The following is a 288,358-nucleotide window of genomic DNA, read 5'->3' as shown; positions in this document are numbered from 1 at the left end:
TCCCTTCATTTTCCTTTTCAGGTACTCTGAACATCTCTCCCATTTTCTGAGTCTTTGCCTGAGCTCCTAGTCTTTCTATCCCATTAGGTTTTTTACCCTGTGTCCATCATTAGGATCTCTTCTTCAATGTTCTTTTTCAGAGCCTACCCAGCCGTACTCTACCTTTCCGCAGCCTTAGCTCCAAATTTCTTCTATACCTTTACACTCCTCCCAAACGTCTTTCTTTGTTACTTTCTTTGTCTTCTCCTGCTCCTGTGCCTTCTTCCAGGCTGCCTCTTATACTTGGGAAAACCTCTTGATCAATTTACACTGTTATTCAAAACCTATCAGTGACAGTGATGACACTTGTCACTTACTGCTTGTTCAATGTACTATACCTGTCTAAACTACAAACTCTTTGGTCTGGTTTATGAGTCAGACTGTCAAGAGTGGCCCTTTTGCACCTGATGAAGTTCAGGAAGAGGCGAATAGCTTTAAGCCAACCTTCATACCTCTGCAGTCCTGTAGAGAATGGTGTGGTCATAGGGTGAAACTCTGAGCTGGCCATGTGATAACTTCCAAGAGACTGTTACAGCAGCCAGTGATCAGAAAGGTGGATGTAACATCTTTCTAACCACACTCTTGTTCTCCAGCTGGGATCTGAGAGAAAAGGGAGAGCATAGGAGCCACTACTCTGGCCTTATGCCACGTGGAGATTCAAGAACACTGGAAGAGCATTGGGAAGCTCGCTAAGACTGAGGGAATCCTAGGTTAGCTGGTTACATTAGCTTTGGGCTGCTGGATCAGGGCATAGCAGCTGAAGCAGCAGCCAAGATTTGTTCCTTTGTCTTCTGTTTATCATATCAACTTGTTATGAAGTGCCATGTACACTTACAGTGCTGTTCAGACAATAAATAATATTTTATAGGCAATTCTTCCCCACTGCAAACTAGCTCTGAAGACAAAAGATTAGTGTCACCGGTTAATAACTTTGACAAATACTAGCAAACATACATAACTTTTTGTAATAATACTGCTTAAGGTGGCCCTGCTTTATCTTTGCTTTGTCTCAGTTTTCTAGGTCATATATTTGGGAGGTAGAAATCCATCTTGAGGTCTCAGATTCAGTTCAAGAGTTAAACAGCCTTCAAAGGGGTATTTTTCATAATAATGGCACAAGAGTGATGGTATACTGCTTTCAAAGTAATGAAACATTTGCTTTTTGTGGTACAAAATAGGATGGAAGAAAGACAAATGTTTCCTTCGTGTTGATGTTGTATGGATGGTTGGTACATCTGAAAATAAGATCTGGCTGGGAAATAACTCACTGAGTTTAAGTAAGTGATGAAACAGTTTGATGTATGGTCTTAAGCAAATTGTTCAGGCATGTGTACATAATGCTCCAGAAATGTCATAGGGCATTCAGGAATCTGGATCTCTCACAGAATTAAAAAAATATGGTGTGTGTTACACTAAAACACTCCCTTGAGCGTTCATATCAAAGAAAATGCTTTAAGTCTCTCATTTTCACGTAGGACACTGAATGTTGTGCAGATAGCTTAACTTTTCCCCCATCTCTAAGAATTTCCTGCCCTTGGTTATTTTTAGAAAACTGAAGTACTTTATAGATCTGTGAAACTGCTGTATCTATACAAAACATTTTATTTCAGACATCTGTAATACTGCAGTTAGAGAACTGAAGACAGGGTTAAAGCAGGTGATCTTCTGAGACAGCTTTCCTTCTGGTGCTAAGTGAGAACGAAGGAGGGCAAAGGGTGAAAATGGAGGCCAGCGGATGACTGACTCACAGAAATGGAACAGAGACAAGTCCATTTTCATATTGGCCTCCACTCCTGTAGTCTGAAAGCTCTAATTGCTTTGGCTTTATTTTAGAATTACCTTAATAATGAGAGCAAAACAATAATAATTTCAAGCTTTCTTCACTTGGACTTACATCTGCCTACCTCAATGTCCCAACGCTGAAATGTCATACACAACATGGATACAAGATGAACGGCCTAGGAACATACAGTAGTACAGGATAAACCATATGAGAACTAATTCCTTTCACATAAATAATATTGTTTAGTAACTCTATTTTATTATTCAGCATTTCTGGAGATAATTATTTACAATGCTGGAACTGAAACAAATGTGTCTGGGATAGAGGTAGCTACAGGTCTAAAGTGAGGAATGTCTCTTGTAATGGGGACAGCTGCTTTTGCTTAGACTGACAGCTGGCTTTTCCCACATAACTGCAGAAATACTCAGAGTCCTGCAATATATGGGCAAGGGGATGTGTGTGCTCACTGAATATTTTACCTCACTATTTTTAAAGAGATCCCCATCCAATACCTCCAGAAGACCTGAGAGATCTTTTCCTGCCTTATGATTCTTTATTGCTCAGGGCACTGTGCTCTTCCTTTCACCTGCACCCTATCATCAAAATTACAATAATCTATCTGAAACAGTATTATCCCACATGAGAACCCAAGGACTGAGACTATCCCCTTCATCCACACCCAACAAGATGATGCATTCCCCATTCTCAGAAAGAGAATAATCTTTTCCGTTTGTGTTGGAGATTGGCTTTAACCCTTTTTCACTGCCAAAACATCCAACCTATCAACCCCTCGCATTAAACACCTACTTAAACAACTCATGTGTTTTACTCTTTAGCTCACTTGTTGGTTTATCTGCCTTTGCAAGGAAGCAGCCAAAATGATCTTAGCCACCTTTCTGTCTGTTTTGGTTGAACAACATATCCTAGTATTTATTTCCTTCTTCATAGTTGCTTCCTCTCAGGATATATGTCTGTTACTCAGACCATTGCTGGAATGAGCAGGGATTTCATGCAAAACTAAATTATTTTCCCCCTATTTTACAAATCCCACTCACCCCTCGCTTTTGTGAAACTCTGGCTCTTGTAAGTGGTATTGTTGGTATTCTGTATTCACATGAGCAAATGTTGCATATTAAGTTCTCTGACAGTTCCTCATCCACTCTAATCGTGTTTTTTTTCCTCCCTAACATTGCTGCCAGTTCTTTAGAAGTTCCTTGTGCTGCCATCAGGTGTAAGCACCACACTGCCGTTTTAACCAAATACTTGCTCTATACGCCTACAAAATGTATTGCAAAGTGATTTTTCTGCCAGATGAGGAACAAGGTAAATCATTCCTTACCCCTCAGCATTGCTAAATTATCTGTGATTGGCAAGGGATCACAGAAAAACTACAAACAAAATTATAATCACTGTACCTCCAGTTTCCATAGGTCTGGCCAGAAAGAATTTCTCTCCCAGGCCCTATCCCATTTCATCTAGTTTCCTTTGCCTTATGCTTTTACCTTCCTGTCTTTTTTCATAGTTAATTTCTCTCACTTCTCCCTGAACCATTTGCTCAATCTGCCCTTTGTTTTATGTTCAGATTGTTGCCCCTATTTTAATTACACTAAATGCCTCAAAATTCTGAATGAATAAATTCTGGTACAAAAGTTTTTATAGTAAAATAAACAAACAAACAAAAAGGAAAGTTTAGTTAGATATCGATGTTCTGATCATACAGGTCAAAATTTGTACACTTGCAGATATGGATGTCGGCTCCAAAATCCATATTTTGGCATCTAAATAAAAGCAGCCATTCTTTGACATCTGCAGCTGCCACTGAAATATTTAGGTGTTTCACTCTGGACATCCCACTTTAAAATCTTCTATAATTGCAATAGTTACATATTTATGATAGTTACTGCTTCCACAGATGATCTGAGTTCCTAACCTAAAAGGAAACATGCTATCCTAATAAAGTTTAAAAGAAGATCAATAACTTTTAAAATCCTCTCTTTTCTTTAACATAGAATGGCCAATGTCACGGGAACAAAGAGCAGTAAGACTATCAGTGATTTATATAAAGTTTGGCTTGGCACAGTTTTCAAGAAGGCTAACGAGTCTAAGCCTGATTCTTGTCTCCTTTACACAAGTGTAAATCAGAAGTATCTTCAGTAATGTCCATGGAGTTACAACAAGGCAAAAACTGGGGGAGATGCAAATCAGGCCCTCAGTCCCCAGTGGGAGCGAGGATATATTAGACTGGTTTTTATTGTATCTTTCCCTTTTTTTCAACCTCACTTTATGTAACTTATCTACACAGAACCTTTACTTCACGACAAAATTTTTGCACAGATTCTGAAACTTGCAGTCAGCTCTGCACTTTGATGATGTGATTCAACAATGTGGAAAATAATATAGTGAAATATGTGTGACAGATTGGGGGTATGTTTAGGTGAAATAGGGGAACTCCATATTATTTGGAGAACACCATTTTGCGATTGTAACCTTGACTGAAACCTTCACTTTGCAATGTAACCTATATGACAGAGAAGAATACAAATCTGGGCCTCCTGGCTCACAGCCCATGCTGCCCCAAGATGCTTTTTGTTCTGTGTAAATCTCAAAAGTGCCTTCATTCTTTAAAACTACAGTTTGAGGCAATTGATCCAGAATGTGAACCAATTGCTTTTTCTAAGGTGACTTGAAAAATCAAATTATACAGGAACAATGAAGTCCTAATGGTTTAGTGACAGGTTGCTGTGCATGTTCAATCCCTGTGTATTTTGAACATTTCCAAAGGATTTTAGTACAGAGACACATGTACACACACACAGCCCCCACACTGATCTTCGTAATGCCAAATGTCTCACAATACACTTAATTAAGGTGTCTCTTGGTCAGCCTTTATGTGACAAGGATTCAAAAGGAGCTGTTCGAGACTAATTAATAAGTAATCCCCATTCGAAAAGGTACATAGAAATTTAGGAAATTAGGATGGAAAGGACTATTGGTCCATCTAATCCATCCTCTGCCTTTTCTTAGGACAGCCATTCACCAAACATACCCAGAAATATTCTCAGCACTCAGTTGTTAATTTCCTTGCTGTTTGTATCTTCGTCTTTTGTCAGACTAGTCCATATCCTAATTACCCTTTAAGTGAAAAATCTCTTACTAACATACAGTCTAAACTTCTTCCTCATTTCTAGCTTTAGTTCACAACGAAAACAAGTCAATTCACTTCCTACAGAATAGCCCCTGTATATACAGTATTTGTTACCATTAAGTCACCTTGAAAACATCTTTTTTTCAGACTAAAACCACTGAGGCTCCTTCACAAGCAGTAGTTGTATTACAGCCATTGGCAATGGCAATCTGGGATATCCCCTAAAATCTACGGGAAAGCTTGGTTTGTAAATTTGTATTTTCTTGGCCTTCCTCTATTTGAATATCAAATATCACTGTAAGGCACAAGAAGAGTAATTCAGATGTATCAGAAATGAACTGACTTTCCTGCTTTTGAGCAAAGTCTCATAGAAAACCCACAAAACCCTGTACACCAAAGCCAGGACTGTCCAGGACTTTGTAGCCAAAGACACTAAATATATTTTTACCACCATTTTCTTAGACCACTTGCAAACATCACAATTATTTGGATAATCAAGAGACATCCGATAGCTGGTGGTGCAGTTATGGTTTTGTACGACTATTTGAAAGAACATGATTTTGATTCCTGGAACTAGTCTCTCTTTCTCTGAACCTGGAAGGGGGGGGACGAAGAGGGAGGAGAGAAGGGTATACTCATATTGTTTACTTTCCTTTATAATTGATAAAGAGCTTCCCTTTGCAATTAAATGATGTACATATGATTATAGATGAGAGAAAGGGAGAGAAATTCCCGAATTACATTGCTCTCTCTGTAAACGGACTGGTACAATTTACTTTAGTGAATGGAAAATTGTCTTTTCAGTGCCCTAAAGGAAAAGAATCCATCATTTTTATCATACTGTGGTTTAGGATGTTTTTAAAGTATAGGGTTTGAATTTTTTATTTGAGTGTAAATGGGAATATTTAAAAACTTCAGAAAAATATGCAATATTTGAAGAGATAAATGGCAGACTTACCATATCCCTACTGGCTGGGTAAATTACTCTGCAACGCGTCTCTACTGTGAGTGTGACGTCGCCAGCAGAGTGCATACTGGGCAGTTGGAGCTGACTATCCTGGAAGGCTTGGATGCTGTAGTTCTGAACTGAAGTGGAGAATAAGTAAATTAACTACAGTAACATATTGAAATATCCATTTAATCTGTTTCCTTGGGACATCACAACATTTAGTGCTAGAATTGTTTAAGCTGGTATTGTAAATTGCCTTATTTTGGTTGCGGTAGCTCTAGGTTCTCAGAAACTGGGCTCAGTTACTATGGTAGACTTACACATAGGTAAGAATGGTCTCTGCTCTCCTGAGCTTATATGCCAATCTTAATTAAATTATAATTATTTTACTATAATGTGCTGTGCCAGCAAGAATTTTCGCTTTGCCATCCATGTTTTAGATATCATAGATAAACCTCAAGTCAAGTCATAGCTGCATTTTTGTTACAGAATGTATGACTTGTGTGGCAACAGTTGTAAGATGTTGGGCAGATTCAGCAGCCACCATAATCAAAATAAAGCCCTGACCGTGAAGTTCAGTTCTATACCCCTATCCTCAGTACCAGTTTTACTATTAAACAGAAAATGCAAAAGTCTTAAAATTACACAAGACACTGGGTAACAGAGGCCTGTCCGGCTTCCACAAGCTGGAAAGGGAGAAAAGACATCTTTCCCTGTAAGAAGCCCTTTTTGGCTATCCCCTGATCTTGTCTTCAATAGACTTTTTACCTCAAATTCATTGAGTACCAGTGAACTTGAGCTACTGAACATGTTGGTAAAGACTAATCTGGACACTTTCCATACACTTGTTCCAGAATACAGACTTCCATTCTTAAGTGTAGGCTGACCCAAGGTACAGACATACGCTAAGCTTCCAGCTAGGTCCCAATGGGGAATCTTTCCTCAACCTGTTAAAACTGGGACAAGTGCCTTTAGAGAGTCTCCAGCAGAAAGTCACATGACACTTAGTTAGGTGACCTTTCTTTATCATGCCCCATGTCTGGAGACTACCACTCCCAGCAGTCCCTTGTCTTAAGGGCCCAAGCGTCACTACAGGAACATACTCCAAGGTCCAGTGCCTTTTTACAGTCATTTAAATATTTTAAAAGATATTTATCCAGGGCTTTCAACCTTTTGACATGAGTGAGTTGACATGATGGCAAAATAGTGGAATAAATTTAATTAAAATGTTTGCAGCTTCCAAGTAAAACCCTCTGCTGCATAGGAGGCTAATAGAGAATGAGGCTTCAGTGAGACTTAAATGCTTTCCTGAACAGGAATGGACTTCATTTCATGCGTAAGTGTTTTCGTACACTGGAACCTAATAACTTGTAATATCTTTATCTGCAGATTGTCCCTAGAAGAAATAATGAGAAATAGATTCAGGTGGGCAGTAACGTAAAGAGGATGACAGGCAAGTGTCAGAGGCTTACAAGTATTTCTATCAATGTTAAAGTCTACCAATAAAAATAACTACCATCACAGTTTAGTCTTTAAAATTAAGTAACAGGATACATAGTTGCTTTAGAACTGGTTTCTACTGATATGGGAGGTAATGCTTTACATCAGCTGATAACATAACATATAAGTTGGAGGTGGCTATGATTATAACAGTTTTGTTAGTTAATATATTTTGTTACTCAATACGTTTAACATAAAGAAAGAAAATTTTCGATGTAACCGAGTATATAACTTGTTGTCCAATGAGAAGGGAATTACAAGAAATGAAATAGTCCCATAGACTTTCAGCTTAGTTTTGCTGACATGGGTTCAAACTTCAAAGTGCAGATCAGAAGCCATATTTCCCTAAGGGATATTCAGATGTGGGAGGTAGGAGGAATTGGTTTAGGCCCCTCTCTACCTTGCTGGGCACTCTTAGAACTCAACAAAACACAACCCAAAATTCACCTTTGTTTTTCAAGAGTATTGGCTCAATTCTACAACCTTTACTCTCACCAATGATCTTTACATAATTAATCCCACAGAAATCAATGGTTCTGCTTGTATGAGTGAGGTTTTCTGTATGAGCAAGACTGGGTTTTTTACATGACAAGTAACTAGACCTTAATAAGGGTTTACTGCTAAACCTACACTATTTTGAAATATTATGTCACTATAAAAAAAAGAGAGTCTGGTAGCACCTTAAAGACTAACAAATTTCTGCGGGCATAAGCTTTCGTGGGCTGTAACCCACTTTGTCAGATGCATTAAGGTGCTACAGGACTCCTGTTGTTTTTGCTGTATACAGACTAACCCGGCTACCCCCCCTGGAATATGTCACTATATTTATTCATACGTATGACAGTCTGACTGTGCTGGGAGAATTTTATGACAAAATCTGTGCTTTGGACTGTACAGGATGGGATTCCCTACCCCATCAGTTTGTGTGGCTCACAGGACAAACTTAAACCAAAATTTTCTCGTTTCTGCCGGTAAACAAACAACACAATCAAAACTTTGCTTTTTCAGATCCTTCTCCCCAGGTTAAGAACAGGAATCACCTCAAGCTACACTTTTCTTCCTCCTCTTTCCTTGGTAGTTGGGCTCTGAACTTAATGAGCCCCAGCTGTATTTCTTCTCCATCCATTTAACCCATACTGATCTCATTCTCTACCTGAAAGACCTGATAGTTACATAGGACTGTGGGACTACTTGCATGACCCCAGTCAATCAGTCTGAGGGTTTCCCAGGCTCCTAATTGTGTAATACATAGTAAGTTTGATATAGATTTTTCTTTGTTACTGTGTATAGTATTCTCGTCGTCACAGCAAAATGTTTCTTCATCAAATCTTCTTCTGAAGAGGATCCACATTCTGTCATGAGAGATTGTCTATACTTCCCTTGAGTATAGCAGGGTGGGTATGCTGTTATATAAGAAAACATGTGTATGCCCTCTGCTTATATAAACTTTCCTGACACTCTTTCTAAATGGTGGTCTATTCTAGAGGTCTGAGCATTGAACTAGCAGCCAGAAACTCCAGCAATCTAATTCTACTTCTACATTAATTGGCTGTGTGACTTTGCTGCATCACTGTCTCAATTTTTAAAATAGGGATAACAATATTTGTTAACCTAACAGGGATGTTGTGGTGATTGATTAATGTTTTTAAGTGACTTGAACATGTTAAGTGCTAACCTGTAAACATTAAATCCTAATCCCATTGAAGTCAATGAAGTTTTGCCACAGATTTTAAAAGAACTAGGACTGCGTCCTAATGAAGTTTAATTAGATTTTATAGTTCAAAAACCAGTTCATATCCAGGGCTCAATAGCTAATCATGGAGGGTTACAAGCGCTTTGGAGGACAGCATTAGAATTCGAACTGCAGAAATTATCTGAATTAAATAGAATGAAATTTAATAAGGACAAATGCAAACTATTACAAATAGGAAGGAATAATCAATTGCACAAATACAAAATGGAAAATGACTGACTAGGAAGGAGTGCTACGGAAAAGGATCCGGGGGTTATAGTGGATCACAAGCTAAATGTGTGTCAACAATGTAAGACTGTTGCAAAAAAAAAAAAAAAAAAAAGGCAAACATGATTCCGGGATGTGTTAGTAGGAGTGTTGTAAGCAAGACATGAGAAGTAATTCTTCCACTCTACTCAGCACTGATAAGACCTCAACTGGATTATTTTGTCCAGTTCTGAGCACCATACTTCAGAAAAGATGTGGACTAATTGGAGAAAGTCCAGAGGAGAGCAACAAAAATGATTAAAGGTCTAGAAAACACGACTTACAAGAAAAGGTTGAAAAAAATTGGGTTTGTTTAGTCTGGAGGAGAGAAGACTGAGGGGGAACATGATAACAGTCTTCAAGTGCATAAAAGGTTGTTAAAAAGAGGTGGATGATAAATTGTTCTCGTTAACCACTGAGGACAGAACAAGAAGTAATGGACTTAAACTGCAGCAAGGGAGATTTAAATAGACATTTAAAAAAACTTCCTAACTGTAAGGATAGTTAAGCACTGGACAACTTATCTACTGAGGCCCCATGATTGGAGATTTTTAAAAATAGGTTAGACAAACACCTGTCAGGGATAATAGTTAATTCTGCCTCAATATAGGGGACTGGTCTAGATGACCTATTAAGGTCCCTTGCAGTCGTTCATGTCTATGATTCTATAATATTTACTGTTTATATTTTTATTATGTACAATAGAAAATGGTCACTGTTTTGAAATATGCATCTTCTGTATTGCCAGAGGCCATATGTATGTGTGTACACACACACACACACAGTATGTTTCTTATAGGTTTTTCTTACTGTTGCTGTATATAATATTCTCTGCATTACAACAAAATCTCTCTTCAACACATGATTCTCAGGAGGCTCCAAACTGTGTCATGATATGAAAGGCTTACATTTTACATTTGCCTGGTGCTTTTAGTATTAATAGGGCCTTCTCGAACATCGCTTAGCTGACTGGTGTTCATCTGAGACAACTGAATTCCTAAACTACCCTTACTTCGCATAATTTTCTGAAGATTCATGGTCAAACAAAATTGTTTTATATTCAGATAAAATATTTTTATTGTAATGTTCTAAATTAAATCTTTAAGATGACAGCAAAATAGAAATTATTAAAATACGCTGAAAAATATTTTTTACACTATGTTTTCCCAGTGCCAGAAATAAAATTTTTGTAATTTAAAGTGGAATGTAATTCATTTCAAACATAGAATTTGTGAATTTTAAAATTGAAAGTAGTTATAGTCACTTGTAAATAGAAAAAAATATATTTTCTATTTACCACTGATACTGGCATATTTAAATTTATATCAGAGTTGAATATGTCTTCCATAATCAGTGCAGCTGTAACATGAGACCCTGTGGGGAATGGGTACTGGATTTGTTTTGTGTCAGATCTACTACCAGACTTTTCCATAAAAACTCCCCGCTGAACAATTTTCTGTTTAACTTGCTTTAAATCTCTCCATTGTTTTGGGGTTGATCCTACAAGCTGCTGAATGCCTTTTTTTTTTTTTTTTAAACCAATTTTTTCTTGTACTTTGTGACAGGGAAGACAACGTGAGCTGAAGGACACTCAGGGTAAAATCCAGGCCCTGCCAAAGTTACTGGCAAAACTGCCTTGCACCTTAATAGGGCCAAGATTTCACCGTCAGCCTCCTGCAGCAGGCATTGGGCAGTACTTTGCAGAAATTGGCCATTTATTTTTTTAATTCTCTCCATTGCTGGTGTTGATTTTTGTCATACAAAGTATGCTGCTGAAAGGTTTGCCTCTTGTAGCCCAAATAAGAGAGCCAGTTGTCTATACCACACAGCATATAATACCACTCCTTCATTCCTTTTGATGCAAACTGTACTTAGTACCCCACGTTACTGTTGCATCAAGGGGGAATTCTTCTGAGGAAGGGCAGCATTAAGCGGCAGTCAGAGCTCCATAGGAATTCCACTGGTGCAGATGCATGTATTAAGCCAGCCACCTTGGACATACCATCCCAACAGACTTTGCTGCCCATTGGTGGAGGGAAAGCAGTGGGATGCCACGACAGTTTTAGTGAAACAGGCAACAGCTCACTTGCATGCCTTAGGCAGTCCAAAATAGTGTCCTTCGTGCTGTGTGACCTCGCACATAAGGTGCATGCGAGGTCACACAGGGGGACCAGACGGAATCATCCCACAGGCCAGTTCTGGCCTGCAGGCTGCCAGATGGACAACACACAGTAAGATGGGCCCGCAGGGCATGCAACATGTGCCTTGCATACACAGATGTCATACCACCGAGGAAAAGCCGGAGAGGATAGAGGGCAGGCTGTGGAATGGAGACTTGGGGGCCATTATACAAACACAACCCCCATGCCCAGTGGACATTCCACCACCATGAGCCTTCTGCAGCATCTGTGCTAGCAGAAGATGAGCAAACCTGGGTAAACCTAACCCAGCCTTTCTGTGGTGAGATTGGTCCTGAACTCCTTGCACCTATATTATACTATCTTGAAAACGTCTGGTGAGTACAAAGATTTATCATTGAGGGATACAGTGTAACATGTTTTATGAAATACAAGAAATATAAAGTCCATCATTTTGCCATCCATGCAATCAATCCACCCATTCTATAGATTAGCCAATATGTATTAAGCCTGTACCTATACTTTCAAAGCTACTATAAGATAGAGCTGATAATTGATTAATATGGATTTTTTTTATGATTTCTGAAAATTTCTTTTAGATAAGCTCACATCCCAGCATAACAGAAGGAGTTTTATGTTAGGGCCAATGGGCTACCATTTAGGATGCTACTGTGCTGAGACTAGAGCTGACTTGACTTGAAAATATTTGCAAATTTGATGCAGTAGTTATGGTTTTTCAGGGTCAGCAAACACTCACACTCACTCTTTTTCTTTGTACACACACATGTATGAATACCCATCCTTCCCCCTTCCTGACCTTTAGTCCAGAGTTAGGTAATTGCCTGGGATATGAGAGATGCAGGTTTGACTCTGCACTCTGGAGCACTTGACTTGAACTCAGCTTTTACCCAAGTGAGCATCCTAACCACCACATTATAGGCTATTTATTATTATTATTAGAGGCTATTCTGGGGGTAGTTTGTACTTAATCTTTCTTGTTGAAGCTGTTCCTCCATGGATAAATATTAAAATCCCTCCATAAAAATGTAAGGCAGCCCCCCCGCATCTGCTGTGCTGCAACAATCTGCAGAGGTATTACTGAGGCGGGTGCAGAATCAGACCAGGGAAGGTAAGTGTGTGCACCCAGTACGTGGATCCACTGACCACTCTTCCTTACCCCCAGGACAGAACATTTTGACTGCAACTGCAAGGCGGGATCTGGTTGGAAAAAAGTGAGAATACAGCTAGCACGTTCATGATGACAGATTCACCAGCCAAAATCCCGTGCGAAGGGAGAGCTCAGTGGGTACAGCAGTTACTACAGACTTCAGGCTGCAGGGTGGCTTTGCCAGTGGTCTGTGATCTAGCAGCAGATGTGTGTGTGGGGGGGTGCCTTACATTTAAAGTCCTCTGCCCATGGAGGAAGGAGAGGGTGGAAGTTTTCTGATAGGATTTAGAATGATACAGCTGAGAAACAGCAAAAAATAGGAATAAGTCATTGTATTCTGTGTTTATGGGCCCTAGCCTGAAGGCCTTATTAAGGCCTTGAGCCTGAAACTGGATCTGGCCCCAGGGCTCTGATTGTAGGATGAGGATCTTAGCTTTTACAGAGGAACACTCCAAAGGGAGTTTTGGGAGAGTGAGGATAGAGTAAGGACCTAGATTTTGGCTCCTGCTGCCAGCTGTATCTGTTAAGTCTGAGGTATAATGGCACTGTCATATCTAGGCACTACGGAAATAATGAACAGCAATAAAGCATCTGTGGGTCACTGTTTGGTAGCTGAATAGAGCCATTTGTGACCTTTTGCTCAATCAATCAAAACATCAGAGATGACATTCAAAGGGGTGTTCGCAGTAGCGCTTGTGTAGGAGGCACCGGAATTTCCACAGCTGTCCTAACCCCTTTCTTTTCCTCCTCTTTATTTCTTGTTTTCTCCTTCCTTGTTCTCCCTCCATCTCACAAAGATTTTAAATAAACCAAGGGTGAAATTGTGCCCCAACACTGAAGCTAATGAGAGTTTTACCATTGAATGCAATGGAGTCAGGATTTCCTCCCAACTGTCTGCCCTATCCCTAAGTAAGCATTGCAATTCCCCCAGTCTGCTAAGCCAGCCCCTTTTGCAGATATGATATCTGCTTAGTGATATAAAGGAATTGCTGCTTCCTGCTTTGCAAATTCGGCCCAGGTAGCAGGGGTAGAAGGGTTAGTAAAAGGGAGGGAGGGCAGGTAGGCAGGCCTTAGTAAGTAACTAGTTAGGAAAGAGTGACATGGTGCCTGCCTGTCTACATTATTAAAAAAGCAACACAAGAGTCAGACTATTTACAAAAAAGAGGATGGTGGTAGTCAGAAAACAGGATGCATATCAATTCTGCCTGGGCACGATGCCATAAATCAGTGATGCTAGCTGGATATGGATCAAAACCAGAACAAATTATCACCTCCACCCCCATGCTCCTTAGAATAGGAGTACTGTTGAAAAAAAATGGGAGTTGGAGACAAACCATCTCTGCTTTTGGTCTTGCAACAAGAATCCAACAGATGAAGTTTTGCAAAACCAAAATCATCCCTGCTTGTGCCCATTAGAGCTGGTTGAAAGATTTAAAACTGCAACATTTTTCATCCCCAAATAAAGGGGGGGGGGAGAGAAGGAGTACATTGTTTGAACAAAATATGTCCCATATTTCAACTAGCTCTAGTGCCCACAATTTCTGATATAAAGGGGGTTCAAAGCCAGGTCCGCTTATTGATGTACTCCCCACCAAACTTCAGGGCTTTAGATGTTGGCTGGATATCTCAGAGCCCAATCCACTGAGCAATCTGTTGAACTGTAGCCCACCTGAGTCCTTTAGCGATGTAAGCAGTCTCCAATTTCTGGTCTATAGTGAGCTTTGCTTATGAAATAAAAATGCATACCTGCTTCCCTTTCCCACCCTTCAGCTGTGTACTTGTGTCGCTTAAAAGATACAGAGCTTCCTATGAATGGCTCTTGTGGTGCATCAAGCTGGCTCCTAATGAAGTCAATGATAAGGCTTCATTGAGACAAGATCAGGCACAAAATGAATAGCCATGGAAATGGTACAAAAAACCATGTGTGTAGGTTTAAAAAAACCAAAACACTAGAATTTAAGTCTCCATACACAAAAGACAAAATCTCCCAACTTACAAAATTATACCTATCTTCCATGAAAGCAAAAAATTAAACTTATGATTTAGTTCATGTGTTGCTTTTCCTAAGACCCACACTGGGGCATGGACAAAACTTTAAAATTAAGTTTTTGGTCAACATTTTTTAACTGCATATCTGATTTTATTGATTTGTATGCAAAGGGTTAGAAGGCAGTTTGCAGACTCACCAGCTGGGGAAAGAAAAATAAAAGTTGGAATTCCAGGTCACCTCACCTCAGAGCTTGCTTTGTTAAAAAGATGGAGACCCCAAAACCAGAACAAATCAACCCAAATCTAGTGGGAAATAACCACCAGGCCTTTCCACTTAGAGGCAGGCATGAACCACCCTTAGGATAGTCTCCTTTGCACCTACTTTCCTTTTCCTTTTATAACCCTACCCTGATCAGCCAGGTGATTGTCAGAAATCCAGTAACCCCTTATATGCCAGACTGCCTTTATACTTTGTCACAAGAGTAATGTTTTTTTTTATGTTGGGTGAAATAAATGCAATATTTATTGGTTTGTAAATAGTGCAGTTTGTATTTTAGATCATAGGAACACAGCACTGGAAGGGACATCCTGGGTCCTTAAGTCCAGTGTCCTGCTATTGCAGACAACCTCATCATATAATCCTGTTAATAAATTCATCAAGCTCCACCCTAAAACTAGTTAAGTCGTGTGTCCCCTTTACTGCTATTGGGAGGCTGTTTCAGAACCACACTCCTCTGAGGGTTAGAAACCTAATTTCCAGCCTAAATTTATTCATGGCCAGTTTAAATCCATTTGTTCTTGTGCCAGCATTGTCCTTGAGCTTAAATAGCTCTTCTTTCTCCTTGGTGTTTACCCCTTGTTGTATTTATAGTCAACAATCCATATCCACACTCAGCCTTTATTTGCTAAGCTAAGAAAGCCAAGCTCTTTTAGTCTCTGCATGTAAGATGGGCTCTCCATTCCCCTGATAAACCTAGTAGCCCTTTTCTGCACCAGTTCCACTTTGAATTCATCTTTCTTGAACGTGGCTGACCAGAAATCCTTTCATTTATGAATCAATGATTTATAAAGAGTCATTTAATGTTGTGACAAAAGCATTGAACCATATACCTTGGTGATTCATCTGAACATTGTTTTTCATGTGTGGCATATTAGTTTATGTATTAGTTTGCATGCACACTATAATGATTTGCATAGGAAAATAAAGATTCTGTGAAGCAAGTATAATCTATTAAACATGATGATTTGTTTTTGAACTCTATTCGCTTCATTCAGCACAGAAAGAAACCTATCTGAGAGGGTCTGAGCCGGTTCCAGGGTAAGAATTAGGGGGTTACAATTCTGGCTTGCAACATTTTTCTAATATGCTGAAACAGAAGAGGGAGTGGTAAAAAATGTGGATGACAGCTGATAAAAATGGAGACTCATGCCTGCTTATAACATATATCCACGTTTTCTAGCAACTAGCTGGGATTTTCCCAGCAAAATCATACTGTATGAACACTGCAATAAAAGGCCCCAATCCTTCAATCGAAGGAACATGTGCAGATATTTATGCCTGTGCAGAGTTCCCCTGAAATGAACAGGGCTGTGCACAGGTGCAAGGGTCCTCCTGCATGGCTCAGATGTCAGGACTGATGCTCTACTTATCAAGAATTTTGAAAGGAAGGTGGGGAAATGGATCTTTTCCAACTGCAACAACAGGAGATGAAAAAGTAATTTCCAATGTATTTTTGAATTGGACATGCCCCCAGTATACTATATGGAAAATGGAGTTAAGCTCCAGTGAAATTGTTGATTGTCACTATAAATAATTCAGTATCTGTCTGGGCTCTCAGTGTGTTTATTACTGTGGTGCAGGCTCCTATATTGTACTGTACAGTAGGTGCTATTAACTTGCCACGGGAAGCTACGGTTTGTGTATCATATCTTTCCTGACAGCTGTAAGTGGCCTTGCTCGAAAGCCCTCATTCTTTTGTTTTAAGACTTCATTCCAAACTCCCTTATACACATACACATTTCACCACACTCTGGCCCCTGGTAAAAGAGCCATGCAGCATAAAGGGATTGTAAGGGTAAGTCTACACTGCAATTAAAAACCCATGGCTGGCCTGTGCCAGCTGACTCAGGCTCATGGGGCTTGGGCTAAGAGGCTGCTTAGTTGCAGTGTAGACATTTGGACTTGGGAGGCTGGGCTTTAGGACCCTGAGAGGTGGGAGGGTCCCAGAACTTGGGCTGTAGCCCGAGCCCAAATGTCTACACCACAATTAAACAACCCCGTGAGCCTGAGCCCTGCAAGTCTTAATCAGCTGCTATAGGCCAGTCGTGGGTGTCTAACTGAAGTGTGGACATACCTTAAAAGCCCTGGCTCCACTGAGCAGAGAATTCCCTGCTACAGGAACTGAGGAGGACAACAGCAGCTGTCCACTGAAGATCCCTTTGCAAGCGCCAGTGTCGGAAGCATGGCTGGGAGTGGAAGGGACAAGTCATGGCTGGGGCCACTGCATGTCTCGCCTGCAGAGCTTCTGGGCAGCACTGCTGCCCCATATGTGGATGAAGACAGGCTGCCATAATTTAGATATCGTCCCAGCCAGGGGTTACCGGCGTAGCCCAGGATCAGGATGCAAAGATGACTTAAAGTGGCCTGAGCCCTCTTGCTGCTGGCTGGTGAGGGCTGTGCTGTGCTTTTTAGAGGCACACACAGAATCTCACACCCAGGTCTTGAGCTTACCGTTCTATGACCTACCATCCCAGAAGGGCAGCAAACTATCTGCTATTTACTTTGAAAAGATTTGATAGTGTCTCCTCTCAGGACACATGCTCTGGTATCAACTGGTTACCATGACATTTGTATTTAAAGGGTCGTGTAATAGCCAATATTTGTTTTTGGTGGATATCTCAGCCACTTGATCATATATATTGGCCTCAATTTTCAGAAGGGCTCAGCAACCACAAGAGAGGGCAGCTTTCCGGGGGGGCGGAAGCTCAGCTCAGCTCCCTTTCAGGCACCGAAATAGGGTACAGCATAGTGGGGGATGAGTGCTTTTAAAATCTGGCCATAAGTGTTACAAACGCGGGTGCTGGAGGTTGAACCCTTATAAAAATCCAGACCTGAATTTGAGGCATAAATGAGCTCTTTTGAAAAGCTGGCTCCAGTGGTGGGTGGCACTTTTGAAAATCTGGCCTGTGATGTGTATAGTTTCCATCTAAGTGTCAGTATTTATTAAAACTGGAAAAATGAATAAGAGAAAATGGATTTAAGGCCAAATTCTAGCCCTACAGCACAATCCGAGTGACTGGGCTGCATGGTGTTCTCCACAGGGGCTGGAAAGGAATCCTCTCCCCACCCCGCAGGCCGCTTTGCAGCTGCTAGTGCAATCTCCGGGCTGTAACAGTCCTTACTGCTCCTGCATACCCACTCTGCAGGCCAGAATGACAGGTGAATCCACATTACTGATGATCCAACGGCCCCACCCCATCCTACCCTGTGCTGTGTGGTTCAGCTAGAAACCACAGCTCCTCATCGCACAGGGTCCAGGGCCTCCTTCCGTGAGATCCCAGAATCTTGTGCCACCACTCAATGCAGTGCAATCAGACTGGTTTTGTAATGGACCTTTGTGGCCATGGTATCTTAATTATATCTCGGAACACTGTACATTTCAGTGTGTTGATTAAACTGTTCAGATTCATATTTATCACCTAAGATAGTTTCATTCACTCTGCAGTTAGTGTAACATTGATAGGTCGTGGAGAGGAGCACTATATCCAATTCTTAGAAATATTTACTTTAAAGCTCATTCAAAATTAATAATTTCATGGAAAGACCCATTACTACTCTGTGATTTGTTTCAGAACGGTGCATAGAAATGCATATGCTTCCATGTAATATGACAGGTCTTTTTTCCCCTATCATATACTAAAAGGTGAACCAGACTAGTGGCAGCAGATTTTTGGCCCCAGTGTTATATAGGCCTGAAGGGCTTTAATAAAAGGGATATTTTACTACCCACAAATCACAGATATCAGCAAGTTTTTCAGACACGTACAGTACACAAACTGGTACATCTGTGAAGGATGTTGCAATGTTGTAAAATAATGGCTATAATCTCTCTGAAGTGCTGCCATTTGCAGACAAACTTTTGTGAATAACTGCTAATTGTACTGATGATAGAGAGTGAGCGTGTGTGTATTTTGAGGGATAGCCGTAGTTATTCAACAACTAACTCATTTATAGTTGCATTGGTGCTTTTTAAAATCCTATGAAAACCGTTAATTCACTTATATTTCATTTGTATGAAATAGGTGAATATTAGGGTTGGCTCGCTCATGGAATCTGGTGTTTAGAGAACTGTTCAAATGATTCTTTCCAAAACTAGTTAGAGTTTCTGAACTGTTTTTTCCTGGAATTTAAATCCATGATTTGGATTGTTCTTTGCTAAGAGTGACTCATTTTAAATAAACAAACTACCCAATCAACCATGATTTCTAGCTAAAGGGAAGCCTGTACTATGTTTTTGGGATGGAAGAACATTCTTTCCCTCTACCCACAATAAATAAAAATAAATAAATAAGTTTGGCAGGCACAGATAGGTTCTCTGTAATCATTACATTACATAATTTGAGCCAATTCCTCATCGGATGTAAATTGGCATAGCTCTACTGAAGTTACTGGCTTCAATAAAGCTATACTGATTTACATGATATGAGGATTTGACTCACTGTACTTATTGTGTTTCATTAGAATTTTCCCCTTCTGTGCTCCTTTTTTCAGTCTTTCATAAGCAGGAAAGAAAATCCAATAATTTCATGTTTGAATCATACTTTCAAGCCCATGAAGTTCAAACGGGTTTGAAATCAGGCAAAATGAGTTCATTCAGCCCAGCTAAAATAAATGCTCTACAGAAGTGTCTAAAATTACTGGTTTTCATAATCGTTTTCGTATTATCTGTACTGTAACTCTACAGTGATATATTTACTGCCTGTTCTGGAAGAGAGACAACAGTGCAATGTGGGCAAGTAAATGGTTGACATTCCTGTATTTATAAATTATGGTTCCATGCACATTCCACATGGGGTGAGGCCCAAGTGCCTGTATGTTTTTGGAGCCTAAATCTGTACACTTGCCTTAAACCCTCACAAATCCTGGCATATGAATCTCTTGCATTCAGCCTTTCTTCCTGACAAGTGCATAGAAGCAGAAGGTTCTATTAAATTACTCTAGTGGTGAAATGTTCAGACTGCCTTCTGTATATCTGATATAAATCTGTGGGCGAACTCAACTGACATGAGCTCTCTTATTGACTTCAATGAGACCATTTATGTGGGTATAGAATGACTATTCATGTGGGTAAGCATCTGCAAGATTAAGCCCCTAGTTTTTATTCAGTCCCTATTCAGGCAAAACCCTGACTGCAACCGTGAATAAACATGGAACATTTGCAACACTGGGAAGTGAACACAGGGAAATTTGCAAACATCACCAGGGACAAAATCCTGCTTCCATTGAAATCAATGACAAAACCAAGACAACGTAGAAGACAAGTATCAGAAATATGGGCATAGCCATAACAATTCTGAGGCATAAGTTCTTAGTTAAATAGGTCTGAAATTTAGCAATATTTGCTTACATAAAAATAACAAAAATATGTTGGTTAATTCAGGACATCAATCATTCAAAAACCTCATACTGTTATATTATATTATACACAATGCTATTTTTAATCTGTGGCATAAGAATAATATTTACTTTCCTTGCAAAATGTAATTGGGTTCTATTGAAAGTAGTGCAGGTGTGCTGGGGGTGTGAAATTCCCCTTCCTGTTAAAGCCAGAGCTCAGGAGTTTTGCCTAGTGAAACCTGAGTAAGGACCTCACAGTTTAGCCCTGAATGCTGTAGTGTGTGTGCATATACTTCAATTTTATTGGGTTGCATAATATTTAAATTACGACACACAGGGCTAGGGCTAGATGCAGTCCCGCTAAGCTGCACTCCATGCAGGGCGGAAGAAAATGAGCAAGCAAAGGTGACTTGAGTTTTTGCAGCAACACAGTTCTGGGTTCAACCAGAGGTTAGTTTGACCCCCGGTGCTATTTAGAAGAGTCTCAGGGATGTTCTAAATTATATCTGGCTGCCTGTGGCACCAAGGGGCGGTTCTGGAAGCTGGGGTTCACAAGAATACAGTGTCATTCTAATTACCCCCTTTTTGCCCAGTCATAACCCCTATGAAAAGGGCCAAGACAGGGTGGTGTAGAGATGCTATCATGGCTTTATGCCACCTGGAGACTATACAAGGGGAAACGTTCAGGTAATTGGTTAATCCAGCTTTAAAGTCCTTTTGTACCTGTGGAGTGACACAAAAGGGCAGTATCAGAGCTAAATTCTAACTCACAGTCCCTTATTTTGGTAATTAAATTGGCATATGAGCTCCCAAATGTCAATGCTAGGCACTGAAGTGCCAAACTGAGTGCCCAAATATGGAATTAGAGTCCTAATTAGACCACCCAAGTTTGAAAATTGGGCTTCCCATATTAGATAAGGACCTATGATGGTGCATGAAGGCTGTATAGTAATGCATGTAACATACATTTTAAAAGAAAAATACATGATGCAATTTATCCTTCAAAATATTTCCTTTGTAACTTTATACACAAAATTTTAATAAGTGTTAAAGTCCTTCTGTTGAAAAAAAAAATCACCTTCAAAAATATTTCCAATTATTTTCAGTTCCCCATAGCCTAAACAAATGACATTCACTAAAAACTACTAAGTATTAAAAACAAACATATCTGACCATGTAAACAAAATGCAAATGTCAAAAATGGTTTTGATTTGAATATATCTAAATAGGGAGGGTTTTTATGTTTTTTTTTCCAGTGCGGTAATGAGGTTTTACATATATGGTTTTAGAAAACAGACACCATTAGTGAAATGCAAAAGCCTTATCAGTAAGGCCTAACAACGCTGGGAATAAATAGCAACACATGGTGTGGATTGTTAAAACCAAACCTATTCTGTAGCAGATCTCAAAAATAAAATCTAAATCTAGAGTGATAAACTTTGAATTTGCAGTGTACTTAGCTATTAATCATGGAATAATAAAACTTCAATATTCTATTCTTCCTATTCTATTCTCCTTCATACAGTATGTAGCCGTTCTCCGACCTGGAGATCAGTGAACTCAAAACTCTGGAATTTACCATGTACTATTATTATAGCCTACAAGCAACTAGAGGTCTTATTTCTCCTGCTAACATTAAAATTTCAGTGTATTCAACAAAATAACAGAGCAAGTAGACACCCCTTTACATTCACTGATGGCAGCAGAAGCAAAATGGTGAAAAAATGGAAGGTACTGATGCAGCTGTCTAATGATGTCTATATCTCCCAAATTGGTGACTAGCCATGGTAATTCAGTGGGTGTACTACTTACAGGGGTAGATAAGTGTACTGCAGTGGGGCCACTAGGAATTCCAGGTTTCCCACAGATTACACTTTATATCAAAAACAGAAAATAACTGGCTATAGCTTCCTTATCATAGGGGGAAATATTCCATTTGTCTGATGTCGACTTTGCTTGTACATTTGCCAGCATGTGGAAGGGGGTTGTAGCATACTGTTCAACAACTTTGCGGGTGGGAGTCAGAATGTTTGGAAAATGAAATTCCATTCATGCTGTTTGGAAAATGAAATTCCAATATTTCAACATTTGTTTTTGTCCCAAAATGGGATGGAAAAAAAAAATCAAAATGTCAAAAATTTTCACAGAACAAAAGTTCTGGAAAATTTCAGTTCGGAAATGTTACAACAGAAAATTTAGACATTTTTAGATCCAAACACATTTTTTCATTTTCAAAATATCCATTCACAATCAAACCTTTCATTGCCAAATGTTGACATTTTGAAATCTTGATTCAAAATGTCAGTTCAAAACAAAATGTGTCATTTTGAATTTTCCCCATCAAAAATAAGAAATTCTTATGTTCCAGTATGAATTTTCCATTTAAATGGAACTCCATATTTTGTCAGGAAAAAAATGTGGTCAAAATGTTTTGACCAGCTCTAGTTACCACTTCCTCGTGTTCCAGTAGGAATGTGTTATTTGCTGCTTTATGTGTGAGGGGTGGCTGCAGCTCTCAGCCTTTGTGGCAGGCTTGCATATCACTTTCTCTTGCTTAGCCAAACAAATTAGAACTTTACTTAAATGTATTAACACGCGTAACATCAGCATAATTCTGGAATAACTTCATTGACTTCTAAGGAGTTGAGATTTACATCGACAGCAGAATTTGGCCCAATTTCTTCGTTGCCTCTGCATATACAATTTATTAGTGCCCTCAGTTGCAAACTTGGCATCTCTCAGTCTCCCCACACATTATTATGTAACTGGCTAAAGAGATCATCTAATGTTCTTTAAACCTATTCACTTGGGGCACATTGAATTTTCTGGCACTGGAGGTTCAAAATCCCATCAGCTTTTACTTAGCCCTTCATCTTTCAGAGGTAGGTAAAGTGAGTTACATTCAGGTTCCAATGTGGGGTTCATTTGGAATAGGCCTGAATAATCAACATCCTGTCTGCTGTGCATTAATTTTAAAGATCCCAAGGCTCTATTAACAAGACTAGTTGTCCTTGGACAAGACTTTACTTCACTCCCCTATTGTTGTTCATTGTACGGTAAGTTAGCTGCCTGCCTGGCTGCTGTCCTTCACTTCACAGATAACTACGTTTCACTGATGAAGCGATTCATGTTGCATATGGATTATAAAGCACTTTGCCTGCCTGCCTTTGAGAAGAAAGGACCTTATGCCAGTAAAGCATAAAATTCAGCTTCACCCCACCCTACTTCCAGCAAAACTCTACCTTCCCTGGCATGTGCCTTATGCTGGGGTCAGATGACTAGCACAGGAGTTGCCTCCACTAGGTTGATGCCAGCCAGGAGTTCTCCTCAGCTAGAAGAATTCCCCACTGGCCATTTATTATTAATTATTATTAATAATCATGTTTATCGGGATGGTGCCTAAGGGCCAACGAAGACTGCGGCTCCATTGTGCTAGGCACTGTACAAACACAGGGTCGCTGACCTTCTCTGCGCTGAAGAGTTTACAGTCTAAATAGACAAGACAGACACAGGATGGGGGAAGGGGTAGAACACCCAAGCGGAGTGAACGACACGATGGCAGCAATTTATGGCCCGAACCTGACCCTCTAGATTTAGCCAGGATACTGCAGTATTCAGGTTTATTGTGCTTTAAGCTGAGATAGAGACATAATTTTCTGGTACATAAAACATCAATTAAACATGCAAAATGTCAGAGCCCATAAGACAAGCAAATCAATTTTCTTTCAACTGCATCAGTGACCTGCAGCCTAGCTAATGCACTGTTGTGTACATCTGCAGTAAATCCTCACCTTCTTCAACACCTCAGAATGATTGGCTGTCGTTAGGTACACTGGCACCTATTTCATGTGAGAACTTTATGGCTTGATAACTGTAAAGGGACAGCTGGCTCAGTGGAATGGTTATTACTTACTCTCACCTCCTAGTTAGTAGGAATTTAAATATACAGAAATACTATTACAATTCTCTCTTGTAACTTGATATGTGGAAAATGTTCCTTTATGTATAAGCTTATTGCTGTGGGGATAAGTGCCTTACATCAGCAGTTGCTTTGTAAGTCCCTTTTTAATAATAGAACATGTAGCTGTGTGTTCAGACTGAACACTCCTGAACTTTGGAAAAATTTGGACCCACTTTTGGATTTGAACCCATCTCTAGTTTCAAAACTTTCTGCTAGAACTACATAGAAGATTGAACACGTGGATGAGTTAGCATTTACTGGAAAAACTGTGACTTTTTAAAGATACATGCAGCCTGTGAAAGTGTCTGTAATGTTACCTATATGTTACCTGTGTTACATATGTTACCTGTGTTACATATGTTACCTATATGTTACCTGTAATGTTACCTATATGAATACTAGAATAGAAGGCTGATGTGTACGGTTAGCATTATAAAGGAAAAACAACTTCCGCACTTGTGACCTGATTTTGCATCATTGAAGTTAGTAGGAGCTTTGCTTTTGCTTTTTAGTAGGACCAGTAAAGATCAGAGCATTAAGGGAAGACCTATCCCACACCCTCTCTCTTGTTGTTGTACTGTTTTGTTTTGAAGTGCATTCATAAAAGCCCAGTTCACATGAAGTTAAGATTTTCTTTGTGATTTACTGTCCTTGAGAGACTAGCAGGCTGCCCTTTGATTTACAGACAATACAGGTCTGACAGTGACTAATTGCCTTAATTTATCCTACTTCCCAGCACACTTTCAGGTAAACTTTCTGAGGTCTCTTGCCAGTGACCCAGGAAGCCTGGTTTTGGAGGATCATTACAGAAAATTATTGGAGTTTTGTAATCAGCTGTTTGCATGGCTGTAAGGAATATAATTACAATCAAGCAGAGGCAACAGGTGGTACATGTGTCTATTTTTAATAAAATGAAATCTTCTATGTTACCCCAGAACACCTATATTCTTTGAGCCTTTCTTAATGTATAGGTCCCCCAAATGTCATTAGTCCCATAAGTGATACTATAATCCCTTTTACTCACACTGTGCTTCTCCTCTCAGGGGAGTCTGTATGTCAGTGTGTGTCACATGGCCCTCTCTGTGCCTGATCCAGAGAGCATATGGGTCTATTCAGCTCTCAGCTTAAGAGTCTGTCTCTTTAGCTCAAGATTTTTTAAACCCCATGCACAACAGTGGACATACTATATTCTTTAAGATGCCAAGATAAAAAAAGAAATTGAGAAATGCTCATTGGAAATAACCTGAAGAAATATTTATGCCTTTTGATAAGGTAGAGATTCTTCAGCACAGGTAACAAATTAATCTGTTGCATTTGTAAATATTATAATATCTAGAAAAGGAAACTTAAACACAACAAAACATCACTCTTTACTTGATTGTTTCCAGGACCAATATTATCTTTAGCCAGACTCCTCCAACAATGTTTTCATTAGTCTCTTGGAAATGAACTTTATCATCAAATTAATGTTTTTAATTTTTTTTTGCCAGTGTTCATTATATTTTCTTTTTCCTTCAATGTTATTTTTGTTAAACCTTCCATAAATTCTTTCCATATCTAAATTCTTCCCATTTGATTGCACATTCCTGATATTCTAAAATACGCAAGTATCAGTTCAAAGTGAAATCTCCCATTAAGTCCTAAATTTCAATCCCAATACTACTCCATTTGCCTTTGTAGAAGTCCTAACACTCCATCTGGTTCCCAGTGACTCCTCTGCAGATCTTTCTCCAACTGAAGAAAATGCTACCTCCTGTAACACAACTTTCAGGATTCAGGTTAAGTGTTTTAGAAGGAGGGCCAGAACTGACCTTCAATGGGGGATTTTTTTTTCACTTTGCATATTCCATGCACCATAATTCTTAACTTTTTTCTGAGATTCCAGATTCAGCACAAAATCTTGCACCTAGAATGAAGTCAGGTTCACAGGTATTAAAATGGAAACTATAAAAATTCAGTGTCTTTTCAGTAATTTTTCAATATGAAAAAAATCTATAAAAAGTAATTATTGTTTGGTCAGTGATTTTATTTTTCTAGTTTATATATTCTAGGAATGGAAAATGCTAAATTGGAACACTGACTTATTTAAGATCCCAAACTTCCTTCACTTAATGTCCTAGCCCTCTGCTAAATGTACTTTCAACCCAATCAGTAGCAGTGTAAGTATGTGGCTTTGCTAGCCATGTGTTTTATGGTATAGTGTTACCTCAAAAATACATTTTGTATCCCATACACATGAATTACCGTACAATGGACAAGTAATTTCCTTTTGACTATCCTCTCCTGGATATTTCCTTACAGTTATGATTGACATTCTCTGCATACTTATAAATATATATTTAATGAACAGAATAATGTAATGATACATTCCAAAAATGGGTCTCTTAAAGCAGCAGGTACCTGGAAAGTATGCAGAGCAAAGTTAACAACTACTTGTACACATTTCATTACTTTTTGCCAGCATATACATTACTTTTCTTGACCCACTTCTAGCTTTTACAACATATTAAAGGATTATAAAATATAGACTTTCTGCAATAAATGTTTCTTTTTAGGGTCATTTAATCAGTTAAAATGTAATTTCTTAAGCCAACTGTTAAGTAAATTCTCCAATATTTGTTCTATTTTGTCTCAGGTCTCTAAGCAGGGTAGAATCCTGGCCTTATTGAAGTCAACAAGAGCTTTGCTATTGATTTCACTAGGACCAGGATTTCACCCCTAATTCCTAAATTCACTAGCTCCGACAACTAGATGATTCCTCAGAACATTTATTAATGATCATTATTAGTATTCATAGTGGTAGTATTGAGCTGCATACACAAATAATTATGCCAACGCCCCTTTCAGTTCAAATACTATGAAGCCATCAGCTGAAACTGGTCCTGGCACAATTTTCATACTGTTACTTGTTAAAAATTATAATAGAAATGTAGGTCCCAATCCTGCATCGACAGAAGCCAAAAAAAAAGCTTCACTGACTTCAACTGGAGAGAGAGAAGGTCCATAGTAAAGATATAATTCCTACAATTGATTATAATTATGTTTTAATATGATCTCTGAAGGTGTGTTACAAAGCTTTAACAGGGACAAATTTCAGAAACAAAACAGAATCCAGAACTAACTGGAAAAACTGTACATGATATATCAGTGATAAGAACTTGCAGAACCAGTATTTTACCCAGCTCACTGCCCTGCTATTAAACATGGGAGACACCGGGCTTCCATTGATAGCTACAGTCTTTTGGCTAAGGCCAGGATGTATTCACAATCAGAGAAAGAAAGGGATTACTTTTTTCAAGAGTTTATGATCTAAGACCTTGTTTGCTATCAGACAAACTTTCTGGGAGGCATCTCTCTTCTAGCCTTCGAAAAGCAGAGCTGTTAAACTAAAAGACAATTGTTGAAGTGAGAGGTACTGTGGCGCTCTCTTGACATGACTGGGAATCACAGGACCTCAGTATATCTCACATTCAATCCCTTAGACTCCAGCTATTGCCTCTGAAGAGCAGTAGTTTTATTACTGAGTTAAAACGGACTGCCTACTCCAAGGGAAGGCTAGGGAAGCAAGTCATCTCCTGTCATGAAGCCTGGCCTTGTATCTTCAGCAGAAGTCTTGGGGGAATATCCCTAGTTACTATACTTTGTACTTTTTCAGTTTGCTACTGCTGGTCACAAAGCACACCCTTCCCTGCAGGAGCCCTGACAAAACATCCTTTCTATGTTCCTTTCTGATTTCTCAGGCAAGGACTTATCAGTGCCCCACCCATATCCCAGCACAGACAAGAGCAACCCCCTGTGGATCACTGCAAGAGCCTCAAGCCCTCCACAACTCACCTTCCAACTGGTCTGATGATTGGGGTGACAAATGACAGCAGTTGCTAACTGATAAATGGGGCTAGATCTGTTTCAGGGTGCCCCCTGAGTCTTATGTATCTGGTGTCTTCCCTCCCCAGTCACCAATATCAGGGGATTGACAGAGTTAGGGGATTGACTGTCTTGAAAAGCTGCCTTCCCCCAAGACACACAATTCTGCTCAAGAGAAGCTCTTTCTTTCTTTCTTTTAAGCACGTGAAATGCAAGTCATTCTGGGGTGTTGCATCCGCTGCCAAAGCAGGGAGTTCTGCTGGTCTTCTGCTGGTAGAAGAACTTGTGTCCCACTGGAAAGCCATGAAACGGCACCAAATTCCCCTTTGTAGATCTGCAGCATCACATGATGTCAGATCTTCAGTCAGTTACTGATGCAAGATATTCTTGTCATCAGGACAGTTTACATCTGAAGGGGAAAGAAGAGAAAATTTTAGTAACCTGTTGATTTATTGTTTTTAAATAGTGTATGTCTGCAGTTGATCAGAGGCTTGGAATGTTAGAATTAGTCTTAGAGGAGTGGGCATAGCACAAGTGAAACAGCCAAACATCCACAATAATACAATTTACCACATGGGTCTACAATTTATCACATATAGGGAGTGTGTGAGTGTGTATTTTACAATATTTTAAATATTCATAGATTCATAGATTCTAAAACTAGACAGGACCACAGTGATCATCTTGTCTGCCCTCCTGTATAACACTGACCATAGGACTTTGTATCACTTACTTTGCATGAAGCTATTACATGAAAAGCCAATGCATTTAGACCTCATTCTCCACTTCCTTATGCTTTATATAGTTATTTACACCTATGGAAAGTGAGAGCAAAGAGGATGTAAAACACTACTCTTCTAATTTGGCAGAATTTCACACCCACTTAGCAGAGGCAAATTAGTACATTGAGGTGCAAGACAGTAGAGATTCTGGGCCATAGTTGAGAACCTTAAAAATTCCTAGGCTGATTAACCCACAAACAAATTTTTGCAAAAAAGGAGGAGATTGAGAAATTTCACATGATTTGTTCATGAAGGCAAATAAAAAGCAGGATGTTTTGGGAATATTTGTGAAGATTGTGTTTCAGAGTGCAGATTATGTCAGTAATAATTAACATGCCACCTTCAGGTATGACAGACAAACCTCTTTCCCAGAAATGAATTAGCAGGACCATTTTATTTTCATAAACACAAAAAAAAAAAAAAAAAAAAAAAAAAAGAGAGAGAGAGAGAGAGAAAAGAAAGAAAGAAGACAAACAAATCCCTATAGGCATCCCTTGGTTTACTGGTGAAGGATTGAAAAATGTCTGCTGTGTGATAAAGGCACTATTATGAAGGAAACTCTACTCAAATTACTGGGTCAGAAAAAAAAATCAAAAAGGACTTTGTGACTGACTGCGCCTTCTTGGTATTGTCAAACAGCCACAGTAATTTAAATTCATTTGGACTGACATTGTGGCATGCATCTTTTACAAACCTACTTTTTTTTTTTTTTTTTTGCCAATAACATTTTTTCCTTTAACAAGCTAGCATACGGTAAGTCTATTTGCTTTTCAAACTCCAATTATATTAACATTTACCAACTATGAATTATCACTAGTTACAAAAACAAATTATTACTGGTTAAAGCAAATGTCCCAGTTTTCTGATAGCACTATCTGACTTCAGTAATTTGTCAGATTGCCATTTAGGAGCCTGGTTCTGATTTCTCTCAACTTGTTTTTTTACAGGAACTTAACTCCATTTACTTCAGTGGAGCTACTCCTGATTCAGGGCCCGATCATGCACTTGATTCCCTGTGATCAAGACCCTGCATGGAGTCACACTGAAGTCACTGGGGCCCCATGAGCAGGCAGGGATTTGCCACACAACATTGCTGAATCAGGACCCCATAGTAGTGTAACAGATCAGAATCAGCCCTAAATTTTTGTTTTTGTTTTTTCAGTTTCTTACCATGGTCCATTTTTGGAATTCGAGGGACTGTTAAGAACAATTTAATAGGAACTGTTTTTTAAGTTTCTGTGGTTCACATGCTGTAATTTGCCATACATTTTGGGATCACCTTGGGTTGGATTTTGCAACCCCACTCCTATTTTTAATCACCTCAGAACAAAACATTCAGCATCTTTGATTGAAGTAATGAGAATAATACTTAACTTCTTCAATGTTCTGTACAAACTTTCACAATTTAATAACAACATTTTGGGGCTTTTTTGGTTTTTAGAATCTCATGACTACCTAAATAACATTTTAGCTTGGATAGATTTCAAGATTTGTGAGGATATATGGCAAGTGCTTTCCCTCCCAGACCGAAATTTTGGCCTCTTGCATAAATACTTGGAAGAAGGCCTATGAGGTTGGAGGCCGTGATCCATCAAAGCACTTAAGCAGTTCCATTGACTTCAAAGGGACTAAGCACGTGCTTAAGGTTAAGTACCTGGTTAAATGCTTTACTGAAATAGCACTTTGCCACTTACATTTCAGTTATATATATATATATATATATATATATATATATTTTTTTTTAAGTATGAGCTCAGAGTTTTAACCTGTTTATGTTAAAAAAAAAAAAAAAAGTCTTGAACAGCATTTCAAGCCATTCCAGGTTAATATAACAAGATAAGTTTGACTTTTACACAATACTCAAAAATAAATCTCTCCTCACTTTTGACCTGACATTTACATTTTCCTTGCAGTCCTTGGTGTATAAATAGCACAGTTCTAGCCTAAGGAAAAGTGTTTGAAGAATTTTGTGTTTATATATGGTGTACATTATATTTCATATATAGGGGCAGAATCTGTACTATCTACTTTTAGGCTGGGGGGGAAGGTCATGGTTTCCTGTGCCACAGATTCCCTACTCCCGTCTGTAAGTAGGTACACAAAGCTCTCTTTAACCAACTTGAAATGAGCGGTGAGATGAAACACGCCCACTGATGGTTAACAGATCTGTCCCCTAAGACTCCTCTCCTTCGAACATGGCATTTGTTTACATTCAGTGAAGCTTTTAGCATTTTCAGGCCTATAAGAGGATTTGGCTGGTATCCCTGCTGTTGATTGTCATATTCCCTAGCTAGAAATGTCAGTTACCACTTTCCTTTCTTCCATTCATTAAGCTTTTTGTATATTTTTCACTATCATTCCTAGGAATTAACAACGACATGCTATTTGCATATCATTGTAGTTCTTCCAAGGGTGGGAATGCGCACAGAGCCTGCAGTTTTGAAACTAATAGGGTTTCGAATGTCTGGGAGGTACTTAAAAATCGTATGAATTTTATGTGTTAGCATATGGAAAAACAATTGGAAAATAAAAACTATTGTATGGCTGGAGCTGATGTGCATAGGTGTCTGCTGGTCCAGCAACAAAGATTTGCATGACACACATTCACCTAGATCACGTGAGGGAACATCTAAACACCTGTGAAAATATGACTGACTGCAAGGATGAAGCAGCTAAGGAATCTTTGGCCCTGACATTTTTACCATGCAATGCTGACTTTACACTATTACTTTATGGCTATTTAGGTTTTATTTTAAAGAATCTTCATCATCAGTTATTTCACTCTGGCGCCATGAGAGACTGATTCTAGCTAAGAAGAGCAATGTCCCCCTCTCTGCTCTGCTAACGCACAATGTGAAAATAAATATGAGAGGGCACCACCTGGTTGATACACCCAACCCACTTCTTTGGAAAGAGGACACTACCCTGGGAACATGCAGAGTCTTCTGTAGAACACAGCACAGGGTCAAGCCCACAGAATTAAGGCTCTGTAAGCTACTGCTCAGCCATCAGGGCTGTCTTCAATTTAACACAAAACTGAACCTCCCAGTGTAGCTCACACAAGTTGCCTGGCCTACTAAATACATTGTGCCAGGTACATTAACTAAATTGCATATCATTCCCAGAATCTCATATCAAGTCATTTTTTAAATAAAGATTGTTATCTAGAAAGCTTGTCATCCTAAAACACACTGTAATAATATCAGAACAATTGCTGACTGATGCTCTGGCTTTTAGGAAAGATCCATTGCAGGAGAGGATTTATTGATTTCACTCTCTTTTTGGAGATATTTTTCCTCCTCAAAAAAGACTCTGGTTTTTCTGAGGTTTTTTGTCTATTTCAAATGTAATGGTCTTGTCTAGTTTCAAGCAATAGAGTAGTTGCCCCCCACCCCACCTTCTTCCCACAGACTATGCAAAATATTATAAAGACTATCCTGTAACTTTTCAGGAACTGTTGCATTTCAAAATGGCATCTGATCCCACTTTACATTCCTGAGCATATTACAGGTTTAGCTAGACTCCTTTCCATTTCTGCAGTTGCTGGAATTTCTAAGTCAATTTGATCTTTAGGGAAAAACAATGTAACTATATTTACAATAACTCGGTATCCAGCCAAACATTTTCTGTACTGGCAGGAAAATTACTTAGAGAAAATCCCTTCTGACAAGACCTTTATCAGAAATGCTCTAAAAGGAATGCTAGAGATACTATAGAAATTGCATAGGAACACAGTGACTCAATTTTTCAAATTTGTTTGCCTAAATTTAGGTTCCTCAATCCATATTCAGGTAACTAAATAAAAATGCCCTGAGATACAATGAAATTTTTTTTTAAAAACAGACTTTTAATGTTGTGGTGCTCAGAATCTCTGAAAATGAGATCAATGCTACTTAGATGTCTAAACCTGCATTTCATACCCAAGTGTGAAAATGTTGGACGGTGAGTTTTAGAAAGTGTTTCTGTAGGATTGGTTTAGGAGAATGTGACATTATTTATTAGGTCAAACATTAAGACCTCCTCCAGTTGTGCAATGAGCTTTACATTGGCTCTGCCCATGCGGGGCTGCATGTGGACACAGAGATCTGTCTACACATGGAACTCATTGCAAGACTGGAAATAGAACTGGTTCAAAAATGTTTCACCAGAACAGTTTTTTTCTCCCCAATCAGAAAATAGTGATTCAACAGAATTGAAACATTTCTTGAGAATACATTGATTCTTTTGAAACTTTCAACAGAAACTGGTCAGGCTGACTGGTTGATTTGTTTGGGCTGCCCATCTGGCTTGCCATCTACCCGGGTCCCCAGCTGGCCAGCTCCCTGCATGCCCAGCTGTCCAGTATGCTGGTTGGCAAGAGGCAAACAGGTACTGTAATGGACTGCTCCATTTCAAGGGAATTTTGCAATGCTGATGTTTCATCCTGATGTAGAATGAAACTAAACATTGACAACCTGGAATTTCCCATGAAATGGAAATTCCCTTTTCTATCTAACATAATTGGGGCCTTGGATTGCTACAAGACAAATCAGAATTGAGCAAAACTTTAGGTTTTTGCTGAACTGAATGTTTGGGGCAAAATTGAGAATTTTTGTAGACTTGGAAAATGTGCCATGTGCTTTGGAAGCAGAAAATGTTTGCAAAAATTAACTGGAGGCCAATTTTTTCATCATCATTTCATCCAGTGAACTAGGCCTAACTATTTTTTTTAATTTATTTTTTATTTTAGAACTCACTGCTCATGGCAGATAAAATGCCTCTTTGTTACCCTTTAATCTCTTGTCTGGATGTACAACTGATTTCTGTGTGGCTGAGGGTTTAGTAGTGGTGGCACATCCCTGGGCTATGGAACTATAAAATATCAGTGTAGACATTCAGACTCAGGCTCAAGAGGGTCCCAGAGCCCAGGCTCCAGCCTGAGCCCAGAGGTCTAAACTGAAATTTTATAGACATGCAGCCCAAGCCCTCACAAACCTGAGTCAGCTGATTCAGGCCAGTCATGGCTGTCGCAGGTCTTTTATCACAGTGTATATGTCTCCTGTAAGAATTGGTTTCATTAGTCACTTCCTGTCCACTCTGCTGCTATTGTTGACCAGAGGTCAAGGATTCTCCACCGACTATCATCCTGGCCCGATCCTCGATGCCCTCCCCACTCTTTCCATCCCAACAATCCCATGGAAAATATGCTAAATTACTTCTCAGGGATTTTGTATTCAAAGTATACTTTGAATAGCTTGCAGAGGGGTTGGTACTGCAGAAGCCCCTGTGGGTGAATGTTTCCAGTTGTCTAGAATGGTACTAAGCAACATGAGCTGCAAAAGGTGAAAATTCAGACAATAATCCCAGCATCAGCGGTTAGTCAAATTCTATTTGTAGATCAATTATAAGCAGCAATTTTTACCCTGCTTGAAAGTAAACTGTTGAGTGAGAAGGAAAGAGAGCACTGCAGTTTAGAACATAGTACAGTTGGTCAAATTCTGCTATCAGTTACACCTGTACAAGTTAATGTAACTGCAAGAGTGTACTGTAAGATTGTGAAAAAAGTTAGAAATAACAGGTCATGCACTTAGGTACACTTGTAATTACATTAACTTGTACAGGAGTAAAAGCAGAATTTGGCTCACTGCATGTATTAGAATCTGTTTGTACAGGGATAACAATTCTTGTATCTTGTCTTATATTCAGAATGCAAGATCTTTGGGGCAGCTAGTCTTTTTATTACATGTGTATACATATCTGCCACAATGGACTTTGGACCTCTAGGTGCAACTGCAATAAAAATAATAGTGATTATATAATAGATGGTTTAAGGCTACCTTAGCGTTTTCATTTTCCAGTTGTAACTGTCTCAGTCTTTCACCTTTCAAGTTGGTCAGTCTCTGCCAAAGGTGATTTCCACCCCATGTTTTGGGAAATTTGACAAAATACAGACATATTCAAGTACACAAAATAGAAAACACCATTTTTGCATTTGTTAAGAAAATACATTGATCGCCTTTTTTGGAAGTGCATTTTAGTGGTGTTGGGGTTGAATCTGACACAGAATAGTCCATATATGTGCCTGATTGTCAGCAGGGAGGTGAAAGTCTCTTTTGATTTGGCAAAGTTATTAGGGTTAAAAAAACAACCAGTCTTCACACCTGCCAGTTTGAGTTTTTGGGCAACACACAATACTTTTTTCCCTAGCTCTTTCTCTCTCTCTGTTTTCTCTTGGCATGGTGGAGGCTTGGGCAAATAATCATAGTAGAATATTCAATGTCCTGATATGACTGAGAGATACCGGCTGGATAGGAGGGCTACGGCTGTGGCTGTCATTGAAGCAAAAGCCTGAACCTGGAGGAGTTTGGAAAGACCATGGAGAATGACTACCGGATGGCCTCAAAGGTGTTCTGGCAAACCATTCATCACCTTTGGAGGGGTCGGCGGGACATCATCCAGGCTGTTCTCAGCAAGGGTGGTGAAACACTGACCGCAACTGAGAAGATTGTTGACAGGTAGAAGAGGCACTTTGAGGAACTCTTCAGCCCGATGGACATGCCCACCTTTCAGAAGCCAGTGCTGGAAACCCCTGGTGGGATCAGATCTAGTTCTATTGATGAGGTCGCTCTGGCAGTAAAGTTCCTTTGCAGCAATAAGGCAGCAGGGGGAGATGAGATACACCCGAAGATGTTGAAATCACTGGACAAAGTTGGGGTATCATGGTTAATGCACCTCTTCAGTGTTCCATGGAAGGCGGGTGCAGTACCTCAGGATTGGCAACTTCAGAAAGGAGACTAGAGGGTGTGTTCAAACTACCAGGGATCACACTCCTCAGCCTCTCCAACAAAGCCTATGCAAGGATGTTAGAGGAGATCCTCTCTTGTTAGCTGAACCTTGGATTCAGGAGGAACAATGCGGTTTCTGTCCCAGTTGTAGAACAATGAAGTTTGCTCACCCATACTACCTTTGTTTTGTAGCCCCAGAGAAGCTTATGACTGCGCTTCCTGTGATGTCCTGTGGGACATGCTATGGGAGCATGAGGTGCCGGTACCACTGCTGCATGCTATCCGGTCCCTCTATTCCCAAAGTGAGAGTTGTGTTCACATTCTTAGCATTAAGTCAAGTTTGTTCAAGGTGGGCGTTGGGCTCCACCAAGGGTGCATCCTGTCCCCACTCCTGTGTGTGATCTTCATGGACAGGATCTCAAGGTGCAGCTGAGTTGGGTAGTGTATCCGATATGGGGACTTGGAGGTGGCATCTCTGCTGTTTGCAGATGATGATGTCCTTGCTTCTTCAGACTGTGATCAGGGTGGCTGGGCTGACTCTCTGAGATAGGGTGAGGGGTTCGGCTATTCAGGAGCACCTCGGAGTAGAGCTGCTACTCCTCTGGATTGAGAGGAGTCAGCGGAGGTGGTTTGGGCACCTGATAAAAGATGGCCCCTGGTAGGCTTCCTTTGGAACTATACCAGTCATGTCCCACCGGGAGGAGGCCCCGAGGCTGACCCAGAACACACTGGTGGGATTGTATCTCCCAGCTGGCTTGAGAATTCCTGGTAGTCCGCCAGGAGGCGCTGGAACCTATTGCGAAGGAAAGGGAGGTCTGGTCCTCCCTACTCTCCATTCTGCTGCCGCGGCCCTCATCAGGAAAAGCAGCATAAAGGAGAAGAAGAAAAGACGAAGAAGAATGTTTAAAGTTTGAGTGAGCTTCTGGAACCCCCTAGCCCGCTGACATTTGAAGGTGCTCACAGAATGAGCAACGTTTATCTCATTCTAAAGGATCTATTCATGTGTGCACTGAGTAAGTAAGTAAGTAGGTTCATCGAAGAGACAAGGTGGATGAGATAATACTTTTATTGCACCAACTTCATTTGGTGAAAGAGAAAAGCTTTCAAGCTTACACAGAGCTTTTTGTCAGGTCTGGAAAAGGTACTCAGAGTGTCACAGCTAAATGCAAGGTGGAACAGATTGTTTAGCATGAGCAGTTAACACACATTATAAGAGACCATTCAAGGTGAAGTGTCCAGTTAACAAAAAAAGAGGGGTTAGTGAGTTACAGATAGTTGTAATAAGTCATAAATCTTGTGTCTTTATAAAGTCCATAATTTTTGGCATCTTGCAAAGTAATGAATTTAAGCTCCTAGTCTCATCTTTTGAAGGTATTATGGAACGAGAGATCAGATATGGAGTGATCACATTGAGAAAAGTGTTCACTCACAGGGGATACGATGTTTTTGTCTTTCGCCATTTCTCTGTGTGAGTTCATTTGAGAGCTTAGCTCATTTCACCCTGCATAGATGTTATTGGGGCATTTAGTACATGGGATGAGGTATACCACATGTTGTGATAGGCACATGTAGGACCTCTGGATCTTGACAGGTCTGTTCTGGGGGATTATTGATCATTGTAGCAGTGGAGATATGTCTACAGGTTTTGCATTTGTTGTAATGGAAGGGTCTGGTGCCAGTTTGAACTGGTGTGTCTTGGTCTGTGGGAGCTTGCTTTTGATGATGAATTTGGTGGGGTTGAAGAGTTGTTTGAAGGACAGAAAAATGAGTTCAGGAAAGATTTCTTTCAGGATGTGGTCCCCATCAAGTATGGGTTGTATTTGTTTAATGATATTCCGTATAGGTTCCAGTGTGGCATAGTAGGTGACAACTAGGGGTGTGCAGTTGGAGGTGTTTTTTTCTGTATTGAAGCAGGTTCTCTTGAGGAATATAGGTAGCCCATTCCATGATGCAAACTACTTCTCTGGTGAAGTGCCCTTCATTGTTGAAGATGGTTTTAAGTGTGTTAAGGTCTGAATCCCAGACTTTTTCCTCAGAGCATATTCTGTGGTGTCTGAGTGCCTAGCTGTAGATAACAGATTTCTGGTGTGTTTGGTGTGGCAACTAGATCTGTGAAGGTAAGTTTAGTGATCTGTGGTTTAATTTGTATGTAGTTGTCTGTAGGGTTCCATTGCTGAAGCTGATCATGATGTCCAGGAAGTTGATGCTGGTGTGGGAGTGTTCTAGAGAGAGTCTGCTTGATGGGTGGTGGTTGTTGAAGATGGAAATCTATGAGGTAATTTAGATTGTCTGTCCAGAGGATGAAAATACCATTGAGCTATTTCAAGTATATTGTTGGTTTCATGGTACATTTGTCCAGAAATTCCTCCTTAAGGTGGCCCATGAAGCATTTCACCACCCACCTAGTCTCTCTTATACCCTGGGACCAACATGGCTACACCACCACTGCAAACAGTAGTTCCATTGATGTCAATTGGGGTATTCAGAGATTTGAAGATAGGCATGTGCCTTACTGAATCAGGGACTGAATGAAGCTGAGGTATATGGGTGCCCTTGTCTATGAATATGCATCTTGTGAAGGACGAAGTGTTTCCCGGTTATGTAGCAAACAGTGCCACTCAGGAGCAACATGGCCATCCCATACTCATAAATAAAACTTTTATAATTCACTACATCATTGGGCATTCTCCATATATACATATATATACTGACACATATAAGTTTTACACACACACTGATTACCTGCACTCCATTATGTCATTTCTGTTCATTGTGCGGTTACAGTAGATTAATCCTGCATAGTGTAAACACAGGACAAGGCATCAGATGATGCACATGATCTCTCCACATCAGTGAACTGATGACAGGATGCATCCTGTGATCTGAATGAGAATCCCTGAACATATACGGTGAGGGAACAAGATCCATATTAATTTAAATTAACATGATTATAAATGGACATTAGTTACTCCCATTTAACATTGTGAAGCACACTGTGTGTGTGTTTTCCGTAATATACCTGGCATCTGTGGCAGTAGGTATCTAACTGAATAAGGATGATTAGCCTAGTTGGATACTGTTGTGTTTTACAGCTGTAAACATGAAGATGTACATTTCTGAAACTAGCGGGCAAAGGCATAACAACAGGATGGGATCTAAAACTAGACACATTCAGACATCTTCTGGTGCCTTCCCACAATTCCCTTCCTGTGTTCACCAGCATGGAATAATTCTCCCATAATTTACTCATCTTTGTGCAGCACAAAAGAACCCTGGAATGTGTCACCAGAAGTCTTAACGACACATGAGAGAGTGCAGCACCAATGAGCACACAGTAACACAGATATAACTTTGCATTGTGGCTGCTTAACTCCAGATGAGGCTAGCCTGGGTGCTCTGACCCAGGTGCCAATCACCCGGACTAACTCTGCAGTGAAGACAGACCCTTGAAGTCTGTAAACTATGACTTAGATGAGTTTTTAAAAGATATACTCTGGCTCAACCAGAAGTTATGGGCTTAATGCAGGAATCAATTGGTGAAATTCTATGGCCCACATTATACAGGACATCAGACTAGAAGATCATAATGGTCCCTTATGTTCTTAAGGTCTGTGAACTTTTTCACAGAAAAACTGCATACTGTCTCTATTGCTTAAACAGTCAAGAAACATATGAATGGACAGAATGTACCTAGCTTTACTCAGACTAGAATTTCAAAGTCACATTTCGTTACTAATTTTTCACATTAGATAAAGTTTTTGATGTGCTAAAATTAATAACAAAGTATATCAGGACAATTCATTATTGGTATTAATAATCCAATATTCCAAAGTTTGCTAGGCACTTTGTAATATACAATCAGAGAGGTCCCCAAAAGTTTTTAACCTATAAAGACAGACAGAAGAAATGAAGAAGGGATACATCATCTAACCAAACAGACTGAGGCAAAGCTTGGTATTTGTCCTGTTCCATGATTTCCTATTATATTCACAAGTAATATAGATACAAGATATAGGTGAAATACAGAGCCTTCCATGGTGAAAAGTTCCAGAGGGGTAGCCGTGTTACTCTGTATACAGCAAAAACAACAAGAGTCCTGTAGCACTTTAAAGTCTAACAAATTTAATTTCTGTAGGCATAAGTTTTCATCTGACAAAGTGGGTTACAGCCCACGAAAGCTTATGCCTACAGAAATTAAATTTGTTAGTCTTTAAAGTTAATCTTTAAAGTGCTACAGGACTCACGTTTGTTTGTTTTATGAAATACAGACTATATAATATATGAAAATAATATATATTAACTTTTCTCCTTTATATTATTTAATTTGAGGGAAAAATAGTGCCATGACTTCTTCTAGGCCTCAGCTTAGCAGTAACATTCCTCCCTATCCAGCAAAGCACTTAAGCACTGGGATGTATATATCTGCTGTAGTTAAGGGGTTTGCTAAGTAGGCATGGACTTCAGTATGGGCTTAAATGCTTTGCTGACCTGAGGCCTTAATGAATTCTGAAATGGTGTTCATGGGAGTAGTATGACACGCTAATAAATATAATAGATATAAATATAATAGAAAAAAGTCAGGTAGGATGCACAGAGGTTACTAGGAATTAATGTTCCCCCTGAATACCTAGTAGAGTAACAGGATAACCAGCCATGCTTGATATATTAACAAATGAACAGTGAATACTCTGGGTCTAAAAGAACAACGCTGCCAGAGTTGTATTGCTTGACTAAAAATAACCAGGCACATGAACTTTTAACACTTGTTAAGGACATCTTTCCTCTCATTCTATATTTGATTAAAAAGTTCAGCTACATAGAGACACATAGACTTTCTTTAAGTCCAGAAGGGGATGTTCCTACAATATAGAGATGGTAAATATTTTAATTGCTTGTTCTCTTTTTCCACCTCCTCCCCTCAGTAATTTGCCATATTTGATCTAGGCTGGCTGTTTTTGTAGTGCAGATGACAGGTCCAGGCAAGCAGTGCTGCTTGTACAGTAGAACTAGGAGGGAAGCCCAAGCAAATTTGTGCCGGCTCATGAAGTTAAAACAATTTTACATATAAAAAGGAAACCATAACTAATTAACACTAGGCAGGTGGTCTAGCTGGAAATTTAAAATCCAAACTAGGTCACAAGGGAATACGGGATTTGGCAGACAAAACTGTAACTGAAATCATCTCTCAAGACCAGCCAAATGAGAGCAGAGCCAACTACCCTTACGAAAAAAGATGCCTGTGCCAGTCGTTTCTGGGAAAAATGAGCCAAGGACAAATGACTGCAGCTCTCAAAATGAGCATGATTACATTTAGACTTCAGGGGTTTTGTTTCTAAAAGGGTTTTTGTTAAATGTCAGTGTTATTCAGTAAGATTCACAGTGAGAGCAAAATTAGCTGTCATGGTGCTTTAAGAAAATCAGCAGGGAAGGTGATGGGGGAAGGGTGTCAAATATTAAAACAAAGGGGAGGGTGTGAAGGTTTATGCTGAACCTAGCTGGAGTTTGGAGTAGGCAATATACCCTGCTGAGTTACAAAACTAAAAGCAGATACCAGCAAAGTACAAAGCTGGCTGGCTATCAACTAGAATAACTGAGATTACAGCAATTACCGGAGGAAAAAAGAGTTTTAGTACTAGAGAGACAGGAAACAGAGAAAGTGAGATTTGTGAGGTGTAGGGCTGAACGGTTATGTTATATTGAAACTATGGACCAGTCATATAGAAGTTCAGTATCATAAAGCTGCGCCTGAGCTGTTCTTGTGCAGAGGGACATGAACACTCAGGGCACAGTTGGTGGTCCTTAAGAGAACAAAAGCTATTGCTCCCCTCAAGCCCCTAAAGTCTAAATGTAATCATATTGCTCACCTAAATAAATGAGCAGACATGTGGATAGAGAGGGACACAGATATATAAGTGCTCAAGCATATTTTTAACGTACAGTGAAAATTGTGCTAGTGAACATAGTCAATAGATCTGCATGTTTAAGGAACTGTAAATGACTGAAAAACATATTCAGCTACATTTTCAAAGCATCCACGTTAAGTGTGGGGTTAGAGTCTTAATCATGCAAAATAGGATGTGAAAAAATCACTGAATTATTCCCATCCCATTTGCACTAGATGATTCCGTTGATCTGAATATAACTCCAGGTCTGAGTATGCTTGGATTTGCTTGTGTAAGTTCCTAACTGTGTGTTCAGCGTGCGCTCTTTGAAAATGCAGCCTGTATAAGGTCAATTGGCTGTAGTTTGAACATTTAATGGAATCCTTTGGAAAGCAGCTGAGTTAAGAGCTAATTGTAATCAGTGAGCTGGAAAGAAAGTAGCTCTTTTGCTTTAATCAGCCTCATGGTACCATTTATATCCACTGGTATAAACAGTATTATGGTAATTTCATAGCAATTCACGTTCATACTTTACTGTGATTAAGAAGTAAATTGTTGCTATTATTATTGCATTTAACATCCACACTGTAATGCAGGCATACAGTAATGCACAGCATTATACAAGCACATAAAAGACAACGGGCCAAAGCCACAGCTTGTATACATAGGCATAACTGATTGATGTCAATGGAACCATGCCAGTTTACACCGGCGGAGGGTTTGGCTCATAGCCCCTATCCTGAAGAGATTAGTCAGTCTTATTTAGATATATGCCATACAGGCTAAGAGATCATCTGAAAATGGAGCAGATTTGGTCAGTGAGGAGGTTAAGAATGGAATGATCCACCTAAGAAGTGGAGCAGAAATGAAGGGAAAGAAATGAAGTAGAAAAAGGAAGTCGCTTGTCACAGGAGACATAAGAGCTGTTCCAGGTACAAGGGGGCAGAAGGTACAAAGCAAAAGGTAGGAGGAAATAAGGAGCAACGGCAAGAGTATGAAGTGAGAGCAGAGAATTAGATGGGGGGTGGAGAAGCAAAGTTGTGCAAGCAGGCAAAGGTGAGTTTGAGGAGCTCGCACTTGATTGAGAGAGGGGACCAGATCCAAATCCTATTGAAGACTATGGAAAGCCTCTTATTGACTTCAGCTGGCTGTGAATCAGGCACACAGAGAGAGGAAGCCAGAGAATGGATGCAAAGAATGGGTCGTTACCACAATGGCTTCAGGAGGTGATCCTCACTGCAGCCTGTTGGCCAGACTAAAATAGGAAGAGAAGTAAAATGTGGCAAGGTAGAAAGGATGGAGTCTAGGGACAGGATTTAGCAAAGACTTGCATATGTGCATGGCAGGGAGAGAGGGAAAGAAAGAGCCCAAGCAAAGACAACACTAATGTTGTAAGCCTTGGTGACCAAAAAGACAACACAATTATCAGCAGAAATGGGGAAGGGAGAGAGACCATATGCGGCTGTTGCAGGCCTGCACAAATCAGAGCACTCCTCAGGCTAACCTAACAACACAGGATGGATTGCACATACAGAGCAGCAGCAGGATCAGGGAAGTGCAAGGGAGCATTTGTGCCACCTTTACACACCTAAATGCTCTGTGCATTTTAGCTGTACCTGAGGATTTGGCCTGATAACTATGCTTTGTTAATATTTAAGGATTTCACAGGGGAAAAATCCCTCTTATTTAAGGTGGATAAAGCTCATATATAAAAATAAATTAGAACAATAAAACCCCGATCTACTGCCTCCCAGTGTTTTACTTTAGGCAAGAGACCATCTTTCCCTTAAAACCTAAGCCATCTTTGAGTCAGAATTAAACCCTCATAAGCATCCCTATGTACCATTACCGTACAGACCTCCCAGTGACCAGCTGAAATATTCAAAGAAACTCTATGCACAAAATCTTTTGGGAGTCTTAGACACTTTCTGCATCTGGGGATGATGGACTAATTTATATAGTCCTTGTGATCATTATAGGTACATTTTACATTGTCTTGAGGAAACACATTTGAATCCTTTAAAAACTTTATAGCTTATATTAAAAATTAATCTCTTGGACAATTACTACACCTGTTGATCTGGGCATTCAGTTGAAGCTGATCTATTATAAAACCAGCCTGAGGTGATTCTTGTAAAAGTTTTAATTATCAAGTTAAATAAAACATCAGCTGTCTTTTAATGAAATACCTCAGCTTGTGCAGACTTCCTCTTGGGTTTTACCAGATGCATTCAAATAAACACTAATAGACAGCTGATTATTATCATTATTACTTTTCCAGTGCCAGAGATGTGCCTGGCACTTTACAGAACATGGTGCTCTTGCCCTGAATAGTTGATAATCTGAGTTAAAATGAAAACCACATAAGAAATTGTCCTATGGGGAGATGTAGAGAAGGGTCAGTGTTTTGCTGCTACAATGTGAAGGATATACTCTATATTACAATATAAGACCTAATCAGATAATTCACTTCCCCAAAACAATCTGTGTGTGTTTAGGAAAGGACATTAACTGAAGAAGTCACATAGCTTATGAAGCCAAAGAGTTCGAGATTGTTCTCTGAACCATATGTATATGTGCTGGCCCAAAAGCAGTAGCCGTGGCTTAAACGTGTACTTGTGCCAGGATTGAACTACACATCAAAAGACACGGAAGTCACTCATGAAGCACAGTGAAAGGTAAATTATGGCTACACTGTATGGGTGCACTAGGGAGGACGGTGCATAAAGAGCCCCTTTCCCCAACAGTTACTCTACAGATGCTTGTGTATCTTCAGTGCAGGAAGAAGATGCACTACGCACTGCTGGCAGTTCTCCACACCCCAAATGGGGAAGGTACGAAGAAGATGGGTACATGGTCTGTCCTTCCAGCAGAAAAGCTAGGGGCAGACTGGCAGTACTTGAGATAGCTCATTCTTTGCTGAATAGGGTTAGGTTTAAATCCATGCTTAAGTGCTTTGCTGAATCTGGGCCTAAATAGCAAAATTCTCTCTCTGTTTTTAAACTAGGAGGGTGGAAATAGAATTGTAAATCACTGCTGCCATACTTCCACTGTCAAGTGACCACTTACTTTTTAGCATAATGGCTACCACGAACAGGAAGCTCAGAATTTTGCATGATTCACTTTCACTGCTCAGCTGATTAAATAATCTTGTAATAAACCTGATCCAAAACTATCTGAAATTTAAAAAGGAGTATTTCCATTGACTTCCACTTTGGACTATCCCATTTGTTCCTATTGACTATAACGTGAGCAAGACCAGGCTCATATGTTGCATTTTCATCTATCACACTGCATTATTCTCTGTATATTGTACCACTCTTATGTATGGCTTTGGCTTTGTTGCATGTTTTGTATATTTTATGCAATATGAAAATCAATACAAGAGATTGAACAATGAAATGCTAATAAAAAATGACGGAGAAACTGCAGCTGTTTCAATTTTAAAAAATGCTTTAAATCTCCATTACCATAGCCACAGAGAGATGTTTTGCATGCTGTTGAACGATAATAGCTACCAAAATATATGTACTGCACTCATCATTAGGCATAAACTACTAAGCAGTCTATTCAGCCATAGCATTGGTGTGAACAAAGTCAACTCATTCAGTGAAGCCACACCACCGAAACCTAGGAAAACGCTGCATCAATCTCAAACATCCAGACCAGTGCAACTGTTCCATGCAGTGAGCAACCAGTCTCAGTCTAGTAACAGATTGAAGCTTAAGAGTTTTTCATCTACTTTAGCAGCTCTGATTGATCAGGTCTGGACTGGCCTGACTGCGTCCATGGGACAGTATAAAAAAAAGAAGACATATGTACCTTTTCTCCTTGGTGAAGTTTCAGCTCATTCCATGGACAGATTGTACTGGGCAGGAGTTGGGGTTGTACTGGATGTACTGGGCAGGAGTTGAGGTTTGAAGTCTCTGACTCATCAATGTACTTAAGTATGTGTCCAATTTTCATGGTTATATTCACGGTATATACACAGAGAATTTAGATAAAAACATAGCTACTCTTTCTGGAAGGTTGCAACGTAACACTATTTTATTTCATAAAATCCAAACTTTAACACTCAAGAACCAAAAACAGAGCGCCACAAGGCAGGCTGCTCCCTGAGGCAGAGAGGCACAACTTACTCCACTTTTCTCTAGGCTGGCTGTTTTGCAGACTGACTCCTGAGGAGCCAGATAGCATGTTTCCTCACAGAGGCCTCAAGCCTGCAAAGAAGGACCTTAGAACTTAAAGTGATAACTTGTAACTTTAACTCGGTTTTCAGTGCATCACATTAACCATGCAAGTTTTCCCATGGAAATCAGTCTTGCTGGGTTGAAGCCTAAATGCATAATAACTGCAATGGCTTCTCGCTACAGTTTCATCTTTATGACACAATAGTATGCATAGCACTTCAAGGGCATTAAAAAGGACTATGTCCTTCTCCAAGAAGTTGTACATTCTAAGTCGCTGCGAACGCTTACATCCCTGGTTATCTTTAAGAACTTGAGTAGTCCCTCTGAATTAAAAAATGCACCCAATCGGCACAATCAATCAGTATGAAATCAATGAGGCTAGCCAGTCGCTTAGAATTCAGAAAAGTGTAAGGGTCATGCTACGAACATTAGTCTTGGAGGTTCATGAGAGCTCTGGTTACTCAGCACCTCTGAAAATTGGAATGATTATTTAGGTGGCCAAATACAGATTTAGCTGCCAAACTTTAAAGACCCAACCTTGAAAAATTTAGCTGGCGATGGTATAGTGTGGCAGAAAATGATGGTCAAGGTGAAATGTAACTATGCGGAGGCTGCATAGAGGAGGAAAGAGGGCTAGCTATAGAGGGCTAGCTTTAGGGACTGAATATACGAAACATGACTGGAAAAGTTGGAGAAGTGGGGGAAGTGTTGGAACCTATGAGTGAATGTGTGAGCGTTAGAGAGAAAAGTGCATGTCTATACTACAAACTTTGGTCAATGCAAGTTACGTCAGCTTAAAGTCAATGCAGTTAGTATACTGCTTGCTGGTGTGCATACTTGGCTCCTTGTGTTGGTGTTGTATATGCTCACCAGGAGTGTTTGTGTCGATGCATAGTGAGGTGCATCACATGTTCCAGTGTGCAACTGCCACCAGTGAGCGCTCAACTTGCCTCTGTCCAGCACACTGTCTTTTGGGAAGTTTTTGGCAATGAATGGTGGGGCAGAAATGAGTTATGCAGGAGTGACTGGGAGCTACGGCTCAGTGTGCAACTGTCTCCATCCCATAACGTCATCTATATCCCATAATTTTCATGCCTTTTAAAAAAAATCCCAGACCCCCAACTGGTCCGCCTCACATTCTGCCAGCTTTGACAGGAGCATGGAGCCTGCATAGCTGTGCACTAAACATTGCAAGCACAGGACACCCAATCCTCTGGTATTTGAAAAGCCGTAAGAACCACCAAATCAATGGGGAATATAATGAATTCTTGGAGGACAGATTGCTGTGGGACATAGTGAAAACCAACTTAAGATTGTTGGTGGCGTTCACGGAGCAGCTGGAGCTGGTGGAGCACCACTTCTGGGCCCGAGAAACAAGAACTGATGCATCATAATGCAGGCTTGGGATGGCAAGCAGTGGCTTCAGAATGTCCAGATGAGTAAGGTCACATTTCTGGCTCCATGTGCCAAGCATGCCCCAGCCCTCCAGTGCAGCGACACCAGCACAAGAGGTGCACTGGCAGTGGAGAAGGGAGTGGCAATTGCACTGTGGAAACTTACAACACCGGATTGCTACTGGTCAGTGAGAAATCACTTTGGAGTTGGAAAATTCACTGTTGTCAGGCAAGGGTGCAGAACCATTAAGACGGTGCCTCTTGGCAATGGGCAAGACATGATTTGCAGCAATGGGGTTCCCGAACTGTGGTGGAGCAATAACTGGCACACACAGCTGTAGTTTGGCACCAGAGCACAGTGCACATCAACAGAAAGGGCTACTTTTCTATGGCTATTCAAATATTGGTGGCACACCAACATCAGTGTTGGCTGGTCAGGGAAGGAACATGAAGCGCACATCTTTAGGAACAGTTCAAAAAGCTAAAAGCAGGGACTTTCTTTCCCAACCAGCAACTTACCATGGATGGTATTGAAATGCCAATAGTGACCCTGGGGGACACAGCCTTGCTCTGGCTCATGAAGCTATACACTGGCCACCTTAACCGCATCAAGGGAAGATTCAGCTTCTGGCTCAACAGGTGCCGAATGACAATCAAATGCACTTTTGGTAGATTGAAGGAATGCTGGCATTGTTTACTCACAAGATTGAGGAAAAACATCCTAATAGTTATAGCTGCCTGCTGGGTCCTGCATAATATCTGTGAAGTAAAGGGGGGGGGGGAATGGGGAGTTGCCACCAGGGTAGAAAGTGGACGTGGAGTGGCTGTCTGCTGAGACTGAACAGCCAGACACAAGGACTGCTAGAAGAGCTCAGCGTGGAGCTATACAACTTAGGGAGGCTTTAAAAGACCACTTTAACAGTGAATCACAGTAATGCATTGTGCTGTACCTGGCCCTGCTGTTTAGGCCCTGTTAGGAATTGTTTGGTGGTTGGTTTACATCTATGACTATAACATTGTCAACACACCTATTAATTTTGTAGAGCTTGCTGTAATTTGATTATTACACTGTTTTTGTCACTGATTCTAGGAGTTATGTCACACTATACAGTAACAGGTAAGTGGGTGCTTTCTGACCTTCTAGGCACTCTGCAGTAAGGGGCAGAAGACCCAGATCACCACTTGGGGTGCCAGGCTTGGAGAGGTGCCGGGCTCCTGGTACTTTTTTTGTAGTTAGTGACAAAAGGGAAAATAGAATGTTTGAAGTAAAATGTTTTAGGTATTCCATATATGGATTCTTTTTTCACTAACCTTCTAGTATGTTCTGGACCTTTGCAGAATCTCATGGAACCTTCCAGACTTTCTGAGAACTACATTTTCCTCAAACCTCCTAGAATATTGTCGGCCATGCCCTCACGAGTGTAAAAGGGACAAGGTGTTGCCAGTCAGTCAGTGAGATATAAGAACGAACTGAAGTGAAGTTAAAGCCCAGTTGCAATATTGTGAACCTTGTTTTATTGTGTAATTGTGAAAATTTACTTATGTTTTAAGACTAGAAGAGTGTAAGTAGCAACTAATAAAGGATATATTCTTAATGAGATGCCAGAGATTGCGATCAAACACCTATCTATGCAACAATATAAAAGAAATTCTGTTACTTCTTTTGCTATGCTTAACACATAACATTTGTTGATTTTCTAAGACTGTGGAACATAGACTTTTGCTCTCCCTAATATTGTCCGTATTTCCTTACAGAAAATAAAAGATGCCCCTGAAGAAGCCTTCAGGAGCCAGTATAGAAGGCAAAAAGCGCAATTGCAATCTTGTTTGCAGCAATGGGCAAATCTGATGGGAAAATATCCCAAAGAGAACAACACAGACTGGGTTTTAGGCAGTAACAATCATCCCAATGCAGAAGAAATTTAATTTAATTTAATTTTTTAAAATTAAAAAGTTTCTATAAGATTAGAGGAAACAAAATATTTTTATTTGCTTATATATGGTATGAATAAATACAGATTTACAGATCCTAGCATGCAAATTTACCATCTTATACGACAGTGGTAAATCATTCATGCAAATCGTGCATTGAAATCATGAAATGGGCTACAAATGCAATAAAAATAAGGTATTCAAAAGCTTAACAAATGGAGGGGAATGGGGAGCTGAAGATGCTCCTCACCAGGGTTGTCATTTGGTCTAGGGCCAACCCTGCACTGTAGCATATGTTGTGAACTACTAATGATGAATTATTTTCCGAATAATAGAATTGTACTGAGAAACAAGACCACTGCAAAGAAAAATCTGTGTAATTTGAAAGCAAATACATTGAAAACTTAATAAATTAATGGAACAGAATTTAACAGGAGAAAACTCTTTCATATCCATTTTAGCCACAAATACTGCAACTGTCGCTTTCACAGGTCAGTGTGTGTGAGGCTGTGGTTGTCCTTACTGTCCCTTAGGATGCAGTGCTAGGGGTTGGGATGTGGCCCCTGTTACCATGTGGGATATTGAGGAGAGGCTTTAGAGAGGTGCTGTAATGGAGTTCACCATGGACTGCAAAGGGAGGCAAACCACATTCTTGTTGAACCTGTAGAAATCATAGAACCATAGAATCATAGAATATTCGTGTTGGAAGGGATCTCAGGAGGTCATCTAGTCCAACCCCCTGCTCAAAGCAGGACCAACCCCAAATGCAGGCCCACAAGAGTTTCCTCTGTGTTTCCTGCTGGAGAAGCCTCATTATGTCCTGGTGCATCTCCCTTTCTGACTCCTGCTAGGACACCTGGGCCTTTCTCCTTTCCGCTCTTTCCTTCTTCAGGCTGTCTGTGATGTTCACCCTCCAGGCCCTTTACTCACTGTCTGATGCAGCACTGGCTTGCAGTATCTCACTGAACATATCATTCCAAGTCCTCTTCTTTCTCCTCCTTATCTGGCTCAGCCGTTCCCTGCGTGTGGCAGAGGAACACTTCAGGGCCACAATGGCAGCAGCTGCAGATAAAACACACAGAGGTACCATTGTCAGTACAGTCACAATGGAAAGTGAAAGTTAAGATTCAGAACTCCCTGCCCTGGCTCCCCTGAAGTTTTAAACAAGACATGCTTATTGACACTTCCACTTTGGCATGCTTGGCACAGCTGCTGCTGGCGTCCCAGAGCCAACCAGGCCCATATCCTGCTAGCCTGTTCATTGCAATGGTGCCTGCTGAAGTTATCACTGACTGGCATAGGAAAATGTCCTACCGCAGAGAAAGAAATAAGGCTGCCCCCCTAGAAACGTTTGGGAGAGGATGGCAGAATACCTCCATGAAAGTTTCACTGAGAGGTCTGAGGAGGATTCAAGGGACACCCCTGTGTACATCAACAAAGTGCTTCACTTGGCCCCCTTGCATAACTCTACAATGGAATGAAAACAGATAACAACTATTGTACCCTTACCTCTTCTAGGACAAGTAAATTATTGAAAGGCTGAGATCTGTGTCCTGCTAAGTTGGGGACGCCATCAGTACATCACTGTAATAGGACATACAATTACACACTTTCCTTCCCTTGCATCAGGCTCACCTGTGCAAAACTTCCAGAACTGACTGAACTGCAATAGTCTCAAACAGATCCTGGCTTGCAGCATAGCTGGACGCCCCCTCCCCCCGCCCCCAGTCACGTGTCCCCCATCCTCCTTCTCCTCTTCCTCCTCCTTGTCCTCTCTGTTCACACCAGGAGCCCGTGGTTCACACTGCTCCAAAGTATCCACAATGGTATGCGGGATGGAGTTGGGTTCTCTGCCAAGTAGGGCATTCGTCTCTTTGTAAACGTGGCAGGTCTGCAGCTTGGCACTGAATCAACTTCTGGCCTCCCTGCCCTCTTGATATGCCTGATGCAATTCCTTCGCTTTCATTCAGCACTGTTGCTGATCCCTGTCATACCTTTTCTGCTGCGTCCCCCCTGCAATCTGCTCATACTTTTCTATGGTTGGTCCATAGCTGTGTTTGCTGAGCTTCTTCTTCCCACAGGCCCAGGAGAGTCAATATCTCCTGTGTGTTCCAAGACAGAGCACTTCTGGAGCATGTAGCCTGCATGGTCAGCTGGGCAGTTGCACACGACAATGGAGAGCTGGTAGGTGTGCTCGCCAAGCGGGACAATCAGGAAAATACATTTAAAAAATGTGCAGGACTTTAAAGGGGAGAGGGCCCTTCTGGTCTCCATGACCCAGGGGCAGTGGAGTTCACCATTGTGACCAGAGTGGCCAGTGTCAGGCATTGTGGGGCAGCTGCTGGAGGACTGTTAGGGACGACATAAATAACAGTGTCTACACTCGCACTGCTTTGATCTCAGTACATTGACCATAGCTCAATGCTGCTTGGGGAGGTGGTGTTGCTGTGTCCCTGTAATGGAGCACTTACATGGTAGGGGGACAAATTTAAGTGTAGACACATGCACACTAAGTTGATGCAAGGTGGCTTACATTGACCTAACTTTGTAGTGGAGATCAGACTGTGATGGAGTCAGTTTAAGTGTGTAGCACTTGAAAAACTGAGAATCATTAAGAACTTCAGGAATAGGCTTCTGCCTCAACACTCTCAGGACCCATCAGACTACATTTGACTTCAGGGACCCAGGGCAGATGGGAAGAAGTGAGGAGAATGGGAGAAGGCAATGAGCCAAGAAAGGGTCAGAGAGGAAAAGAGAAGAGGGGTGAGGAAAGAAAATGGCAAATATATTTTTTGAAATTTCAGTAACTGTGGACATAACAATTTTCTCCCTGATGAATGTGGTAAACCTTTCCTGCCACCTTTTTCTGGTTTTTGTATTTTTAGATTGTAAGAGGAATGGTATCTTCCTATATATCTGTATAGCACCAAACGCACTTTGGCCATTAGATTAATATCAATAATAAATCTAATGGATTTGTGTTTCCTGACATCAGGGCTGAATTTAGCCTTTAATCTGGAGCTTCTTCCTTGTGCACAACTTACCACAGCAAACATAAGATTTCCGCAATGATGCAATTCACCCACAGCGAAGGTACCCATTGGGAACATTCAGCTACCTATCATGATGACTTCTAGTGTCATTTAGTCTGCAGTTCTCTGCATCATCTTGGATAGTCTCTTTCACAAATATTTAGGGGATCTACAGCCAAAACACATGGGGCTGTTCAAAAGCATTGGCTCTGCCTCTGAAGCATGAACCCACGCAGTTCAGGTGCATTTGAAATTTACTTGAAAATGTTCTCCAATTCCTATTAAAAACTTGCTTTCACTAAACCCATTATCTATTTAGGATTATTTCAACATTATTCAATAACATTCTTTGAATAACAGACTAGTGCACTGTCTTTCTGGCAGGACTTACCTTGATCTGCATTATCATTTAGGCCCCATCTGAAAACATCATTAATTTAAATAAGCAATAGAGACTAAAATAAAATTCCATTCATGCTTAACTCTTCAATGTGGTTTTGAAAACCCTTTCTTCTTTAGCCAGTCTTATGTTACATGCTGGATGGTCTTTGCTTTGACCACCTCATAAAAAAAACGCTCATAAATACTTTTCATGTGTTATTTAAACTAGCGGCCCTCCCTGAGGCACTATGCTTTTATTTTTAAAAATCCTCTGTGTATTTCTAACGTATTTCTAATCCAGTAGCAGAGGTAAAACTATATTTTACCCAGGAAAGATACGTTCTATCACTATCAGGTCACAAATTTTCTTACTCTTTGCTGATAGGAACAAAGCACTTCTCGCAAATGTCACCTGATTTATGTCTTTCTCTAAAAATCATCAATTGCAAGACATGAGAGAAAATAACTGAAATTATTTCTGAGAGATAAGGTGGGTGAGGTAATATCTTTTATTGACCCAACTTCTGTTGGTGAATGAGACAAGCTTTCCACCTACTAAGAGCTCTGTGTAGTTCAAAAGCTTCTCTCTTTCACCAACAGAAGTTGGGTCAATAAACAATATTACCTTATCCACCACGTCTCTGGGGACCAACATGGCTACAAAAATACTGCAAACAACAATGAAATTATTTTGTTTGTCTAGATGCTTTCCAAAACCAAACATGCATTCCCAGTGTCCTAATATGGGCACAAAAAACTGACCAAGAATTTTTCCTTTTACAGTTGACCTATAAATGTTCTTGAATGAACAAATGTTACATAAAAGCAACATTGGACTTGATGTCAATCTGCTTAGTGAGGATCGGGCACCATGCAGGAGGTGGTTATCACTTTATGTGATGTAGTAGACTATGACTAAAGGTTCTACTGCTGTCTGTAGATTAGGTAGAAATCTTGTAAAAATGCAGATGGCACAGAAGCAGGTTTCATTTTCACAGATGACAAGGCTACATATTAATAATACTAAGAATTATTCCCAACAAAATAAAAAAAGCCTTACGATACCATTAAGGTAGTAAACAGGAAATATACACCGATATTAATAGGCCATTGTAGTTGTAAAAGATGTATGAAAATGAGGAAGTTATGAGTTAAGGTTGAAAAACAATTTGGAAGTCAAGAAATCAGAAGGTTACAGAATTAACAAAAAAAAAAACATATATGTCAGAAAGCATGAAAATATTCAGTTAAGATTCCAGTTCTGTCCCCATTTACCTTTCAACAGGCAACAGAACTGCTCTTCTAACCCCAGTCCAGGGAAAGCTCTCCATATTGAAGTGTAAACTATAAGCCCACCTACAAATGATGTGCTGAAAACTTAGCCTTCTCCCACCTTCATGACACAGGCCAGAGATCACAACATCCAAAGTGACCACAGGGAACCAGAGTTGTAGGACCCAGGAAGCAGGGATCACAAGAATGTGTTGATAATACTTGAACCATTGGAATAGTGGAGCTTTGAAACTGCAGCTTTTCACCAAGCTCTGCTGCTGATTCTTCTCCTGACACTTCTCTTTCAACACATATGTTTCAGCTGGTAGAATTGGCAAAGTCTGCCCAATTTACCAGTGGAGTTTAGTAGCTCCACAAGGACATGGCAGAGTTCTTAAAGGGTCACATTCTTATACTGAGCTAACTCCAAATTTCACAACACCATTATTTAGAGGTCTATGCAAAGACTAGATCTTGACGAGGAAACAATTAATATGGCAAAATTGTAGCTTTTTAACTAAGCTGATTTTTGAGATATGCCATTTTAAAATACATCAATTAGAAGAATCTTGAAAGATTTTAGTGTTTATTTATTCAGACTCTCATATCTCCAAGCCTACTTTTCCAATTAACCTCAAATTTTCTTGAGAAAAGGAAAGAAAACACAATTATTTGACAGGGAACCATTCATGAGAAATCTGAGGCAGAAAGGAAGTTGCAAAAAAGTCAGAATTGTGTTTGAGGAGGGGTGGGGGAAGGGAAGAGAAAGAAATGGCCTCAGGATTCATCTTATAATAGAAAGTCAGTGGTATTGCAAATCACGAGTTGCTGCTGCAGCCTTTTTCCTTGCAAATAGTTCATCATAACCTTTCTCGTACTCAGATCAAACCCTTCATACAAAAGGAAACCATTTACAACATTGTTTCTATTTATCGGTCACAATAGCTGTAGGGTCCCATTCCAGTTCAAATCCCCCCAAACATGAAAGGTTGGCTGACTAATAATCTGATACACACCTCTTCAGTAGCCAAAGTGGGACTGATGGGGGAGAGGGAGGGGGAATCTCGTAGGGGACCAGATGTTGGATTCTGTGCATGTGTGTATGAAAATTTCTCCTCTGTTGCATCATCTTCTTCCACTGGGGAAAGGGAAATGATACCCATATATCTGCCATCAACTGTAAATTTGAGGGGGAAAGTGCCCTTCCATGATGATTTCACTGAGGGCTCACCATTTAGGATTGTGCTGTGTTGAGATGAACCTTAGAATGCCCCTCTACTTCACAAAAAAAAGCCCTAATCAGAAGACAACTACACACTGTCAAGGGATATGGAAATTCAGCAGGAAGAGGAGGATTGTCTCGCAAACATGAGGGCATCTGGCTGACCTACTGGGAGCTGTAGGGAATAAAGAAAATAAAAATAAATGAAGGATTTTGGAATGGAAATGTTCGAAGAGTAAAATACCCCTAGTTGGGTCACATATTAATTACCAGTAAAAATGCAACTAGTAGGTACCATTAATACCCAATATAAACACACCAGCCTATATCACAACACTTTGCATTTTACATCTGAAGAGCACATGGTGCTTCACAAATATTAATGTCTTCATCCTCACAAAACTTCTTTTGTAGTATATGTAATTTTCCCTGTTCTACAAAGGGAAGAATTGAGACACAGAGCAGATAAGTGACTTTATTCCAAGTCAAACAGGGAACCTAGGAATAGAACCCAGATTTTGAGATTCCCAGTTCTGCCAGAATTATCCTTTTCCTTCCAGTATAGAACCATTTAGTCTTGAAACAGAGATCTTCTAGGTACAATATTATTTGCCAACCCTTTTCAACTGACACACGTACCTAAATGGCTATTGCCAATGCCGAGCATTCAAAATTCAGGAGTCAGGCCTCAAAACACCCTAATATTGGCTGAAATATAAAGAGATCTTACAAAAGAAGAAATATTGGGTTCTTCTAGTTTTGGTGCCTTCAGAGATTGTCTTCTAGCTTTCCTCAGTAAGCATGAGGGTTAAATACTTACTTAAAAAAAAAAAAAAAAAAAAGAAAGAGAAAAAGCAAAAGCTGAGTTTCCCAGGTAATCACATTGTGGCAGCAGCTGGGACTTTAAAGAAAACACCAAACATTGTGAAAAAATATCCTAAGAGTTGGCAATACTGCCTTGACAGCATTGCTGATGATAAAATCATAGCCACGATAACTGCATCTCATAGAAATTCTGCTTTTAAATAAGCAATTGGCATTGTCAGTATAAAGCCGACAGGAATAAAAAAATAACCTACCCTTTCAACCCAGTAAATGGTATTATACCTCCAGAAAGGGATTAAACATCTTGTCTAAATAACTGAAATCTAGATAAGAGCTAGGTATTACTAATTATTATTATTATTTATGTCTTTTACGTAAACACTCATTGTCATAAGTATGAATGGTTTACTTGCTTGCATTTAGTTTTGGTTTCCCAGTCTAATGACATCTCCCCTACACAGCATTGTCAAGTAAATATCCCTTAGATAGCCACTGATACATCACATGACAAATATTGGTTCAGAGCTCTCTTAAAGATACAGGCCTGAAATTCATCCCCACTGACATCCTTCCTTGACCCTTCTGGTTTTCAATGAAATGTGTGTTTGTAATCTGACTGGGAAATACTTGAGATGAAATTGAAAGTTTATCCAGCCCAAACTTGATAAGAATAAAAATGAATGTGATACATTTTTTAAACTGCAGTTGAGCAAGATATGATGTGAGCAAGAAAAACGTGCTCCTGTAGGTGGACCTGAGGTAAACTAGACTACCGGCCCTCCGGGGTCTGCTAAGGGGAAAAAAGTTCTGGGAACTGTGCACTGTGGCATGCACACACCTATATTGGAATGGATGTGAGCAATCACTCGAAGATAGAACCATCTACTCTACCTTCTGCTTAATCCAATTCCATCTGCTGTTACCAGGCATCGGGTGAGAAGCAATCAGATCCAGACCACTCAGGGAACACCTCTAAAGCTACACCCACAAGTGAATAGGAAACCAATGCAGCGGTCTGGTGGAAGAGCACACTGGTGTAATTCATAGTAGCCAGGCCCCCACAGGAAGCAATCAGCTGCTTTTTGCATAATAAATACTACCAGGACAATTCTGGTTGCCTTTTGAAATTACTTTTCTTTGAGATAGCACCTTTTTTTACATGAAGTTTCTATGGGCTAAGTTTTAAAGTTCTACTATTTAACATGTAACCAAAGCTAAAAGGAAAATTGGTCTTAATAAAGTCAAGGACAAAATTCCCACCAAGTTTTTCCGGTGAGATTTAGACCTTATAAAACCAGGCTGCCTATTTGCTCATGGTTTCCTTTCTCTCGAGTGCCCTGATTCTGCACATTTCCTATGCATATGTTTACCTTTACACAATGAATAGTTGCACTGACTTCTTTAAAGTAAAGCACATGTGGTGACTCCATTCCTCAATAAGGATGCTTTCCTGAACCAGCATCTAAATGTTTAGCGATATTAGGCATAGATGATGGCCTAGTTGGACAATTATTGTGGTAAACCCTTGAGCCATCTACATTTCCTTGGACTTTTATTTGGTTCACAAGCCTTGTTTTGCTGCAGAACACAGTTTAATTTTATTTCCTTTTTCCTGTTCAACAGTCCAAGTTCTGTGATATTCCACTGGGTGATGAGAGAAGAAACTTACCTCAGCTCTTTGAAGCATGTGTCTTTTTGTCTTCTTTTCTTATACATTTGTCTGCAAAGAAGAAGGCAGGGATCATAATGCTCTTCCCATTTGAACTTTGTTCCACTGTGTTCAATGTCCTAATCCATATTCTAAAATGCCCCAATGTTTTTGACATTGCCTTTGGAGTCAATAGCCATTTAATACTTCCATAACATTATATAGTATGTTTCCTTTTGTTCTGAGATGTAGATGGATACAGTACTTGAAACATATAGAAAAATCTCCAACTCGGATAGTAATATTTTCCACAGGCTTCTAATTACTCTTTTGTCTGTAGCAAATATAGCCTGATGTTCAAAACTTGTGTGGGTATCTGGCAGGGCTTCGAACACTAATGTTGTCTTGGGTCAGGTTTGTAAAATCATTCTAGTATTTAAAAACATGCTGGCAAGAAGACACGCAGATTTAATTCTTAGACAGTGGCTTTCTACTGAATGCTTGTGGTATTGGTACAAGTACATGGGAATTCCAAGCCTCCAGTTTCCTGGTGGTAATCCTTTTGGACAGATGGTTTTATTGTCCAGATGACAAACTAATTACCAATAACTTTAAAGAAATAAAAATCTTATTTGAAATGATGAGCTAAACATTATGTAAAGCAATAACAAACCATTGTAAAAGCTTCATTCTGAAACATGAATCTACAAATGACCTAAGGAAGCAGTTTCAGATCCAGATCTGCATTAGGTTTATATTAGAATTTCAGGAAAGGCTTACGGCTGCATCAGAACTAGATTTTGTGGTCAGAATCATTGGCACTGAAAGTTGTGAGATTTTTGTCCCCCGTTAGTGGAAATATTGCAAGATTTCCACTGTTTCTGAACCAGAATTGGAAAATAGACCTGCTCCAAGTTAGATCTGGTTTAGAACCAAAATTGTGGGGCATCTTCACATCTGGGATTCAAATCCAAATATTCCCAAAATTCAAAGGCGCTCCAATTTGAGGTTTCAGCGTAATTATAAAACCTTTCATTATGAAACCTATTTAACTTAGCTAACTGACCAGATCCTTTTACTTTACATCAGCACACAGAACTGACTGTGAAAGGCTATCAAGAATGCTGTATACTATTGGAGGTCTGGTTTGTTAAGTGACCTTTGCATTTAAAACATTTCATATCGCTACCAAGTGCATTGACTGAATTTACTAGTTTCCATTTTCTGTCATCACCACAATAAACATGCAGAAGTGACAGCCGAAAAGGATACAGTCACATATTCATGCCTGTCTTGTATGATTACCTGCATTTGTACCAGGTTTCTGGCCTGGGAACAGTGGAGCCTCTGACATCTCTGACATGCTCTGTTGTTAAGCATTCTGTCCCTTCTCGTGCCCAGCCATAATACAAATACCAAGAACAATTATTATATTTTCTGATCTTCATTTTCCTCCTTTACCATAATCACGCCGTTAGAGTTGCTCATTCACATGTGCATAGTGGCTCCCATTTGCAACGGCAGCAGTATGTGTCCTTGTCCATCTCACTTGCTGAACCAATTTAATGACAGGGGTTTGAACAGCACTGTGTTGAGTATCCTATCCCATCTAGAACAATATTTCATATATCTGCTGTGTACCTTTATTGAATGCACTGGTCTCCATTTTCGGTTACCACTGGCCACTATTCACCATAGTCAGAATCAATTTAGTAACATTGGTGCCATAGCAGCGGAAGGTGTGGCTTCTTGGCATTGCACTTCATGGCAGTAGGGAAACCCATAGGCACGTACTCGGGGTGGCGACTGGTCCCACAGCTTGTGGCCAGGCTCTAATTTTAGCATACTAACGCAATCAAAGCTAGCGCAGGTATGTCTCTTCTAGCTGGGAAACAAGTGTAGCTGTACCCTTACAGAACCTGGATCCAAAATGGTTGGGTTCACGTCTAATTAAAACTCAAAAGCCCATAGTCTCATTCACTTTACTTCTTGGATTTGAAAGAAAGTTTCCCTTTTCCTTTTCATGTTCACTGCTTGCCAAGGGTTGCTCAGGGTAAAATAAACAATATACGGTTTCATTTAAGTCTACAGAAGGAAGGGAAGGTTTTGTTTGAAGCCTGCTCTGAGGTGTTATATAACAACATTACTGGTCTAAATTTCAGAGCGAACCCGTTTAGTTTCGCTAAACTGGGGAAAAAATGCTTGCACTAATTCTATAAATATAAGTAACTATTTACACTCCTGAACATGGATTAAATATCCAGCTGCTGATGTAGCTACTGAAATAATAAATTATGTAGTGGAGAGGTCAGACTATAACCCACTGCAGCACCTTTATATTTTCTTCTAAACCAACATTGGTTTTCAATTTTCTTTGCTGCAAAGAGGGGGAAAAAATTACCCAGGGCGATCCTGCTATTTTAAATTACTCAGCATAAGTGGTACTCAGAAGACTCACATTTTTACTCATCTGTCTACATGGGTTTTCTATAGATATTGTGTTGTTTTTTCTTTCAGAATTCTCAAAAGGCCATACTGTATACTATTCTCAGCTCTGTACTATAGACAACATATCCTAAAGGATAACATTTTAGCGTTACTTTAATTGGTACAACTGCTGAAAAAAGCCTAAACACCCCAGGGAACAAACAGGATAAAGATAATTGTGACTGCCCCTATACTTCAGCTTGCCAGTTGTTGAATGCCTGAGATTATTCCGTTGTTCTTTTAGTTAAGAATAACTGTCCGGGTTGATTGGGAGATAAAGGCCTGTTGGATCTTTTACAAAAACAAAACAAAAACAAAACAAAAAAAACCCAATGAAAAACATCATACAAAGTAAATAGACCCAACTCGATTGGTTGCATAATGCAACTGATGAAAAAATAGATGAGAGTATTAGTTTACTTACCTACTGAAGGAAATGCATTCAGACTAAAAGGTGGGGTACCAGGTTGTGAAACAGGAGCCTCCAGATGAAGAGAAAGGATTTGGCCTAGAGTGCTTGTTACCTACTTTGCCAACACTGAGTAGTTTAGCAGTGCTTGTTAATTGAATGTAGTAATGCTAGCACTTAAAACATCAAGCAAAGAGAATTTAATTAGTGCATTGAGAGAAATAAGTGATTATGAATACTGAGATCTATGTATTCTTTCCCTATCTTTCTGAGGAAATGTTGCATAGCGAAGCCTGGAATCAGCACACTATATTTCCCCAGTGAGGTAACCTGATCTCAAAATCTGTCTGTCTATCTATGGTAGTTACATGTCCTTCATGGCTGTAGGCTCTGAGCATCTCACAGTCTTTACTGTATTTAGCCTCATAAGACCCGTGTGAGGTAGGATAGTACCATTATCCCCATTTTACCAATGGGAACAGAACACACAGAGAGGCTAAGTGAATTGCCTAAGATTACGCAGGAAGTCTGTGGCAGAGCAGGAAATTAAATCCACTTCTCCCAAGTTCCAGGCTAGCCCTCTAACCACTCCTCAAACAAAATCACATCATGGATATGGAGAATTTAAACTGAGAGATGTGAAAGACCTGGTTGATCGGCTAGCCCATCCTTGGCTACTGTGATATTGTTCCTTTCAGTACATTTTCTAATGTTTTGTCTGGTCCAGTTTTAATTGTCTCAATTGACGTAGCTTCCAACCTTTTACTTTGCAGACTATTCCACAGTCTAATGAAGCCCACTGTCAGGGAAATTTCCAGACAGGCAGCCTAATTTTTCTCTCTTCGTGCTGCCCTATCATGTATAGTTAGACCACCATGTACTAACGTAAATAATTCCTTTGCATCCTGAGGGAGAAATCCTGGCTCCACTGAAGTCAATAGGAATTTTGCCTCTAACTTCAGTGGGGCCAGGATTTCATCCTTGGTGTTTACATATTTCAAATTCTTATCTATATATCCCCTTAGCCCTTTGCTTAGCTAAGCTAATGTATTAGTACTGAACTCTTGAATTGCCCTCTCTAAAGCCATCCTTCCAGCTCATGGTATTTGCTGCTCTTTGTACTTGATTCAATGCATCAATGTTTTTTTGGTATGCAAGACCCCAGAACCAAATGTAATCATCCAGTCACTAGAACGACAGAGAGGCACTATTAGCTCCTCGCTCCATGATCTGAGACTTTTGCATATGCTACCTTAAATCACACTTGGCTGTTTTTTGTTATATTGCATTGCGAAGTCATATTTATTTTATTGCCTCCTCTCACTCTCATCACAAGATCTCTTTTGGCACTAGTGCTTTCCAGGTTTTTCCCTTCCTATCTCTCTGTCTAACTTAAGTATTTATATGGCCATATCACTGAGCACCTCACAATCTTCTATGGATTTATCCTCACAAAACCCTTGTGTAGGGAAGTGCTGTTATCACCATTTTACAGATGGGGAACTGAGGCACAGAGAGACAAAGTAACTCGACCAAGGGTGCACAGTGAGTCTGTATTAGAGCTAGGAAATAGACTTGGATCTCCTGAATATCAGGACTAGCCCCCTAATCACTGAACCAGCCTCCCATCCTCACCTTCCACTGTAGATAGTTTTGGATTATTTTCCCCAAATTTATCACCATGCATTTTTCCTACTGAATCATATTTTATTTCCTGTCCATATTTCTAACCTTTTGTTTCAATTTGTATTATTTCTCCTGTCTCCATGGCTTTCATAGCACATCGCAATTTAATACTATCCGCAGATTTCATCTCACTTCCAAGTCTAATACAACACAAGTTGGCAATGAAATAAACAAAAGAGGCCAACCAAATTTTGGGCGTTCTTTGCAGACGCATCAAGTCACAGAGCAGAAAGGCAGTGCTGCCTCTGCATATGGGATCTGGTGAAAGTCCACTGAAAAAAAGGGCAGACTTTGGAGAGTAGTCACCGGCAACCCCCTAACCTAAAATATTTCAGAGAGTGGGAGACAAGAAGCCTTTTCTAAGCAAAATGATTGCTCACTGTTTTTCAACCAGCTCTAAACTGTATATAATTTTGCATGATGTATATATTACAATGCATGTACTTAGGTTTTTAATTTTAAATGTTGTATGTCAATTTATGCTGTTTACACTATGGCTACCCAATACTATACCTTTCCTGTGGATAAATAAAGGTCTTCAGTTTACTTTGCTGTCAACCTGGCATCACTGTTTTAAACTAAAATTCATTCTAAAAATAGAAATGGAAATGAAGAAAGTTACTACAAAATACATTTACTTTTTTCTCCCACATTTGCTGAGCACGAAAGAGTGGAAGGCTTGTGCAGACTGTTATGTTTTCTTCATTTCTCTTGAGTTGGTCAGAAAGTCATTAGTGAACTTCAGGATGTCTTTTTCTGAAACAAGCTGCTTCCAAGACAGCAAGCCAGAAGGTACCTAAAACTACATACGCTGCCAGTTCAGCTATCACGAACCGTCCTGTTGTTATTTATAAATTACACATTTAGGATACAAACACTGCCATCAGAGATGCACACACAACTAACTCCCATAGACTATGGTGGATATTGCAAGGTAGAATTTGAAAAACATAGAATTGAGAGAAAGAGGAAATATTTAGAGAGAAACAAAAAGGCAAACCACGCAAAGTGTTTTGTGAGTTTGGATCGTACGCTTTTGAGGACAGTGACTTCGTCTTCATACATGTTTACAAAGCACCAATATTGTCTTGGCAGTGCATAAATTATTAATTCCACCTCTTTGGCATTACCTCGAAAGAACGGTCCTAATGATTTGGACATATATTATTATTAGAGGGAAAGCTATTGCAGCTGGTCATCTTGTCTAATGAGATTTTAAGAAATGAATGGAGACTTTATGCAGTACTGTTTCTAAAAGGAAACACAGCACATGCATGCTAATTACATTACACAACCATCTTCATTCTGTGTGAATTCCTGCATTCCTCTTCATTAGAATGGGGAATAAGAAATGATTGCCACAGGTTTTTGGATGGCATAGCTTGCTTCACATACTTAAGGACATTTTGACACTTAAGCCAACAAACTAATACAAAACAAATACTCATCTATCTTTTGGACTTATTTTTATTCTACAAAACCCCAATGATTTCAAGGGGGATTCCAGTGACCCCGTTGCTTCCCATGGTGACAGGTAAATACCACAGACAGAACATGCTCCTGAACATCTAACTTTGGTTCTAATGATCACAGTTGTTTTTTTTTAATGCCTTAGGGAGCAACTATTAGCTTTAAAAGAAAAATAAAAGCACAGCCATACTTTAGTTCTACCTTGCAAGAAATCTTTTGAAATGCTGTGTTTTGCCACTGTAACCTCAATGCTTTAATGAATTATTACAGAATAATATACAGATATAATAATATATATATATATATCTGGGCTTCTTTTGCCTAAAATATTTACAGTACTGTACATTTAATCATTTTAAGACGTGAAAGTTTTTCAAAAATAAGGGACCTGAGGCAACAATTTTTTAATAAGAGTGTGTGTATGTTCATGTATCAGAGGTTGATTCACAGCCTGGAGTATATGGTTATGTAGGCTACAGTTTTAATCATGTGTAATGTCAAGTAATCTATAGCTACAAGACTAGCAGCCTTCTGACAACATGTTTGGAGCCAAGTAGCACTTGCAATTAAGGGTTCTTGGTTTAAGACTAATTTGAGATCACAAACAACATTAATGAAAGCGTGTGTCTTTAAAACACATCATGGTAATACAGCAGTCTAAACAACAAAACCACCAGAAAGAATTCAGCAGAGCTGGCAGTCATCATTTCTCCTGAGAAATTGAGGAACACAATTGAATAATGTCTCATACATACAGAGGGCCGGGGAACTCAGCTTATTTTAAGGCTGCCTCCTGTATCAGGCTGGCTAGTGGATTTCAGCTTCCAGTTCTGCCAAAACCACTCAGACTTAATGCTCCCAAAGCTAACAAATCTGCAGGGGGTTTGCTTCTCATACTTTGAAAAAGCAAATTACAGGAATCCATCTCGTGACAACCTCCATGCATGAGCCAGAACATTTTGTACAAAGCTAGTTATAAGGTAAATTAATTTCACTTTTTGGATTTCAACAGCACCAATTAATACACGTGTTTTATGAGATCAAGAAAGTTCCTTTTTGAGCCCCCTTGGCTTGTATACGTAATGAACTAAAGCGGTAATAACTTCCTAAGAGAAGATGGCCTCAGGGGCCAGGTGGCACAATAGTATTGAATTAGCCTTTCACCTCTGGAGGCACAATTTCAAATCCTAGTTAAGTGCCCAAAATGAAATTGAATTTGCTGATCCAAATTGTGTACTAATCACCCTTTGCACACATCAGGGCGGCTCTGGAAAGGCTCAGGAAAAGCCAGGCTGTTGCAGCTAACAACAAATATGGGATCGGAGAGATTTGTGTGTTCCATAATCCACACGTTGCTTATCTCAGATAGTTTCAACTCTCTTCTACTTCTATGGGCCCCAAGTTCCTTGCTTTTATGAGGACTAAATTCAGTCACAAGTTTAAACAAAAGAAAAGCCAGTGCACTCTGATTCCAATTCTTGTGGGATATTCTACATTGTTCTTCTCTAGCACTCAGTGAGCAGAGAAACAGATGCTGCCTATCTACTCTACAGCCAAGGTATTTTACCAAGGTGTGGTTGTTATTCTATATTGCTTCTTATCTGGGTAGCATAGACAAGTGAGCATCATGTCTAATGAGACAGCCAAAAAATGGGAGGTGCTACCTCCTTCTGAACCTATGGCAAAAATAATCAAATACTTACGTCTCAGAGAAATGTTTACTAGTTTCACAAATCAATTTTATTAATTTAAAACACAAAATTAATGAAGAAAAATTCTGTACACAACTGTGGACACAACACACTTTTTTGTACAGTAAGGCCCAGATAAACTTTTTTTTTCAGTCTGCATAATGACTACAAAAATTGAAAAGACAAAAAACGGTCACTCTCTACTTTGCTTGAAGCAAAGGAACAAATAAACAAACAAAAAACCTAATTATAGCCCCAATCCTAAAAGAATTACACACCATGTGCTTAACCTTTATGCACTGTGAGTAATTCCCTCGACTTTGTTAGAACTATTCACACCAGTGTGTAAAATGAAGCACATGTGTAAGTTTTAGCGGGATAGGGGCCTTAGTTGGTAATTAAGCAATTTGGAAAAATCCACAAATGATTAACTAGCAGCAATATGAATCCTCTAGCACAGGAGGCTGTTGCTTTGCAGCTACTTTGGTGCTTTGCAGGTAGCTGTTTAAAAGGCTGGTGTTTTTTGGGGCCGGGTGAGGGAAGGGGACAAGAAATGGGAGTAAATGTTGCAGAATGAATCAACAAAGCTGAGGTTTCTTTTTAATAAAAAGATGGAAACCAGGGAAAGGGAACTGGTACAATTCAGGCCAAGATGTCAGACTCACAGTTTAACTGATCACATTGCTCATGGCCTTCAAGATTTAGAAAAAGTCACAACTCATAGATTAGACACAGTTTACGTTTATCATAGAAATTAATAGAGACTATGGAAATTTTAACTCCGTGGTGATAACTATTTTTCAGTATGTCCATTGCTGGCATTGTCCATTACACGCTAGGAAAATCTGATTCCTGATGGAAGAAGATTAAAAAAACTGAAGTGTGTAGACTGCATACAATTAATTTTGCTCAGTTTCTCCAAAATACTCTTTTCTAACTTAAGAAAAACAAAGCACATGCTATAATTTTTGATTTTCTGACAACATGAAAACTTTGATTTATTAGTCTCCAACTCAAATACCCTTGTATAATGTATTTTCTATGCTCTACCTTCTTTTATGGGAAGAGTCGGATTCATTTTTTAATTCTTTAAGGAGATTTAATACATTAGCATTAAAACAGAAAACGAAAGAGAGTAAAGAACTTCTCTTCAATTAAGTTTTGTAGCTCTGTGTATGTGTTTAATGGGGATGCATGGTAACCAGTATTTCATAGTCAGAATAGTTGAGGGGAAAAAATAGAGAAAATAGATGGAAAAGAACAACAAATTCCTTATTGACACTTGACATCCATGCTTTTGGTCTTGACAAATTTATCTAAAAAATCCATTATCTACATATTTATACCCAACACTCTGATAAGGCACTGCACAATAGTTGTGTACACATTGCCTCAGACTTCACCAACAAGGCATTATTACCTCTCAATAGCATTTACTTAAACAATATGTAAAAGAATCATCCATTATTACAAATTTACACAAAAAAATTCTTCCTGTACATGATTGTCTCAGTGATGTACCTATTTGTTTAAATTAGACATACTTTAAACTACTTTGCAATGTGCTAAAATCAAAAATGTTTGCTGTATCATGAGGCAAAGGCTTATAAATAGCCTTTAATCCTATCATATGTATCCTTAGTTATATGATGTCAAAACACAGTCTGTTCATAAATAAGTAAAGATGTACAGAGTACCCTGGGTATGAGAAACCGAAAAAGTAAACCTTCTTTACAAGAAAATTACTCCACTGGTATTTTGAAAAACTCAGTCTTCATTGTGCAATCAAGTTTGCTGTGTTGAAGAAGCTGTGTGTGTCACATTGAAGATTCTAAAAACTACAAAGCATTTGCAGGTCCTTTCTTTCTTCACAGGTATGAACCTTTTTTTTTTTTTAATTTTTGTATCAAATACGGTAAAACACGCTGTTAAAACATTCTCATGACTTGTTTTCATTGGATTCGCAATACTAGAGTCAACAGCTGTTCTGAAGAAAAAGGCATGCTCCTCCATTTACTGAAAGAGCAAAGGTTAAGACCAATTGCAGCTGTACATCAACATGTTGAAATCACAAAATTCTGTAGTCCAATGCTGACACAAGACACAGGCATACTGTCCATGGGCATAAGGGAGGTTCTGGGGTTTCAAAGTGCTGCTAAGCTGCTACAAGTACTCCAGTTCCAAGGCATGATGAAGGGCCATAAGGTCAGAGTGGCTTGAGATCCTCCAAAATGGCATGGCATGCTATTAACAGAAGAAACACAAGGTAAAAAACCTGAGCATTCTGGTCTTTGATCTCACCCCATTATTTTTTGCACGAATAAAGTAACACTGCACGAGGACGGCAATACTTCAGCTGATCACTAATAGTGTATGACCCAAGATGAACTATAATAATCCATAACCTCATCTCATCAATAGTTCTCAGTGCTTCTAACTTGAATTCTCTGTAACATCAAACCTATTGTAAAAAAAATCACATGAGTAGGCCTTATTTAAAGGGTAATTTTATTTAGCTCTTTTTTCTCTAAAAAGGGATGAGGTATGTCTCTGAAATGCAAAATATACATCTATAAAAACAGAGAAAACATTCTATTCCATAAATGAAAAATACGGATATACCAAAAAATGATGACACTTGATGACAAAAAATGAAGATAAACTTGTTCACTGTCAAAGCATGTTTAGTCTTTGAGAAAGTATTACTGGCAGGTGAGTTAAAGAACTTATTGGCAATGATTCAGAATACATCAATATGCTATTCAAATCATGCAGAAGGTAATTTTTTCCTGGTGTGGTTTGTATTATGCTGGTTATTGTTTGCACTGACCTTAAAACAGTTTTTCCATATGGGAGAATTTTAAAATTAATGTTTTTAAATTTTTTTCCCCATTAGCTGGAAAAAAAATCTGGGTCTAAATTTTGAACATATTTGCAAGGCATCTGAATAAACTAAAGACATGAATACCAGGGGCGGGGGGGAACACAAATTACATCACCCATGAAGGGTAAAAATTTGATTGTGAAAACTCACTATCCTTAAGGTGCAAAGCAAGCACTACACTGTCAGCAAGAACTTTTTAATAAATGAAAGAAAGATAACCATCTCCTCTGTCAGAGAAAATATTCTGTTCATCCCATAGGAAAATGATTTCAATGCAAAAAATAATCTCAAAGCTACAATGAACATGTTTAATATTTCATTGGTTTAACTCACATCCAGCTGATTTGAGCACACACACTAAGAACAATGTAGGCATTACAGTGGCTTCTGGGATTCTGTGGCACTTTATGAACTGTTTCTGGGGATGTAACTTTATTCTCTTTCACATCTCTCCTCAGAAGTTCATGGGTGAAATCCTGGTCCTAATGAAGTCAATGGCAAAAGTAGGATTTTACCCATGGTTATCCTTACAATGCATCTTCTCTCTGGCTTTCATTCTGGTCACTGTCCCCTAATTTACAAGATGTCTAGCTAAACATCAGCCTTGAAATCTTAGAGATCCCTTACGCTCTACCCAGTGCCTTATTTATTGTAAACCATTAACATGTTACTCTATGCAATTTAGATGGTAAGTTCCTAGGCACGGGCCCATAATTTGTTCATTGTCTGGAGAGTTTCATGTAAACCAATGGCACTGTGTGAACAATGAATAACTGTGGAAGAATTTCATTGCAAGTTTGGCAATAACATAGTGATGATCTGGGTTGGATTGAAAAAACAAGGCTGGAAAAATAAGGAGTTTAAGACAGCTAAGAGAGTAAATCTCTTTGAAAATAAATGGGAGTGCCAAAAGGAAGCTCATTTGAAAATTCCAACCTCCAGAAACAATTGATATTACCTATTGAAGAGATTGAAAACAAGCAACCATTGCCCCACCATGGAGTGAAATACAATGCAGCAGCAAGACCTTGTTGGAGAGTGCTAATCAACTGGTAAAGGAACACCAGCAGGGTCTTGGCATGGCTTAAGATGGAGAACTGAGTGTAGGGCAAAAGTGGGGGGTAAACACAGACAGCCAGCTTCTATAATATGTTGTAGATCTAGAGCAGGTGAGCTTCACAAGAAGAAAAAAACTTTGAAGATGCCCTGGTGGAAAGGCAAAGAGGAACTCTCTGTTTTTCAGATTGTCACAAAGCCTTGAAAAATAGGTAACTGCATTTCAGCCAGAAGAATAATGTTTGAGCCATTAGCTACTGATCTGCAGAAGTAGCAGGATGCTTTAAGGTATTTTGGGAGCAGAATTTCAGAGAAGTGTGGCAAGCCTCAAGTATATGCTTAAATTTCTTCCAAGAGACCTAGAAGCACGAACGCTTTCCTCAGAAAATAGTTAAATGGTCAACTAACTAGAGGAAAGAAAATTCCTATATCTTCAATCCAGATTCCCACTGTGTCATCTCCATACCAAGCTCCATCAGCAATGGCAGCCAGATGTCCTGTTCACCCATTTTGAACATTACTGTCTCAGTGCTGATTTCCACATTATCCCATATTCATGGAATAACTTCCCTCTTCTGGTCTGCAAAGCCATTTCCTCCCTCCCCAATTCATTTATTCATTCTGTTCATCCCATAGGAAAATAGTTTCAATGAACAAAATAATTTCAAAGCTACAATGAGCATGTTTAATATTTCATTGGCTCAACTCACATCCAAATCCCTCCTAAAGACTTATTTCTTTCATGATGTCCTCAAAATGAGTCAACACTAAGGTTCGGGGGGGGGGGGGGAAATAATTGCTAATTATTCAATCCTATGGGCTTCCCAATGCATCTTAGCTTCTCTGGATCTATCTTATTTAGACTGCCAGATCTTCGGGGCAGGAATTGTCAGCACCGTATGTCTTGCATGACACTAAGCACATTGCTGGAGCCCAAGAATGCCCAAGGCAGAAGTGTTTGTGTTCACATCAGGCTCATGACATTCTAGCTGAGCTGGCTGCACATTCACCCATTTGTTTCTGCACGTGGCTTGTGCTTGCTCAGTAGTGCTGCCTCTGCCTCTTCCTAGGCTGCGGTTCCCCTCCTCCTGTCCCCAGATGGCTCTTCTCCCAGGCATGCTGCCTGTCAGTTGCTAGGCTCTCCTCCTCCCTCTCTGATTGGCCAGCCAGGAACCTCATTCGCTTGCTTGTCTTTTTTAATCAAGCATAGCACCAAGTCTCTCCACTGAATCATGCCAGGGAGAGATAAGCAAACAATGTACAGCAGACAGAGCATGGTAACTGACATGGTGGCTGACATCTTGCTATTTACTAAGCAGCCAAGAGCCAAAGAGAAATGAATCAATGGCGCAGACAGAATTATACTCAGATGTTCCTGGCTCTCACTCTATGTTCATCTCCCTACATCATACTGCCTACCAGTCATAGCCCCTAGCGTCGTGGTGGGTACTCATCAGAGACGCTGGGCAGCGAAAGAAGTTCGTGTCAAACTATTTCATAAATTAAGTCACAGTTACTCCTTGACGCTTGTGACAGGGTGTATAAACTCCACGCTAGGACTGAAACAGTTAAAGAACAGGTCTCAGCCCAGACGAGACCCCCCCCCACACACACACACATCCACCCCACTTGCAGTGTGCGCTCCAGGTGGAGCTGGAGCTCAAAAGGAAGCCAGACAGCTCAGAAGGGGGCTGCCAGGGGAAGGAGAAGGACTTGCCGAGGGAGTTCCTGAAAAGGGACGCTGCAGCAGTTCCTCTGAGAAAGAGGAGCTTACCCAGTTGGCCCAGACAGACTAACAGTGCATTTGATACCATTTCTTCAATATCTTTGTGATAGACTGCAAAGCTTGGACTACAGAGTGGGGGGAAGGAGGTGGCCCAGGGAAGACAGTCATAAGGTGCTGTTGGGGTGCCTGGTCTTTGGTAATCCTCACGGTCCTGGACCAGAGCCCAGTGGAGTGGGAGGGCCTAGGGTTGCCTTCCAACCACTTCTGCACAAAAGTGGAACTGACCCCCCAACCATCAAGCTCCATGTGCAGCATAGGTTATGGACTAGTCTCTGTAGTGCGGGGTTCGATTAAGGACCAAAATCTCCAGGGGGCTATTTCTGGGCTACTGATTCATTGTATGATCTTGGAAAAATCACTTAAATTCTTTTTGCCTTAGTTTCCCTAGCTGGAAAGTGGGGATAACTCTACTTATGAACCTGACAGGAGTAGTGTGAGGATTAATTATGCTTGAAAGGTCCTATAAAAAAGAGTTAGGTAAGTGCTAGGCATTATAATTATGTTCAATCCTTCTGGATGTAGGTTGAAAGTGCCCCTGTGTTACACTGCCAACAATGGGAGCATGCCAAGAATGCTGTAGCTGTAAGCATATGTCAATTAACACTGGAATTTTGATAACAGGCCTGACCTGGCAAGATCAGTTCATTATGAGTTTCACCCAGTGGCATACATTTTATACAGCATACCCACCGGGAAAAAATCTTGCTATGATCCAAAAATACAAAGAATGATTTTCACCTTAAATAAGGTAACATAAGTTATTGTACAAACCTATCTATGCACTTTCATCTTTCAGTAGTATATGCCCTAGAGGCAAAACATTCATAATAATAATAATAGAAAAACACTCCCAGGTTAGCACATCCCTATACAACACTTTGAGATGGTCAGATAGTGACTAAGCCAACTTGTTGAAAATAGCAACACAGCTATGGGATCTAGCCTCAAAACATTTTCCTTTTCCATTGGATAACCAGGAAGAGTTTTCACTGGTTTATTATCATAGGTATTTGACAGACATTACCTTTAAAAAGTCAGCTTTTGCAAACAGTTACCACACAGTGGAATCTGATACACTTCAGTTGTTTTCTATTCTAAGTATTTTGAGAAACGATAAAACCTCACACACTGCTGGATGGCAAATGCAAAGCTATTACCAAATGGCAGCAAGTGTAACTGGACTGCATTAATAACTAATAAAAATGTGGAATACAGTAAATAATATTGCTAGTGTAACATGTACCTACCTCTATTGTTGTTTTAGTGGTGAAAATGAGATTTCCATAATATTTATGAGTCTGAAAATTTTGTGTATTAAAATTATATATTGTATAATAGAGCTGGAATTTTGAAATTCTAAGTAAAATCCAATTCACTTTTTTATATAAGAAACATAAAACATAAAAAAGTGAGGCTTTTCATCACTGAAACAAGAAATAAACTCAATTTTTTTTCTATCGAACACAAAAACAAAAAAATTGGAAACTATTTTGAACAAAGTGAAAAATATTATTGTTTCAAATATTTTTGCAAAACAATATCATTTTTCGACTACACAGTACTGAAGGGCAAATTGTAAATGACATTTCAGTTTCCTGAAAGTTTTTGCTCACGACATGGACATTTATACCTGGGATTTTGTAGGGAATATGAATAAAAAGCCCACACATTTGTGCCTTCAGTCATACCAGCTCATGCTCTGGTTCTATCAAACCTCACTCAAAAGATGAGGGACAGGTCAATACCTAGTGAGTCTCTTCCTTAGGTACTGGAAGAAGTGATGTAGCACTTGAATAAGTACTTAGGTAAGATCCCAGCACCGTGCTAAGAGATACTGTGCTGCTGTAGGTGCAAGTTTTCTGATAAATTATAGAACCTAAATCTTCATTTCTGATCCTATGGTCATTCCAGATCCAATATCCAATACTTTGAAGAGGTGCAAACTTATCCCCGGTGTCCTGGTCAAATTGAAATGTGTGTTAATTACATTTGGACTATCTAAAATACCCAATGATATCAACTGGATATGATAGTCTTCTTCACTTCCTGTCTTGAACTAGAAGTCTGTAGTGTTGCTGTGAGTTATAAAACAGCGACTTTGTTGGATACCTATTATTATAGAATTTGATGAATCACAAATATTAATGAATTTATTCTCACATCTCAGTGAGGTGGAGAAAGATTATCACCATTTTACAGATAGAGAACTGATTGAGGAACAGAGAGATTAAGTGATTTGCCCAAGATTTCTCAGGAAATCTGTGGCAGAGCAAGGATTTGACTCCAGCTCTCCTGACTTCAAGTCCAATGCCTTAACCACACAACTATTTGCCTTCCCCTGTTTGCTATATGCAGTTAGTGAAAAATTTTCTGAGGGATCCTTTGGATTGAAAGATTCTATAATAAGTTTTCCACCTTCAACGATAATATTTTGTTTCCAAATGAATAGCCTAAAGAACAGTGCCTGTGGTACCAAAAATGGGGTTGTGTAGTGATAGTGGCTGGGATAAGACAGCAAGTTTTCTTGCAATAAACACCTACCAGAGTCACTTGATTTTGGAAACTACTATGTCATTTCAGCAACCTTCAGATGCAGAAATTCTGCTATATGAGATGCAAAGACGGCCACCTTCACGTGGCACGACCTTGAACTCTAAAGTCCTAACTACATCAAGTGTTCTGTGAACTGATCTAGAGAAGGCTCCACAATTTACTATTGCTCTGTGCTACAAATGTGAAGGCCTCAGTATTTCAACTGTCTTATAAAAATGGATTTTCAGGAAGTAATGGTTTAGGGAAAGGTGACAATATCATGACTTATCCAAGGCTAAGTGAAATATAAGAGGGTGTAGTGTCCTTAGTGTATTTCACATTTATTTTCATCAATCAAAAGGAAATGAAAAAAAAAGTGAATTGTGAAAATACTTTTAAAAAAACTGTACACTGTATAAATTTATTTTAATATATTTACTGGCTTAGCATTATAATAATTACAATAATTTATTTTAGATAAATTTTAAACATCCATCACCTGTACTGAACTAGCATTTTCAGTAAATTAAGGACTTGTAGGAACATATTACAATGATGAAGCAATAGGCCTGTGTGTTAGTGAAGAGGTTTTTAATACACACCCTCATTTTCTCACTTATTAATTTGGAAGTTCACCACTGTTCATTAATAGAACATAAAATAAAATCCTGTGAAGTAAACAGGTTGGCTAATTTAATAAATTATAGCAGTCTCTATGAATAAAACAATATTGTTTATTGTGCAGCTCCACTGGAGTGCTAAGTTCTTTACAAACAAGTGAAAAGAAAAGAACCCTGTCTATAGAGAGTTTATACGTTTTACTGAGCAGAACTGTGTATGGGGCCCCAATCATGGACCAAGGCACGGAATGCTACTTGATGGACAATGGGATAATAAAAAGAGAGTCCCTACCATTAGAAACTCACAGACAGACACTTTATTGGTGGCAAGGTAGGATAGGATGCAATAAGAAATTAAGTGGAAGAGGAGGATACTCTAATAGGTGTCTTGATAGTTACTCCATTTTTGTCAAGTTTTTATTTTTATTATTATAACCCTTTACCATTTTGCTCGCACTTCTCTGCGAGGAAGGTCAAGTGTTTTTATAGTATTATAATAGAGTTTTCTCTCTCCTTTAAGCAGAATATATCTGAACACAAATATGTACTCAAACATTTAGTGCTACTAGTGTTGCTAAAGATGTGCTGATTTACGTAACTCTTTGGCACGAAACAGTTTTTTATTGTGTTTATCATTCATGTGCCTAACCATTTTGGATCAAATTATGGTCTAATTTAGTACAGTGGCTCTGGGGCATAATGGAGTGCAAGGCACCCAACTCACATGCCTGTCCTGGTTACCCACAACATGGATAGACTTTGCAGAGCCACTCCCACACAGGTGGGCAGAACAGGTGGCGCCTTGGCTCTGTCCCACAATGGGCCAGCCATCTTAGCTGTGTCGATGCACCAGGGAGCTTACATTGGACAGGGTGAAGTTTACTCCCTCCCCAGAGCAACAGGGAATCTGGCAGCGAGTCACAATTTCACTCTGGAGCAAAGAATTTGGTCCTCAGCTTCCTGCATACTCCAAATCTGAACATTCCTTCCAGCAACAAAGAACACATGGAAGAAATGCTCCAAGGGAACTTTCTGTACTAGCTGTTCATTTAACAAATGAAACGGCTTTCTTATTTATGCCTTCCTGAATGGCGTTACCAGTTAAAAACTGCTGAATTAGATGTTACTCAAAGAAGTACTTCCGTCTTTCTGTTACATGGAATACTACTTCACCGAGCAAAAGAAAGAAACAAAGACAACAGCTTTTCCTGATTTGAAAGGTAGCTGTTAAAATGTAACCATTTACAGCAGAACACTTATCTGCAAAGATGAAGGGCATTTCTGAAGGGAGAAAGGAGGAAACTGTTCATTTTAGTATGCCAAAGGGACACATGAAACCGACAGCTTCACAAAGTGATGTAACAAGATGGGAAATTACACAGAAAGTTTCAGAAGGATGTAAGCTGGTATTTCATGTTGCAAAATCGCTCAGTGTCACATCTTGTAAAATTGCCATGTGGACTAATTAGTTTCATCTCTCCGCTCAGAAAGCTTTGAAAATGGTTACTAGAAAGATATAGTATCATCACTGGGATTTTCAAGTTAAGCTGGGAAAGAGAGAGAGGAAAATGAGGTAAGATAAGCTTTGCTCTCATTTTTTCTACTCTTCGTAATTGCTAAGATAATGTTTTATGCTTTCATTCAAAGATCTCAGACCAGCTCCTCTCCCCATACACTCTGTTAGACTGACATACTCAGAAGTAGTAACTCCTAGTAGTCAGACAGGAAGTACTGCTTTTTGATGTATGCTGCTTTTGAGATGATGTATAACAAAACAATGCTGTGTATCTGACCAACACAAATTGTAGTAGTTGTGCTTAAGTTTACTACATTTCATGACATTTGGGGAGGCCACTTAGAAAAGTGGAATTATCAGTTTTAGTCACACGGGGATCCATACTTAACATCTTTCATACAGATATATTAGATACACATAGCTATTCTAATGCATCTTTTGGAGGACAGCAATATCCGAGACCCAACTAGAATTTTAAGCAGAGGATGTTACTAGCACATCAGTCAAAGTGTTCTAATTTTATAATGCTACACAATTATAAATCTGAGATCAGAATCAAATCCCAGTGCATACAATCCCATGTGTGAGAAAATGCACATCTTTGCTTTCAAACACTTGAAATAAAACTGCACTGAAAAAGTATTACTACCTTTTTTGCTCCTTGTTCTTCTTCCACACCATCACCTATAACAACGTACACTACTTTTCTCCCAAATCTTTGAATTATTCGTTCAAAACAACTTTCCTTTCCTGAAAAAGAAATTTAAACTATTCAGGGTTTTACATGTGACACCTGGTGAGAGAATATAATGAAACCACATTCATTAAGCACCCATCCAAGATATCCCCGAGCACTTGCAATGTAATATTACCCCCACTAAGAGATTACAGGGCAGATTCTCTCCTGGGTCAATTCTGTGCCCAGAATAGGAGTAAAGGCGGAATGTCAGAAAGACGGATCCTGACACCAGTTAAGAGCTGCTGACAGTCAGCTCTCAGATCTGCTTAGGATCTTTTCACAGATCCCATACTCCTGGAAAATCGACATAGCACAGCAGAAGACTGCCCCACCACCTCTGGTAAGTAGGCGCAAGCCCCAGACCTGACACATTCATGACCGCAGAGAGTTCCCCTCTGAAAGGGGAATTTTGTGCTGTTCGTCTGTAGCCAGCCTCCTGAATAGTGCTTTGGCTTAAATGCCCATAAGCTATACATCTGTACAGACAAGGGATCTGATCCTGCACTGAATTTCACTGAATTGTCTTCAGCTTTGTACGTGAAATTCTCAGCCACCTTTAATTAAAAAAACCATCTCCCTCATGAGGAATTTTTTTTGGTTTGTTCGTTGAGTGGTTACTTAATACAAGTATGGCCCCTTACCTCAATGGGACCTTTGCATAGGAGTATGCAAATGAATCCCAATCCAGGAGTGGGGGCAAAATTAGCAAACAGGAAACTTTTCAAAGTTCTGTACATTCTGTACATTCAAAGTTCTGTACATTGTCTTAAGTTTTGGTACTGGAAACCCAGGAAGAGGTCACATTGATGTCTACAGTTCAAATTGCCTAAGTCCTTCCATTTTAAAAGATCTAAAAGATCCTTTAGTCTTTCACAATATAGATTTAATTTTACAATTTTTTTTTCACTTACAGTATGTCTAAAGCAGCTGACAGACGAATTAGTGTTTTAGCAACAAGTAAACTTCGGTATCTTACAATATCGTTTCACTATGATTTGTATTTCAAATACTGAAATTAGAGGACTGTATAATCATCAGTGTTCTACAAACAATGCCATAACTTTGGGGATCCAGGAAATAGGATTTAATCTTCTATGGGATTGCGTTCAACTTTGTACATGAAATTCTCAGCCACCTTTAATAAAAAAGATCCACTCCCAACCACTTGTTGGACCTTGAATGCTTGCTCAATACAAGTCTCATTATATTACTGATGTCTTTTCTCAGATTATAATGAAAAAGTGTTCAATGAACTGATCATTTAGGGCTAATCTGAGTTAGTCACAGCCAAATGAAAAAATGATAGTGCACCTTACTATCTGGTACTATGCAGTGGTGTTGTAGCTGAGTCAGCCCAAGGATATTAGAGAGACAAGGTGGGTCAGGTAATATCTTTTATTGGACCAACTTCTGTTGGTGAGAGAAACAAGCTTTCATGCTTACACATAGCTCTTCTTCAGGTCTGGGAAGCATACTCATAGCATCAAAGCTAAATACAAGGTGGAAGAGATTGTTTAGCATAAGTAGATAACACATATTTCAAGGGAACATTCAAAGTGAAGTGGCCCATTGACAATCTTCTAGAAATAGGGAGGAAAGGAAGTGGTGGATGAAGGGGGAGGACTGTTAGTGGGTTATAGATTGCCGTAATAAGCCATAGATCCAGTGTCTCTATTCAGTCCATGATTTTTAGTGTCTAGCAAAGTTATGAAAGTGCTGTGCAGGTTTCCTTTGAGAATGAGGACTGATACAAGTGATTGCTCTGTGAAAAGTGTTCATCTACAGGTGATATGGTGTTTTTGTCTTTTATCATTTTCTTGCGTAAGTTCATTCGAGAGCATAGTGATCATCTGGTTTCACCCACATAGCTGCTATAGGGGCATTTAGTACACCAGATGAGTAATACCACATGCTGTGATATGCATGTGTTGGACCCATGGAGCTTGAAAGGGGTATTTTGGAGGGCTGGTGTCATTCAGCAGTGGAGAATTGTCTGCAGGTTTTCCATCTGTTGTTCTGGCAGAGTCTGGTGCCACTTTGAGTGGTAGTGTGTCCTGGTCTGTGTGGAGCTTGCTTCTGATGATGAGCTTGGAGAGGTTGGGGGGGGGTTGTTTGAGGCCAGAAGAGGGGATTCAGGAAAGATTTCTCTCAGGATGGAGATCCCATTGAGTATGAGTTGTAGTTGTTTGATGATACCATGTATCCTCAGTGGGCTGATGATGAATTCCAGTGTGGGTGGTAGGTGACAACTAGCTTCCTTTCCCTCCCACCCCTTCCTTTCCCCCTGTGATTGGAGGGTGTTAACAAGCCACTTCATCTTGAATCTCGCCAGGAGGCAATGGCGCTGCCGAGAGGGTGGCCACAGCCCTGCTGCTCCCCAAGTCACCTGGAGGCAGAGGCGCCGACTGGCGCTGAGCACTTCCCTTGACGCCATCCCTGCTCCTGTGGTCGCTGCTTCAAGCAGTAAATCAACTGATGGCCTTGGCTGGCCTTGCTCCGCTCTGCACAATCCTGATCTGCCTGTGACTCACCACCTCGCAGGGGCCCAGGAGCATTGAGGGGGCGGCTCTTCCCCTTGTCCCCCGTGGAGTGGACTGCAGTGCCCACGTGAAGAGACCCTCTTCATCCCACAGCTTTGTCTCCCCTCCCCCACCCCAACTTTCTAGGTGGGGGGGGGATTTTCCTGGGACCCCCTCTCCAAACACCTGGGGACTAAGTCTAGGAGAGCCCCTAGCCGCTGCTGCTAGGGAGGGATTGGAGCTGCGGCTTTGCCCAGTGGAAAACACCTCCCCGTGGCTGGGCTGCTGAGCAGAACTAGGCAAGGATGAGCCCTATAAATTCTTTAGTTTTATCTCAATTTAGACTGAAGCTTTACACTTATGGCTGCACATTTGAATTTGAGTTTTAGACGAGAGCCCTGAAAGGTTACAGCTAATAGCATCTTGTCTGATTTACATCTGGATGCAGGAAAAAACAGTGAATTCATTTTGGACACATTGAGGCTTACAATCAAACATACAGAATAGCCACTTTACTGATCTAAACGATGATGCAGTGTTGCAATGAGCTGTTAAAAAGCTATTGTATTTCATCGCAAGGCATGGCTGCATTTCAGCTGTGGATAATGCAGTGCATTTTAGTGGTTGTGCTTTAGTGGTTGTACAGCAGCTTATGGCTCCAGTTCGGCAACGGGTTCACCAAACTTGCTGGATCAGGGCCTAAATTTGTAAAAAGCTCTAGGATCCCTCAATCTGAAAGGTGTTTTACTGTAAGGTATGTTATTTATCACTGGTCCCTCAATGTTATAGTGATATGAATACACAAATATATTGATCCATCAAATAATATGGCTTTTCATTTAGAACTTTAGTCTCAAATATTTCATCATGCTGTAAAAATAACTCACCTATTTTAGTTGCACTGTAAATATTTTCTATCGGAAATACAACTCCTAATCCATATAACAAGACTTTTGCCAGAGCTGGAATAAGCTGAGTAGTTGTTACTAGAATATTCACACAGTTTGTCCTGCAAGAAAACAAAAACAGACACCCTTAAATATATATGTATATATATCAAAACCGAACAAGGGGAAAAAATTAATCCTCCTCCATCCCTCTCCACACAAGACCTCACCATTATAATCTCAAAGTACTTTAGAAAAGAAAGGAAATATAATTATCCCCATTTTACAGATGGAGAAACTGAGGCACAGAACTGTGATGTGTACACAGCAGGTCATTTGCTGAACAGTGAAAAGAACTCTAGTCGCCTGACTCACAGACTAAAATTCTATCTATTAGACCATGCAGCATCTCATAAACCATAGGTATTACGGCAGGGCTGGTAGCTCTACCTATAATTAAGGTTGTCCAACACTTCCCATTATAGGACCCTGTTTTCAGTTGATTATAACTTTGTCAAATTTTAACTATTCAGGATGAAATTTTTCATGATGGGTGCCTGCTTCAGGTTTTGTTTTGTTTTGTTTTTTTTGGAGGGGGAGGGGGGAATTTCAGCCGAAATGGTTTAGCTGTTTCTGAGAACGAAGCAAGGGAAAAAACACGTTGTTTTTCAATGTGAAAAATTTTCCAGCGATCTTTTCTTCAGAAAATTTAGTGCCCCCTACTTTGGAGCAGGGACTTGAAATTTGGCATGGGAGTGAGACTTTTACATCAGGGATGTGCCTTTTACCATCCATGTGAAAACCCACCCACATTTGGCAACGTCATAAACCTCTGAAAAAATCACAGTTCACACATGCTTAGCAGAGACTTGCAAGGGTTTAAAAGATAAAACCTCTGAAGATTCCGTCCTCACTGAGTACGCTCTAGCCTCTCACATGTCCTAACGATGACCAAACTGTACAGAGTGTCTGAAAATGCTCCATCCCCTCACAGTTCCTACATGTGATTGGCTGTGCACACACCATCTCCACAGAATGTCTAAGCGTGCTTCCTCCAGCCCAGAGCTACAGGGGTGAAGCTGGACTTTTCCTATAACGGCTGCTCTGGAGAGCTGGTGTGGAACCAGGCACTAGAACTGAGAGTATGCAGCTTGTCTCTCTTGTGCCCTTAATGACCATCCACCCCACTGCTGGCACCCAGGCAGTGTGGAGGAAGAAGTCATCAGGAGGACCAGACCTAGGGCTTTGAGAGGCAGTGTTGGGGGAGTACATTGGGAGAGGTACCTCAGAGGGTAAAGACTGGGATTGTGAGCCAGGGACAGAGACTGGGACTGAATAGAAAAGGAGACTAGGTCTGGAAGCTGGGGACAGAAACAGGGGTCAAGGGTGGGAGTCAGAGGGTGGGAGGAACAGAGATCGGATGCAGAGAAGGAGTGTGTGTGAGACTGGGAATAGCAGGGCAAAGAGACTGGGAATCAGTGGGGAGAGGAGAGATGAAGAGGAGAGGAGACAGCTTTGACAAGGGCCATGTTAGAGGGGGAGAACTGGGACTGAATAGATAAAGCAATGGGGCCAAGGAGCCAGGAGAGATGAGGACAATGAAGTTCAGGGAAGGAGCCTGGGAGTCAATGTGAGTGGGTGGTGACTGGAGACCATGGAACTGGGGAATGAGAGAGACACAGAGAGATCAGGGATTGGGGAAGGGAACTGGCACTGGCTGGGCAAGAAGACTGAGAACAAGGAGTCAGGAAGGTGGAGCGGAGGGGACTGGGAATAGCTGGGCAAGGAGGCTGGAAGCAGGATAAGGGGAGAGACTGGGTCGGGGAGGCTGGAGAAAGGCAAGAACTTACAGGACAAGGAGCTTAGGATCAGAGTCTTAAAGAATGAAAATTGGGACTAAAGGTGCAGAGAACGGAAGTGGACTGAGGAGCCAGTGGCGGCACAGAGACTGGGACAGGCACAGATCGGAAGGGTCAAGGTAGACGGGGTCAAGATTGGGGTGGGGAATAGGGAGGAGAGTGTACCAACTCCAGCACAGTCCCCTCTTGAGCCTGGAATGGAACCCTGAGTTTCACCAGTCTTCTGGTGAATTATCCAATTCACCAATTATCTGTGAAACCCATGGTCAAAGCATCCCACCTGTCCCTAGTGATGATCCGCATAGAAGATAACCTACTCCTGCTACCAGTTACTTCACCAGCTCAAGTGGCAGAGGTCTTTGTGGTAGATCTAAGGGTTCTAACCCTGCCAATGACCCGTGTAGGCATCAACAGGATGCCACTCGATTGAACTTCTGTTTTTTTTTCAAATATGCTGTTTTCAAAAACTTAGAAATTCTCACAGAAGTCTACATTAAAAGAACACTATTAAGGTTGGAAAGTCAAGCACTGAAAAGTTAGGAAATGTCAGAGTTAAGGTTCCCCGTGCAATCTTAATTTGCCCCCCTTGTGTGCATGCATTATGATACAGGTTTTAATTACATGATCATATTTTTTTCCCTCAGGACCCCCGACACATCCAGCACACAGGATGGACCTGCTCTGGGGGCACTCTGTGGAGAAAAAACTGTTGTGTGTAAGACCTCCACCTTATCTCTCGCAGAAATTGGAGGGCTTGTAGTGAACAAAGCAGAAGACTGCTGGAAGAGAACAGCTGGTCTCATAATTAAGGTAGCAGAATGCTGCCCTGGAGACCTGGATTCTATCCCTGCATCTGCCAGAGTTCCTGTATGATTCTGGTTAAATCTTTTAAACCAAACTTTGCACAGGTGGTCAGTCATGCGTATTCCTTAGTTTCTTGATGTTTGACTTAAGACTCTTGGTCTGATTTGCAGAAATGTTGGGCACTCATGGCTGCAACTGAAATCAATGGGATCTGTGCTTTGAACATATGAAGAGCTAGGTAAACGCTAAGGACTCTGAGAAAACAGTCCAGCGTCTCAAATTGGGCACTCAGAGTTAATGGATGCTTTTGATCTTAATTTCTCTGTGCCTCAATTTCCCATCTGTAAAATGGGGATAACTACCTCACTTTACAGGGGTGTTGTGAAAATAAATTCATTAATGTTTATGAAGCACTCAGATACTACAGAAAACCACATGAGGAAATGATTAATTCTGTCTTCATATCACAGTTTGAATTCTGTGCTGTAAATAAGTCCAATGAAGAGAAAACAAAATACTGAGTAGCTGCTCATTAAATGAGCAACATCCATCCTATGCACTAAATGAGGCAGAGAATTCTGTGGAAAAATAGTATGTGATCATGTAATTAAACACTGCATCATAATGCATGCGCCCAAGGCAGCTCAATTAAGATTGCTCAATCAAACTTGATTGTAGCATTTCCTAATTTTTGAGTGCTTGACTTTGTAAACTTCATGTTCTTTTAATGAAGGTTTTTGTGTGTAACACATTGTTTGGTTTCATAAATATTCTGTGCTGCCATAAAAGCTCTTATAAACTTACCTAGAATGAATAAGTGTGAGTGCTTTCAGTGCAAGCGTTAACCAAGAATCTGTAAGAGCTTCAATTTCTGCTCTAAGTTGCAACCAAGCTTCTCTCTTTGCTGGACCAAGAAGACCTGTGATGTAGAAAAAGATGCTCAATAATGTGTCTGTATTTAAATTCAGATAACTTTCTGTTATTTCCTTCTGCTCCCATTAGTTGTAAGAACAGTTTTCTGTACAGATTACAAAGTTCTCTAATAAACATAATCATGTTGAAAAGGATCAGCAAACAATGGCATGGCTATTCATTTTTATTTATAACATTTTATTTATCTTTTGAGAAACAGATGAGTAAGATTTTTGATGACACTTGCCTCCAACATTATTTTTGTAGGTGTTGTAGATTTCTTTTACTCGTCTGTAACGGAAGGCTAATTTTCTCATCCAGTCCACTCCTCCACGTACGCCTGTTGCTAGGCATAAATTAGCACTTGTGGCTGCTGCAGGAAACCCGTCTGTTCCAAAGTTATAGGTACTATTTACAGTGAAGAAAACCCCCAAATTAACAAAAACGATGGGCCAAATTCAACTGTCAGTTATACTAGTGACATTTGACGCATCTGACGAATAGGGTTTCTGCCCACAAAAGCTTATGTCCAAATAAATTTGTTAGTCTTTAAGGTGCCACAAAACTCTCATTGTTTTACTAGTGACATTGATGCAAAGGCATTATGCAAAGGCAGAACTGAAGGCAGAACTGGGCCCAATACATGTTTCATGGTATTTTACCATTTTTCCAAGAAAATAACTTGCAAAATCAATATATTATCTTAGTCAGTTCTGACTTACCTTAAGTCCTGGCCATTGTCATCTGAAGACACATCATCTATATGAACCTGGTCGCATTCCTAAAATGACAGATTTTTTTCCTTATTATTATCATTATTATTATTTTGCTAAATTAAAAAACAAAACAAAACAAAAAAAGCTTAAAGATCTGCTCATCAGGGGCTCATTTGATTGTGTAAATCAGTAGATGGCAGTCTTGTTAAATCAACAATTTCACACATTTTTTATACTCCATGCATAGAAGAAATGTGCACTGCCATTAACTAATACTGCTGTTATATGGCTTTCTGAAAACACATTTTTTGTATTTAGAAAGGAAAGTGGTTAAAAACAATTAGCATATGTGTTCCATAAATGTTCTTGTACCCTTTCAGGTACCTTAAAACATCACGCGTCTCAAAGCTGATTCAGTCAGTGCATAAGCATAACTGAAAACAGACATTTTGGTAAATGTTACATATTAGAAAAATTAAATCTGATGCTAACCGCCAATGAAATTATGACCTCTGATTGCTGTTGAGCCACACACCAACATAGCCTGAGGCCAGTGTTTCAGAGGAGTGCAGACAAAAAAATCTGTTCCTAGTTTGCCATTCATTTGAGAGTTGTGAGCTTCTCTCTTTCTCTTTGGTCTGAGTGTATGAAAGCAGCATGCAAAGATGAAGAAAATCTGAATAGAAATAGCCAATTCAGTCCCTCATATGTAAACTTTAATATGATACATTTATAATTAGCTTTATCTCTCAGTGAATTACAAAGTAATAGTACATGTTGTTTGCCATCAAAGGGCAATAGAACATGAATTATTATAAACAATTTGATATTTGGCAGATAAATAAGCAAACCTCTGGCATAGTTCAAACTGAATATAGTGTACAAAGCAATATATCTTCATTATTTCAATAATGTCCTCTTTTCCCTCTTAACGTGAAGCCCCGTAACAAAGATGATACATTTGATGTACTAAAACACTGGAATTGTATATTTTTGTGTTACTGCTTCCCTCTGAACAAATTTTTTTCTCTCCATGGATTTGTGAGGGATCGAGGAAAGATAGAAGTGGAAAGAAACTCAAACCAGCTGTTCCCTAACAGAATTAAAATCATGACCCTCAACCCCTAGTCTAAAACATCTATTTTCCAGCCAGTCTTCTCCCAGCAAGCAGCAAGCTCCAAGGAGGAAAAGACTTTGACCCTGTAACCTTCTCCTTCTCTCCTGAGGTCAACAACCTCAGATAAGAAAAAAGAAAAAGAAAGTCTATCTGGCCTCACATGATGGTTGTGAATTTAAGATTTTTAAAAGCATGGGTTGCTATTTGAGGGGACAGTTCAGAAAATTTCTAAAGCTATTTGGAGAACTAATGATGATCTTTGCTGTATAGGTATTCTATATATTTGTAAAGTGTGCAGTTTGTACAGTGACAGTGGAATTAAGGATTTTGTTGCACCTTTGTATTTGAATTAACAGTAGTTTGGCTAAAAGAGAAAGAAAAATGAATCAGGATGTGAGAGGCAGAACTATATTTGCTCAGATTTAACCATCAACCGAGACATTGCCTGCTAAGGCAGATAAAATGGATTTCATGCACAGTCAAAGCCAAAACTAAAACTATATATTCGATGCTAGAAGCGCTTGAAAATCAACGTGGCTGAAATAAGCAGAAAATTTCTTGGGCAAGTGACATCAGCTTCTATAGAATGCAAGTTTTCATTGCAAACAAAAGCAAGTTTCTAGTCTGTGTGGGTGTGATGATAATCATTCAAATGTGAACTATAGATGTAAATTAATGCAGTGTCATCTTCCTGAGTCTGCACACACTATGCTTCAGTGCCTCTACTGCTGCTCTGAGAGATTTTTCCAAATTGCTGCAGAATGACATTTGAATCTTCAGTTTTCAGTGCAGCTTTTCAGAAACCTGTTTGCAGCAGTGAAACGGACAAGAATCAAGTCAGTTTCATACTTTCAACCCATGGGAGAGCTATGAATTGTAGCTGGAGCTAGTTACTGGATACGAAGGCACACACTGAGACTGCACCAGAAACTCTTGGGCAGTACACACGGGAATAGTGTGTGTGAGAGAGAATGCTCCTTGTTTCTTCCAACAGACACAGAGAAGGTCAAGGGGCTGGATAACTTTAAATTAGACAGGACCCCCACTTGCCAGAGGTGGATACAAAAGACAGGGTCTCTAAACAGGGTCTAGGGATAGCATCCTGATAGGCATCACAAGCATCTTTCCCTTTCCCAGCAGCTGGGATTGGGGTAGTAGCCAGTTCACCTGGGTGAATTGATGGAAAGAACTTTGACCCAGTAACCTTCTACTCTCTCCTGAGGTCAACAACTAATGGGATAAATTAAAGTATGGGATTGAAAGAGAGAGATTGACTGATTTTGCAGCGATAAGTGGGAAAAGAAAGTAGAGACAGAAAATATATTGGAAGAGGTAGAGAACACAATGTAGGGAATGAGAAGAAAAAGAGGAAACACATGGTAAAATACAAAGAAAAAGATATTTGATGATTTGTTATAGGAAATAAAAGAGAAAAGTGAAGTCAGGATGGGAAAAAAGGTAAAATAAAAGCAAGGGAGACAAATTATAATTCAGAAAGGATTAAATAGAAAATTGACTGATAATACGTTACAATTAAACAGAAGTCACAAACAGTATGCAACAGTTTTGTTCCGTTTAAATGCTTGAAGATGGCTTTGGGGCTACGTATGGTTTCAGATAGGGTGGCACAGCTATTTTTCATTCTGTCTAGCTGACTGAGAGTTTGGGTTAGTAGGTGTTGGATACATTTTTCAACCCCTGGACACTGGAAGGAAAAATGCTCTTCTTTAAGTAATTTAGCAGGTAACCTTTTTGCAGAAGCCAATTATCTTTTGACTGTTAATTAATCTATTCTGCCTATTCTTCTTGAACATCCTGTGTTTGTTTTCACCTGCTTGCTCTGTTCAGGGCTTTTGTTCCCCAGCAGAAGCAGCTATTTGAAGTATTGTTTGGTATCTTTGTTAGCTATAATTAAGTGTCAACAAATGTCAGGTCTTAACATTTAAAACCTTTGGTTACTGAACAGATATCATAGGGATTTGATTAAATGACATTTGGTGGAGTGACTGCCAGTCAGACAATCTTCATTCTTTATCAGTACATTTTTTGCAAAGGTCTGTTTCAATGAAATCACAAAGACTTTCAGAAAATCCTAAAACACTTCTAAAAACCTTTGCTGATTGAGAGCTACCTTAGAAGATGGAAACAACTTTTTATAAACACACGTTTTAATGTTTTGTTTAAGAAAGCTATGAATAACATCTTTCCTTTACCTCTCTTATAGTTATAACATGCCACTGAATCACACACACACATATAAGGTTTTCATACTGTAAATACAGTATATGATGATAAATTATATCCAGACATTGTTTTTATTCTCCCTCTAATGCTTTTAGCATACGTAGGTTTACAACTCTGTGAAAAAATTTTAAGTCCCTTCAGAAACAATATTAATTCTCAACTCAGAATAAATGCATATGATTTATCCAAACATGTGTTTTGTTGTATTAGAATCAGCATAGTGACCATCTCTGCACTAAAGGTGCTAGATTCTGCTGTAGATGGGCAGGATGGGTCAATACACTAAGGAGTAAAACTACCTTGTGAATTATGCTGAAAGAAGGCTGTTTTTTACTCCAAAATGTGTTGACCTTGTAATTTCAACACATCAGGTTTGAAATCCTCATCAGGGACTGCACATGGTGACATGTTTGCATCCAGTTTTGGGATTTTGATCATACAAGCTGAAATGTGAGACTGCATGATGAGAATGATCACTGGAGGGAAAATGTATTCAATACAGTCTTGGGCTGAAATTTTAAAAAGCACCTATGTGACGTAGGAGTCTAATTCCCATTTTTCAGTGGTTTATGCACTAAACAGCTTAAATCTCACTGATTTTGAATGAAACTTAGGCTTCCAAGTGATTCAGACACTTTTGAAAATAGGACTGAGGCTCCTAATTCACTTAGGCACATTTGAAATTTTTACCCTTGGTGCAGGTGTACCTTCTATTGATGAGGGGTAAACACTGGCCATATAGCCCTGGAGGCTGCTACCTTAGCATTTATTGGGCACTGTCAATGTGCTTAGCTCTATACAGAGAAAGGCAGCCTCCATCTCTAAAAGGACAAGACAATTCAGAACCATGCTGCATAGCTACAATCTGGAAGCGGTGCCGGTTTTGTTCTTGTTTTTGTAATAAATCTTTGGGGAAAGGCTGCTGAAAGGCTTCATGGAGGAAGTGATCTTTAAAGAGGATTGCAAGGCAGAAAGGGAGGGAGTTCTCAGCACACAGAGGAACCTGCATGAACGCATGAAGCCAAACGCAGAAGGATACAAAAGAGGCTTCTAGGAGGGAGACTTGGGAGAAAAGCGTCAGCGATGGGAAGGGGGAGGACTATGCTAGCTCTTTGGAGTACAGAGAGCAGACAGGTAGAGCTGTGCAGAGCCTTAACAGTGAGAACAAGAAATTTGAACTTGATGTGGAAGGGGAGGGGAGACTAGAGAAGCGATTTGAAAAGAATAGTGAGTCGGTCAAAGTAGCAGGAAAGAAATAGCATTTTTGCAGCTGCAGTTTGGGCCTGCCAATTGACTTAAATGGGCTTCGGATGAGGCTACAGGAAGGTGAGATGAAATGCTGCAAAGCCAGAAAGAATGGATGCGTCGAAGAGTCTAGCATAGATTCTCCAGTGCACAAAGAGCTCAAGTCCTCTCTCTCCTCCATTCGCGGAGAGTTTGCTAACTCCCTATTGCAACCTTTTTTTCCCTTCTTCCTTTGTTGGTCTTGCACAGTGGCCAAACGCTCCCATGAATTCCCCATAGGTATCATTCACAATCCTTAAAAGCCTGCCCAGCCTGAATAGGTGTTTCCTTCTGGATCCAGCCCCTTAAAGTAGCTTAGAATCTGAACATAGCTTCATATGCAAAACTAAGTTATGGCAGAAATGTTCTGCAAATATTTACATTACTCTGCCATTCTCACTACCCCTATGTACACTCATGCCATAAGTATATACAGTATGCCTTACTATTCAGTTTACTTTAGGAAAACTAATAAAGAAGAAATTAAGACCATTGCAATGGTTCATCTTATCTGTGCCAGTCATACATGCCAAGAGCAGTGATGGAATAACTAGCATTGCTGATCCCTTATGTTTCTGTGCTACAAAACTTAAACAAAGCAACCCCCCCCCCCCCCCGAATAAACAGCGTGTATAAGATGGCTTTGGAAAAGTTTCCCTGTTATGAAAAGGGAGAATATGAATAACGTTAGGAACATATTCTCAGAGGATGCAGAAATATTACAGTCCCAAATCTGCTGATTATAGCTAAAATGCACTTCCACGTTTGCTTAATCTTCCTAATTTACCGTGAGAAAACTAACACCATGCTGTCAACTAATTGTTTCAATACCTTGCTTTACAAAGTAAAATGAGAAAAAAGGGGGGGAGGGAAATCCCTTCAGAACAAGCTATTTTCATTTAGCCTTTACATCAGTATGTCCACTGAGACTAGCTGGAAGCTAGCCAACTCACAGGAAATGATCCTTGGGATTCTCTGTTCACCTCATATCTGTCATTACGCAATTATATCCACTGCTTCATTTTCCCTACTGAACAGTAGAGAAATTTGGTCATGTACATGTGAGAACAGATCTGGCAAGGAAGTTAAAAGTCACTATTCTTTATAAATGTGATCTATATAAAAATCCTCAACTAGAAAAAAATTCCTTGAAGTTTACACTGCTGTGCTTGGGATTTTTTTTTTTAAGTCAGTTCTTTCTTTTAGTGTGTCCATTCCAGATATCACAAGTATTTATACATGGATATCTGCCACTTCAGATGCACATCACCCTGTAAACCTGCCCAAGCAACTCTATTCTCTTTTAGGAAACTTGAATTGTGCAGGGTGCTTTACAGTGTGACATCTGTTTGCGTGACAGATGTGTATCAGAACAGGTTCACATATGAGCTATTTGTTTACAGACCTATTGATCCCTATACAATTTTAATTTTAAGCTCTGGTATTACCACTTCAAAATAAATAAAGAGTTCCTATAGCTCTTTATGATTAAAACGTAGAAAAATAATAGTAGAAATCTTGCCATTAGTTAATTCTGGTATTTAAATTTTCTATTTAAATTTTGATCTCTTATTTATAAAGATCATGAAACGTCTCATTTACAGAAACAGTTCAGTACACCTATATTTGTACATAGAATAGCAAACACTTCCCAATGCAATAAATTTTTCGCTTGGGTAGAATGCTATTCTTGTGTACTTGCTAAATATACAACAAAACCCTGAACTGCCTTTCAACCAGAGGCAATAAAAGCTAAAGTGCTACTCTGAACTGCCTAACCCATCATCAAGGAATTCCTGTTAACATACAACATAAATCCATGTGAAAAAGCAGCGACTACGGTTCGCAGGTTCACAATACTGGCACTCAATTGGCAGAACCTGTCATCCCTGTCTAGTCTGCACTTTGTGACCCTAACATTTTCTCTGCTTTCCCACCACAATTATTCTGTGCTGAAGAAAAAAGGTGCAGATTACCTGTGGGTCAGGCACAGGATATGAAAAACAAAGAGTTCTCTTGAAATCCACTTCATTCCATTCGACAATTTGTGGATGAAAAGTCAAGGAATTAAAACAGACCTTGAAGAGTTTTAAAATACTCCCAGTTTTACTTAACTGATAAAAAGAAACTCTGCAGTCTATATATTCACATAAAATGCATTCTTAAATGCCTGTTAAATAACAGATCTAGACAAAGGAATAAACCAGTAACTAAACAGACACAAAAGGACTGGAAAGAAATTATTTAGTGATCTGATTTTTCACAAAGAGTAAGGAAGGAACTTTTTTACTACTTTCCAAGTCTAACCCCTGCAGCCCCTGTCAGGAGACACACTGGATCACATTCTGTTCTTACTTGTCAGCATGTAACTGAGAACAGACTTTTGTGCACTAACTGAAGTGCACGCACGCACACGGGCGCGCACACACACACTAACATGGTATTTTAATAATTTTTAATCCAGCACTAACATTTTATTCTTATTTACACAAATGTGGGGACAGATCCTTAGCTGGAGTAAATGGCTATAGAGCCACTGACTTCAACTGAGCTATGACAGTCTACACAAATTGAGGATCTAGTATGAATGACCAAATCCTAGTCTCCTTGTTCAGATGACCAGTTCCATTCATAATAAAAAGGGTACTCACAAAACAAACAGGATTCACCCCAAATTGAATAGGAGCCTCATCCTGCAATTTTTATTCATGGGAGTAATCCCACTAAAATTAACAGGCTAGATTCTTAATGGAACTGCATGACTATGTGTACAGCGGAAGTTGGCACTGCTGACAATTTCATTCTGTCCACCTGTTTTGCTAGTTTTTCTTTACCTCTACTCTGGAGTAGGTGTAGATATTTTAAGAATTGAAATTCTAGTTTTATACATTCATTTTTATCATTTCTAAAAGATACCTGATATACTGAAATCTTTCTGATACTGAAAGGGAAAGTTGAAATATATAACTCCTGGTATACCACAATTAGTGAATGGGAACAAACTACAATAATCACAAATACAGTTCCAAAATCCAAAGGCCCCCAGCTTGCCTCAAAGACTATAGTTTTATAATTCGGGTTCCTATTCTGAGGGTGCAATGCACCCACATTGGATGTGTTCATCATGTTGCAAAACTGGGACCTAGAAGCTGGCCAGATGATTTAATAATTGTTTTGAAATGTAGTATTTGATGTAGTTGTTTTCTTTCTGCATTTCCCCAATGCATGTCATTACACAAGGAAGGTGAGAAATATTTTAGAATTGCAGTATAACAGTCCAAATTCTCACTAGAAGTCTGACAAACTGACTAGTTATTTCTTATAGAATATACTTTTAGGAAAAATGTAGTTTTCCTGACAGATCTGCCATATGATTGACAAAATACCATGCAGGTGGATCTGTTTAAAGGATTCTTCCCAGAAAGCACAGTATTAAGTTTGAAGTGTCAGATGCACCATACTCCAAAATCTTAGTACTCCACACTGTAAATACCTTCTTTATGACATGAATCATGCTATCTGCAGATATATACTTATGAAAAAAATCAAATCAAATCAAATCTGTGACTAATGAAAGTCAGGGAAAATAAAAGATGAATGTGCTTAAAAGAAAGGAAAAAAGCAATGAACATGGCCAATATGTCAAGATTTATTACAGTAACTTGCTTGAAAATTTAGAAAAGCCAACTAAAATGAAGGTAAACTTTTAAGCACATAAAATGTTTAAATACACTATCTTGTGAGAGTTGTTTGGATACATTACACTTACAAATCTTTGCAATATGATAATCTTTGTATCTTCTATAGAAGCATGAAAATTAAGCATCTTTCTTGGGAGAGGAAAGGATTCTATTGGTTGAAGCACAGGACTGCAAGTTAGAAGACATTGGTTCTGTTTCAGCTGTGTGTGCCCTCAGGCAAATCACTTAACCTCTCTATGCCTCGCTTTCCTCATGGTGAGGATGGATATCCTTCTACTTATAAAATGTCTTGGGCGAAAACTGTAATCCAATTGGCTAATGAGTCTTTCTTCCCATGTAATTATCTCCTAAAGTGCACAAATGTTGGGATTAAAAAACCTCTTCACCAACCATATCACTATGCATATGTAATTTTTCAACATTTCGAGCAGCAGGAACTTCTCCATAAAATTCTTTCCTTCCTCCTCCTCCTCCCCTTTCTTTGTTTCCAGATGACACAGGGCAGATGTTGACCCCAATTACACTGCACAGCAGCAGTAGCAGGGTATCAAAGGAGATGCTCCTGCTGTTGAGCTGAGTGGAGCAAGAATAGTAGCTGCTTTTTAGTGCCAGCTAGCTGAGTAGGGCCAGTGGCTACACCTTTTATGCTCTTACTGCCACAGTCTCCCTCATTGATCTGGAAAAAGCAAGAGGCAAAACGGTGGTTAATACATAGCATTTGAAGCTACTACCCAGATGGCTCCTGCTTTCTCCAACTGAGAAGTAGGGGTGCGTGTGCGTGTGTAAAATCTACTCCCTCCATCTGATTTGCTGGAGAAAGGTAGGAGGAGACTTAACCTTTGCTTCCTCTACCTAATATGGAGGGACACACAATAGGAGACTAACAGAAGCCAATCACTGATTCCTCTAGTCCAGTGTTTCTCAATAACTGGTCCATGGACCGGCGCCGGTCTCTGGTATCAAAAAGGTTGAGAAATACTGATCTACTCCAATTTCTGACTAACATTTTGCTTACTCTCACTGGAACTCTCTTCTTGAGCAAATTAATGGACTACTTATTATGATCTATCCTTTCAGAATAGTAAGTGCAACAACACATTCCATGGTGAGCATTCAACAGCCAACTTCAGATGTGTTAAAGCAATGGTTCTCAACCAGGGGTACATGTAACCCTTGGGGTACGTGAAGGTCTTCCAGGGGGTGAATCAACTCATCTAGATATTTGCCTAGTTTTACAACAGGCTATATAAAAAGCACTAGCAAAGTCAGTACAGACTAAAATGTCTCAAAGACAGAAAGCAATTTTTCAGTAACAGTGTGCTGTGACACTCATATTTTTATGTCTGATTTTGTAAGCAAGTGGTTTTAAAGTGAGGTGAAATTTGGGGTACACAAGACAAATCAGACTCCTAAAGGGGTACAGTAGTCTGGAAAGGTTGGGAACCACTGTGTTAAGGCTTTCAGCTAAGATACTGCCCGATAAATGCAGTTTGTTTTGTGTTATTGCTTACTTATCTACACCACAAAGGGGTTGTGCAACTTAAGTCAGCATTCATGAAGTGCTTGAGATCCTCAAATGAAAAGTACTAAACAAGTACAAAGTATTATTAATGTTAGAGCTATCTGTCAATGTATTTTTAATGCACCCATAACTATGATATTGAAGCACTGACAAAAGATTACATTGGCAAATCGGCAGTTTAAAAACTGAATTATCCATCCACTCCCTTGCATGTGCAACGAGGGGAGAGTCTCTCCACGCCTCTCCTGCCGTCTACTTTCCTTTCCTTCCTTCTCTCCTCTTCTTCAGGGATAAAAAACTGAAGGTTCTTAGATTGTTATTGAGGGAAACCAACTGCAAACAGATGGGTTTTATATCTCGTTTTGCACTTGCTGAGATCCATTGTCCACGTGATCCCAAGCAAAAGGGAGTTCCACAACAACAGGCCAGCTGCTCACAAGGTGCAGTCTCCTACTCCTATGGGTCTTACTCTCAGCTGTGTCACTGATGACCAGAATTGTTGAGTGTCTTGAAGGTGAGGATTAGATTGTTAAATGGGATCTGATTGTCTACTGAAGCATACGAAACAAGTGGGATGATGTGTTCTCAGAAGGTTTTGTTATTCAGAAGGTGGGCCACGATGTGTAGGACTATCTGAAGCTTCATCATGATATTCACCGCCATTTCCATATAGGGAATCCGGCAGTGACCAAGCCCAGAGGTGCCAAACACTTTACTCTCTGTGGGTAGGTCCTTGTCTGACAGGAAGAGGTGCAGCCTCCGTAAGCTATTATTTGAAGCTTAGCTGAAAAATGATAAAAGGCATTTTTGACTACTGATGCTGTTTGGTAATTCTGGGGCAATGCAGAATCCAGAGTGACACAGACTCCATATATGATGACTGGGGACTGGGTGGAGAAATGGCCTCACAATTTAGAGTGAAATTATAGTCGGGCCAGTCCTCCAAAGCATCTTCCTTTTCATACCAGCGTCACCTGTGTCTTTTCAGGGATCAAGTTAAGCCAGCTGTTTTTCATGCATCTGCTTTCTGATGGATCTGATGGCTCTGAAATCCATGTCAAAATCAAAAACCTTCCCCAGTAGTTTTTCATACAGTTTGACTTAGATGGGGGACAGGATTCAGGCTTGTGGGACATCACAGACGACCATAGCCAATTAAGAGTGATTTCACTCACTCCTGCCAGTTTTCTCCGGAAGTCAGCCTCATCTCATGATCAACACTGCTGACAAACCCAGCACCATGAACATGGCTGTTGGTCCTATGTCCATGGCTAAATGGAGATCATACAGCAAAAATCCTAAAGCATGTGACAAGCCAGATTGTTTACTTCTTCAGTTTTTGATAATACCAGAGTTCATCAATCAGATCACCTATGCAAATGATTGTATATTCAGATGATTATCAGAGTTAATAAGTTTTATCTACCTCTAACTACATTGCCTTTTTTCAAACAAAAATCTGTATAGTTATCTGGAGCAATAATGGGGCAATTTCCAGACATTTCCAAGCATGACATTTAGAATATATGTAAGAATGTATATGTTGGCTTCTGGCTTTGGAGAATATCAGGTTCATTGACCTGTGAGAAAAATACTGAGCATGGCCTCGTTTCAGTCAGTATTTATTTCTCAGGCCAATAAATCTTGATATTCACTTTAAGAGTAGTCAATATCTACTTTACTACCAAGAGTGTCCTTTCCTATATTTGACAAACATTTTTTTCCTGCAGTTACAATTTTTTCTTGAAATTGGCACAGCTCTGTTGATTTACTTCTCTGTTGATGTAGCCACTTCAGTGATCTCATCCTAGCAAAGGAAATATCAAGCACATGTTCACCCCAGCATGCTACGTAAGCATTTTTAAAGCTCTGGGAGAAGTTTGCAAGTTAAATGTTTCTACAGAGACAGGAGGGGAAAAAAAGAGAATCCAACATGTATCTCCCCACAAGGATAAAGCATTGTAGTATTTTTTGCTTTTTCTTTTAACTTTCTTTAGAATCAAATGAGTGACTGGAAACATAAGACTTAAATTCTCCTTTTGGGTCTGCCACAGATTGCTCTGTAACCTTGGGCAACTCACTTAACTTCTAAGTGCCTCCATTCTCCTATTGTAAATGGGAGAGGGTGGCCTAATTGTTTATACAGAACTTTGAAATTTGCAGATAAATGGGCCACATAAATACAATATATTATCATGTTAGATAACGTTCACGAAATTATAACAATTGTAGTGTACTGCAGTTTGAGCTAAAGAATCAGGCTTTCACTATTGAACAGCGTCCTTTTATTAAAAAATTACAGATATATTAAATGCAGTTTAGAGAACATGTAATATGATTTTTTTTAACTTACTACATTAAAAAAGGGTCAAATTCTGCTCTACTTCAAAATTCTGCAACCTCATGGATTATAGCTGGTTTGCACAGATGTAAATTAGAGCAGTATTTGACTTAATGGGCCAGATTCTGCTCTCAGATGCACTGGTGTAAACCTGTAGTGACTTTATTGACTTCAGTGGAGCTACTCTATATTTTGCACCAATGCAACTGAGATCAGAATCCAGTCCTACTGTCTAAAAGTCTCGCTCACTTTACAACAACAACAAAAACAAAAGAAGAAGAACAGAAAAAGCTATCATAACTTACACTATAAGTAATTTCTGAAAGCTTAGGTAAACCAGAAACTCCTAGGAACAAATTTCTGATTTACTGCTGTCCCGATTTCTTCCTCTCTGATGGATTTGCCCATCAATTTGTAAACATAATTTGTCACTAGCACCAGTCAGTGTTCTCTGTAACTTCTTTTGTCTTTCTTTTAGATCTGTTATTCCTGCTGAGACACTGTACTAAAGAAGAATTTTTCACACTGACACCAACTGTAGTCTTGCTGTGAATAACCACATTCCCATAAAAATCATTCCCTTTGTTGCAAGGTTGAAGCCAGACCATAGGAATAATAGTCAACCCAGGAAACCTTTTATCTTTTCCTTCAATCACTTATTTTAACCCTTCCTTCTATTTGAGGATTTATGTTAATATTTATTAACAGTGTCCTTTGAAGGTTTTTTATTAACTGTCTTTGAGTAAACTAATTACCATTTTTGTGACTGGTAAGCGTTTAAAATTATTTGTCTTTTTAAATTACTACAATTATTATTTAAAAGATCTAAATGCATTAGACCAAACAGCCTAAGAAAAAATGTTGAATGTTAAATTTCAGACGCTTTCCCAATATCTGAAATAAAACACTGGTATTGTTGCCAAATGATAATGTTGATAAATAATCTAAAAAATTACCTTAGTATCATAATTTATGCTCTTGATATTTTTGTATATATTCTTGTGCTACAAGTCCATTTTATTGGAAATTGGGGTTAACTGCTACAAAATACACAATTTTATAGTTTCAATATCTTCCTCTGCTGTGGTGCTTTATGATAGTAGGATCTTAGGATCTTTTCATAAATAAATGGTCACTTTGTTCAATACTAAAATAGTGTAGATTTAGACTGAGACAATGTCAATAACCTCATTACTCAATATACGCTGACAATGCAGGAACCAGATGATATAGGGATTTAAAAAAAAATCATTATTATTCTTATAGAATATGATGGAATTAGAAACCCATTTTTATAAAACAAAACCAGGTGAATGCCTTTACTGTCTTGTACTTTTTGTACAGCGTAAATCTCGTCTAATCATGCTGTCAAGTGCATGTAACCAGTTACAATCAATGGAAGTTTTGTAGGTGTAAATACAGCTGCACTGGGACTAATACTTATATTACATACACACACACCATGGAGAAAGGTGTGGGCACACACATCCCTGCGTACACACACACACACACACCATGGAGAAGGGGCCAATGAGAGCTGTATTTTCATTTCAGTGGAATCCTCTCTCAGTACTTACCACAATTTAAAATATTTGGAAATTCTGTATCAAATCTTATTCAAATATACAATACTATTGGACCATTATATACATGTATTGGCTTTCCCTCCATGCTGCATAGAGACTAAGGGACTGTTCTGTCCTTATGCATTTGTACTTACTAGCAATGGAAGTTACACAAACGAATGGGGAAAAGAGAAGTGACCCTAGATTGGCTGAAATAGTCTTTTCTTGTGTTCTGTAAGGAGCTTATGTTTAGATTTATCTGATCTCTTTTCTCTCATGGTAATAATGTTTCAGCTGATGTTTAGTGGTGATGTCAGTGGTCTGTATTCTGATGTCACTGAGTATTTAATAGTTGAAGTCTTTTTTATGTGCATAGTTCTCAATGTACTGTTCAAGCACCGTACTGAGGAAAAATCTGTCTCAGATCTGTACTGTTCTAACTGTCCAAGAAGCTTAAATATATAAATAAATAAACAAACAAATAAACACAGACTTCATCAGGATTTTCTCTTGTTACTGCTTCTCTCACCTGTTTTTAAAAATACTGCTCAGACACTAACGTTTCAACAGCACACTGAGATACTTTCAACGCACTTCAAAATAACCCAGCAGAATTGTTAGACCCTTTCATTTCATTTAAGGAAGGAAATAGAGAAACTTTTAAAATGAAAACAGACAATTATCTGGAGTGAAACTGGACTTTAAAACATAGAATATAAAGTGAGACTCTAAAGGGTAAAGGGAACCAGCTTCTTTTAATGTTTTGTCAGACCACTGAACTGGATGAAATTCAGATAGAGGCTTTATTGTAACTACACTGAAACAGTAGAAACCTCTTGAGACCCTGGAACTTAAACACATTTTGGGAAGTCTGAGTTAGAACGCTCCTCTTGCTCTTTTTAAAGAAAATGTCTGGAAGGTACATCTTAATTCTGTCCCCTTGTAGTAAAATTTTCACATAATTCCTGCAAAGGGAACAGCATGTTTTTTGTTTGTTTTTTAAGCTAATTTATTTACTTCTAGGTTAATGTATTGCTGTAGATCAGTCACAATTAGGTACTTCAGGCCAAACTACAATGTGGCCCTCAGGATGCCAGACAGGCACTGGGAATGTTTGAAATTTGGCTTTTTTCAAAAAACTACATTAAAAGGGTGATAGCAACTGATTCACAGATTCATTCATAGATTCTAGGGCCGGAAGGAACCATTATGATTATCCAGTCTGACCTCCTGTATGACACAGGCCACAGGACTTCCCCAAAATAATTCCTAGAGCAGATCTATTAGAAAAACATCCAATCTTGATTTAAAAATTGTCAGTGATGGAGACTCCACAACCCCTGGTGAATTGTTCCAATGGTTAATTACTCTCACAGTTAACAATTTATGCCTTATTTCCAGTGTGAGTTTGTCTAGCTTCAACTTCCAGCCACTGGATGGTGTTATACCTTTCTCTGCTTGACTGAAGAGCCCATTATTAAATATTTGTTCCCCACATAGATACTTATTAACTGTAATTAATTTACCCCTCAATCTTCTCTTTGCTAAACTACACAGATTGAGCTCTCTGGGTACGTTTACACACAGGGATAAAAGACCCACAGCACAGCCACGGCTGGCCTGGGTCAGCTGAGTTGGGTTCATGCTCATGGGACTAAAAATCACTGTGTAGACAGTTGGACACAGCCTGGAGCCTGAGCTCTGGGACCCTCCACTCTTGCACAGCAATTTTTCAGCCTGGAGCCCAAGCCCCATGAGCCTGTGTCAGTTGAGCAGGGCCAGCCATGGGTTTTTTGTTTTTTATCCCTGTGTAGACATACCCTTTGGCGTTTATTACTACACGGCATGTTTTCTAGTCCTTTAATCATTCTTGTGGCTTTTCTCTGAATCCTCTCCAATTTATCAACGTGCTTCTTGATTTGTGGGCACCAGAACTGGACATTGTATTCCAGCAGCTGTTGCACCAGTGCCAAGTATAGAGGTAAAATAAACTCTCTACTCCTACTCAAGAGTCTCCTATTTATGTATCCCAGGATCATATTAGCTCTTTTGAGAATTCAAGTTCAGCTGACTAGCCCCCATAACCCCCAAATCTTTTTCAGAATTGCTGCTTCCCAGGATAGAGTTCCCCATCTTGTAAGTATGACCTCCATTCTTTATTCCTAGAAGTATACATTTACATTTAGCTGCATTAAAATTCATTATTTTTTGCACTTATCTACCATGTGCTTATCACTGTGGTATTGAACTTTTGTAACTAACTTTGGAACTGCTCATGTAAACTTATTTAAAGTATTATCTGAAACAAATGAAAATTTTTTAAAGGGCCACCACTATCCTCTCATCCCGCTGCTTGTCTGCGATGTTTATGTTGGAAGAGTCCATAAAAAGGGTGTGCAGTTTGGGGGAATCAGCAGAAAACAATATGCAGCCATATTTCATAATCAGACAAGGGTGGATTGGAGAGATATTTGAACGTAGAGTAATGTTCATCTTAGTTGGAATAACTTGTGCTCTTCAGCATTGGCAGCTGCACTGGGGAATTGTCCGGTTGCATGTGATTTTACACATCAGCTAAATCAGAGACTCAAATGCAAAACCTAGCACTGAGGAATGTTACTTGAATTTGTGAAACTTCTTATTTTTTTCAGATTATAAACCAATAATGAATTATTATTCAGAATGAGTCACAACTATAGCATTTACATCTGGATCTTATTCCAATGGCGTTCACAATGCATAAAGAAAGAGAGAAGAACATTTTGTTCACACCAGCTTTCTGAAATTTCAAAGCCAAGGAGAAGCCCCTCTGAGCATGAATCAACTGATACCTACATATGAACCTTCCTTTGGGCACCGTCTTTTTCCTATTCCAGGCATTTGGGATGCATTAAATAACAAAAACTCTTTATCCCAATCTGAGATGGCATTATGGCGTTAAGGGGCACATCGGTATGATGTATGAAGCATGTCACCACCTGTTTTTGGATCTAGCACGCCACCTAAACTGTATTACACCATAAGGCAGCAGTGTCCCAAGAACCCTGCACAGTAGGTGACTTACACTGTTGAAAACGCTATAGACATGCATGCTTACAGTGCTGCAACCCTTACTCCACACAGTTGAAATGCACGAAAGTCAGTTATATTGTATTGCTGGTTTATACATAATTCAGTATTTGAAGCACCTCAATGATCGGCTATTGAAAACACTTAAGCAGCCACAGAGTAATTGCTAATTGAAAAGTCTGGTAAACTTCTTACAGGCAGTTGTGCATTTCTTAATTTTAAACTAAGCTATAGGCGATTTTGCACTAAACTATAGCTTCTTAGATTAAACTTTTGGCTCACGTTTGTGATGTGACATTTTTGGCTAAATGCTGCCTGACATACTTTATGGTAAAAGCATCTTTAGATTATGTATTAGGACCCTGGTATTGCAGCACAATTGTAATGCGCTTCTGATAACAATACGTAAGGTTAAGATTCTGTCACGGGTATTTTTAGTAAAAGTCAGGGACAGGTCGCAAGCGAAAACCAAAAATTCACAGATGCCCGCCACCTGTCCTTGACTTTTACTAAAAATACCCTGGGAGGGGATGAGGCGGTGGGGAAGAGCAGGGGACTAACAGTCAGAGAACGGCCAGGGACTGACCTCCAGCAGACGACAACCCCAGCCGCTGCTTCAGCCCGGGGCCGCTGCTCCAATGGCCCAGAGACTGCTGCTCTGACAGCCCCGGGGCTGACCGTGGCAGCTGCTCCAGCCTCGTTGCTGCTCCTGTGGCAAGGTCTGACCACCACTGCTCCAGCCCCACGGTGGCTGACCCAACCCTGGCTTCTGCATCAGCCCTGGGGATGCTGCTCTAGTGGCCCTGGAGCTGACAATTGCTCCAGCCCTGTCCTGGAAGATGTCATGGAAGTCTTGGAAAGTCCCGCAATCTGTGACCTCCGTGACAGAATCATATCCTTAATAATACAAAATCAACCACCTGCAGGACAGTACTGTGATCTTAGTGCTAGGTTCTATCTACGTATGTTAATGTGACCATCACCATGATTTCTAGGCACACACTACCTATCCTGCCTCTCGATACCAAAACTCCTGGCAGGGCAGAGTTACAGCAGATGTTGTAATGCTTCCAGTACAGCTGAAACTAGTTATACTGTACAGGTGGCAGTACAAACCCCACTGTAGACAGCCTGTTAAGTCTTAGCATTTTATCTCCTTGGAAGATGTGATGATTTTAATTCCTCAACCCCCACCCAGGAGAAAAGAGTGAAGCAAGGGAGCTGGTTCAGCAGATGGGGGTTGTAGGCTTAGCAGTAGTAATCAGAGTGCTCACTGATGATCAGGGCAAGGTATATTTCATGTGTTCACTATTAAGATCATGATGCCACCATGACAGACACAGGCTAATCTGCTATCCCAGATTAGGTGAATGATTACTGTACCTTCCCCTGAGAGATGCCTTAAATTATTTGCTTTGAAACCAAGGCACCGTGAACAAAGACAATATGCTGCAATGCTGCTGCAATACATCCTTCCAAGATCTTTGCTTTTGAAAATTGAAGATCAAGGTGTGGACTACTTTTGATCTATTAAAAATAAGTTACTTTTGAAATTTCAACCCTAATGCACATTTGCTCTCACTTCCAGAGCCAGATCTCATCACTTGCTCTGCAACAAAACTCTATATAGGCAAGAAATGCAGGTGAGGACACCCTATAAGAACATAATTATGGGCGTAAAATAAGACTGAACTTACAGTAACTAGATCAATAGTAATATATGGGGTCACAATAACTTTCACTTATTTAAAAAGTGAGGGTCAAGGAGCCAGTTTAAATCAAGCCCTAGATACTAGTCTAGTTAGTACTGATCATTTAAGGAGAATACTGGCCAAATTAAGTCAAAGGCAATACTTCCTAATTATGAATAATCATTTCAGTTTAGATTTTCGCTGTCACTGTACAACAAGCTGTCATTACCTTCTCCTAAATAGCTTATAAGATTCTGTCTAGGTGGGAGGATTAATACTGCTAAGAGTTTATATACAGTCCTTCGCTGACCTTTTCTTCATCGGAAGGGAAGCTAAGCCAAATGCCATTGACATGACTCTTTCATATCAGATTTTTTTGTTGAGTAGCTTGACATTCCCGTGCATTAGCAATGTCTGCCTGTGTTATTATTATTAATTTATTTGAATTACAGTAGCACCCAAGGGTCCCAAACAGAAATAGAATGTAACAAACAGCGGGCCCCAAGATTTTTCATATTTGTCACTGTGCTGCACGCTCTGGCCTCTTGGAAGTCTACAATGACTGGAGGTCAAATGTCTTCTTTTAAAAAATAATTTTTTTTTGCAAAATGTTTTCATTTCGATAGAAATATTACAGATTTTTGTCAACAAAATTAAATAAAAAACTGAATACTTGTTGGTTTTCAAAACATGAAAACAACAGAAATCTGGAAATCTTTAAATTTCCAAAAACCCCCAACCCCCAAATTTAATAGTTTTTGTCATTCTTTTTTGGTTTTTCAATAGAAAACTGGAACATTTTTGTGAAAAAAAAATTTAAAATGTTTTTCGTATCTTTTGAAATTTTTTTCAGAAAATTCTTACTAATTTTTCAATTAGTTTTAACGGTGACAGCAGGCACAGAATTCATACTCTCCTGTCCTAACTCTCAGGCCCTTAAAGCACTTGAAATGAAGGAGAACGTTTGTTAGCAGTATACTTAGCATGTCCCCTTCTTAGATCTCAAAATTTCTTGCAATGGGGAGTAAACATTATTATCCAGTTTTACATATAGGAAAACTCAGACAAAGGGGGAAAAGGACTAAAAAGTGACCCAGGGAAGTTTTTGGCAAAGTTGAAAATGACCCCCAGATCTCTTTCCTCTCCTCATCCACTGGACCAGACTGCCTTCAGAGCAGAGTAGTGGCAACACAGGCCAGTCCGACACACATGCACCTGACAATTCATTAGTACATTATAATAGGAAAGGTTTAATCAGTTCAGATGCAATTTAAATTGCCTCAGAGCTTTGCCCAAAAGCAAACTTGAACTCACCTGTTCCAGAGGTTTAAAAAGTTGAGATAGCTTTCCTTGCCACTGTTTTACATTTTCACATACCTCTATGCTTTCTTGCGCTGTTTGGGACCAAATATTCTGTGAAAGAACAATTACTTACCTTGCAGCAACTGTAGTTCTTTGAGATGTTGTAATCAGCTTGGGTACCACTCAGTGTGTGCATACATCTCGTGCACACAAGACTGGAATATTTTGAATAGCAGTGTCCCTCAGGGCTGTATGTGCACCCTGAGCCTCCTCGTGTTCCCTTAGGAGGGCATAAAGGGCAGAGTAGCTACGACCCTCCTGCAGTTTCTTCACAATTCAAAACCCACACTAGCTGGCAGAGGGCAGGTCACAGGATCCACACGGACTACAACATCTCAAAGAACCACAGTTACTATAGGGTAAATAATGTTCTTTCTTCTCTGAGTATGTGTCAATGTGAATGCCACTGTAGGTGACTGGCAAACAGTCTCTCTTCCGGACGGTGCGAGTGAAGTACTGCTCTCCAAAACTTGGCCTCAGACCTGGCTGCAATGTCCAGGGTGTAATGTTTCACAAACGTTAGCGGATTGCTCTTCATTGCTGCAGATAGAGACTGGCATGTTTCTGAAGCAGGCAGAAGATGCAGCCTGTGGCCATGTGGAGCACGCCTTGATGTTTGGAAAGAGAGGCTCACCAAGCGCTTTGACAGCATGTGGAAATACACCATGTGATCCATTTAGAAATCCTTTGTGATGAGATAGTTTGGCCTTTCCAATGGGACAGATATGTCCACAAAGAAGCAGTGAGACAGACTAAAAGACTTGGTCCTGTTGAGATAATGGAGCAGAGCTCTTGAAACATCCTAAGTATGGAGCTTCTTCTCTCCCGGTGTTGAGTGCAGTTTTGGGAAAATGACTGGCAGGTTGATCAATTATTTAGGTAAAATCCCAAAACCACCTTATGGATGAACTTAGGGCGTGGTTTCAGTACTATCATGTCCATATGAAAGGAAGTGTAAGGAGGCTCAGCCATACGGGCTTGAATTTTGCAGACCATAGGTAATAGCAACCAGAAAGTTGGTCTTGAGGGAAATGGTGATGTACTGAACAATTCAACAGCATCTCAAGTGGAGGCTCTATGAGTTTTAGGAGGAAGATGTTGAGATCCCATGTAGGAATTGGGTCTCTGACAGGGGAGTAAATATGCAGGAGACCCTTGAGGAATCTTGATACTGTCAGATGTGAGGAGACTGAGTACAAATGAATAGGACTGTGACATGCTGATAGTGCTGCAAGATGAAATTTGAGAATATTAAATGCCAATCCAGCATGTTGCAAATGCAGCAAGGAGTTGAGGATCTTTGTTATTGGTGCCTCTACCAGGTCTAGATTATGTTGGACTGCCCATATGGAGAACTATTTTCATTTGGAGGACTAGGTCTTCCTAGTAGATGGCTTTTGATCCTATGAGTATTTCTTTACTTGTGAAGAATAGCCCTTGCCACTACTGTTAAACCAGCCTTCAACCCAGTTGTCAGGTGCAGTGACTATAAGTCTGGGTGCAACATCTGATTGTTGGATGGGAGGCTGACTGGACAGTTGCAAGCGGTCCAACGGCCAGAACTGTCTCATACATCAGGGTACATCAGGATCAGTGTGACACCATCCCATCTGGCCTTGGATATTACACAAGGGATCAGGAGAAGTGCATATTTAAGGACTAGAGACCACCATAAACAAGAAGACGTCTGTTAAGGAGCCCAGGCTCATGACCCCCTGGGGAGGAGAAGTTCAAATAGTTGGCACTCTCATCTGTGGTGAACAAATCTATGATGGGAGTCTCCCATTGGCAAAGTATTGACTTTATGATGGATTTCTTCAGTGATCACTCTAGCATGTTCAGATGTAGTTTCAAATTGTCCTGGGACCAGGTTCCTTGTATCTGCAAATGGTACAGGTTGGCATCCTAAACTGGCACTGTGGCGTCCATGATAGATGTGTTAGGAAGGGGGCAGAGAAAGGAACCCTTGATTCCTAGGGTGCAACCATCAAGTGAGTTCTCACAGGACATAAGGTGGGATGCTAACTCTTTTGTTCATATAGTGTTTGGAAAGGGAGTACATCAACTTTCACCATAGTTGTAAGGATTGCAGGTGAAGTCTGGCAAAATGGAAACATATATGTACACACTGCCATGACGCAGACATATATGCAACATTGAATTCCACTGTAGGTTATTTGACACTGACTGGGGAGAGAAGAATCTATCTTCCAGGAGGTAGGTTCTTGCCAATCAGGAATTAGTCATGGTTCCTATGAACTTTGTTGTCTGTGATGGAGAGAGATTATTTTTGTAGTCCAAAATAAGTCCTAATTGGGTGAAGAGGGAATACATAACCTAGGGATATTGAGGTCTCTTGCTGGGACCTGCTTCTCATCAGCCAGTCTTCCAGGTACTGATAATCATGAATTCGCTGTCTTCTCAAATGTACTGCCACTACTACCAGGCATTTTGTGAATACTCTTGCTACCATGGAGAACTCAAATGCAGTCCCTTGTATTGGTAATGTTGGACCACACTGTGAATCAGGTACTTCCTGTGGGCTGGGTGAATAGATATATGGAAGTACACATCCCGCGAGTCGAAAGCCACAAAGCAGTTTTGAGCAAATGAGGAATACCAGGAGTAGAAGCCTCGGCCCTGAATTCTTATGGCACCTCCTCTATGGTTCCTAACAAAGCAAAGAGGCCATCCTGCTTATAATAAGCTTTCATCAGAAGGGTCCCTGAAGATGATGTGGAAGGGAGTGGGTGGGGGGGGGGGAAGAATGGAACTGGTGGGGGTAGTCATAGGCAGTGATCTCTAGCTCCATCTGTCTGATGTTATGACAGACTGGGCCTGGTGGAATGGTATAAGGCAGCTTTCCAAGACCTTGCTCTTTGGACTGGCTTTGTTGTGGATCCTGATAGTTCTATCAAATTTGCTGGGCTGCTGTGAGGGCAAGGTGTACTACAGAGGAGGAAGAAGGCTAGCAACCCCAGTTATACCTAGTTATTTTCTTGGCATGATAAATCAGGCTGTCTGGTGTGATAAGATGTCAGGGATTATCATGTCTGGGGATGAGGATAGTATGGCTTGCAGTATCGGGCAGGAATGTTGATTCCCAGATAATGCAATGTGACCTTCAAATCTTTAAGGAATACAGAGCACCATCTGCTCATTGAATAATTCCATGTCTTCAATAGTGTTTTGTACTTCCCTGGGAATTGCCGATGCTTGAGGCCATGTTGTTCTGTGCATAGTCTCTTTAGTGCCTGTAGATCTGATGAGGTCTCAGAAACATCTATTACTGCTTGGCCACTAATTAGTTTTTGTTATTAATATCTTTAAGCTCTTTCCTGTTCTCCTCTGGAAGCTTTGATAGAAAGGGTCTCACTCTTGTCCAGGTCAAAAAGTCATATCCAGCCAAACTGGCCTGACAGTTTGCCTCTTGCAAACTCCTATAAACTTTATTGCCTCTGAAGGTGTGAGAACAAATTTCTCCTGGTTGAAGGAGGTGAATGAGTAGAATTTGAGATTTTTAAGATCTTAGCCCTTTGAAGTGCTTCTGTTAGATTTTGATTTCTCCTGCACCTCTGAGAGGACCAAACAGTCTAGGCTGGAATGGGGGTAAACATAGTCTAACCCTTTTTGAGGCACCTGGCTTTTCTATCTTTTTTGCAACTGGGGTATTGTGGCTGGCATTTGCCACAGGGCCTGGCAGGGTCAATCTGCCCTGGCCAAAATGTTCAACAATTTATGGGATTTTTCTTGTATAGTGGACGTCTCTCTCTACAATACTCAGAAGTAGTTCCTGAAATGACTTAAAGTCATCTAGCACTGGCACTAGGGTTAGAAGAAGCTGGTCTGTCTGGTACCAGAAAATGAAAGGCATACCAACCATCTACTTGACACGTGGGACTCTCTTAGACTGAAAAGGCATGTATGAAGAGCAGGGCATGAAGCCCACAAGCTTAGAATCTGCCATGTTGAGGTGCCTTGTACAGGGAAGGTTGCACATGGGGAAGGGCAGGTGTCTGACAGTCCAAATTTAGTCCAAACAGGTCAGCATCATTCACGGCAGTTCTTTAGAGAGGAAAGAGATGAGTTCTGAAGATGTTTTGAAGATTTCGCCAGAGCTAAAGTCTAGCAGGTTGGACACTCACTGGGTTCCATCTTGCTGCCACGAATGGTAAGAGGGAACTGAAGCAGAGTTGCAGCCACCCTGCACTTTATGCTCTCATACAGGAGAACAAGGAGACTCAGGGCACATTTGTGGCACCTCATAAATACTATCACTCACAAGGGCTCTGAGCTTGTGCGTATGAGGTACAATGGTACACACACTGACACATAGTCAAAGAAGAAAGTGTGTTGTCATTGCCCAGCCAGAGGCAGGAAATACTGGTAATTTTGTGAGGGAAAACCTATTCGAATTCATAAGGTCTGGGTAAGTTTATGATAAGAACTGAAAATTTTGCTAAAATTGTGATTGTAGAGAACTTTCAGTCAGTTATCAGGGAATACTTTTATTTCTTTTGAGCAAGGCCCTTACTCCATTGAAGGCAACATCAAAATTCCTACTGATGCCAAAGGGGCCAGGATTTCACCCTATAAATTGTATTTTATGAAGTTGCAATTCTTAACCTGTTCCAAAAAAAGTATTCTGTCTTTCTATCTACCACATGGTAGCAGTGGCAATAAAACAATAGGAAAATCTTTCATCATTTTCTGTTGTAATAGTCTCTTTGTTTTCTGGAAGAATATTCTTTGAAGCAGTCAGACCTTCTGACTGTATTAATTACAGAGTAGTTAAAATCAGCTTCAAGTGGAGTAAGTAGGGCTCAAAGCATGCTGGGAAAACAATGTTACAGTAATAATGACTTCTTGAAATTAAATGCCTTTTCTCAGGCTAGCGGAATAACTATTGGAAAACAACACACAGTTTAGTCAGTGAAGTATACATACAATCTTATAAAAAATAAAGAGCACCTTATCACTGTATATCAGTTAGTCCAATTTACCATATCTGAGTAAAAACCACCAAGTAAACAAATATAAATTATTAGGTACACTGGAAAGATTTATAGGTTTACAGAATTATAAACTGTGGAGGGAAGGAGTAAAGTGGGTCCATAAATATTTTACAATGTGGCTCTGATCTGTCCTCTGCTTTCACATGGGGGATGTGGAGACTCCATGGTCCAGCATCCAATCTGGCATCTTGATTTTCCACTTGGAACTCAGTGGCATATTGTATACTAATACTGATAGGAGGAATTTCAAAAGCAATCAACATTTGTTTATCTCTGCTCCCACTGAAGTCAATGGTAAAACTCCCATTTTCTCTGAAGGGAGCAGAGTTAAATCAATACGGAGCACCTTCGAAAATCTCACTCCTACTCTCCATGGGATGAGCCGCTCCTATGGGGGTGTGGTGGAAATCTTCATATTACACACATTATCTGCAGCCCTCATGTGGGCAACAACTGAGTGGGTTTGATGTGGAAGAATATGCTAATATAGGGGTTCAAAGGTCAATCATTTCAAAAAACATAAAGCATAAATTTTAACCATGCAGTTACAATTGATTATGTCAATTGTTTGCTACAGACAGGTGGGATTATGCCACAAACATTCATCAAATGCATTAAAAACAAGATGGACGGTCACTAAGTCAGAATTTGAGGAGATATAAATGATGAGGCCACATTTGGAATGCTGTGTCCAATTTTGGGCCCCCCACTACAGGAAGGATGTGAACAAATTGGAGAGAGTCCAGTGGAGGGCAACAAAAATAGTTAGGGGTCTCGAGCACATGACTTATGAGGAGAGGCGGAGGGAACTAGAATTGTTTAGTCTGCAGAAGAGAAGAATGAGGGGGGATTTGATAGCAGTCTTTAACTACCTGAATATGGAGTTAGGCTGTTCTCAGTGGTGGCAGATGACAGGACAAGGAGCAATGGTCTCAAGTTGCAGTGGGGGAGGTCTAGGTTGGATATTAGGAAAAACTTTTTCATTAGAAGGATAGTGAAACACTGGGATGGATTACCTAGGGAGGTGGTGGAATCTCCAACCTTAGAGGTTTTTAAGGCTCAGCTTGACAAAGCCCTGGCTGGGATGATTTAGTTGGCGTTGGTCCTGATTTGAGCAGGGGGTTGGACTAGATAACCTCCTCAGGTCCCTTCCAACCCTAATCTTATATGATTCTATGATAAATCCTTATTGTGACACCAAACTATTGCCTATAACATGAATGTAATTTCTGATTTTTTCTCTTTTCTTGTGCAAACAGTCAATGTAAAAAAGTAGTTTAAGATTAGTTTAAGATTAAGATTATTAAAATATAACATCAAACTGATTCTCTCCCCCCTTTTTGGAGGGCCCGTGCTATTGCTTTACAATTATATTCCCTCTTCTGTCTATCAGAGACAGAAATACCTTACCTAAAGTAGCTAAAAAATTCATTCCATACTGCACTCATAATAAATGACTTCCATATACATTTCATCATACTGCACATAGAGACAGTTTTTAAAAATAATATACAGGACATTCCTCAGATTCACAAACAGAAGAGCAAGAAATTAATTATGCATTTATGAGTACAGATTATGTGTCTTTCACTGATGGAAGAAAACCAGTTGCCAAGCATTACAGCACCTTTATATCATTTACCTTCTCTGATTACATTACATTATTAATTAATTTAACAACAAAAAGGGACAAACTTGCTTTTAAAAAAAAAGAAGCAAAAGAAAAAAACAGAACCAAAAAACAAACAGAAAATAAAAAGCTCAAACAGACAAATGTGACAACCCCTAAGGACTGAATTAAAGAATTAGTTTTTTGGATCTTTATTTCCTATAAGAATATTTTTATTTTCTGTTAAACTAGAGATAAAAGTATCTTTTTTATAAAAATTATCAGGTGAGATTTCATAAAGCTAAAGTAATTCATCATTTTTTAAAAAGGGTCAATGATCTTGGCCAACTAACAGATAAACTAACAGTTTCAGAGATAAAAGTATATCTATACTTTAGGATCAATGAAATATTGTTTAATACCTTGTAAACCTTAGTCTTAATCACTATTTTAAGTATCAACAACTGATGTAACCAATAGTTCTTTCTACAATGTACCTAATTATGAATGGCATCTAATTTGCCAAAGAAAGAAAAGAACTAATTTTTAAAAGGAGTCAGCAGGACAAATGTTAAAGTTGTGATGAGTTTTTAATCTAATTTTAATCTAATCATCAAGTTGCTAATTTCCTTAAAAACAGTTGTAGCACAGACTCTAAAATGCAATCAATCAATCAATCAATCGAATTTATTAAAACGTTATACTTTATGTCCCCTACTACAATATACTATTAATTGGAGCATGAATTCAGGCATTACTACATCATTCTTGTCTGGTGAGATAACTTTGGTTCTCTTGAGAACATTAGACCAATACATATATTTCCCCTGTCACATAACGAGAATGCTTTTTCTAAGCCTATACTTAGGCATGTAACTAACTCCCACTGATGCTCACTCTTCAAAACGAGGCTATTTATTTAGGTGCCTAAACATAGATTCAGGGTATGTCTACACAGCAAAAACAAAAAAACAAAACAACCTTCAGCAGCGAGTCTCAGAGCCTGAATTGACTGACTCTGGCTACCAGGGCTTGCACTATGGGGGTTAAAAGTAGTTATGCAGACACTTGTGCTCAGGCTGGAATCTGGGGCCTGAGACTCAGCAAGGGGGAAGGGTCTCAATGCCCAGGTTCCAGCCAGAGCCCATGCCCAAATGTCTACCACAAAAAAGTGAAATCCACCATCTAACTATTTCTTTTATTACAAATTTAAAAATTCCATAACAGAGGACTCACTTCAAGCAACAAATACAGCAATATTGGCTTCTAAGATGATAAATTAGGCCAGTGGCAGGGCAGACTTTTTTTTTTAAATACCAACTTTGAAGTAAACTATATAAGATTAATAAATTATCACATCCTAAAGTCTGAGATAGTCACCAGAGTTCAAAAAGTTTATTGTTTTAAAAACCACTTTGTAGCAAAAGAAAACAAAGACACATGAACATGGCTATATGAACCTAAAGAGCAATTTTATAGTGCACAGAACCAAGGATTAGCTGAATAAACTGTAGATTTGAAAGTTTTTAAATTTTGTTAACATCAGGGTGTCTTATTGGTTCCAACAAACTTAAAATAGACCACGAAATGACTGCTGGATATTTAAACAGTCATTGAAAATAAGACGTCTAGGTTGAAATTTTCAAAGCCAACTAGGGCTTCCCAATGGAAATGGGATGGTGTCTACATCTCTCAGATGCCTTTGAAAATCTCAGCCCTAGCCTCTTTCCTCACAGACAGAGCTCAATATGTAAAGTGATCATTAGGGACTATTGTAAAAAACAGAATTTTCTCCTACTGTGTCTATCAGAAGATCTACATCGTGAAGAAAATGCTCTGATGTGCTGCTCCCCACAACCCTCCTGCCTTCCCCTTCCACACTTCTCTGCAGACCTCTTACAGTCCACAAGAGGGGATCCTCCCTTCTGTGAACTTTCTGAGGACTGCAGGAGATGGTCTCCATTCCTCTGGATCTTAAAAGATATGCAAGAAGGAGACTTTGTTCCTGCAGACATGAGAAGGTGGGAGTGGGGGAGGGAAGAATGGCCACCAGGCACACTTTTCACCTCAGTCTTATGTTACGACTATTAAAAAACCTGGGATATCCCCAGACCAAAACTTTGCTAAAAGAAGTTAAGGTTATGGGCATGTGTCTGTGATTTAGGAGTACATTACTTCCCAAGAACACCCGAGTTAAAATAACCAACTGACTGTTGTGAAGCCAAGTAATTAGGAGTTATGTATGCACTTCTCAAACAACGACTCAACTGAAAAAACTACTCCAACCATAACTCTGCTCCAGCAGGGGCAACACAGGCTAACCTGCAGCTAAATACTAATCTGCATTCCTGATGAACATATATGCTGCCATGTGCACAATATATTAAGAGACAGAGTCACACCGCATTTTATCAGGACTGTGGATCAGATGCAGTAGAAACTTCCTTCTCCAGCCTCCACAACCAGTGCTCTCTGGAATGCTGCTACCATTATTAATTTGTATTACAGCAGTTCCTGGAACCCTGGTGTGCTAAGCACTGTGCAAACAGAATAAGAGAGAGTCCTTGACTTAAAAGGTGGTGATGAAACCTTATTGCTGTGTGGCTGTGATAGTGGTCAAGGAGGGGCTGCCAACACCTTGTTTCCTTCTTCTCAAAACACACGTAATACAGGATAGAATCCGGCCTTAAATATTTAAACATAGCCAGATATGAACCATAATATATAAAATATATATATAAAAAAAGAATGCATTATGCCAGATTCTCTCTTGCATTTGGACAGTTCTGACATATGCTGGGAACACCAGACAACCGGCACAGTATTGGAAGAATACAAAGATGGTCAAGCTGCTCTGTCAGCTCCTTGGTCTTTGCTGAGAATCTGGGCCAGTATTTCTTCACATGTACAGTCTGCTTCAAAACTTAATGAACGGTAAAAAAATTCTATTTGGTAATGTTAAGGCTGTAACATACCAATTATCCCTATGATGTATGTGGTTAACTCCTACTTATGTCAATGGCACTTACAGATGTGTATCAAGGGGTGGCTATAGGACTCATATTTGGTTGTGCAAAGCAAATGAAAACACAGTACAAACTTTATTGAACATACTGGTAAGATTTGATACTACTATCTTTTGCTGCTCTGGATGAAATGAAATGTAATTGTAAATCAGAAACAGATTTGGAAAGTAAGTAGCTCTTCATGTTATACTCTTCTAAAAGTCTGAAAAACCAGTCCTCCATATGTCATTCACTAATGGCATTTTTTGTATCAAAAACAATAACGTCTTTATATGCAGTTTCCATAATGAAAGAAAACAGTTTTAAACGCAAGAAATCTTGTGTTTTATTATAAGTGTAAAAATAAATACTTCACTAAGGAATGGAAGAAAAAATAAAGCACATTTAAATAATTTTATTACGCTGTAAGTTGCCAATTCATCTGTGAGTAGTTTCTTCTCAGATGAAAAGAAATCAAAACAAGGGACAGATGTTGGACAAACCACACTTAAGATCTGCCACACACTGGCATTTTTCAAATGATTTTGGCTCGTCTATTATATAAGGTGTATTTTGTTGATTTTGAAAAGAGAAACATCAGGAAATATTTAAAGGCCAATTGATGCCAATTAACTTTGATCAGCAAAAGTTGCATTTGAATCTTTTAGATTCATTTGCCTGTCTGGAATAATGCACATTCCTAAAATCTAGCAAAACAACAACCTGATGATTAATGCCTGTTGGCAGTCCAACCACAAGCTTGCTTAACAGTTGGATTTTAAATAAACAGCTGTCTTTATTATGATGGGAAACAAATCTGACTATTTTCATGTTTTCTTGTTATGAAAATATGAACAGAAATCACTTTTTCCGTTTTAAGATGAAACAGCCACACAGCATGGTGACAGTCGCTTTCAGCAGTCGCTTTCAGTTTTTAGAATGATCTCACAAGAATCCCAAAACCATAGCCCACAGAGGCTTAAAAGCCTTTGGCATGCTGACACCATGCACTCACAGCATGCCACACAAGAGAGGCATAACTAACCAAGAAAGCCTCATATGTAAAAAATTGTACCTGCCACTGCAGAAGGCAGAAGACCCACTGTAATAAACCTCTGAGATTGACAGCATATGCAACGTTAATGATTTTCTCTGAGTTCTAAGGTAATACTTCTTCATAGGGGATGTAACTGAGAAATCTGCACCCAGCTATGAATTGTTTATAGAAGCTGAAGTTTAATATTTAATGGCCTGTACAGACTATTGTATTTTAATGTTTATAGATGGTTCTGGTTTATCCACTTCTAAAGCTTGTCTATCATGATCATATATACAATTGTTAAATAATCTAAAATTACACTTCTGATGGCACAAAACTGCTGCTTAAATTAAATGAAATCATTGTATTTCAGGGTAACAAAATCCTTGAAATATTTAAAAAATATATATATTGTAACATTTGCATCTTAAAATTGTTATAGCCAGCCAGACATTAGTGCTATTTGCTATCATGCAATATGAAACAAATGTTAAATAACTGCTAAATGTAAATAAACAATTAGTACTTACTTCTAAATCATTAAAGAACAAATGTGTGTCTGCCAAATTGAAAATCATCTCCTCCATCCGTAGTCCAAGTGAAACTGAAGTAGGTGGATCCTCAAAGAAAAAATGGCAAAATATGGTCAATAACAGGCATGCTTCATATGCTAGAGCAGTGGTTCCTAAACTTTTTGGCTTGAGGGCCAGATATCATTACACAACCCTGAAGGGCCACCAGTCTCCGCCAGCAGCCCCCCACACCCACTGCAGCCAGACAGAGGGAGTTCAGTGAGGAGGGCCGGCTCCTCGATGATCTCCTGTCCCCCTGGCTGCAGCAGGAAAACCAACCGCACGCGTCCTGTAGCCCCCTGTGCTCCACCGGGGTCCCTAGGCAGTGGCTCCCTTCTGCAGCCAGGAAGACAGGAGAGCAGTGCTCCCTTCCTACTGGCTCCAGCAAGGACCCCAGTGCCTAGGGACCCAGGCAGAGCGCTTAGCCATGCTCCCTGATGCAACCAGGGGGAGGGGAGCACTGATCTCCCATCTTCTGGGCTGCAGCAAGGAGCCTGCACTGGTCTTGTAACCCCGCGGCAACGCACTCCACCTGGGACCTTAGGCAGCGGCTCCCTTCTGCAACCAGCAGGAGGGGAACGGCGAGCCACTATGAAAGATCCTGAGGGCACCACGGTGCTAGATGAAATATTCCTCAGAAACAGAGAATACTAAATATATCAACTGATGGGTCTGTATACATACTTACATTTGGGTTACCCTAAAACCTTGCACCAAAGTACCTAATATGTCAACATTTTAAAGGATGTTTTAAATCTGTTGGTAACAAAAACCTTGATTCTGCAACTGGGCAAACCCTTGCATCCATGCAGAGCATCACTGCCTTCAATGGAGCTCTGCACAGATGTAAGGGGTCCACTTATGCTGTTCCAGCTGCAGGATTGGGACCTCCCTTGCCCTCCAAGATTTAAGTACTGTACACAGGTTTAAAACAACCATGAGCTCAATCATACAATCGTCACTTCAGCAAACTCCAATGAGTAAGTGGATGTGGTCATTAGCGTAACTATTGCCTTTAATAAATCACCATTAATATTTAATTTACAAACAGCAATAACATATAAAGTAACTCTTTAATTCTCTGCAAAACTATGTTTTAATTATTCTTTAAATATAGCCCACCCATGCAGAATGAACAAATCTATTGTTTGTTATTAATACAGAACACACTTTAAATTCTCTGCAGAAATTACCCTAACAACTTACTCCTTACTGAGCTAATAAACTCAAAAAGTGTGTTCAGCATTATGGTTACCAAATGCATTACAGATGTTTGTCCTGTTTTGATTTTTATGTTTTATATATTTTCTATCTGAAAATTGAAATGAGTCTAATATTTTTATTTGATGTACATTCTCTCACTTAAAATGCTTTCTCAAGAATATCCAAGAGCACACAAGACAGCTTTGAAAGAGTATGTTATAGTGCTTCATGACACATTCAATTAACCAAACATTAGTTCATCAGGTATTATATTTTATAATAAAAACAGGATTGCAGGAACAACAGTTCTCTTTTTTCTTTAATCTGCTTAGATTCTACAACTGATGGCAACTCAAAATGAGTTCTTTAATAGGTTTAGCTTCCAGTTTTTTCCTTTATCAATCAAATTAATAGGTTTTTCAACAAGATTTCTGAAATTCTCAAACATTTATCTGTCACAAGACACTATGCAGTATTGGCAAAAAAACAGTTGAAAAAAGATTTGTTGATTTGGCAACTTGGTCTGATATTTCCAGAGAATAGAAAATGAAATCTAAGCTAATTTGATCGAATATTTTGCAAAGAAGCATTTAGAAACACGGATGTCCAAATAAAGAAGCTCTATGGCATAGAAAAAATGTTGCATACAATTCACTATCAAATGGATGGACTTAAATATTAAGATGGGAGAACCTGAGTGCCTCATATTAAATGAGGATATTGATATAATAGGCATCACAGAAACTTGGTGGAATGAGGATAATCAATGGGACACACTAATATCAGGGTAACAAAATATATTGGAAGGACAGAATAGGCCATACTGGTGGGGGAGTAGCACTATATGTGAAAGAAAGCTTACAGCCAAATGAAATAAAAACCTTAAATGAACCAAACTGTGCCATAGAATCTCTATGGATAGTAATTCCATGCTTGAATAATAAGACTATAGCAGTAGGGATATACTAACCTGACCAGGATGCTGATAGTGACTGTGAAATACTCAGGGAGATTAGAGACTATAAAAATAAAAAACTCAGTAATATTGGGGGATTTCAACTATCCTCATATTGGGGGGTACATGTCACCTCAGGAAGGGATGAAGAGATAGTTTCTTGACACCTTAAATGACTGCTTTTTGGAGCAGCTAGTCCTGGAACCCACAAGAGGAGAGGCAATTCTTGATTTAGTCCTAAAGGTAGCACAAGATCTGAACCAAGAGGTGAATATAGCTGAACCGCTTGGTAATAGTGACCATAATAAAATAAAAATTTAGGAGGTTTTGGAACAACTTGATAAATTAAACAGTAAAAAGTCATAACCAGATAGTGTCCACCCAAGAGTTCTGAAGGAACTCAAATGTGAAATTGCAGAACAACTAACTGTGGTATGTAATCTATCATTTAAATCAGCTTGTGTACCAGGTGCCTGGAGGATAGCTAATATGATGCCAATTTTTAAAAAAAGGCTTCAGAGGTGATCCTTGCAATTACAAGGCCAGTAAGCTTAACTTCAGTATCAGACAAATTGGTTGAAACTATAGTAAAGAACAGAATTATCAGACATATAGATAAATACGATTTGTTGCAAAAGAGTCAACATGATTTTTGTAAAGGAAAATCATGCCTCACCGATCTACTATAATTCTTCAAGAGGGTCAACAAGCATGTGGACAAGGGTGATTCAGTGGATATAATGTACTTAGATTTTCAGAAAGCCTTTGACAAGGTCCCTCACCAAAGGCTCTTAAGTAAAGTAGGCAGTTATGGGATAAGAGGGACTGTCCTCTCCTGGATCAGTAACTGGTTAAAAGATAGGAAACAAAGGGTAGGAATAAATGATCAGTTTTCAGAATGAAGAGAGGTAAATAGTGGTGTCCCCAAGGATCTGTACTGGGACCAGTATTGTTCAACATATTCATAAATGATCTGGAACAATGGGTAAACAGTGAGGTTGCAAAATCTGCAGATGATACAAAACTACTCAAGATAGTTAAGTCCAAAGCAGACTGTGAAGAGTTACAAAGGGATCTCACAAAACTGGGTGACCGGGCAGCAAAAAAGCAAATGAAATGCAAAACTGATAAATGCAAAGTAATGTAATTGTACATATAAAATGATGGGGGTCTAAATTAGCTGCCACCCCTCAAGAAAGAGATCTTGGAGTCATTGTGGATAGCTCTCTGAAAATATCCACTCAACGTGCAGTGGCAGTCAAAAAAGCTAACTGAATGTTGGGAATCATTAGGAAAGGGATAATAAGACAGAACATATATTGCCTCTTTATAAATCCATGGTTTGCCCACATCTTGAATACTGCATGCAGATCTGGATTGTCCCATTTCAAAAAATATATATTGGAATTGGAGAAGGTACAGAAAAGGGCAACTAAAATGATTAGGGGTATGGAAAGGTTTCCATCTGAGGAAAGATTAATAAGCCTGGGACTTTTCAGCTTGGAAAAGAGAAGACTAAGGGGGGATATGATAGAGGTCTATAAAATCATGACTGGTGTGGAGAAAGTAAATAAGGATGTATTATTTACTCCTTTTCATAACACAAAAACTATGGGTCACCCAATGAAATTAATAGGCAGCAGGTTTAAAAACAAACAAGAGGAAGTATTTTTTCACCCAACGCACAGGCAACCTGTGGAACTCCTTTCCGGAGGATGTTGTGAGGGCTAAAACTATAACAGGGTTCAAAAAAGAACTTGATGAGTTCATGGAGGGAAGGTCTATCAATGGCTATTAGCCAGGATAGGCAGGGATTTCTGTTTGGGAATGGCCGGCAGGATGAATCACTTGATGATTACCTGTTCTATTCATTCCCTCTGAAGCACCTGGCATTGGCCACTGTCGGAAGAGAGGATACTGGGTTAGATGGACCATTGGTCTGAGCCAGTATGGCCATTCTTATGTTGTTATCGACACACAAAAATGAGCATTTTTCTAATTTAAATAAATACGTCTGAATCCCCAAAAGAGGATTTTAGTGTATTGCTACACCTTCATCATGCCATTTTTTTGATAGTAATAAGCACTTTGCCCTTATAAATCAGTCTTGTATTTACATTTTGCATCAGCAAAAATTTCAGAAGAGAACCTTTTGATTTGTAATGCAAATGTGAAGATTCATCTGCCTGCCTTAAAGTATGAGTAAGACTATTGTATTTCCTCCCTTGTAATGCTGGTAGTTTTGCAGAACTACATTTTACAGCTTGCCCCACATATGCCATCTCTGTGCAGCCTTATAATCTCACCATCCTGCATAGTTCATCAAAATTCCTTATTTCAGTTGCAGGGATTGCTATTCAATGAAGTAAAACACTTCCTCCTTCTAAGGGCGGACTGTGCTAGTGCCACAGAACTCCCAGCTCCTGCCAACCTAGGGAGCTAGCAACTGGAACTGTGTCCCAACACTGGACTTGCACATGTTAGTGCAGATCACTAATATCAAGCACCACTTTGGCACTTCAATAATAAAACACCACCACCAGATAACTGAACCAGTCCCATTCAATTTTTATTCTCATGCCCATTCACAATCTTGCATGTTATTTCGGAAAACAGTGGAAGATTCTGGCCCTACACAATTGTTACAATATCACAAGCAAATTTTTTTTAAAAGGGTCTCTAAACAATATTGTGAAGAAAATTTGATTGTCAATGAATGTTTAATTTTAACAACTTTTTTTTAAACATACACTTGAGTCAGAATAGATATATTTTTAAATTGTATGAGATGGACTATTTAGCTCAAATGTTATTTTAAACTATTATACACAACAAAGTGGGGTTCTCTCTCAAGGAACATTGTTAATTTACCTAGGGAAAAAAAAGAAAAACAAGATCAGTGACATTTTCTGAAAAATGTCAGATCAAACCCTATAAATGCAAGAGATGAAGCATAAAATAAAACGTACATTTTTGATTAAGCACCAAATACTTGATTTGAAGGGTTTGTTGTGCCCAAAACTTTGTTAGACTGCTGCCTTGGGTACCATATTTAGTGGCATCTAAGGAGTTCTCTATATTAGGGTTTTAGCCTCCATTGTAGTTGCGCTGATGTAACTGCACCAGTAACAAACACGACCTGTGGTCAGTGAGGGTGTTTTACAGCAGTTCAGTGTGTACTTTGATTAGTTAGGATGGTGGCTAAAGCTAAAGATGACAAGACTAAGATAAGGCCAGAAAAATTTACGATGCTGGGCCCCCTTTTGGAATTTAAAGCTACTAATTGCCAAGTCATTACTGAGAGATGTGACACAATGAAAAGAGAGGCTAACAATCTGTTCTCATTTATTAGGATTTGCAGTTCAATGTGAGCATCTTTTAAGGAATGGCCAAAATCAGGTACAAACCTCTGAAAAAGAAACCACTCAGTTGACAGAAGAAATACCACTGCTGAATCTGTTAAACAGGTCTCTTCTTTTGAATACCGGTATTAGAGCCACAAACATTGTATATATGTCATTTTCAATTTCTACCCATTTGATGCCTTTGTCAGGGGGAAAATAAGTTGAAAAACTGGAAAGATCACTGAGTACACAGCTGTGCTTATTTTCTACTTAGGCTTGCCAGTAACAATTGAAGGCTTAAATGAAACACGTGTTTTGTTTTTCTCAAATCTTTAAAATATATATAACCCTCCTACTCCCATCTAAAAAATATCTTATAAGTAAACAACTATTCCCCGGTAATTATGTAAAAGATTTCACAGAAAATGAAAATACATAAGGGCCACAGCATTTCTAGTGCCATTCCTGCTGTATATCCACCTGTCACAAGTTATTAGTACCATACATGGGGCATCAACTTTTTCCCAGCTTCCAGCTTAGCAGGCAGCTGGTTCAAAACATCAGGTTTATGTGGATGCTAGCAATTCCAATATCAATTAAAATAACTCTTAACCACAAGCGTTGGAGTAGGCAGATCTCCCTCTCTCTTATATATGTAGCTTTTGCTTAAAAGCACATTACAACATAATTCCAACAATATTTTTAGTTAGTACATTTATATTATTTTACTCATTTCAGACATCTATTTTTGGAAATAGAAACATCTCTTTCAACTGGGAAGAAAAATGTCCCAGTCTCCAGCTTAAACACTGACCTGCAAACACTAAAGCATGTTTATGATTTTGTTCATAACATCTGAGGGACAGGAGAAAAAAAAGTGAGAAAAAGATAAACAGAGGTGATATAAACAGAAAAGATGGCAGATGGAAAAGGGGAGCAAAACCAGAAGAAAAACAGTAGGAGAGAGGTAGAGCCTCCCCCCTTCCACCCCCCCCCCAAAAAAAAGAGAGAGAGAGACAGACAGACAGACAGACAAAAAAAATTACCTGTTTAGCAACAGTTCCTATATCACTACTCACAGGCACCTCCAGAAGAGCTCACTCAGGCATTAGTAAAGTGGATCAAGAGGGAACAAGTGTTGCCATTTCTCACAGTATTTAATGCTTTCCTTAAAAATTCAGCTCCTGCAGTTAACTGATTATGTGAGAACCTCAGATTTCATTAAAAATTTAGTTTCTAACCCTCCTAGTTGTGGATAAAAATTTGAAAATGTGAAGCCTAAAGACTTAAAAACCAGAAAGCAAATAAAAAAGTACAAAAAAATTAAAATCTCACTATTTTGGGGGCCTGGATTATGATTTTTGAATGGTGGGGGCTGGTAATACTGATGTCATAAAACTTAGACACCATCAAATGGGAAAATCACATTTCTATCTAAAAATAGTGCACCTATTATTGTCATAAATAACCCATAAGATTATTATAAAACAAAAAAGAAGAAAAATATTTTTTTTCCAGTTAGCTCACTGTTGTGCGTTTGACAGCACTTTGGGTGTGATCCAAAGTCCGTAGAAGTCACTTAATATTTTTCATAACAGTTTAAATTGTGAAGACCTTATGGGGTCAATGCAACATACTAAAGCAGACATGAATCTGAAGTGCACATTTTTACTATTAAAGCTGGAAACTGCAAGCCATGTACACTCCCTGCTTATTCTAAGATGTTCCAAAATTCTCTTTCAAAGCGAAGGCTACCTTGAATCTCCATCTTCTTCCCTTTAAAACAGTTCCTTCTAACATCAAACATGCTTTATTCCCACAGGTAATGTCCAAAGAAGGTGGAATACACTCTAAACTTCTTGTTATGCATGTTGCTTGAACATGGCCTAATTCTGAAGTGTGGCTATGAGATCCAGTGTGTATTTACTGAATGGTAGACATTCTGTCACATATGCATCAGCAGTGTGACTAAGCCATGTCTCAAGTAACTGGTTTCTATAGTTTGAAGTGCTATCATGTTGTCACTCATCTCCTTTTAACTTACATATTCAGCCACTCACAGCATGTGTGTACCTCACATTGCTACAAAATAATAAGCTGGGAATCAAACATCATAATTCATTCTGAAATTATTAACCCCACAGTTTTTGCCAGGAGAATTCAGGGTTTGATCATTTTAGGCTCACACCTAAATAATTGACAAGATTAGCATGTGAAATTAAACCCAAATGTTTCAATGAGATTTAGGCATCAGACTTTGAAAATCCAGCCCTGAAAATACTGGGTTTGGTTATATAAACCTTGTGCATGTTGAGTAGCACTTATTGTCAACAGGACTATTTGTTTGAATGCGTGTTACTCAGTGTGACAAAGAGCTGTAGAATTAGGCCCATAATAAACAAGTAGATTCCAACGATTAAGAAAGAACAATTTTATTTATCTTAGAATACAGCAGCAATTTTACTTATACTTTAATTTCATCAACTGTAAGTGAAAATGAGGATTTATTAACATAATGAACCAGTTTTCAGAAGAGTAGCTCAGTAAACTGAAAGGTAGTTTTGGATAGCTCTATGCTAACTTTTTCACATAATAAAAAAAAGAATGATGCAGAATTATAATATCAGAGTGTTATTCCTGAAGCAATGGATTCCAAGTTAGTCATCTTTTGGTCTTTAAAATCTTATAAAATGGATTGTAACTTATGCACAGTAGGCTGCAGGCTACTAGACTATCAATTCATTCACTTATTAACTTCAAAATTATTCCTAAATCAAACATGAGAATTCCTTAACAGTACATAAGCAATTCATGTGATCATGATGTTTAAAAAATAGATAATACAATCAACATGGCTGATAAACCAGGCAGATTTAAATCAAACTCAAGAGACAGATCATGAATATTTCAGTCACAAGTCATTTTGTTTTATAAAAACTCAGAGAATTGTGAAACATTTCCCTAGGACACACCAATTTATAAACTGCTTTCATTTACTTTACAATTGTGTTTCTCTTATGGGAAGTGGTTGTGAAACCACTATTCCAAAGTAACATACAAAACTCCTCCTACGCTCTCTTAGGACATGAACAGCAGCAAGGCTAAATTCACAAGCAGACACTTAAAAATGAACAATTAACATTCAAATAAAAAATTTAAGTGTGGACAAAAATATTGTACTGATCCATCACTGCCCCAAAAGTAGTTTTTCCTCATTTATACCTATTTGAGGCACTATCAGTCAGTGGACCAAAAGAAAATGCAGTACCTTAACCCACAAGTCATCAAGCATTTCCTGAAAGGAGCTGAACTTTTGTAACCCAGCATAAAGTCAATGGGAACTAGAGGCACTCAGCACTCCCTATGATCAAACCTCTAAGTAGCACAATTTTTGCTCCCAATAATGTAATGTTTCTCTTATAAAAGGTAAGGAAGGAATGGAGGTGAGAAAAAACCGCTCAGTCTTTCTATCTATTCCCTTTATACTTCAACCTTAATTTGTCTCTCGTGACATTCTCCTAACATTCTGGTGCTTTCTGTGGAACAACACATATGCAGGAGTACATTACTTTAAATTAGTTCCTTGACACTTACCCTTCCATATCTGTTAGCATAGGACCCTGTAAGCAAGGAATGGAAAACGATGATTGTCTCATCCAAATCCCAAATAAATACTCTCTGTTAAAAAAAAAAAAAAAATCAATGTGTCCCTCTGTACAGATACTTGAATCATTAAATGTACAAATGAGAAAATTGTATTAAAAGGGTCATATACTAAAATGATGGTTTCCATACTATTTTCAGAAAAACTGGCAAGTTGTTCCAGAATGGAGTAAAACAATCTGTTAGTTTTGTACTACAATTACTACTATACTAAATTATTCTATTAAGATATAAATATAATTATAGTTAAATAAACAAAAATAGAATAGTATCATATGTTATTTCAAAGCCACTTATGGGGAAAATCTGAAATATATTAAATAAAAAAACTGAAAATGAAACCTATCATATCTGAATTTTCTTCTTCTGTATAGTATTCGAAATAAACAGCCTAAGTAAACTGCTATTCAGTATAACCTTTGAAACTAAAATTTGCTAAAGCACTTATCACTTTAGGAGTTTAAGTCCACTTTCAACAGGACTTAGGGGTTTTTAAAAATCTTACCCACAGTAAATTATGTTTGTGCCATTTAGAGCTGGTTGGAAATGTTATTTTCCCCCAAAGCGTTGTTTTTGTCAATATTTTCCAGACAATTTTGACTTTTTGGCAAAAATTCAAAATGCAAAATAAAAATATTTCATCCCTCTGGACTGACAATATCTGCCATGATGTACAACAGTCTTCCTTACTGGGGAGGGGATCCTGCGCATCATGGGAGTCCCTGGCCATGATGCATCATGGGAGATATAGTCTGGCCAGGGAGCGCAGCCCATAGAAGAGAAGGGGACACAAAGCCACTAAAGCACCATGAGGCACTGTAGTAACATATCCAAAATGAAACATTTTGGGTTTTGAGGGAAACATTTTTGTTTTCAGACATTCATTCTTTTTTTTTTTTTTTTTTTTGACAAAAAAAATCAAATTTTTCCATGGAAAGCAGAATTTTTCATAAAAACTTTGTTGAGCTGTAAACTCAATTTCCATCAAAAAAGAGTTTAGGTGGAATATGTTCCACCAGCCACACTGTCGTATTTCTGATCTATAAATAAGTCCCTCTCTTCAAAGCAATTGTAAAGATAGCAGAATCTCCACTAAATACAGAGTAAACTATATAACATACCTCCAGGTCAGAGTCAGGCAGCGGTGAAGGATTATTGTTTCTTCTGCCTCGCCCACGTGACTTTCCATCAGAACTACGACGCAATCTATCTGAATCAGAATCTTTAATGGGTGTTGATGGACTGTGGATTGTACTGTACTCTGCTGAAACAAAAATGACTTTCACCTTTCAGTTTACAATCAAAAAGTCAGTTTTACTTTGTTTTATTTATTTCTTTAGATTTGACATTAAAAAATAGAACAAAAGCTCTGAGTGCACTGATAATAATTAGATCTGCACTGATGATAATTAGGCCTACACTAATTACACAGCAGCAATATTACTGACATACAAATAAACTAACTCCATTAACCAGCAGCCTTAAGTAATCAGAGAGAAGTAACAATTCAAATGGAAAAACTCCAGAAAATCCTCACAACCAAAAATCATACATAGGCACATCTCTCTATTGTTTCTCCAAAATCCCTATAAAATTTTTTAAATTTGCTGTAATTTGGAATAATTTTTTCACCTCTGTTAATTTCATTCTGGGCCAAATTTTCAAAACATCTCTTTACCATTATCTTCACTATGACCTGAGAGTTCAAAATCACAGGTGCAAATGATAGAGATTAGAAGTCTGATATTCAAACTTCAAAACTTTTAAGAACTGGAAAGTTAATGAGCCTATATTTTCAGATGTCACCTTTTCGGTTCAAAGGAATTCTTTCTAAGTATAATATGAAACAGAGGCATAGAGTCTTTGATTACTCAAGATAGGGCCAATTTTAAAAATTTAATCCTTATTTTCCTAATCCTTGTATTTTCGAAGGTATTCTTCAAAGGCCTCCTCAACACTTAAATTACTGGATGAGTAATTTCAAAATGGGACACAGAATTTTCCCTAACGAATGCATGATCTATTATGTTTTAGCAAAATGTATGTACAAAAATATTTACTATTGTTACACATGTAAGAAAAAGCCTGATAACACTCCCATGACAAACAATACGTTTCTATTCTTAACATCCTTATGTTCAATAACAATGAGGTCTTGAACAATGTTAACCAAACAGATATCCTGTGCAAATTACTACTCATGACTGGCTGTAGTGAGATGTGAAAATTTACCCTTCATGAGATAAGTAGCAGGGTTTGGTTGCTGGGTGGTTTTTTGGATATTTTATTAATTCCTCTCTTTAGAATTTCAGTTTCAAAAGAATAACTTCTCAGATTTCTCTTCCAGGTCCATAATGAAAGATTTCCACACATTTCTCGTGAAGACAGTGGGAATTTCCATCATGCAGCAACACATATACTGATTTCTTATTTCAGTGGACATCAAGATTAATTACTCTCTCAAGTTCAATAAATCCTAATGCTAATATCAATATTAATTTAATATGTGCAGCAGTCTATCTGAATATAAACAAAGTACTGCAGTTTGGATGGACAAATGGATGTACGGCAATCCTTTCTCACATGAACTCTTACTCCTAATGAGTTCAAAGGTCAGATTAAGTTAAAGGTCCAAAAGCCTTTGAAGTCAATGCAACTACTTGCATGAGTCATAATTACTCAAAGAAGTAAGGATTGTATGTATCAAATGAACAGGGCTGATATACTTGAAGCCATGTGTTTGGTCCTCAAATTTGCACTTAACTGAAACAACTAAATTAACATGAAATATTCTAGAAGAAAAAACAACAAACCAGAGTAAAATGTACAATGTTAAACCATATGAGACAATCTCCAAAAGAGATTCAAGTCTCAATCTATGATTATTTTCATCTTGAACTATAAAAATAATTCAACTGTATAAAGCTACCTCACTAAAGAGAAAAGCAGATACATGATATTTGAACAAAACACAGAAGTCATTGTTGGATACAGTTATTTAAACTTTAAAAATGTCATTTCCTGAACAATAGCTAACATGTACATTCCAATATAAACTCCATTAGATAGTACATTCCAGCATAATATTTAAATTAATATTTTGACTAAAAACAGTCTTCTTCCTGGGAGATGACATCATAAGTAATACATTAGAATATATTATTTAAAAGCATGTATTTGAATTAATCTCCCTCTACTTTTAAACTGACATTCACTTTTAATTTTCTAATAGCTGTAAGTTTTAACTGAAGAACCTTTTATTTAAAAGGAAAAAAAAATATAGCAAGGCTGTGTTAAAAGTGTTCTGACCCAACAACAGACATTTGTTTAATAAAATATACAGAACCAAACTTTTGTAGAGATGGGGCCTGAATTTCATAGGTGAGGAACATTTGCATTTCCTACAGATTTCAACTGAGTAGAACCTCTGAAAATTATTTAGTCATCAAGCATAGGGTACCTAATTTTTGAAAATTCTGACCATAGAACCTGGCTGCCCAAGATGGTAAATTATTGTTGTCTGGGTGGATGCTGATTATCCAGGTAGATACTGATTGTCCTGAATAAGATAACCAATGTATGTGGAAGGATAACACAGGGAAAATGTAAAGGAAAATTTAGAAAATGATAAAAATAGACATGCCTAAAGGAGTGTGCATGGGTGTATGTGTGTGCGCCTGTGTAACAAAGAAGTGTTTCTACTTTCACAACAGACAAATTCAGTCAAAAGTATTGTGTAGAAAATGCTAAAAGCTATGGCCCAAATCCTGAGTGGATGATGATCTGTGTGGGAGATCATTTACAGGAATGGAGCCAAATCAGTACAGGGAAACCCCATGTTATCCTGTGTTATGGAGGTGGTCAGATTACTGGATTTAGGATTTTTTTTAAACTGTAAAGTGTAAATTCTTTTGGGTAACCATTAATTTCAGTCATCTAAATTTAAAATATTTGTCTATTTGTCTATACAGGGATACACTATAAATTACACTAGTGTTATCTAGTTAGTGTTACCTCCTGCTTATTTTAAGTCTCCAGCTAGTCTTTGACTAAACTTATCATTTTATCATAATTTTACATTTATTGTGTTAACAAAAGTAAAGGAATTACCCAAACAATCAGAACGGTGGTCCATCTCTCTCAGGATCTTGTCTCTAATAGCAGGTTCAAAAGATGGTGCAAGAAACTCAGCAATGAACAGGTCCTATCTACTGAAGAAGTTTCTTCCTAACTCCTATCAGGTAATGTTTTCTCTCTTTTCTGAACTATTTTTTAAAATAGTAATGAAAATAACTATGGATGTTCTATTTCTTCATATTTTATATTTGTCCTCATGACATCTTGTGGCAATGAGTTCCTTGAGTTAATTATGTGTTGTGAGAAATGCATTCCCTTTTATCGGTTTTTAAATTTGTTGTCATCAGTTTAATTGAATGCCTTCTTGTTAACCAGAAAAGATAAATAGGAGCACCCAACGTACCTTCTCTATGCCCTTCTTTATTGCATATAATATCATTTCTGCCCTTACATAGTCCTATTTTAAATATTTTATATTCTATGTATATTCACTGTACTTCCCTCTTACTTCTACATACTTTATATTTAATCTTTTATATTTATGAAAAAAATCAATAATAAGATTGAAACACTACTAATGTGTTACAAATATAACATATAACTTCACACTAGAACACATGCTTCTGTTCTGTTGTTATGGACAGGCTTTGCCTATTATGAACTCTCAGCTCTGGTTCACTCAACTACTTCTGATTTACTTTTATGAAATCTGATAAGGAAAAGGAGTCATAATGGCTTTTTATTCTGTGGCATTGAGCATGGCATGGTATTAAAGAAAAAAATGTTTAGCTTATGAAGGTAACAGTAACCTGTGTTTCAGAATAATTTTAGCAGGCTAATAGAGTAATTATTATTGTTTTACATTGCATTGCGTGGTGTGTGAGCAATATAAAAACAACTTGCAATATCTTTTAAACATACTGTATTATGGAAACTGGGAAAATCTTTTAAGGGTCAATCTGAAGAATAATGCAACTCTTTCTTTCTGGAAATGTGACCTAATAAATTATGATTGTGGTTTCATGTAAGGAGGGTAAACTCTGAGTTGCTCACTATTTCTAAACTAAATTATTTTACAAAGTATAAAATATATAAAAGTTAATTGAGAACTGCACAAGCCAAGGATATCTATGTCACTAACTATGATGATGGATGGATATGGGAGAGAAAATGTTTTCATAGTAAACTTAAATATCAAAACTTTACACAAAGTAGTCATTTTTTAAACTGCAGCTGCTTTAAAATTATAATGCTTTTTTCTCAAGAGATTTTTAACTTGTATAATTAATACTCCTGTTACACAGTTGCTCTAGTAATTACTTGCCTAAAGACTCCAGGATTCTGTACTGGACAGGAACACGCTGCTCACACTTCAGTGGCTCTAGAATGAGGCCTGGTGTACATAAAAAATTTAGGTAGCCCCAGCTACCTGGCTCAAAGTTGTGAAAAAATCCACACCGCAACTGTAGTTAAGCTGTCCTCACCCCAGGTGTAGACGGCACTAGGTCAATAGTACAACTAAATTACTTTTGTCAGAGCAAGCAGTGTCTACACTAAAGCACTACAGCAGTTCAGCTCCAATACTGTGTACTCCATCCCTGCTCCACTTCCCACAATTTCATTTTTAAAATGCAGTAGAACCAAAAAGATGTGTATGTACATGAATAAGCCATCCCATAATCTTGATAGCAACCCTTCTAGAAGTGATTACCCATGTGAATAGTCCCATTGATTTTAAAAGAATTACTCATGCGAGTAAAATTAAAAGCACAGATCTTAGACTGTTAGCTTTTCAGAACTGGAACCATGTCTTTTCCATGTTCTTTGAAGGGCCTAGCGCATTTGGGCACCATATACACACATGAATGTGTATTCAAAATACCACAGGAGCTCAACTGAGGCATAGCCATAAACCCCGACTAAAGGGCAGTACAAAGTTGCGCTGCCTCACGCGTAGACCAGGAACTAGATTGTGACTCAGAGTCACAGTCTAGTTCTTGATTCCCTCCTTGTTTCAAGGTGGAGGAGGCAGGGAAGCAATCTATTTCCATGCCAGCTCAATTGTGTTGGACAGCTCAGAGACAAGGCTCTGTTCATGCCCTGCCCCTCACAAGGATGGGGTTAGAGGCCCTACAGTACGGTGACCAGATAACAAGTGTGAAAAATCAGAGATGGGATCAGGGGCATGGTACAGTTCGTATATAAGTCAAAGCCCCTAATATCAGGATGGTCGTGATAATATTTGGGGCATCTGGTTACCCTACCCTGCAGAGGCTGCTCTCCTCCCTGTGACACAGCCTCCTTACTCCACTGCATAGGTGATTAGGATGAGTTACAAACATGCCTACAGTCATTAAATCTGTAACACAAATATCTCAACTGCAAAGCTATTGCACCCAAGAGGGAAGAAGAGCAAGCAGAACAAGGATATACTGTTGAGCAATGGCAGGGCTGGTAACAAATGCAACCACATTTATGGATTCCATTGTCAGAGAGCAAAAGAGAACAAGAAAGGAGGCTGGGTACAGGGTACAGCCCATCCCTATGAAGAAAGCTACACCAAGCATTACTTTTCCATGCAAGTTTACAGACCACACTTCATGGCACATCAGATAATTCCTCATTTCTCAGGGAGACTTTAGCCAGACAGAGGCCTTTAAAAAGCAGCTGACACAAAGACTCTGCCAAGACTTGTGGAAGTACTGTGTTTGAAACTGGTATTATTAAATATTAAACCAAGCTTTGATTGTGCCACTAATTTTAAGTAAGCCAGGATAGGCCCCCTGTTTTATTTGTGAACATCACTTTTAAAAAGAGAAGCAACAAATAGTCTATACTTTCCCGACACAATTTTAAAAAGTTATTTGCAGAATCAGAATTATATGGTATGTTTTGAAAGAAGTTAAAACTTGAGGCTATATTTGTTTTTTTGTAGTAAGGAGAATGTTTTCTTAACAACACCTGAAGTCATTACACCTCAGTGAGCCACTGAGAATATTAAACAACAAAATAAACCAAAGCATTGAGTGAAAAGTAGGTGAATCCTGCAGCCTTGCATACACATTCACATCTATTGTACAGAAAGAGTCCTGTCTCCGATATGTATCCTGCTTCCTTCCCAACCCACCTTAACTAACTGTGCAGAAAGACACAGCACTGCCTAAATTTTCTTTGGTTATGTATTCATGTACAAAACTGACAGAATGCTGGCAGATCACATTAAGAGATCACATTACAAAATCCATTGTGCATGTGCAAAGTAAGTTTTTAAAAACCTCTTATAAGTTTGCCAAATCACAAATGGATTTTTACCACATCACTGAGAAGCACATCTGCAACCTAGGAGCTATTTTTCCTGAGAAATTTCAAGCTTCTGCCATCTACTATTGATATGCTTGAGATACTGGGGGAGGAAAAGACTTTTTTTCTTTAATAATGAAAAAGGCATATTTATCACTCTTAATTTTCAAAAACAGCTGGCCCAGTTTGACTTAAGTTTGCAAAAAAGGGGGAAAAAAAACCTCCTTGACTAAGTTAAGACTGCCAAATCTCAGCCAAAAATGTGGGGAAAGTTGTAAGCCACTGAAAGTGTCTTCTTAAGATTGCACGAGTACTTCCAATTTAACTACCTATTACAAAGATTATTATGGGTTCTGCTTATAATATTTACAATATAAAGACAATCTTTCAAAGTGTACAGTGGGTTAAATCTTGAAGGCCTTTTTGGTTTTTACTCGGTCCTTATTCAGATGAAATTAATAGGATTTGTCTAAGTAAACACTGAGTATAAGGGACTCAGAAGTTGGTCCAGTATAAAGGCTTTTCCATATCCCATAATTAAAAAAATGTATTTAGTAGTATTGCAAATAAATAAAAATTACTGTGTATTTCTCTGGAAAACCTTATTTAAATATTCATTGTCTTAAATTTTTCTTAGCCAGTGCTGTACATCTGTACATGAGACACCATACACTAAAGATTTTGAAAAAGCCTCCAAAAAAAAAAAAATACCACCCAAACCTTTCAACTAACAGAAATGTGGCCCATAGGGAAAATAAAATCCATGTAATTACCTGCTGCAGGATCTGTAACTGCTTGACTGGTGACGCCAGATGGTGGTTCTTGAAGCTGGTATGTTGCATTTGTGGACGGTGTTGTTGGGCTGGTGTTGCTGCTTGTCATATAATGTGAAGGGTATGGTGAACTATTATAATACTGTGCATATTGACCCTGGCCAAAACTAGGATAAGATGGATATTCCTACCAGACAAAAAGCAACATCAGAGTTTTCTTTCAAGGTTTTGCTACTTTTTAGTATACATTCCAAAATATAAGTAAAAACACATGTCTGAGTTCCACTATCTTCACTGGACTGTACAGAGTAGAGCAGACAAACATGAGATTGTAATAGTAAACCTAAATTTCACATACTTCTAATATATTTTCTTGCACAGGTTACTATTAGATATATTATTGCAGTTGCGTAACAAATGTAAAAAATAATCATGCAGCTAGTTCTTTTATGAGATAACAAGTAGGAAAAAATCCCTTGAAATGACACCGTCCTTCTTATCAAAAACTACTGAGCTCAGAATTTTTGAAAGGGAAAGCATTGTGTGACTTGCTTATTTGAAATACAGTTTTGTCAAACTTTCATTTTATTTTATTTACAAGTTTACCTGCTGTGAACTATTAAATCCAGTAGAATTTGTGAGTGAATTATTTCCTGCATATATTCCTGATGATGTTGTAAAGCTGCTCCCTGAAATGAAAGATGATGTTAATTACTAAAACACTCTATCTGAAAATAACTCCATCATAATGACACAGAAAACTTGTAATACTTCTCATATGTTGACCACATTGGTTGTCATCAATACTGAACAAGAAGAAACAGGTAAAGTGATCATTCATTATTTCTGACCCCTATATTTCATTACGTAGTTATTGTGTAAGAGGAATACTGCGTCTAATGGAACACCTGAAATTCACAGAATGAAATGGGAACAAATTTTAAAATATCTTCAGTTTGGTTTCATATAGTGCCTTAATGTACTCAACATTGACAAGTGCAAAGTAATGCACACTAGAAAAAATAATCCCAACTACACATCTACAATGAAGTATTTTAAATAAGCTGTTACCACTCAAGAAAGAGACCTTGGAATCACTGTGGATAGTTGTCTGAAAACTTCGGCACAATCCACAGCAGCAGTCAAAAAGGCTAACAGTATGTTAGGAACTATTAGGAAAGGGATAAAAAAAATAAGGCAGAAAAGATCACAATGCCACTATAGAAATCAATGGTACGCTCGCACCTTGAATACTGTGTCAAGTTCTGCTTATCACATATCAAAAAAGGATATAATGGAACTGGAAAAGGTTCAGAGAAGGGCAACAAAGATGATCAAGAGTATGGAACGGTTTTCATACCAGGAAGAGACTAGAAAGATTAGTGCTGTTCAGCTTAAAAAAGAGACAATTAAGAGGATATGATAGAGGTCATGAACAGTGTGGAAAAAGTGAATACAAAAGGGTTATTTACCCTTCCCACAATACAAAAACCAGGTGTCACCTGACTAAATGAATACGCAGATGGTTTTTAATACAAAGAAAAGGAAATACTTTTTCACACAATGCACAATTATGCTGTGGAATTCATTGCCATGGGATGTTGTGCTGGTCAAAAGTATGATTCAAAAAAGAACTAGATAAATTCACGGAGGATTGGTCCATCGATGGCTATTAGTCAAGATGGTCAGGGATGCAGCCCCATGCCCGAGGTGACCCTGAACCTCTGACTGCCAGAAGCAGGGAGGGGAAGATAGAGGTAGATCACTCCAACTGCCCTGTTCTGTACACTTCCCCTGAAGCTCTGGCACTGGCCACTGTGGGAGAGAAAATACTGGGGTAGATGGACCATTGGTCTGACCCAGACTGTCCTTACGTTCTTAATTAACACAGTAATGATATTTTAAAATTCTTTTTCTTAATACTGCAGTAGACATAAGCCTGATTCTGAAAGGTGCTTTGCACCTACAACTCCCGCTGAGGTCCATAGGAGTTATGGGGCTCAGCACCACTCAGAATCAGGCCCCACGTTATCAATGAATCAATGACTGAGAACGGACATTTTTCTAAGTGCTTTACAAACACAGAGGAAGACTCAGTCCCTGCTCTAAGCAGCTTACCAGCTTGTCCAGTTGTGAAAGCCATTATGGTTCACTAATTGATCATAGAGCGCCTTGGGCAGTAAACGTTTTAAAAAGGGGTTACTGGCCATGACACCAGGAAAAATAAATATACTACATGGACTAGCAACATAGATGCCAAAGACTGAATGAACATAGAGACCGAACTACTCCCTCACCACTAGCCACCAAACATGGACAGATGGGGCCTATTGTTTAATGTCTAATCTGAGGAGCAGAGTTCCTAAAAGGGCAGCAACCCCATTCCAAATGTATTCCCCTCACTAGTTATGCACCCAACAGCAACACTGCTGCGAGCTGACACATATGGATACATAAGGTGAAATTAGAGGGACTGCAGGAAGCCTGTGATATGGCAGAACTGCTGACAGTTGCGCTGACAGGGTGGAATGAAGATGCAGAGATTAACTTGCATTATTTGTTTATAGCCTCCCCTCCTTCAAATGAGTTTTGAAACATAACGATAGTAAACAAAGATATACTGCAATCTAGGGAGAAAAACCTAGGGTGAGCAAAGGCGCTAAGGAGAAAAATTGAAAATTGAAAACAGATAGAAAGCAAGGTGCATAAATTCATTGCTCCCTTGCTCTGCTGAACACTACACTATTGTCTAAAATGGGCCAAGTGACCTCCAAATTGGTGAGACTGCTTTTGGTGCAATTGGTTGAGACATTGACATGATCCTGTGACCGGAGAAACCTTACAGGCTAGGTGACTCTGATGCTGTTGCAGGTTTGGGTTAAAAAGGTAATGTGAGATGAAAATAGTAAAAACATACTCTGAACTAATTCCAGGTTTAGGAAAGCAGCATTTCTTACACATCTAAATTGTACATTAATTGCAAGGAGTGCAGATCTGGGTGTTTGCTCTTCCTTTTTTTTTTTTTTTTAAATATATGTCAGGAACAATGTGCATCCCAAAAATAATGGGGTAAAAATATTTAAACGATTCAATTGTGAAAGTTAATAAAAACTTGTAGAATCCATTGCCACTAAAGACCTTGAATGCAGTGGGTTCGGAGGATGTCCAGAAGTGTTCTGAGTAAAAATACTATCTAAACATAATGTAAGACACAGTAACCATAAGAAACATTTAGAGTTTCTCCTGTAAATCTTTATTACTTTCCACTGTTAGTGCTAGGGCTGCGCAGCGGTTGATAGATGCTCATACTCCTGTAAGCTAAATCAGAGTGCTTCAGCGGAAGAGTTTGCATCCATGTTTGGCACTATGTACAGAGAAATAGAACTGATGAAAAAATACAATAATTTAAATTTAAAGTTGAAGGATCAACACTATTATTTTTATATTATCATAAGCCAGAGAGCCAGAATGAAGATGTAAAATCTTTTAAAATGCAAAAGTCTTCAAGCCTTTTTTTATTTCCATGAATGCCACAGTTAGGGGAAACAACTTTTTTAAAAAAATTAATTGATGCAGAAATACATGGCATTATAGGTATGTCATGCAAATTATTCTAAAAAAGAGCTGGGCCTCATATTTTAAAAGTTCTCCTTTAATTACTGCATTATCTTTTCAAAATGTGTGCTGGCAGATAATTTACAAGAATAAATGAAAAAAGTAATTGCACCCTGGTCAACATATCACCAAAAAAAAAAAAAAGTTTCTTTCATCTTATGGTCAGCATCGGCTCCTACGGAGGGGGGTGGGGGCTTCACAGACCGTAACAAACGTGAAACAGGTTTCTCAGAAACTGCTGTGTGGGCCACCCAAGGCTACTGGCCTAAAGTTGTTTTTTAAAATACTTCAGTTTCGCCACATTTTTTAATCAGCTGTGTCATGGCACAGACCATACTGTTCCTGTATTAGCTGAACAAACACAAAGAACTGTGAATATGTATGAAATATATAGGCTTACTGCAACAAACTGACCAACTATAGGACTTTCTAATGTGATAAAGGCTGTAAATTGCAGATTAAAGGTCTATTTTGCAAAGAACAAGGTCCCACATTAAAGCTAGGAATCTCAGTCAGCATATGAAGAATGCTGGAACCTGCTGGGACTAGCGTGCAGCTCCCATGTGCTGAACTTTTCTCCAGCACTTCTACAATAGACAGGATGCTGCCCTCCCCAGCCTATTTTCTATAGAAGTCCATTTGCTTTCCTTGATCAGCCTCCTTGCCATGGGCTATGTCTATCATCAGTGCACAATATAGGTGGCAGAAGTTAGGCTTTTCCCTGGAGAGCTGCACTAGGAAGGCCAGATGGGCTATTTAAACCCAACATTTCTTTCTTGTCCGTATGCTGTTTAAAAATCCTTGGCAAACTCTCCCTAGTTGTCCTAGTAACTGCTTGGCCATCCAGCACGATATTTTAAAACTCCATATCTTAACATTTACTTTTTATGGATGAATTCCCAAACCCATTGGTTAGCATATTCTGAATCATAACAAACTGTGTAACTAAGAGCAGGAGCACTCATAAATTTAACATGACTTACAGCTGAATGATACATTGATATAAAGTAATGTATACTTTTATCACAATTATATACAGAAAAGAACATATATTTCTTGCTTTCTTGCTTTTTTTAAAAAACAGAACTGCTTAGCTGCAGGTGTGGTCCTTCTTTCTACTTTTGATTCCTTTACATTCTTCTAGCCACCACCACCAGCCTGCTGTCTATTCCATTTATTCTGACTGAGCATTCTCCACAAACATACCATCAATTCAGAAACTATGGGCTCAGGCCTACAGTCTTTAGTCAAGTGAGTGGTCCTTTGACACCAATGAGACTGCTTACACAAGTAAGAGCTCCAGGATCACACCACAGAACACTTACTAAAAGGGGAGGTAAGTAGTACGGTAGTTACCAAGAAGTAATTTTCCCCCTCTGAATGTAAGGATGAAAAATTTAAAACAAACAGAAGCCCAAGTACCAAGATAACGTCTGTGTGGACACTTACACAGTCATATGCCTCATGATGAAGGCTCTACTTAAATTGCGATATTGCAGATTCCACAATATTAGGCTTCCACTGCAATTTTGACAATGGAAGCCCAGCCAGGAGTGGGGCTGACAGTGGGAGCGCCGGGCAGCCAACAGCAGAAAAGTAATAATGGACTTTATTACTTTTCTGCAATTTTCCATGGCTTGTCCACAACTCAGCTGCAATTTTTTGACAATCATCCTGCAATTCAAGCAGGGCCTTACTCATGATTTTCAAAGTTGGCAGCTTTTCCTTTAGCAATCATTTGGCTACTCACCATGCCAGAATTTTAGTATGGACAGAACAGGCACTGTGAAATTGCCTGCACATGTACTACAGATGCAGCACACCTACATTTTAGGTGACATTTGCTTCTAATGGGAAGGGCCAGCATAGTGGCCTCCACACAATTTATGTGCGACAGATGTGGGTGCTAATCCCAATACAAAAGGGGAAGAGGCGTGGTGGCAGCACAGGCACACGAGCGGTTCAGGATTATCTGCAGCTCTACCTGCATCAGATAGGGATGCCATAGTGGTCCCAGATGCACCAGCCTGCTGGATTGTTTATGGCAAAAACATATGCCAGTGGCTCAGAAACCACACCAAGGGGATGAGGAGCAGTAGCAGCTGCTATTCCAGCCTCCAAGGAAAGGCTGCACTGAGAACCTGCAGCCTGCCCAGGCATTCAGAGAGGGGGAAAGAAGAATAAATCCATTCCCTCTCTAGAGGTCTCTGCACAAATCACAATGACTATGGTTTTGTGGGGGGAAGCTTAATTCCAACCTTAAAGAATAGCTTAAACATTGATGCTGTTGAATTTCCAGAACTAAAATGGTGAAAGAGAAACAAACATTCTTGTTTTTTTATAGCACCAATTAAGTCAGAATGAAAAATTCATAGGTTCACAGACTCCAAGGCCGGAAGGACCACTGTGTCATCTCCTGTACACCTCAGGTGATAGAACTTCCTGAAAACAATTCCTAGAGGATATATTTTAGAAAAACATCCAATCTTGATTTAAAAATTGCCAGTGACGGAGAATCCACTATAAGCCTTGGGCAACTATCCTCACTGTTAAAAATTAATGCCTTATTTCCAGTCTGAGTTTGTCTAGCTTCAGCTTCCAGCCATAGGATCCTGTTATACCTTTGCCTGTTTGACACGAGTTCATTATGAAATATTTGTTCCTTGTGTAATACTTAGAGACTGTAAACAAGTCACTTCTTAACTTTCTCTTTGTTAAGATACATAGATTGAGCTCTTTGAGCATCTTGTCTAATCTTTTAATCATTCTTGTGGCTCTTCTCTGAACCCTCCAATTTATCAGCGTCCTTCTTGAATTGTGGACACCAGAACAGGACACACTATTCCAGCAGCAGTCACATCAGTGCCAAATACGGAAGTAAAATAATCTCTCTACTCCTAAATACATGCACTCTATCACTGACCTGCACCCCCCAAACTGCAGCTATAGCCCCCAAAATTAAGCTAGTTCAAATGTTTCTAAAATATAGAAAGACACACTAAAAGGATAATGACAAGTCAAATGTGGTGTAGAATAATCCTGTAACATATTATTCTTAGTATGGGTTTATCTAGATAAACATTTAGTTTGCAGCAAGTTTGGGTGTAAATCTACCCAACACCAGCCTGCTACGCTAAGTATCAGCGTGGGTCCCGCTGATGTACACTAACAGTTCCTAGTGCACTTTGATCTACTCTCCTTTCAAAGTGGGGTAGACCAAAGCATACTAAGGAACCATTAGAGCATGGCAACAGAGTCCACACAAACACTTTGCACATGGCAGGTTAGTGCGAGGTAGGTTTATACCCTAGATTGTCATGAACTGAGGGTTCATTTACACAAGCCCTAACTGTAAGAACAAAATTCCTAGGAAGGTTGTGGTTTTTCTCTATCTCCCTAATAACTCCTTCAGCATTTCATTTGGACAACCCGCCCTCCCCTCCCCCCCCACACATATCCACTACAACTTTCTTTAGGGACCCCACAGGGCTTCAGTTTTGGCAACCTCCTCTTCTCCCTCTATACCTTGTTTCTGGGTGATTTCATTTGCAAACATGACTTAACTGATGACTTATAGTTCACTCTCTGCACTCATTGACTTTTCTTCTTCTGGTCAAAATAAAATTGTGGGCTATCTTTCTGACATCTCCTTGCAGATGTCTAGCCATCAGCTTCAGTTTAATAATGCCAAAACAAAACCTCTAATCTTTTCCTTCAAATCCTCTCTTCTCTGAGTCACTGTGGACACTACCACCAACCTTCCGGTCTCTCACCCTCATAACCTGGGTCCTGTCTTTGATCCACCTCTCTATATCTTTATATCCAGGCAGTTTTTAAATCTTGCTACTGCTTCTTAGATAACATCTTTAGGATCTGGCCTTTCCTCTTCATCCACACAGTTAAAGCTCTTATCTGGAACCTCATCATTTCATGTCTCCAATATTTCAACCTCTTTTCTCTGACACTGACAAATCCCATCTTACCCCACTTCTACCTCTTCAAAAACAGAATATTTCTCTGACTCATTTCAAGCATGTCATCGCTCTCTTTTCATCCCTCCACTGGCTCCCCATTCACTGCATCACTTTCAAGATCTTTCAAAACATATGCCCACCCTATTTATCATCTCCCTGTTGTGATGTTGACTTTTGCTAGCACTCTCCCAATGATGCCAGTCTCCATCATCCATTTGTAAATTTTCCAACAAGCCCCTTCTCTCTTTCTGCCATGTTGGTTGTAGCTTCCTCATTGCACTCCCTCAAATCTCTTTCCTTAAAGTTATCCTCTGCCATGATGCCTACAAAAAACTCAAAAGTGGTTAGACAGTTGGTGTGCTGCAACAACTGTTTATCATGCTAACTATCGTCATCTCATTGTTACATGGTTTTCCCCAAGTCCCCATCTGAGACTCTAAAAACCAGATTTTTAAATGTATCTAGATATCTTGCTACCATGGGTGTTAGATGCCAAAATACCTATAGAAATCTAGCCCTACGCTCTTCGGGGCATTGGCTGCTTTTTGTTAGGTATCTACACAGTGCCCAACACAACAAGGTCCTGATGCAAGATTGTGGCACAAAGGCATTACTGGAATACACATTATTAACAACAATAATAATATGCTCTTCAGCACAAATATTTCATAGGGAGAATGGATTATAAACTTTTTGATAGAATCAGCCTTCTGGGAGTTCTTTGTATAATCACTGATGAGTATTCTAAGCTCTTACTCCAGCAAGTCAGTTTTCTTCAGTTCTAATGATGTGGCTATTAGCAGAGAGTGAAACCAATAACCTGGTTATGATTATTCCCATTCAGACTGGAAAACCTTTAATTACCATATAGATAAAAGTAAATACACTAATTTGGTACTGTCTTGTGTCCTGCCTGCTGGGATGCAGCATACCTAGACCTATACTTAAGAAGCTATGTGTCAGATGGGTCTGCTTCAGAATATCTGACCATGTGTTAATTATATGTAGAAACTGTAAGAGATATCATAAAAACTGGTGCCAACATTTTCAGAAATGGCCTTCAATTTTGCATGCCTGAGATGCCCTAATCTTTCTTTTCAGAGGTGCTCAGCCCTGACAACTTCTACTAACTGCAACTGGAGAAATGTGTACTCAGCACCTCTGAAAATCAGGCCAAAGATGTCCCAAGTTAGGTACCCAAAATAAGAGGCCACTTATGAAAATTTTGGCCTAGATGGATGGTCAGATTTCAGAACTAGACAAAGTCAGTTACTGAATGACAGGTAGGAATATGCATGCTACATTTAGAACACAGGAAAAAAAAAGTATTTTAATGCCATATTTAAAATAAGTAAGTGCATCTAAAAATGTAATTGACAATATTAGCTAGCACTTATAAAGCGTTACCCCTTTATACAAAAAAACTATGCAAATGTTAATTAACTCTTACAAAGGCTCTAAAAGGGACAAAAATACTTACCTGTTTTACAGATAGAGAATACAGACTCAGGTGTTAAGTTAAATCTTGTCACTTCCTAAATTCTGTAATCATGACAAGTTTTTCCAGTGCTATGTTCTGAAGCACACTAGTTCACTATTTATTAACATAAAATTATTTGTTGCAATAAGACTAGAGTCTGTACGTTAAAATGCTAATTTAATCATTACAGGTGGACTTTTCAAAAGCAGGGAGGATTGGGCTTAACTCTGCTCTCCCATTAAAGTCAGTGGGAGTTTTACTGCAGAGAGTTAGGCCAATGCAGTTTTGAAAATCCCATCCTAAATTGATATTTGGTTTATTCTAAAAGGAAAATGAATAGAACAATGAAATATAATATAAATGGTAATACGTATTTATACAGACCTTGCATTTGGTAGCTATATGGTGCCTGTCCTGGCTGAGGAGTGCTAAAGCTTGTACCATAGCTTAGAAATCCTGTCTGTCCAGGTGACTGCGATTGTGACAATCCACCTTCTGTCTTGATGCCTGCCCACAATGCACCTAAATCAGTTAGTGATAGCAAATCTATTTGTTCATATTCAAAAACTGACAGAAAATAAAACCACATAACTAGCAGTACTTTAAACATACACCTAGTCAGCAATCGCTGCCTGCATTTTTATAATGATGCTAGGGGTATGCGCAGTGGAGGCAAAGGAGAAGCTGCATGTAAAATGAAAGTTTCCCCAGGGACAGTTTCAGCTCAAAACTGTGATTATTAAAAATCAAGGATCGCCAGAGAAATGAATATATGGCAAGTTGCCCTTTCCAGAAAGTTACATAATTTTTATTCATTTCCTGCCAACTCACTCAAAAGCTAACATTTCCATAAGTTCATGAATTTCATAGATGGCAGAACACCAATTTCATATAGTTTCAATGAAGTGTAACATAACCCACTCCTTTTCATTACATAACTATTGAGATTTGCTTTGGGCAATATTTATGGATAAAGGATCAACAGTCATACATTTAGGTTACACAGTTCCAACGAGACTTTTACAGATATAAAAAGAAAATCCTCTTTAAAAAGTGATTAAATTAGGCCTATTACCACATAATATGCATTTTGAAAGTTGGTATGTATTGTAAAATATATACTGTTTTTAACCAATAGACCAAAATAGACATAAAGGATGCTAAATATGCCTTAAGGAAGACCTTTCAAACAAGGAGACTACAGCGAAGCCTCATTAATCTGCACAAATGATGGGGAAATCCATTACAAATTATGCTCTAACTAACAAAATTCAGCCTGATCCAAAGTCAACTGAAATGGAAAGACTCGTACTGACCTGAATGGGCTTTGGATCAGGACCTAAATGAATACGCAATAAATATCAAGTATTTGGACACCATAGTTTAATTTTAGCTATTAGTGATATTTCATAATGCATATTTTAAAAAAATAATAGCCTTAGAAATATAATAGCAATATGAGTAATGTAAGTCTTAGATCTTATTGCAGCATTCTCTGATTACCTCTTTGCTCAGAGGCCATCATTATTTGGGGTGAATTATAAAGTGTGGATGAGTAGAACTCTTTTGTAGATGACAAACTATATATCCATTTACTTTTTGGTTCAAGTTTTAAAAACTGAAGTCCTCTATGATGTATGAAGGCGGGAGGTACAAAAAGTCATTACACATGTACAATATGCATTTATATGCCCAACACAATTCTACATGCATGGCTGCATATTTTTCATGTGCTCCTGAGACCCTATTTTGAAATTATGACCCTTCACTTTTTTATAATTTCTTCTACATAACTGCCAAAGTAATTTGTGTTTAAATAAGAGTTGTTTCCCCTTGCTGTTCCCCTTTCGCTTCTACTTCACCCTGCAATTAAATCATAATGATGAATCTGACACATGGTCCCACTGTGAAACTTTCATTTTTATAGTGTTGATATCAACAATTCCTAGGGACATTATCCTCCTCTTTCATAATTCAAAAGACCTTTGTAATCCTCATTTGAATTTCTTTTTTTAAATTAGTTTAAACTGAGATCAAGTTTAGAAATTTTAGCTCCTGCTTCAACTCCCAGCTTCTGAGTGTGTGCTGGGAGCATTTCTCCCAGTTCATGCCTCCTTCCAACATGAGGACAGACAAGGGACATAGCAGGTAGAAAGTAAAAGGTGGATGCCAATTGGAAGATGATGTGCCACTGACAGCTTCCAATTCTGCAAACTTCTAAGGACTAAGGAGAAGAGTCTCACCTCCCGACACCCCACAACTCCTTGTCTGCTTTTCTTCAGTGGCTTTACCTACCAGCTTTTCATACACCCTTACCTTCTCTTTTTCTCTTCACTAGCCCAGACGTGCAAAGAGAGGTAAGGTGGAGGGGTGTATGAATCGGGATCAAAGGGGAGAAGAAACTGGTTAATGAAGACTTTACAATATGCCACTAAGGAAACACAGGCAGACAGCGGTAGAGTGTCTCAGGAAATGAAAAGCTACATTTCTCCAGCCTCCTCAGTCGCTTTGCAGAACCAGAGCCAGCAGCTCCCTAGAAGCCACTTGTCAGTGGTATATCCTTCCATCCCACTTCCTGCTTCCATGATTTCAGCATGGTGAAGATGTGGGACGGGGGAAAGAGAGAGACTAGGCCTTTGCCTAGCAGATACTTAAGTACGGCTCTGAGTGGTGCTTCCTGTGCCTTCAGAGCAACACCTTTTGAATAACTGCACATATTCTCACTTTCTAATCAATGGTTGTGAATAGGCCTCATCTACTCTAACTGAATGGATTTTGTTTACACCTACCCTCCCCATTGTTGTTTCTTACCCTTGGATGTATATATATACCGCCTATCTGATTTCTATTTCATGCATCTGATGCAGTGGGTTGCAGCGCACGAAAGCTTATGCCTGCAGAAATTTGATAGTCTTTAAAGTGCTACAAGACTCTCATTGTTTTTGCTGTATACAGATTAACACGGCTAACCCTCTGGAACTTTTTGCCTCAATCAAGGAGCTGAGAAAGGGCTGGGATTTTAATTTTCAACCTCAATTAAAAGTGACATAAAATTAATAAATTCTAACTGGAATTTTAGAGAACATAGTCTTTCAAATTTTGACAAGTCTTTTTTGGTACGTCCCTGGCCAGCTGTACACTATAAACTTACATTGGTATAACTACATCACTCAAGGGTGTGAAAAATCCCCACCCCTTAGAGACGCAGTTATATCGACCTCACCCCCTTGGGCTTTTCCCGTCGACATAGCTACTGCCTCTCACGGAAGCGGATTAACTACACCGATGGGAGATGCTCATCTTCACAGTAGCCTCTTCACAAAGCACTGCTGTGCTGCTGCAGTGTGTTAAGTGTAGATCTGCCCCCAGACGTTAAAAAAAAAAAAAAAAAAAAAAGAGAGAGAGAGACCTAAAAAGCAAATTTTCTCCTTTCAGATGAGCAACATTTATGCTAACTCTGCTATTTTGCTCATTCTACAAGTATTGGAACCCCAAGGCATAGAGAGAGAAAAAGACAAAGCACACACCAGAAAATGGGATCCATCCACAGACCCAGGAAGAGAATGTTATGTATAATAAGGCTCCAATCCTGCTTGCTTTGTGCACATGAGCAGTCCAATTGTCTTCAGTGTGATTGCTCATGTGAGCACAGACTGCATGACTGGGGCCTAAAGATGTACCTAAATGTAACTGTACACAAGGAAATACTCATATCAACTCCCACAGTAGGTGTTCTTTTTAATACTACTATTAAACAACAAGATACATAGATAAAAGAACCTAGGTCCACGTAGGTGGACATGTAGGAAAATAAAAAAGGCAATAAGACATATGACTTAACCAGTTTTTCAGTTGTAAAAAGAAGTTATGTAATGCAAAATGTGCAAGACAAAACTAACCAAAGTCCTAGGCACTGTGGATGGATGCGGCAGAAAAAAAAGCAAGAGACTAGTAGCCAACTCAGCTAGTAGAGGCCAAATAGAGCAACTCACATACAGAGCACTGGCGATAGGGAGGCAGCTAAATTAAGAGGTTGTAATCCAGGCCCCATTGAAGTCAATGCAAGTTTTACCACTGACTTTAATGGGGCTAGGATTTCACACAGAAGAACCAAAGGAACAAGATAAGCAACCGCCTGGGCTGCCCAAGCCACCAAAGATAGCCAAGGACCAAGAGAGGTCTCAAACAAGAGAAACATACATTTACAGTATATGTCAGAAAAAATACATTATCACCAATGAAAATATATTTTAAATATTATACAAATGAAATATTTTAGATGTTTAAAATATGCAGAAAAGAGCTGAAATATAATAAATATATTTATAGCCTTTGGTTTTTTTTAAATATATATCAACATATGCACTACACAGAGGAACAATGTAAAAAATGCAGTTGGATTACATATCATCATACTGTCAGCGTTTTAGAGTTTTAATGGCATTTACTTCAATTTCCACCACTGCAGAATTCCAAAACTACTCAAATTAAACTTCTTGGGTCTGATCCTCAGCTGATATAAATCAGAAGAGCTTGATCAGTTTCACTGGAACTACTCTAATTTATACCAGTTGAGCATCAAGGCCTGTAATTATCAATTTATCCTTGTATGTACATGGATTGCACAATTCTTACTGAAGTCAACAGGAGTTGGAGAGGGCAGTACTAGCTCCTTAAATCTTACATTTCCCCTTTGTCCATTTCTATCATAAATGAAACATTTGATGAATGCATCTCTTTCCGATCAATTCCCTTGGTTTCTATTAAGGGTAGCATTAAAAAACCCAGAAATAAAAGATAATAATAAATATTCCACGGGAGGTTAGAATAGTTGATATGGATTTGTCTCAGTCAAATTTGTCATGTACATTTTTAATTAGTCTCCAGTAAATTATATTAAGTATATTAAGCTTTCCCCATCTCAACAAAAGGGAACTGAATGTACATATTTTACTACAAACATGCACATGAACAGTTGTCATATTATACCCAGAGAAAACACTTTCTAAGGCTCCGACAGCTTTCTGGGTAAAAAAATTTTACCCCAAAATTAAATAATATTGATACCAACTCTTACTCACCATATGAAGGGATTCCATAGGGCTGGCCTGGCTGTGGGTATGTGGCATAAGCGGTAGCTTGCTGCATCCCTGTCGTAAACTGCGTCTGCCCATATGCCGCCATAGTTTGTGAGGAAGGGGTAGGAAGAATATGTGGATATGGTCTGCTATTGATTACAAATGACAGAAAATAGCATTTGTAATAGACATACAAGTCCTTGTGTTAACTGACAGCCTTATTATAGTTACTTGATTAACACACAGTCATAGACTGCATGAGAGAACAGAAGCTCTAAATAATCTTTAAAATACAAACTTTACTCCAATAAAATCACACATGTTCTCAAAAACAATCTTTGGGTTCAGCTGTGATTTAACAGATTAACCCAATTAAGATGCTAAATGAGGTTAAAATCTGCTCATTTATTCAATTAATTATTATTTAAAGAAGATATCTTACTTGGAAGGATAAATCTGTGGTGGGGAGAACTGATGAGTTTGTCTTGGGCTGAAGCCACTGCTTCCAATTGCTGCACCAAGGAGAAAAGAAAGCACATCCAAATGTAAACACACATATCTAAGCTAAGGATTACTTTTTGCTAACAGAATTTCAGTTTTAAGTAAGTCCAAATATCATTAATATTTTGACTTATAAAAATAATGTTTTAATACCAATTAAATACCATATACCAATACAGGAATGTTCAATATTAAAATTAAATGCTTGATTAAAATTTTCAAATTCTAAATTGCCCCTCTTTGTACAACTCCAGAGCAATTAATTATTTTTGCTTGCAGGCAGACAACATTTTTAAGGGAAACAAATTATTCTCAAATGATTGCCAATGGAAATCATTTCCTTCCACATTTTCGAAGGTTTATGATACTTCAGCACAATCTTTTATTAATGTTAAAATATCATAGAATCATAAAAATGTAGGACTGGAAAGGATCTCAAGAGGTCATTTAGTCCAGCTCCCTTCACTGAGGCAGAACCAAGTAAACCTAGACCACCCTGACAGGTGTTTATCTAACCTGTTCTTAAAAACCTCCAGTGATGGGGATTCCATAACCTTGGAAGCCGATTATAGACCTTAAGTACCCTTATAGTTAGAAAGTACTCCTAACATCCAGCCTAAATTTATCTTAGTGCAGATTAAGCCCATTACTTCCCTCAGTCTGTCTCAAGACTAAGTAAACCTAGTTTTTGTAACTCTTCCTCATGGGTCAGATTTTGTTGCTCTCCTCTGGACTCTCTCCAATTTGTTCACATCTTTCTTACAGTGTGGTGTCTAGAATTGGACATAGTACTCCAGCTGAGGCCTCATCAGTGTCAAGTATAATGGGACAACTACCTCCTTTGTCTTACATACAAAACTTCTGTTAATACACCCAGAATGAAGTAGCCTTTTTCAAAACTGCATCACATATTCAATATTCATATTCATATTAATAATTCATATGACTTATATTCAATTTGTGATCCTCTATACCCCCCATATCCTTTTCGGCAGTACTACCACTTAGCCAGTTATTCACCACTTTGTAGCAGTACATTTGATTTTTCCTTCCTCAGTGTAACACTCTACACTTGTCTTTTATTGAATTTCATCTTGTTGATTTTAGACCAATTCTCTAATTTGTCAAGGTCATTTTGAATTCTAATCCTATCTTTCAAAGTGCTTGTGACCCCTCGAAGCTCGGTGTTATCCGCAAATTTTATAAGCATATTCTGCACTTCATTATCCAAGTCATTAATGAAAATGTTAACTAGTACCAGGACAGACCCTGGTGGCACCTCACTAAATACATACTCCCAGTTCGACAGCAAATCACTGATAACCACTCTTTGAATATGATCTTTCAACCAGTTCTGTACCCATTTTATAGTACTTTCATCTAGACTACATATCCCTGGTTTGCTTCTGACAATGTCATGTGAGACTATATCAAAAGTCTTACTACAATCAAGATATATCGCTTACACAGCTTACCTCCTACTCCTAGGCCAGCAACCCTGACAAAGAAGGAAATTAGTCTGGTTTGGTGTTATTTGTTCTTGACAAATCCATATTAGCCATTATAACTTTATTATTTCCTAGGTGCTTACAAATTGATTGTTTAATAATTTGTTCCAGTATCTTTCCAGGTATCAAAGTTAGGCTGACTGGTCTATAATTCCCCTGGTCCTTTTTGTTCCCCTTTTTAAATATAAGCATTTGTTGTGCCCTTCTCCAGTCCTCTCAGACTTTACGTTCTCCATAAGTTTTCAGAGATAATCACCAACAGCTCTGAGAATGAATGCTTCAGCTGATTCCTTATGTACCCTAGAATGAATTTCATCAGGCCCTACTGACCTGAATATATCTAACTTCTCTATAATCTGTTCTTTCCCTATTTTGGCTTATGTTCCTTCTCCCTTGTTGTTAATACTAATTGTGTCAAGTATGTGATCACAATTCACCTTATAGTGAAGACCAAAGCAAAACAGGCATTAAACACCTGAGCCTTCTTGATGTCATCCATTATTAGCCCTGCTTCCCCACTAAGTAGAAGACCTACACTTTCCTTCATCTTTCTCTTGATCCTAATGTGTTTATATAACTTCTTATTGTCTTTTGTGCTCCTTGCTAGGTGTAATCTCTTTTATGCCTTAGCCTTTCAGATTTTTGTCCCTCTATGCTTTTGCTATTCTTTCATACTCCGCCTTAGCAATTTGTCTAAGTTTCCACTTTTTGTATTCAAAGATCTGTATTTTATAACAAAGTTTTAAGTATGTTTCCTGTTGAAAACATACAGGTAACTTCGTAGCATGTGCCTCTTTTTAAAATAATTCTGTAATAGATAGGCTATATTACATCTTTCACATTTATCTTCTTTCCTTGCACTATCTACTTTTTCTAATATATTTTCAGACTTTGATAACTTTCAGTATTTCATAAAGATGTCATCATGAAATAGCATATTGTCTTAATGAAACACTGTTAAATGTGTAAGGCCAACAAATTAACCTAACTTGACAGGTATATTTTTTCTGAAGTTCACAGATTAAGAGCTCCAAGTAGCTATTTATGACCCCACACCCAATTCCTGTTAACACAGGAGTTTTAAATCCATAAGACCTTTAACTAGATCAAATACTTTGTGACTTTTCAGGGCACTAAAGAGAAAGGAGGTTAGCTATGCATTTGTGTGTTGGGACTTCTGCTCATCATTATAGTATAAAATGCAAGGCCATGAACTTTGGAAGTGTATTAGCTGGACACAGGATGACTATAAGCTACCAATGTGATGTAACCATGAAAAAAGCAAATGTGATCCTAAATTGCAACAGGTGAGGAATTTCTATTAGAGGTAAGAAAGTATTAAGGCCATTGTACAAGGCACTGGTAAGACCTGATCTGGAATACTGCATACAGTGCTGTTCACCCATGTTCAAGAAAGAGGAATTCAAACTGGGACTGGTGCAGAAAAGGTATACTAGGATGATTAGGAAACTGAAGAGCGTATCTTACAAGAGGATACCAAAAGACCTTGGCTTGTTTAGCAAAACGAATTCTGAAAGGGGATGTAATACATCAGAGGGAGGGAGAAGGCTATTTAAACTAAAAGACAATAGTGGCGCAAGAACAAATGGGTATAAACTGGCTATGAGTAAATTTAGGCTAGAAACCATTAGAGCAATGCGGTTCTAGAACAGCCTCCCAATAGCAATAGAGGGGGCAAGCAACCTAACTAGTTTTAAAATGGGGCTTGATAAATTTATGAACAGGATTATATGACAATTATAATATAAAGATAGTAGAGGACTGGACTCAATGATCCAGGAGGTTCCTCCCAGTCCTATGTCCCTATTCTTTTCAGATATTCCAAGAAGAAAACTGCCTTCTCTCAGATTACTATTTGGGTTCCCCTTCTTCTCTATGCCCAAGATCTGTTTTGAGTCCCTCACTAGGAAGAGGTCAATTTCAGGTTGTGAGACCACTGTAAAATCTTTCCTGGCATCAGCCAACCAGAAAATTACACACCTATTGTCAGGTACTTGAGATCAAATAGAGCATGTACAATGCACCACCTGATATTATTTCTGAAGACAATCAAATCAGAATCTGATTTTGTCCCTATGAATCGTGCAGATTTGTTCTCAGCACTACAGAATTATTTCTGAGTGACCATTACCAAGAAAGACAACAAAGAAAATTTTTCTCATCTTCCCTTATCTTTATCTCATTTGTCCCAAGCCCAAACTAAATACACCTCAGCTGTATAATCTACATGATATATATTTACAAGAATCTCTGTAAATAATTTACAGTCTAAGAGTGTTCTCATGCACTGTGCTTTCAAACAGCTGTGAAAAAATGGAGATACAGAATTAAGACAATATCTTTCAGAGCAGTTAATGAATTGGCACCCGAGTCTGCCAAGGATTGTTAAAGCCCATATGATGGGTTCAACTGTTCCCCGCATCCATGTACAGCATAAGCTGTCATAGAATCAGTTATATCTACCCAATCTGGTGCAGGCCCAGCATAAAGACATAGAGGATCAATACAACAGGGCTCTGTTCTGTTACACCCTTCATCTTACCTCCAACATATCCCTCACATGCGCCCTACACTGGTGAAGGGTGAGTGTGCAATATAGAAGTGTGCGATCTAGAAGTTGCCTCTCTTGGGTTTATGCCAGTTAACAGTTACCCTCCACCAGAGAATTGTTTGCTGGCCAGCTACAGCCAGAATCTATCCTCTTTGCCCTGTTTGAGTGGTTTAAAAGGGATGGAATGTAATGTACAACCAATTCCTATCCCTCTTAAGTTCAAAATGTTGAGTTTAGATCTCTGAATGTACTTGCAGATATTACAGGCAGTTGTTGCCTGATCTTCAGGATATCAGCACACACATCTGTGGCCTACACCAATTAAGACACATTATTTGGTTAATTTTTAAAGTGAATCTTTAAAGTCAACATGAGTCTGCAATCATCACTATAATCACTATAGCTTTACTGCACCTCTCTGCAATCATGATTGTAATTTATGAGTTCAGAATTAGGTCCAAATTCCGCACGAGAAAGACAGTAATATATAAAGAACAGTGTTAATTCACATATTTTGGATTAATTTGCATCCTTTTCCCCTCCTTTTAGAGACCTATTGGCACAAATGGCAAATGTAAATAACTGCACATTATGGGGAATAGCCAGAATTCATGAGGCATCATAAAGATAAGCAAGCAAGGAGGAGGATTTCAGACTTTCATCTCATTTACAATGCAAACGAGATCATGCAGATGTGTATCTGATAGCCATCAGAAAACAAAAACACACAAAAAGAATTTGGGCCATAATACTGTCCTAATCCTGAAAGGAGCTCCCAGTGAAGTTACCCAGGGATATCAATGAGCTGATCTCGCATTCTTTATTCATGGAAAACTCCCATTGACTTTTGCCTGAGTAAGGTGTGTAAGATCAGGCCCAATGGAAGGTGTGACCTACACAACCTTTTATTTTTAACTTCTGCAGACAGTATTTAGACTGTAAGAGGGGAAGAAAACTGAAAGTGAAAAATATCTTTATTTATTCCTTACCTGATCCTGAGAAATTGTCTAAAGACCCGTCTGCTGTAGTCGTAGCAATCTCACTGCTGCTCATTGGTTCTGTTTTAACTAGAAATATAAATAATACATATTCTACATGCTCCTAATATTCGTGCACACATACACATGCACACACGTTATTCACAAAATACCACTAAAACACAACCTTCTAACAAATACCTGTATTTTTCATTTTATACACACACGCACACACACCTACCTTTTTCTGTCCCCAAGGAATAAGAGCTACTGTGACAAACTAGAAGATATCACCATGGATAGATCAACCAATGAGTCCCCATGAAACTTTGGGCACCCTTACAGTTCTTAATCCTTTAGAAATAACATATCTATAAGGGTATGTGTTAAGACCAATTCAGTGAGTCACTCTAGGTTGCAGAAGTAAGTGTTCAGAAATTATTTGAATGAGACACAAACTGAAGCACTCTCTTAATAGATTTCTTCTAAGGTTGGCTGAAAACCTTTTGCCCAAAATATTTTTGATGGAAAATTGGGTTTTCAACCAAACACAATTTTTTCATGAAAAGTGTCTGCTTTCATCTGAAAATTTCAGTAGTTTGAAGAACTGAATATCTAACAACTGATTTTTTTTTCAGCCAAAACCCAAATTGTTTCAGTATTCAAATTTTCTTTGGAAAAATCAGAATTTTCCATGGAAAATTTAGACAAACTTTTTCCTTCAATTTTCACTGAAATTTTCCATGGAAAAAATCCCTATTTTCCAACCAGCTCTAATTTTCCTTTCTCAAAGTAGAATTCTGCTCTGAAAAGGGATTGTATGAGAATGACAACTTCTTACTCAGCAACTCTGTCCTGTGTAGGCATGCAGCTATGTTGCTAGTTACTTTGTTGACAAAAAGGTTTTTACAATTTTTTATTTTGGTTTGCATGGCAGAGCCAACACAGATTTTTGAGAACAAAAGAGCTAGACTCTCTTCTGGCTCATGCTTCATCAACAGAATTATTATTCCTACCCTCAATTATTGCACTGCAACCTCACTTAGTGCCCACTTCCTCAAACGGTGGGCACAGATCTGCCCTTAATTTAGCATGGATGTAGATATGGGCAAAACTTAAAGGCAATGGCTTGCACAAGAAATCATTAAGACAACATAAGCAACCCTACAATGCCATTTCATCATACAAGCCTTTCCGAGTACACCACACTTTCAGCAACTACATTTATATCTTAAGCCTTGAATCCCAGGCAAAAATGATTTTGCATGGGAATTGGAACTGTCATTGGCAGGAATCCATGTGGCGCTTGCAAACTGGGCAGGGGTCTACTCACATATCTTTCTTTTTCTCTGTCCTTAGATCAAATCCCCATGAGATTGCCTATCTCCCATTTCCCCAACCATGACGAAAGTGGTGTAGGTATAGGTGCATGTTAGTGCAACTGTGTGATGTAATATAATTTATTCAGGGGCGAATTATTAGACTGACAGAAGGGGGCCATCCTTTCCAGACCAAACCCCTAGCTCTCTGGGCATGCCTTTTTCCCTCTTATTTGACCTTGGCCAAATGATCTATCACTAACCCCTCAAGCTTCTCCTTCTCCCCGGTTAATCTCTCTTTTCACTCCCATACAGGGTTCTTTGCCTGTAATCCCAACCTCATAGAAATCCACATCAGGCTCATGAGAGTTTATAAAGTCTAGGGCACTCATAGTTCAACTCCCCCACTACTTTTAATAACTAAATGATTCCACCCAAAAAAAAATCCCCCTTACTAGTTAAAGGGAGGGGAAACAGAGGCAGAAAGACAATGACTGCCCCACGGTCACATGATCAATGGCAGAGCCAAGAATAGAACCCTGGTCTTCTGAGTACACGTATCAGTCCAATTCCCAATCCACTGGACCATGCTGCCTCTCTACATGGTATGCACGTGTCCCTCTATGTATGATGATGTCACTCTCTACCCCACCCAATAGATTGTGACTCTTCCTAGCCCAATTTTCATAAAGCAGTTATGCTCACCTGAATGATGCTGGAGGCTTTGTTCTCTAGTTAACAAATGGGGTGGGGAAAAAAGAAAAGAAAAAGCTGAACCCATCTTGGGAGCTGCGATAGATGGAAGCTAATTTACACGAGCACTGTTTCCCCCAGCTCCTCCGCTGTTCACTACTGTGGAGCTCATTCTGTCCCTCTCTGGCCTTGTGGAATAGAATAACCTTCTTCCCAGAGATGGGCCACTGCATTGCTGGCATCTGCAGCAATTCAGGTGCTCTCATGGTCCAGAGATCTAATATATCATTTCTTCTAGAGAGTGCCTTTTTGGAGGAATATTAATTTTCTAACGGAAAGAAAATGCCATAGTTACTGTTGAAGTAAAAACCTGGTTCATATCTCCTGCTTGCATTTCATCTGGATTTCATATTTTTGTTACAGTGTCATTAAAGTGAAAAGCTGATCAGTCTAGCTTCACCCTCTGACTTAACTGCAATATTTTACTGTAATAACTTTTAGGGTTGAAAAAGTCTAACTATTTCTAAAACATATAATGCTTCCTGAAATAAAGGAGAAACAAATATGTAACATATATTGTAGCTGCATGGTCTAAGCAGGAAATGTAACACTAACTGATGACTGAAGCACTCAGAAATTTTTATACAAATTACCCCAAATTACTCTGCTATCCATCCCATCTCAACTGTTCTGTTTCTTGCATATATGAAAGACAAGAAAGTGTGGGTGCACAGAGTTCCTGATTTGGACTCTCATTTGTAAGTGTAATTTACACATAAGCTTTAATATATCTTTATTAGGAAGAATCATGATGACTTGCACAGAGCTTCATGCTGTACTTAATCAGTAATTTGATGGTGATGAATAGGAATTGAAGAGCCTTCCTCCCCCAAGCGGCCACAGTTTTATCAAGGTGCCAGCAAGTAATTGCGTACTTTGATCTGCCTGGGACCTAAGAAAGTATTGGTGGAGGCTCATAGTTTGTTATGCAAAGAAATAAATTCAGACATGATAGAGTAGCATTCCATCCTGCAGAAATCACTTACAACCAGCCATGGATTCTGACTGCAGAGAGGGCTGTCCAACCCATCCAAAAGACAAAGCGACCTACTGAATAGCGAATGCTCCCCCAGAAACTCAAAGAGAGAAGCGAGAAGAGTTTAGGAGATGAACTGGGAATAAAAGGTACAAACAAGAAGTGTAACTCTTTCAGAACACTGCTTCACTGATCTGTGTCTATCAAGTGGAAATATGGAGCTGTCTAAGGAAGCAAAACTCTGGAAAGTCATGGTACTTTAATCTGTTCATAGCAAATACAGTACCACCCTTCCTTACAGAATGTGCTATTTTTTCCCTGTTGCCTAATAAATGTTTCCTAAATGCGCTGCAGACTCTAGTTTCTCTACTTCTCTCTCATACATCAAAGTATCTGCAAGCTGCTCTAAGCCTTCACAGTATGTCACTGAGCAACCAGTGGGACTGGCACCACAACAATGCAGAACTTTATGCAAGTTTTCCAGGATGATTTTTAACAATGTGTTCAATTGTAAGAGAGGGAAGAAAGAGGGACTGGCTGACAGTTCCCACTGATGTTGCTCAGTAGCTATAATTGCATGTTAAGCTAGTAAATAGAGGAGACACTACTATTCACTAAGATATATTTTGTTTACTATCACCTCAATCAACTCCACCACTCAGGGTATGTCTACACTGCAATGTAAGCCCAGGGTTTGAACTCAGGCTCTGGCCTATTCTGTCTACACACAAATTGCACTAACCCAGGGCTCAGTGCTAGGGGGTTGGAGAGTCACAGGGGGATGGAGAGTCTGAGTCAAGACAGGACCCAAGGTTCAAGCCCTGTTGCAGTGTAGACTTGTGCTCTGGGAGTCTGCCAAAAGTCCCGTGGGCTTCTTTGTCCTCTGGCCAGTCACGTTTGGGGGACAATCAAGTTTTCAGACACAGTGCAGCATGAACAAAGGGCTAGACCAGCTACATTTTGGGAAGGCACTAGGAAGTCTGGGACATGGGCAGCTGCACTCGAAGCTGAATAATGCAGCCTAGACACTAGAATCTCAGGCTGGAATGAGAGTTCAACAATTCCTAACCTGGGGTTACAAATGAGTGTAGATGCTCAAGTCCTAGGTTAACAAATCCAGGGTCTGCTAAATCGAGTTCTACTAACCCTAGGCTTACATATCTTTCAAGGGCACAGCTCCAAGGTCTTTTCAGAAGTGAAATATTATCCCTCCTTCTTCACGGAGAGGGCACATATCTGAGTTGCTGAGTTTTTATGCTGGTAAAACACCAGTGGCACAAAGCTTCACTAAAACAGAGGTAAAGCAGATCCAGGCTATTAGTAGGAGTTCTAGGAATAGAACCCAGATGGGTTCTTTGCTGCAAAGATCCCCTGCTAAGGATCATCATCATCACGCACAACTCATTTAGATTTAGGTTTGTAAATCAAAGGAATCTGACAATCTGTGCAAGTGGAATGTCTGTGCCAAATGCTCTTTTGTAGAAATTTGACTTTCCCCATTATTTCTAATGTTTTTTTTTAAAAAAGCAAAACAGAACCAAGAAAAACAAAAAACAGTCTATTAGCCAAAAGCAAAAGGCTAGCAGATAAGAGTTCAGAAAGGGGCCTCTCTCTCTCTCTCTCTCTCACACACACACACACACACACACACACACACACACACACACACACACACACACACACACACACACACACACACACACACACACACACACACACACACACACACCATGCAAAAACTGGAGGTATCAAAGCTGCTGAGGAAGCATTAGATTTGTTGCATGTTGAACGACTTTAGTTGAAGACATGTTATTTAATATAAATTAAATGGATCCTATTTGTGCATAGATATTAAAAAAGTTTATCTAGAATGGCTCATATATTAGTTTTTGAGCACCACTAAGGGAAACAGCTATAAAACACAGCCCACAAGCATTATCTGGCTCACTTGTCAAGTAACAACTATTCCAATATCACTGTTGTCACATCACAAATGCACAAATATCACACAACAGTAGGCAGTTGCCAGGTAGTAAGCACTTTTTAAAAACCTAGCCTTAACTATGGATTTAGGGAAGCTATCTTCAGGCTATTTTTAAAAATCTTGACAATAAAAAATACAAAAATTAGCATTAATGCAACATTAAGATTGCAAATTCAAGCATGCTGAAGTCAGAGGTTCCGGAAGTTCAGATCTCTACTGCAGTATGAACTTGAACATGTCACATATTTTGTATATTTAATAGGGTATAGATGACTGTATTACTGTTAGTTAATTGCAGTGTAGTTGTAGCTGTGTTGGACCCAGGATATTAGAGAAAGAAGGGGGGTGAGGTAATATCTTTTATTGGACTAACTTCTGTTGGTGAGAGAGACAAGCTTTCAAGCCCCACAGAGCTCTTCTTCAGGTCTTGGGAAGGAACTCTGAGCATCACAGCTAAATGCAAGGCGGAATTGTTAGCATAAGTCTTATTGTTTAGCATAAGTAGTTAGCACATATTGTAAGGGACCTTTCAAGATAGAGTGCCCCATTAATACTTCTGTAGTTATAGGACAAAAAGAGGGAGTTAGTGGTTACAAATTGTTGTCATAAGCCATAAATCCAGTGTTTCTCTTCAGTTCATGATTTTTAGGGCTAGTCTACATTTGAAGCACTACAATCAGTGTAGCTGCACTAGTGCAAATGTTCTGTGCCGACAGAAGAGAGATCTCCTGTCAGTATAATATATCCTCCTGTGCAATAGGCGGTAGCTATGTCAGCAGGAGAAGCTCTCCCGCCAACATAGGGCTTTCCACACTGGCACTTAGATCACTGTAACCTACATCACTCAGGGAGATGGCTTATTCACACCCCTGTGAATAAGGGAATGAAATAAATTAAACTGCCATAGGTGGTCGTGTGTACAAGCCCTTACTGTCTGTAACCCACTAACCACCTCTTTTCCTCCTATGACTATAGGAGTGTTAATAGGCCATTCTATCTTGATTGGTCCACTAGACTATGTGCTAACTATTCATGCTAAACAATCTGTTCCACCTTGCATTTAGGCCCTGTCTATACTACACGATTAGATCAATGTACGATACTTTGGGTCAACCTAGCTGTGGAAGGTCTTCACTTTCATTTGGCTCCCACCGACATAAGTGCCTCTCTATGCTGGTTTTAGTAACACCATCTCCCCAAGTGGCATAGAGTACTGGCAGATGTGCTTAGATTGATACAGTGTCAATGTAGACTAGGGATGTAAAAGGTTAACGGTGCAAATGGTCATCAGCTGTTTAAACATTTTAAACAGCTGATTACCATTTACACTGGGGAGGGGGGAAAGGAGTGGAGGCTCATGGGTTGGATCCCTGCTAGCGAGAGCAGCTGGGCAGCTCTTGCTGGCGGGAAGCGCAGAGCCCGGCACAGGGTAGCCGCAGCTGGGCTTGGCTCCCCACGAGTGGGGGGAGGCACGGAGCCCAGTGTGGACGAGGGGGGACAGCGAGCCGCAGCTGGGCTCAGCTCCCTGTAAGCGAGAGCAGCTGGGCACTCTTGCTTGGGAACCACGGAACCCGGGGGGGAGGAGAGGGGGGAGCTGCAGCTGGGCTCGGCTCGCTCCCCTTGAGTGAGAGGTGCCCAGCTACCACCGCAACTAGGCAGTGAGGAGCCAGCTCAGCATGGCTTCCCCATCCCACCCCCCAGCGTTTAACCGTTTAAATGTTCTATTTTTAGAACATTTAAATGGATTCTTAATTAAACTAATTTTTACATCCCTAACGTAGACACTGTGTTGCTTACGTTGACCGTTACTGGCTTTCAGGAGCCATCTCCCAATGCACCACACTGACAATACAATTGATACAAGCACTTCTAGTGACATGCACATCGACAGCACAAGGAACCAAGTGTGCACACACAAGTGATTTAATAACTGCAGTGGCTGTGTGCCAATGTAAGTTAGGGTGATATAATTTTGTAGTGAGGACATGGCCTTAGTTGTGATGCTCAGAGTACCGTTCCTAGACCTGAAGAAGAGCTCTGTGAGGCACAAAAACTTGTCTCTCACACCAGAAGAAGTTGGTCCAATAAAAAATATTACCGCACCCATCTTGTCTCTCTGTCAGTTAATTAACATTTATATTACATACATTAAAGAAGGACAGAATATTATTATATATATATAATATCAGAGTTACTGCAATAGTACAAACCTTAATTTCTGGAATTTCTCACTTGTGAGTGCTTGATTTCTCACCTTTAGTAATGAATTAATGCTAGTGTTTTCATTTGAAAAAAATGGAACCTGCATTCCCACCTTAACTATAAGTGAATCCTAAAACAAACATACTCTACACTCATATAGGCATATACAGCAGATACACTCTAAGACCTCGATCATGAAATCAACCCTGGCTGGCAGCCTTCTGCATCCATGTAGCACCATTGACATCATTGGAGCTCTATGGAGGCACAAACATCTGCTCACACAGATCCAGCTGCAGGATCAGGGCCCAATTTTATTTTCTTTATTTGATCTCAAGGAAATATGCCACTTTGGAAGCATTGCGACCTAATGTCTAGAACTAAAAATCAAACTTCTGAACAGCTGCTGCAAAAAAAGCTTTCCTCTCTTAGGAAGTGCCAGTTCACTTAAGGATGTGACTTTTCTAATGATTAAATTTAATTAAAATATCAGTATTAATATACCTAGAAATTAAAGAATCTTCTAATAGCACCAGCAAAAACAAAGAAAATATATTTACTGTATATTTTTTCCTTTGGTTTCTTTGACATTCCAATGCCAATTTCTGTAGCAAGTGATGCATACCATGTATCTCTCTCTATTTTTAAAATTATACTTGCAAAATATACTTTAAAAGACCCTTTTATTTTGCAGTTGCTGCCATCTGGAACAGCCTTTCTCTCTACCTCATCAGCTCCCCATCTCATTTCAAATTTAATCTGAAAATATCTTTTCTACTTTGCTTATATGTCTTAATTTCCTTCTCTGCTATAAATTATTTGGCTCTGGTACTAGACAACTGTATGTATTAAAATGTAAACATTAACATTATACATATGTAGACAATTTTCACATATAAATTATCAGATTACCAACATCCAACACTATATCAGCAGTTAATGCTGTGCTAGTAGAGATACAGGCTTTCAGTGATAGAGCATCATTCTGAAATATCATTTCATATATCCATCACTAATCATACAGCAACATTTGTTTAGTCCCACATCCTTTATATGCCCTATTCAAGTCTAAAGTTCATTTGAAAACTCAGACAACTTTCTCATTCATGGTAATTCAACTTTCTGTCGACCCAGTTATCATCCCTCATGGAGGTGGTGTTCCCACATCAAAGGAAAAATCCCTTCCATCAGTGTAGGCTGCATCCACACTACAGGATCATGCTGGTTAAGCTACAGCACACTAGCTATGTTGGTATAGTCCCTAAAGTACAGACATGGCTTTAGGCACTTGGGAGCCGAAGTCCTACTGTCAGTAGTAGTATAAAAAAGAAGTAATGGATTTCAAGGATGAATTTTCACTGTTGTGTTATTTGCCATTTTGTGAGGAAACTAAAAGAGAACACATATCTTTCTTGACATGGACTATTTACACAAATGTTAATGGGGAACAAGTTTTGAAATCTAGTTCACATGATAGTTTGGAGATAAGACCGCATCAAATTAGAGAGTACCAAATAGATAGAAGCATTCTTCCTCTGTGCCTACACTGGGAGTTAGGTCAGCATAGCTACATCACTCAGGGGTATGGATTTTTCACATCCCTGAGTGACATAGCTATGGCAACCTCAATTTTAAGTATAAACTAGGCCTAAGTAACTTTTGAAAATGAGACAGGCTTTTCAGTCTGCTAGGGATTGCAATGCTGAGAGTACCTATGCCTAAATACCTGTAAAAATCTGGGTGCAAGAGTCTGATTCTCATTTACACTGCCTCTTAACACTGCTTTGGCAATGTAAGGGATTCATAAAGGGGGTGCAAACATAATTTACACCTCTTTACTCTGCCAGAATGATGAAAAGGAGTTTTAGTGAAAAATGAAAATCAGAACCCCAATTTTTTTGATGCTTAAAAAAGAAGTGGCAAAAAAAAAGTTGTTTCATTTTTAAAAAAAGAAATACATATAAAGGTCAAGGAAACAGTTGCAACGGAAGCTATATTTGCCCTTCCATTACCCAAGTCTTGTAATGTCTGATGTAGTGAAAACTTACCGTGTTAGGCCCCAGGTCCTGCATACACCTTTACACATACTTTACTTGCTTGGGGCCACTCACAGTGGGTAAAGTTAAGCATGTGTGTAAGTATATGCAGGATCAGGGATCTTGCCATCTGACCTAGTGACCTCCCATCTACAGCAGCTACAGTCTCAGCATGGAAAATCATGTCCATGTTAGGATGTCACAAGTAATCATGTATAAGGCAATAAATAATAAATAATAATAATACCACCTAGCTCTTACTACAGCAGAATTATTATTTTCCCACAGAATGTTGTCTGCATTCATTTCCCCCTCTTCTTGAGAGTATATAATACATAACAGACACACGCCCAAGCACACAGCCAGCTAGTAGAAAGAATTCTTTAATATTAAAAAGTTATGGCATAATCACTGTACCATATATCCAAAAGCAATATTTTATATAAAAGCATTTAGGCAGCGATAAGTTACAATAACATCTAAAGTTGTAATCATGGACCATGATTCTTTTTTGAACTTTGTTATACATTTGGCCTTTGCAACATTCCATGATGAGTTCCACAGATTGACTGTGTATTGTGCGAAGAAGTACTTCCTTATGTTTGTTTTAAACCTGCTGCCTATTAATTAAGAATAAAAAGCTGATCACAACTTTGGACACTATTGTAATTTATCACTATTAGCCAGGATAGTAAGGGACATGACCCCTTGCTCCAGGCGTCCCTAAGCCTGTGACTGTCAGAAGCTGGGACTGGACAACAGAGTATGGATCACTCAATAATTGACCCATTTCTGCTCATTTCCTCTGAAGCATGTGGCACTGGCTACTGCTGGAAGACAGGATACTGGACTAGATGGACCATTGATATGACCCAGCCTAGCCATTCTTATGTTCATAATGATCATTTGAAAAGCATAGCTATAGAAACACCATATTACGTTTTTTGACTAAAAAGCAGAAGTTGAAGGTGCAATCATAGATATTCTCACAAAACACAGCCTCTTTCTTAACAAAATATCTGCGGAGCTACATAGATTTCCATTTGCAGTTATGAATCATTATATTTCTCAGTGTTGGGCTGATCCAAGGAACTCCCTGGTCAGGAAAAGTCACCATGGGCACCCCAACAGCTTTATTGATCTTGAACCCTTAATGCTTGCCTGACAGTCAAAACTGCCTTTGAGCTCAGCAGATCAATAAGGTGCTTGCCCTGCTCTAGGCACAGTTGTTACTAGAATAAAATTGACCCTTGCAGAATTATAGAAACATTAGGTCACCTAATGTATATCTCTACCAATGCAGGACTGTTGCTTGTGATTTTTACGGTCTATTTTTCAAAACCCAAGCAATGGGATTTCACGACTAATCAACTGTCAAAAAGCTTTTGCTAATATTCAAACACTGCAACTTTGACTTCTCCACTACTGGTCACATTAATCTGGGCTCCGACTGACGCACCTATCTTTTCTCCAGAACTGAAATATTCTCTTTGCTTGTGGTTAGAGAATTAGAATATCTGTCGGGGTGCTCCTAGATTATTGTCTGAATGAAGGAGGGACTAAAGCAGAGATGATTTTTAGGATGGAGATTCCACTTAATTTTTTCTCACTAAACCCACTACAGGTGATCTGGCTGTGGAGACCCTTCCTGAACATGGACAATGGCTTGTGAGTTACCCTTACTGGTCTGTAGCTAAGCTTGTCTATGTTCTTTAACTTCTGTGAATAGTGCTTAGATGTTAATGCAATTGTCCACATGATGTGACAAGGCCATCAGCCAATGACAGAGAATGGACCAGCTAGAAGCCAGAAAGGTTTGACCTTCAAGCAGGCTCTGAAGTGCTATGCAGAGAGACTCCAACCTAACAAGCCTCCTAATCAAACAAGAAGATACAGGCAGTTTCCAGGACTCATTGGAATTGGAATCAGATACTCTCTTACTCTTTGAGGTGTACATCTTTTCTCTCTTCCCCTGATAAGCAGAGCTTTTCAGAAAATTGCAACATCCAAATTGTGTTGTCTTGGTAGCTTCAATCCATCCTAAAAGGCATTAATTGCTGAAGCTGCTAAATATTTCTCTACATCATTCTCTTCTTCTGCTAAAGCAGGAACTTCTCAATCAGAGCCCAATATATAAGAATCACCCTGATTATCAAAATCTGTTTCCTGGACCTTGAGCAGCCACATAAAGAAGGAAGTTGATTTCCATGATGCTTCAGGTCCTTAAGAGATCTCTATCTTTCACTATGGAGTGGTGGTAGCTGCTCCACACTTATGGTTGGAGACATTGCCCATCACAAGTGTGATTTGAAACATCCCTACCCTCCATTAACATACCCTTAAAAAGCCCCTAATCTCCATGAAATGTCATATGGTACAGGCTAGAAGTTTACTTGTGAAGTTTAGAAAAAGGAGTTTAATTAAATATAGGGGGTTTCAGAAATGTCCCTGTCATCCACTTAAAATTTTCCATAACTTTTTGCAACATGATCTTTCACTGAAATGGTTGGCCTAGAAATTCCAAGTTTTTTTGTTGTTGGCCTAGGTTTAAAATAAGTGCCTTTTTGTGTTTGAAAGAGGATTTTGAGGAATTACAAAGAACTGGTTTTAACATATATAGAGAAATGTTTAAAATACAAAACTAAATGCATTTATATTTAAAAACATTTATAAACTGTCCTGTTTCTGATTCCACCTGATTAACCTTTGCTATCGGAGCTGCTGGGCTGAGCCAGAAGTGTCGGGGGAAAAGGTTATGAAGCTGGAGAGCAGGAAAATACAGAGGGACAGGAGGCCAGGCAGGCTAAGAGGGGGCACAGATTGGATTGGGAGGGGAGTCTCTGGAGTCATATGGAGGAGTGACACAGAGCTGTGCTGCCTGGCCTCAGAATGGAAGGTGAGCTCTTGGGGAGGTAGGAGAACAAGGGCATGGATGGGATAAGAGACTGGCAGGTGACAGAAACAGGCACAGAGGAGAGGCATAAAAGGAGGCACAGGGCTAGGGAGGGACGGCCAGATTAAGCCTGCCCAGGGCCCTAGGAACACCGTGACATGGGGCCTCCTTGGAGTAGTCATGGCAGGGGCAGCTCTCCCCTTCCTTCCAAAAGAAACAGTGGCAGTCACATGCATCTTCCTTCTCTCTCATGTGTGGAAGCAGAAAGGGGTCCAGGGTGCAGTCCATCAGTCAAGATTTATTTGCATGGGTGGATGGACTGGGCCCACTGTAATCCTCTTCCTCTGCCACACACAAAATCCTCTACTGGGATGAAACCCCAAGGGCAATGGGTCTTGCAGTTAATATCCCATTAAGATGCCTGGGGCAACTCCCCATCATAGAGCTATTGTTTTAGGCTATATGCACACAGGCAGATGTCTCTGAATCAGTTAGACTTGTTTAACCTTTACAAACTTTTCTTCACAATCATGAGGGCTAGAAACCTCAAAATATCCATGCGGTAGATGCTGGAAATGAATGAAGAGTGGAACCAGACATTCCTCAACTACCAAAGAATTCTTCATCATGGACCGTTCATCTCTCTGACTAACATCATCCACTAAACCTTAATTCTGCTCCCTATAATATACAAGATTATGTATAATGGTTAACATACCAAATTACTAAAATTTGAAAAGTCCTATTTCCTATCAAGAGATCCATTTCCTAAATATTATAAAATTAGACTACAAAATTAACCACTGCAAAAAAAAAAAGCTGCTTTAGATGCTATATTATTAAAAATACAAACCTGTAAGCTCAACATATTGTATGCTAACAGAAACCCACACCACCATATACTCAACATATTTCATAATGCCAAACAAATCAATTATTCCATTTCTGTAGATTAAAATATTCCTCTACTCCATCAACACAATCTGACATTTTACAGAACTATACATTTAATAAATAATATATAAAATAGGCATCCAGACATATATTTCTATTACAGAACAAAACAAAGAGGTAAAGTAATGGTTGATTGGACAATGTAAATTGGGTGGAGTGATAAGTGAATAAAGAAGAATTATGATAATGGGAAATGTCTAGATCCCTTAACTGTTTATTTCCAGGCTAAGTGTTTTTGTTTTTTAAGATGGAGAACATTTGTAAAGAAAACGCAAAACTTTTGGTTCTTAGCTGGAGTTCACTGAAACATGCTTTTAAATGTAACCCTTTTTAAATAAAGATTTTTGTTTGTATATGTGTTACAGAGTCTTGGGAACATGCAACTCATATAACAATCTTGCCTTCCCTCAGCATGGGCTGGATAAAGCAAGAAAATCGATTCCCAAGGCACCCAAAAAGTAACTACAGGATTTTCAAATAAAAGGTACAGCTCTCCTTTGCAAATTGCCATCCAGCAGTGATGAGGTTATTTTTATTTTAAATATACTACCAGTCTAATATCTAACATCCTGCAGCCTATGATATTTCAAGATCACGCCAAACAGCCCCAGTGTTTTCTTTTGACCCCATGTGGAGGAGTATTCAGATCAACAGACTTATCACTATCTAATGGCCATCTGTCTAGCCAGGACAGTGGGAAACTTTAATTGTCTTTGTGGAGGCATCTCATCCTGGTTCTTCATCAGGACAGTTTACAGATTAAGGCTGAGATTTTCAAAGCCACCTAAAGGATTTTGATGACCAAGTCCCTTTGAAATTAAATGTACCATGTGACATCCTTGAAAATCTCAGCCTAATTTGTTATCTGGCTTTCCCAATCTATTTGGAACTAGAAATCTCTCTTCTCTCCTTCTATCTGGCCCCTCAAAATGAGACAGAAGCACCTTTATAACCTCAATGTGAAAAGAATGCTGTCAATTAGAAAAAACAGATCACCTGTTTATTTTGGAGGGTTTAATACTGCATAAAGATACCTTAAATGGGCAGAGGTTCCAGTTTTTGCCTAGGTTAAATCCTTGAGAGTCATTTCTAATTCTTGAGTTAAGAGAGGAGATTATTCCTGGGCAGCATTAGCAATCTGATGTAGCAGCCACTTTCAGTAGGTGGTTTCTGTGCGGGATGGTTCTCCAACCTCAGCCTTTTCCCTATATCCATCCTGCATTCTGAAGCTGTACACTTACTGGCTGGCTGGCAAAAAGTAAGGTTGAAGAATAGTAATCTCTTACCTGTTAATTTGAATTTTTCAAGCCCTTTTGTGTCAGTCCTGACATGACAGCCCTTCCATGAGAGGAAAAACAGCATTGGGGTACAGCAGTAAGCCTGGGACTTGGGAAATCCAGACACAGACCTTGTCTACACTATCACTTATGCTGGTAAAACTTTTGCCACTCAGAGGTGTGAAAAAAACCGAGCGACATGAGATTTGCCAGCATAAGCGCTTGTATGTACAGTGTTATGTCGGCGGGAGATGCTCTCCCGCCGACATAACTACCGCCACTTATTTAGGTGGTTTTATTATGTCGGCGGGAGAGCTCTCTCCCATCAACATGACGCTGCTACACAAGCGCTCTCACAGCGGCAGAGGTGTATCGGTACAGCTGTGCCGCTGTAAGTTTTTAAGTGTAGGCTAGTCCACAGATTGAATTCCCTGATCTGCCACAAACTTCCTGTGTGACCTTAGTGCAAGTTATTTAGTCTCACCATACCTCAGTTAAATGGGGATAATAGTACTTCCCTACCTCACATGGGTGTGGTGAAGATAATTACGTTAAGAGATTGTGAGGCAGTCAGATAAAACAGTATTGGGGTAAAGCACTAATACGACAGACATCCTATCCTGTTTTGGTACGCTGAGATTACTTTTCCTGAACATTTTCTGACAAATCTTTTAGTGTTTCTATCAAATGTATTGCTTGGGAAGTCTCCAATAAGCAGGATCAGCCAGCTAGCCATCCAGCTCCCTTTATACAGGAAGTATATAACAAGAGCTTTCCTCTTCCCTGTTGCCTCTCCATCTGCTGGTAGGAGGATTTACACTCTGGAGTGGCATATTAGGATAGGAGAAACCAAATGAACCAGTAAAAAATATTGTATTATTACTGACTTTTCCTAAAATATTGACCAAATTTTATTTCCTCCTCACCACACACCAACTAAGGCTGTAATGACTGTCTCACAATTGGACATGAATTTAAAGTAATATTGCTTCATTGTCATCATTTAAGAGATCATCTCATAGAGAAATTGGCATCTGGAGCAAGAATAAATCACACTTATCCAAACTCCTTTGAAATTATTTTGGATGGGTAGAAAAATTTACCCATCTTATTGGGAACAGGTAAATGGCTAATAAAATGGAACCCTGGCAACCATAGTTGCAAGGTGTTCATGCTTTTCTTTGATTGTGTGGCCCATCTTTGAACCACGGTACATTTTGCATTGCAACAAAGATGGGTGCCATACCATGTGACATTAAATCTAAAGAGTGTATTATCAAAGCAGCATGCAAGGATTAAAGTATATGATTCAATCACACAACTAAATTCCTATTCAGTGCTTTGAAAGCTTACTACTAAGTGTGAAGCTAAAAATATTAGCTAATAACAGTCAGCTATCTAGCAACCACATCCTCTTGTAGTACAACATCAATAAGGGGCATGACTGAAAATGTGTCTGAGAGGAATTAAAGAACATTTGTTTGAAACAGGGCCATTTTACTTTGGGACAGATTTTTTTTTTTTGGTCTAATTTACAGAACACATTTTGCACTCTAAGGTATGGAATTCTGCCCAACCACACCTACAGTGAAATGAAACTTAATACAACTTTATAACAAACTTATAACATGCAAAAATGTATATACCCGAGGCCCTGATTCTCATTTACATTAAGGCCCCTTTACAGCACAGTGATGTAAAGGTGTTCTTTGTTTGAATGAGAATGAGAGCCATAGTTATCTTGCACATAAAGTTTTACACATTACATTTAACACATGAATGTTCAACAACACATTTCCACTCCACGTGCAACAAACAAACCAACCACACATTTTTCATACTGTAGCATTTTAAGGGAAGTATTTGGCAGCCAAATACAATGTACATCCCTATAATTTGATTTTGAACAGGAGCCAACTTCAGAAGTGTGTGTAAAAACAAATTGTTTAAGTTTATGCTTAATTTATATAAAAAAAAATTGCTACATTCATCTTGTTTTTCTAAAACTTGATTATCAGTTTTAAAAAAAAGTTTCCCACAGGGTAAACAGTATACACTGGCAGATTTAGGGAAAAATTCTGCCTGGGATTCTTATGCTTCTCCCACTAAATTCAGTGGGAATTATTCCTGTATTTGAGAACAGATTTTGGCCCTAAATGCATATCTGATTCTAGAATGAATTATCTGATATTTCTTTCTCAGAATTAAATTAATTATTTGTCACTGAAGGTAACCACAGTGATAGGAATTACTACTGCAGCTTTTATAAATTTAGACTGGAAACGGTGAGCATGAGACACTTTTCAGAATAATTTTTTTTGACAACATCTTAAAATGCATGCTAACATTTTTGCTGTGTTCACCATGGCTACACAAACCTGCAGTGGTCTGTGTACTAGTACTTAGCAACCAGTCTGCAGTGTTGAGCAGAGTCATGTCACCTGAAGGGAAATTGCAAACAAAAGAAAACAGTTGGGCTTCATCTCAGGTTGTAAAATTTCTTTCTTTCTTGGTAGAATTTAACCTAAACAAGTAAGACATGAACTTACAAATTCTAAAGTCAGAAATAAACTATGTTAAAAATAAATTACAGTGATTTAGTTCACATTTCTCAATAAAACTCAACATTGTGCTCACTGAAATAAAGACATTATTTGCAGATTTATTTATTAAATTGTATTTGACTGAAGCTGGGGCACAAGTGGACACTATACATGTAACTCATTCCTAAAAACAAAACATTTAGGGCCGTAGGTTATCTTTGCTCCCTCTGTGCACACACCTCCTATTTAGGTCAATAAGGAGTTCTGTGGGCAGATCAAGGGAAGGGTCTTGTGGTTCAAGGAAACATGCTCGACTTCTGTGTTGTTGAAGTGCCTCCAGATTGAATAGAAAGGCCAGAAACTGGTAACACATTATAAATAAACCCCTTAGTGATTATCAGGGCTTTGAGCGCACATTATTAATAGGTATGTGTTGGTTTAATGAAATTAAGGTATGGGTAAAATTTTCAAAAATGCCTAAGTCCCACTTCCAAAAGTCACTTAGGAGCCTAAGACCCACTGAAAATCAATGAAATTTAGGCTCTCATTTGCCCAAGTAACTTTTGAAAATGGGACTTTTATCCTGTCCCAAGTATATCTAATAACATATAAATGACAGCAGAGTCTTTTGTGGGCATGGAATATTTAATTTTTTCTACTTCAATTAAAATAATGGGAAAACCACAATAATACATAAATATTTATTTAAAAACAAAACAAAAACAAACAACCCCCCCCAGATGTTAATACTGTAGATTATTAGAATTAAAAATGGCTTAATGTTTAATCATACAAACCACATTTTGCATCAATAGCTTTTGATAAACCATCCCAAACAATAGTCAACTCTAATTAGAGTGGAAAACAAGAGATGTTTGGAGAGCTAGGGATGGGAGAGGGGGGCAACAGCTATCTGATTGACAGATGTCTTTCCGGGAAGAATGCAATGCATATCCATAGTTTGGCCATTATTTATATGTTGGCTTTTAACTTACAGTATGTCTTTACAAGAAATACTCAAATGTATGTTATAAAAATCTGTTTTATTAAAAAAATGTGATTCTAAGGTTCAGTTTTGCAAATACATTAGATACTCATGATCTATTATTCTCTTTTGCTGCAAGGTTGTAGTAAAGGCTGCTTTTTATAATTATATGATCATCTCTATATTTTTACATAAGGCATTACTTGTAGGTTAGATGTGTTGAGGTACTCTCAGTATTTTACAGAGAATAAACATAGCTAGTTGATAAGTCAGTGTTTTTTTGTTTCTGCTATCTCTTCTCCTTTCATCAAAACATGAAAAATACATATCATATTTTACCTTCCCTGAATTATTATAACCATTTGAATATTGGGCAATGCATCATAACAGCGGAAGCAGAATACAGAGTATCAAATTATCTTTAGGAAATATCAACACATAACTTTTAAGGATAGCTTTGTATTAGCCTACATGACAAAGCTTTCAGAAGCTTAGTAACTAGCACAAAATGCAAATCCAAAATTAAAATAGAGAAATGGCAATGACTGCTTATAATTTACCTTTTATAGCAGCTAACTGTAGATATTTCCTTTTCTTCTCATCACTAAAATGCAAATTATTTTGTGGGTTTCAACTATTTTGATTTAAGCAACATAATACCACTTAAATACATTGGAAATATGCAAAAGGAATATAAACATGGTATGAGAGCTATTGCTCAAAGCTGATAATATTAACTACTGACAAACACTGAACATAGCCTTTAATACATCATATTAGATAAAGATGGAACACCTAAAATTGTACAACTTTCTCTCTATAGAGCTTACTGACTTAAAGATTGATAAAACAACTCTTGAGAAAGAATAACGTATGAAGCGTAGACAGAGAAAATGGTAGCTCACCTTCTGTGCCATTGGGTGTCATGGAATTACTATTTATGTGAGAGTTATCAAGTTTTGGACCACTGGGGGATTCGCTACTACCACTCAGTCGCCTATGCGGGCTGGCTAGATCCTGCATTTCCATAGACCTAAAAACAAGAAGCAAACAATTTTACTGATACACTCAACTTTAATTATGAAGGAATTATCCATACGACGTCTATCCCATTATTTCTACTTGATTATAAAATACTTTGTAAATAATCAATAGTTTTCCCTAGCATGTTCTTTTTTTCTCAGCATCCAAGTGTTAACTCCTGTGTTGTCACTCCATATATTCAACTCATGACAGTCATATCTAATATTGTAACCCTTAACAGAATAAACATAAATATAGGAAACCATGTCTAAGAGATTCTTATCATCTTGCACTTTTTAAATTACGTGTAATGAGCAGAATACTCAATGTAAAAAGAAATACATCCCCTTAGCAATAAGATAAAACTGTGCTTGCTCAAAATTTACCACCAATTGGAATTTAATGGGCCTCCAAACCAAATAAAACACTTGAAGCAATAGTTGAAACCTATAGTCTAGTGACAGGGAATGAGATATTCCTGATGTATGTGTTTACTCTGGCAAACTACTTAATTGTTCCTCTGTTTCCATTGAAACAAATGCAGCATTAAAACACTATTATGTCTGCTCACTTGTTTGTTTTGTGGATTACATAAAGCGTGCCCAATTGAAAAGGGATAAGGCAATGTACAGTAAATCCATACAGGCGTTAGTATACCTTAGCACTATGTAGTACCTCAGCTGTCACTTAGTCAAAATAAAAAAAGAACAATTCAGATTAAATGCAAAAAAAATCAACATGTATACAGTAGTCAAACAGCTAAATTCCCTGGAAATATCTTAGATTCAACAATTAACAGTTTCATAAAAGGGAAAACAGGCCTCTGGCCACGATCACAGTTACAAGTCTCTCAGCTTGCATTTGTTAAGCTTATAAACAAAGTATATATCTCTTTAGTTTCTATTATTCCAAAAACTTACAATAATGCTAATGACTTACTTTTTCTAAGTAATCTCTCCTGATAGAAAATTTGTATGGTTTACTTCTCTGCCAATGCATTTGGCAGAGAAGTAAACTAGACTGTTTCTGCTTTAAAAATTGTAGCGAAGGCACTTTCACATATTTATTTTAAAAATACAAAACTTCTTTTTCTTTCCATAGTGGAAGTGTAAATATTCTTAAACATAAATGTTGTTTCAACCATCTGATTTTCATGTTTATAATGAGATTTTCTTGCAGAAGTCTTTAACACAATTGTTTCATCTTTACTCTCGTTAGTAAAGCCAAATCACACATTGCAAAAAGTCCAACTACAGTTCTACGGTGTTTTTGTTTCATTTTGTTTTTAAGAAGCAAAGGAGTATCTACAATTTAAATGAAAAATATTTGAGTGCAGAACTGAATGTATTCATAGTTTACAGACTTTTTTGTATTAATTCACATCAGAAATCTCCAAGCATTGATGTAATATTCTTCAGTTTAAAGTGGAAAATAATAAACATTTACTATTACCTGAAGTAAACTTTCTTCTAAGCAGTACTTTCCACAGAGAGGCCAAATATCAATCATATCCTTACCTGCAACTTGAGAAAACAGCAACATCTGAACTGGTTTGGGATTTTAGCACCTGCAAACCAGGGAAACAAATAGAATCCTCTAATTATTCTGCTTTAATGTCAGGCCTTAACCTAAACAAGAATATCACTGCGGATGACAATACTGTCCTTTAACCAAAAGAAAAGGAGGATACTGCAACAGTGAAAGGCATATTGTCTTTAAATTGAAGTCTCAACTGTCGTTTCCTCCTGCAGGTCTATCCCCCTCCTCCCTATGTCAGGGAGAAGGCAGCCAAATGACGGGATAGTGATTCATCACTGGCCTATGACAGCTGCAAACTGGATTACCCCTCCCCCAATCAACATGCAAAGCAGCCTTCCTAAGGTAGCTAGAAAGAGGTGCCTGGAAAAGGTAGCTGTTAACACAGTGAACATGTTGTACAGAAGTAGCTCAAGCAGTAAAAGCTCAGCATCCTCAGAAGATCTTTCATCTTTTGTTATCACTGGTTGAAATATATCATCCTCCCACTCTTTAACTCAGCAGTTCCTTAACCTTATCATGTTGGTTTTCTTCCTCATCTACTGTTTGTCATTTAGCATTCACTCGATCAGCTTCTGGGCAATTTCAAATATGGAAAGGCAAGCCTAAGATATTTTCTTAAAATGGGAAGTACATCTGCTATGTAGAGATGAAAACCTTTTATGACGAACCGCTTGTGCAACTATCTGAAAAGCATGTCTGTCTCTAAACAGAGCAGATTAGTTTTTGAAAAAGTCACCATATTTCAAAATAAAGCAGATTAAAATGCAGAAGAAAACATACTACAGCATGAGAGAGTTCTATTTGTAAGGTTTCTAACTATTCGTAGGAATTTCAGATACCAAACTTTAAAAGACTCTATAGTTCTCTTGTTAAAAATGTAATTGGCATGAACCTCCACTATTTGCTTTTGGCATACCGAGATTCAGAAGGGAGCTTGGATTTTACAGTGGAAACCAATTAGCAGTCTTTCCAGTTTAATAAAAACAATCACTTCAAAACCCCAGTTGACCAGTATATTTTCATCCGATGTGATTAGAAAAAAACGTTATGAATGTGGATTCTGCTGGACACCACTTAATGGATTGTCTTTGATAGTAGGCTTTTCTCTATAGCCAGTAATAATTGCCAGCAGGTGATAAAGCTCAGGTGAAGATAGGCTGTTGGCTTGAAAGCACAAACAAACTTCTCCAGCAAGAGTATACATTGTCTAAATGTCTACATTCAGATTCTTTCATGTGCATTTCCATTCAACCTGAACTGACATCTCTTAGATGATCACAGAACAAAGACAAGAGAGATGAGGCATTTTAAGTGCCATAAAAATCATGCAAGCAAATCTCACTTATGTGTCTGTAGTTTTTGTTATTTTTAATCACGGACAGAATTACTACTTTAGCAAGAGTAAACCACTGTTAGAGGCAGCCAGGCAACGTATAACGTTACAAGTGATGTCAAGAAGCATGCAATAATGCATACAGAAAAACTTCAATCTTTTTATAACTGTGTATTTAAAGTATTGCATAGTGTGCTTTTTAATGCTCTTTAGCAAGCCAAATCAAACTGAAATATCAGATGTGTGTTTGTGGCAGCTACACCATACTTTAAAAAGAAAAAAGGAAAAAAGAAAAATAGTCAAACGTAAGATGGGATTTTTTTTACTCTTAACCCCAGAAACTGCAGCAGAATGCCTTAAGGATATGTTCCTATACTGGTACTTCTATACACCTGGAATAAATTATAGGTGAGAACTAACTTTGTTTTAAGAGCTATCTCTGCTTAGTAATGTGGAAGGTCATTTAAAATACAGCTCAGATGAACACAAGAAAAAATATTTTATTTTTAAAAGATTTATATATATTACATATATATATATATATATATATATATATTTAGATTAACTAAATGGCATGGTCTCAGAATTATAGTTTTAATATTATTCCCACTTTACCAACTTCTGAAATGCATTTAATCCCAACAATTTTAATTCCAAAATAAAAATTCACAAAAATGTAATTATTCCCAAAATAATCGTTTTTATTTTTTTTTAATTTAAAGATTCATTTAGTATGGGGAAGAAACAACTTGCCTGAATGGTTTTTCAAATAGATGTAGCCTAGAAAATTAAATATATACCTTATATGTCCTTTTACACTCTATGATTTGTGAAAGTTCATATTCAAGATCTTCATTTTCATTAGGCATACTTCAGATATATTCCTTTGTGTCTCAAGGATTATTTAAACCATGTGTTGTGCGTTACCATATTTAAAAATGACTCTTTAATCAAAATAACTTTAAAACAACTAATCCTCACTTAGGCTGGTCAGCTGAATCCACACAGTGGTCCAGGAAAAATAAATCTACTCTCAAGAATGCGAATGCAGACAACAATTAGACACAGATGTGAGTGAAATTAGTTACAGTTTACAAAATGCTACACTTCACATAGTTTCAGTTTTTTATGTGTGGTACAAAATTACAATGTAGTAAGGAAACAAACATGATGACTAGGGAGAAAAACACATTTCTGGGTGGCGCTGGCTCACTCTTATATGATCGCCCACCTTTGCCACCAGGATTCTAAATAAATGATATTCTAAAATATATTTTAGTAACTGAGTAATTAAACAAATTTATCCTGTAAGCAAAGGGAAAAATAATTGTTTTGCCCCATTCAAAGGGGCACATAAAAATACAGGATGAAAAAAATGTTGCTGTCGCTCACTTTATACGCTGCATCCTGATTAGACAAAAACTGCCTAAAATGAAAAATGACATATAGATTCTTCAAAATGCATCACAAACTATTACTATTTATAATTTGATTATTTTAAGTAACACTAAGCTCTTCATCTTTAACATAGACCACAGATTCTGGGACTGCATTATGTATGACTAGAAAAAGAAAGGGCAATGATAGCAAAGCTACTCAAAATTCACCCATTTAAGAATCTTAAACCAGTAACATCAAATTCTGATTACTTAATGAGGTATTTTAAATTTGCCTTTTTTTCTAATTAAATTTATAATTCTTCACAGATGTAAGTTTTGTTGATGTTCAATTTGTCTCTCTCATTTTGTTAAACCTCACATAGTACTCCACCAATCCACTGAATAGCCACATTAAATCTGTTAATACCATGCTCTTCAACCCCAGAAATTATTTCCAGAAGGCAAACTTGCTTTGAGAGATCATCAAACAAGACTTAAGGTACACATTTTATCACATTTTCCCTACCACAGAGCTCAGGATGCGGAGGAAAATTCATGACTTTTGCACTGTTTATTATACTTTGCTAAATTACAAATCAAAAGCATCTGACAGAAGATCATGTATGAAGCCAAAAAGTTAATAATGTCCTGTGAAAAGTAAACTGTAAATGGGAAAGGATTCGAAATCTCGGCAGCACAGAGCAAATAAAGTATAGGTACTTGTCTAAATTATGGGGTTTCCACAGACTTGTTTGCTTGCTAAAAGCAATTTTTTATAAAATGACTATAATTTAAAACATTTTTTCCAGCTGAAAATAAATTTTCAAAGTGAAAAAACTAAGCTTATTCAAATAAATATAGCTGGCATATGAGCTAGTTGTTTTCAACCACAGTTCTACTCTACCCAAAAATCTCAAAGACAATGGCAATTTTCTAATAAGAATATTTCTTCATAGAAAAATACTGTCTTTTTCAACAGCAAAACTATACTTTTTTTTTCTTTTCTCAAAACAGCATTCTTTTTCCTCTTTGAAAATATTTTTCCATTCACAAATAAATGTAATGATTTCAAAAAGCTAAATATGAAGAAATTAAAGGAAAAACATACGAGAGAAAAAAGTCACTTCACAAACAGGCAAACTCCTTCATTACACTTTCTCTCTTACCAGTACACTCCTACCAGTTCACAGATGTGTAGAATATATATTAGGAAGTCCAGTTGTTGGTTTTTTTAATTCAAGAACTTACTTCAAAAACAAGATGAAAAAGAATAATTTTCAGAACAGAAGCAGATGATCACAGCTCTCAAATTTTTAAATACCATTTTAATTTTTTAAAAATACTATCCTTCATTTAATCTATTTTCAGCACTTACGAATGAAATATTTTGACATCTGACTGAAATGTGAACAGATTTATTCCCGTTAGGAGACAAGTATCACTTTGTGTCAATACTTCTAATACATACAGAAATTTAAAAATGAACCATTAGCGTTCTGCTCGTCAAAGCATTTTTGGCTCCTAAGAAATATTTTGTATCCATCAAAACCTAGAAAATGATTGCCTCCCTTCTGGAGTTGCGTGTTCTTATGCTGTGCACTCCAGAAAGTGAAGAGTGGCTCAGTTAGGCTTCTGTGTCTATCACCGCACAGAATTTTCAGGTTTGAAAGACTACGGCTCTCAACAGAAGAACGTATAGGCCTTTGGAATATCCAAGCAGTAAGGAATTCCATGACTATATCTTTTATGTTATATGACCTCGCGAGCGTGTACGTGTGTATATATTGAGTGCACTCATTTATATGCCCTTAATTATCTCACATAGACAAAATTTCAGTAAGGCACTGTCAACAATACTTATTCTGAAAAGTATGCCTGGGGCAAAAAGAATTCTGACTACACAGAAAATAATATTTAAAATTTCCTATCAAAATTGTCAGGATTAAAAAGTTACAAGTTTTACCAGTTCTTAAGTTTTGTTAGTTTTCCTGCTTGTCTCTTCATTTAAATAGATCTGCATCTAAGAAATGATTTTAAGGTCAGTGACATCTTAACTTTTACAGAAAAAGTTTTTTACCATGGTAAACAATCATCCATTGTATTGATGTTTGTCAAAAACACCTTAAGAAATACATACTTGTGAATGTTTTGAAAGTCTTGATTGCTCAAAAGCAAGATGTAAAATTTAATGATACTTTAAAGAGCTTTAACTTCCTGATTCTAAGTTCTTAGTTCTAAACAAGCCACATAAAACGTCAATAAACGTCACATATTTTAACTGTGTAGATGTTTATTCGGTCTTCTCAAAAAGTTCTCCTTTGGGGATCTGCATGTTTTGCCTGGTGTTTGGAAAATTTAAACATATTAAGCAAAAGGATTTCCTGCTTCAGAAAGTACTGTCAAAATCTCTGTCATGCATTCTTCCTCAAAATTTCTTCATTATTTTTCTCACGCTCTTGCACCTCTTCTACACAGGTCCATAGATTTTATATACTCCCTCCCCCCCCCCCCTTTTTTTTTTTTTTTTTTTTTAACAACTCATCATCCTGTTATTTATTTTCAATGACCCGTTAACACTACAGGAAATCAAACAGGAGGAACACAACTCTGGCTGAATACAATAAATAGAGCCATGTAACATCTGCTTTGTGGGAAGCCTACAAACCCAAGCCTGAAACATGGCCAAAATTAACTGTTAAAACTGTTGATTTATAATTAGGTATTAATCTAATCATGAAATGGAAAAAGTACTTATGGATAGGATCTCATGCAAACTTGCTGAAGTACTTGGAAAAGTAAACATTATTTTGCAATTAGGCCATTTCAAGAGGGTTTTGGGGTTTTTTTTTAAGCTTCAACAGAAAAGACCCAGTGTTATCTTCCTACTTTGCATCACAGGACAGCTGTTGTCAGTCCATGCAATTTTTAAAACAGCCGGTTTGTACTTACAGTGATTGGATCTGCTGTATCCACCAGCTTTATGTTCTCCCTTCACGTTCTCTGACTTAAACCACCATTCATCACATAGCTTTTATTCCTGGGTAAAGAATAGCGCTGAGCTCTGCTGCCGACTGCCCTGGTTTTTAGTAGCTCTCACTCGAACACGAGAACAGAAGTGAAGCGTCTCTGGAGGGCAAACCCGAGCTCAGAGCAAAATCTTGTGTGATTGCTGCTGCAGACTCTGCCTGCAAAAGCGTCTTGGGGGGGGGGGGGGGAGGGTGTAAGGGGAGAGAGCAAGTTCTCCAGAAAGAAAAACCACCAAGTGGACTTTCACAGGAAGACTTAGAGTCGGAAGTGGCACTGGGGAGTTTGTGTCTAGCACCAAACTCTGGACCATCAGCTCCCACTGTTCTGTTTAGTAACAGCTTTGAGCAATGTGCTTTTCCCCCCACTGAACAGCAGCAGATAATATCTGAGAGCCTTAGACAAAGGAACAGCAGAATCTTCATCCTCCTATTTGTTTGCTCAGTCTTGTAGGTCTGCCCATGTAGCCTCGGGGCTTTTTGTTTTGTTTTTGTAATGCAAACCACAGCTATTCTCTTGTCCTAACCTTATTGGTTTAAATGTAACAATTGAAATGAGCCCTGTGCTGTCTGATTCAACCTTGCTGCTATAGAAAAATTTAGTATGTAAATGAAGGAGCCTATGGTATCTGAATAAACAGCTGTGGGTGAAGAACATAGCTCAAGCACTTTGTCAACAAGCAGGGTGTCTTTCTCCCCCAGCTAGCCACTCATACCTTCTGGTGGCAATTACACAAGATCTCTTTTTACACCTTTTTCTGCTTCTCACTAGAAAAAGTTGTGAGTACTTCTCGTTCAGGAATATCTTTTTAAAAGTTTAACTCCGTTTAAATGTCTCATTTCATGAAGCTAGGTTTAAAGAAAAGTTGCAACAAATAGAAAAATTGGAATTAAACCAACAGTACTTCAATAAGTGAAGCCCAACAAGGATATTCACAGAGACGCTTAAGTACCCAAAATACAAGTGTAGACATGCAGTTTTGACAGATATTTGATAACAAATGTTACAAACTCAAAGATTACCTGGTAAAGAAAATGTCTGCTCATACTGTGTAACGTTTTCATATTGAAGCCTGCCCTATGCAATTTTAATCTATTGAATACAATATCTGGAACTTTCTAATGGTTGCTGACAAATGTGAAATACCAGTATGTCTCAAAACAACTAGAATTGAGATTACAAAGTATTTGACTTATATTTTAAAGTATTAACACTCAATTATCAGTATTAACGTTTTATCATTTTTTCAAAAACGCTTGATGGCCATTTCCAGTTATATGAAAGGAAATGTACACCTATATAGTTAAATTGATGCTCACAGCTCATTTTTTAACACGGAATATGTAAAGTTTAGATTTCACTAATCAACAAATATTTAAATAATTCATTTAATGTAAAATGTATTTTAATATAAACTCCTTTCAGATGTCTTAAATTAATATTATTGCATTTATGTTTATTCATAATTCAAAATGGCCTATTAAAATAAAAATATATAAATTAAATATAAAGCATTGAATATATAATATGTAGAAACTAAAGTTTGACAAGTTTTCTTTGGATGATTTTTTTCTTTTATACAATATTTTTCAATTTAATGTAACTCATATTTTCCATACTTTTACAGCAAAAATAAATAAATAAATAAACAAACAAACAAAGAAACAAATAAATAAAATTTAGCCTTATCCTGAATAAACAGATTAAAATGTTTTTCCTTTGACAAAATGTATTGCTATATACTGTATTGGTAACATAGCCTTACCTTAATTTAACTAATGAAAGCAATACTTCTAGATGAGAAAAATCTTCTGGCTATCATATCCAAGTAAGTGACATTTTTTTGGAAAAAACACTTCAGGAAAGCAAACCGTTTTGCCAAAGCTACAAGACGACCTCAAGCTGCAAACACACCTAGGGTTGCATTTAGTTTAGTGCAGAAAAGCAATCTCGGGATAGTCACATACCATATATGGGCACTCAGGTCAAAATTAGCAGATTTCTATTGGGCCTGTCCATGTAGTCAGCATAAGCTGAATTAGTTTACTTCTTTATAGCCACATAAAGTTTCTCATGCTAAAAACACTGTTTATGGTGTTTTATATTAAGTTGTAAAAGAAATACAAATACCTTGTCATGGAAATACCCAGTTTTGTCAGGTAAAATTAAATGAGAGAATGAAATACAATGAACAGTAATTGTTTTGGGGAATCTCATGCCTTTTTCAGAAAGTGTTTAGCTCAAAATCCTTACTGCTGTGGCATTTATAAGTGTTAATTATACCATTAAAAAAACCCTAGCAATCCTGCTAACACTTAAAAAACACATGCTCAACTTTACTCCCTCCATTTACTTACCTGAGCATAATTATTCACATGCTTCTGCAGAATAGAGGCCCAAGTTATTTTGAAGAAATTTCAAAACTGAAACAGATTATTATGTATTATCTGACATTTTAAAATGTTACTCAATAGTCTTTTTAATAAATAAATAAATACATTTCAAATCAAGAGATTGCTATGTAAAGACAAAAACAGTTTACACATATAAGTAATACTCAAGACTCCTAGTAATGTAGATTATTGCCACACAAACATTTCATTTTACATTTTTCAACTGAAATACACAGTTATACAAAGTTCCAGAGGGGTAGCCGTGTTAGTCTGTATACAGCCTGTATGCATCTGACGAAGTGGGTTGCAGTCCATGAAAGCTTATGCTCGCAGAAATTTGTTAGTCTTTAAGGTGCTACAGGATTAACTGTTTTTACAGTTTTACAAAGTAAATTTTGCCATTTTGAAATCTTTGCTTACTGAAACAAATCTCTTCTATTGTTTAATTTTGTGTTTGTATGTCTAAGGGATCAGTCCTTAATGAAATATTTGCCTGAGTAAAAATTTCAGGAGTTTGTACTATACCTGTATTTAAAAAAACCCACATACACACAACCTAATGCAGTGGTGGCAGATATGCAATAAGCTACAGTTGGGTATAAGAGGGTCAGAAAAAGGGTGCTTGGCAACGCCAGAAAAAATCTATGCTGAATATTGCAACATGTTCTGTAGCATTCTGGCACTAGAAGATAATATGGTAATTGGAGCTATTTAAACACAACACTTTTATATATAATAAAGCAATGAAGAGGAGGTTGTTAGATAAAATAGGGTTCTCTGTTTATATAAACATTAAACTGTGACTTAAAGTTCTTTATCTGATCTCTGAAGACTGGACTTCAGCATAGTCAATATAATTATCTCATGTTATGGTCTAAACTATGAACTTATTTTACATTGATACTATGGTCCAGATCCTCAGATGGTTTAAATCAGCATAGCTTCATTGACATCAGTAACGATATGCTGATTTATACTGGCTGATGATCTCATCCTATGTATCTATAAAAGGCCAGGTTATGCATTTCTCATACATAAAGCAGGGATCTGCTTTACCTTACAGTCTCCTCTTAGTTATATTCCTTGTTCCACCACCTTGGCTTGAACACTCATGTCACTGAATGCCCAATCAGCACAGATTGTGCTATTTACCACTTGCACCCAACCAGTACATTATATAATTGTTTACATTACTGCAGAATTTGGAACATACTTTCATTACAGTTCCACATGTTTACACCAGCTCTGAATTTGTCCTTATTCTGTATTCTTTGTATGTCCGATCACCATTCAAGGATTTATAAGAAATGAAGGCTGGGCCCTTTATATGTATACAGTATCAAGTGTACAATAAGCTGAGAGGAAGTAGTTCCACCACCCTTACTTGCATTAATTCAAGACTTTCAACCTTTCCAGACTACTGTACCCCTTTCAGAAGTCTGATTTGTCTTGCGTGCCCTCAAGTTTCACCTCACTTAAAAACTACTTGCTTACAAAATCAGACATAAAAATACAAAAGTGTCACAGCACACTATTACTGAAAATTTGCTTACTTTCTCATTTTTACTATGGAATTATAAAATAGATCAATTGAAATATACATATTGTACTTACATTTCAGTGTATGATAGAGCAATATAACTCAGTTTAAATGTGCCAGTGTGAAATTAGACCAAGGTTTCTAACCATCAGAAGAGTGAAGTTCTGGAACAGCCTTCCAAGGGGAACAGTGGGGACAAAAAAACCTAACTGGCTTCAAGACTGAAACCTGGTCTACACTGCCGCCGGCGGTCAATAGGAGATTGACTAGATAAAGACAGAAGATCATGATGCAGAAAAGTGGTATTAAGTATTTCAGTTTTTGTCTCCACATAAAAATACTGCATCAACATTAAAAAGATGCACAGGATGACCACCTGTATATTTTTTCTTTGAAAACAAAAATAAAATACATACTAAGATTATTTTAATACTGAATTAAGTTCATTTTGGGGACTCCCTACAAACAACTTTAATATAACGTTAGAATTCCTCAAATAGACAATATCTTTCCTATGTCTCCAAACAAGTTTTATTTTACACACAGCAGCTGTTGCCTAGATACATGTTTAGCTGTAGTAGAAGTTTGCAATGTTTGACGGGCATTGTTAGTGCTTCACTAAGACTAACTAGAAAGTCTTTGGTGATTACAGGCAAAGAAAAATAATGGCAGAAGTCATCCATTCAAACAATTACTTCTGAAAAATATCACTAAGATTAGGAAGGACAGGACTTGATTAATAAATTATTAACATTGAATTATGTTCTTTTAAGAGCTACCTAATATGTGTAATGATGATTTAAGATACAATGCATAATCATTAAACATGCAAACAGCTGACTATTAGTCAAACGATATATTAACTGCTACATAAAGGTAAATACCACTTTTAAAAATAATCCATTAATTTCTATAACTCTGAGATACTTATAAAATGACTATGAAGTCAAGGAATCCATAGACATTCTGCAGAAGGAAAGCATACTGTCTGTATTCAAAGTCTAATTTGATAGCAGTTATCTTGAAGAGTCACTATTTTTCATCTAAAAAACGAACAAAACAATTGTATGATGTGTGCTTTCTTTTTTACCCTTATAATGGAACATTATTTCTATCATTTCCTCTTCTAGGTATGCACTGAGTATATATGTTTGAAGGGTTTCACTAAATAGGAGATATAGTGAGAGATATGATAGAAGTATATATATATATTACATACATAAATAGTATAATATAAAGAAATATAGATAGATATGGTATTCCAGGAGAAAATAAAAAAGAGTTTGTCTGGGGTGTTTGGCGTTTGACTTGTTTTGTTTTTTTAAACATGACAGTAAGTTTTAAATATCTGTAATACTAATATATTCTAGATTTCCAGTACTTTTCCTTTCTGAACATTCCCCCAAATCCATCACTCTACTCTCTTAGCGCTCTCTGCAATGGAAACACATTTTTGGCTTTCATATGAAGATAGTTGTGATCCATAAAATATTCTGAAGTAGATGCTCTGGTTAGAAATGGCACCATGTTACCCTGACAATTGAGCAGGTCATTACCATGACATGCTACTGGCCCAAGCTGCAGGATCAAGACCTTACTCCTGATTCAGAGATTCCCAGAAGGATACCATTATAACGCATAAGAACATAAGAAAAGCCATACTGGGTCAAATCAATTGTCCATCTAGCCCAGTATCCTGTCTTCCGACAGTGGCCAATGCCAGGTGCTTCAGAGGGAATAAACAGAACAAGTAATTATCAAGTGATCCATCCCCTGTCACCCGTTCCCAGCTTCTGGCAAACACAGGCTAGGGACACTTCAGAGCATGGTTTTGCATCCTGACTAATAGCCACTGATGAACCTATCCTCCATGAACTTATCTAGTTCTTTTTTGAACCTGTTATAGTTTTGGCCTTCACAACATCCTCTGGCAAAGAGTTCCACAGTTTGACTGTGTGTTGTGTGAAGAAATACTTCCTTTTGTTCATTTTAAACCTGCTGCCTATTGATTTCATTTGGTGACCCCTAGTTCTTGTGTTATGAGAACTCCACTAAGCACAATATCATTTTTTATTTTAAAACTATCACATCTATCTAACTGAATTTCTGCATACTATTTAAATGTTAAGCAGATCCCTCAAAGTTCAATATCTTTAAGGTGAGATTTTCCGAAATGCCTAAGTGATTTAGGAGCACAAATCAAAATGAAATTATATGGGAGTTGTGCTCCTAAGTCATTTAGCTCTTTTGAGAATCTTCCTCTTTAACATTAAAATTTTAATCTGGCAAATACTTGAGCATGTGAATAACTTTATTTTCATGGGCTGTCACACTGAAGTCTATGAGACTGCTCTTGAGTAAAGCTATGCACATGGTTAAGTGTTTGTAGGATGGGGGCCTAAATGGAAGAAGCAAATTGGGAACTGCTAACAGCCTTAGAGAATACTAATTTTAATGATTTACATTACAGCCTTTATGCTATCTCAGCATGAAAAGAGTATATTTTCAAAAATTGTAATATAGTCACCAGCCATTATAAAGAGTTATAATTTGTTTATTCATTATAACAAGCCAGTCATCAAATTCACTAAGGATGAACTGTGGAGATTATTATTATTATTACTGTGGGCAATATAAGTTATAATCAACAGTTCCTAACAATGTCTAGTTATGTAAAAGAATGAAATGCAACTTAGAGACTGCCTTTTACCTACCAGGATTTCCTGATTTCCTGATATTATGACTAATTGGTCACTGTAAAGAATATAAAACATGATTTTGCAAATTTTCAGTTTTTAGGTAGTTAGTTCTCCAAGAACTACTTTTTAAAAAAAAAAAAAAATTTCTCATCTTTGATTTATTGATACCTTGTATAAGATGGAATTAACAATATCATTACCAGTTTGCTCAGAGCAATAAGTTTGCCAGCTTCATAAATCCAGTACACTGTAAAACATAAGCTAGCTCAGCAACACTAGATTGGCTTTTCTCTAACCATTTTTCCGGTAACATGCACAAAACCAGTTTTGTGAGCACCTCCCATAAGGTGTAACAGGAGCTGGAAAATCACTGTTTGTTTTTCAGTTCTGAATTACAAACCAGCTCATAATTTTTCAATTCTGCAAGAACAATAGGCGTGTCAACTAATCACAGAAACTGAGTTTATTTGTCATGAATTCCATTTTGTTATTATTTCCTAACTGTGTGCCATATATTTTTTTCCTCCTAGCATTGGATGAAGTCACTGTTCCACAGTAGATGGAGTAGTGGGTAATTACTCATCTTGGTTATTTGTGTCAGTAACTGCATAATTTTTTGACCAATGACGCACAAGACTAAAACTAATACAAGGTGAATTGGTTGCTTAATTTAAAATATTAAGAATCTAAAAGGAATGGTAAGTATTAAATGCCCAAGCTCAAATCTGACAAAATGGTTAGGAAAAGACTTACAATAATTCATAAACACACACAGTTTGTTCATAACTTTCTAAATCACAAACCTTGGGTTAGCTGAATATAACAAATATGTATGTCCTCAACCTTGAAATACTCAATCAGCCACAAGTAGTTTTCTTACAATGTTCAGGAATGGCAAAGTATCTTCTAAAAGTGAAGTTCATAAATATTCCATGCTTTAGGCCTTGTAATGAAAAGGAAAAAGTCCAAGTCTAAATTAAAATAATCATTACATGGACAACTATTTTCACGCTTCCATCAATTGTTTCCCCATTGCATTGTTTAATTGCAATCAACCACAGTGATTTGCTTTGATCTTTAATAGCAATTACATCATGCACATTCGTTTGCCAAGGGTCCAATCTTTCTCCCATTGGGTCTCAGTAATAATTATAGTCACAGAAATCCAAATTGCTGCATACTAGATTTTGGAACTTTGTATAATCACTTAGAATCAGGCTGCTATATTTGTTGTTACAAAGCAACTGCAAAGGAAAACCTTTCATATGGCTTCAATGTCCCCTCCCCCACCTCCTCCTGCTTCCTTCCAGCAGCACTAACTCTTTTTTCGCTGCAATCTCACAAATCGGAAAAAGAGTAACCTCTAAAGCTGTTTTAGACTGAAGGTCAGAATTCAAAGGATTGTAACTTAATCCACATAGCACTGTAATCACATTGCTATTGGAAACACACCCAGAAGCACCAGTATTCTAGATGTTTTTATTACGCAATGTCAATAGGTATACAATCTGGAGGTTTTTCTGTACTGTAGTTTATCTAGACTCATATTTGCAGGAGATCAAGTTGTTCTCTACCACTGAACTTTAGTGTTATGTGAGGTAAGGAAACTGGACTCTGTGTCACATGCTAATGAAAACAACAGCTTCAGTTTGTTTATCTTAATACTTACAAGAGGCACCTCTTGCAGCCAAAATGTAAACAAAGCTTAAACTCTTTTTAGTCCTTGCATACTTTCACAGTGCTAATTATTTTTTAAAGTAATAATTAAGCACATTATTGATGTGTTTCAACATTCACTTCCTGCCTGAAAACACAGCTCCCTTAAGAGATGACTAGTTCCTGAGCCACTGTGATCAATTCAGTTATAGATAAAGAAAACCTATATTGTCTTTCCATGAACACAAGATGCCAAGATTCTTTCAGAATTAGGAGCAGCACAGCAAATAACCTGGGAGCACTCTGTAGTTCTTCTCTCAGGCCAAATTCCCACTGACTTCCATAGGAGGCAGGCCTGAGTAAATGGATGGACCCATAAGAATACAGGGCTAAATTTTCACAAAGACCAAAGTTGAGCTTCCTTTCTTGCAGGCACCACCCTGAGTACTTGCCCTTTGAACTCTCAGATTTGTTCCTATAATCATGTAGTCAGAGGCCCAATTACTCAGCTTTACCTCTGAAATCCACCCACAGAAGTTAGGGTGCCCTTTTGAAAGTTCGTCTTATTCTTGTAAATATCTGGGTGTAAAAATTCTTATGATAACAAAATGCTCCAAAATGCGATTTCTATTATTTCAAAGATTCATGGGCAGAATGGAAAAAGAAACGTGTGGCCTGAGCCTCAATTGATGTAAACTCTTATACCTCCACTGAAGTCAATAGAACTATGCTGTTTTACGCCTGCTGAGGAGCTGTCTATGGGAATACAAATTTGATCACAGGCAAAGCATTGTTTACCAACTAGTTAACAATGGGGTCAATACATACAAAGAAGTTGAAGCGTAGGGGTCCAAATCAGCCTGGCTGAGAAAAGGGAATCAAATTCTGTTGCTAAATTTTAACTATGATACAATATTTTATTTCAAAATGATAAAATGTGATAGCTATATTGGTATACGGGATGCATTCTGTGATAAGAATTTTTATACAACATTTATAGACAAGCTTCATGGACCCATATTATTATATTTATAACTATTTTAAAATATTTTTTAAAAAAGTGGTTGATACAGAAACTCTCTCTGACTAATGTTTTTCATTCAATGACATGCGACATTCACATTTTCTGATGCTCTTTAGAAGTGGCAAAATCAGAGTTAGATATATCAAGTACAAGTCAGGGGAGGGTGGCTTAAAGCTTATTTGACACTCTAGTTTATTTCCCCTTTAGTAATTTTTGGACGAACAAGAAGGGTAAGCAAAAAATAATGAATAAAAAGGTATATTTTTTGCCTATCAAACCAAAGCTTAATTGTACAGATACCGACTGTGATTCAAGTTATTCTCTCCTGTCACTGGGAAAACAAATAACACAGATGTCAGCCTGTTTGAGGAGGAGGAAACCTCATGGTCCTGCTATCATAATACCCCTGCTGGCTGATCCAGAGAGCTCCAATTAGCTGTGGCCTTCTTGGAAGGCTGTTCACTTTTCCTTCCTTTCCCAGCCAGCCAAAGATGAACTATTTCTCCTGCTGGGTGGGGAAAGGCCAAAACAAAAAAACAGAATGGAGACATCTGATGATGCTTCTTATGCATAACAAAGTATTTTGAATTCAACAGGAGGAATAGGGCCCTAGTTCAGAAGCAAAGAGGAAAATCATTAAAACGAACAGGGACCATCTTTCTATTATGTGTCTGAAGTCTAACAGAGTGGGGCCTGGGCTGTCTAGGTACTACCACCATATCATTAGTAACAGTAATAGGATCCCTCCTCCCTCTGCCCATTAGTACATCTGCATGTTATTTTTCTTATTTAAAAATTTTCATGTAAAGTTAATTAAGAGAACACTAAAAGTATCTTTACCTTGAAAATACCACAAACTGATCAAATACTTAACACAGCTCTTAGGTACGGTATTGAAATAAGACCAATTTGCATTTGTGGAAATCATAATTTTCCTCCTTTTGTGGAATCTTTTTTTTTTTTTTTTGAGAAAACTGCTGTGCTTAATAATACGCAGCATGTCAAACTAATATTCCCTGTCTTGCAGGGCCTTTATAAAAAAAATGGGCCTCCAAAACTGATGACTTGGAGACTTTTTGTTTATTTATTACTTCATAAGTAAATAAAGTACTTATACTGTAGTAAGTTATAGCCTGTTATAAAAGAATTTTGGGCTGATCAAAGGTTTCTGAATATAAGCAGTGAGAAGTCTGCAAGTGGTAGAATCTTTCTTTCACCTTTTTCAGCTGACATGTCCGCACTGCACAGTGTATTTCAGTTGTGCGTATATTACAGGCATTTCAGACACTCTTGTTGGACAATGCTGTGAATTTTTATAGCAGTTCAGATGCTGCCTGAGTGCAGGCCCCAAATGTGCAATCTGACCCACATGGGCAGACCCTGGCACCAGTGCAGAGCCCCACTGACTTCAATGGGAATGTGTGCAGGCATAACAGTCCACCCGCATGGATCAGATTGCAGGATCTCTGCATGACATTTGGACTTGTTGCTGCCTGCCAATACACTGGTTTCGTCAAATCTGAACTGGTGTTACATACCATAAAATTTCCTGAAAAGCACAGCAGCAAATTAAAAAATAGCCGAAGGTTAATACACAGTAAAAACATTCACTAAGAGAAACTGACTTGCAGCTTTAGGATATGTCTACACGGCAGCTGGGAGCACACCGCCTAGCTCCGGCAGACAGATTTGTGCTAGTGCACTGAAAATAGCATTTCGGACGCTGCAGCTTGGGCTGCAAGCAGCTTGGACTCTCAAGCCCGCCCAACTCCCTAGGCTTGAGAGCCTGAGCTGTAGCTATTTTTACCATGCTAGTTCCAGCCCTGCTAGTGCATGTCTGGCTTCTGGGACTGGGGGCTCGCTTCCAGCTACAGGATAGACATACCCTGAGAGTCCCTGATTCAGAGCTTTTTTGGTTCAGAAATCCAAGGGGCGGTGGGGGGAGGGGAGGAAATCACATTGATTTAAGAGAATACTACCGAAGTCTTGATTTGCTAAATCTTTAATTTTACCTAAGGAGTTTAAATCTTGATTCAAGTATAGTATACAGAACTTTGTACTCCATAGAGGCAGAAGATTATGTTTTAATAACATCTTCTTGCATAATTTAATGATATGGGTAACATTTTCAAGCTCTGGCCCTGATCATGCAAAACTTAAGCATGTGTATAACTTTACTCATGTCAGTTAATTAAGCCTGTAATGCCAATATGTCTTCCCTCCAGATAGCTGAAAACTCAAACGGCACATAAATAACAACACCGGATTATTTTAGAGTTAACAGTAAACAAACATGAAAGTACATGTGGTGAGATCAGTGTCGACTTACATCAAGTAAGAAATAATAACGTATATGACAACATTCAGACTTATAAACATCCATACAGCTATATGAAACAACCTTATAAATGTGGCTTGGTTGGGGGATGCTTAATTTGTTCAGTAGTCCCTTTGGCATACTATGATGTGCTCCCTAACGTAGGACTTAATAGCCAAAAGCAGTCTTTTACTATTGAAACCCCAGGTGACTCCACGGGAGGATGGGTCCAGATCCTGTTTCTCCACTAACATAGAAACTGATCCGATGCAAAAGGAACCCCATTCATTCAATGGGCTTTGGATCAGGGCCATGGTAAAAAAATAAGTCCTAATTAAATAAGTTATTATTTGGGTCTTTATTCTTCTCCGTAACATGTGCAATGGGATTCAAAACTATTTTTAAAATAATTTCAAAGACTAATTTAAAAATGAAAAAGTCTGGAAAATCTTTTTTTTTTTTTTTTTAATTGTTTGACCAAAACAACAAAAAAACAAACATTTTTGTCTTCTAAATGTGTAGTTTGAAGTCCTTAAATTTAAGCTCTGCTTTTAAAACTGGTGTCTAAACACTGAGTTGAGGCCACAGTATTACTATGATGTGTATTCTGTTATTCACCTTCTATTATCAACTGTTACCTGACAATCATAATCAGAAACAAAATTTTATAAGAAACTAATAAGAACTTGATTAACAGTGTTAGGTAATTACTGCTATTATCTAACAGTATTAGTTTTTCAGGTAATACAACGTAAAATGAAAGGAACAGATTTCCTCTTAATCACTGGACAAAACAAACATCCCAAAATACTTCAGCATGGAGCGGCTTCAGTCTCAGACCTGTCTAATTTCATTTAATGTGTGCTGAAGGCTGGTGAGAAAACACTGGGTCCAGCTCAAGCAACTGGGGTATTTGGGGCAAACTTGAAAGTAACAGGTATTACAACTCCAGGCTCACTCCAATAAAATGGTACTTTATATAAACCGTAGATAATAATCCAGCTTAATGATTTTAAAGCCTGAGGCATCTTAACATTTGTTTTATATAAAAACAAATCATATCATGAATCTGCATATTCATTGCCACCCATTTTTACTAATTATGTTTAAGATGGGGGAGAAACAAAGGATGAAATCCTGGTCCCATTGAACTCAAAGGGAGTGTAGCCATTGGTTTCAGTGGAGCCAGGATTTCACCCAGAGTGCACATATCAAGGATACTGTCTGATCTTCCTTAATTTGTTGCTATGGAATGCTTATCTTTCCATTTCAGCAGATTTCCCCACAATTTCAAGTTCAGAAATTGGCCAATACTCGGGTGCTTAGCGTATTTCTCAGCCACACCCAAGGAAGCAGTCACACTTGCAGACAGACCCGCTGCACCACAGTACAATCTCCTTTCAATTAGATACAACTTTTAGACTTCTTTTCCTTTGGCCTGATTCTACCATTCTAGTCACAGTGAGTGTATGATTTAAACTGAACTTTTTGTATAGTAAAGTACTATTTAATATGAATAACAGTGGAAGAATTAGGCCTTTTGTCTGTGGTCTAGGCATTTAGAATATTTGTATCCATTTTTATGAAACCTGGAGGTGCAGCGTGTTTTAACAGAAATCGTAAAAAAAAACAAAAACCACACACCCACCAAAAAAAAACAAACAAACAAACAAACAAAAAACACCCAAAGAAAATAGTCCGTTTTTGAAAACAGAACGTTGACTTCTTTGAAATCTTCCATTCTTCACAAAAGATTTCACGTTTTTATCAGTCATCTTTGAAATAGTGATTGAGTATAATTTTGATATAAATTTCAATAGGAAGTATTAATAAAAATATCATGAAAACTTTATTTAAAATGGATAAATTTCAAAACATTTTTTTTTCAAAATTTCCCACAAAATTGTTTTTCCATTTTACAACCAGCTCTATCCTAAAACATACACAATTTTGACTAGATACAAACCAAGATAAAATACAGAAGAATAAATATTTATTTACTGGGTGAATTAATTTATTTTCTCTCATCTGCCTGTAATCACAGCATTGGCTTCATTAGTGAAACTGCTAAATATATCCAGATCATCTTTTCATGTTATCTGCATTATGCTATAGTGTTCAATTTATTCCATCTTATTTGATTTTTCCTCCATTTACATAATTCCTTGTTAGCTCAGTAAATTACTTTTCAGATAGTGCCTACTGAAAAAGTCAATGTGTTGTTCAACACCACTGTGTCGGGCCCTAATCAAGTTATCGGTATCTTCTGGAGAATCAATTCCCACACCCCGTGGTGACTGTCCTGTGGAGTTGAGTATCAAAAGCTCATTTCCCTCCTGTGAACTTTATGGATGAAGGTGGCAGGAGGGGAAGGAAGAAAGTCATGTTAATGTGTTTTTTTTTTGTTGGCTGTCTCAGTTCTCCTTCTTTTACTCACCAAAGACATTGCAGTATCTCAACATCCAGAAAGAATAAGCCTACCAATATAGATTCTGAATGATTTATTCCTATAACAGTAGTGCCTAGATAAATGCCATAGTAGATGATGTCACTGTTCTGGCCAACTCTCCCTGTCAATATAATAGGTTCCAAATCCAACTGTATGTGAGCTATTGCTGTGCTGCTGGTATTTACCTAGTATCACTACACAACTATGACCATTGCTCTGTAAAGCTTGAGTAATGAAAGAGTATAAAATATCCAATTTAAATTTCATTGAAGAGAAAATCGACACACACAGCTCAGAGCACTGAGGATGGCTACTCTCTTAGATTTCTTTTGGTAGGGGAAGGAAAAGGAATTATTTTCTGTTTTGTTTGTCACACATTTGGGAAGTGAGTGTCAGGAACTCAGTTGACTCCGGACACAGTCATCTCACAACTCAATGGGCTTGCTCGGGCCCAATAAATGCTTGCTCAATGATTGTGCTCCCTGATTGGACAGAAGGGCCAATAAATCACCATCTAAGCCTTGTAGCAACAACAGCACAGTGGCTGCTCAGTGCATTTCTTGCCAACAGCTGCACCAGACCCACTTCTTGCACTGGCCCTTCCTCCAATCTGTGCCTGCTCCTGCTCCCAGCCCTAGTCCCCACCTTCCTCTGATCTCCAGTCTCCTGATTCTGACCATTAGCTTGTCTCCTGACCACAACTCCAGTTCTGTCTTTGAGTTCAATTCTGACCACTTTGAGTTCAATTCTTGTCTCCTGACCACTGCCCTGGCTCTGCCTTTCGGTTCTGTTCTGGCTCATGGCTCCAACATTGGCCTGTCCTCTGAAAACACCTCTAGTTCTGCCCTCTGATTCTGCTCTGATCACTAGGTTACACTGTTTACACCTCGGTGTTTGACAGTGCGGGTTTGTTTGTTTTTTAAATCATTCTTCCTGCTCCAGGGTTAGGTTCTTATACACTTCTCCTCATCCCTTTTAGGTTCCTCCTAAAATTACTCCCGTGTCCTATTCTTGGTGGCACAGTTTAGAATGGGATGAAAACAGCCTTGGTCATCTGGAGCGGAGACGCAGGAGATCTAAGTGGTCTGCTATTCAGGGAGAGGCTACATGTGAAGTCTGCAGGACCTTCCAGGGAGGGAAATTCATTCTGTTTAGGGCTATGAATCCTTGTTACACATTGAGCTGTTTTATTCTTTTCAGTGTCTTTTAACATTTGTCTTTTATCCTGGTATTCTGATGATGGTGGTAGAGAGTTTACGACAAGTTGACAAGAGCCTGACTATGGGATTGGGAAACTAACTGGTGATGGACTACAGCCCAGGGATACTATTGTGAGGGGAGATTATTGGTGCATGTAACAAGGTTTCCGGGTGTAGGCACTATTTAGATAGCTATTTGTTTAGCACTGTATGGGAGCAGCTAGAGGATGGCTAGTTTAGTTGAAAGGTTTTAAGGTACAATTGCTTGTATACAGCCTTTGTATACTCCCTGGAGGTCACTGCTTTGTTAGTCAGCTGCAGCACCCTTTGATGACCATTTTAGGATGGCCAAGAGGGCGCTACAATGCTCGAGACTGGAAATTCATTCTGGGGGCTTCATTCTCTCAAGTCCTATCATGTTAGGCAAGGGGGAGATAGCAAAAGACGACAATCATTTTCCAGATGTATACTATGGCTTCATCTTGCATTTTTCCCCCTCTTGTGAATAGATTATCAGATGTCAGTGATCTACTTTAGGGTTTATGCCATTGAATGCAAGGTTGGTGACTAATGAAGTGAAGCAAATCATGAATGGAGTTAAGCATGAGCACCCCAACTTTTTAATGTACAACAGTGTTGGAGAACACTGTACGTGTGGGCTTTAAGCCAACTTTGTGCTCCCCAGATCTTTGAGCTATTTGATCATAGGTCCAATTCTCAGACTGAGCAGCCTCAGAGCAGGTTAAGCCAGCTTTGGGACTGATTTGTACCTCCAGAATAGTGCAAAGCAGTTTTATTATACTGTATCTATTCTCTTGATTGAGATAGTCATCTGCCGTTCATTACATACCCTTAATTATAACTTCTTCCATTTTTACAAGTGTTGACAGGTTCAGGTGACTCAAAGTCTAAATAAGAAAATTACTTTTCTCTTCTTTATTTCTGAAAAATAAGTTCTTTTTTAGGTTTTTGTATTTAAGTATCACTGTTTCTAGGCAAGTTTGGTTTTTCCTTCTGTGTGAATGTGGTGGTTATGTCACTGTCTAAAAACATCTAAACTATCTGATCAACTTACCTGTATTTACGTAGGGTTTTGCTTCATTGTGCATTTTGTCTTTGATTACATAAATATTCATAGGGAAACACCTAGGGAAAATTTTTAAAGTGGTGCATAGAGACTGAGCTAGGCAATTCCTATTAATGTTAATGAGAGTCACATGGCTACATTCTCACATTCTAATTTGAAAATTTGCCTCCTGCTTTTCACCATTTAAAGTAACTGTACTATTCTAAGTATGTAGTCTTTGCACCTCCCCTCTGCAATCTATAAATATGCAAGAGACATCACACTCACTCCCTCCACATAGCTACTTCAGAATACTCCTATAGCATTTCATCCACAAAGGGAAAAGTCTCAACTTAATCACATTATAAAAGTCCTAGTGCTGCTGTTTCCTGGTACCAAAGCTGCTTCTACCAATTCCTATGTCAATTTACTTATTTATTTAGATATATAAACTAAATAAAAGCCTATCCTGGGAGCCTTTGACATCATTAAAAGTACAGTTACATGAAGATAAAACCAACAGCTTCCCTAAAACCAGAATAACCAACCAGATATTCCAATGGCAAAAAATACCTCACCACACCCAAGTGTATCAGTCTTTCCTTCTTAAAAGCTTAGGTAATGAGATGGATGTTGCAGGGCGCCTTGAAGGTCACATATAGCCTATTTTGGACCTCCGGTGTGGGTGGAGTGAATTCCAAAGTTGAAAAATCCCACAGGATTTATGCCTTGCCAACAACTCCATCTTATACAGCAAGCGGGCTCCAGCTACAGTCTATGTGGATTGCAAATGTAGCAGTATGGTATGAGCAGAGTGACAGTCTTTCAAACTGCCCAGATAAAAGCTGTTACGGCTCCATACAACAAAAATGTTACCTTAAATTCCACCCAACCCATTTGGATCCCAGAGCACTGGTGTCACGTGCTCGTGATGGGAAGCTTAGAATGCAATAGCCTGACTACTACACCAACTTCATTTTTCTGAATCACTTAAGGTGTCACCCCTATAGAGTGCATTGCAATAGTCTAATCTTGAAGTGTCAGAGACATGTATTACCCGGACAAGGTCTACATCCAAAAGAAATTATCACTATCTCTAGGCTTGTCAAAGAAGAAAATAGTATTCCTTGATTACTGCTGCTATATGTTTGTCCAAAGGCAGCTGCAATGCAAATTTATCCCCAGATTACGAACTCTAACAATATATGGTGACGATATACCCTCCTTGAAGCCTTGCCACATCTTCCAGGTGTTTTCCCCAGCCTGACACATTGGTCTTATCTGGACTGAGTGCAAGTCTACATTATCACTTAAGTCGCTCAAACTTACCTCACTCAGGGGTGTAAAAAGACCACTCCTCCAGGGCAACACAAGTTACAGCGACCTATGCACTGTCCACACTGGTGCTACGTTGGCAGGAGATGCTCTCCCATCGACATCGCTTCTGCCTCTCATGGAGGTGGAGTAATTATGCCGATGGGGGAGCGTTCTCCCATCGGCATACAGCGTCTTCTCCAGAAATGCTGCAGCTGTGCCGATATAGCACTTCTAGTGTAGACCTGCCCTAAGCCTCAATCAGCTAGTCCATGCTCTCTCTCTATTAAAACACTAGGTAAAGCATTCAGTATAATTGACTAGATCAGATGAGACAGAGAAATAGAGCTGGGGTATCATGAGTACACTAAAGAGCACATTAGCCCATGTCTCCTGATTAAACTTCCAAATTGGCCTCAGATACATATTGCACATAAAAAAAGTACAAAAACATACCCAAAACCCCCAAGAGTTTTGGAAAGGATGCAAATCCTTTCATGGCATAATCCAACCTCCAACAGATGTGATTTAAGAAAGCCGTTTCCTTATATGTAGGCTATTCCATAACTGCTTACTGAAGCATTTCTTGAACTTGTTTCTGAAGCATCTGACACTGGCCAGCAACAGATACTGTTCTAGATAGACCACTGGTCTGATCCGGTAAAGCAATTCCTACACCTCTATATATCACAGGGGGACTGGCCTTTTAAGGGGAGATGGGTCCAATTCCACCTATGACACACTTAGCCCATTTCCATGCATGGAAAATATGACAGTCAGGTCATGTGGCTAAACCTGGCACGAAACAGAAGCTTGTGGAGAACTACAAAGAGAAGGGAGACTCCAGGTAGGAAGCCCTGAGAGTTGGTGCTTGGTAGAGAGCAGAGACTGATTTAAGGTAGCCCAGGAGAGCCTGAGGACTGGGCCCGGGGATGAGGGTCTGGAGAATGAAATCTGAAGAAAAGACAGACACTTGGGAAGGAAGGGCTATGCCCAGCTGGAGCCTAGGATGGAAGACTCGTGTGTTTATTTGGACTTGGATACCCTGGAAGGGATGTACTTTAACTTTTATGGTTTAACCCAAGGCCCAAGTTGCTGCAGCAAGTCACCAGAGCATCCAGAGTAGGCTGAAAGGTCAGGAGAGCCCACCTGAATGAGAGGAACTGAGTCAGCAGCTAACCCAAAGCCAGACTAGGTAGTCAGCACTGCTCCACAACATACAAGGGAGATGGAACTCTTCTGAATCCCACATGAGAGCGCACTTGGAGCAAAAAACAAGTCACCAAAACTTCCCTCTGGGCTCTCTCAGCAATATGAACAAACCCACCTGAGGGCAGCAGCATTTATTCCTACTATGATTTGCTGGCAAGTCAAACAAACACACTTATGATCAAAGGCAACTGATAGATCTAACAATATCATCATAAACACCTAATCTTCATTCATGAGGCGATCATCCATTGACCATTAGAGCTGCTAAGACCAACTCCGTCCCATAGCCAGGTCTGTAACCAGATTGACAAGAATCAAGATCTAACACAGCCAATACTCAAAGTTGTCTCACTTTTGCATTTTCAGGAGGACCCACAAATCATGCAGTTTGTTGGAAAAAGGATTCCTATCTTCCATTTCTCACTATTGTTGGCCTGACTATTTTGCAGAGGCTTAATGAAATGATTCCAAGCTTAACAGACCCTTCTTAACAGTGCTCCTCTACTTATCCACTCTCATTAGTTACACAGGGTCTGGAGAGGTCTGTCTGCATTCTGTAAGTTTTAGGACATCGATCACTTTACATAATTGTCAAACTCCTCTGAGGCTGGTTATAATTATCACCCTCATTTTACAGATGGAGCATCTCAGGCACAAAGAGATCGAGACCAACATTTTTAAGCATGGGTGTATAAATAAAGCATCTACACCTGTGAATCCAGGTGCCTGATGTAAGGACTCCAACTATGAAAGTTTTCACCTATGATTCTTAACAAAATCCACAGAGGGAGTCATTGTCAGAGCTGGGAATAATTCCTTGCTCAGTGCACTTGACTGTTCTTCTCAGGGCTGCACAGAGGAAGGGGCAGTTTGTCCTGCACTCCTTGTTTCAGAGGACCCCCAAATCCACAGAGGAGTGGCCAGGCCAAGTCTGAGTGGGAGGCATTGCAACCTCGAGCATGGGATCTCAGAGCAACTCAGATCTGGCACCTGCCATCCATATTACAGGGATAGACCCCCCCTGCCCAGTTGGGCCCAAATCCCTCTGTTGCTGCCACTGGCATCATTGCACCAGGCCTGAGGTGACTTGCCATGTTGAGAGCCTGGAGGTAGAAATGGGACTACGGAAACCTCTCCCACCACCAGCGGGACTGGATTTGAAGGAGAAATGGGAGTAGGCCCCCCCGCACACACACACACACGAGAGTCTCCTCATGCCTGTGGAGAGAACAGCACTCTACAGGTGGGGGCCCCCTTTCACTCCCCCCACCCCATCCTCTCCTCTCTTTTTACCTCTTTTGTCTCCATGGTAACTTTTTTTTGGAAGGGCAGGAGGCCTCAGTTTCAAATGTTGCCCTGGGCCCCCCAAAACCTCAATGTACCCCTGATTCTGCTTTTCATGCTACGACGCTTCCCGTTGTTTGGCTAGAGGTCATGCTGGCTGCCCAGCAGAGGGGCTCGCCACACCCTAGTGATGTTAACAGCAGTTGGGGCAGCACTGCCACCTTTAACTAACAACTTGATTCTGGGATCTTCCCCAAAATAGCAAGGTACCTCGCTATGGTTATTGATGATTCCTCTGAATCCCAAAACCCACTCCTTGGTGGCTGTGAGGGAATGGCAAATAACCTGTGAGCCTCAGACAATCGCAGCTAGTGGTTTGCATTTTCAAGGCTACTTCACAAGGAAAAAGCCAAAAAAATTACTTTTAATAAAATGAAAGCTGAGGTTCTTTTATAATCCTTGGACCCCGAAAATAATGGGGGATCCCAGACCCGCTGGCTGTGTGGGACTGCAAAGGCAAGTTCTGCCCATGACTGTTTAGTTAGAGCATGATATTTAATATTTGTAGCTATGCATGCTAAATAGTAATGGGTGTAAAACTGAGCCCACTAGAATCTCTCATCTCAGTTAGCAGAGGGAGTTTAATTTGACTGATGGGAATGGTCAACCCCTAGGGTCCTGGTTGGAGGATGGGTATGCATTCATCCTTGTCCTCTCACATACCCAGAATTCATGTGGAGTTCAGGTGTGCGGTAGGGAGAGTGCAGTGCTGCTCCACCTCTGCAAGCTGCCTATTGGCCAATGCAGGAGCCGGAGAAAGCAGACTGGTTTCAGCAAACCTCACCTCCCTGTGTGTTTAAGCATTCCTGGGTAGGCTGCTGCAGTTATGCTGCTGAAACCTGCCTGTCCACCCACCTTACCCAACAGGCAGTGTAGCTGTCAGAGCTGTGTTTCCAAGTTTGCTGTGTCTCTAATCTCTTAGGGATCAGGAAAGAATTTTTTCCTCTGGGCAAGACTGCTAAGGTGTCCAGTGGGTTTTTTCCACCTTACTCATAGCATCCTGGAACATCCTGATATAAGGATAAGACAGAGTACATTTAAAAAAAATAAAGAAGAGGGAGTAATACATGAAAACAAATACTGTTGCAACTTGCAGTCAATGCCCAGTGAGTGTCAGATGTTTTAAGGGGCTCCTGGGGTACACCAGAGCACAGGCCCCAGGAGAGACTGGTGGATCATTTAGAATGAGAGATCTTAAGTCCCCCCAGGCTGAGCTCCTCCCATGTATGTTCATTCCCCCTCATTAGGACAAGGTGATGGATTTAATCATTTGGCTAAATTATGAATTGAGTACTGGGGGGTTTGTCTACAGCAGTGTTTCTCAATTGGTGTTCTCTGAGATGAATTACAGGGTTCTGCGAAAAATTGAAATCATGCTGCCGAAAACAGCCAAGACAGCGCGCGCCGCCGAAAACAGCCGAGACAGCGCGCGCCGCCGAAAAGGGGAAGATGTCCCGGATTTTTCAGTGGAGGGTATCGCATGGCCCTGCAGAAGTTAAAAAGGGTTCCGCAGCCAAATTTAATTGAGAAACACTGGTCTACAGGAACCAGTTCTCATCTCTTGATTAGCTTTATTACCCTTTCCAGAGGAGGGTGGTGGTATTCAGCAATGGGCTGACCTATGGAGGGTGTACCAGGGATTGAGCTAAGGGAGTAAGTTCTCATTGCTTGGTTGTGAGGCCATTCATCCCTCCACTGGATCCAACTGATGACTAGTAGTTAAGGTAGGGATCAGCCCTCCCCAATACTTGAATATTGAAGCTAATAAAGTTGCAACCTGCTGCTTTAAATACATTCATGTGTTTATGTGTGTCATTCTGCTGTGTATTTTGATCAATAAACCAAGCAATGAAAGAAGTGAATATGTCTAAAAATGCAAATGTTTAATGTCTTTAAGTATTTGAGAAATTAAAGTGTATAAAGAAGCAACAAGATACAATTAAATGCAAGAGTGATTTTAAATATAACAAAATGCACTGTGCACATAGTAATTAGTAATAATACTCAGCTTCTGTTGTAGAATAAATGGTGTCTGTAACTTGAAAATATCAACAATGCATCTTTTTTGTTTTCAAAGTCTAGTCTGCCTTGCTAGAAATCAGCCCAAGAGAAAGGACAAGAAAAATCACACACTTTTTTCAATTCTTCACTTCACCAATAGCTCTCCCTGTAGGTCCTGCTCGTCTTCAACCTATAGAAGCAAGTTTGCTATACACACTGCATTCAGAATGTGATACAATGTAAACTTGGAGAAATAAAACAAACAAACAATTGTTTCATTATCAAACCAAATTCTTTTTAGGTTTTCTTTTAAAAAAAATTAATTTAATCCAAATTTTCCCACCCCAGCCAATTCCATTTTTGCTGACAGAACAACTTCTTTGGATTGGGAGAAGTAATCGCCAGGATAATGCGATACATCATTAGTCACAGAAAATCTTTTATATATATAGCTATATTATAAAGCTGCATATATTAAGCTGAGAAAACAAGTTCATCATAGAGTTAATGGAGGAAAGGAAACAAAACTACAAAAGTTTTCTTGCCTTACACTCTTGAGTTGTAAATGAAAAGCTTACGTAGGGTGTTCGTGATACCAGCTTGCTTTATTAATGATGACTGGCAAACTACTGCTCCTCCTGGATCACCTCTCTGGCTGACTGGGAGCTTCAGGCTTGTAAGTTTCCCTTTGTGGGCCATTTTAGGGAGATGCAGTCTCCTAGACGACTGTTCATGATACAACCTGGATGTGCAGATTCTTTACCATTCCCTCATCTAAAGGCCTTACTAAAGATCAAATCTGTTTACATGTTCATTTTGAATTTGAGTTTGCAGGAAGCAAAAAAGGTTTATAACTCTTCAGAGAACAATTGTTACCACCTGAAAAAGAAAGAGAAATAATCAAGGACCCCCAACCACAGGTGACTTACAAACATTGAAATCTTTGTGAAACAAGGGATTAAAGCTTGAGAAGACTTACCGGTAAACAATTTCCAGATGGCTGGTCATAATTTAAACAGCTGGCTGTGTGTGGATATTTTCAAGGTGTAAGAGACTCATGCATCCAAGCTCATTTGCTAAATTACTGCCCACTAGCTGCATGTTCATATTGAAAGGATGTTTCAAAACAAAACAAAACAAAACAAAACAAAAAAACAAAAAAAAGTCAGTTCCAGAAACAAAGAAGGAAAGGAAAAATTGTCAGTTTACCAACCCTCAATCTAGAGTGGGAAGGACTGTTCCATAAATAACTAAAAATAGTAGTGGTGGTCAGTCATCCCACAAAGCATTCAAGATTCAGAATGCAAGAAGCAGGGAGAAGAATTAAGTATTTGCTAAGATTTATGGCTTTCTGAATCCTAGTTACTCTGAATACTTAAATTAAATGACTGGAAACATAGTTTTCGTGGAGTGGGGAAAGGAGGACTGTGCTGCTTTTTTTTTTTTTTTTTAAATTAAGAGTCATCAATAAAACATACATACCATAAAAATAACTTACACAATGTACAGAACAAAACCAATCAGTTTCTCCTTCAATGGCTCTACCCCCCTTCCAGCTCTCTGTTGGGATCCCTAGAAGTTCTTAGCAGCCTCCTTTTTTCTACTCTAGGTGATTCAATCTAGTCTCATAGTTTAAATTATATCTATGCCCATGACTCCCAAAGCCACCTCTTTATCCATATCTTCTCTTGCTCTAGTCAGGCTATCATTTTTAACTACCACCAACTCTCATTCAACATGGTGAAAATTTAATTCTTCTTTTCCCTCCAAACGTTTGCCATGCTTTCCCTTCTCAATCATATTAAAATTTCACCACCCTCCCTTGTCACCCAAGTTCACAATTTCAATGGCATATTCAACTCTTCTTACTTCTACTCCATGACTCAAATACTGTCAGTACTTCCTTTAAAGCACCTTAAAATCAGTCCTGCCCTCTGTATCCAAAAGGGTCCTAAAAACCCTTGATCATTTATTTCTCATTGCGGCTACTGTAGCCTCCTTTTTTAGAATCATAGAATATTAGAGTTGGAAGGGACCTCAGGAGGTCATCTGGTCCAACCCCCTGCTCAAAGCAGGACTAACCTCAGCTAAATCATCCCAGCCAGGGCTTTGTCAAACCACAGCTTAAAAACCTCTAAGATGGAGATTCCACCACCTCCCTAGATAACCCATTCCAATGCTTCACCACCCTCCTAGTGAAAAACTTTTTCCTAATATCCAACCTACACCTCCCTCACTGCAACTTGAGACCATTGCTCCTTGTTCTATCATCTACTGCCCTTGAGAACAGCCTGGTTCCATCCTCCCTGGAACCCCCTTTCCGGTAGTTAAAGGCTGCTATCAAATCTCCCCTCATTCTTCTCTTTTGCAGACTAAACAAGCCTAGTTACCTCAGTCTCTCCTCATAAGTCTTGTGTTCCAGCCCCCTAATCATTTTTGTTGCCCTCCAGTGGACTCTCTCCAACTTGTCCACATCCTTTTTGTAATAGGGGGCCCAAAACTGGACACAATGCTCCAAATGTGGCCTCACGAATGCCGAATAGAGAGGAATAATCACTTCCCTTGATTTGCTGGCAATGCTCCTACTAATGCAGCCCATTATGCTATTAGCCTTCTTGGCAACCAGGGCACATTGCTGACTCATATCTAGGTTCTTATCCACTGTAACCCCCAGGTCCTTTTCTGCAGAACTGCTGCCTAGCTCATCGATCCCCTGTTTGTAGCTGTGCATGGGATTCTTCCATCCTAAGTGGAGGACTCTGCACTTGTTCTTGTTGAACCTCATCAGATTTCTTTTGGCCCAATCCACCAATTTGTCTAGGTCACTCTGTATCCTATCCCTACCTTCCAGGGTATCTACCACTCCCCCTAGCTTGGTGGCATCTGCAAACTTGCTGAGGGTGCAATCTACCCCATCCTCCGGATCATTAATGAAGATGTTGAACAAAATCGGCCCCAGGACCAGCCCCTGGGGTACTCCGCTTGTGACCGGCTGCCAACTAGACATGGAACCATTGATCACTACCCATTGAGCCCAATGATCTAGCCAGCTCTCTATCCATTTTATAGTCCATTCATCCAACCTATACTTCTTTAACTTGCTGATAAGAATACTGTGGAAATATCAAAAGCTTTGTTAAAGTCAAGGTATATCACGTCCACCGCTTTCCCCACATCCACAGAGCCAGTCACCTCTTCATAGAAGGCAATCAGGTTGGTCAGGCATGACTAGCCCTTGGTGAATCCATGTTGACTGTTCCTGATCACCTTCCTCTCTTCCAAGTGCCTTAAAATGAATTCCTTGAGGACCTGCTCCATGATTTTCCAGGGATTGAGGTGAGGCTGACCAGACTGTAGTTCCCTAGATCCTCTTTCTTCCCTTTCTTGAAGATGGACCCTATATTTGCCTTTTTCCAATCATCAGGGACCTCCCCCAATTGCAACAAGCTTTCAAAGATAATAGCCAACTTTGACTCCTTGCTATTCAGTTCATTCCGTTCCAGTCTACCCAAAAAGTCTATTATTAAACTCTTTTATTAAACACTCTTCTTAACCTCTTCTGCCACTCTGCATTCTGCTCTCAGGATCTACATCCTTTAACTTACTTCTCCTTGCCTTCTAAATCACATGCAAGTGTCTCATGTGCACAATCAAGGCTTTGAACAACTCCACCCTTGAAGACATTTCTGCTTTCTCTGATTCTTCACTTACTTCTATTTATTCTTGTATCCTTATTTCACTCATTTTCACACTGTCTTCCCTGGTGGCACCTATTCTTCTATTAAACACTAAACAGCAATACCCACAAATACCTCCTTCAAACATACTTTTTCTGCAAAGCCTTCAAAAATGTCCTTTCAAGTTTCCACCACCACCTCCTCCAATCCATGCTGGCATCTACCTAAATGTGTCCTGACTGTTTTGACTGAGCATATACTACGTACGTAAGACCTTGAAAGGAGATTTATGCCTTCAGATATGTTCATATCAAACTGATCACAGTCAGCATTTACAACAATAATGTGTCTATGGCAAAAGAAATAAGAGCTCTTCTCTCAACTTCTATTAATTCTATAACTTTTATTTGATCTTCTTTCTATTTTTGCTAAGTTATTGTACCTTGTTGTAGATTACCACAAAACCATTTTAAAATGTGCTTGTAACTCTAATTTCACCATACAGTTGTTTGTATACAGCAGTCCCATTCGGTAAAGTGTGGTAAATTTTTTGGCAAAGTTATATTTCATAGCTATAAGCAGGAGTTTGGTCTTGTGCTTACAGCTTGGTGCTGCTAATCAGGATACCTGGTTACTAATCCTGGCATCGACACTGGCTTGCTGCGTCCCAGTCTCCCTATCTGGAAAATGGCTATCAAAATATCTTACCTACACTTATTTAATTTGGAGGAGCATAGTGAGGGTTATTCAGTTAATATTTATTATTCTCAGATGGAACTGCCATATGTTACATTACGTAGCCTTTGGTAACATCATAGCCATGGGATACAATTGACTGTCAGATATAAGTGGGATTTTTCTATTAATTATATGCATCATATCTAGTTCTTTCAATATAAGGATTAAAATATTCAATAGTAATTTGTCAAAACTTGGGGCCATTCTCACTTAAATCCTCTCAAATATTCAGTTAATTGTACCAGTGAATTACTAAGTTAATGAAGCAAACATCCTCTTTCAGCACTAACGTGAGGAAACAAGGGCATAAATCACTTTGTTTGACACACTCTCCCCTGCCATTCCCTCCCGCTCCGTACAGTCTCACTTGAACAAGAAACATAAGCATTTTTCAAAGGTGGATAGAATTTTTAACATTTTAAAAGCATCTTCTGTATTTAAAGGCTATTGTTGTTAACTTTACCATTCACTTGTACACATCACCTAACCAGATGCCGCTGATCAGTTATGTACGTTATTTGTAAAAGTGAAAAAACAAGCAATCTTGTGATGACTATGCAATTTTGAAAATGACAAGCTCTCTGAAATCGTGCCCTGAGCCACACAGAACTCCAGCTGAATAATTAATTACATATTGACGAGATCTGATAAAAGAAGAGCTCTGAGCTGTGCTGACGTTTATGTCTTCTTCATAACATTCACCAGAAAGTATCACTCCATTTGAAACAATTTTTGGAAACTAAATGTATTCTCCTCTTTATATATATTATATTTTTTTTAAAAGATCAAGTGATGCGGTATTTCTAGCAACTGGAAACTTGGCTACTGACATTTTATTTCCTTCATACATTAAGTGCATCCTTAAAATGTAGTTCTATGGGCAACTACTTTACATTCTCAGAAGGTTATATTCTTCCAGTAATGCATAAGAAATTCAATTATATGCTTAATAGTTATGCTGGTTTAAGCGATCTTATGTATGTTCTTTTAAATGCTCCAATTGAATATGAAAACTTCTATGTATAACTTGGGAGTCTGTTAGTAGCCCAGTACAGCATAACACAGAAGTACAGAAAAAAGAAACCAAATCCAAAGAGCTTTGTTGTAAACCATATTAGACAACATTTGAAAAACTGCTACACCAAATAATTAAAATAACATATTGTATCTGTGTATTGTATTTAAATATGAATGAAAAAATAATTTTCCTCTGTATTTTCCTATTTCACTTGCTTTTAACTGAATCAGAATGGCATTCATATTTCTTCTATAGCTCCACTGTTACAGTACTTCAGATGTGCTTAATAAATTGCACCTTCCATGAAAAGAAAAGGTGATGGATTGAAAAATGTTTAGCACAAGCATACATAATTGATAGGCTCCCTAGTGCAAATAAGTGTCTGATAAATAATTAAATTTAATCTCATTATAAGAGTTTTCATAATGGGATAATTTAATTAAATGAAAGCCAAAGGGTTTCTAGGGGTTGAAAGATGCTAGTATTGCTATATTTGGCTAATGGTCTGGGGATACTATAGTGAAGAAGGGTAATTCACATGGGTGCATGCATTATTTAATGAATCCCTCTGAGATGGAGGAAAGGACAGATCAATGATAACTTGTCATTTTATCATTGCTTACAAAGCACATTTAAACAGCCTGGGAAATGTTTAAAAAAATGAACGAAAAAGTCTTGAAGCTTTTGGAAAGACATCAGCTGTGTCTCTGTCATATAAACACCAAACATTTTCTTTTCAGATACATATTTTCACTTCAACTAACATTGCTAAGTTTTGTCTCCCTCTCAGAATGAAAATAAGAGCAAAACCTTACAAGCTACTGTACAGTTAGGTTGAGTCTGCCTCTAAGTGAAAGTTATAATGGATACAGCATGTATATCTGATACTAAAAAATTGATAGCTGTGTCATCTGGGACCCATTAACAAGCTTTTTGAGCAGGCAGAGTTTTGTGCTTCGAGTCTCCAGAAGCACTTAGCTAGACTAGAATACTAAAACCATACATACAGTCTAAGTAGTTATCTCATTTACAGGTGATCAGTTATGATTTAATATAAATGGTGAAGTGTACATCTTTTCAGATAAGAAAAGTGTCATCTTGTAAACAGTAAAGGTACAAGACCTAAAAACTGAACTGAGTAGTTTTGTCACCTAAACTACTAAGGAGACATTCTTTTCTAATGAGATATACCAACTACCATTATTTAGAAAATGCCGTGTTCATTCACAAACTGTCAATATAAGAATTGCCATGCCACAACAGTCTGGTAGATTTTCTCCAAAGCTACCTAGTACCAGAGGTTTTTAAGAAAGGTGCAAGAAACCCTTATAGAACAACCTGCCTATAAGGGGAAGTTTCTTACTAGCTTCGAGCGATTAGATATTGATTTCTGCCTTGAAATGATCATTACATAACTTTTTAAACAATCCTATTTAATGTAACAGTAGATGTTTGCACCCATATGAAATGTCTAATCCTTTTTGAATCCAAGTGAATTTTTGGCGTCAGTTATATCTTGTGGAAGTGTCTGTCACAGGCTAATTATGTGTTATGTAAAAAGAATTTTCATTTATCAATTTAAATTAACTCCCTTTCCGATTCCTTGATGTCTCCCCTGGCTGTTCACTCCACATCCTAGCATTTCTCTTGTTTGATTGCTGTCGCACATTAAGCAGAAGTTCCAGTGATACATCCAAAGTGATGCCTGGGTCTTTTCCTGAGTGTGTTCAGTTACTTTGGAGTCTCATGTTGTGCATGAATGGTTCATATTATCTCTTCCAATGTGTTACACCTTACATTTGTCAAAATTAAATTTCATCTGTCATTATGCTGCCCAGTTGCCCAACCCTGTGATGTTCCTCTGAAGTTCTCAGTCTTTTCTAGACCTTACTATCATAAATAATTATGTCTCAAAAGTAAATTTTGTCACCTCAGCACTTAACCCTTATTCTGAATCACTAGTGAAAATATTAAACATGGAATTCCAGTACAGATCCTTGGGACACCACACAATTAAAAAAAATTGACCATTTTTTCCTACTCTTTGTTTTTGGTCTCTTAGCCAGTTTTTAATCCAGACAAAACTTTACCTCTAACCTCATGACTATTTAGTTTCCTGAATATCATCTAGTGCAGGATTTCACCAAAGGCTTTTTGAAAGTTCAAATACATTCTACCTCCTAGTTCTTTTCATCCACTCTATTGATAACACACTCAAAGAATTCAGAAGCCTCACAGATTTGTCCATATCATATCCATATCGATCTAGGTGTTTTATAAATCTATAATCGTTTCAACCAATTTACCTAGCACAGAAGTAGGATCATTTGGCTGTAATTTCCAAGATCACCTGCATCCTTTATGAAGATCAAACATTTGTTGCTTTCCAGTCCTCCAGTATAGTAGGCAATTTTAATGGGCAAATACATATTTTAATTAATAGAACTGGCTAAAAACTAGATAAATACTTTGGAAAAATTCTCACCATCTTTCCTAAAAAATATCATATTTTGAAATTTTTGACCAGCTATATTTATGAACAATACAGCCATGTTCTTATCAAGTTCCTTCAAAACTCTTAGTTACTTGTTATTGTTCATTAATCAGGTCAGCACCTCCTCTTCGCACCGCAAACTCCAACAATGTGTCATCTTTGTAGGTCTTGTGTATATACTTTCTTTATTATATGAATAATATGTCCATATTCATGTAGCTTCTCTGAAAGGTCTTTTTCCTCCTTAATTGTTCTGTTAAATACTTGGTGGTTCAGAGGACCTACTGATTGTCACTGACTTCCCAAAAATGAATGACTGAGATGGTTCTTGTTAAGGGAACTAGCAAAAACTCCCTAGAGAAATTACCACACATTTTTTTTTAAAGTGGCTTGTTTGTTTTATGCCTCTGAAAGCAATCACCAATTTCTATGTATTGTGAGACACACTATGGCCAACATTTTCTGCCTAAAGTTCAGTATTTATAAAAGTCATCTCCCGCTGACGTCAATGAGAGCTGAGTGTGCTCAACACCTCTGAAATGAGGTAATTTCTACTTTGGTGCCTTGCCTCATGAACCCAGGTTTGAAAGCTACCTGTCCTTTCCATTCCCCCACTTCCTAAGGCACAGTTAACTGTTTAAAACTCCGTGTTTTGTGTTTTTATTCAAGCCATTTAACTCAAATGCCTTAGAAGCAGGTGAGAGGAAGGATTTCTTTGTTGAACATTTAATAAACCACCTTTTCAATTAAGAGCTAAGGAGGCTTCCAGTCTAGTTCGCTGCTCCTCCAAAGAGATCTCCAGCAAAACCAAGTGTGATGATACCTGATATTCATAACACTTTTAAGGTTAAAAAAAAAAAAAAAAAAACCAAGATGAACATTCTCAAATTAAGTTTTGGGCTTTCTTTATATATAATAAACAACAAACAAAGGACACAAATTATTACCCCCCTTTTGCAAGTCTCCTTCAACTCTGCCTTTCCATAACTGCTTGAAGTGTAACCTTAATTTTGAATTTCTTGGCTTTCAAATACTGGTAGTTAAAAAAAAAACCCTAGAATGTTCTATTTATTTTTCCCCACTAATGTTATAAACTTTATTTCAGTTTGCGTTTGGGAGCTTGCATTTGCATAAAAGAAGCTTAGCAGACAACTGTGTCTGGCACTGCAACAGACATCACAACATAGATCAAAATTACAACTGACAACTTCTATTTTTCTTTGCAACCCACAAGTCCCCATCAAATGAGTCACAAAGTAGGGGGGAGCTCAAATAAAAAGAAAGATGGAGTTTGGTGGGGAATCAAACCGTAAACAAATCTACCCAACATAACTGCCTTCCTTTCATTACTTCACATATTTGTATTCATTTTACTTTGTACTAATTCTTGACAGGTCACTTAAACTCTCAACTTGGGCAGCCATGAGTCTGAACAATGGTTTCCATGCATCCTCAAATGTATTATGATCACTGAAATATGAAAATATAATAACTTCAGCAACAAACCAAGTTTGTTAATCCATTTTCTTCTAGTTGTTTATTCAATACTTTATCATCTCACGGTAATGAGTGAGTATTCAGCAATAGTGAATTAATCAGCAAGGGCTTTTATAAAAAGTTCTACTTTCTGCTGAAATGCATTACACTGATACACCCACATAAGAACACTTTCAGGAAAGAGAATTAACACTAGTAATAATAGCTGTATGGTTATGTGAATTCCCCATTCTGCCAAAACTCATTTTAAATCCTATTTTTGTGCATAAATAATTTGTGCTGGGGATCTTATTTTTGGTTTGCATGTTTGTTTTAAATGTATTAATTTGTCTTTTTACAGGAAACATTGGGATTCACAGGAAGTTTCCTGTAACCAGCGCACTACAATTATCACTTAGATCTAGAAGTCCATCTATTTTCTACAAGTATCTGTGAGATACTCTGATACACTTTGCGTCTGATATTCAAACTGAATTCGGGGCTGAATAATGGCTTTCAGATGAGGAGTTAGAGCCTCCTCTCAACAAATCTGAGCAACAAGATCCTTGGCCTGCCCTTTCCATTAAATAATAAACAGTAACACAAGAAATTACAGTTTAAACTGCTATTGGTCAAAATAAAATAAAATTTCTGCTTCTCAATTCACCAATTCATATTTTATAAGTGTTCCCACCTCCACATCAATTTAACAGACTGCAATAACCAATCAAAAGCTACATTTATACTGCCATTTCTGGATTCTTTCCTGCTTCTGTGAAATCCTTCCCCAGATGATTTCCATGACCTCAATTCTCTCAGAGACATACTAGTCAGCATAATGAACAACAAAATTTCAGTTACACAGTAGACGTCTACTTAAAAAGAAACCAAAACACTAATATTTTTCCTGCTTACAGGCTGGAAGAGATGTATGAACAGAACTGTTCAAAGCTGCAGTTTTTGACGTGTGTGTATTTTGTGAACACAAACCTTCATGGTCTATTACCAGGGTTCTGGCAAACTACTCTTAGCAAATCTGCTTGAAGGCCCAAGAATTTCCAAGAGACCCCAATCTCCTCCTTCATAGACATCACACATCTCCCACTACCTCATTACTAAAAGATCCTTCCCCTGCCCCTTCTTACCTTTTGTCATCTTCAGAGGGATCCTTCCCCTTCCATTCAATCCTCCTGGGGACACCTATACCTACTACATCCCCCTACAGCCTTAGGAGGTACTGGATGTCCCAGAGGCATTCAAGGGGTGGAAGGAAGCATCAAAACACACAGCACACACATATTCCCATAGTGCAGCAGGAAAAGAGAAAACATTCCTGCTTCTACCTCCAGCCAGAATACTGGGCTCTGGACCAGAAATGCCCCATAATCCTTAGAAGCCACATATGGAAAAGAAACTCTGTAATCCCTAGTGTACAATTGTTGGGGGATCCCCAGGGATTCTCTGGTGACTATGTTGGGGTCATTAGAATCTCTATTTTTGATCTTAGTAAAGCAAACACTGCAGAAGAAACATCTTCCAAGCTCCTTCTGACCTTTGGGGAAGTGGGAGAAGAAACCTTTCTGTCAAACCCCTCAGACTGTCAATCAGGAATTGGGAAGACTGTTGGCATTAACAAACTGCCCCCAACTTTTCTACTAGATGTACACCCAAGAGATCTTGGCAATGGCCTCAGGGGCCAGGCAGGAGGGACCCAGGCCCAGGAAGAAGGAGCCCAGGAACAATCCACTGGTTTTCTTCTGAAAGCCACAAAGCTGAAGAGGGCTGGGCACTGTGATGGGGTAGCTGAAGGAGGCGCTGAGAACTTTTATGAACCTGGGCTGTTGGCTAACACCGCAGAACACACTCTGCATAAACTCCCCCGGAACTCATCTGAAATCAAGCAGCCTGCAAAGCACTAATTCTGAATTCACAAAGCAGAACCAATTATTTCTGCATCCTTGCTTTTGTAATTGAAAGGTTTTCACGAGTAAGTCCAGACATATCACATCCATTTTTGGAGCAGCAAAAATAAAGTGGGGGAAGGGGGCCTTGATAAAGGTCTGCGACTGACTTCTTTTGGTCAAAAGCAGAGACTCAAGGTGTTTCTTACATTTTGTTACAATGTCCCAATCCAGTCAGATTAACAGAATACAACTCATTTTTGCTTCAAATTATCTAAGGCAACTAATAGCAATTCTGTAACACTGAGGCTTTTCTAAAGAGTTTTAATAACAGGGGTCCAGTAGGCCTATCCCTACTGTGAGCTCAACTGTTGGAACGTGAGTGAAGGTTCACAAAACGTTACAGGTTGATAGAAGAGAGAAAAAGGAGACAGAAAGACTGAATTAGTTCAAACATAAAGGTCTACTAAAACAACCCAAGGACTAGGTTAACATCATATTGTGTAAACAAGAGGAGATTGAAACCAGAAATTAATAAACCAAATTGGTGTGTCAGAAATTAGGCCTAAATGGTGGGCAAAATAATGAGGAGGCGAGGTAGTCTGTTTATCACCCCTTTTGGGGGTCCTTAAAAAAAGATTTTGGGGGAGGAATAATTATGAAGAAAGGTGTGAAGGATGGACGGATTGAAAGGAGCCAACTTTACCATTTTACCATCATGACTGCCACCTCCAGTGGAATCCTCCTTGACACCACTGGGCCTTCATCCTCCTGATTCTGAGAGAAGTCCTGGCCAGTCCAGATCAGAGAGAGGGACCCAAATGAAATCACTATCTCCACCAACTTGAGTTCAGTCCTGAACAGCACCTACAATATGAGACTTGGGTTCCTGTTGGGCTCTCAGCACTCAGACAAAAGGATGAGAATGAAGGAGTTAGTCTTTATTGGTCGTTTTCTTCATTAAATTTTCCTTTCTTGTCCAAAAGTAATTTTTTATTTTATAATTTCATGTTTGGCATTGGTTTCTTCTGGAACTTTTGTAATTACCTGCTCACTTTTCCACCTGTAGCCATGATCCTGGCTTTCTATCTTCACCAGCAGACTCTGAAGTCAAATATTTTCATTATCAGTGAAATCCTAGATGCTAAATTTCCTTTAAATTTGCTTCTGAGATTTTCCTTTCATTTCTCTTTTTAGACCATCTTCATCAAATTAGATCACCTGTCCTGTTTCTTAATGGTTTTCATAAACATTTTGGGAGTTCCTATCTCTTTCCTTTTGCCTTGTTTAATCAATCTGGCTTAGCTAGCCAAAGCTATCTATTTTACAACACTGTTGTAAGCCTGTGACCAAAGAGGCAGCTAAAAGTAATGCCCTACCCTTCCAATACTGGTACAAGTTTGCCAGATCTTTTAGGGTATGTCTAGACTACCGCTGGGACTGAGCCTCCCAGCAGGAACAGACAAACTTGTACTAGTGGGGTTTGGGCTACTGCGCCAAATGTGGAAGTTGTGGCTCGGGCTGAGCCTGGGATCGGGTGGGTTTTAGTCTGAACTCAAGCCTGAGTTGTAATGTCCACACAGCTGTTTTTAGCCTGCTAGCAAGAGTCTGTCTACTAAGTGGGGAGACTCAATCAATGTAGTGTAGACATACTCGGAGGGGTTGATAAAACTGTGGGCTGTGCCCAAGAGTACATCTACACTGCAAAAAGCCAACAACCCTGCAGCAGTGAGTCTTAGAGCCTGGCTCAATTGACTCAAGTTTGCACTACAGGACTAAAAAGAGCCATGTAGACGTTCCCGCTCAGGCTGGAGTCCAGGCCCTGAAACCTGATGAGAGGAGAAGGTCCGAGAGCATGGGCTCCAGCCTGAATGGGAACGTCTTCACTGCTACTTTTAGTCCCATAGTGTGAGCCCCATGAGCCCAAATCAATTGACCCAGGCTCTAAGACTCACTGCTGCAGGATCCTTTTTGCAGTGTAGACCATCCAGTGTTTCTCTAGCAGTAAGGTTGCAAGTAATAGTCAGCACCAGAGACAGAAGCTACATCTTCTACCTTGGTTATTCTTTTCTCTCCCTTTTATGCGTTTGTCTTGTTTTGTCTTTAAGGAAGCAAGATCAGATTTTAACAACAACAAAATTAAAATGAGTTTCAGCCAACCTCCATTTTTTCCTCTCTCCACCCACCCTTCAGAAAAGGATAGTTATTACTATCTTAAATATCATTTAAAAGACTACCAAATGGAGGAGTTTCCTTATAAAAACTCTCTATAGCTAATGGAAAAGGGAATAAGCAATGGTGTCAAAATGAAAGCCTTCCTTAATATTTTACATTTGAAATGTTCTGTTCTTTCCCTCTTTTTCTGTATTTTTAATAAAAAGGTACTTGTACTTTAATAAAAATACTTGTAGTGGTGGTTGTTGGCATGGGACTATGCAATCTGAGGTCTATGTTTGAAACCCTTAACCCTTGTTTAACTATTTAGTGTTATACAACGTCATGTCTTTGACTCTCCTGGCTTATTTATTCCATCAAAATTAATCCAACTAGAAAACAACTAAGGCAACCAATAACAATTCTGTAACACTAAGGCTTTCCAAAAGAATCATAGGCTGGTAAAGGAGAATCCATCCACTAAAGCAGACAGACCAATTTTCTGATAATTTTCAGGTTAAGGAGTAGTTTAAGTGTTACTAAAGAGCTCACTAAGATTCCGCACAAGATGACAAGATAAAGACCTTGGGGTGGGGGGTTAAGAACTCCCAAAATGTTTATGAAAACCAGACAGGTGATCTAATCTGATGAAGATGGTCTAAAAAGAAAAATTAAAGGAAATTCTCAGAAGCAAATTTAGAGGAAATTTAGGCGTTAGGATTTCATTGATAATGAAAATATTTGACTTTTGAGTCTGCTGGTGAAGACAGGATTCTGGCTTCAGGTTGAAAAGTGAGCAAGTAATTACAAAAGTTCCAGAAGAAACCAGTGACCAAAAGTGAAATGATAAAATAAATTACTTTTGGACAAGAAAGGAAAATTTAATGAGGAAAACCACCAATAAGGACTAACTCCTTCATTCTCATCCTTCTGTCTTAAGGCTGATAACCTTGAAGGGGGGAAGAAAGGACATAGAATATCATTAGGGAAAAGAGACTATGTCTTGTTCACTTGACTGGATTAGGATGTCTGGAGGAACCTTGTGTGACTAAGGAAAGTAACAGATTAGTTAAATTATGAGAAGAGACATACAAACCCAAAAAACCTTCTGCAGCCAACAGAGAACATCAAACATTCACTGGCTATGCAAAATAAAAATAAATATTTTACTTCCCCCAACACTAACACTTTGGGTTCATTATTCAAAGTCACTCAGTGGACACAGACTGATGCTTTAATGGTGCAGAGAGAATGTGCACCTCTGCTCTATCAGAGAAATGAGAGGACAAACAAGCCTGAAGAATCTAACTAACAGATTTCACTGATTTCTCTGGGATCTATGGAAAGAGGAGAATCCTGGCCTATGACATCAGAAGAACAAGAAGGTTAAACCCTGGTACTAAATCAGTCCCACTTTGCCATGTAACTAAACATCTAACCAGTTAGAAAGCTTTCAATAACAACCATTAAAGAAGAATTAACACAGAGTTAGAACTGATACCCTGTAGTAATAGTTGTATGTACAACTGTACTAGCCATTATATATTATGGTCTCTTATCATGAGCAATGGACAAGAGTGCCTTGATGGGCTTTTAAATAGTAGATATTACGAGCTCAGAAAGAAACATTCCAATTTATCTTGTCAATAATCCACAAATTAAACGATCCCTAAGTAGATGTTGACATGACACATTATGCTTTCCAGAAGTAGACCTTGATGCAGTAGATCATAATGGCACATATGATAAAAATGATTCATGAATCATATGAAAATACAGTGGAACCTCAAAGATATGAACACCAGACTTATGAAATGACGGGTCAACCGAACACCATGTGAAACCGGAAGTAAGTAATGAGGCAGCAGCGGAAGGCAGGTTGGGGGAAGCAAATACCTGTACTATATTGTGCCTATATTGCATCTTAGGAGTGCAGAACAGAAGCAGCCTAGGGTCTGCGCTGTTTCCTGTAAGCCAAGGATGCTGTTTAACCCCCTCCCCCCACCAGGAGGGGGAAACTGTTTTCACCACCACCCTGCCAGGAGGGTCAGTCCAGAGCCCAAGAAAGAAGCTGCCACAGGGAGCTATGATCTGCTGCTGTTGCAGCCAAAATCTGACCTACAGCTGGAATGGAGGAGCTGCGCTCTGGAGGAGTTTTAAAGGCCACAGCTTGTGCATCGATGCGGCCCAATCTTTGCCCGTGGCTATACTCCTGGATCCTGCCAGCACCTCTGGGAGTGCAAGGGACAGGGAACGAAAGGCACCAACCCCCTGTCACATATTGCCTCTGGAGCACAGCAGGCTGTTCACAGAGCACAGCGAGTCCTGGGGAAAGGCGGCAAAGGGCTGGGGCTGGTAGTGCCAAAGAGGGAGGACAGCCCCCCCCCAATTCAGCCCAAATACAAGAAACAGGAATAGGGCAGAGAGCTGCTTGTAAACCAAGCAGTGCTGCCAGGTGCCACCTTTGCAGAGATCTCTCCCAGCCTCAGCGGGAAGACACTGACTGCAGGGTACTGTACCATAATGTTTTGTTCACAGTTACGAACGTTTCAGAGTTACGAACAACCTCCATTCCCAAGATGTTCATATCTTTGAGGTTCTATTGTAATGGCTCCCGTTCAACATGATGCCTGAACACTATGGAGAGGGGGCAGTCACAGCAAGTCAGTTTTGTCTCCCTGACACTCAGCTGCCAAGCTAAAGCAGCAGGGGGCCTACTCTAACGTCTGCCACTGTCATGATCTTGTGAAGATCAGGTGTCAGGCAGTTTGGTTTAACCACATCCTGCGCCCCACATATGTGCCATTATGATCTACCACATCAAAGTCTGCTTCTGGAACGCATAATGCGTCATGTCAACATCTACTTGGGAATGGTTTAATCTGTGGATTACTGACAAGATAAATTGGAATAGCTCTTTCTGAGTTTTCCTTTCCCTACTCCTCCTTTTTATGTTGGGGAAGCGGGAACAGATAATGTAGAAAGTGGCTATGCTGCCTCCACCAGCTATAGCTCAGCAGACATTTCCCCTACACACCAGAGATTCTGCAAACCAAACGTCCATCCAAATTAAGTTCACTTTGCACTGTACAGATGGTGCAAAGAGAACTCTGTGGATGACAGTATCCGGCCCAATGTGGCTAAACACATAATTACAAGTTAGAGAGATTTTCAGTCTAAAATTTTAACTTCCCTGATTAAATCCGTATCCCTGCAGTCTAAAGGCTTGAGTCACTCCTACAGCTTTATGCCAGTACAACTCCTTGTAAAACTAAAGTCACACAGTAGGGAATCACTCCCTTTATTTTCATGCAAACATGCATGCTCTAAGAATGTATAGCACATAATAAATATGCTATTCAAACCTTATTTCACTGAACTTAGAACACAGAAAGGTAGGGCTGCAAGAGACGTTAAGTAGTCATCTAATCCAGTCCCCTGCACTGAGTCAGGACCAATCATACCTACCCCATCTCTGTCAGGTGTTTGTCTAACCTGTTCTTAAAAGCCTCCAATAATGGGGATTCCACAATCTCCCTTGAAAGCCTATTCCTGTGCTCAACTACCATTACAGCTTCCAAATATGTAACCTAAATCTCCCTTGAGCAGATTAAGCCCCTTACTTTTTGTCCTACCTTCAGTGGACATGGAGAACAATTGATCACCCTCCTTTTTGTAAAAGCCCTTGACATATCTGAAGACTTATCAAGTCCCCGCCGAAGGTCTTCTTTTCTCAAGACAATACATGCCAATTTTTTTTTAACCTTTCCTCATAGGTCAGCATTTCTAACCTTTAATCATTTTTATTTCTCTCCTTTGGACTGTCTCCAATTTGTCCACATCTTGCTTAAAGTGTGGCACCCAGAATTGGACACAGTACTCAACCTGAGGCCTCAACAGTGCTGAATGGAGTGAGACAGTTACTCCTGCGTCTCATGTACAAAACCTCAGAATACTGACTATTTTTAAAACTGCATCACACTCTTTGCTCATGTTCGATTTCTTATCCACTATAACCGCCAAATCCTTTTCTGCAGTATTGTCACACAGCAAGTTATTACCCATTTTGTAGTTGGGGATTTGATTTTTCCTTCTGAAGTGTAATACGCTGCATTAATATTTATTGAATTTCATAATCCTCATAACATCTGCATTAGGCGGGTAAGTATGAATTGCATTATCATGCCCATTTTACTGATGTAGAAAATGAAACTGAGTCATTCGGAGATTTAGGATTACAAATCAAAAGTTCGTGGTTTTCCATTCCATACCCAATCCACTAGATCCACGCTGCCCCATTGAAATAAATGACAATAGGAATGGAGCTCTTAAAAGAATGCATTATCCAAATACCAAATCAAAATATACACTGCAATACGCTGAAGACCTTAGATATACAATACATAAATAAAAGGAAATTGGGGGTTTACTTATATATTGGTTTCTTTTTTCTTTTTTTTTTGGTCCACTGAAAGGTCAAACTGCAAACATTTTTTTATGTACCATACAAATTATATTTCATGTAAAAGCAGAGTCCTCTTAAATATCTGCTAAAAGAACAGCACATTTGTGGTGCAACGAGATTATCTATTTACAGTCATCATGCTAAATATGCCTTAAAGTTAATAGCAAAAAAAAGTATAGAAATATATCAGTACAATGCTATCTATGGAATGTATAAATTCTTCTTGCACAAGATCTATATTGTTCCAGTCCTCTATCCCAGTAGATGGTCCAGTTACCTCAATTTGAATAGAAGGCTTGCTATTAAAGTTAACACAGAACATCTGTTTTTCATTTTGAGGTGCATTCAACCATTCATTAACGTGTCCTAACTGGTCATTTTTGGATTTTCTTCTCTTCCTTCTAATTCTTCTAATGCTACTTTAAGATATCACAGTCATTTTAGCATTTCCTCTGAAAAATGCCAGCAGAAATAGGAAAGTCAAAATGCATCTCATCTAATTTCTAGGCAAAGTGTCAAAACAATTCCTACAGTTCACCTTTTCCATACTTCCTATGGGTGTTTATTTTCTGCAATTATTCATCAAGGCTTCACTGAACTTGAATACTAATAAATTTTAAGAAGTGAAACAAGAGGCCTTCAATGATGTCTGCAGGGAGGCCTAGGAAAACTCTGAGCTTGGTTGTGAATTATTAGTATTAGCACCTTTGGTGGCAGTATTTGGTTACTTTCCACAGCAAGCCAGATCAGGTCAAAATAGTTGAATAAGAAAAACAATCTCTACAGAATAAATCTGAATACATGATTTGTCCTTGGGTGTCATACTTGAAATTGTTTTATTCATTAAACTTTACAAATGTTCTCTTTAGATCTGAATGGTAATGTTTTGTGGGGATATTAAAAAGAGAATATATTTTATAAAGAACAAATAAGTCAACTTCAACTTTTCTCATCTGTAAATACATAAAACAATGTAATGGTTTATGGTTAGATTTATGGGGGAAAATTCAGTCATTTTTCCACTGCACAAAAATAGCTGTGTAATTTAAATATTAATCTTGGTTCAAAAGGAAAATTAAAACTTAAGAGCCGCAAGGTGCTGAGTGTTTGGGTTCTAATCCACCCACACATTTAAATACGTGCTCAGGTTTGTGTTGCATGGTGCTTTAAATTAAGCATATGCTTAAGTGCTTGGCTCAATGACAGCCAAAATGGTCAGCACCTTGCAGAATCAAGCCCTAAATAAATCAAAATTATAACCAATTATTTGCGCAGTACCATGAATATACATTGCATTTTATAGGTGAATATAAAGACAAAGCCCCACAAGGGCTTATAAATTTCAAGGTAGACTGAAAACATAATGAGAACACAGCAGACAGAGAATGGGTGGGGAAGAGCCCTGGTGAACAAGAGGATGGTGGCAGGTTAGAATTTCTTGCATTTTTTCCTTATTTTACATTTTTAGTTAAATTGAATATATTAATCTTTCCACAGGTCGAACGTAGATGGTTTTGATGTTTAGTACTTGGGTGTATTTCATCTTTATGAACCAGTAATTGTCTTAGAGCAAGAAGGATTCTGGCAGTTGGCCTTGAAGCTTGGCAGAAGGACTGCATCGTGGAAGCCTCAGGTTCTGGCATAGATGGCCTCCCAACTCATGTTCCCTTGGCTGGTGGAGCACAGAAGACCCAAATACACATAGTACAGGAAAGTGTCAAAGATAAAGAGAACTAGGTCCATATCACATCCTTCCTTCCTTGGCAGAACCCTCATTTCCTAGCTTTCATAACTCTTTTTTAATCAGCCTAATCTCACCGTTCATTCTGTTTCTTCTTTGAGGAGTGTAAACCCCCACTGAGGTAACTTCCATTAGTATTACAAGGAGTTATGATCACACAGTAACCAAACAGATCAATGCTACGGTACTTGGAAGATGAAGAACAAACCAAAACACAGACTTGCAGAGGCCCAAAGTTAAGTGACCAATAGAGAACTGCTCATCACAAAACAGGCTGAGCAAAGGCATGTCAAAAAAAAGGTGAAACATATAACGTATAATGGAAAATCTTTGGTATTGCATGTTGTTTTTCAAACAAGATCTTTTAAAAAAAAATTTTATCAGAACACTTAGTTTAGCAAAAGAATTGAATCGGATTATAGATGGGGCTGGTAGCATTGCCTATTAAGGTTGCCTAACACTTCTTCATTATAAGACATGGTTTTTAGTTGCTTATAATTTTGCCAAACTTTAACCATTCAGGCTGAAATTTTCTATGTCGGGTGTCTATCCCAGGTTCAAATTTTTGGCCATTTATGCGATGGAGGCAAGGGAAAATACCTTACTGAGAGCAATTAGATCTGTTGAGACTTGGGTGCGGGGCAGGGAGACAGATCTGATGGGGAGTCAGGGGGATAGGGAAAAAATAGTTAAAAAGACTGGGACAAGTAGCAGGGGAGGGGACAGATTAGACAAGCAGCCCAGACAGGAGATTAAGTCTGGGAGCCAGTGGGGACAGGGAACATGCATGGTGGGGCAGAGAGACAGATAGGATGCGGAGCCAGAAGATGGGGAACTGGGACTGGCTTGCCAAGGAGCTGCGGGTGGGCAGTGAACTGGGGATGGTTGGGCAAGCAGAGTGGGAGTGGGAATGGTAGGGAGAGAGACTGGGAGTCTGGAGGGGTAAACCAGGACTTGCTGTGCAAGGACAATGGGATTGGGATGAGAAGCCTGAAGAGTGGAGAGCAGCACTGTCTAGGTGAGGAGAAGTCAATGGGGAGGAAGAGATAGGACTGTGGCAAGTACAAATGGAAGGGTAGGGCCAGAAGGGATCACGCTTGGGGGATGGAGTGTAAAAGAGTTTGTGCCCACTAGAGAACACTTTCCTCCAGAGCCTGGAATGGAACCCAAGATTCCTAAGTCTCAAAACTCCTCTGCTGCTAGAAAACATCTGTGAAACTAAATGGCAAAGTGTCCCATCTTCTAGTGCTAGTCCACACAGAGGATGACAATGTACTACTGCTATCAGTTACAGACCTCTGCCACTTGAGCTAACGGGGTTTCACTCTTCCTGATGACCCATCAATGTGCTGCCACATGACGGAGTTTGTTATTTCAATTTGATTTTTAGAACTCTAGGAAATTAAGCACACATAATACTATGCTAAAAGATTATTAAGGTTATAAAATCAAGCACTAAAAAGGTAGGAAATGCCAGAAATAAGGTTGCATGTTCATTATGATACCATTTTTAATTGTGTTTGCTGGCTATTGGCAGTGTTTATACTGCTATATGAGCTACAGGTAGCTAACTGGTTTAGCCATAAATATCTGTGTATTATATCTCAACTGCCATAAAGGCAGAGTGTGACATCAGATGACCTGCTAACAAAAAGTAAACTATACTATTACTTTATAGATTCTTGGGCCACATGTGGACCAAAAGGGCAGTTAAGAAGAGAAAAGATAGACCGGGAAACGTAGGAAGTAGTGCATGCATGCTTCCAAAATAGAAGAAAACCTAACACAGCAATCCCTTTTGCATAATGGTACATGATGCACATTTGTCCCCATTTAAGGCTAGCTGGAAACCTATATTAAGATAGGACTGTTAACTGTCTTTCCCTAACTCAGATGGCCACAGTAGAAGTATATTTTATGCAAGAGAGTCTTAAACCCCCTTCCAGTTTGCCTACACTCTTTTTGGCTCTACACTTCCCCTTGCACACTTAATACCTTTCTGATCTTGAATGTCTAACGCCAGAGCAATATCATCAGTAGACAAGTTAAGAGTTCAGTGATGAATCTATATTCAATCCTTTTCTTTAGCCTGTAAGAGCCTTTGGCAGCCCTTGCATACCACTGAAGAATAAAGTTTCTTATTTGTTGAGAATACTGACTCCTCAGGATGTCTCAATCTAGAGACTACTGAATTATAAATAATTTTCATTGCAATTAAATAATAATTTTAATTTGCTAATTCAAGTGGCATAATAGACAACTTTTATGGAAGATTCTGTATCATTAACCCCTAAAAAAGGCAATGAGAGTTAAGGCTATTCGGCACCTTACAGGGAACAGGCCTTTTATAAACCCTTAAAAACACTGCCAGTCTCCTCCCTCCAAAAAGATCAATCTACAAATTGTGCAACCCAACTGCCAAACATTATTTTAAGTGCTTTTTTAAATAAACAAAACTAAAATGTATTTTTAGAATTAGCCTTTGGAAGGAACATTTCTTGCATGTACTGCCATAAACCAATATTTAATATCTGCTTTATATGTGCTCCGTTTATAATGTGCCACTCTACTGCCTAAACACTGCCATTTACTACAAACAGAAGAATAATTTGTTTAGCTATATAATCAGCAAAGAGGCAGCACACAATAAAAGAAAGCATTCTGGTTTTAAAATGAATAAAAATTGATTGCGTTCCTATAAAAACTAAATTAGCAGAGTGTTAATTGCATTTCACATAAACATCTGTAGCAGTCGGTGACTCGTTACTGTGCTGTAATGCAATACAGGACACTTAGGAATAAATGCATCCTCCAGATGAGTTCACAGAGATTTTCTAAAAGCGCCTGATGAGATTGTAAAAATCTGATTAGTCAGAACTGCTAATGACACTTAAAACAAAGGGAAATCTTTAAATAAAATTATTTTGCTCTTCTTCTCTCTTGATAAATTATATGCAAATTAGCACTGATTGAAAAATGTTTGCCTTGAAGGTAAATTCATACTAATGAAGAAAAGGTCATCAGACTTCAGCAAGAACATTGATGATTAAATCTGTAGGTACTTTTAAATTGTGTTATTCTTTTCTTCATATATACTAGAGTGAGGAAGTTTATACACTATTATTTATTATTATTATTAATTTCTGTCCTGGTAGCACACACAATGCACTAGGCACTGTTCAAACAGAAAAATCAGCCCAGACCCTGCCCCAAAGAGCTTACAACCAAACCCCAATCTTCCATTGTTGTAAGCACATGCTTAAATTTATATCCATTGTGAGCCGTCCCATTGACTTAAACCATATTATTTTCAGAACACAAGGTTAAATGCATATGTATGTTTTTGCAAGTTCAGAGCCTAAAACAACCACATTCAAAGAACAGGAAAAATAATACAATCAAAATACATACTTTGTATACATGTATCCCCACCACTACTGCCACAAAATTTAGTTAGCTTACATAGTTCCAGAGGGGTAGCCGTGTTAGTCTGTATACAGCAAAGACAACGAGAGTTCTGTGACACTTTAAAGACTAACAGATTTAATATTTGGAGACATAAGCTTTCGAGAGGCTAGCTTACAGTTATTGTCAATTGAATTTCCAGCCAGAACAACCCCCCCCAAAATGCAGAAAAAGTAGATTGTGCTGTTTGTTTAACAACATTATTTAATTAACAGTACCAAACATTCTACTCCTTTAAATTACAAGTGGTGTGACTTGAGGGGAACTGCGAGGAGGGATTTCTTTTATCTGATTTAGCTCTCAGGCCAGTATATGTTGAGTACATATTTAAAGCTCTGGCAAGTTATAAATTCTGCAAGAAGTATAATAAAACAATCTGAATTAAAGATGCAAACAGACAGCATCTGCAAGATTACCCCTACTCATAACCACATAAAATTAGCGTCCCAGATCCATATACGCAATTTTAATTATAATTTCAACACAAAATAAATGTATAAATTAAACTGTAACAAACCCATAACATACCTTTTAATTTGAAGTTAACACAATTCAAATACTTGTCACAATAGTGCTTAAAAACTGTCATTATCAAAAGAGGCTTATTTTAAGGAACTGATGTTCCTCTCACTGACAATGAACTTGCTTCCACTTTTGCTCCTCCTCAATTTTCAGTGGAGTAAAGACAACCAGGTCCCAAGTACCCAGATATAACCTGAATTGTATGAAGTTATCTGGTGATAAATCAACCATGGTAAGATTTTACTTATACTATTTTCCAATGTTAATAACATTACTATTGTTAACCTTTTAGATTGTAAACTCTGTGGAGAAAGGACAGCTCATAGCACAATGGGGTCCCTATTCCTGATCAGAGCCTCTGAAAAATACTAATGAATGTGACTAGGAACTAAAAAGGTAACTGTCACAGTTCACCACAACGGCACCCATATTCCCCGTCCAGGTCCCTTGAGGACACTGGGACAGAGCGCTAACAGCAGCATCCCGATCACTATGTTGCAGCACAGAAAATGTTGCAGCACAGAAAAAGCTAAAGGCTCAGATGGAAGCAATTAATCACTTTCTATTGTGAGATCACGAGCACCTTTGTGGTAATTACCAGACTATTGACACCAACGGAAGTAATTGGGAGGATCTAAGTGGGAAGAACAGGAAGCAGAGAGGAAAAGCTCAGCGAGCAAGCTGTGCAAAAGACACTGTGTAGAAAGCTCCTGTTGCAATATGCTTGAGTCTTGTTCTCTTTACAAAAGAACTGTGGAATAAAAGGTATATGTGGTGAAGGGAAAATAACCTGGGCATATTTATAGCATGAGTTTCTTTGGCTGTTTGTGTTTTTCTTTCTCTTTCAGATTATTTAAAAAGTTACGGGGCAGTTGAGAGTGTGTGTTTGGGGACTGTTTGAGCCTTTGTTCCCTGGATAAGCCTTGATCATCTTGATCAGTCTCAATTCAGCCTTGTGATCACCCTCCCCGTGTGATTAACGAAGGGGTAGGGCCAATCTAGGAGAGAGGCCTTAAAAGCCAGATGCTAAGTGACCAAGGGAAGCTAACAAACAGGGGAGTTGTAAGAAGGATTTGTAATATAATCACAATGGTTAGGAAGGGCCTCATCACCAGTGCAACTCTGCTCCTGTCTGCTCCAGCTGCACCTGTGTCCAGACAGAAAACCTGACCGTGGATGTCTCTACCCAGATCCTGATTATAGCAACAGGTAGTGCTCCACCCCTACTCCCAACCACCAAACTCAGGCTGATGAAGAACTGTTACGCTGCCCTAGCAATGAGTGATGAGGAATCACCCCCAAAGGTGGAGGAGGAGGAGAAGCCATGTACACCCTACACTGGAGGAATCACAGCCACCACTCCCAGGAGGAAACATAGGGTAGTGGTGGTTGGTGACTCTTCTGAGGAGAATGGAGGCACCCATCTGTCAGCCTGACATGGCATCCTGGGAGGTATGCTGCCTGCCAGAGGCCCGGATCAGAGACTTACAGAGTGACTGTCAAGGATCATCTGGCCCTTTGACTATTGCCCCATGCTACTTATCAATGTGGGCACTAATGATACTGTGAGGTACGACCATGAGCAGATCAGAAGTGACTACAGGGTTCTGGGAGCGAGGGTAGAGGAGCTGGGGGCACAGGTGGTGTTCTCTTCAATCCTTACACTCCAGGATAGGGGCCCAGGCAGAGATAGATGAATGCTGGCTGCAGAGATGGTGTTTGCCAGGAGGGCTTCCTTGACCACAGGATACTGTTCTGGGAAGAAGGACTGCTGAGCAGAGATGGGGTCCAACTATTAAGGAAGGGGAAAAGCATATTTAGGAGACAAGCTAACCTAGTGAGGAGAGCTTTAAACTAGATTCGACAAGGGCAGATGACAAAAGCCCACAGGTAAGTCAAAAACATGGAGACCTGGGATAAGGGTCGGAATCTGGGGGGAACAACAGGGATAAAGGAGAGACAATACAGAACACAGGAGGGAAATCAAATCAGTATCTTAGATGTCTGTATACTAATGCAAGAAGTATGGGAAATAAGCAGGAAGAACTTGAAATACTAGTTAATAAACTATGACATAGCTGGCATCACAAAGATTTGGTGGGATAATACATGACTAGAATATTGATATAGAAGGGTACAGTTTGCTCAGGAAGGACAGGCAGGGGAAAAAGGGGGGAGGTGTTGCCTTGTATATTAAAAATGCGTATACTTCCACTGAGGTTGAGATGGAAATAGAAGACAGACTTGTTGAAAGTCTCTGGGTAAAGATAAAAGGGATAAAAAAAACCCAAAGGTGATGTCATGATAGGAAGAGGTGGATGAGGCTTTTTTTTAAACTAACAAAAACATCCAAAGCATAGGACTCGGTAGTGATGGAGGACTTCAACTACTCAGACATCCATTGGAAAAAATAACATAGAAGGGTATAGATTATCCAACAAGTTCTTATAATGTATTGAGACAATTTATTTCAGAAGATGGAGAAATCTACTAGGGGAGAGGCTGTTCTGGATTTGATTTTGACAGATAGGGAGGAACTGGTTGAGAATTTGAAAGTGGAAGGCAACCTGGGTGAAAATAATCATGAAATGGTAGAGTTCATGATTCTACGGAATAGAAGGAGGGGAGAAAGCACAATAAAGATAATGAACTTCAAGAAGGCAGACTTTAGCAAACTCAGGGAGTTGGAAGGTAAGATCCCATGAGAAGCAAGTCTAAGGGAAAAAAACAGTTCAAGGGAGTTGGCAGTTTTTCAAAAAGACATTATTAAAGGTACAAGAAGAAACTATCCCACTGTGTAGGAAAGATACAATGTATGGCAAGAGATCACCCTGGCTTAACCAAGAGATCTTCAATGATCTGAAACTCAAAAAGAGAGTTCTACAAAAAGTGGAAACTAAGTCAAATTACAAAGATTGAAGATAAACAAATAAACACACGTACGTAAGGACAAAGTCAGAAAGGCCAAGGCACAAAACAAGATGAAACTAGCAAGAGACAAATACATTAGAAGTACAAATACATTAGAAGTAAGAGGAAGACCAAGGATAGGGTAGGCCCGTTACTTTCTTTCCCTCCCCCACTGAATAACAGAAAATGTGGAAATGGCAGAAGTGCTAAATTAATTTTTTGTTTTTCACTGAAAAGATTAGAAGCGACTGGACATCTAACAGTGAATGCCAGTGAAAATGAGATGGGATATTAGGTTAAAATAGAAAAAAACAAGTTAAAATTATTTAGACAAGTTAGATGTCTTCAAGTCACCAGGGCCTGATGAAATACATTCTAGAATATTCAAGGAGATATCTGAGCCATTAGCGATTATCTTTGAAAAGTCATGGAAGACTGGAGAGATTCCAGAGGACTGGAAAAAGGCAAATATAGTGCCAATGTATAAAAAGGGAAATAAGGACAATCTAGGGAATTACAGAGCAGTCAGCTTAACTTCAGTACCTGGAAAAATAACGGAGCAAATAATTAAACAATCAATTTGCAAACACCTAGAAGATAATAAGGAGATAAGTAACAATCAGTATGGTTTTGTCAAGAACAAATAGTGGCAAACCAACCTAATAGCTTTCTTTGACAAGGTAACAAGCCTGGTGGATGGGGGCAGGGGGGAGCAGTAGATGTGATATATCTTGATACTGTCGCACAAGACCTTCTCATAAACAAATTAGGGAAACACAACTTAGATAGAGCTATTATAAGGTGGGTGCATAACTGATTGGAAAACCATCCCCAGAGATTATCATCAGTGGTTCACAGTCAAGCTGGAAGACCATACCGAGTGGGATCCAACTGGTTGTGTTCAATATCTTCATCAATGTTTTGATAATGGCATGCAGAGTGCATGTATAAAGTTTGTGGATGATACCAAGCTGGGAGCAGTTGCAAGTGCTTTGGAGAATAGGATTAAAATTCAAAATGATCTGGAAAAACTGGAGAAATGGATGAAATGGATGAAATTCAATAAGGACAAATGCAAAGTACTCCATTTAAGAAGGAACAATCATTTACACACATACAAAATGGGAAATGACTCCCTAGGAAAGAGTACTGCAGAAAGGGATGAGGGGGGCAACTAACTAACAGAAAGGGATGGATAACAAACTACATATGAGTCAGTGTAACACTTGCAAAAAAAGCAAACATCAGTCTGTGATGTATTAGCAGGAGTGTGGTAAGCAAGACACGAGAAGTAATTTCAGGAAAGACATGGACAAAATGGAGAAAGTCTAGAAAACATGATCTATGAGAGAAGACTGAAAAAATTGGGTTTGTTTAGTCTGGAGAAGAGAAGACTGAGGGGGGACATTATAACAGTTTTCAAGTACATAAAAGGTTGTTACAAGAAGGAGGGAGAAAAATTGTTCTCCTTAACCTCTGAGGATAGGACAAGACGCAACGTGCTTAAGTTGCAGCAAAGGTGGCTTAGGTTGGATATTAGGAAAAACTTCCTAACTGTCAGGGTAGTTAAACACCGGAATAAATTGTCTAAGGAGGTTGTGGAACCTCCATCACTGTAGTCTTTTAAGAGCAGGTTAGACAAACACTTGTCAGGCATGGTCTAGATAATGCTTGGTCCTGCCATAAGTGCAGGGGACTAAATTAGATGACCTCGAGGTCCTTTGCAGTCCTATGATTCTATGACTGACAGAATCAGGTAGTGAAGTATGGCACACTAGACTGCCAAGGGAGTTCTTGGCTCCTCAGCTGTCACCTCTCTTGCATAGTGATATGGTTCTCTCTCCTTCCTGAGCAGGAGTTTCTCCAGGCAGAATGGTTCCCTGCCGACACTGATATTCCCAGCAAGCCAGATTGCTGAAACAGGCCGGCATCTGCACTTTGCTTTCTTTTTGAAGGCTTTGAACAACGTGATTGCCAGACATTGTAAGTTACCACACAGTTCTTTCTAAGCAAGCACATTTATTCTTAAGGTAAAAACATTACAAAAAAACATAGTAAAAACAATAAAAGAACCTACACACATGCTAAAAAGTTTACCACAGATGATCCCCAATTCAGCAAAGGCTCTTGTCAATGTCAGTCCTTCCAACCTTGCACACCCCACCTGGCCAGAAGGTTGGGCAGAAGATTTCTGTCTATTTGCTGGACCAGAGAGAAGGCCCTGTGTCAGTTTGACCTCATGCTATTTATCCAAAAGTCCTTTCTTTGTTGGTCTCTGGAGAATCCAGTTTGAACTACTGTGTGTGTGTGTGTGTATATATATATATATATATATATATATATATATATATGAACATCTCCAGGGGGTGGTACTTCTCTGACAGTATTACAACCTGAATACATTTTCCTAATCACTCCCCCCCGCCCCACGGTTCTTAGTTCTGGAAGAGCTGTGGTCAACTTCCCCCATGGAATGATATACAATCCTTGCCCCACAATGATACATAAACTTAATACAGTAAAGATATTGCAGGAAATTGCCATATCTGTCACAACAATAGCAGAGCGTTTTACCTGAGTTAAAAAAGCAGGAAGTTGGACCAGTGAAGTAGTTGTAGCTCTTGGAAGATGTATAAAGGAGTCCCAAATTAAATAAAAAATTTTCACTTCCATCCATTATAAGCAGCTCTTTCCAAATGAAGAATTCTTTGTGCATCCTCTTTTAATATATAGGGGATGTTCCAATTTACAGTGGATTGTTATATGCCTTATAAAAAGTCATTGTAGGAATTTGGTCTGATATTTGTTCAGTGCAATAAATGAGAGAAAAGGAAATACAGAACCAGTGGACATTTTCTATTAATTCTAATTAAGGTCCCAAAGTAGGTGCATAACTTTAAGCACGCAGTAGTCTCATCAACAGCAGTGGGACCGCTCATACACTTGAAGCTATAAATGTGCTTATCTTGCTCAGTCAGGTCCATAAGGCCAATTTTTTATGGTCTTACACAAGCAATCCTACTGAAGACCAAAGCTTGCTATTTTATGGGGAATTCCTCATGCCATTTTCCTCAAAACATTATGAAGACTTTGCAGCTCTTTAAAACAAGGTACAGCTCCAAACCCAGAAGTCAGTGGACCCCTAAATTACACAGGAAGACAAAACCATCCAGGTGGAGGAGTTGGGGACTTTTTTCTTCCACCTGCTCCTGTCTCCACTGCACCCTTGCTGCCAGAGCCTTCATTTTTTGCAGCTGCCCCTCAGACCTCCATAAAGGTTACTTACCTCCCAGAAAGCACTCTGAAGAAAATGACACACTGAAGCTGTACTACCTTCTCTCACCAGGTTTCCACCAGGATTACTGGTAGGATAGTACAAGCAGATCAGAGAAATTGTTGAAGCTTTCAAATGTAAGAAAGCCCTGCTCCTGAAATCTCATGATATTTCTGTCTACATTCCTCTTTTGTAAATTGTCGTTTGGGGATCATGCTAGAAGATACAGAGATTTCTGTTTCCACAGGTTTATCTCAAATAATGATAACAAATGCTGTCTTATAATAATTCTCTACTGAACATCCTGGTGGAAATCATTCGATCCCTAGGATCAATGAGTGGAGAATCCCTTCCACTTGAATAGAGACTCCCCTGTCAGCCAGTTCCATGGCACCATCCAAATGATGAATACTCTGGATAACTGCACATAAGTAAATTTTATCTTCTGCATCTCTATCCCCAGCACTAAATCTCTCCACAAGTTAATGCAGCTTGAGGCATCTGTGAACTCTGGGTATGATGATTAAATCAAAACTTTCTCAGCATATGCAAATATGATGTTGGCCACATTTTAACCTTCATCCCTTTCATTATAATGACATAAAACACAAAGCTAATAGCTCTCCAGCAGTTGTCTAAAGTGAGGTCAATAGAAGACAGCTCTGGTGAGTACTGGTGTTTTTGGTTGTTTGGGTAAAAGAAACAGGAGAAAAATATTATTGGTTCTTAGTGCGCTACCTAGTTAGGCATATAGTAATTAAACCTAGTATATAAGATATTTCTGAAGTTCATGGCTTTAAGAACTGAAAATAAAAATAGTGTCATTCTAAAGCATCAAAAGTCTTTTCCAGGTCTACTGAGAATAGATCATTCCTGTTCTTTGAAATTGCATTTTACATACAACATGTGAAATAATCTTCTGTGGTTATCTGTTGTAGAACAGTCTGGTATGAATCCTGATTGGTGTCAGTTCATTATTAAATTACCTATTCCAGGTTATTTAACAAGTAATTTAGATAACATTTTAAGATCTGAATTCAGAAGTGGTGTTAGCTGTAAAGGGCACCCTCCAAAACTGTAATATTACCTTCATTTGAGTTAGATCATCTATTTTGGGTGAAAGCATGATTGACCAGTTTCCAGAACCTTTGCTCAAAATGTTCAATGGAGTACTTATATATATGTGGTTATTAGGAAGCAATTTGGGCTTGATGTTTACCCACACTGGAATTGATTTCTAATGAGATCCATGACATCTTCCTTACTAATAGACTTATCAAACATGATTTTTCATTTAATTTATAGAAAGATTATTTTCATAAGAAACACATAACTATTTCTGAGTAAATACCAAATCATCTTTTTCTGTGGCAGGAATAATTCTGGACATATCTTTTCCAAGTATCCATGCCAGCAATTTCTCATTTTGTCAAACCATTCATAGCCTCTCTGTTTAGATTTAAATGACAGGAGTTCAGTGGCTGAAGAATCTGTTATGGAGAGTTTATTTGTACAGACTGTGTTAGTTCAGCTGCAGTTTCTCTTGAATGATTTAATACATATTGCTGTTATAACTCAGATTGCGTCTTATAGTGTGTGTTAATTATTTCAGTTATTTCCTTTGAAAAACATGTACCACAGAATATAGCATGCACCTCAATTGTGATTTTGAAAGCTTCTCATGTAATATCTAATGCAGTTGCATTTTTGGGGTTATTTTTGAAATGGTCAGCAATTTCAGAAAGTAAGAAGAGCTGGAAACCACAGTGGACTAGTAAAAGTGGAATATTTTGTTGTTGGACCAATATAGTAACTAGTCAGGGAAGCCCTGGCTAGGTATTTTGTTTCACAAACTTGAAATAAGAAATTTGTAGGGAGAAAGAGAAAAGCTATATGAGAATGAGAAGGACATACGAAGGACAAAATGAAGAGAGTCTTGGAACTGGGTTCTTGTTTCCAAATTTCAACCAGCTCAAGTCAGTAGCTATCTTGTACCAGCTTTGAAGTTCGTTTTCCTAGTGAACATGGCCATGAATTATTGGTTCACTGTCATATCTAATGGATATACAAAATCTCTTCCTCAAAGAGTATAGTTATGAAGAAATGGAGTTATATACACTAGTTATTTTACAATAACTGGGGTGAGGGGAATGCAATTCATGTTCGGAGACTATCTTGAGACTTAAGTATTTGTTTCTCCTCACAAACATCCTAGATATGCCTTACTATGTTGTTTGGGTCTAAGATAGACTGAGACACCTTCCATAGCAAATATTTACCAGTTAAAGTCACTGTCTTCTGATACTGAGATTCCAGTAGCTAAAAATACTGGTTTCACCCATAATTGCTTTAATGTTTGTATTTGTGTAGCTGGCAGGCAAGTTTCTTGTATAAAAAGCATTTGAACTTTAGACATTTACACTAAAAGAATTTGTATTTCTAAAATTAAAAGACTTGACTACTTCAACTTCCTCTGGTCTTCAAGGACAGCCAACTTGTCCCTTCATGTTCATTTAAAACACTGCTGCTAAAATCATCTTCCTAGTTCATTGCTCCAACAAGGCTAGCCCTGAATCTCTCTGACTTTCCTTCATTCATCACATCAAATACAATTTTCTTGTCCTTGCCTTTAACACCTTCACAATTTAGCTCCTTCCTTCTTATCTGTTCAGACAATATTGTATCTTACAATATTACCAGTCCCCTCTGCTCTACCAATGATGCCAGTAGTCATTGTTCATTTACCTGATTTTCCCACAGGCACCCATGTATTTTCTTCCATGCCTCCCCTTTTGCAAAGAATGCCAGTCTTAAACTCATCCGTAAAAGCCACTATCCCTCCTTCAGGTCTCTCCTTAAGACCGTCTTTTGCATTCATGCTTATGATGAATTGCCAGTTGACAATATTTACGTAGGTAGGGCCATAAGCAGTTATCTCCTGATATACTTATACCATTAAGAAACACCAACATCTGTTGCTACAAACTATGCACATACTTAATCTATCACTGTTATCCTTTTTCTGCCTCCCTCACAACCTAAGCAGTCTTAAACACAGTAGGGACTCTTCATTCCTAGATTTCAAGAATTTTTTACAAAAAGAGGGCAAAAGTATCATTATCCCCATTTTACAGATGGTGAAACTGATGCACAGAAGTAAAGTGACTTACCCAAGGTCACACAGCAAGTCACTGGCAGAGCTGAATATAAAACCCTGGTTTCATGACCCCAAGTCCAATGCCCTATCCTCTGAGTCATGCTGCCTCCCCTATATATACAGAACGTGGCTTGAGAGATTTCTTTTAAGTGAGAATTTATAGGGCCTGATTACACAAATGCAGAGCAGTAGGGAGACATTTACATCACTGCAGAGTGAGTGGAAAGTGGATATAAAATGCTACCAAACCAAAATGGTCATGTTTTATATCTGCTTTGCACAGGTGTAAATGGCTATATATGGACAAGGCAATGCATAGTCAGGCCCACAAATCTCTCTGGGGTGAAGTGTAATCAATTTTAGTTATCTTAGAAAGTATAGGCAGCTACAGATTATTAATAAACTCAAACAGGTACTTCTCAGAGACTCGACGACCATACTTTCAGTAACAAGCAAGGAATCTAATATAGAAAAAGAATTTACAAAGTGATTCGGAGTAATATCACACAAGGTTGATAAGAGTGGTTCATCTTTTTCACAATTCAGGATCCTGAATCTAGTCAAACTTTCACTAGAATTTTCTGAAATTCCACTGTTGCAATTAAGTTTGCAGTCAGAAAAGTTCACCACCACTTTACATGTGAAGAATTCAGATTTTCTCACTCTCACAGTGGCAGAGCCAGCTGCACCTGTTAAGTCTCTCTGGGGTTAAGCCTCATGCCCTTACCTTTTCTGGGATGCAATCCTGCAGTTCTCATGCATTAGGATAGGCCTGGGGCTCCAGCACTTGATGTACCAATGGTGCATCCAACTGGACCAACTGGATATAGCACCTGCAAGTCCGCTTGTCACCAATGGTTAATACTGGTGACCAGACAGCTTTCTCATACAAAAGTGTTGTTTAGTCTTAAAACTAGTTACAAATGTAAGTGGAAAGAAATTTAACACAACCAAAAGTCTATGTGCATGTGTCTCTCTCCTAGAGGCTCACTATCCCTTGATGGAAATCTTAGGCCAGTCCCTCTTTACTCTACATCCCTGAACTGACTTGCAGAATCACATCTCATCAACAGGTCTCAAGAAGCATTTTCCCTCTCCTCGAGGAGGTCACTTTTATCATTCCAGAAGCTCTTTGTCTCAGGTCCCTACATCTTTTGATTCTCCTGTGTTTACAAACTGTGATCCTTCCTTGACAAACTGGTCCATGGAGCTGAAAGGGGTTGGAGGTGGGACATCAAAGCCAACAAGCCTGGTATTGTCCCTCATGTGTGGGTTATCTGAAGCAATTATCATTTTTCCTACATAGGGACAGCCAACCCCTGCTCGAATAAATTGCTTTTATTCATACAGTGCCTCCCTTACAAAAGTCGGACAGAACATGTAATATTCATAAGTTATTACAGATCTGCCCCAACATGAAATGAAATCCTAAACGTGCTGCAACAAGTATCACTAAGTATCATGCTATTTTTCTCTCAGCATTCTTGTTTGTTTATTGCTATAAAGTTCTATTTCTGAACTTCAGTGATGAAACTGGGAATTGTGAAATCTTTGCAGCAGGATACCCTAAATAAAAGGTGGATCTAGACACCTTATCTTTGTCCCCATTATTAAGGCAATTAAATATTATAGGTCTAGGGAAATTACCGGAGGAGATGTGGGGTCTTTGTGGAAGAATTTTGTGAGCTTTTTCTAAAATAGACATTGAACCTAAGAGTTAAACAGCACAAATAGCTTTTATCCAGTTTAAGTTGTGATTTTTGCCTTTTTACTATGACAAAAATCAAATTACACATTTTTTAAATAATTATATGAATTATAATTTAAAAATACTTTAAAATGCATCAGGCCAGATCCTCAGCTGGTGTAAACTGGCATAGCTCTACAATGGAACTACGACAATTTATACCAACTGCAAATCTAGCACACAAAATTATTTCAAATAGGAAAAACCCAGGATGAACACAAAGATGAAATCCTGGCCCCTTTGAAGTCAACGGTAAAACTCTCATTGACTTCAGTGTTTGCAGAATTTCACCCATGCTATTCATGACAAAGTAGTTACACATTGCTAATTACATTGTTTATACATCACCAGTCGTCTCTAAACACATCTCTTGTATGATGCCTAGCACAAGGAGGTCCTGGTCCATAACTAGGGTGCCTAAGCACTATGGGAATACAAATAAACAATAATAATACATAAATATAAAAGGAAAGGTCTGCAGAAGCACTATTTGTTGGTAGGACTTACTGTAGTAAGACAGCAAGGCATTAGTTACACTTGGTTCATGTTGGGAAGATTATCTTCACACCATAATGGCTAGAAACAAGTGTTTTGTTTTTTCAAACAAAGCTAAAAGGAACTCTACAAAGGACTATTGAGAAACCATGATTTTTAAAAAAATAGCTGCCAAAGACTTGGAATACATAGCAAATCATCACAGCATGACAAACAACTCGTCTTACTTATCAATCTAGTTATGTTTCAGAACTAGTTACACCTTAACAATAAACCTGTATACTAACAGAATTTTCTAAGTATTTTTTTAAAAGTCAAATACCTAGAAAAGTGAACAATGACTTTTCTCCCTGCCCCCACATGGGTGCACTTTGGATATGAACCACACCTCCCTCACTGAGTCATGACTTGGTAAAGTTGATCTTAAGGATTTTGAGAGAAATAAATAAAAATAAAATGAGAAAAGGGGTGAGAGACTCAGTACAAACTTTTGTATAACCTGACTAGTAGAAGGAAATAAATTTGCTATAATGGACCAAATTTTAAAATATAGAGGCCTGATGGCCAGACATAAAACATGCATGTACAAGGTGGATCCACAGTTATTAGTGAAGTGCCTCACTAGTGGTTTCCAAATATAGTTACCCAGTTATTTATCATTCAAATATTTTACGAACATGTATGGCGTTTTACAGAGAGATAAGAGTCACCAACGAGAAGAGTTTACTGTCAATCTGCATACATCACTATGGTATTTACACTTGAACTTGTGAATGCATTTGTTAAAAAACAGAGCATTGCTGTCTTACTGCAGACCTCCTCTTCCACCTTCTGAATAATTTACTAAGTCTGAGTAATGCATGCTGAGAAATTTGTTGTTTAGTATGTCTCAATGTTTAAAAATATAAAGATCAGACAGGACTAAAAAACAATCTTTAAAAAAAACTTTTGATTTGCTGTTAACTCCTTGGAGTTGCTGAATGGAGCTTCTAATACTACTCCAAATGTTGTGGGGAAATCCATTAAAAAAAAAAAGAAACTACCATAATGGTACTTCAGTGTCTAATATCTTGAGCCCTTGGTTCAAGTGAATTTGTGGCTTTAACTGAAATAACTATGGTGGTCTCAGCTTAGTCCCTACAGAATGCCATCCACACTATAAAACTTGCATTTCATAATTTAGTACAATTGATTGTCTGTATTGCAGAGACCCTGATAACTTAGTGAATATGGAGCCGGATTCACCTCTTGCTACTGGGAAGGGGTCAAGGTGAAGGTCACTGGAGCACAGTATGAGCAACTCATACCAGTTTCCTTGCTTGAAAGCAGACTGTGGACATGTGAGGAACTTCAATGTTAAAACTAGTCTCTGGCAATCATTCTTGAAATCTAAGTGGCTATTACAAAATAAATTGCAATATCCTGGGTTTTCAGTTATGATTGGCTGAAAAAGTCAAAGGAAGTCATAACCTTTTCTATGTAAGTCACCGCCTTCAACAATTAGCTTCCTCATGTTTCAGCTACAAACATTTATTCCTCACCTGAGTTACCTTAGAATATGCATGCACAAGGGTACACCAACAATTATTAGGGAGGTGCCTTACCATCTGTATCCAAATACATTTACCCAATTAATTACCATGATTTGTTAGTTTATAGAGTGGTCCCCAAAGTGACATCAGTGGAAAAAAACCTCAGAAAACAATGACAATTTCCAAACACTTATTTTCTTGCTTCTTGAGCTGTGGTCTGTTGAATTTGTTTTGTATTTTCATATAATGGGAACAACATTCACAGCATTGGAGATTAGTTGCATTAAATAATTTCTGAGGTTATCAAATCTTTCAGCTTTCTTTCAGCTTTTAAAATTGCTACAAAAGCTGTTTATTGCTTTGTCCACTGCTCTGCCATAAACAATATCAGTTAAACAAATTGATATAAAATTACTGGCCATGTGCTTGGAAAAGCTTCTAAAGTATAAACTTCTCCCAAGAGCCAGGCAATTCTGTAAAGAGGCCACCATTATTCCCTAGAAACCAAGACCGCTGATTATATAATAAGCATTAATGGAAATGAATGTTCATTTAAAATGTAATAACTACTTTGTTTTCTTTTGACCAAGGAACATTTTCATCATATTCCTTTATTCCGTTTGAAACTTGGCTTTATATCCACAAACTATACTAGTGGCTATTGCCTGATTTCTTCTTTCACTTGAACCAAGGCATTCATCCAGCTTTAATTATTGTCCATTTCTAGCCAAATGTCTGTTCGTTTATTTCAATTTTCTTTAAAGTCTTTGAATAAAAACAACTACAGTAAAACCTGCCAAGAGCAACCACTCATGGGACTTTCAAGTGACCACTTTTGCTAAGAGGCGGTCTCTCTTCAAAATGATACTGCCACTGTTACTTCTGCACTGCTGCTGGCGGCAGCGTTGGTTTCAGAGCTGGGAGGCCAGATGGCAACGGTGGCTGCTGGCCGGTCGGCCGCCCAGCTCTGAAGGCAGAGCAGAGAGCGGCGGCTGCTGGCCAGGTGCCCAGTTCTGAAGGGAATAAGAAAATGTGGTTGCCGGTCGCAGAGAACAGGTGGTCGCTCTTCACAGTTTCTTCAGTTAAATTATAGGGAAAAAGTTCCATGGCCTCTGCAAGTAGTCACTCATGACAGGTGGTTTCTCTTCAGGGGTGCTCACTATGGCAGGCTTTACTGTATCCATAATTGTTCCAAAATACTAAAAACAACAAATTAAACCATTTAGAATTAGATGGATATATATTAAAGAGGAAGAAGGCCCAAGAAGTCTTCCCCAGCCTTTGCGTACTCTACCATCATGACTGCACTAGCGGTTTGGTGAAGTGCTGGCTGCAATGGTAACACAGTGGTAGAAATGTGCTTCTCCCAGCATTCTGGAGGCAATATACTTTAACCAAGGCATCCTGCATCCAAGGATCCCTGCTTGGCTAATGCACCGTCTGCCTCTCGCAAATGCAGCTCAGCCTCTCCCTCACCCCCCTTTCCTCTCCATTCTCATGTGCACTGGGGACCCCTAGATCAATTCTGATTCTGGTTTGTACAGGGGTTCTGATTTGTTTTTTTACACTTCATAAAGCTACTCAGTTACTTTACTTCCAAATTACATGTATCAATGCTAATAAATCTGTATTTGTGCTAACATACAGCAGATTTTGATTGCTTATTAGAAAGCGTAATGTGTAGATATTTCCTCCTGCTCCCTCTACCTGCATGGCAAAGCAAAGGGCCTGATCCTGCAAACACTTACTACTGCACGAAGCACTTGCTAGCTATTATAAGTGGCTGCATTGAAGACAGACAACTAAACAGGAAGTTTTTCCATAATTAAGTTGCAAACAAGCATTAAAAAAAGCATAAATTTAGGAAAGTGAATTTAGGGGATTATCATAGTGCAAAAACTGAATGGGTAATGATTACAAAGTACCTTTGTTTCTCTTCATACGACAACTGAGTAGCAGTAACTGAAAACAAATACTGCTGGTTTTGTCATCAAGTCCCTCATCTACATACTGTCCTGGCCAACTTAAACTAAAATGCACTTACTTTCCTGTAAAATTGAAGGAGATGAAGATTAGATTCTGAACAACTCATTTAAATTGTAAGGCTTACAAATTCTTGTGCCTCCAGTAGGAAGTTAAAAATCACATGAGGTCCTCTTTCTTTTTTTTGTAAAGATCTTGAGCTTAACATCTTGGCTCTACACAAAAGTACATGCACTAATAAACTCGGCATCAGGTTTACAGCTAAGAAAGTTATGCAAGTCTGATTTGCCTGCAGTGTCAACAGAAGAGAGAGAATTTAGATTTTAGTTAAGACTCCAAAGATCTAAAAGCTATTTGACATTACAAATCTGTTTTAAAATATTAAGTTTTGTATCAAAGAAATTATGAACAGTAACATCATACTGGGCGACAGCAGGCCACCAGTTGTTAACAAAATTAAAATCAAATTGATAGCACATGTCCTGCTGTTAAGTAACATGCAGCTTCCTTTATCTGTAAATGGATTAAACAGCTTAGTGACAAGTGTATACAATTTTTCTTGTGGAACAAACTTCAAACCCTAATACATATTTTGAAAAACAGTGGCTTTTTAGCAGGTCATCTTCCATTATTACCTTTCTAGAATTAGGTTTGAAGAATATCCTAGCCTCTTGTCAGTGCAGAATTTTGTACTGGTCCAAATTTGTGACAAATCCATGAAGTGAAAGAGAAGAACCCAAATCGCATTTGTAACTGTCATAATGAGTAGTTTATGAAATGAAACCCTGCCTTCAAATGATACTAAACCTTGAGGTCTCTGATGATGATATAGGAATATCAGGAGATCTCTGAAACAGAAGAGCTATCAGAGAACATAACTAAATGGCACTAACAAAGAGACCACAAGAGTGACATTTGTAACAAGTCAGTGCGGAGAGGTAACTATTGCTCATCGGGGAGTCTATTGTTACCAGCAATGGGGGAGCAACACATCCCTCCCTGACAATGCCCCTCACCGACAACCTAAAATCGGGCTGGATGGGTGGAGTTAGGTCATCACTGCTGTTACAACACTTGTGCTGAAGCCAGCACTAGGAGTAAGGAGGGATCCATTGGATTTATGGATGAAGGAGTCTTCAGGAGCAACTCTTAATAATGCTGCCATTTCTGTGCATCTCCTGAATCCAACAGGAGAAAGAAGAGATGTTGATACCTCTGCCCCGTGCTGAGAAGAAATAACTGCCTCAAGCTCCATCCCTTTCACAGTGGAACACTACGGGGCGATATACATCATGCAGTGTTTCAATCAATACTTTTCAGAAGAATGTGACCAACCTATGCAGGTTGTTCCAGATTATGAGCTGAAATGGGAGACTCCTTGGCTCTGGTATTGTGCTAACCGTTACGTCCTGAAGTTCCCACCATACCTTTTCAAAGCGTTACAGACTGGATGTGCTTTCTTCAGCTAGCAGGCCCTCTAAGCCATGTTCCTCAGCCACTTATGCTCTGGGTTACATGCCCTTGTTTTTCATTTTAGTGTGTTGTGAAATCTCCTTGAAGCTGGTGGGTGTAACACATCCTTCATGGAATTAGATAGCTGCAACAATAGGAGCTACCACTCAAAACACAAAGGCCACATGCCAGGCTGATCTGGAATTGGTGCAATGAGGGTGGAGGGGTTTCAGTGAGGGCTGAATGTAAATACAGGGGGGCTGTGGGGAAGTGTGGTGCGTGGGAGGAAAAGCAGCAGAAAGGAAGAAAGCCAAAGAGAAAAGCAAAATAAGCACTAGAAATGTGGCCTTGAGAAAAGCCTATAGAGCCCTTCTGGGGTAAAGTGCTGGCTGAAAAAGACTTTGCCTGTGGGCAAAGAAACGGTCTCCTGCTGTTTGATTAATGTGAATAAAAAGACGATTACTTACCTATAACTGCTGTTGTTTGAGATGTGCTGCCCAGGACCACGAGATTGGAGGGGCACGGTGAGAGGTGCCACCCCTCCCACCAACGAAAGATCCCCACAGAGGTCCCTTCCTGTGGGTCCAAATTGTCCTCAGAGGGCGAATGATAGCACCTCCCCAGTGCCGGTGGCACAGGTTGCACAGCGGAGGACTTAATGGACTGCGATCTAGGCCCCACTGGAAATCCACAGGGTCCCCAATATGGTCATAGGGGCAGCCACTGTCCTTGAGGCCACCCAGGGGCTACTTACACTGGGGGCTCCTGCACCTTCTGCTGATGCTGCCTCGCCCGGCGGCTGTCCTCCCGGAAGGACACCGAGGCAGTATCAGAGGACCACGGAGGAGGTGCCCCGGAGGCTCCTGCTGCGCAGTACCGAGCCGAGGGGCAGCAATGCCCTGATCTGCAGGTGCTCCAACACTCCGGGGAGCGGCCTCTCGGCGTGGACGATCCCAAAGATGACGAGATCCAGTGCCGATTCCGCGCCCGGTGCCAACACATAGAATCATGCTTCAACGAACTGGAATGTCCAGAGCGTTGTCTGGGCACTGAGGACTTGTGGCGCCGCTTTCCTCTTGGTGCCAAGTCAGCTCCAACGACCGGGTTCGGCGTCGCTTCAGTGTGGGCGAACTCTTCAGTGCCAGGGAGCGGGACTGGTGCCGAGATCCTGAGAATGGACTCCTGCAGACGATCCAGACAGGCAGCATCTTCTGGGGTGAACTTCTCCTGGTGCCCTGAGCAGCATCGGGAGGGCAACCTCGTTCCCTGTATCAATGCAGGATGCTCCAGCGACCAGGACCTGCAGCAACTTCTAGGGGAGCGGCGCCATGACAACTGCTGTACCCTAGATGACTGGCTCGCCGGAGATCTTCCTCCCCGCACTGGGGATGTCCTGAGCCACTCAGAGGGTTCCAACATGGGTTTCCCCTGCGACACTGCCCCCTTCTCTCTAGGCAGAGATTGGGGCAGGGACAGCATGGACAAGGCCACTCCCAGGAGTCAGGGGTGGCTCCCTGGCTGCAGGCTCCAGTGAGCGGGTCCCTGAAGTCCGGCTCCATCCAGTGCTTGACCCAGCCTGTTTGGACAGTGTGGGGGAGTGTCTACGCTCTGAGCGTTGTTTCCACTGCTGCTTCCTCAGCGGAGCCAAGCTCCGGTACCAAAGCGGAGCCGGTGCCCACAGTGCACTCTGAACCAATGCCACATTCGGTTATCGAGGTGGAATGGGCTGGCTTGGCAGCTGGTCTAAGTGCTGCCTCTATGAGTAAGCATTTCAGGCGGATTTCTCTGTCTTTTTGAGTCCGAGGCCTAAAAGCCTTGCAAATCTTACGCTTGTCTTTATGATGAGCTTCCCCTAGGCACTTCAGGCAACTATCATGCGAGTCACTCAGCAGGAAGACTTTGCTGCAGGAGGCACACAATTTCAAGCCCAGTGACCCGGGCACGACCCACTCCCAACAAAGTCCCAGCCGGGACTATCCTAAGTGCTAACTACCACTATTAACAGTACTTAAGGTCCTATCTACCTAACTAACACAAACAATAAATGATTAAGTTGAAACAAGGGGAATTGATCACTTGCAATGCAAATAGAAGCAGTTCCAGCAACCATCATGGGTGGAAAGAAGGAACTAAGGGGGTGCCTAGGGCCAGCAGCGCCTCATATGCCACAGCATGTGAGCAGGGCTCCAGGGGGCGCCAAGACCAGCCTATGGGGTCTGCTAAGGGGAAAAATATTCTGGTAGCTGTACACGGAGGTATGTACACACCTGTAGTGGCATGGACACGAGCAAGTACTCGAAGAAGAACGGGATTGTATCAAAGAAATACCTGACTCCATCACCAGTTTCTCCTCCCAATGGGAGAAAAAACCACAAGACCTCAAACATTGGCTAACAGCATGAGTCAAAAGGGGCAGCAGTACGGATCTCTTCACTACACTTTTTCTCTGAGAGAAGTCAGCTTTTCTGATAGAATGCATCTTTCCTGCCCAGGTCTCCCAAGACTACTGGGCCTGGCCAACTGCAGTGATAGCTATGGAGTCACAGAAAGGAATCACCAACACCATGAATTCCAGATTGTTCAAGCTGTGAGTACTAATTATGTTAAAATCAAAGCTCTGTAAGGCCTCCCAGGAAAGGGTGGAGCTTGAAAATAAGACATTTCTATGGCTGTCATTTTATCTGCCTGACAACTCGCACAATCTATCAAGATGCACCACTGGAACCAAGTGACGGAAATGAATCTGGCCATAGGAACTTCTCCCTGTATGGAAGTACTGCAGTAATTTGTTCTGCAACTGGAATCCACTGTGACTGAATGACAACTGGTCTTGAGAGTGCATTACTTATTTTAGTAAGGTAGACATTACTAATATTGGCCTGACCCCATGAACACTTGTTTGTTTGAAAGACTGTTAAAGTATTTCTTTATGTTTCTTCTTAGTTTAAGAATTATTGAACATTACTAGACACCGAAGAAGTAACATTCAATATAAACATCAATATGCTACCTAAACAATTGTACATGTTTTTATTTTACACCTCTGATGTAAGCAAGCTATTCATTTTTTTAATGCATGGCAGAACTTCTCCGCAACGCCTGACACAGCATTTTGCCAGCGGAATGAAAGAAAGCCTGACAGCTGCAAATTTTCTAGAAATATGGAGAAGCTTTGCACTAACCTCTAGGGAAAGTTTCCCCTTCTATAACTGATTTTAGAATGGCTTGTTTCTGATCATTCAACCCTAGAACTCTCCTGCATCCATTCTTGCTACAATTCACTATGTAATATATAAAGACTGTATATTTTTAAAAAATCAATCTTACAAATATTCTCTCTATTGCTTATTTAGGAATACTTATTTTCCTGGAACAGCTCATTCTTTCAAGTACTATCTATTTTACTCATATCACCTTAGGTAACAGTAAAACTCAAGATAATACTGTGAACTAGAACTCCTCCCCCTAATAACAAAATTATATTAACTGAAGGAGAACAGTGCAATGAAAGTGGCTGGCCTCTCCTCTGAGAGCGAGACGCACTGGTGCCTTGTGCTGTCTGGTGATAGGAACTAAATATATTAGCTGCATTCTCCATGACATTCCAATTTGAACATAACATGCCAGTAGTTACACTACAAGTGAATAAACAGCTGCAATGAGGCAAGCAGTTAAGATTTGAAATGCATATTAATTGAGGAAGCACACCTAAAAATAAAAAAGAAGAAATGCATATATAATTATTCTTTGACAGCTATCATTTTAAAAGATCTATACTAAGTAAATTTGCATGAATTTAAAAGACACCAAGGCAATACTTTCTTATTTCTCCAAGTGTAAGTGTGTGCTAAAATTATGTCACTTAGCCTGTTCATGGAAGCATCACTTGCACACAGTAGTAATAGCAAAACAGTGAGAGTCCTGTAGCCCCTTAAAGACTAACACATTTATTTGGGCATAAGCTTTCATGGGCAGAAACCCACCCATGTTCATGAATCTGATGAAGTGGGTTTCTGCCCATGAAAACTTATGCCCAAATAAATGTGTTAGTCTTTAAGGGGCCACAGGACTCTCGCTGATTTGCTAAAAACAGATTAACACGGCTACCCCTTATGGAACTCATCAATAGTAATAGCAAATTTCTGAAAAGTAAGATCATTAATTTTGTCCTACTTTTGGAAATTGCTAAAAAATACAGAACAAATCTAAAATTTGCTATCACTCATCTAGCATTTTCTATTACTCATTCAACTTTCAGTGTTACCTTGTATTAACATACTATATAAATTTTAAACAAATCATTTTTATAAGACACATAAGAGTGCTTCATGTATAATATAGCAATAAGTGTATAGTATCTATGAAACTCAAAATCGTTGCTATGCTCCATAAAAATAACTTACAGATAAAATAGATCAAATCTTTTAAAAGTCTTTATACTATATCTATTGCTCTGATATCCAGTTTGAAATTTGCAGTCCAAGGTAATATTTCCTCCTTCTCAGTAATGTGGAATATTCTGAATTAAAAAAAAAATCTCTCCTTGCAAGCAATACTGGGGGAAAAAAAGAGGGAGGGCGGGAGGACGCAGAGAGAAGTTTGAAAATTTGGGTCCAAATTCTGGCCCTAGAAGCATGCACATGACTCCCATTTAACAGAAGTACACCACACAACATTTGAGGCCAGACTTTGGATCTTTATCACAAAGCCACATGGTCAGTCCTTGGGTGCACTGTTCCTTCTCCTCATGTAATTTGGTTGGCATGGTGTAGAGCTGCCGTGCCCCTCTAAGAGTAGGTCTACCTTTTGACATGATGTGATTCTGATCTCAAGGAGACATACTCACACTAATCCTGATCAAGCTAGCATGCTAAAAATCCAATGTAGCTGCCACAGTGCAAGTGGCAGGAGGGGCTAGCTGCCCAACTGCTTACCTAGTGTCTCTGATGGGCATGTACTCCAGGTGGTGAGCGCCTCCCACTGCCTCGGCTATATTCTATTTCATCTCATTAGTTTGATGAGCAGTAGCATGGTATATCTCCTCAAGGCGGGAATCAAATCCCCATGAGTTAAGAGACATATCCTAAATCAATGGTTTTCAACCTTTCCAGACTACCATACACCTTTCAGGAGGCTGATTTGTCTTGTATACCCCAAGTTTCACCTCACTTAAAACTACTAGCTTACAAAATCAGACATGAAAATACAAAAATGTCACAGCACACTGTTACTGAAAAATTCCTTACTTTCTCATTTTACCATATAATTATAACATAAATCAGGACCCCCCCAGGCTGACAAACACTGAGATAGCATATAAAGCAGTATAAATAAGTCATTGTCTGTATGAAATTTTAGTTTGTACTGACTTCACTAATGCTTTTCATGAAGTCTGTTGTAAAACTAGGCAAATACCTAGGTGAGTTAACGTACCCCCAGAAGGCCGCTGTGAATCCCCAGGGGTACCATACCCCTGGTTGAGAACCACTGCCCTAAGTTACACATACCTGATCCTCTACTCCAGCTGCATGTTTTGAGTTGATATTAAAACAATGTTAAGTTGAAAGGCAGCTCAGAGCTTCCTACTAGCATCCTCCATCTCCCATGCTTCCAAGTAACTGTGCACATATAAATCTATTCCTGGACTTCAGGGCTGGTGTATGTAGTCACTGGTTCCTCATATGGGAGCTCTCCTGTGCAGCAGATGCATGTTTGTTTAGAAAGTTGAAAGGTTTTTACAGAAATACTGTAATCTAACCTGCTGACTCATTTCTGGGTATCTTCTTCTCCACTCTGGCTGAGCTGGTGAGAAAGGCCTAGACAGTGGAAGGAATTGTGTTAAGCTATTCAAATCTAGCCAGAAGTGAGCTTCATAGTCATCAGCGTACAGAAAACCCGTAATATCCTGAAGTCAGAGGGGACTAGGCTTGGGACAGCACTGGTTGCTGAATGGAAGCAGTAGCAGCAGAATGTAGACAACAACCAGGTAGCTCACTGTGGAGCAAAGACCAAGCCAGCTGGGAGCAGAAGGCTCAGAGCTGTGCAGAGACGCCTGATCTATTGATTGTATATTAATTATATTGATTACCTAAGGCTCACCAATTGTCAAATTAACACACCGAGGTTTAGTAGGTTCTACTTCCAAGATCAGGCCCACTGTTATTAGAATTACTCTAAGTTGGGAACCCCAACATGCACAGTTGCAACACTCACACTTAGGAAAAGCTTCTGAATTTGCAATATAAGTTTTTTAACATAGTTAGCAAAATCACAACACACTCCAACCCAGACAGGTAGATCGAGATAATACAGAATGAGTGTCTGAGCATCCACATACTCACACCATCCCTTGCAAAAAGACTCAAAGCATTAGTTATCATCCTCATCACCACCCCCACCAGTGGTTGTCATCCTGGCATCTCCCAAGACAGGGAGATACAGGCCAGGATACAATATTTATAATGTGTTATGCTGACGCCCATTATGCCCAATGCATATTTACTGGGCGGTTTCAGCCCCTTTTCATTATTTGGACTTCCTCCCCCGACTAATTTTGGGGTGCCCTTCTCCCATAGGTTGCTAGACCTATTAACATATACATCATGGCATTCTTGTAGTTGGACATCTGCTGAGGTTCTTACTTAAAATATCTCAAGCGAGTATCAACTGGCAATTGTGGTTCTATCTTATGATCTACGGTTACTCTTGGCTTTTTAGGCCTTGATTAGTTTAGCTAAGCTATTGTAGGCTCATTGCATTATTGCCTTAACGTATACCTATGCGTTACCTAGCAAATACCTATAGCCTACAATCCTATTTCTGGATAGGGGCCAGCAATTAACACAGCAGGAAGATACAGTGGCTTGCAGGTAGGAAAAGGCTGTGGAGGGGTCAAAATGGGACTGTTTATCCTTACAGCCCTGTACTGGACTGCCCCTAGGACTTGGGTCCGAAATTGTTTAGATCTTCATTGTTAATGTAACTTAAAGGAAGTTAGACCTAGTGATTCGCAGCTTTTAGTATCGGGCACTCATAGCAAAGGAATGACTGTTACTCAAAATGTATGAGTGCATATGGAAACCGAACAAGGTCTAGAGCCTTTACAGACAAGTGCCTGGAGCACCTGCAGTGCTTGTCTCTGAACTTATGGTACCCATGTTTACAGTCTAAACAGATGAGACGGACTAAGAGTGCAAGAAAGGAAGTATTATTGTCCCATTTTACAGACGGAGCACAGAGGGACAGAGATTATATGTTTGCCCCAAGGTACACTAGTTATGTGTAGTTCCCTTTGAGAGAAATTTGAGGCCCTGGTACATCATGTTCGTTGGGGCCTCATTCCCTCCCAATTCACCCCAGTGACAGTTTTTGGGGGCCTCCTGAGCTCAGGACCCTGGTACAATTGTCCCCGATTTCCTCTCATCTCATCAGCTCTGAGCACATCTACACACAACAATCTGGAGCATGCAGGAGCGAGCCTCCCAGCCTAGGTTAACACACTCAGGTAAGTGGGGCTCATGCTACCACTCTAAAAAAAGCTGTGTAGACAGAACTTCAAAGTTGCAGCTCTCCTCTCTAGGCATCTGAGCCCACACTGCAACTTCAAAGTGCTGTCTACACAGCTATTTTTAAAGTGCTAGCGCAAGCCCCGCTACCTCAAGTATATTGACCCGGGCTGGAAGGCTTGCTCCAGTTTACTCCAAGATGCTGTGTGCAGACATACCCACGCAGGTCCCAAGTCTGTGGCACAGCTAGGAAGTTAACTCAGCCCTTCTGAGTCCAAGTCCAATACCTTAATGACAAGACCATCCTTCTTATCTTAGCACAATATTCTGTAGTGAGCAATTTTGCATGGGCAGGAGGATGGTATATAGGACAGAATGGGTCTTTTCCATCTCTAAATGTTATGAACTTTAGTGTTTTGGTTATTAAGGAACTTTTATCCATCTAGGAAAAGACCCTCGAAAACATGGCAGTGAAACAATGATGAAATCTATAATCAAGGTTCAGGTACAGGGTGTAACATGAAACTTTCAGATCAAGAATTTGGATTTTTATGTTCAATTAACCGATTTCCCTGGTTACAACAGATGTGCGGCTCTGTTTAAAACAAACAAAACCCTGAAAACTCCTTGGTGAATGTTTTATAAAAATTCTATACAGAGATATTTATGTATGCTAAAACAAGTTAGATAATCCCCAACACCTGCACACCTCATTGTAAGCCAGTTTGTGAGATTCTAATTGCACTTGTTTAGCACGCCTCTATGAACCTCTATAGCTATACTAACACCATTGTCATATACTTAAGCACAGCCAGGTTTTTATTTTTTTTGTTGTTTTTTGGCAGACCTACACAAGTCCCCACAGAACAGTTACTAGCACTTAATTCACTCAGATCATACTTTTATACCTACACATGAGTTATAAAATAGGAAGAAATGTTTGATTAACAAAATATATCAAAGATTTGCCAACTCTGTTTTGAGTGACTTTGAAGTTTAATATTATAACTCCAAACATATTAAAAAAAAAAAAGATATTAAGATCAGTTTTCTTCTACAAATAACAACACATACAGAGACACACTTCAGAGTAATTCTTGATGAATGACCAACGAAGAAAGGCCAGGCACCTCTGTACAAATTATATCTCAAGAGCTGATATGCTTTACGTGATGGGACTCTCTACAAAAGATATTATATAAGAACACAGGATGAAGTGAAAAATGTGAAACATAGTCCACAATGCCCATCCATTTATCAAGAAATGCCAATTTATCCTATTCTGGCCAGGCAGGAATCCTGCCTTTTAAAGTGAAATATCAAATGTGACATCTGCAATAAATACAGGAAGTAAATTGCAAAAGGTACACTGAAGCCCCTTTCAATTTCTGATCATCTTGGTCCAGAGATTAAACAGCAAAGATTACCTCTAATTAGTGAACTACTTATCATATTTTTAAGTTGAGCTATTACACAATACCTTATGATTTACAATGTATTATTGCACTGTTAGCTTTTTGTGCCATAAGATTCTAAATGAGCAAGTTATAAATAATGGCCCCCAAGTCATGAGTGGCTCATTCTGGCAATTCTCTTTTATATATAAAAGTTCAAACGCATGTCAAGCTTTACTAGGTGCAATAAATTGGGGAGTTAACACAAATGGAAATACAAATAGTAAAGCCTTGAGAAAAATTTTAAAAAACCCTAGTAGATTCAAAAGATCCATATTTTGCATATTGTTAGCGTATTGTAAAACACTTCACAATTCTTTATTAGGGTTACCAGACTTATGGACACAAGGATAAAAACTTTAGAACCGGTACTTAACAAGGTTATTGAGATAAAGACAGTTAACCTTGAAGTAGTTACCAAAGAACAATACATTAGGAAACTAGGATAGAAGAAATAATATGACAAGAATGCCAAACAGTTAACCCCGTTCCAAGTGGGAGAGAAAAGTTAGCTGGCAACCTACAAAATTCAAAGCACCATCTGTACCAAGCTGATAACTTAATCTACCTGGGGGATCAGTCCAACAGCAGGAACAGGAGACATTTCAACAAAACCAAGGAGGACACCCACAAAACTGTGTGTGGATGGAAGAAACGTGCCTAACAATTACTGACAATGAGAAACACCAGGAGCAGTATACACAGGCACCAGATGACAGATCTGACTCCATGGCTTAATAGGCTACAGCAGGAGAAACTGTTTGGAAAACATGTATTGGCCCTTTGACCAGAAAGCCATTGAAGTTCATAGATAACATCAATATCTGCCAGTAATGACTACATTTTAATAAATCTTGGGAAAATTCCAGGGGACTGAAAGAAAGCCAATATTGTGACAATATTTAAAGAGAGAATACAGGAGACACAAGTAATTAGAGGCAAGTCCATCTGACATTGATCACAGAAAAAAATAACGTGTATGGTCAATATGGGACTCAATCATTAAAGAATAGAAATGAAATTAACACCACTCAAGATTGTTTGCTAATTTCCCCGAACTAACATTTTATCAGTCTTTGACAAATCTGATTGATAAAGGTAAGTTCGCTGACATATTACACTTGGAAATGAGAAAAGTAGTAGTAAGTGGTGGGGTTGAAATCCTGCTTGGGAAGAGGAGGTGGAGAGTTCCGCTATGGGACAGGGAAAAGAAGAGAAAGGAGGAACCCTTTTCCTTTTGCTCCAAAATCTCACCTGCCACTCTTGCTGCTGCAATTGTGTTCCCAGAGCATCTCCTCACATGATCCAGATTCCCCCGCACTGCACCTTAACCACGAGGTTCCCAGCTAATTTACCCACTGAGAATTTTCATTTACATACCATCCACTCACTCACTGCCTGACTCAATCTTATGAATGCTATAAGGCACCGTTAAGGACTAAACAAGGTCAACAGGCTGCACATTCTCAGTGAAGGTGGTTCCCTTAAATAATGATAGATATCACAGACTACTGATTTTTAGCAACAGGACTAAAGTTCTCTGTGAAAAATCAGTGCTGAGTCAGCTTTTATCCAGTGCTCAATTCAGTTAGAGAGAGAAGAGAAATGATAGTACTTTTAGAATCCATATTTTCAGTATTCAGCTTTCACCTTGAGTATTTTGTTTGGATTTATTGTTATTAAAAGAATTTTTTTTTTAAAGTAAAAACAAAGGCAAAATTAACTAGTATGGGTCATGAAAAAAACTTGGAGAAGAGGTTTACTTGTAAGTATGGTGCTTGTCTGCCTCTCATGTCTCATTTATCAAGTCTTGTCTTCACGTCTACACAGTACCTAGCACAACGGGGCCCTGATCCCTGACTGGGGCTTCCAGTCACTAATGGAAAAATTTTTCAAAAAAACCCTAAATCCATTTAGGCACTTTTGAAAACATTGCCCTAATATTATGAGATATAATATTATATAAATAATTCAATATTTCACAACATTGTGCTTTCTTTGTTCAGAGTGCACCGATCCCAAAACAATCACTGGTAAACATCATTTACACACAAACCACAATAAGCTTTGCCTGCTTATGGAAAAACAAAAGGGTCACTTGGTAAAAGTACTACACTAATTCCAGAAACTGAGACGTACTCTTGTAAAATTAGTTCACAGTTCAGATTATTTTGTTGCTACCAGTTTTCACCACATTGTAGCACACAAAATGTGGTAATACTTTTGGTGACCATCTTATTCAGAACTCAAATCTCTTGTAATGATACGCTGTTAAAAAACAATCCAGAAAAAAAAAAGAGTAAATCACACCACCTTATAAGGTGACATGCAACAGAAATACAGTCAAAGGCAACGTTCAAACTATGAGTGAAGGTACAAATAAGTAGTTTTAAACTGTCAGTACATTCTTGATTTAATCAGATTAACACACCAATGAAAATCATCAGGTAGAACTGGATGGTTTTCATAAAGTATGTAATAAGAAATAAAATGCAAGTTCAAATAATTAAAATTGTTGATACTGGCAGGAACTGCTACCAGCAGTTTCCAGTGCTCTGGTTCAAGTTGTTTCAGAAAGAGATGATAATCTCAACATTGTATCAGTGACAATAGATGGAGCTTCTATTATGGTCTATTTTAATCCAGATTTAATTAATTATTTTGCTAAGAAAGTTTCTTACCAATTGGTGGAATTCTATTGCATCACAAGGCACTCAGTGCCAAAGCAATTACAGCAGCACTTGTAATGAGGGTTGTAAATTTCATTGTTGCGAAAGCTCTTAATAATCCAGAGTTTAATGAGATGCTGCCTTCTCGAAGTGTTTTAGTCAGGATTGTAGATGTCAGCCATGTCAGCTACATCAAGGTTGAATTCTTGGTCACTTTGGGGAATGTTCTGGAAGAAATCAGGTTGTGCGAAGTTCAAAAGGAACAGAACTAAATAAACTTGCAATGGTTGAATGACTTTTTTTCTGACTTCACTCATCACTTCAACAAAGCATAAAACTTTAAAGATGAGGAATGATGATAGACACCGAGGTCCTGTACATTAAGGAACTTTAGCAAACATTCCCACTGGTGCCATCATCAGTTCCCTACTCCAATAGTAGCATCACTGAAAGCACTACTGTGAAGACAGCTCCAATGGCTTCTATCATTTTTATCACTGTCAATTGACACAGTTACTCTGGTGGGATTTTTTTGTTGAAAGTTCAATAGTGTGGACACAACTCATGTTTGAAAACTTCCAGCTTTTTTTCTTAAGTTCTAAAATAGTCAAGAAAAACTTAGACACCAGTTAGTTTAAATACTAATTTTTGTTGAGGCAACAACTAGAAAAATTAGCTACTATAAGAAGCCATGTTGTCAACATTGGAGAAGTGCACAAATCATATTCTGGTATAGTTAGGAAGACTTTTCAGGGTAGTGTTTTAAATTCTGACACGTTCAAAATAAACTACTATTCAGACTATTACTGAGTCAAGTATGGAAAGCACCATCTGGACAACGAAGAGTGTTGACCTCAGTTTCCAGCTGCAAAATATGGGGTGTGGCAGGACAGAAGAAAATGAAAAACTGTGATGCTTGCTGACTGTTTTGTTTTTATGAAAAAAGTAAGCATAGATTTGATGGCAACATTCAGTTCAACTTATTTGTTTGACTGTTTTCTAGCTATAAACTTCCATCAGGTCTGATATCAGGAACTGCTTAGTTATACAAGTACAGAATATATTACTCTAAGAATTCAAATTTTGAAATTTGCCCCATGGTGAATACTTCTTTTTTCATTTCTTGGCATATGGTACAAAAAGGTTCATCAACGTCTTAGTGTGCCCTTGGACTCATGGGATATTTTTCTGAAAAATGCTTATAAATCCTACTTGGATACAGTGATCCAGAAGAAAGGCTTGTCACCCCAATTACAATTCAACAGGAATCACTATGTTCTTTCCTTGTGCTGCTATTGCAATTCCAAAGCCTTTATAACACTGTCAGGACATTGGTCTCAAAAATACAACCTGCAAGCCATCTTTCCAGAGTTCCATTGTCTGATTCTCCCTGTTCTGGCTTTGGGGAGCTCATGTTTATCAGTAAAGCAAAAGGATGAAATTCAAGAAGTATTCATCCTGGTGTTTTAAAATATATTGTGAATTTTATTTTATTTTGCTTTGCTTTAGTCCCATGACACAGAAAAGTAAGGTTGCCTGTGTGGCCTCGGTTTCTCTTAAGGTTGCCAGATCTCAATAATGCCTTATCAGCATTCATGTCTTTATGAGAAAGAAAGCATCAGCACTCTGAATACCTTTCTATGGCATGATTTGGCTGGGGGTCTGAAACTGATATACTCTTCTCTTCCTTAGATATGGCAGCAACTATGATTCCATACTCAGGGAAATCAATAGTCACCTGAATTCCTGCAGAAGCATAGTAGACAAATTAAAATGGTGTTCGGACTCCTACTTCAAAGCACAGGTCAAACATTGATTTTTATTTATTTTCTTGTACATACAACAGAACCACCACAAAAAAACAGACCATTAATTACAACAGTAGATATTGCTTTATGTACTGGTATTCTTGTTTTACATTCTAACAGGAGAAGTACATAACTTTGTTCTATTCATTTAAAACAGTTTTTCAGAAGTAGTGCTGGAGCTCTAAGCAGTTATTCAGTTCAACGGATACATGCAGACTGCAGTCAATTGCCATTATCCTTACATTTTAAAGGTGCGGAAATATGGAAAGCCTGAACATGGAGTCACAGACAGTCCCCTCGGATACTCCGATCTACCTCGCTACTCAGGTGAGCATTCCTTTGTGATAGATGGGCCTTTACACCACAATATTCAGGTTACTCCCAGCCCCAGAAGACCAATCACTTACCACAGGTCAACTGAACCTTAGATTTCTCACCAGAGACAATGCCTGTAGCCAATCCTATAATGAACTATATAAAAGATTTATTAACTAGAAAAAGAAAATAAGAGGATTTTTTACAAGGTTAAAGCAGGTAAACATATATACACACACAAATGAGTCACAATCTTAAATTTCAAAAAGTAATAGAAGTTTCTATAATACGCAAGGTCTATACATCCTTTAAGGTTAACCCAGGCCAAGCAGCTGGAGATCTTTTGCTTATGCCTAGAAAACCCTTGCCCCGCAAAGTCCTAGCAGCACAGAGATGATCAGTTCCTGCTCTCTGGGGCTTTTTATCCTCCTCCTGCCCTGTCCTTGGAGCTGCAAACTCAACTGATGGGAGGAATCCACTTGCACTTCATTGGGACAGGACAGAACAACCAACGTCTTTTGTCCTCTTTACTGTCCCACAATAGTCCATTTGCTTTAATGGAGCTTTGCTGTTGGGTAGATTTAACACCTTATGTTGGAGATTAGCACTTCACACTAATGACTCTCCCCTGTCTAGTGATCTACATACTCTCAGAGGCTCATAATAGAACTCCTCAAATATTACCTTATGATATAGGATACAGAGTTTATAAGTGAGATTAATGCATGCAGCAACTCACAAGAATTCAAAGTCTAAACATTAAACTCATTCCTATCATTCTAATAGCTATTTTAACAATCCTAACACACAGGTGAGCTAGACTGACTCCAGTTATGTATGTGTCAGTGTTCCACTGAGACATGGAGATTTTGGCATGAGCGGGCACCTGGTCTGTCAGCGTCACATAGACATCTCCACTCCCATTAGCTGACTTTAGGGCATGTCTATACTGCAGATGGGAGGTGTGATTTCAAGCAGGGAGAAACAGACTAATGCTACCCCAGCTTGAATTAGTGTGCTAAAAATAGCAGTGTGGAGGTTGCAGCATTGGAGGCAGCTCAAACTAGCTGCCTGAGCCAAGTCCATCCAGCCCCTTGGGTCCAGGCTGAAGTAGCCATCTAGCCCAAGTCACTAGTCCAAGCTGCCAGCTGTGCTACAATGTCCACACTGCTATTTTTAGTGTGCTAGCCTGAGCTAAGCTAGCGCGAGTCTGTCTACCTGTGCTGCGAATCACAGCTCCCAGTTGCAGTGTAGACATACCCACAGACTACAAAAAACTCTCTCAAAACAAACTGGAGATTGTGTTCAGCAAAAGCAATTATCTCCCCTAAAGCTGGGGAGGGAAATCTGAGAAGAGGATCCAACTTGTACCTTGGTGTTCTTGGTTACTAAGGATCGAACTATGTACATAAATAGGAGGATACACTGACCTGTAAGTTTAAAAAAAGTGTTGGAGCAGTGAAAGTAATACATATCAGTTCCAAAGGCTGAGTATGAGATTTATGCAGCATGTGCTCTACATAAAGCCTGCTTCATGTGCAATTTAGCATTTATACTGCCCAACTAAAACAAGTAAAAAAGTAAAGTGGATCTTCCCACCCCCACCCTCAACATTGCTGCTGTTACCCTCACAATTCTGATTTGTAGTAAAATATTAGAATGTAACACAATATTATTTGAAGCATAGTACAAGATTTTTGGAACACAGATGAAAATCCAAGTCATAGAGGGCCTGTTTTTAAAGGGGCCTTGAATTTGGATGCCAGTTTGCACCCACACATAACTGCAGGTAAATATGAGGGGCACAGCCATCTAACTACCTGATTTGTGCACACAGACACACTGTTAGATGGCAAGATACTGTCAGTTGCACTTACACAAAAACAGAGGCCAGGCTTTAAAAAAAAAAAAATTACAACCAGTCAGAGATCAAAGTAAAAATAAATAAATAAATATCACAGGAACCACCTACTCCCAAAAGAAAACAAAGTACTAAAGACAGTCTCAGTAAGGGGCAGATGCCTGAATATGCAAGTACTTGAAGATTGTTCATTATCAAAAGTTCTTTCTGCTTTTACTAATGTTCTTGCTCACTTTTGTCCAAACCTGTGTCTCAGCATGTAGTTAAATGTCTTAACTCAGCTGGATGAAAACATCATGAGAGTGTGCCTGGAAAGGCCTGTTCTTCTAGTCCTTGCAGACACTGAGAATCAACACATTTTGTTTGCCTTTAAGGGTTCTCATCCACTGATCTAGGACAAATAACAATATTTATAGCTATGTGAACTATGATAAGGATAATCAATTCCTAGGCTATGACTATGAGCTGACCACCACAAGAGTTAGGCAGGAATTTTCTTCTGGGTACAGCATTGCACAATTGCTTACATGCATTATTAGGGGTTGAGAGAGGAGGGGTTCACCTTCTTGTGAATGCTGGTGGCAGGATACCAGGTTTCAGGTGTCAAGTGTCTGAGCCGGAATGGCAAATCCTATGTTCCTACATTATTGTTGATAAGCCCCTATGAAACCACTCCACTGATCTTTAGAGATGCATTTAATTTATATCTTAGTATGTTATTCTCTACAAAGACAAAGAAAGGGGAATGAATCTTCATCTTCTGAGAGAGTCTAGAAAAATGTAGCTAAAGCAAAGCATAAAGAAACAGAGAGTTGTTTGTCTCCTGTAACCATGGAATTTGAATTCCTCCTATTTTAAATAGGGTCCTAAATGATTAATTTCACCCACAGCAAACATAATTCAATAATCATAAGACAAATTTGACATTTACATTCCCTGGTAACAAAATTATGTTCCTCGGGTAAAAGCATAACCTTAATATACAAACATTCTATGCAAAAAAAACCATGAATTTGAATGTTATGTTTGAGAAATTAATCACTCAAAAGTCAAGAAATATAAAGTTCAACTTGAAAACTCAATCTTAACTTTATGCTTCTATGTTTTACGCATTTAAATATGACTTCCCTATCATTCTAACTTACTTTCCCATTAATATAGTACACTATTATGTGTTAAGAGACAAGAGAAATTCAAGTTGAGGAAGGTTCTAAGCTTCATTAGGTCATTGTTCATTAGGCAAACTGACCCCCTCCACAGATGGGAGCTGCAAGGCTGACAGAGGAAGGGAAGTAAATAAATGTAATGTAAATAACACACACATATACAAGCCACCTCTAAAGCAGCACACTGTAGATCCCCAACACTTTCTCTCACCCTATGTCCTAGATAGGACTGCACAGGGAGTGAGAGTTGCTTCAGGGCTTGAACAGAAGTATTATGCTCTATACAGCTCCCAGGAGCAGCCAAGGCTCCTTACAAGGAAAGGGGTGGGTCAGAGAGAGATTTCCTTCCATGTCACAACATTCTTTTAAGAAACATGCTTTGCAGAAGCAGGGTAGAGGAGGGAGCACTGGGGCCCCGGCATTTCTCCCTCCATGCATGATTCTTCATACCAATGAGGCTCATCTTTTCTCCATGACTCAGCACCATTTCAGAGCTCTTTGTAACCGTGGAGATTGGGTAGGTTCTGCAGCTGCATTAAGGTTTGTACCATTAACGCTGCTGAGCACAGGACTGAGTCCACCAAAATGTATCTGCATAGTATATTTGGCAAAAATTTTCAACCATGGGTGTCTAGATGCTTTTTCATAAAAGTAACTTGTGTTCCAAAGGTGCTCATATCAATGCAAACTGTGGGTGCTCAGCACTTTTATTAAGTTGCCTAAATATGGATCTGTCCCCCTTCATGGAATTCAGTAGCAGTCCAGCATGTGCACAGATAGCAGTATATTGCTCTAAATGTATTAAACAAAAATGCTCGATTGGGGTCCTTAAAAAAAAACTCTCTCTTTGTTCACATCCTCTATCCAAAAATATTCTCAGGGAATACTTATATGTTTACATTTGCCATTAAAATACTTTCTTCTGATGAGCTGAAGCCTATTCTGGGTCAGACTCCTGCTCCCATTGAAAATGAATGGAAATCTTGCATATAGTTTCATGGGACCAGGATTGGGCCCTGCATGGAAGATGGCATTTCATGACAATCTTTGAAGTTGAAATCACAAATGAATACTGTAGCTTTTTAAGCAGTAGTGGGGCCACACATTTCCCATAAAAATATTTTCAGGAAAAAAATTAGTTTATTTACACTATATGACTATCACCTGCACATTTTACTGTAAAACTCAAACACTGTAAAACCTTAAAAACTAAACTATCAAGTCCAGTGAATGAGCTTAAAAAAAAGCTAAACTATGAAGCCCAGTGAATGAGCTTCTGATATATACCTTAATACTTTATTCTTAGTCTGGTTACCTTCCGGATTGCTAAGTCTTTCTAAATTAGACCAAGCAATTTCTCTTTGTTTTACCTAATATTTGAAAATGGCAAAAAATCCCATGGGTCACTGAAAATTATCCTTTCATTCCAGCCGCCTGCTTCAAGTCAGTCAAAACATTCCAGACTTCAAAAGGGGGCTTTGCCTACTTAGGCCATTTTGGTGTCCTCCTATGGTTGGCCTATGAGGGATTGGTTATTTGGATAAATTAATTTGTGGAGCCTGCTGGCCTTCTAGAAGACCTCAGTGTCTGACTGCAAATTAGTTCTACTGAACATGTAGAAATCCCTGAGCAGACTAGAAGAAATAAATGGTGATAAAATCTAATACTACAATGTTTGTAATGCAATTTTATTCTGCTTTGTAGCTTGTAAGCAAAGCTATTGTTGAATTAAAATGTTAAAAATATAAAAAACGTCCATGAAAGCACAAAATCAGATCAGTATCCAAGTCACAGCAGAGAAGGCTAAATGCCAACTTTAAAGTAAAGCTTCCAGCAGGAATCTTTTACAAGAACAAACAAAAAGGGTCCTAGTTTTCCACAAAATCAACTAGGTATTTACATTACGGATGCACCCCCGCTTAAGCCAGGAAGTCACACAGTTGAATTCTGCTCGAGCTGAGGCTGTGAATAAACTGCTATGCAGTCTTTTAATGCATAGTTGTACAAGTGCCTAAGGATAGTTTATCCTTAAGGAAGAGAAGTCTGTGAGCCAAAACTAACAAACATGGCTTCTCAAGCGGAACAATAGTCCAGAAAACTCAGTAAAAAAGAAAATAAACTTCACTGGCAGTTTGTTTTTTACTGTTAAAAGCTCAGCTACAGCTTTATCAAGATATTCAAGATGGTAAGAGACTTTGTGCATACGCTACATTCTCACAGCTGCTTGAAAGTTTACAGTGAATTGTAGAACCCTGTCTTCCTATACTTAACCCACTTTCAAAGGGCACTTGAGTATGTGCGGTCTAAAGCAAAACCACACCTAAAACAGTCAAAGATTCACTTCTAAAGCGACACAGAGTCGAATCGAAATTAAGTCAATGGTGAAATGAGTTGGATGATCTCAACCAAATCTCTACTAGGCTTTTGTCCACATCACAAAAGCACCACTTCATTTGGAGGAACTGGAATTTCTCCACTGGCGTAGTTTTGTGGGGAAAACTGTACTAGGAATTACTGTAATTGTGCAGTATATCCCCCATATCACAGGTAATAAACTACAAACATTCACAAAAATGGAGAGATACCACAAGTACTATATGTAGGCCCTAATCCTTCAAAGACTTAAAATTGTGTAGTATAAGTAGCCCCATCAACTTCAATGAGACTACAGTACATAAAGTTAATCATATGCTTAAGTTTTTGCAGAAACCTTACTTTGTACAGTTTGCAGAAAGTACATTTTAAGAAACAAGTTCTATATAGTATTATTTTAACCACAGCTGAATGAATTGTTTGTAGTGAATAAAGGTTTGCTTTTTCTCTCTACTAATTGTTTACAGGCAGCTTACAAGTGTATTCAGATCATATTTTTGACCAAACAATTTCTAATTTTTGGCCTGTAGATTGATTGAGCAGTTCTTTCAAATATTCCATATTTTAAATTTGAGTTGCATTGGTTTGTTTTGGTTGACCATACAGATTACATGTGTTATTTTGCACACTCATTGAGCTTAATTCTAAGAATCTAATTTCCAAGTGTGACTACAGTACCTACATTTAAGAATTAATCACTTTCCATGAATATGCACTTAAAATTTGCTTTTCCAAAATATTCCAGTCATTAAACTCATTCTCTAGCATATTTTCAAAAAGCAAACACAAAAGGGCTGCAAACAAAACTGTGGTAAATTAGATTTTTATTATTTGAATAAGTTTTTGTGGAGTGTTATTTTTTTTAAATATATTTGTCCAGCTGTGGTAGTCAATTTATTTTGAATAGACTGCTCAATGTAGTCATATCCCTGCATTATTTTTAGATACTGATCTATTAAGATCCTTCAATTACTGCTTTCTCTTTTGTAAACAATCTTTTGAATCAAACCAACTGGCCAAAGTTATTGATACTTCATTGGTAAAAGTATTCAGCATCCCTTGCAGAAATATTGAGCATTATTCTTTTAACCCAATAAATTGCTTTATTCCCCTCATGTTTAATTATCTTGTATAAAAACTAAGTCTGAATTACTCATTTTTTTTAGACTTGATGTTTTACATCTCTGAATGTTAAATACGAATTTAAGGAATAGGTAAAGGCAGTCAGCAATCCTCAGCATGTAAATAAATTTAAAGTAAGGAAATAGATTAAAACATATGTAGGGTTAGATGTGTGATCTTTTTCCATTATGTGCATACCAGTAATGCTTAGAATCTCTAACTTTCTATAATTTTAAAATAATTATGCTTTGATATATGTTCAACAGTCAGTATCAAGTACCATTTATTACTCCTGAGTTTCTGATCAATATCACCTCTAGGAGGAATGGCCTTTAGGGGGCATAATGATTGATGAGTGTTATTTCTATGTGCTCATGTATGATCTAAGATTAGTAGGTGTTCATGGCTTTATATCTTGAAAAACCTTCTACACACGGGAAGCAAGTTCTTTGTGTTCAAAAGTGTCAGAGGAAAGCAGAAGTAAATGGAATACAGTATTGTACTGATTCTTCAGGAACAACTAGAGTGTGCATGTATATATATAATATAATTTTCAGACTGAAGAGATTTTCCTTTGTGATAGCACTAACAATGCTCACTGAATGTATAGTGCTTGTATTTTTATCTATGTTGCCTCATATTCTTTGTATCACTAATGTGATGAGCAGCTCTTTGGAAGTTTGTCTGTATTGTACTTTGGGGGGAGTGTTTCAAAACCAAAAGAACTTGCCTAAATCCATGAACTGGACACGATGTACTCCATGATCCCACAAGATTCCTGTGATTGCAGAATTTGCTGCACAATTCACTCCTTCCTGCAGAATTGCACTGTAGAAGCTCAGATTTCATTGCAAACAAAAATAAGTTCCTAGCCCTTGTGGTTGTGAAGATAACCTTGAAAATGTGAACAGAGTAGAGGCTGCAAAGAGCCTGACAAAAGGTTTTGAGAGAAGTGAACTAACCCAATCATCTCACTCAGGGCCCATGGACTCAGTATTTCTGTGGTCACGGAACTTCACATTTTTCCACGATACCACTGAATCCAGCATTTCTGCTGCCTAATTCATTATTTCTCTGCAAGCAGGCCCGTTCCCCACCCCCTGCCCTCACCTTACAGAGACCTTCCTTTTGCTCTGCATCTGTCCCCATAAGGGGGAATTAATTTGATTTCAATGCATGCTCCTGTCACTATTCTAGGGAACCAAGCAGGGTGGGGGAGTGAAGAAGCAACAGCTGGACTCTGCAGTGGGTGTGGGGGGAGGGACAGAGAGAAGCCAGAAGCGCAAGCCCTGCAGCTAGACTAGAGAACAGAGCAACAGCCTAGGTTTACTTTGGGAAGTTGAGAAGATGACCTGCTGAAGCTGCCCCCCTTCCTTGGCACTTTCTGAGATGAACTGGCCCAGACAATATTGTAACTGAATTACAGCCCAGATCCAGGCTGTCTGGAGAACACAGCGACAAATCCATTATCAAAAATCATTACTACTGAAAATACTCCTTGATGTACAATTTGTCAGTGACTATTTTCAGCTATAAGCCATAGTCATGTGGATTATTGGGAGGGATGGGAATGAAGGGTATTTTATGGATTTACAACAAATTAACATTGCCGCTGAATTTACCAGTGCCTGACATAGAATTTGGTCTTACTATGCCGTGAAGTAAATGGAGCCCTGTCCTTGTGTAGATACTGACAAGAGGTGAGCAGAATCTCCAACATTTCTACGTAGAACTTGACTCATACATTTATTGAAAAGAAGGTGGCTGATTTTTCCTCCTATTTCTATTTCCTTATACAAAATTGCTGTGTTCAGAAACTTGACAGATAAAAAACTAAATATCAAAAGTATTATTTCAGTTCTGGGAGGTATTTCTAACATAGTTTATTTCAATATTCTTTTTACTTAAAATTAGGCTAGTTAAATAATTAAGACAAATCGGTACAAGCACATATTTCAAATTTTCTTACAGAACACAGGTGACTAGGAAAATAAATTTAGCAAATGGCATAACAAACAAGGAGGGATTAACAAACAAGCCATTAAGGGATATGAATAATCCACAACAAATGTACAAATATCCAGGAACCCTTGGCTTGGTCTTATAAATTATTAATGGAATGTCTTTAGAAAGTGTGCACATAATTCACAAACCTACAAATAGTTCTCCTTTAATACGGTCCCTGAGGTGGGTTCTTTTGATATAGCAGAGGCAGACCTCAGGTTCATTACGCAAAGGAATGGGCATGCTGAATCTTACCAAGTAACTATACAAACAAAAGGAGAGGAAAAAGCAACCTGTGTGATTACTTGATAGCAAAAAGAAGTTACAGCAAAAATTAGATTGAAGTCAAGATATTCAGAAATACTCCAAATGGATGTGTATCTGCACAACGGGTGGTTCTTAGCAAACTACCAATAATTTAGCTTTAGCATTTAAATGTTTATGGTCAGACTGATTAAACTCAAACATCAGTTACAGCACCGCACCAAGCACAGGAAGTCTGAAGAAGAGATTCTATTTATCATTGAAAGAGAGTAAAAGCTTGTTCTCAAAATAAGCATTTTCATTAAACAAGACTCAGATATAGAGTATGTGTACACTTCAAGCTGGAGGAGATGGACTCCCCTGCTTGAGGAGACAGATTGGCACTAGCTCTTATTGAGCTAGCGCACTAAAACTAGAGTGTAGCTCCCCCAAGTATGTGCCTAGGGTAAGGGATGGGCACATACCTGGAGCAGATAACCCATCCCACCACTCACACTGCTGCAGGTACACTTCAGTTTTAGTGTGTTAGCTCAGTGAGAGGTAGAATGAGCTTGTCTCCTCGAGCTGAGAATCACACCGCCAGCTCGAAGAGTAGACATGCCAGAATTCTCTATGGGCAATACTTTTGGATAGAGTGAGGTGAACATATCTAGAGGTACACACAATCCTCTGGCTAATGTGTTATATTTGTGTATTTCTTTCTCAGGTATCCGGTGGGAGAGAAGAGGGAGTAGGTGGAGTTAGTCCAGATATACACGGGTGTAACTAAGAGCTGCCCCAATCAGTTTATATGGTATGTGATCCCAAACACACAGTCACTGCACATTCAAGTCCCTTTGATAAAAATGTTCAAACATTTTCTTTAGACAATGAAAATATCACTCAGGCACAAGAGTTAAATTAAGTCCTAGTTTGGCTGCTTGAGTGTAACAGCAGCATGTGGACGAGGGACCTATTGTGGTGTCCCCTGCTGGCTGTTACCATCGACGAGGTGACGACTGATCCCAGATACAAGCTGGAATTTCACTGTACCTCTCATTCAGCAGAGACGACTCTGGCTGGCCCTAGAAAGTGGCAAGTCTTCCTCATCTACTTTTCCACTTCCATGGTATTGACTTATAAACATTTCCATTTTCCTGGTCCTTCCTCAGGTACTTGACTACCTCTCTTTTCCTTTCCTTTCCTGGTATGTAACATAGCCTGCAATTTAGTTACTGAATAGGACCTCAGTGTTTCCCAGTTGGTTTTGCAAACTGTTTTGGGGAAGTCATCTCATTACATGGGTCTCCTGGTCATTTCCAAAATTAGTGTCTTTTACTTTCTGTTTTAATGTGTCTTTCTTCCCCACAAAATCTCCCTAGGTCAGTGGCTTACTCACAGGACCCTGGAGTAGCTGCAGGTGTTCTGGATTCTGGACTGTAAAAGGCTATTGATTTGTATCACTATAATTTCACAATCTGAAACTCCCCTTTCCCTCCCCACACACATTTCATGGTTCACTCATCTTTTCTCCTCTGCCTTCATGCTCCATACCTCACTGGATTTATTCTTTGCTTTGCCTTGCTAACTACTGGTTTTAAGAAATCTTAATGGTTATTTGTGACTAATCTGGCTGCCCAAACAGTAATTTAATGGATTAACTGGGAACCTAGTTCTAGGGCTTCATTCACCACTGCATTTCTCCAGTTTAATGGTGATGTAGCTACAATGAAATCAGTGGAGTTACACTTCTGGCATAAAACTGATATACCACAAATCTGGTAAATCTGCTTTTTCTGCCATATATATTTGGCCAGGACAAACTCCACAGTTTCATTGACCTACATGTATCTTGATAGGGCAACTGCACTCAGTGGCCATCAAGGTGTACACACAGAAGCCCCTCACAATAAGGTCCATGACTGCAACCTACTTCAGCAAAGGAAGGATGTCCATCAGGAAGCACTGAGCACAAGTGATACCTCCCAGACTCTGCTGTCAAGTGGGCTGGGTTGAGTGGTAGAAAGAATGGATGGGCCAAACAGCCCCAGCAGAGTTCCTGACTGTCAGTTCCCAAACACAAACAAGTATTTCCTGTTAATGACAATTGTAATCCTCACTTACACACTGGCCATCAATATTGTGCACCTGACCAATACACGCTGCAATATTTAAAGAACAACCTATGTTAGGTTGTGCAGTGAGATAATGTTAGCGTGGAAGTCACAGGAAAAATTCTGGCTGGTTCAGGCAGAATTCTTCCTTGGGCTCCAGGGGAGTGTTCAACGGGCATCAGTCCTGGGTGCAGTTGTGGTAGTGCTGAAAACTGTTTAACTATAGATAGGACCGATTCTCGTTCAGCACCAGTTTAAAAAAACATATTTGAGCCCTGTTTGAGGCCAGGTTCGACCAGTTTCTGAAACTGTTGAATATGGATTGGTCCCGTCTACACATTGCTGCATCAGCAATGGATACAATACCCTAATGTGGACATAGACTCATATGGGAAAATAAATGTCTAAGCCAAGTGGTAATAACCACAGTGCTTCAGACAGTAAAAGCTGGACTGGAGAATGAGAAGACAAATACTGCAGGGAACAATCCTCCATTGTCAGGGGAATGGACTACATCAGTGGTCCCTGATCAGTACGCTATCACCCAATTTTGGGTAACCACCTTTTTCTTGGTGAGTTGTTTCTTTCTACTTTGTTAGTATGTGAAAAACTCAGACAAACAGGAAACTGACTATGCAAGGGAAACAGTGAAACTGACTACATACAAATCCTACTTTTGTCTGACCAATTTTTATTTATCATAAAAATATAACTCCTAAGCTTGCTATTAACTTAAATTCTAGAGAAAGTCTCTAGAATTTAAGTTAATAGCAAGCTTAGGAGTTATATTTTTATGATAAATAAAAATTGGTCAGACAAAAGTTGGATTTGTAGGCTGTTTCCTTTAAAAATGATCTAAGTATTCTATAATCAAGGATAAAAGCTACATGTTAGAAATATTCACCAAGTGCTCACTCAGAATTGTACAACAAAACAAGCTAACTAATGCATAATTATGCAAGGTATGAAGACTTATTTATAGTATTCAAATGTGTTATTAACAGCCTCATCACATTAGCAATCAGTATGCAAAGCTTCTTATCAATGTGGGCTGTAAAACAGGCATTACAGGAAATAACTGCATCGCTAAATATCATAATTTCAGAGTCGCAGATTTTGTCATTGTATATAAAGCTGAATTAAGAGACTTTGTGCTAAATTGATAGCAGGAGTTGTACCAATTTATTCCAATGGTGAATTTGGCATGAAATCTCACAACCACACACAAAAAGCAGGTTAACTGAAATAAATAGATTAGGAGACTTGCTAATAGAATTAAATGTTATGAGCAAATCATATCTGATAAGAAAAAGACTTGAAGACAGCAACAAATATCATATTGTAGTGTGAGACATTAAAAAAGTATCTTTAAAAACTACACATATATTCTTATGCAATGCAGCTTTGGAGTAGGCCTCTAACCTCTCATATTATAATTCATAGCCTCAAATAATTAAAAGTGGGTATAGAACTTTAAGGAGTTTCCAACCATTCAGTTACAACAAAAATAATTACTATTTTAAAGGCAATACCTCTTGCCATAAGGTTGACATGTTGTTTACTTACAGACTTTCCATTTATCCCCCGAGGGTCTTTCACTGAAAATATCTTCTTCCAAATTACATATGGGCTATTAGCTACAGTGTGCTTCAAACAGCCCTAACACACACACACACACACACACACACCCACCCACCCTGTGGAGAATACAGTACCACACAATTGTATTAATGTTGGCATGAAATTAAGAGCTGATCTTTATATTTGCAGCTTTCCATTAACTAACATGTACATACAAGTCAGGAACATTCAATGAATTACATTAATCTTTAAAATAAATATATGGTCTGGCTATTCATGACAATCTACATGAGCCAAATGCAGGAAGCGACAGCTCTGTTGTGCTTGCTGTCAGCAGCTGAAAGAAAGGCAGCCAGGAACTTTCCTACAGCCATTATTTCTGTGCCAACAATGCAAAAGATTTTTTAATTGTGTTTGGGGGTGGGGGTTGTTGTGTTTTGGTTTTTTTAGTTCAGTTTCTGCATGCTATCTATCGACATCATTTGTACTGTAACGCTAAGAGGAAATAACAAAGAAATATGATTGTAGACTGAGCTAGGATAAAAGAAAATCCACAACATTTTCAGAATGTTGCCCTCAAGCTAAAGATATTATACTAAATCTCTGAAAGTTTACATTAGGTCATAGCTCCAATGCTTATAAAGTCACATATGTTCTTTGATGTTATAAGTAACAGTAAAAATAGTTACATTCAGAAAGATTCAGTCCTTTTTTTTAAAGGGAGCATTTCAAGAGATAGCTTCCTCTATTAGAAAATTATCTCCAGAATAAAATATTGTGACAACAGTTTAAGATTTAAAATGAATTGTTCATACCAGTCATGCAGACATCACTCCAAACACCAGCTTCCGAAATTGTCCCCTCCTCCCCCCAGAAAAATTTGATGCATTTGTTTATGAAAATGTGGAGTAAATGCACCATGAACAGCAGACACAATGTAAACCAAGGAAATCACTGATGAAATCTGAGAGCTTGTCTACACTTACAGCGGTGCAACGGCACTGCTGTGCCTGTAGCGCTTAGTGAAGACGATACTTATGCCAACAGGAGAGTTTCTCCTGTCGGCATAGATACTCCACCTCCCTGAGAGGCAGTAGCTACAGCGACGGGAAAATCCTCCCATCTACATAGTGCTGTGTACTCTTGGAGTTAGGTTGGTATAACTATGTTACTCAGGGGTGTGAGGATACAAACAATCATTGTATTGGATCCTTGTAACAAGATGACACCCCACCCCATACCATCTATTGACACCACTTTATGAGGGGGCACTTGGGCGGCAGTCATCCTGTTACAAGAATCCAATACAATCCTTCTCATGTTGAGGACAATGGCAAACTTCAAATATTTCTGTGGGAGCAGGACTGGGCCCTAAGACTTGCTCTAACATCAGATTCCTAAGCAGGCAATTAGAAAATTATTAAAGACCTTAAAAAGTTACAAAAGCAATTAATTTGTAATTAAAAAACAGCAAACAGTGAGCAGTGGGGTGAAATGTTTCCCTGCCAAAGTAACGTACAGAATTGCTGTTCTCCTAGCAATGACTGCTGCCTGTTTGAAAGTCTTCTCCTGCAAATCTTCGTAAAGGGAAAACACATGAGCTGAGAATCTGCAACTTCACTGAAGGTGAAATGGTGCCTTTTTTCCATGGAAAAATATCCAACAGATAATTGATGTGATGTTGTATTTGGGTGATTTGGCAGCTTTCCAAGTCAGCAGTACACCCTTTACAAATATATTATATGAAAGCTTTACCAAGACTGGTAACCTTTTACACTTAAAACACATTCTTGTAATAATGCCAGTAAGCATAAAGCAGATATATTTTAGTCTATACAATACCTCAGAAGTGACTAAATGATCTGACTCTCAGGAGCTGCAGCTAACATTAACTCACCCTTGCAGATGTTTCTATAATATAGTTCCCATAAAGCCATTTTGTGTAATGCATCACTATCAGAAAGAGCCCAATATTGCATTCTTTGCTCTGTCAAAACACACCTTCAAGTCAGTGGAGTTGTATGCTCATAATTAAGGGGGTTATAATTTTGTCCTCTTCATTATGACTACCCACCCTCCTGTTAGGGGCAAAATTCAGCCTGCCTCCAAAGCTGCAGAAGGCCTCTGGCAGCAGCACTGAATTAGCAGTGACATGAAGGTTTAGCTTTCAATATAGAACAGCTGACTTACAATGTAATAATGTAATTTTAATTTTAAAAAATTAAACTTTTAAACTTAAACAAGGGCAATTGAGTTATCTTTATTATAAATGTCATTTTAGAATATTTTAACATTTAGTAAGTTTTACAAAAAACTAATTAAATTTCCTTGCATTATAAATGTATCAAAAATTACATCTGAATTACTCAGAGTATCTATTACACAGAAGTTATTATATGCAAAATAGGTAATCTAATATGGAGAAAAATACCTCACAAATTATGGGAAAGACAACACCCAAATTGAGGGGAAATCATGAAAATACATGTCCCTTTTTTTCTTTTTTACCTAGATTACTTCTGAGATCATTAACTACATTGCTTACTTAAATATTGTTATTCAATATGCATATACTGGTAGCATCTAGAGAGACCAACCATTTCAGGGCATCATTATGCTAGGTGCTGCTGTGACCCAGGGAAACCCTTAGTGCCAACTGGAAGAGGGCACAAGGGATGCAGAAGGTTTTACAGGGATCCCTTGGGTCAGATATTTGCATATCAGTTCACCAAAGGGTGGCATGTGAGGTCTCTATGAAGAGCCAGGAACCCAGTGCTCATCATGATCATTGTGAAATATATGTACAGATAATATTTAAGGATTTATGCTTCTATATTGAAAATCAAGTTCTTAAGGCCTGCCAGTTAAGGCAGGTCACCAAGAGGCAACATAACCTCCTGTCTGAAAGGTCTGAGGTATCTGTCTGGCCATGAGAGTATTCTGTATTTTGCACCGAAATGGAGGCCTATTTGCATACTGAGCGAGATACCAGCTGAAAGACTGCAAAATCTACAAGAGAGAAAACCTGCAGGAAAAAACAATCAGCAGGGGACCATCCTATTTATGACTAAGATCACAGGATTAGTCTAATATATCAGGGAATGCAAAGAAACACAAAGGATCCTTCACCGAGGAGACAAGCTGACAGCATCGTTTGTCTCATGAAAAGAAGTTCAAAGCCAGCTGGCTGTAAAGCACCAGTGAGCAATACTTTAGTAGACACAAGAGTATCTTGTTAATTAAGGTAAAGCTCTAGAAGGTGTGTTATAACTTTATTTTATATATAACCATTTGTTTACAATATTTGTTTGCTCCTACTTTGAATCTCTATGCTTGGTTAAATAAACTTATACCTGATTTCACTACAAGTATATCTAAGCACTGTGTATTAAACAGAGCCATGATTTGGGGTGGAACTGGTAAACTGGGGTGTATTCCTTCTTTGGAAGCAGCAGATCTGTCACTACTGAGAGTGTCTAGTGAAATGGCCTGGACGTTGCAGGGAGTCATGTGGATGCGTTGGAGTGTGCCTTTTTTCTAACGTGTAGAGACAACAAGGCCTGCGCAGGTCTAGAGGGCAGTGCTTGTGTTATCCATGGCTGGCGGAGTTAGAGACCTGACCCCTGACAAGCACAGACAAGGCTTCCCCACACTATGGGCAGGTGGTACTAAGGGGCTTCACAACGCTGGGTACCCTGGGAAGCATCACAGCTGCACAAATGTAAGCTAAATGATACATGACAGCCCCTGCCCCAAACAGTTATTCGTATTTTTAAAAGATAAGAAAACTACAAAAGGTAAACAAGCATAAAAAGGGAATGAAAGTACTTCTCTCAACAATGATATCCAAAGGTGGACAGCTCCTTCTCTCTATTTGGAATGATAGCAATGCATCTAAATGTACACCTCTGTAATTAGCTTAACACGACTTTCTCCTGTAAGGGAAAGTCTCAAAGACTTCTCAAAAGTCATCAAATGCACAGGATGTGGAGATAAGTCTGTATCCTCAATATGCCAGGTATGTCTGGTTGCTATGGAAGGGCTTTCCACATCTCCACTCCTTATGCATGTCAGTAACTCGACCTCAAACCCTGAGAATAAAGGGGATCTTCTAAAAGTAGAGCAGAATTATATATATACATTTAGGGTAGTCTCTTAAAATAGGAAGTTGCCAGCTAAGTATAATCTCTTGCACAGTTTTCCCAGGTACATGTCACGATTGATTATCTCATAAATGGGAACCCAACCTAACCACAACCTTCCATAGTAGAAAAATATATTCTATATAGGTTCTGATGCCACTCTCCTCATCATAGTATCCAAGGGCCATATAACAGATCTCAGTGCAAACGTTGGTTCCTCAGAACACTGAACCTGATTCTTCACTCTAGCTGAACTATTCTTGGTACAAGAAAGAGTGTTGTGTTTCCTTTATTCTAGGCCCTTCCCAGCACCCAGAATAAATTAGTGCAGTCTACGGGCTGCGGTAACTTATGTTCACCTGCGGTTGGCCCCTAGGTGTCCTTCGGATAGCCAAGAATAGCTGAAGTAGAGCAGTGTTCCAGCAACATCTCTTTGCCAGCTATATATCCTACATGTCCCCACTCCAGGAGTGGTTGGAAGAAAGGGACTTGCACATTTTCTCTGCTACTGCATCATCTGGAAAACCACTTTATGTTGGAGGATTCCCTGGTGATTGGTTCCACTGCTATGCAGTCCCTTTATTTAATCAGAATAAGATCATTTTGAAAGTTTGACACAGATATTACCTCGCTACCATATTTTTCATATTATTTTAAATCTAATACTGCATTTTACTGCAGAGGTTAGAGCTATGTGTAGGTAAAATCCTAAACACAATAAGCTCCAACCCTAATCAACATGCTGGAATGAAAAGTGCCAGAGAAACTTTGCTGTATCTGTGCATTGAAAGCTTACAGGAGGTCTGTTAGGGAAGGAAAGAAGTGTTCTATGCTGCAGTCATCAAGCTTTATTCTAGTGCTACTAGTAAATGCGTACATATAGTTTTATGTCTAAATTTTAAGGAGGTCAATGGTTTGGGTTTTAGTGTTATATTCAGTAAGCTTGCTTTCTAGCATTTGATAAAGAATTATTACACAGTGCAGTTTCCGTTCTAGAATTTGGAAAAGAATTATTACCAAATGCTAAAAAGAAACTTGCCAAACATAACAGCTTTTTAAAAAAAGAACATGCAATTCAAACAGAAACCTACTAGCAGCTTTGAAAACAATTAAAGCTATTGCTTGGGGTGGACAGCCCATCCGTTCCAACATAGGAACTCTGCAGCTGCAGGTTTGATAGTCTCTCTCAAGCAGCCCTAGGGACTCCAATCTAATGGATTAGACAGGGGCCCAGATCTGCGAGATGTAATGTACTCACATACTATATAAATATCTCAGGAGTCAAATGCACACCAGCAGGGATGGTGACATGAATCTGAATCAATAAATTTTGGATCTGCATCAGACATTCCTGTGCAAGTGTGGTCTAAGAGTGAAATTTCCCACATAACAGCCAGTTTTGGAGTGTACCATGTGAATAGGTGTCTGCTTTTGCACACACACCCTCACCCAGAAAGAACAACCAACCCTCTCTCCATCACAACAGGTGGACACTGTTCACTGTGTCTGGATCTGTGGCTGGGGTGAGTTTTTTGGCAGGAAGACTTCTGTATTTATTTTTGTTTGTATGTCTAGCTTGAATTTTTAAATATATGGCAGGAGTTCCTACAGTCCTAGACAGGAACTTCTATAGATCTAAATAAAATAAAATATACATCCTGCAAAAATCTAGTGCACTATGTGAAATCATCACTGCTATAGTGATTAGCATTTCCAGTGTGAAAGCAGGCTAGAAAGAAAGGCTCCTACAGAGGACATGCAAGGAGTATCCCTCTTATTCCCAATGCAAGATCTGGCCATTCAAAGAGTCTGTATCCAGGTCTCTCCTGAGTAACTCTATAAAACATTACATGTCTCATCAAGAATAAATATTATAAATCCTATTGTCCTAATTTTTAACATTTCATACTTCTGGAATGACCAAATGGGTAATGTTTTCCTTTCACTGTTTTACAATACCAAGTATGAGAACACAACAGAATACAAACTGCTTACCCAAAATGTGACAGAGATAGAAAGTGATACACCAAAACCTATTTAAAAATAAATAAGTGAATTACAAAGCAGGAGGTCCTCTGCATATATTGCACAGAGGCAAACTAAACACTCAGGTAAAAGCATCTGTGAGGGTTGCTCCAGACCACACGAGGTAAAAAATGTATTTCCTTGTGCCCATATATTATTTAGATTCTGTAGTAAAAGGAGCCCACGGATAAACATTTCCAACATGGATTTAAGCCTGGTGCCTCTTACTATTGTGAAGAATACCAACAAACTTGGATGCCTGTAAATCCAATTAGCATTTATGAGAGGGATGAATTTCAAAGGCATAAAATGGCAGGTAGGTGCCTAATTACTATTTGTGCCTTTGAAAAATCTCACCCCATATGCCTAAATTTGCTGCACACATATATAACTCCTGATTGTCAAAATTTGGCTCTTTCAGCACTGCTTTATACTCTAGCCTGCTAGAACAATCAATCACTACTAAGGCTAAAATACTTCACTCTAATAACATCAGTCAGTTTAAAAGTTGACTGGAAAGCACATCATTACTTAGGTTCATATACAGCCCAATTCACATGAATCTTCCGTTGAGATTAATGGAAGTTGCATGCGTGGAACAGTATATGGCTCAAACTCAGTTCATCATGATACTTGAGTCAATACCACAATAACTGCAAATCATGAATTCAAATAAATATTGTAATTAGTACAATCTGTGATCAATTTTAACTTTAAAACAGGAGGAGAAAAATCAATTAAAAAATTAGAGTACTTTTGATGGAACACAAATGAGATGGCCACTGCCTAGGGGAAACCAGTTTGCCACAGATTGTCTGCAAGAGGTGGAGTTGAAACAATGGAAAATCCTCAACAGAAAAGAAGGAACAGAAATGAGAGGTATCAGGAGCTGTTATTAAAGAGAAACACACACACTGAGCAAAGGGAAAACTTTTCACCACCAAACCAGAACAAGCTAAAGGGAGCTTGTTGCAGGACTTGAAAGAGAGTCTGCGACCAAGAAGAACAGATTGAGCCAGAAAAGTGGGGTTCAGGAGAAGAAACCTGGATCCCCTGAAAGCAGAGACCAAATCCCAGGAAATACTCAAGCATGGTGAGAGCTCAGAGGAAGGGAATTGTGTACAGGTGTAATTATTTTCCCTAGATCTGCGTATCTCTTGTGCTTTGTCACTGAGTAAAGTATAATAGGTTTAGAAATTCCTCTGCAAAGTCTCTGTGTTACTTGTTTCAATCATCACATATCCATGAAGAGTTAAACTATAAACCCAAGTATCCACAAGGGTGGAGCTCTGGGAAAGTTGTGCTTGAGCATCTGGGGGGTCTTAGTGGAGAGGGTCAACAGTGGTCCTGGGGGGTCTAGGACAGCTATACTACAGAATCCCATTCCCTAAAATGGCTCCAGAGCCTGTGACTAGAGCCTACCGAGACACAGGGGCGCTTAGAAGCACACAGATCCAAACACATCAGTCTCGCGAGCGTCCAGGAGAGGGAAATCGGCCAGCACTGTGAAAATATCCTTCTAGAATTGTTTGCAAAAATCTCCATGCTATAACAATATTAGAACAAGTATTAGATAATTCTCATTCTACATTTTTGAAACAATGACCCTTGTGAAAGAAATTCATTTTTCAGTTGTAGGACAAGCTCATGTCATATGGGCTGGCAATACCAGAAACAAATTAATAGTGTTTCCTAATCTCTATGTGGCACTATATTTTGAATGTTAAAAATTTTTCTTAAATGTAAGTATCACATATGTACTTTTGGGGGTTTTTTTGGTTTGGAATGAAATTTCTAAATGTGTTTTGGGGCTAAACATTAGTTTAAGAAAATGTTACTGTGAACAGAGACCCTTTGCTGGTTCACTGCTGTCTGTCAGCAACTTGTCAGACCTAACAAACTCACTACATGCCTAATCTTGCTGTCATGGGATTTATCTAAAAAGTATGTCTATAAGGTATATACTGAAAGCTTATTACACACTGGCCATTAACATCATTGTGAAATGTATGCATTAACACTATATGAGGAACTATTGATACTTAGTAATATTATGCTTTAAATCAGTGGTTCCCAACCTGTGGCCTGGGGGCCAAAAGTGGCCCACGGAGTCTTTCAAAGTGGCCCACCATTCCCCTCCCGCTGGCTGCAGAAGGGAGCCACTGCCTAAGATCCCAGGAGGAGTTTACTGCCACAAGACCGGCACAGGCTACTTGGTGCAGTCAAGGGAACAGGAAATCAACGCTCCCCTCCCCCTGGCTTTAGCAGGGAACACAGCAAAGTGCTCCGTCTGGGTCCAGAGGTGCTGGGGTCCCTGTTGGAGCCAGAGGGAGGGGAGATCAGTGCTCCACCCCTCTCCTGACTCCAGCAGAGAGCAAAGTGCTCTGCCTAGGTCCTTAGGTGCTGGGGTCTCTGCTGGAGGCAGAGGGAGGGGAGCACTGATCTCCTGTCCCCCTGGCTGCAGAAGGGAGCCGCTGCCTAGGGAGCCAGGGGGACAGCACAGGGCTACAGGACGCATGCAGTTTCCCTGCTGCAGCCAGGGGTACGGGAGACCTTCCATCTGGCTGCAGTGGGGGGTAGGAACGGCTGCTGGTGGAGTAGCCAGGACCCACCATGCTTGAGGAGGGGCAGAACTCTCAAAAAAAAATAGTGCCTTCCGCTTTGGCCTGCACTTTGCAGGCCACACACCATGACTTAGCTGCCAGGCGCTGTGCTTCAGTGTGTCGTGACAGTCACTCATCTACATTAGTGCTTTGTCTGTAAGTGTGTGACATACTGTGAGTAATTTGTAAGTGTAAAATAGTGAATGTAAAAATGAACACAGTAGCATCAAAATGTTTAATTAAATATGCAGTGATTTTTGTCCTTCATGATGTACCTCAATATATTTTTTATGAGTTGATAGACTGGTGGCCCTTCAGGGTTGTAAAAATTATATTTGTGGCTCTCGAGTCAAAAAGGTTGGGAACCACTGCTTTAAAGTCTGTAACCAAACAAAGGGAGAAATAAGATTTTCTTCCAGACAGGAGGGAAAGTAGTTCTCTCCTTGTCTATAACGGAAATTGAGCAGACAGTGGGAGACTATATTTGCATAATGAGTCAACAAGAAAGGCAAATTAACAAGAGAATGGGAAAAGGAGACCTGGTATCTGCACCACAACCACCACAGCAGGAGAGAAGAACTTGAATTGGGGGTACATGTCTAAAGAACACATTTCAAGCTTTTCTGGTCTGTAAGAAGTAGGGGAAGGAATCTTTGTTTATCCATCACTGATGGAACAAATATGTCAGTGCTGTTTGCATCCATGAACAGTGGATCCCCATCCACATGGGCCCATGGCGCTTAGCGTTAGAAATGGCTGTAGGTGAGAAAAACTGCTTTAGACAAAGACTGTAGCCTGCCAATGTTATACATGATCTCTTCAATGCATGTAATTCTTTGTTTTTATTTGTAACCAATTTTGTTGTTATCTTTGCGTAGTATCTCTTAAATCTCTGTTCTTTATGTAAAACCAAGAATATGTATGTTAATAAATTCATTTAAGTGCTGTAACATTAAAGTAAAGCGTGCATCCTTAGCCTAACTAACTGGCTGGTGTGTATACTCTCTCTTTGGAGACAGCAGACTTCGTAATATCTATGAGCGTCCAGAGACAGGGGCCGGATACTGTAGAGGAACCCTCTTCATGGTTTCTCTCAAAGGTTGGGGTGCACTTGTTAACCTGCAAAACAAGGATAGGACGGACAAAGTCCTGAGGAGAGTGCTTGCATGGTTGAAAGGCTGATGTTGCACTGGAGTTGATGCCCAACTACCAGGACAGACTCCCTCCCACTCAGGCCCACCAACAGGGCGGAAGAAGTGGGAGTGAAAAGGGGGCAATTGTCCAAGGGCCTGGCAATTTAAAAAGGCCCGGGTACATAGGAGGATAGATACGTATTCTATTCTTCTCCACACCTGCTCTCCCCATGAGACCCCTGCCACTCGCACTCTCCTGCCCTCCCCTGAGCCATTATGTATTATGCTGAGGAGGCGGTATCTGCTACTCAAGTTCCCAGGTTCATCAGTAATTTCACTGGGCACCCCTCAAAGGTGTCACAGCTACAAAGTGGTTAGTAAATGTTATGAAACTAATGAATGAAAAGTTTGAAAACACAAAATATAAAATGCAGCTAGAACATTTACCTAACCAGTGAGCAAATGAAAGTGTAAGCTACCTTAGAAGTAAACTTCAATTTTACAATTACATATTGACTTTCCAAACTACATCTGTTTGCTTTCATCCAGTATCAAAATGTAATAGCTATACATCTGTTTTAGAAAGCCTTTTTTGCATTTGTTTTAAGTGCAGTTTAAAGGTAATGGCATTGGTTGATTTTACGTGGCCAGGTTGTTTTTGTAAAGAAGGTTATGAAATACTTCCAAAGTTGCTGCCTGGAAGTCAGATACTTAAGATATCTTATAACACACAATATATACTGTTTTTGCACATCTTAGCCTAAAGTAGTAAAGCTTTGCTAACATTCAGGCACCTATAATTAACACAAAAGTCGCATTTAAAAGTATTATAGCTACCTATGCTACCTAAAAATTTGCTAATCTCAATTCTCTTTCTTATTAACTTTCATCGTCATTGCTCAAGGTATTTACTGGCTTTGACAAGAATAAGAAAGGTAAATAATAGAATGAATTTGCATGTATTATGTTGGCACATAACAAATACCTTTGCTTTCATAACATTGCATCTTGGAAGTTAAGAGATGTCTTATTCATGTAGATCCAAATACCCCCCTACTGTACAAAAAAATTAAGATTCAACTCATTAGCAAGCACAGAAGTTTCAAGCAACCTCCTACTGCTTCCATGCACCAGACCAGTTGCCTAAAGTGGTAGCAGGTGTGACTTGATATAGAAACAGCTGCAGGGAAAGAATACAGAAACAGCTCAGAGCCAGAGAAGCCTTTTAAGGTCTGGGAAGCGCACAGCTGCAGCTTCCCCTGATTTTGAGGACTTTACCCCACCATTAATCTCTGTTTTCATTTAAAAACAAAAGTTAGTTTCTAGCTCTCTTCATTATGAAGATGGCTTATATTTTTTATGTTATCCCTAGAATTGTAAATTTGTTTCAGTAATTTTTCTAACAATCCATGGATCATTCATGAGTCCCCCTATAAACCTCCAAGGGCCAGCTTTTAGGGCTTCTCCAACCCACAAATATAGGATGCTGAGGTCTGGTCAGACTCATGTTAGCACACAATTATTGCTACTAGCAGTAAGTGCATATTTTCTCTCATGGGCACCTCCGCTGAGCGGTCACATGGAAGGACAACTTCAGAGAATACAATAATCTAGTGAGCTAAAACACAGAGGGAAGAACCTGGAAATGCATGGGCTGAAAGCCTGGCCCTACTGAAGTCAGTGGCAAAAAGACCCATAGATTAAACTTGGCTGTGCCACTGATCCTCTCTGCAACCTTCATCAAATCACTTAAGCCTTCTGCCTTACTTTCCTTGTAAAATGAAGATAATTTTACAATCGATGGAGATAGACCATGGATTCATGTCAATGTTTGTTGAATGACATAGAAGACCGAAGTATTGCTATGAAAGACTGAGTGAGAGAAGATATGCCACTTTTACAAAGAAAGATAAACATAAGGTGAAAAGAAAGGTAAAAGGAAACAGACATTTGAGAAATCAATCATCTGAAGACTAATGGATTACACATAAAAGGACAGAAAGAGGTAACAAAGCAGTGAAGGAAGGAAATATGAAAAAAATGCAAACCTCTTAGATACATTAACTTTAATGTCTTCATTTTACATCACTAGCAGGTGTCCCACCTCTCCAAGTCTAGGGGGAAGAGATGGGATTGCTATTTTGAACAGTAACATAGCTGGCGTCTCTAAATTCTGTAATTATATAAACATAATAAAGGTCAGGAGAAAATAACCTGGAATTCACCTGAATGCCCAGATTCGTGGGACCTGGACAGCCGGGTTATTTGAAGAACTGTCCATTGCACAGTTTTGTGGTACTGGCAGAGGCTGGTTCCTCCTCCTTTTATCGAAAATGAGTGCATAAAGATAGGAGGCGGCACAGAATCAAGTAAATGACTTTTACTCCAAAAACCTACAGACACCCCCAGAGTAGTGGTCTGATCACTAGGGACAGAGAGAACTTAAATTGTTTTATGATTCTGCTCAAAAATACGAAGGGCAGCTCCATACAGAGGGCAGACCTACTTTCACATCTTCCGTGCCTCCGCTTCACTAGATTGGCAGTCATTTAACTCAAGGTTTAAAATTAAAAAAAAAAAAAAACAAACACACAATTAACTTGAGGTAGCTAACCTGTTTGTAGAGTCTAATCTGGAGACACCACAAATGTTTGTTCTAGCTATAAGCATTTGTAGTTATCCTAGAGGTCAGTTTAGGGTAAATTGCAAATGTTAGAAGCCTGGAACAAACTAGTGTGCAGACTAGCCTTTACAAATGTGCTAGCAACCTTAAGTTAACCAGCAATCTTAACTGAACGTAAAAACTCTACCGGAGAAATACCCATACGTTGCACCTCTCACCCTCAATCTGGTACAGACATCATCTGGCAGGGAATGTGCAAGGGAGCAATAACTATATGAGCATAATAATATTCAGTATAGTTGTAGGCAACATAGCATTAATCTGCCGGTTTTTTGCAACGATCATTGGTTTTCAATAAATCATCTTCTCTCTTTGGTGGGAGGAAAACCATACTTCGTACCTTTGGGTGGCTGACTCTTCCCCAGCTAGGGAAGACCATAGACCCACTGAAACAAAAGCAATGATACTGTGGAAGTCTTGCACTATTGCTACTGTACAGTGCTGCTCCTATACTGAGCATTATGCATAAGCATATGTAACCATGCAAGGGATTTTCTACCTGTGTTTTAAGAAAGTTAATACAAATTGCTCTTCCATGCAATGTAACAGAAGGGAACATATATTCCTAAAAGTCTAGAAAGAAAACAAATCTGATCCTAATGTTACTTAATTTAATAAAACTCTACTCTTTGTTTTTGTTATTACAAATATCATTTCACACGCAAAGTAAGTACAGCCTGCACAATTACAATTTTTGAAGAGGAGAGGCAGTTAAGCCAAAAGAAGTGATTCTCAACTTGTCTTGGACCTACAATCAACAAAATGGAAAAAAATAATCATCCTGTAACCAATTATAATGCTATTTTAAGATTTGGGTCATAGAAAGACATAATAGACAGATTTTGGGTGCTGGGGCTCCTGTGGGTAGGGTCAGCAAGAAGAATGTGTAGGCATGAAGCTTCCCTTGCCTCAAAGCTGAGCATCATGAAGGATGAGAAGGAAGAGCCAATGGGCTGGAGCTTGAGGACAGGAAAGAGCAGAGTGGAAGCCAGACTTCAGAATGAGCACGTCGCTCTTTCCCTGCCCACCCTGATTGCTGGCAGCCACAGGGTATTACTGATTTTCCTCTTCTCCCTGCCAGGGGAAGTGGCCCATTTTTGAGTCATGCCCCCATGGGTTGAGGAATACTAGTTTAGAGAAATAAAATGACTAGCAACAGTGAGGAGCTCCTAAGATTTAATCCTAGCACTGACAATGTCTCACCCTGTGACTCTGGAGAAATCACTTTACTCTGTTTTCTCCTCAGTAAAACAGGGATGATACCCTGCCACAGTGGGCCGATGTGAAGATTAGTTATGCAATACATGTGCTGTGCTTTAAGTGTTCAGAGTGAGACCACTACACTCAGAAAAGGGTTGAAGAGAAATATCCTAATGCTTCTATGCCTTACTGCACAGCCACACATTATTTTGTACTTTGCTCCTAACAAACACACATCCAAGCAATTCCAAAGCCAAAGGGGCCTTTCTCTGCCCCCTTCCTCCCCAGTCATTGCCTACACTGCTAAAATACACCCACGAAGACATTCACAGCGAGCCAGTGACATTCAGCTTATATTTAAATACTTCAGATAATAAGCCTCACACCCAGGTGCCTTACCCTCTAAAGCCGGCCTGGTTATCTAACCCAGCGGCATGATGCAGTCCTTAGACCCGCAGGGCACTTCCCCAGGAGCAACCATGGACGGGCAGCGCAAGTGTCGGCACCGCCTGGGGCTCACACCCCACCCACTGTAGTGCCTGCCACCCCCCATGACCTCTGTTGTATGTCTGCGAATTTCCTTCGCTTAACTATAGCGTTGGAGGCAGAAATTCTGCATTTCAACCCACCCTCCAAACCCCTCCCGCAAATCCTGCGCACGGGGAGACGGCTCGCAGCCAGCAGATACCCGGGCCGGCCGGCCCTTGAGATTTGCAGCAGTCTCCGGGCTGCTGCTTACGATTTCCTAAGGTCTGATCTTCCGTGCAAATAAAACAAGCCGGCTCCCCGCAGAGCCCGAGCACTTACCCGCCCCGGACCCCACAGGGCAGCCCCAGCCCCCCCGTGCCAAGCAACGCCCACACCCCGCATGCATCCTCCCGGGGCCAGGCAGGGGCACCTGAACGCCTACAGTCCCCGGGCGGGCCATGCGCAGCCCTCACCCGCCCGCCACAGCAGGGCCACGACGCGCCCCGCGCCGCAGGCGGGTGGAGGGGGAGGGGGCAGCAGGGCGGGCAGCGCGAATGAGCGGACTCACTTCGGACTGGAAGGCGGCGCGGCGCTCCCCCAGCAGACGCCGGGCGGGCAAGTTCTCGCAGCCCGGCAACGCTCGGGGACACCAGCCGGTGGGTGCCCGCTTCCCAATGCCCGGCCCCTCCTCGAGGAAGGAGTGCAGCAGGGCGCCTCCCTCCACCTGAGCAGCCCCGGCTCCTGCCTGCCTGCCTGCCTCCCTCTCTCTCCGCCTCGCTCACGCAGCGCGCCTGCCCGGGCCCGGCCCCGGACTGGAGCCGCTGGAGCAGCCGGTCCGCCCACGCCGCGGCCTGAGGGGCGCAGGCTAGAGGAGCCGCGCTCGCCCTGCTCCCGCTGAAATTGCGAGGCTGCCCTTCAGTGGGAGCGCGTGGCTGGGGCCCTGTTCTCTCAGCCGCGCCCCTTGGGCTGCCTGAAAGACAGTGCTGCCCTTGGCCCATTGGGTCCGTAAGAGCCAGGGATCCTGAGGTCATCATTTTAGGCACGGTAAGGGCTGAGTAGCTACTGAGCGCCGGGTTAGGTCTTGTCCTAAAGGGACACGATGGGGTTTGAAAGCACAGGCCCACCTGCCCCCTCTTCCACCTCTGGGCTAGGGTGACCAAATAGTGCAAGTGTGAAAAATAGGGATGGGGGTGCCTGTAAAAGACAAAGTCCTGACTATCAGGACTGTCCCTATAAAAATCAGGTCATCTGGTCACTCCACCACCACCTCTGCATTGTCTTCAGAATCTCCCAGCCCTGCTTCCTCTTCTTCAGACCCACACCTGGCAGGGGTGGGCGGCAGGGCGGGACACTCTCCAGCCTGTGCTCCCTTCCACCTGTGCATCGTAAATCAATCCTGACTCCATCAGCAGTATTTCATCTCAATGGCCTGTCTACTCAGTGAAATCTATCTCTTCTCCTGGAGAGAGGCAGGGAGCAAGGGTAACCTAGGAGTAGTGCTATGCAGGGAGTCATGCTCCTGTGGAATTATGGCATAAATCCAGAGAGCTGCATAGAGTTACCAGGCCTTCTCCATGTGGACTCCAAACTATCTGCTAGTTCAGAGAGCCGTCTGTCTGCTTGTGAACATCATCCCTTCCAAATCTAATAAAGAAGAAACTCCATGGGTTATATTCTTCACTGTCTTGCCCCTTGAATAGTCATGATATCTGTGCAAAGTGGGTATAAACTGCAATCAAATCAGAATTCGCTGCTCACTCACACTGGTGGTGGAATAATGCACTTTTACAAGGTGCCATGCCATTCATCGCCTGTGAATCTTAAGTCAGACAGCTTCCTGTTCTATACCGTAAGTTTGTCCAGTGTAAAAGCATAGACCCAATTCTGTTTGCTTCACCTATGTTCCACTCTTCTGCATGAGACTAAGTGATTGCAGGATTATGGTCCAAATTTTATCTTTCCTTTTTACCCACACGTATATGCACAAACTAAGGGGAGCCATCACAAACTAATTTTTCCCTCTTCATATTTCCACACTTAATTAATTTCAGACACATTCTTCCTCCTCCCATACATAGTCCTAGAAACCTCCTCTTCCAGCGCTATACTGTCCCCTTCTTTCTGTTGATTATAAAGTTTATCCATTCCCCAAAGATATAAAACATATCTAACTTTTGACAAATTAAGGCCCAGATCCTACAACATATACTTGTCTCAATAAAATCATGGGGCTACTTGCATGCTTAGGGTTCAGCATAAATATTTGTAGAATTGGACCTAAAATAGTACTAAACCAACAATGAGCAATCGGGCATCCATTTCTCTTCAAAGATCCAAAGCCAAGTATATTTTATTTTCCCTTTTGCAGGTTTTACTGATTATTGCCTCCAATTTCTCCTTCACCAGTTTAATAATCATTCATATAAACTCAAAAAAGGGTGAACTGCTTTTTGTCAAACTTGGCACATACACACAAACAAATTTACTCTCAAATTGAGATAGAGGGTGGAAAATGTTAACCTAAATTAATAACTTTCTCATACTTTGGACTGGTTGAATACAGGTGTTTATATATAGAAATCTCTTCTCAATCTTAATGAGAGAGTTCCTGTTTGTTTCAATATTTTAAACATCTTGAGCTTAATCCTGCTTCCACTGAAATCACTATCAAAACTAATGTTGATCTCAATAGGAGTGAAATCAGGCCAATAAAACTGAATTTACACTACCCTCAAATGAGCACTAATCTGCAACTGAAGTACAGGAAGTCAACTTCACGTATATAAGGGCAGAATTTTGGCTGTATAATGTAACAGTGTGGCTCACCCCTTAAGGGCTGGGGCTAGCTAACCCTGATTACAGACTGAGGCACGCCTGGGTTGGATCCGGTACTTGCTACAAAGGGTAGCAGGCGGCTATGCTAAAAGAAGAAGTTGTGGTAATGTCTGTAGAGTGTGAGGAAAGTCTCATAGGGAATACCCTGATACTAAGAGAGTTGTCAAAAGTAGGGAGACCTGGGAGAGACTGTGATCAAGCAGGGGGAAGGACTTAAAAGCTCTTTGAGTAGGAAGGCCTGGGAAGAGGAAAAGAAATCTTGTGTTGTATGGATTTTGAGTTCTATTTGCAGGTTTTTTTATATTAATAAAACCCAGTCCCCAAACAGTAGGCTCTTTGACCAAGAAAAAGCCTCTGTGAAGTCTTAGTTCCCCAAGAGAGGAAACTGAGCCAGGCTGCCTGTTTTATGATCCTGGGACATAAGGGAGGTAATCAACTCTATTCTAGGGGCAAATTCAGAGGTGTAGAAGCTCTACAAGGCGTAGAATGGAGAAAAGCAAGGTAACATCAGCAAAAATTCTCTGGAAGAAAACAGAAGCAGGACCTCAGCAACATGATCATTCCAGCTACAGAGACCACATAAGCTTGTCTCCTTGAGTTCCGCATTGTGCAGAATGTCTTTGTCAAGATTTCACAGCTATTGAAATGAAAATATATTCAGTAGCGGTTTCCAATCTATATGGAAAACCTTTCACCAAAGGGAGGGAGTGAGGGGAGGCCCTGCCGACATGCAGCATGGAGGGTAAGAGGAATGCAACGCTGAAGAGTGCTGGCTGTCAGAGGGAAACATGAAGTTGGGAAGGACTGAAGAGTGGGCCTGTTCCCTATGAGCTAATCCTGGTGAATTTACTTCACACATCTTTCCTGCTGCCTGGTCCAGGAGGTTGTAAATCTCTCCCTCCAAGAGGGGAGCAATCAGCAGAACATTCACACTCTAGGCTATCTTCAAATGTTATACAGCACATCAGTACCATGATAAAGAAATTCTTCAGGTCTGATCTTGCAGTGTTTCTGCTGACTTCCCATTACTACAGGTTTTTTCAGAGAGGGGAGGACTTGTGCCCATGTAGCAAGAAGGGTGAACTGAAGCCTGTTGTCCCTGATCTATGCATACATCATAATTACCACTGGTGGTCCACACACACAGCCCCAAATGTACTTGATATTTATGTTTAAAATAGAAGCCATATGCTCCTTATGAAGCCTAATCCTGTAAGATGTTGAGCAATATCCTCAGTGTCTACTGAAATAAATAGAAGTTGTGGATGCTCAATGTATGATGAGTTGCTGAGTTCCTTGTTGGAGCAGACCCTTTTCTGCACTGGAATTGCCACTGATTTTAAGTGGTATGTGGCCTTAATACTACTTTAAAATAGTTTAAGGCTTTTTTTAAGTGCATCTTATTAATTACTGCTAGCAATGGATCCTCTTCAACCATTGAATGCTTCAGGGCTCTAATATGTGGAAGACATCAATGCATTTGAGGGGCTGACAGCAGTTGCTAGCTAAACTGTTGCTTTCCTTATATTCTACCCCTCTTCAAAACAAGGAGCTCTCCAGAATTGTGTTTCTGGCATTTGTGATGAATGGCAGATCCTAATAAAGGGTATGGTTTGGCTAAAAATGGTAAAAGATCTTACACAGTGTACAATTTTTCATCTGAAATAAGCATATCAGGAGCCAGTTTCATGAACATAAATTTATTCTGGACACTTGCTGGAATAAATAATGCTTTCTAGCCTCCTTGGATATTGCCAGTAGTGAGCTGTCTTCAGTTAAGTCAGTGATCCAAATAGAAAATTCACTGCCCAAGAACATAATTTGGATTTTTTACAATCTCAAGAATTTGGGTTCATTGACCAATCATCTACCAATGAGTGGATAATAATACTGCTGGTTTTGGTTTTTTCCTTTTTGTCAGATCTAGAGCTAAATCCTACTCTTACTTCTGGGAGTAAGTTGAGCAGTACCTGGTCTGTAATACAGATATCTTACACTACTCCATAAACTATTATTATAGTAGTGCCTAAGGAACAACCAAGAATGGGGCCCCATTGTGCGAAGCACTGTACAAATTAGCAGCCTGGCCCTGCTCTGAGAGCATTCAGTTGAAAAAGACAAGACAGTCACACCAGGAGGAAAAGGGGTATAACACATAAGCAGAGCAAACTGTGATAGCAGCAAATGTTGTGTTATTTCCACAGTCTAGGGGGTTGGGGAGAGTGGGTGGTGTTTACTTAGGAAGAAAGAGGCTAAATAGAAAGAAAAAGAAAGGGGGATAGGACAAAGAAGAGGGCAAGGGGGCAGGTAGGGAGTGATGCTGAACTGAAGAAACCTGAGGGAGAGGTTTGGGGCAACAAGCCAATCAGCACAGGACAGAGAAATTCATTAAATACTATAGAAAATTTTCAGTGTCCAGAGCTCAGCTCTGTGATTTAGCTTCTTTTGCTCCTACTAGCTGGAGTCTCTGGCTGGTTCCTCTCTACAGTTCTCCCCCCCCCCCACCCCCCCAGGTCACTTTTATTCCCATTTTACTGCACAGCCTATACATCTGTGATAGAGTGAGATAGATTCTGCTCTGGCACATGCATCGTAGACAGAATTGTTAACTATAGGCATGATCCTGCTTTAGTCATGTGAATAATGGCTTGCAGGACTGGACCCTTAAGTTCCAATTTCAGAGTCAAATTCTGCCCTCAGTTACACCTCGTTGTAACTGAAGACAGAATTTGATCTGCAGCATCTGTATTGCTAGAAGGAAAGAGTGCAGCTTGACTTACAGACTCCTAATGGCATCCCACAATGCCACATTAATAAAGTGACTTTTCATAAGCATAATTTACCTACACTTGAACTGTTTCAGAACATCTACATGAGACAACACAACAGGATAGAAATAGTTTCCACAAAAATGACTCCATTTCATCCTATTACTCCTACTTGTGCTCACTTGGACTGCCCTAAACAATTCATCTCATACCTTGGGATTTACATTGTTTAAATCCTTGATTAGATTATTATTTTCTCCACATTATAAGGTGGTCAAGAAAATGTAGTTCTTAATATTTCTTCCTAAATAAATACATTTGATCAATAATCCTTCCAATCTAACCTTTTTTCCTGAAATCCCTTCAGTTTGTCAACATCTTCCTGGTTGTGAGGTGCCCAGAACTGAACCCACTACTCTTCAGGTGGTCTTCCCAATATGTTTGGGGGAAAAAAGGAACTGCCATCTTCCTGCTCCTTGACTTTAGTATATTGCCAAAGGACTCCCTCTGTTTCTATTGAAATGAATGGCAGACTCCACTGGAAGCAGGGTGTTGTCTTTCAACATTTATTCCTGAATTTTTCTTATTATTAATGGAAGTTCACAATCATGGTAGTCTATTCTTTATGATTCTCTGGTCATCTGTTTGTGGATGAATAGTCTGTTTGATCCACCCAGACATCATATCATTCATCATTACTATTTTCTAAGGACCTCGTCTTGCTTACCTTGTGACATAAATGGAGTTATTCACATAAGTAAGGCTCCTCACAGATCTAAGTGTTTACAGGATTTGACCCAAAATATTTCCCTAAATTAAACATCTTTTAGATTATTAGTCCTCAGATTAAATCTCATTATATCCTTTCCATAGTTCTAAACGCCCTATATTTTTTCTGCTTTATCCTTACTCATATTCACAACATCTCCCAATTTAGTATTATCTGCAAATTGAAGTGATGTCTTAAACTTCAGTCTCTCTAATTAGCATGATTTTAGGCCAATTTTTTCATAAACTAGGATCCTAAATCCATATTAAAATATCAATGGGAGCTACTGGAGCTCAGGTCACATATTTAAGGCCTTGCTCCTGCCAACACTTAGGCACATGTAACTTGATTTCATTGTGACTATGCACAGTAATAAAGTTAAGCATGTATCTCAGTATTTGCAAGATTGGGGCTTAAATTCCTAAATGTCAATTTAGAAGCCTAATGTTAGGCACCTATTTTTTAATCTTAAACTTTCATATATTTTAATGTTATCTTTGATTTTTTCTTAGAGTACTGTGGTCTATAATTATCTACTTTTCTGTTTTATTAACTAATTAGTGTAATTTTTATTATTTTTATTCACAATTATAACTTGCTGTTGGGTTTTCTATTTATTTCACTATGTGACATTATTATATACTTAGCAAGCACAGGTTAGCATAAAAGGAAACTGC

The 288,358-nt window shown here is 39.1% G+C and overlaps 1 protein-coding gene across 6 annotated transcripts; it reads right to left on the bottom strand.

The window, feature by feature from the left end:
• Positions 1-66,184: 66,184 nt before the first annotated feature.
• EYA1 (EYA transcriptional coactivator and phosphatase 1) lies at positions 66,185-282,079 on the bottom strand. Of its 6 annotated transcripts, none has more exons than XM_067553627.1 (18): positions 281,878-282,079; positions 172,668-172,717; positions 171,033-171,160; positions 152,218-152,295; positions 147,090-147,159; positions 146,651-146,796; positions 141,954-142,076; positions 133,107-133,189; positions 132,501-132,687; positions 125,472-125,614; positions 124,282-124,365; positions 115,144-115,233; positions 84,056-84,114; positions 83,581-83,741; positions 83,226-83,340; positions 79,759-79,880; positions 76,263-76,363; positions 66,185-67,463 (listed from the first exon to the last, which is right to left on the bottom strand). In XM_067553627.1, the coding sequence occupies exons 3-18, from the start codon at positions 171,154-171,156 to the stop codon at positions 67,383-67,385; spliced, it is 1,767 nt and encodes a 588-aa protein (XP_067409728.1). In that variant the 5' UTR covers positions 171,157-171,160; positions 172,668-172,717; positions 281,878-282,079; the 3' UTR covers positions 66,185-67,382. The 6 variants fall into 6 exon arrangements, with proteins under 6 accessions (XP_067409728.1, XP_067409729.1, XP_067409725.1 ...); XM_067553628.1 differs by having other exon boundaries at positions 125,472-125,611; XM_067553624.1 differs by lacking the exon at positions 281,878-282,079 and adding an exon at positions 180,191-180,316.
• Positions 282,080-288,358: the final 6,279 nt, after the last annotated feature.

Source organism: Emydura macquarii, unplaced genomic scaffold, assembly GCF_026122565.2.
Source record: "Emydura macquarii macquarii isolate MOO-44397 ecotype Brisbane River unplaced genomic scaffold, CSIRO-AGI_Emac_v2 contig_1477, whole genome shotgun sequence".
NCBI lineage: Eukaryota > Metazoa > Chordata > Testudines > Chelidae > Emydura > Emydura macquarii.
This window is presented reverse-complemented; position numbering and strand designations above follow the sequence as displayed.

Coding starts and splice junctions, on each gene's coding strand:
- EYA1 (XM_067553627.1), bottom strand. CDS start 171,156: ATGGAAATGCAGGATCTAGCCAGCCCGCATAGGCGACTGAGTGGTAGT. Junction 152,296..171,032: donor GACACCCAATGGCACAGAAG/GTGAGCTACCAT, acceptor TTATATTTCTAG/TTAAAACAGAACCAATGAGC. Junction 84,115..115,143: donor TGTTCTTTAATGATTTAGAA/GTAAGTACTAAT, acceptor CTGTCATTTTAG/GAATGCGACCAGGTTCATAT.